The sequence below is a fragment of the Rhinolophus sinicus genome, chromosome 9 (genome assembly GCF_057876585.1).
Source record: "Rhinolophus sinicus isolate RSI-liver-muscle chromosome 9, RSI-T2T, whole genome shotgun sequence".
NCBI classification, from domain to species: domain Eukaryota; kingdom Metazoa; phylum Chordata; class Mammalia; order Chiroptera; family Rhinolophidae; genus Rhinolophus; species Rhinolophus sinicus.
Genome location: NC_142509.1, coordinates 22,460,353 through 22,704,145, shown reverse-complemented (window position 1 = coordinate 22,704,145; position 243,793 = coordinate 22,460,353). Strand labels below are relative to the sequence as shown.

The following is a 243,793-nucleotide window of genomic DNA, read 5'->3' as shown; positions in this document are numbered from 1 at the left end:
CTAGTTATTTTTGCTTACACCTGGCCCACCTCACTCAGTCACATTCCCTTCCTGGCCCCTGGAGCATTGTTTAAGTTTGTGACTCTTGGTTGGGTGGCCATTGCAAAGCAGGGACAGGTTGAAGCAGAGTTTAAATCACTGATGAATCGGGGCCCAGATTGGACTCTGCCTCAAGGCTCAAAGCAGACACAGATTGATGGTGTACTTCAAAGGCGGAAGAGACACTTCTAAGAGTTTTGAAAGAACTGCCGCTACTTGTCTGTATTACATCTATTGTACCTTTCAAGAGAATTATATGATGTTTAAATACAATAAATGAAAGTTTCCATAAACAGACACAAACACTGAAAGAATGCTAGCATGTCTTGAATTTGAATCACTTGAAAGAAGCAAGATGAGATTCAAACTCTTAAAATTACTTTGTAAAATAGTTTAAGTGTATTTTGTTCTCATCTTTTATGACTTCTCTAACTGTCCCATACAGTAATAAATGTTTGCAGAAGGAAGGAGGGAAAAAAGGAAGGAAATTACTTGAATATAGGGACTGGCTAATTCATTTTTTCAAAATTTAGTTTCTATTAATAATAATAATTAGAAAAAGTTGCAAAACTAGTACCGAGGGGTCCTGTGTCCCTATTACTTAGATTCCTCCAATGCTAACTAACATCTTCCATAACTATAGGCCAATCCCTTTTTGTATTCCAGTGCCTCGTAGTAGGTATTCAATAAAGTTTACTGAATGAATATGCTTTTGTATAGAAAACTAACAGTATCATCCATTGATTTAGGAGGTTAGTTTCTCTATTTTATTTTATTACCTTTGAGCAGGTAATATATTCATGTGGGGTAAAATCAATAGGTACAAAGGGTACACAGTGAAAAGTAGGTCTCTCTCCTTTCCCTGTCTCCCAGTCACCCAGATGCCTCTCCAGAGGCATCTATTTATTCCTTTCTTATGTCTCCTTCCACACATAGTTAATGTTTGCAAACCTTCATGTCTGTTGTCTCCTTGCCACCTCACCCCCATCGTAGCATACCATATGCACGTCTTTTTCACTTAGCAGTTTATACTGGAGATCATTCTATATCAGCTCATATAGTGCTTCTTCATTCTATTTAATGGCTATTTAATATGTATTTCATTAGATATTAAATGGCTGTACCATAATTTATTTAACTAATCCCTGACTGATGAACATTTAGGTTGTTTCCTGTCTTTTATCATTAAAAACAATACTGCAGTGAATACCCATGTCTGTTTCTATTTAGCCCAGATATAGTCTCTTTAGGTACTAAAGCATACGTTTACAAATTTGAAATCCCCAACCTTTCCTCTTTGGTCATATAAATAGAACTTCGATGGCAGAAAATTTCCCGAAGCTTTGTGTGCGTTTTTGGCCTAAGTCAGTGAGATTTGCCAAAGGTCTGGCCCCTTGAACCGATACTGATGCACCTGTTGTCAGTTGTTTTCATCTGAGTCTGATAAGAAGAGAAAGGAACAAGATAAGTTCCTCTCAGGATGCTCTACTAGGGGTGTGTCATCAAAGATAGTGAATGTGCATTACTTTTCTTCACTCCTATCACTTGATCCATCTTGCTTATCCAGTCCTTGCTCCTAGCCACTGGGTCTTATCTCTTATTCCAAGTTCTTTTCTATCTCCCCTTAACTGCCCACCAGATTTTGGTGAAATTTCATTACTCAGGAAACATCCCCATTTCTAAACAGCTTTACCCTGCTGAGAGATGAATCATGTTACCTTTGTGTTGCTGGCTGGTGTCTTATTAGCCATATCTTTCTTGAAGCAGAGGTTTTTTTATTTATTTATTTTTTTTTTTTTGGTTTGTTTTTTTTAATTAAATTTATTGGGGTGACAATTGTTAGTAAAATTACATAGATTTCAGGTGTACAATTCTGGATTACATCATCTATATATCCCATTGTGTGTTCATCACCCAGAGTCAGTTCTCCTTCCATCACCATATATTCGATCCCCCTTACCCTCATCTCCCACCCCCCCACCCCCCGCCCCCATTACCCTCTGGCAACCACTAAACTATTGTCTGTGTCTATGAGTTTCTGTTTCTCATTTGTTTGTCTTGTTCTTTTGTTGTTTTTGGTTTATATACCACATATCAGTGAAATCACATGGTTCTCTGCTTTTTCTGTCTGACTTGTTTCGCTCAGCATTACTCTCTCAAGATCCATCCATGTTGTCACAAATGTTCCTATTTCATCTTTTCTTACTGCCGAATAGTATTCCATTGTGTATATATACCACAACTTCTTTATCCATTCATCTATCGAAGGACATTTTGGTTGTTTCCATGTCTTGGCCACTGTAAACAAAGCGGCAATGAACATTGGAGCACATGTGTCTTTATCTCTAAATGTTTTCAGATTTTTTGGGTAGATACCCAGGAGAGGGATTGCGGGGTCATATGGTAATTCTATTCATAATTCTTTGAGGAACCTCCACACTGCCTTCCATAACGGCTGCACCAGTCTGCATTCCCACCAACAGTGTATGAGGGTTCCTTTTTCTCCACAGCCTCTCCAACATTTGTTATTATTTGTCTTGTTGATGATAGCCATTCTGACTGGGGTGAGGTGATATCTCATTGTGGTTTTGATTTGCATTTCTCTGATGATTAGTGATGTTGAGCATTTTTTCATATGTCTATTTGCCATTTGTATGTCCTCTTTGGAGAAATGTCTCTTCAAGTCCTCTGCCCATTTTTCAATTGGGTTGTTTGTTTTTTTGTTGTTGAGTTGCATGAGTTCCTTGTATATTCTGGATACTAGCCCCTTATCGGAGGCACTGTTTGCAAAAATTTGAAGCAGAGTTTTAAAAGTTGAAACCGGTTTCTTTTTTGACCCTTATCTAGGTTTTCATTGCAATGCCTGCAGGGAGGACTGTTGCTCTTCTCCACGTTCAGAATTTATTTTGGTCCCATGAAGCCCAGTGCTCCTATGCAGCTGTTAGTTAACAAGCTGCCCCAAATGTCTGCAAAATGGGAGGGATACACAATGATGAGCTTGTCAGTCATTCATTTAGTCCTTAATTCATGCAACAAATATTTATTGAGTGCCTACTCTAGGCCAGGCAGCCTCGGCCTAAGTCAGTGGAGACAAGATCCTTGCCATTGTAGAGTTTGTTCTCTGGAATGAGTGGATGTTGGGTGTGGAGGAGAGACAAAAATAAATAAGCAAATGATTTAGTATATTAGAAGGTGATAAATGCCACAGTGGGGGTGGGGAAAGGGGTTGGGTGAGGCAGGCTGAGAGAGGTTGGAAATCAGGGAAAGGGTGCACACTGCAATGTTAAAAAGAGTAGCCTAGGTAGGCCTTGCTGAGGGTGTGAAATTTGAACTAAGATTTCACAGAGCAGAGGATATCCTTACATAATATCTATCCTGTGTGTATGTATGTGCATGTGTTTGCATGAAAATACCACTAATGACTGAATTTTTGTTAACAACTCTATTGAGGTATAATTGACATACCATTCAACTCACCCTTTTAAAGTGTACAATTCAGTCGTTTTTAGTATATTTTTAGAGTTGTGCAACCATCACCATTATCTAATTCCACATTTTCATCACCCCCAAAAGAAACCCATTAGCAGTCACTACCCATTCCTGCCTTCCCCTAGCTCTTACGAGCACTAATCTCCTTTCTGTCACTGTAGATTTGCCTATTCCATTTCACATAAATGGAATCGTACACTTTATGGTCCTTCGTAACTGACTTCTTTCACTTAGCAAAATGTTTTTAAGGTTCATCAATGTGTCAATACTTCATTCCTTGACAAATAATATTCCATTTTATGAATATAGCACATTTGTTTATCCATTCATCAGTTAATGGTGACCTTGAATTTTAAATAACGCAAAGTGTTGTGGATGGGGAGTCGTAATTGATCTCTCCTTTAAGGACTGGACTGTGCCACCTGGGGGCACATTGTCAAGATGGATGTTGCCCAGTTCCAGTCAGCACTAGTTAGGCTTGGTTCTGGGGAAACTAAAAAGCCACCAAGTAGATCCCTACTTTTTCAGGTGCCTCCCTCCTGAGCAGAAGCTCTGGGTGGTCTAAATATGGCAACACAGATCTGTGGATTTTTTCAAATGTATTTTCTATTTCACATTTCGAAAATATATTGTACTACTTTAAAATGTAAGTTTGGTAAGTTGTTTACCCAAGACAATTTTCAATGAGTTTTCTTTACTTTTTTTTTTGGTCTTTTTAAGATTTTGGGTGTGGTAGTAAGTAGAAGCAGATCATCCTAACCAAATATTTGCGAATATCTGAACAAAGCCATTCTGCTGAGAGAAGGAAAGACTCCACGAAGTGGGAATTGAATCTGAATTTTGAAAGAAGGGATTGATTCTCATAGAGTACTAGATGAGAAGGGAAACGGCATGTTCCAAAGAGGGGCAAGGACTTGAAAGTTTATCTTCTGGATGACCAGGAACCCCTGGGCCCTGCAGCACGTGTCTTCCGTACATTAATTTGGGAGCCATCAATCTGTGTACAAAGGGTTATGTTGTTGGAAATCCTCTGGCTCTGTGCACACCGCAAGACTCAGAGTTTCAGAACTTCTCTTGAGTGGGGTGTTTGAGTTACAGTCCCTGGGGTTGCAGAAAGATGAACTCCATCAAAATCTAAATGGTTAAATGGCTCCCCCCCACACACGTTAGGAGTAACTGTCTAAGCGACACCGGTGCAAGAACCGGACACGTCCCGGCATGGCGGAGCTGCAAACGGCCCCAGACTGCCACGGCCTTTTCCATTTGATCCTGGAGGTGGGGATGAGGGTGGAGGGTCGGGTGTAGGCGTCCAGCTTCAGGGAATTGTGGACTGGAGCGGAGGAGCCGGAAAGGACAAGGCCCTAATTCCTGCACGGGACTAGGAGGCGTGGGGCTTCCAGAGAGGACGAACATCACCACGGAGCAAGTTCCGATCCCCATTCCCGCCGAACTCTGGCATCCGCGACGAGTAATGTCTGCCGCGGAGCGTTGAGCGCGGCTGAGGCAGAGCCCAGACGAAGGGGCGGAGCGTGAGCGTGGGGGCGGAGCAGATACGGCAGGAGGCGGAGCGAGGACAATGGGCGGAGCAAGACCTTGGGCAGGAGGCGGGGCGAGAGCAGTGGGGCGGAGTGCAGACGGCAGGAGGGGGCGGAGATTAGGCGAGGAGGCGGGGCGCAGGCAGAGGCAGGGGCGGAGAGGGCAGGGGCGTGCCCGGCAGTAGGGCCCCGCCCCCCGCCGCAGGCGCGCCTGCCCCGCCTTCCCGCTCCCCCGGGAGGCCGTGGCGGTCGAGCGCGGGGAGGGAGGGGAGAGCGGGTCACGACGCTGCCGGGGCGGGGATAACCCCTCACGTGGAGCAGATGAAAGGGCCGCGGCGCGACGGCCGGGGGAGCCGAGCCGAGCCTGCGACCCACAAAGCCGCCGCCGCTGCCGCGATGGGGCTGTGAGGCGTCCGCCTGCGCTCGGTCCTCCGCCGGCCCGCGACTATGCCCGGCCGCGCCCGCCCTCCGCGCCCTCCCGCCGCAGGACCATGAGGCCGCGCTCGGGCGGGCGCCCAGGGGCCCCGGGCCGCCGCCGCCGCCGCCTCCGCCGCCGCCCCCGCGGCCCCCGCGGCCACCGCTTGCCGCCACCGCCGCCGCTGCCGCTGCTGCTTGGGCTGCTGCTGGCGGCCGCGGGGCCCGGCGCGGCGCGGGCCAAGGAGACGGCGTTCGTGGAGGTGGTGCTGTTCGAGTCAAGCCCGAGCGGCGACTACACCACCTACACCACCGGCCTCACGGGCCGCTTCTCGCGGGCCGGGGCCACGCTCAGCGCGGAGGGCGAGATCGTGCAGGTAGCTGCCCTCCGCCCGGGCTCCGCGCCGCCTCCGCCACAAGATGGCTCCGGGGGCTGCGCCCGCCGACCCCGCCGCGGGCTGGTGGGCGGGAGGGGCGGTGAAGAGGCTGGCGGCATCCCTCCCCGGCTGGCGGGCGGGCGGGACGCGGCCTCCAGGGCGCCGCAGTGGGGGGCGAGCGCACGTGGGGGCTCGTCCTTCTATTGGTCCTGGAACCGTGAGGGGAACCCCGGGTCTGGGTACCCACGTTGGGCGGCCCCCTTGGTCTGGTTGGGCATTTTGTTTTGCCTCAGGTGGAAGTCTTAGGAACTACCTGTTGAATGCCAACTTTGAAAAGATGAATGATGGAAGGGGTGGCTTGTTTCAGGTAGCAGGTTTTGCCTTCCATCCACGCATGTTATTTTTTTTTAATTTTATTTAGGGAGGGGTGGAGTAGCCAGGTTTGTCTGAGGGGCTGCACCATCACGTTCCCCTGGAACCTGCCGCCAGCCTTATTGGGGGCTGACCCTCCTGCAGGATTCTGGAGGAGCAGCTGCAGGCAAGGGAGCAGGGGGAGCTGACCCAGGAGGAGTGGGGATCGCGGGTGCCCTGGAGTGGCCGTGGAAGGCAGCCCTCACTGCGTGCCTCAGATTACAGAGGGTGGGAGGGAGACTGCCTGCGCACTCCTTGGCCAAGGACTTTTGCGGAGGGCCTGGGAATCGGGAGGCAGGGTCGCTCACTGACAGGGCCTCCACCTTGCTCCCAGTGAAAGGTCTGTATTTCAGAGCAATCTGGTTAGGGAGAGCTTCAAGCTGAGCTCAAGCCTCTGCGGATGGTGAACTGAGTAGATGCCTTTCGCTTCCTTGGCTATGATTTTACCAACTTGCTAGTGGACAGCCAGCACACTTGTGGCGGTTAATATGCATGCCTAGGATGGGGGCGATTTGAAATGGTTGGTTTAACTTTGAAGCTTTTGGGCGGATAGCTGCGGGGCCCAAGCTTTGGGCCTTCTGCGCTTTCCTCTTGGATGAGTTATGAATGAAGAGAAGGGGACTCTATGGAATGACTGCATAGCAGCCTCTTCCTTTCCCTGCTGTAGACTCAACGCTCTGCGTGGATACGACATGGAGCTGCAGATAGGACAGGGAGCTGTGCAGCTGGGCTCCTTACAGAGGTGTGTCCGTAAAAGCTGGAGGAGACACCTCTGTTGGACGATTAATCAGCAGCATTGCCTTACAGGGTTCTCATTCCCATCTTAAACTTCTGGTGGTAGAAAGAAGGGGAAATATGTTGTTTGAGTCCTGTGACTACATACGTTAAAGGCTTGGGGACACTTTTCTTTGTTAATGTTTAATTTATAAGTTGGAGAGAGGATGCTCTGCTGAAGATTCCTACCCATTTCAGTTGCAGCCTTCCAGAATAGTTCGAATCTTAGAGCTTGTTACTTGTGACTCCTTGTTTCTCTTTGAGGCTTTCACTGTGCCCTCATGGCTTTAGAAATGTTTGATTTACAGTCTCCCAAGAGAAAAGATGTTTTAACATGACATTTCACTTTTTGAAGGAGACTTTTGAAGTTTGCGATTTTTATCTGCAGTGTTTTAACTTGTCCTCTTTCTCTATGGTAGTTTGTCTGGCGAGCTATCCATTATGAGTAGTGCTATACTTTGGAGATAATCTTGGGTTCACCATTTAATACAAAATTAGCAGTTTAAACACACCATTTGTAACTATTTTATCCTTGTGAGTAGAGAGATAATGTGTGAATTTGGCAGAAGGAATCTATTCTTCTTTGAAACTTTTTGAAGTGCTTATCTAACTCTTTTGTAGTCCATTAGCCTAGCCAAAAAAAAAAAAAAAAGAAAAAAGAAAAAGAAAATTAAGTCAACAGTTGCTAAGTAAAGAAAAATGACTTAAATGGTATTTAATAAGTTTACCTGTTAAGCAATCACTAATAGGTGTCCTTAATTCCCTTATAACTGCAGTAATGTTAGTGAGTTTATCCGAGCTGTTTGACTAGTCATTTCTTGGTGTTCTTACTCTACGTCTTTAATAACTTTACTTGCTGAACCTCTCTGTGCACAGAAGGAACGCAGTGTAGCTTTCAGGGCTGTGTGTGTACAGAGACTGGCATGCTTTTATTAGTTCTTCGAATACACTGCTCAATTTAAGGAACTGGTGTGGCCCCCTGTCAGCTCTGAAAAAGGTTTTTGTAAGGAAAGTTGATGTTTTAGGACTGCTGAGAGGGAATGTAACATTTTGCCTGAGAAATGAGAATGCAGAAGAAACAAATTGGTGTTTAGCTTCAGATTAATCATGTTTTGTAAGTGCCCTTGTTGAACTTTTCAAACCTTTTATTTACTCTCTTTAAAAAAGACTTTGCATGATTTGCTATTTAATACTTTATGGTCTTCAGAACAGTTCATTTTCCTAAACTAAACCTAAGTAGCGGCACTATAGCATTGCCTTTATTTCCAGTGGGGTTCGGTAGCACTGTTCATGCTTTAGGGGAGGGAAAATACCCTGTTTGGGAGTCTCTCTCCTTTAAGAATGCTAAGATAGGAAATTGGTTGGTATTACTGATTTGTTTCCCTCCCTGTTACATGCAATGAAAGTATGTGTGTGTATATATGTTGATATAGTGGATGCCTTATCACAATCTGGTTTGCCCAGATACTTCAATCATTTGCATGGATTAGGGTAGGGGGAGGCCTGGTTAGGAAGAGTGTGTGTGTGTGTGTGTGTGTGTGTGTGTGTGTGTGTGTGTGACAGAGAGAGAGAGAGAGAGAGAGAGAGAGAGAGAGAGAGAGAGAGAGAGAGAGAGACTGAGAGAGTAAGTAATTCAAACCTTGGGATTAGTCACAGGATTCCTGGTTCTCTGCTTGTGCATTTTCGGCTTAAATAATTTTCCCAAGGTCACAGTGTACTCTGTAAGAAGAGGGGATTTTTCTTTTTTTTTTTTTTTTTTTTTTGGACATCATCATCTGTGAAAGTGTGAAAACAATGTGTGGATGTGAAATGCTATTAATTACTTTTATTATCTTATTCATGCAGCATCAAAGCCTATTTGCTTGTAAGAGTGTTAGGCATACAGTGTGAATGCTGGAGGAATTAATTACACTTTTCCTGTAGTTCTGAAGTGTGGAACTTTACAGGGTTCTTAGACATATTGATATATATTTCATCTTTGAACCAATTTGTTGCCATTAATGAGATCATTATCTGAAACTTTCAGACTTGGCTGTGCAACTCACGTGGTTAGTGATGTTTAATAAGGCCTGATTAGACTCTGGCTAGTGGTATGTGGATTGGTTAAACAAACAGAAAATTTGCATCGCTCGAGATGAAAGATTGTTTTAAAGTGGAAATGCTTTCTTTTTTTTTCTCTTGAAGTCAAATATTTAGAAACGCTTGAGAAATTCATTTGTAGAAGGAATCTGAATGATAGGTTTTGTGTAACTTTAAAATCCGCCTTTCTGGATCCTGGGTTAAGTGTTGAATAGTTTTGAAAGCAGAGGAGAGCTGAGAACATTTAAGAACTAAGCCGGTGCCTTTAGCTATGAGGGATGGGAGGAGAGCTGGATGGTAGGTTCCAAAGGCTGAGTGAGGTCCTTAAATATCCAGTGTTAACTAAGGGTTATTATAGAGAATAATTTTAGGAAACTAATTCCTCTGCCGTGTTTTCCTGTCAGTGTATTTCTGCAGTTTAGCATTTGATCAAACACTTTCTTTTCATCTCCATTTTAAGTTACCAGGCCTGCCTCTAAAAATTGACTTGGCCTAATAGAACAATTGCGTGCTGACAGCTGACCTGGATTTGTGCAGAAAGGGATTGCCGACTGTATTGTCAGAGAGCCTTTATAGGTTAAAATCAAGCACTGATTTGGCGAGAAAACATTAGGACTGTTTTGTGACCTTATGAATTCTTAGAGGCTCTTATTTTCTGTCTTCCCTGAGATCTCATGGGAGTTAGTAATACAGTTTTTAATGGAGATGCAGATGGGAGTGGGAGGTAAGTGTGGAGTCTGTAGACTAGAGGGAAGGTACTAATGGCTTCCATTAATGAACATTTATTGTGTACAGGGCGCTATGCCAAGCACGTCACATGTTTGTTCATCACATCTTGACATTAACATGAAATTAGCAACTGTTGTTAACCCATTTTAAAGAGGAGGAAACTGAGGCTGAGAAAGGCAACTTGACTTCTCCAACCTCACACAGCTAGCAAATGATAAAACCTGGATTAAAACCCAGGTCTGTCTGGCCCCTTTGTTCTTATTTTTGCCAAGTAGATAGACTTGGTTGGTTAGGATTTTGACATTAATTCAAGTCTTAATTTGCCACAGTCTAGTATAGGGGTTTGTAACCTGAGAGTTATAGACTTCCAGTGATGGCATGTGAATCCCTGAAATGATGCATATAAGTGTGTGACTTTTATTTTCCTGAGAAGAAATGCAGTTTTGCCTCTTAGAGGGTTCTGTGATACCCCTTTTCCCCAAGAGGTAAAAAAGGAGGCACTAATCTAGTACTTGTCATCAAATAGTGCATTACTAACAATTTGAGTGGAGCGACGTGGGGCTCAGGCTGGCAAGAGTGGTGGTGAAGTCTGTGGGATTGTAAGCCTCCATTGAGCACATTCATTTGGTAGATGTTTACCGAAGCCCTCTTCTGTACCAGACGCTGTAATGCTGTTGCCTTCTGGATTTCACTGTCTCTTATGAAGACAGCCATGTATGGATAAATAATAATCCTTCCCAACTGGGTTTCCCCACAGAATTGAGCCCTTAGTCTCTAAGGCATTCATTGTCTATAATGGATTAACTTCTCTCCTGTGCATCTATCTAGTATTAATTAAGTTTGTCATCCTTGGGAGAAGTGAGAAAATAATCACTCAAAGTATTTTCCGCATTTAGATGGTCAAGTGCAAGAAGGTAACAACCGTTCACCATTCATTGAGAAGCGAGATGGAGCATCTGTCAGTGTTGCAGTGCCTTAACAGCCACTCCTCACACCTTCCCTTGTGGACCTGGGCATTATGGGGTCCGGTCTGTTTGTTTTTGCTCATCCCTGGATCCACCCCTGGGTGCCCAGTGCCTGGTACTTACCAGACACTCAATATTTAGTCAATGAATGATGGATTTAGAGTGGATATCAGGCAGGCAGTGGGGCTTAATGGGTTTGGATTAATTGATGAGAACACTTTCATTTGGCTTGGTTAATACATTCTGGGGCTGTCTTTCCTTTTTGGTTGTTATTTCCAGAAACTTGATTGATTAGTTGGAAAGAGTGGACCTCTGTCTGGTTCTGGCAGACTCACTGGTATCACTATACCAAGTCGTGTGAGAGTGACCTGTGTGTGCGTGTATTCAGGGGCAGGATACCTGGCATTACGAAGGTCTGAAGATGTTCTTTGCTTGATAAAACACTTGAGTACTGAGAAGGCCCTAATGTGGGCAGCTGTTATGGATGGACAGACACTTGAAGAGTAGTTCGTGGCCAAGCCCACGTGTCCCTGGGAGTAAATGTAGAAGCTTTGTACTCAGAATCGTCGTAAAGTTGAATACATGCCGTGTGAAACCTTGCTTCTTGATGGTGTTTCTCAAGTCTGGAGAATGTGGATTTGTTGTCGTGATAAAAATGACATGTGAGTCGATCTTCATAATCAGAAAAACCAGATTCAGCCCTTTCCTGTGTTAGATGAGGAGACTGAGGGCCAGAGAAGTGAAGAGCCTCACCCAGGGCCACGTGGTGATGGCCCTGGTTTAATATTCAGGTCTCCTTACTCCCAGGCTTGGAGCCTTTCTGTCATCCATGGCTGTGCCTCGGCTGGGCGTCCTAGGGAGAGCAGAGATAGCAGGGTGCTTTGTGATCACGTGTACACTTGGGGAAGGCCAGGCCTTCTTCAGTTGTCCATTGGGTTCAGGCGGTTGCTTTTCTCCTCTAATTTCGATATTGTGAGTTGCTCAGTCTTCCTCTCTGTCAGAGCTTTTAAAAGTAGCTACTAATGATAAAGTGCTTCCTATGTGCCAGGCACTGGGCGCAGGGCTTTGCTCACATGTGACAGGCGAGGTAAATGGCATGTCTTAGGTTTTTTAGAGGATGAAACCAAGCTCGGAGAGGTCAAGGCACTTGTGGAAGTCACTGGATACGTTGGTGTAGGGCAGAGATTCACACTTAGGTCTTTCTCATTCTAAGCCATTTCTGTTTTTACAAGAGTGCTTCGCTTGACACTTCTGCTTTCAATTAGAATATGGGAATTGATGGTGAAATTTAGAGTCAGATATAAGCCCAGACTGATTGATCAAGAAATGAATCTGTCTGAAGCTTCAACTGAGAAAACTGCCCTTACAAAGATTTATTTCCTATCTTCCTTCCTTCCTTTCCTTTTTTTTTCCTTCTTCTTTTTTTAATCACAGAAGTCTTTTTCTAACTTGTTTTTTTCCACAAAGAACCCATCTGGTAAGTTTGGGAAGAGGGACCAATGACTTGAAGTATCCAGCTGTCACTCGATGGCACTTCCGTTGTTTTTTTGCTATTGGGAAAGTTGGACCGGCCCTAGTGTTCTGGCATTTAAAGGGATTTCTGGTGTGAGACACACCTCCTTCCTGTGGCTGACTTTTTCAGAGCCATTTTGGATTCTGCATGGCAGTCTCCAAAGAGGTCCTGTCTTGTGTTCATCACTTTTCTTCTTTTGCACAGGCTGTGCGTTCCCTGACTATTTGATTGAAAAGACTAAAGCCGTGGATGCTCCCTGCTCATTCTGTCCTCCTGGCTGTTACCATTAACTGTGGGTGCCACATTCCTTTAGTGGGTGCCGCATTCCTTTAGGCTGACATTCGCTGCTACCTTCTGTCCGCCAGACCCTGTGTGAGGCAGGGCAGCAGGTGGGGATGAGGAAGATGCTGTCCCTGGCCGCAGGCAGCTGAGCGAAGGGGACAGTCAGCATGGGAACCACGGTCCTACCTGGGAGGACACGTTCACAGGATACGGGAGAACCCCTGGCCCAGGGTGCTGAGTTTCGGATGGGAACCCCATTCTGAAGAAACACGTATGTAATGACACAGTATGCATATTTGCACCTTCTGGCCTTTTCCAACTCATTTCTACCTACCTTTGAGGTTAAAGCTGATAACCCCTTCGTGGAGACGTGCCTTTCTGCCTGTCAAACAGGATAGGGAGGAGGTAAAGAGTAGAGGTTCTTTGTTCCATTTGTAGCTTGAATGAGATGTTTGAAAACCTGACTTTTAGTGGTTCTGTTGACTCATGATAGTGTGAAGAGAATGAGGTCAGCTGGCCCATTGTGGTTCAACGGAGAGCATTTTATTTTTATTACCCTTAAGATGTGTTGTAAGACTTGATATTCATCCCCTTCTCTCCCTCGCAGCCAGTGTAACATGGTTGTTTAGAAACTCAGTTTGTAGTGGTGATTTGGTGAAAAAAAGACTTTGATGATCTTAGAAGTTTGATGTGAAAAATGTATGTTGGAATGGAGACTTCTGGTTTCCTGGTGCAGAAGCTATTGCATGCAACAGGTCATGGTTGATTGGAGGTATGTAAGGTCCCATCTAGTGCTGTAAGAATTTCATTAAAGCTTCATTTTTCACTCAACCTTAATTTGAGTACAGTAACTGGTCAGAGACATTTATTGAATTCCTACTATTGATACAGCCTAGAGAAGACACATGGCTTTTATGTACCCATGCTATAGTTTTTATGCACCCCTGATACGTGGTTTTTAGATGTTATTTCTGGGATTTCTCCCATACAAATATGAGCAGTTGAGTTAGCGCCAAAGGAAACTGAGTCTGAGGCTCTAAGTAAGCTTCTCGAGGTCACAGAGCTAGGAATGAACTTGGGTCACTGGAAGCCAAAGCTTACTCATCTGAGACTTGGGTATATCTTGGCAAGATTAGGCAAAACTGTGAGAATAGATTCATTTGATATTACCTCTAGTCGGGGCCAAGATCTTCCTTTAAAAAAATCATCTATAACTTATTATTTAATTATACAAATAATAACATGTTTATTATAAAATACAAAAGAGTATGAAGAAAAAATCCATCCCACTACTTACAGATAACCTCTGTTAACCTTTTGTGTTTGGGTATAATTTTCTTTTTTTCTCTTGAGCTTGGAGGGATTTTAAAGGAAATCGGGAAAAACATTGCCTGGTGTTTATAACTCTTTGTACACCTTGAGTATTTTCCTTTTACTAAATGCTCTGAAACACTCCTAGTGTCTGTGCAATATATTTTTCCCCCCTTATTATAAGTAATGCTGTGAAGAACATCCTTTTTCTATCTCTTGATTGTTTTCGTAGGGTAAAGTTCTAGAATTAGGACCCCTGGGTCAGTGGGTATAAACATTTTTAATGTTCCTGCTGCGTGTTGTCAGCTTGGTCTGCAGAAGAGTGGCTCTAGATTATACTCCCCTGCCAGGTTGGGACACACGTTTCCACGTATACCTGCTCACAGTGGGTAGTATCTGTTTCTTAAAAAAACAACAACAAAAAAAGCCCAACCAAAAAAACAACTTTGTAAAAGTCTATATATCCTGATCGTTTAGTGAATCCTAAACACTGGCTTCCCCCCGCCATGAGGATCTGAGTTATGACTAATGTCCACACTGAAGGGAAGGTACCTGGCGTGGTATCTGGGTACCTCCCTTGTAGGTGTGTCTGAGCACGATTCAAATCAGCACGCTGCCCTGGTGTTTTGGGCAGGGACCTGGTGGCTGTCCAGGCAGCTAGATGGCCATGCTCGGAGGCCTAGAGAAGACCTCACCGAAGGCAGGGCAGTGCTGTCAGCACACCCCATGGCAGCGATTGTGGCCTGGGAGGGGGCTGCTGCACTCCCTGTTTTCTGCCCTGCCTTTCCCTTGGCACAGGCTCTCTGCTTATAAACAGGCTGGGTTTGGAAAGACCATATAAATCTGTCTTCTCACTCACAGTGACGCTGTCAGTCTGTGATGGGCAGAGATGCAAGTAGAGCCATGCACCAGATATCAAGGATGCATTCAAACAGCAGGTCCCTGCGCTGAAAATGGCTTCATATTTTGTTTGATCCCTTAAAAAAACCTTACATAAAAATCTGGGGCTTTGGCTCTTCTTGAAAAATTGAAAGATCTGGCAGCGTTGGGTCCACCCACATTCTCGCGTGGCAACACCCTGGCCTGCCCCAGTGGCGTCGCAGTTCTCTTTAGATGGGACATGGGCCTTCCAGTTCACGCGAGTCTTCATTGCATGGCTTCAGCTTACTGCCCTCACTGGTAATTACTTCTACCAATGCCTGGCCCCTGTAGGCGTTGGGCTTTGCCATCTTTTCTGTCTCGGAAAGATCTGCCGCTGAAAGCTTTTAAGTTGCACTTGGTGAGTCTCCTTTCTTTCCTTTTTCCCCCATCCAGTGTGTCTGATGTCCAAAGAGTGGCGTTGTGACACTTCAGTGGGCCCCATGCAACCGGGGAAGGCCGAACTGGCCCTGATGGGACTGAGTGCTCTTTTTACTTTAATACGGCTGCTTCGATTTTCTCTTGTTCTTCTTGAAGGCTGAAGTCTCAGCCATTTGGCCTGTGCCTGCATGAAGGTCTTTGTCCCTTCTCTCTTGTGGCTCCTTGGTTTCTTTTGATTACTAGAGTTACTGTTTGAGCTGAAGAACACCCTGAAACTGCTTTGGCTCAGCTCTCCTTTTACAGTGAGGGGACTGTTGGCCAGGGCCTCGGGCCTGTGATCACAAGAGGAGCTGGGATTAGAACTTGTGTCTTGGTGCTTTCACGTGCTTGTCTTTCTAGAATGGCATCCCACATTGATGGTTGAGTCCCAGAAAATCTTCCATGTGCCTGGAGCTTTAGGGTCCCTAGAGTACTTGCACTATCTCGTTTTATCCTCCCAGCTGCGAGTGCCTTCCCCGGCTTCTGCCCCAGGAGGCAGGCTGCTGTTCAGGTTGTCCTGGTTGCCAAGGCTTGTCCCACACTTGACACAGAATGCTTTTCTTTGTACCTAATTGTACACTCCTACTTAAATGCAGTTGACATTGTGTGTTCAGCACCTTTATGCGATTTTTGGAAATATCACTGGGTACCTGGAGACTTGGCCTCTTTTCAGCACGGGCCTCAGTCTTGGAGTGGGTGGTAAGCAGGCAGCTAATGGCATGTAAAGAATGTTGCAAGCTTGACTTGCAAAGCCGTTTCAGAATTTTAGTCAAGGTAGCTTGTGGCCAAGTCAAAGGGAAATGGTGGTCTCAAGACGATGCTTGATTTGCTCTTTCCTTGTTGACCTTACTTCTTCAAGCCAGATGCTGCCTCACGTTCTCTTGCCTCCCATCAGTTCTTCCCCTCTCCACCATTCATCTTTCTGAAGTAACCTCTGATCTTGTTACTCCCTTGATCAAAATCTTTCAGGATCATGCCGTGGTTTACTAGTACTGAGCCGAGTACGGAGGTGGCCTGGGCTGTCTCTCCAGCCTCTCTGCTGTCTATGGGAAGCGGGCCTGGGTCCTGTGTGTTGCTGCCCTGATTCACTGAACGGGTCCTAGGCTCTCTTGCCTCTGTGCACGTCATTTTGGATTGCCCTTCTGTGGGGACACCTTTCGACTCCCCCACGTTGCCGACCCCCATCTTTGCCCGCTAATCTTCCTTTCCCCTCTCCCAGCTGTAACACTTCCATTCCTTCCCATCAAGCATTTCCACGTGCCACCGGTGCATTCCTTTGAATCAAATCATTCCTTTTTCCACGTCTCAGCTGGTCTTAAATTCCTTATTGTAGCTATCTTTTATTAATGTTTTCTTTTCCCCACAAGATCACAGCTCCCGGTAGATAGGGATTGTCTTACTCATCCCCCTATTGCTTTACAATAAAACTCTTACATATTTACCAAATTGAAATTCTTCGAGATCAAAACACTTTGGGATAGGATAGCGAGGGGGATGTGATGTGGCCAGAAGAAGACTTGGCTTTTTGAGGGAGAACTTTCTGTGATTGTGGAAATAATTCACAAGCAGTTTTCAGACATGGGTGTTTCCTAGGACTACCCCAAATAGTTGGAATGGATCAGACTCTCAAAATAATCTCACCTTGCCTCCGCTCTCCAGGAGGTCTGGGAAAATGAGATGGGACAAGGAAATGACACCATCTGACTCCTCCCAGTCTGGCGTGTGACTGCTTGGGTGAAGTCTTCAAAGTCTGCTGGAGAAGAGACCATGTCAGCCTGGCTGTAGACTTTTAGGGAGTGTGTTTTATTTAAATATGAATCATATTTTGGTGTCATTTAGAAAACGGGTCCTTCTGGGGCCTAGCAAAGGTTATCTGTAGTTGCAGAATGACCCATCAGAAGCAACTGGAAGTGCGTCCTTACTTAAATTTGTACCATAGTGTTTCCTGGATACCCCTTTGGAAGTTCTGGCATGGGCATGGATCCTGTGCTTAAGTGCTGGGTGGGAAGCAGTTTTGAAGGACTACAGTAGTATTCCTAAAGAGGCAAGCAGACTACGTGGGGGAGAAATTGAGATTTCAAGTTAATAAACATTTGATTTTCTACTCTTTATGGGGCCCATTCTAAATATTTAGGAATTACTAAATTACGGTAGGTCCCCCATTCCATTCCAAGACCCTCAGTGGATGCTTGAAATCGTGGGTACTACCAAACCTTATATAAACTATGTCTTTTTCCTATACATACATGTTTTCCCTTACCGGAAGCACTTTATGGCATCTCTTTGGCATATCTGAATTGCCAGCGTCACGACGCTTGTGCTTTGCGGTCATTATTAAGTAAAATCAGGGTGACTTGAACACAAGTCCCACGACACTGCGACTGTTGATCTGATAACCAAGATGGCGACTAACTAATGGGTGGGCAGCACATACAGCAGGGGTGGGGTGGACAGAGGGATAATCCTCGTCCCGGGTGGGACGGAGTGGGAAGGCGCGAGAGTTCATCACACTACTCAGAATGGTGTGCAATTTAAAACTTTTAAATTGTTTATTTCTGGAATCTTTCATTTAATATTTTCGAACTGTTACTGACTGTGGTAACTGAAACTGCGGAAAGCGAAACCACGGACAGTGAAACCGCGGATAAGGGGGGACTACTGTATTGCGTAGTGATGTGTATGTTGGCATGTTGAGATTCTTTGGTTATTGTTTTTGTGGAACAGTGGCTATTATATGGGCTATCCATGATGTGTTACACTTCACTTGTACTAAAGGGTTTCTGTGCCTTTTCATGGCATGTCCTCTCCAGAAACGTTCCAGTGTCTATCAGCCCATGTTCCCCTCATCTAGGAAGCTGAATGAACTGCTTATATATAGTTTTGAAGTTTTGGTGTTATTACGTTTAAATCTCTAGAACACATAAACTCACTTGTGGCATTAAATGTGCCGTGCGGGTGATTTCAAGTTCCAGTGGCAGCGGTAATTTTTGCATTTCCTGACTCTTGTGTTTAAATGTGCAGTCTCAACATTGCATCACCATAGGTTTTCACATTTAATGAATATTTATATTGAGCTGAGTTCTATACGAATGCGGTGGTTTCTGACTTGATTATAGCTTGCTGTGTACTGTGGCGAGGAGTGCCGTACAGACAACAGAATTGGCACACGTCTCAGCATGCCAAGCCCTGGCGGATGTGGTTAGGGACCACGGTGACTGGTGCTCTGGTTGCCATAGCAACCTTGTTTTTGGAAGGGGGAGGCTTTAAAACAACTATGGGATGGGGTAGAACAGTTTTGAATATTCCAAGTAAAATTATTGCCTATATGCATCCCTATAAGAAGATGTAGAAAACTTTAGAATTCTTACTATATGCTCAGATAACATTAATTGATTTTCTTCATAATTTATTTTCTTAATTTATTTATGCAAGGCTGTTTTAATTGCCCTCTTGCAAACTTGTAGAAGTTATATAGTGGGCCTTTCGTGTATGAATGTCTTCCCTACTTGCTGCAGGGCAAATAGGGAATCTTCTGTCTCTTACTGGGACAAACCCCTCCCACCCCCTACCAAATCCCTTGCCCTCTAGTAACTCTAACCTAGGGATGGATGGCTGATTGTGGGACGGGGAGGAAAAGAACTGGAGAGGTGAATGGGGGGGGCTCCCCCTCCCTCAGCTTGTTATTTTCTTTCCTCCCTACTTCCCCTCCCAAGAAGGCCTATTCTATCCCCTCCCTATTATATATTCAGCAAAGACTGGTCACCGGTGCCATCACCCATAAGTGGGGTCTTAGGGTGTCCAGCTCTCAAAGTCGGGCATTCAGAGCTGGGGCTCCTGGGATGTGTCCCTGGCATCCCACCCTGGAACCCTGTTCTCCCCTTTGCAAATGGTGTCCATGCGTGATGAATGCGGTGGAGCTGGATTTGTGCAGTGAAATGTCTGGAAGGGAATGGATGGGACTCTCAAGCACAAGCCGCTGTCCTGGCGCCCCTTTACAGGAGGAGACCCGAGCTACCGGAGACGGTGACTTGTGCAGCTTCAACAGCTCACACAGTCGTGTGTGGTGGGGGGCCTGCCGTCAAGGCTCATCACACAAAAAAGCAACCCACCCCCACCCCTTTGAACGGCAGTACACTATTTCAGAAGCGGAGGCTGACCACAGGTTTAATATTTTCTTGATGACTTGGAGCTACCTCTGTGACTCTCCTTTAGATTGTATCCTTCTTCAGGGCAGGGCTGGTATCTCAATCTTTTGACATTTTCCCACTCCAACACAAAGGACCGCATGGTGCAAATTAGGAAAGGCTGTCCCTTCCTCAAGATACCTCACTTCTCTTTGCCATGAATGGGTCATAATGTGGATGTAGAATGGCCACTGATGTGAATGGCACCCCCTAGAGTTGTGCAGTGCACAAGGCCGTCTCCTTGTTGACTGATGTGGCACCTGTCTGGAAGTTGTTCCCTCTTCTCCAGTTCTGATTTGCTGCTTCTGATTTCTGTCGTTCATTCCTAGAAAACCAGGAAACCATGTGTATTGGAATTGAGTATAAAGTTAGGAAACAAGATAACGGAGAGTAAGGAGTTTAGGACACGGATTCTTGACACCTGCTTTGGCTGCTTTTCTGCTTTGTGCTCACTGGAGTGGGGTCCTCAGACTTTGGGTGCATTATAATTAAAAGGTAGGCCCTTTATGGAGCAGAAATGGCACCACCATTATTTTATGGGAGACTATACACATGTATTCCTAACAACCGACTTATAAGTTAACTTTTGGGCTATATCCTGATTTGGGTAGAAGTTCTCTTTAGTTCTATGTTATAACTACAACCTGGAGCCAGCTGTATCTAAGAGGAGTTGGGAGGACGCTTCCTTGTCATTGGATGTTGATATGGCTTTAGAAGCAGTAGTTTTCAACTTTGCTATGCAGATACCCAAGGTCTGTCAGGTTCCTTAAAGCATGTTGTAAATTTTGTAGAACGAAGTGTTTCTGGATTTCCCTTGCTGATGGGAGACGCAGCCGAGTGCCAAGTCTGGAGCCAGACTGCCTAGGATTGGATCCTGACTCTGCCAGTTTTCTGCTGTGGAAAGGTGACTCTGCCTCTCTGCCTCTCAGTTTCTTTATCTGTAAAATGGAGCTAAATCTTTCCTAGAGTTGTTGCGAGGATTAAATGAGTTGCAGCATGCAAGTTTGTTTAGTGAGGATGAGGATGAAGAAAGTAACATACATAACTTCCATGATGTCTCTCACCTAAACTTAATATTTATGTTGTAGTTCCCAAATGGTTAAAAAATTTTTATTCTGAAGTGGGTGTTTATCAGGGTTTAAAGAATTCAAAGGTCTTACTCATTGAGAAGTGACCGTATCGTAGCACATTTCTTAATGTGCTCAGTGCCTGACTACTTGCACCTGAGTCCCTTCTCCACTAGTGGGGGGGCCCATGAACTCCCCAGAGTGATGCTTTCTTCTTTTTTTTAAAATTTTATTGGGGAATTTTGGGGGACACTGTGTTTCTCCGGGGCCCATCAGCTCCAAGTCGTTGTCCTTCAATCTAGTTGTGGAGGGCGTAGCTCAGCTCCAAGTCCAGTTGCTGTTTTCAATCATTAGTTGCAGGGGGCGCAGCCCACCATCCCATGTGGGAATCGAACCGGCAGCCTTGTTGTTGAGAGCTTGTGCTCTAACCCACTGAACCATCCGACTGCCCCCCAGAGTGATTCTTAAGCCCTCTGTGAGAGGCTCCGGGTTCATTCCTCCCTGATCCCCAGTTCTCTTTTAACCTCTGTTTCCTGGGAGGGATGCTTTGTCGCAGCTTTATCTGCTCATTTCTACGCTCTATAGCTAGAGCACTGTCCAAGCCCTGAGTGTTGTAAGTGGGGCACGTGTACGCACATAGACACACACATGTGAACTGCATGTCCAGTGTACCGGAGGCTGGATTGCTAGGCCAGCCTGCCTGTTCCAAGGCCACATGGCCTGCATACGGGCATGAGTGCTGTGAAGGAAAGTTGGGTGGTGGATTGCTTCCCTGGCCCCGGCCAGGACACGTGGAATGTTGTGCTGTGCCAAGGCTGCGCTCTGGGGGCCTAATTATGTGGGACCTGCGGCGAGCACAGGAGACTTCAGCACTTGGTTTGATCCAGTGTGCGATTTTGCCAAAGCAAATACTTTATTAATCTTAACCCCCCCCCCCAAATTAGACACATTGACTTTTTCTAAAAATGGGAATGATAGTAGTGTATTGTGTGTGTGGGGTTTTGTTTTTTTTTTTTGGGGGGGGGGGTTTAACTCCCCTAACCCCCTTCTGCCAAGACTGGGCTGTGCATTCCTCTCCTTGAATGGAGAAGGTAGTTTCCATCTCTGTCTACCCTCGTCTCGCACATTCCTGAGACTGGGTGATAGAAAGATACCCCTTCTCCTTTTGTGCAGGTGTGCTTTTCTCCTTGCTTTCTCAGAAGTTCCACTACTTTCTACTTCAAGGCCAAAGAGTCTTGCTCCTGAAAGGATCTGCCATCCTGATGGAGCTTCCCTAACCGGGGACTCTGCCTGGTGTCCTTAGGATTCTAATCTAGAATGCATGTAGGGAAACTGTTGGGGCACTTCCTGTTGACCTTGATTGTGTCTTGGGAGGCTCCGCCATAATTTCTCTTGTGGCACATGAGTGAATGAACGAAGTCAGTAGAGGAAAGGCTTCCCACTTGACACCCTCACAGCATCTTGGGTAAAGGACATATCGTTGGGTAGAATGAATCTGATATTGGAAAGTGAGCTTTTCTAGTCCAAACTAGAAAATAAAATGTCTCTAAATAAGCAAGCGCCCTAACGTTACCATGGAAAACAATTCTGGGTGAGCCTTCTCCCTTCTCCGCTTGGCCTCTGCCTTGAAGTCTGAGGGGACCTGGTAGGATTTACCAGCTTTGAAGTCCTAAGGTGCTGTTTTAATACTTTTCTTCTACGTTGCAGGTTTCGAGACCGATTTAACTAGATTCTGGAGGGAGCTTAGTTTACAGCGTTCTTAAGAGCTCGGACAATCTTGAAAGAGTTAAACTCTAATTAGCTCATTCCTAAGGTATTTAATGCCCTTATTAAAACTCAACTGCTCGTTCACTTTTTTCTTCAGTGAATCAGATTTCTTGAGGAGCTGAGCCTTGCTCCTCAGATCACAGGCTCACATGTTGAAGCTGGCAGTGCTAGAGGCTAGTTCCTATCTGTGTGACAGCATTTTTAATTTCACAGGACCGCCTTTGATGTTCCCAAATATTTATAGGCAGCTTTAGATCATTTCAGTGTGTGCTTTCTTTTTCTTTTCTTCTCTCTCTTATTATTATTATTTTTTTTAAACTGGAGCAAAAGTTCTTCCTCATGCAACAGCCTTCCTTTTATCCTGTTAGTTTATTTTTGTTTCCTTTGCAGCTTTGGCGAAGACTCTTTGGCTTCACTCGCACACGCGCACGCGTGAGATTGACCCTTCTTTTAGCTTCTTTAGGAAAGGCCACCTCTCTATCATCCTGCCTGCTTGAGATTGCTTAAGGCACTTCTGTTGTCCCTGGACTTTCTAGAGGATGAGTTTTTTTCTGATTTGTCTCAGGAATCTGCTTTCTGGCTGAACTGAAAGCTTTCAGTTCAGTGTGGGACGTGGGCAATATGTGTGAGGTGTCCCTTTATGCATGACCAGGCGGTGGTGACCCACCCTGCCTTCATGTGTTGACCAGACCTCAGCTATTTATGATTTATAATGTAACCTTGGTAGACACTGTCGTAGCGGGAGCAGGAAATACAGGTCGATAGAACTTTCCTGATCTTTACAAGCTTGTTCTCTTTGCCTTTGCTGCACTTCTTGGCTGAAAGTAGTAGAGAATCATAGATTTCAGTCTCAGGGATGGGAAAAACAGTTGTGATTTGTTAAACCATTAAGAAAAAGAAAAAGGAAACTTTGTACCAATCAAAACAGATGACAGAACACAGGACAGTGGTTTCTCCAGCCTGGACAAACATTCTGCTTGTGAAACAATCCAAGTTATTGAACTCTAGGCTGCTGTAACTGCCTGGGCCCAGAACCTTTCATGGCTTCCTCTATCACTGCTGGCTCTGCCTCCTCCTGCATGGAATGGAAGCCTTTTAGGGCTGAAGGTCACATAGGTGGTTGGTGAGATGTTTGAATGAATGAATACTGTATTAGACACCGTCCTTGGGGCTTTATGCTGTTTGTCCCATTAGATTCTCAGGCGGATTCTGAGTGATAAAATTTCTATCCATGGGTTTTTGGATGAGGACACCAATATACAGAGAGGTTTAACACAGTTAGTGAATGGAGAAGCGGGCCTGAAGCTTACAACTGTATTTACAGCTTCACCATAAGGTAGTTTGCAGCAGGTAAATCTGATGGTCTGCTGCTAGCCTCTTACCGCTAAAAACCTCCTGAGGCTAGATCTACTGAGTGTCTCGTTCTGAGAGTTCAGAGCTGACCAGGTTCTTGACATGCAAGGGTCACAGTGGTGGAGAGCAAGGCCCTGGAGCCAGACAGGCCTCTGTTTGCATCTGGGCTCTGTTACTGCCAGCCTCTGTGACCTTGGCCAGGTCACCCACCTCCCCGAACCTGTATTTCCTCATCTCTAGCATAGGACGGTATAGCTTGTCCCTCCAAAAGATTGTGAGGATTGAGTGAGATAATAAATGTAAGGCATACAGTGAATGCTTACTATATGTGAGCTCCTGTGGCTGTTGCTGCATAGAATTGTCACCTTCAAGGAGTTCACAGCCCTGGGGAAGACAGGTAAACCAGGTATTAGATAGGTAAACCCGGGAAACTTGGCGGCAGCTATAGCAGGGAGGTGTGCTGTGCGTAGCAGGGCACAGGACAGTCAGTGGCTTGAGTTTTTATATCCTTCCGTTCAGCAGGTATGTATTGAGAGCTTATCTCTGCTAGGCAGAGCCCTTGAGTCACGCTGATACCTCCCTTCTCCTCTCCTGAAATTTCCCTTTTCCTTGGGGGAATGTGAGCTAAAATGTTAATTGCCACCTGGAGAAAGATTTTGTGAAGTCATTTTTGCATAAACCCCCAAGATGCCAAATGGCACTCCACTTGACAATTTCTCTTGTATGGTTTTGTGTTATCCTTCAACTGGTATTTTAATCTTACCTAATTTCCCCCTAATTTTTCTGGTCTCTTCTACATGAGAACTTTGTGGCCCTTGAGAATGGATAAACGCCTCGCTGAGGGAGCAGGTGGGGATCCTTTTGTTCCCCACGGTGCCCAGATGGTGTCCGTGCCTTCTCGTGGTCTGGTTCCGTGGGGATTTGTTGATAAGATTTTGCTTTGATTTGGTTTTCCAACCCAGTGCCATATTCAGATTTGATTACCCGCACTGTGGCTTTTTTCTCTGCTTAGTTTCATTGTCTCTGTCATTGGCTCTCTTGAAACATAAATCCCGTTATCCGCATCGCCCACCCTTTTGCAATTAGCGGGACTGGTTGTGCAGTAGAACTTTTGAACTACCCACAGAGCATGATTCAGAGTAGATGTCAGCATACTTTCACTTGTTGAATTAATTGATTGATAACATTTAATCTAGAACAAAAGATACAATTGAAAGGCAGTGTCTGTTGTCTTTATATACTTAAGATTCCAAATAAGCCTTTCTGCTCAAATAGGTTTAAGGTCATTTCTGTGTCTTTCTTGTTGAGTTAGGGAGCTTTCAGTGGGAAGTGGATGTTTTCTAAATTTGTTGATTTGAAGCCAAGATGATGTTCTAACAACTGCTTTTGGACCATGAAAATCATGTTAATTTCTGATTTGGCTCTGTTTGAAGGTACCGCTAGCGTAGGTCATTTATATTCAGCTTTAGTACCCATGCTCTCTTTAGCAAGTTTAACTTCACATGAAAATTAGCGTATGTTCAGTTAAAACAACAAATGATTGAAAGGATGGTTCAGAAGAAGGGTAAGTGACAGAGAAAAGGAAGCATGAAATTGACTGCAGGTCAGCTCCAGAGTAACTGAGAATTAAGCAAAGCCCAGGTTTCTTTCCAGAGAACCCCTGACCACCGTCTACATTTGTTTACCTTCTTTGGGCATCTTGGTGGCATTCTTTTGTCTTTGGTCCATGCACGGTGCAGATGGGCCGTGCTATGGCTAAGGCAGTGGTGTCTGGGAGCGTATCTTGAAGTAGTGTTGGGTAGTGTACAAGTCCGTTTTGGAGGGGACCAGTGGGTGTCACTAACTAGCAAAATTTGCACAGAAAGAAATCCAAGAGGGTTGAATTAGTGCCACTGGGGCCTGTTCATGGTGTTGTTTGTATATTCTTAGGATGTTTGTGGAGCATCAGTTTGCCCCATTTCATATGTGTGTGTCTGTCCCAACCGCCCCACCCTCCCGCCCCCGCTGTCAAAACTAGAAGCAAAATCCATTCTGCATGGGCACTCCTCCTCCAGGCTTAGCTGGATTGCTGAAGGTGCGGTCAGTTGGATGCAATTTGTTTTTGCTCGAGAAAGGGAAAGCCCCTATTGATAATGCGCTGATAGGACCTGTGCTCGCAATGTGCGTTTTTAAAATTGGTGGTTAGAGCTGTGTGGGCGGGGAGCAAAGATGAAGTTAATGGTCTAGTGGAGACCGCTCGTTCCCAGGCAAGGACCTCGTGTCTCAGCTGGGCTTCTTAGGCACGCTTGTCTGAGAAGTTTTTTCGGATTTGAACTACTTTCTAAAGCTTTGAAGCCCTTCCAGGTCTTAGCTTTTTGTTGCCCCCTATGGGAAATGTGCCCTTCAGGGTGGACAGCAGCGAGGAAGCCAGTACCTTACAGCACTGATCTGTCCTGCGGGCTTCCTGTTGGCCTTGCTCCTAACCCTTCTGTGGGTGCTGCCTTTAGCCCAGGATGATGTTCACTTTTTACTGTGTCTGATGTTCTCAGAAAATAGTCAAACCAACGTCTGCTCTTGCTGGTATAGAATACGTATGTTCCTAGAAATGTAGTTCAACGAAAAGAAGAAAGTAGCTTCTTTGAGCCCAAGTACTTTCCTCATGTACATAGTGAATTGGATGAAATCTGGTTTGTAGCTGGGAGCTTCAGTTTCTCCATTAGACTTTGGAGCGGAAAGGTAGTAAGAAAAGTGAAGTAACTTAGTGCTTTCTTCTTTGGCTGTGAGCAGCCCGGACCTCTTCCTGGTGGTCTGCCTTGTTACCGTGTTCTTGGGTGCGGATGGGAAGGAGTCTGCAGGAGGCTTTGGATGTTTAAAGGTGTGTCTGGCCGCGCTTAATGCCCTCTTTTCTGGAGCCGGTTGATGGACGTGGGGCTTGACATTTGGGATAGTGTTCACAGAGTCACTGCTGGCCTCCTTCCGACTGTCCGGAGGGGTGGGCTTATGGGCCAGTGGGAAAGAGAATGTGTCCCTGAGATGGTGACATTGTAACATGCCTGGCTGAGCACCCCATGCCTGGGGCTGAGAGGAAGGATCTAGAAATGTTGAGAAGCCTCACTGGGTGGGACAGGCCTCCAGCCGGTGCTTCGATTTGCCTCTGCGGGCTCTTGCTGGGGGGAAGGCATTCCTTGCTGAGATCCAAGCTGGTTGCCATCTGACGGGGTTTTCCTAGCTTTTAGGGTCTAAGGACTATATCTGGAGACTGCCTGGTGTGGAATGTGCTGGTGGCAGAGTGGGGCCGTGGCTGGGAGACAGGAGACCTTATCTGCTCTCTGATCTGTCACTTAAGTGGGACCCTAGGGGAGCCAGCTGCCCTGAGCCTCAGCCCCCAGATCTGTAACCTGGGTGTGGGGGCCGGGTGAGACTCCTGGAGGGGAGCAGGGAAGATCCGCAGCCTGGGCCACGCAGGAACAGGACGGGGGCGAATCACTCAAACTGGAGAATCGGAGGAACCTACCTTCAGAGATCAAGTAGCGGATGGACTGTGGGGGGGGGGTCTTTGAATGCCTCCCCCCGCAGCCATGCGAGAGAGAAGATGTCCGTGGCCATGGCCATGGCCGGGTTTTTGACACTACAACCTCCCCCCATCATGTTCTCCAGCGAAACCACAGCAGCCAGAGGGCTGTCGTTGGTCCTGTAAGTCACTCCTCTCCGGAGAGCAGCCTGGAATGTTAGGGAGGAAGTGACTTTCTAGTGACAACCTTGAATTCACTTTATTAAAGATAAATAAATCACACGCCAACTTTGGCCTTTAACTGTTATTAGTAACAAATTGCTCTCTACCCATACACTCGACCGTTCATGACACCTTGGGGAAATTTGCTGTTGGGGCCTTTTTTCTCCGAGGGTTTTTTATATACCCCTCGTGCGTAGAAGCTTCTGGGGAGCAATTCATCAGCTGCCTTTCAGATTCTGCCCATAACCCTTCAGTTTGGGCTCTGTCTGTTGACAGTCCTGGGTTTCAGAAGAGAGAGACTTCGAGGTCCGTTAGGATTAGGCAATAGAGTGACAGGCTGGTTTGGACATTTTCGGGTTATTGACAGGCCTCGCTGTGGTTTCTCCCAAATGAATGAGGAATATATTTTTCTAAATCCAGCCATTGAGCCAAATGAGCCACACTGGGATAAACTGTTTGTTTACAAATTATGTAAGAGAAGGGCCTGGCCATTAAATTCTTCTGGGCCAGAATTCCTACCCCTCTTCAAAGTTGTAATCAAACTAAACAAACACTTGCCACAGGAACTAACTCCCTCCGGAGAAACAGGAGCAGAAGCTCCTGGGAGGCCTTTAGCAACTTTGGAATGTTTCAAGTAGAAATATGTAACCAAGGGGACGTTCCAGAAATGGTGCTTGCTCCAGCCGGGACCAAAGCGTGTGTCAGCTTTTTTATTTAGGGCAAGAGGTGCAGAATGAACCGGGCCAGTCCAGGTGGAATTTTCTCTAGGATGTTTAATTTTCTGTTTTCATCTTCCCCTGCTTCTTATACTTTCATCTCCTCGTGACCTTTATTCCTTTCTGCTTAAGTAACTTTCTTTTTTTTTTAAGCTTGATCCTTATCTCTTATCTTTTAGCTCTACTGGATTACATCTGGGGATCAAGGGGCCTTCCTTTTAACCAAAACACTCAATTATTGCTTCTCTGTCCCTAGGAAAGATGTCAGGTGCAGAGCAAACACTCCAGGGGAGGGAGGCTGAGGCCGCGTTGCTTTGGTGGTGTCCCCATAAGACAGTTCTTTTGGGGACTGACAAAGGCAGGCCGAGGACATGGTTTCCCAGCTCTGGCTGATCTGGGTCTTTACCAAGTGGCTTGATTTATTTTGACTTGGGAATATTGTGAAATTTTAGGGCCTCAGGCACACCCGTGTTAAAACGGAGGTACACATTCTAAAGCCAAGCGCAGATTTCTCTGGATTAGGCCTGCAGATGAGCTTTTTTTCACGGCATCTTCTGAAGAACACTAGTCCTACACGATGCTCTGGAAAGGGTTTCATGGTGAACTAACTTGGAGAGAGCTGTTTATCTTCGTTTCCTCTCGGAGATTTATGCTGCACAGTAGTGAGTTTATGGTTCTGAGAAATCCTGCTGAAAAGGAATCTAAATGAACTCTATAATTTGGCATTTCCCAATGATGCTTGATCACAGAATTCCATTCTCTCAAAGGTCCTAAGGTATCGGGGAAAATTCCGCTTCAGCTAGTTGGTATTAGGTTGGTTCAGGGTCTATGCTTGTCCAGTTGGTGTCCCAGCGGATTATGAGCATGGAAGACCAAGATTGCGTTCACTTCCAGTTTCCCCCAGGGCCCTGGGGTATCGTCATCACCAGTAAGAATGGCCCGAACACCTTTACGCTGGGACAGAACCGTTTCTTCCATGTCAGCTTAGCAGGTTTGTGGTCTTCTCTGTACTTGGGTAGTGGGGTAGGGAGTGTTAAAGAACCAAGAAACAGTGCCTCTCTTTGAGGAATTTAATTTCTACAGGGACGGGAAGATTCATGAAAGACTTAAAAGAGAAATATCCTCCAAGTGGGTATGAAATGACACCAAAGCAAGCTCAGCCCCAGCCTCAAACTGCCTGTCCTGTGGGCGTTCGTCAGGGAGGAGGGCAGGAAGGAGCGTGTGGGGGTCTAGTGAGCTGTGGGGGCCGTGGGGAGAAGATAGAGGAGTGTCTGGCTGGGGGGAAGTCCTAGATGGCACTTCGTTAGGCTCACCCCTGTATTTCACACAGGTACACGAGTGACAATGTCTTAGACTCCCCCCAAAGCTGGCGTGTTGGCGTTGGATGAAATGTGTGTGAAGATACTGGGAGAACTCTCTCTGGCTTATCTGCTGGCCACCGTCCACCGAGTTGATGTCCTGGATTTGGGGATGGCTCCCCTCCCATCTCTGACTCTTAGGCTGTGAGTTGGCAGCCAGATTTGGGGGGGCCTGCTGTCCTGGAGGTATTGGGCTGAGCTGAATGGACATGCATTTTTCAGGTTTGTCTGCCTTGGTTAATACACAAAAGATTAAATATGCTCTCGTGGCTCTCGTTGCCTGTAGGAAGAATGTGAGATGAGCAGAGCGGAGAGAGTCCCCCTGCGAATGTGCTAAGAGGAGACGCTGAGATGGGGAGTTGAAATTCTTCAACTGTGTGTCATGTTTCATAGTGTTGGATTAGGACTTGTCTTTTTTCTAACTTTTTAAATTGGGGTTGACCTACCTGATGGATGTTGTCAGCAGCTAAGCTCTCCCTAGCCTCGGGCATCCAGCCTTTTGCCTCATTGGCTTTTGTTGAGGCCCCAGGCTCTGCATTAAGGGTGGGGCTCAGCCTCTTCTCAGCTGCCCCCCTTCACACTCACCCCTCTTAAGGAGACAGCCTCTTTGCCAGGTGCTGATTATAACACAGTTCTTCCTCACACTAAACCAAACTTCTGCTGCTTGATTTCGGTTCTGTCTCTAGAGTTATTAGTACGGTATTAGTGTCCCAGGGCTGCCTGAACGAAGTACCACAGACTCGGTGGCTTAAACAAGAGAAATTGATTTTCTCACGGTTCTGGAGGCTGGAAGTCCGAGCTGAAGGTGATGGCAGGGTTGATTTCTTTTGAGGCCCCTCTTTGGCTTGTAGATGGCCGTCTTCTCCCTGTGTCTTCATGTGGTCTTCCCGCTATAACTGTTCACATTTCCTCTTCTCAGAAGGTCAGTACCGTGTTGGATTCCAGCCCATCCTAATGCCCTTGTTTTAACTTGATCTCCTCTTTAAAGACCCTGTCTCCAGATAGTCACACTCTGAAGTCCTGGGGGTTAGGACCTCAACATAGGAGTTTTGGGGAGAACACAACTCAGCCCATAACAGAGAGCCACTAAGGTGTGATGGCTCTTCCGTGCTTTGAAGGGGGTTGTCTTCTGTCACCCCCCACACACCCACGACCACCACCAGTAAAACTACCAAACCACCAAAATTTGTTTTCTCCTTGCTAAGCACCCCGGCTTCTTGCTGTTTATCATATGAGATGGTCTTGAGTTCCCTTACCATCTTGGAATCTTCTGGATTTGCTTCAGTTAAGGAGAGACAAAGTAGAGTACCCTGGACTGCTTGCAACATTCCAGATAGAATTCATTGTAATATCTGCACCAGCAAATGGTTTTGATTATTTTCTGAAAATTTAAAAGATAGACCTGTATGTAAAGTTTTAGTAACAACTTTAATAAATTCATCTTTAAGTTTTGCCCTTTAATTGTGACCGTTGACACGTGCCCATGTGTACACACACACACACACACTCACTCATACACTCATGAGATCAGTGCTAACCGTAAGTCTTTCCTGGTATTTATGTTTAGAGGCAAGTGCTTGGGGTCTAAGTTTATTCGCCACTCTCTGTGTTTCCTCATATTTCTTCAGTTTTAGGAAAGCCAGTGGGGATAGTTATTTCTAAAGAACAAATGAATGTAGAGATGTATTTATTCTTTTGAAGTGTAGTTGCTCTCTGGAGAACCTAGAAGTAGCTCAGTTACTTGAGTATAACTTCTTTTAGGTACATACTCTTAGGCCCAACTGTAGTGTAATTAGATTTAAAATTATAAGGTATCCTCTTCACTTTCGGAGATTGTTTTGCTTTTTATTGCTCATCTCCTCCACTAGCAATTGTGTCGAAAAGGCTCATCTGTTCTTTGTACTTACAGTACTTAGCAGAGTGATGTTCAAAAAAATAAAGTGTTTGTTAAATGACCAAATGAATCTTCTTAATCCTCTTGTGCTTATTTGATCAGGAGTGTCCCATTGTATCTTAGAGGTAAGTGTGCCAGAAATGGCATCTTGGGGTTTAGGGGCCTGTTCTGACTGCTTCCCCTTTTGCTGTTGAATTGCAGAGCTGCCCATGAAGAGACCCTCAGTCCTGTTCACTTTCCTGCAAAATTATGGTTTGTCAGCCCTGATTGATAGTTTTGACAGACTTTCCCCCTCTACTGTAGTCTCTTCAGATGGAGTGTGACACTCTTGGAGTTTCTTTCTTTGAAGATGCTTTGACTGCGCCACCCAAGATTTCCAAATTGTAGCCCTAAGATGCCCATGGCCCTGGCCCCACACAGCTGTGAGGCCCCTTCTGTTCTGGAGGCCCGACTACATTACAAACACCAACTATTTATAGCATACTTTTCAGTGTCAGTAAATTATAGGATGCTCTTGCCAGTGGGACGGGGCTAACACCCACCTGCCTGCCGCTCTCGGATTGCCCAGAAGCTCGCAGCCAGGTGAGAGCTGAGCCCCACCTGAGTGCTTGCAGGGCCTCACCTGGCCACAGCCTGCAGGGATGTTCCCCTGGGGTTCCTAGCGGAGTCCACGTCCTTTGAGATGGAGTGGTTGGGGATGAAAACCAACCAACCAACCAACAAACAAAAACACAAAAGACGCCAAGGTGTACTCTTGAGAGAAGCCCATGCTGAACTAACTGCCAGCTCCCCAGGTGGCTGTGTTTTTGGTGGTCTGTTTGTCAAGTGAAATCACTGGTGAACAGTGTCCAATTTAATCTGACCTGGCAGGATCCCTAGAATTTCAGCAAGGTAACTGAAGAATGTTGAATCTAAATTTGGGTACGATACAATCGCTGTAAGGTGAAGGATTTTAAGAGTCCGTAAAAGCTCTTAAAAAAGAATTGAGAGGGTCTAGGGCCCTACCCTTCTCTCAGCTGCCCCTTGGGAAAGATTTCTTGGCCTGCCATTCAGAGTACATGGGAAGGGGGAGCCCCCTCTTCACGGCACTGGTTAGAAATGGCTCAGTTGCTAGCGTGCTCCCCGCTGGCTGCCAGGCCTGAAGTAGTGGGACTTTTGGGGGCAGGTTTTGTTGTGCTCGCTTTTGGGCCCTTCAGTTCCTTCCATGGTTCAGGGAGGGACATCCAGAAAGAGGCCTGTTCTGTTAGCTGGAGTTTCCATTGAAGTGCTAACTGCTGGATCCTTTGAACCTCCAGCCTGGGAGGGTATTTATAACTAGCTGTTTGCGTGCTTAGAGGAACTGAGGCCCTGCCTTTCTGTAGTGGTTTAAGAGCTGTGCCCTTGGTGTGGGCTGAAAGGGCAGGCCTGGCCCAGTGTGGGGACTTACACTCAGCTCCCCACGACCTTGTTCTCCTCCCCCCTCCTCTGTGAGGCCAGCGGCCCTTTCAGGGTTAACGTCTGCTTTGGAAGCAGCTGGCCAGTTTACACTCCTCCCTGGGCTGTACAAAAATACTTCCTTTGAAGTGTTGGGAGAAGCGGTGAAGGGTAAAACCTGGTGAAGAATAAAACCTGGAGTGGGGCTTGAATGCGTTTCTCTTCCAGGGAGTTTGCTGTGAGACTTAAGCCCCCAGCCTTCATTGTAACCCACTGGGCTGGTTGGTTCTCGTTACATATTTCACAGCTTCCAGCCTGGTCGCAGCTGGCTTTCTCTGAGTGTATGTGTGTTTGTGTTTAAAGTCGCCACGAAAGGAGTATTTCTCAACAAGAGAGATAGTTAGAAGGCAGCCGCCAAACTTGGCGGCAGAAATCCCTTTGACCACACTGCTCCCTGGGGCTGCTCCAGTGGGGGTGGTATCCCCGGGTATGTGTGAAGCTGAAGTATTTTCCACTTGGTCCTAGAGCGGCCAGCCCTGCTTCTTGCCCCCTGCTGGAGTAGGAAAGCTGCCACTGATCCCATCTCTGCTTCAGGTCGGAGCACAGCCGCCCAGAGGATCACTGAAGTCAGAAGTTCCGGGTTCTAACACTTGGGACTTGGGGAGTCCCAGCACAGTGCACGGTGCTCTGACTTTTCTTATCCTCAGGTTCCCCTTCGGTCAAGCAAGCACCAGTGGAATTAAAGGGTTGGGAGCACCTTGAGAAAGTGCAAGACGTTGCTCTAACGAAGGGCCTGCTGTTGATCAGAAATGGCATTTAGGATAAAGGGGCCAAAGAGAAGAATGCCAGAGCAGAAATGAGACGGAACAAAGCTTGAATGTCTTCTTAATCCTGGAGTATTTGCAGCCGAGGAGGGGTTGGGGTGAGATGGGAGGAGAGGCAGCTGTTAAAGTCTAGAGAAGAATGCCAACCTGTTTCTCCCCACAGATGGGGCCACACAAGTTTGCAGCCCCTTCTTCCCCGGGAAATGCTCTTATCATATGGATTCTGTACATCTTATTGCACTATTTCCTATCTCTCTTACACAAAGGGTGAGGACCATGGGTTTAAAATATCACATGGTTAACATTTTCTTGCTGACTTGTGCCAGGCCTTACGCTAAGCACCCAACGCGAATGGTCGCGTTTGTTCCTCCTAACAGCCCTATGCTGTTCGGTGCTCATCTCCGTTTTATAGATGAAGAAATTGGAACTTAAAGAAGTGAAATGATTTACCCAAGGTCTTACTACCCTCTGCTACCAGTGTGGAAATACAGACACAGTCAAGCTGATTTTAGACTCTTGATAGCTGCAAGTAACAGTAAGTGATGGAGGATTAAATTTAATTCCGTGCCCCAGACCTGGTCAGAAACTGTTTTTAGGGAAAGAAGTGGAACATTGAGTGAATCCTGTTTATTCTGGCAGTTTTGACCCACGTTATGTTGCTCAGCTGACTCTTGTTGACCAGTTATATTTGAATAAGCATAAATGCTTTTTGCCTGTGGTTTCTGAAAAAGAAGTTTTCTGATTTCTAATTCTCTATATTGTCATTATAACATAAATGCTTTTTTCTCTCTCCTTGGAAAGGAGGGGAGGAGATGGTTGCAGGGCTTTTTGTAACTGGCTTTCTTACAGTTGAAGGTCTTGGTCTTCGATGGGTAGCCCGTACCTCTAGGAATCTGTAGGCTTTGGTTTTCCCCCCGCCTGGATCCAGGCTTGGCACTTACTTCAAGGGACTTGAGATCCCATCCTTGACCTTCCTCAGCTGCGGGGGAGGGAGAGCACCAAGAGAGCTTGAGTGATTTGCCCCCAGTTGTACATGGGGCCAGAGCAAGGGCCAGGCCTGCAGTGTACTGGCCACATTCCTCTCCTTTTCACCTGGATTTCAAACAGGAGCGCAGATGAAAGGACTAGAAATGACAAGTCAGAGGAGTAGGAGGGCTCTCATTTGCAAAGTTTCTTTTGATCTTTACCCCTTTGTTGAAAAAAACAAACCCACAACTGGTAGCCTGAGCACATGGTTCCCTCTAATTTATTGAGGGGCAGTTATTTCTCTTTTGGCAGGAAGCCCCCCCTCCATCCCATGGTCTGTTTCACTTAGGGCCCCACACCCCCTCTCCCATTCTGCTACTCGGCTGCCAGATGTCACGCTCCTCTTGACGAATCTTTAAGAGCTTTTTTACTCTTCACAGGATGGAGTGGAAACCCTGTCTTACCCTAATGTTCTAAAGCCCTTGGCTTTTGCTCCCAGTCTGTCTTTGCAATTTGGTATCCCACTGCAGAACCCCCTTGCCTGCAGTCAGATGGCTGCTTCAAACAGTCTTTGGCCTTTACCTGCATCCTTGCCTACATTCTGCTAATTTTTTGAGGCTGCCGCCTCCAGGAAGCTCTCCTAGACCATTGCAGCACCCAGTCGTCTCAGCTGCCTCTGAACTTGAAACCTGGTCTTCTCACTCGTTTGGGTACTTCATAATGTGCTATTTTTGTTGTTTAATTTGTATCTGTCTCCTCACTAGCTTGTAAACCGACTGAGGCCAGAGGCATGTGTTCTGAACTGTTTTGTACCCACCAGTACTCCATAGAGCCTAGGTTGGATACTGTAGAAGGATCTGGGACTGAAATCCCATCATTTTTCTGTTAATAGGAATGGAAGACTTGATAATTGATCAGTGAGTTCCAACATAAAAATTTTTTAAATGGATAACAGATTTTTATACAGGGTCTGTGCTATGCCAGAATTAATATACTTTTAAATCAGGATTAAATGAATCAGGGAGTTGATGTACATTTTTATATGTGTGATTTTACTGGGAAACGGTTTATAGTGGGGATTTTTGACCTACACCACCCTTCAAGTTGAAAGCTAGCATACATGCTATTTTAATCTGCTATTGTTATTTCATTCCCCAGTTAGCTGCTCTTTGTATATTTAGGCTTTTATTTCAATGTTGTACAACTTCTCCCCCTAACTCATTTGTTGGGTCTCTACTCACATTGATACAATTGGGTTCTTCTCTTAAAAATATCTCTAATTTTTTAGCTATTATGATCATCTATTTTGTTTCCTTGACCCTTTTCGTGGTTTGTGGTTGTGTCTGCAACTGAGGGGTTCAGGTAGGTTGATGGTCTTCACTGGAATTTTTAGTGTGACCTCCCAAAGGTGGACCCACCTGCACGGGAAGGATTTCTGTTCCTGTCCCCGCCCCCTCCCGGTCTTTCCTCTGCCTTCTGGCCTTGAACACACCTAGCTGCCCTGCACCCTGTCTCTTTCCCAGTTAACTCTTTTGTGCCTGATCTGTGTGGCTTGTTCAGCTGGAGCTGCGGGTAGAATCACGTTTGCCTCCCCATATACCTGTTCCTTCTTGGCATTTTTTCCCTTTTCTTACTTCCCAGTTAAGTATGTAGCATAAGAGGTGGTGACAACACAAGGTGGCCATAAACAGCTCTCCGTTTATAAAATGTGGGGACAGGCTTGGAGAGGTTAGGTGACTTACCCAAGGCCTCAGGGCCAGTACGGAGCATAATTGGCCTTGTGAGGCAGCCCAGGGATGAGCCATGTCCCAAGGGTGGCTCCACATGGTGGCCATGGGAATCCAGAGGCTGGCCAAGTGTCTGTCGCTCTTTGAGGAAAGGAGTTGTCCAAATGAAGCAACCTCCAGGGGCCATTCTGACCTGATTTCTGAAAGTAATGGATTTTGAGGGTGGGTTTGGAATGTCTAGGTTCTGCTGTGTTTGTGGACATTTTCCCAGAGATGGACTCTTTACTACTCATCCATCTCTTAGAGAAGCCTAAGATCCCCAAATGGGTGAAGAGCCCCCGATAGGGGTGACACTTGATGCCCCTTGCCTTGCGGTGATTGCCCTGGAGAAGCTGGCCCTGTGGGCCACTTGCCATCCCCGCAGCTCCAGTGACTGCTCTGGGGGCACAGAAGGAAAGTAGGATGTGATCTACCCTCACCCCATCCAGTGTCAGATTCCTTCTTAAATTAAAAGCCTGTGTGGAATAACCTTTAAAAATAGCAAAGAGTTAGAGGTTAGTTTCCTTTTCAAGTTCTTATTATAGAAAACGTTACATGTATTCACAAGTAGACAGAACTGTGTTATGTACACAATGTATCTCCACAGTCACCATGACCCGCTTTAAAAATTGTCAACTCCCGGCTGGCCCCCCTTGTTTCATCTGCACCCCCACCCCCATGTGATTTTGAAGCAAAGCCAACGATATCATTTTTTTCCCTGTAAATATTTTAGTATCTCTAAACAAAGATTTTTTTTTAAACAACCCCAGTGCTCTTCCCAGAAGAGGTTAATGTAAAGTTAGTGATACCCCTCCCACGGGCCAGCCCCCTGTCCACACTCTCTCTGTAAGCAATGGAGTGTGCGCGTGGGTGCCCCGGCACGGGCAGCTGGGTCCGGGGTCGAGTCCTGCTTGAGCCCGAGCTGCTGGGAACCGAGCGGGTGCTGGCCGGAGATGGGATTGCGGATGGTGGATCCCGGCGTGGGCGCAGCGGATGGTATCGGTTTTGCCCGGGGCGGGAACTGCAAGATCAAAGGGCGCCGCGCTTCAAAGCTGCCGGAGCAGCCGGATTGATGCAGAGAATGAGAGCGCGCTGCTGATGTAATCGCAGCCTGTGAGACAGGTTCTCTCTCTCTTTCTTTTTTTTAAATTTAAACAAAGACACCCCTTGTTTGTTTAGAGAGGTGAAGCGTGTGCCACGGAGGGCATGCGGCATCTGGAGCGCTCGACTCTGGGCTGGTGGGTCCCAGGCAGGGCAGGAATGTTGCCAGTGGCTGGAGTTGTCTTAGACGGACTCGCAGATGGTTCCGGAAAAACACAAACTGCTTCTGTTAAGAGCAGCTGATTTTTGTTCCTTAGGGGGGTCGGTTTTGTTTCCAAGTGACTCTCCCAAGATTTTGAAAGCAGCGTCCTCTGGTGGGTGAGTCAGCCTTTGGAACACACCTGGTGAACGAGGTGGGGAGACAAACCAAAAAGGAAGCAAGGGGTCTGTCTCTGGTGCTTTTGCTCATTTCTGCCCCGGGCGCTAGGAAGCTCATCTGCCTATTCCCCAGTGGGTGTGAGAGGCTTGACTGAGGCTGGCAAGTAGGGCCGTCCCATGGGGGGAGGGAGGACGGCGTGGCTGAATGCCAGGATCTTCACCACCGCAGCCTGAAGATTCTCCCCGTCCTTACAAAGATCACAGACGTGCCTGATGGTCTGGTGTCCCTGCCTCTAGTGGTTATTTAGTACACACATTGGCGAAACCCTTTGCCATGTATCTTTATGAGTAAAATCAGCCATATTTCATTTTCTTAATAAGTCTTACAGAAAAATACCTGCACAGACAAAGCAGCCCTTCAGCTGTTGAGTCAGCTTCTTGGATGTTGCATTCCTTCCGAAGACCTTCCCCACATCAGAGTTCAGGATCAGTGGGATTAGAGGTGCTCGCCAGTCTACTTCATGGTGACTCAAGCCCACCTCGGCATCTCACAGGCATCCCAGCCAAACAGCATAAAACCAGATTTCTCTTCTCTCCCCGAGTCTGTTTCTCTTGGGTTCTTGTCTGTTACTCAAGCTACACACCTGGTATCTTTCTAGACTCTCCTTCCTCCTCTGGCCCCATGATGCCTCTGTCCATGCACATGAAATTGTAAGCTCCTGAAGGGCAAGACTGGGAGAGTTTTTTTCCTTTTTCTTTCCTTTTTTAAATTATAAATCAGATTTCCCCCACCTTTTACAAAAGTGCTCCTCCTCCATATTTTATTATGGAAAATTTCAGACATACAGGAAATGTGAAAGAATTTTGTGGACACCCACACCCCCGCCACCTGTATGTTAGCATGAATATTTTACTATACCTGCTATATCACATATTTGTCCATCTGTGCATGTGATGTCTTTAATATTTGAAACCTGAGCACATATATATTCAGCACATGGTAGGTGCTCAGATGTGTAAATGGATATGACAGTTTTTTCGAGGTTCCCTTTTCACTGTTACTACCACTTTTTGATGGATCCAGCTCTTGTGTGCACTTTCTATATCTCTCTATCTCCCTCGCTATCTCTATCTCCATCTCTGTCTCTCAAGTTGGGAACAGCGCTAGGGATCTTGATGTGATTCAGACACTCATGGGAAAATCCAGGAGGTCCTAGGGCTTGAGGACCACCTGGGGCCTGGAGTTTGCTTTGGCAACTGTTGCGTTTGAATGACTTGCCCCCTCACATTTCTGGGAGCAGAGCCCAGTGCCCTTCCTTCTTCTGTCCCCCCCTTTGCCGTCTGGTGGTATAGCCTTGTGACTGCAGGAGCGTGGGCCCATTTTGTCCAGAGGTTTTTGTACAACGGGGTCTGGTGTAGAGTGTGAAGTTGGTTAGCTGGTGGAACTTCTGGTAGATTTCACACCAACTGGTTTGAAAAATCTCTAGTTTAAACTATTATATATATTTTTTTAATGAGTAAAATAAGTCACATTTCTTGAAATATCAGTATGAATTTGTCCTTTGGGGGAAATTTCATTGGAATTGGCAAACTTAGCTTATTCTATTCATAGAACTGTTTTAGCTCTGACTTATAAATCTGCTCAAAGGATCCTAGAAGCTTACACTCTTTTGACGTATATGTAAAAATGAGTAAGCTTTGCGAAGTTAAGATGAACCAGAACTTGTTGCACTTAGATTGGCTTCCCAACACCCTTCTTTTTCTTTGCTTTGCTTTGATTTGTATCCCCTCCAAAACAAGTTGATGTGATTTGGTGTGTGTGTGTGTCAAGTCTTTTAGAGAAGAAGCACTTTCTTTCACAGTTCTAAGCAGGAAATGGACAAGGTCTATGAGCTTACCTGATTCTTTTTCTTCATAGAATGGATAAGCTCTTCCTCTCTTGAATGACAATCCTATTTTAGTTTCAGCCTGTGTCTTCCCTGCTTAAGGACCTTGGGCTTCGATAGATTTCAGTTTTAGGGGCGCGCGAGTGTGTGTTTCTGTTTTGGCTGGACCATTTGAAAGTTGCCAATATCTTGATATTTTATCCCCCAGCACTCCAAAATACGTCTGCTAAGATTAAAGACATGCTCCCAACCACTGTGCCATCATCATACCCATGAATGTGACATATTTAAATTTCTCTAATTGTCTCAGAAATGTCTTTCATATAGCTGGCTTTAAAAAAATGCAAGAGCCATTCAAGGTCCTCCTATTGTATTTCACTTTTAAAGTAGTTATATTGCATAGATGCACAGAAACTGTGATGCTAAGGGGAAGCAAAATAAAAGGAAGGCTTCCACAATCTTACCGTCACAATGCACCAAACCAGTTGCACTTTTTCATCTCTGATGTTCTTTTAAAATGAAGCTTTGGACAGGCTTTTGTGTGTGTTTGTTTTTAAGTTCATTTTTATAACCATACATGAAATAATTGGAGGTATCGTGGAATGTAAAAGAAAAACAAAAAAAAAAGAAAACCGACCAAGACTGTTCTGCTGCTTCACCACATAACCAAAAATTGTGGTCTTTGAAAATTCTTGCTGAGATATTTGGAGTCGTATTAAGCATACCAGGAAGCTAGTGGCCTTTGAGTAATGTTTGAATCAAGAGGGAAGAAATCAACTCTTCCTTTTATTTGTCTAAAGACTGACTTTGTCGATAATGTGTCAGCATCTGTAGGTCTTGTGCCTCCTTTTTCCAAGGAGGCGTCTCTACCTTGGCACTACTGACCTCTGGAGCCGGCTAATTCTTTGTTGTGGGGGCCTGTCCTATGTGTTGGGGGGTGTTGATCAGTACTACACACTAGATGCCAGTAGCAAACTTCCCTCTCAGTTATGACAATTAAACTTGTCACCAGACATTGCCAAATGTCCCCTGGGTGAATGGAGGAAGGGGTGGCAACAGTTAAGAACCATTGCTGTAGAAACTCTTTAGGGTTAATTATTGAGTTGAGGTTGACTGTGTTACTGATGAATTTCTGTGGCGGTACATTTCCTATTATCATGAGAATTAAATTATTTTAAGCCTTGTCTCTGTTTGGGAACCCAGAAATTTCAACATGTCACTGGCCAAGGGATTGAAATCCGTTGGCAGATGACAACTGAGTGTGTGTGTGTGTGTGTGCGCGCGCGCGCGCGCCTTCCGTGCTTTTCACACTTTAGCGGGAGCCTTGTTATCTGATACTGCTGGGACCTGTAGGTGGTTGGGTAATTGGAAAAGGCCAGTTAAGTTAAAGCAGGGAATGATTAAAAAAAGAACAATAGTTTAAAATTATGTTTTAATTAAGGCCTGTAAGTGGACATTCAAGCTCAGGCCTTTCTGAACGGGACCGCTGGTTTGTGCTCCTTAATCTGTCTTACCCGTGATCTGTCACTTAAAATTACAGTTCTGGGTTTGTTTTGTTTTGTTGTGTTGTGTTTTGTTTTTAAGTGAAGCAAAAACTCATAGACACTTGTAAAGCTATCAGGAGCCTTCTAGAATTTTGCCTTTTTCCCCCTCCTAGTTTAAAAGTTGTACACAGTTCTCAGCCTTTCCCCCCTCCCCAGTTATTTGCCATCATTTAATCTTCCTGAAGTATTTGACTTAGTTTTCCTAGGATAAAACTCTATGTTTTTGCATTAAGATTTAGTTTCGTTACGTACAGCAGGTAGAGTTGACATAGACTGATCTAGAAATATGTACATCTTAGCTGGTGGGTGCACTGGTGTGTAGAGAGGTCCTAGAGAGCAGTTCCTGGCCAGATGTCTGTGGTGAGAGCAGGTACCAGTTAGTGGTTAATTGGGCAGGTCTGTTTATAGCTCCTGCTATATTCTGAAGTGCGTGGACAGCTCCAGCGGAAGGTAGTACCCTTTCAAAGTGTGTGACATTTTAGGACTTGGAAGATCTAGGTTCTGTCACTTTCTCATTGGATTTGGGACAAGCACCTGAGTGGCCTCGGGCTTCTGCTTGCTCATCTGTCAAGTGGGAATAATAGTGATGCTCGTCTTCACCACCGAGCAGGTTACCCTGCAGGTCACTCGCAGGTCACTTAACAGGATATGCCTTTGGAAACGTTCCATGGGACACTGGTATGTTATGAAAGACCCAGCCATGGCTGAGCCCAAGAATGGGTTTCCTCTTCTGAGGATGTGTTGGCTGCTTCTTGCTCTTTGACCACAGAACACTTGAACCCTCACAGTAAGAGCTTTTGGCCAGAATAGGAAGCGGAGGAGGCTTTGCCCTGTGTCCGTTCATTCCCACTCCTGAGGAAGTAGCTCTGGGCTCCTATCACGCTGATGGTGAAGCCACGTGGCAAGACTGGGTCTTTGTCATAGGTCTTGCTTGAATGGAGATTTCTAGCTTCTCAGTGGTGAACCCAGAGAGCAGGCAGGGATGAGGGGCCAGGAGGTGGGAGGACCAGTGGCTTGGCTGGAGGGTAAGAGGCAGCCAGGGTGCTCATCACGGGTCCTTTACCCATGTTTTGAAACGAATACAAAGTGAGTAATTGGTGAGGACTGCACCATCCTGGAGGAAAAGAAGTAATTGTTTCAGTGTAACACTTTAGGGTCTTTGGGAAAGTAAGAAATTTGATTTATTTTTTGCCAGGATGCTGCTTTCATTCTTCATCAGCAGGCTGACCAGTGTTGGAGCTGTCTGCCAGAGTCGGGGCGGGTTGAATGGTTAGAGGAGTCTTGTACTCATCCTGAGCCTGCATAAAATAGGCTCTTTGTAACCTCCCTCCCCTGCCCCCAAGGGAAGCTAGACTTGGCCTAGTAGGTAAATAAGTTACTTTGTGAATGAATACCTGTGTAACCTGAAGAAGACTGAAATTGTGTAGCAGTTAGCACAGGGAAACCCTGGGATTATTAGTGTAAATTGTTATTAGTACGGCACAAATTCTACCCTAAGCCAACATTACTATTTTGACATGGGAATTGACAAAAGGGGAAAGACAATCAAGGAGGCAACTACTTTGTTAGGGGACCCCGTCCACCCATCCATCCGCCTGTCCATCAGTCCGTCCGGGCACTGTATATTAGGCACTAGGGATACTGCAGTGGAAAAGACAAAAGCCTCTAGCCTCACAGAGCCGACATTGTCCTGTGGGAACCGAGGTCCCAGCACGTTGTCATTCTGGAATCAGGGATTCTTCCTGCCCGTTTCCACTGGGTGAGACATGGAAAGAGCATGTGTGATCCAGACGCAGCTAAGCTTCGGTCAAATGGCAAAAGACAGGTGAGGTAGGTGCCTGTGGTCAGAGAAGGTAGAACGCGTGACGGGGAGACATGAGTTTGGCGACATCACTGGAGACAGCCTGGGAGGACTCCAGGGAGGACAGTGCAGGCCGGCAGCTAAGCTAAGCGTGGGGCCAATTCAGAGCAAAGGCTGTGGGAGGGACTGGTTGCTGTGGTACCTGTAGCTGAGGCTCAGCTGATAACCTTACCTGCTCAAGCGCGGAGAGGACCATTCAGCCGCACACTTGCTCATCGCTGAAGGCCCATTTGAAATCAAGGAGGAAGGCAGAGAAGCAGGGAGGTCTGCGTGGGGCAGAGGGACGTGGAAGAGCTGATTCTTACCTTAGCCAGGGAGAGCCTCGTCACTTCTGGGTTTGGTTTCCTCCCCTGTAAAATGAGACCTGCATCTCAAAAGTCTCTCCTCATTTGAATTAAAAAACAAAAAACAACCCTTAACATTGTTAAGAATGTAACCAGTTGCCTCTTTGATCTTTGACCAGTGATGGGCATGAGTCCGGGAGAACCTGGCTTTTCCTGGTTTCTGCTGCCTTTGGAGTGAAGGCAGAATGTCTGCTTTGCAGATGACCGGGTCGCTATCAGCATGTACAGAATCTCAGCCAGTGTGAACACGTAGTAGCCACCCAGCAACACTGGGTCGCTCTGTGAGTGTACTCGTACTCTGTCACCTGCTGCTGTGCCCTGCAGTAACTCCAGCTGAGAGGCAAGACTGAGCAGAGGAGTAGGCCTCTGCAACTGCAACCCTGAAAGCAAAGAACATTCCTGAACCTGAATGAAGCACTCTGTTCCTGATGAGCCACAGGCACATTGAGCAAATGTTTGAGTCCTCTGGTGGGCATCTTAACTATTAAGGAGTTAACATGACTTCTGCCATGTTTAAACATTAACCAGAGGGCTTCCTCTGCTGTTATCTGTTATCAACAATTACTTGGAACGTTTTCTGGCAGTCAAGCTTTGTTTTTCCTCTGAGGAGATGCTAGAACAGGATGAGAATAGACATTAGGCCTCAACCAGGGAAGACTCTTGATTATGTGGGAGAAACACTGGCCTTGTGGCTACATAGAGTTTGCCTTCTTGACATTTTGTAACCTCCTGTCAACACCCCTCCTCCTCCAACTCTCTCCCTTTCTCTCTCTTTCTCTCTTTCTCTCTCTCTCCCTCTCTGTCTCTCCCTCTCCCCCTCTCTCTCCCCCTCTCTCTCCCTCTTTCCCTCTCTTCTCCCTCCCATCTCTCCCTCTCTCTCTCCCCTCTCCTCCTCTCCCTTTCTTTTCCTGCCTCCCTCCCCTCTCCCTTCTCCCCTCTTCAATCTCTTCTCTCTTTTTCTCTTTCCCTCCCTCCCTCTCTCCCTCCCTCCCTCCCTCTCTTCCTCTTCTCTCCCCTCTCTCTCTCTCTGTCTCTCACCTGGATCAGGGAGGGCTATAGTAATTATTTTACCGTGTAATGATAAATGATACCTCATTTCCTATTTGGGACAGTCATCAAAGTTGCTTCGCGGAGATGGAATGATGGTAAGTGCAGTTAAACACAGTCAAATGCTTTTGTTTAAGAACCGAAGGTATTAATGCCCTCCAGGTCACTCATATGTGGGGGGACAAATATAGGGGGAACTGCTCTACTGCAGATGTGTTCATTTGGTTATTAACAAAAGGCTGAGTGACCCAGAAACTGAAACCCGGAGAAGAACAAAAGTACTTTCAAACTTACAAATGGGAAGACCTTGGCGGCTCTTGAATAGCTCCTCTGGAGTGCTTTCTCTGCCACCTAGCTGCTTTGGCTCTGTGGCGTCTAATAGCTTCTCAGCCTAGCGGGCCCCATAAAATTTTAGCCTGTTTCTATATAGAGTGCTTTGGAGTGGCCGTTTCTCTCTGCCTCTTATTTACTCTTAAATACCCTTTGGAAAAAGAGCTGATGAGGTGCATTGAGACTTGGCATCAAAAGCCCTTCATTGATAGCCATCACGCGGGTTCCCCTGTACTTTTGGCCTTAAATTTTGTTTAAAAATTTTTTTGTTTTTTGTTTTAAGTTATTACTCCTATAATGCAAGAAGACGTACACATTAAAATCTGATATGTGAAGAAGTATATAGATGAAAAAGAAGCCCTCCCACCCTACTCTTCTTCCTGTAGATACCACTGTGACCAGCTGGCTGTCTGTTTTTTTAATTTTTTTAAAATTTTTATTGGGGACAGTGTGTTTCTCCAGGGCTCCAAGTTGTCCTTCAGTCTAGTTGTGGAGGGCGCAGCTCAGCTCCAAGTCTAGTCGCCATTTTCAATCTTAGTTGCAGGGGGCACAGCCCACCATCCTATGTGGGAATCGAACCAGCAACCTTGTTGTTGAGAGCTCGCGCTCTAACCAACTGAGCCATCTGGTCGCCCCTGGTTTTTCCTTTCTATGCATTTATCCATGCACCCTGTTCCTTGACTTGCTTACCCAGGGCTTCTCTGATTATAGCAGGGTACATCAGGGCACCCAAACCATACCCCATCATGGCTTCCAATTCAGATTGGGTGAAGCAGGACACTCCCAGGCATTGGTAGGGGAATGGCACAGGTCTTAAGCTCCCCGGTTTCACTTCTCTTTAAGCTTTAGGCATTGCCCTGTGTTTTTGAATATGGCCATCATGATTCTTGTTTCTTCCTGTGTTGTTGTCCTAATGGGGCTCTTCTAGAATGAAATTTCTGAATATCTCAGTTTCTTCAACCTCAGATTCCAACACACAGACCCTGCCCGTATGTACCTGTCCTTTGTCCCTAGAGGCACCATTGTGACAGTCCTCGTCATGTGATCTGCTCTGTCCCTGCAGGCAGCCCACCTCCGTGTCCCATGTGGTAAAACTCCATCGTTTTCAGGTTTCCCATCACTCTGTCCCGACCTTAGCATTGCTCTTCTGTGGCTTTGGTTTTGGGGTACTCTGCCCATGTCCTCGGTTCATCTCTCTTTATTCTGGGCTCTTTGCTTGAAGTAGACTCACCAGACTCCACTCCCTGAGGTCAAGACGACTGTCTTTGTAACCTTGGAGGCTGGCCTGCCCACACCAGCACATCTGGCCAGCTGCCCCGGCTCAGCGCCTCCTCCCCTCTCCTCCAAGGTTTGTAGGGTTCCAGGGTCCGGTGGCTGCAGAAATGATTTTCTACAATTTCATCGCTATGGTTTATGATAGAATCCATTTTCCTAAACTGCATACTTCCACTAGTGGCTACTGCCACTGGGGCCTGTCTCTTAGGGTCTTCAAAGAGGCTCCCCCACCTGTAGTCCGAACTACTTCACTAATCCAGGAGGTAGACAGGGAGATGATCTTTTTGCCTCAAGAAGCACTGCTTGTACTTTTTGCCACTCACCACTCATGTGCACTGAACCCCCTGCACGGCCCATCCTGTGCCCTCTGCAATGTGAGGGGAGTTTAGGGAGTTCAGTCCGAGGCAAAGTCAAGGCACTTCAGGAAGCTAGACTCCCTGTTCTCCGTGGCATAGGTTTCTCTGCATCAGTCAGTCAGTCCCAAGTGCCACCATTTTCGTTCACCTTGGCACCTTTATTGTTAGTCTCTGCCCACTGCTGCTCTCAAACTACACCAAGGTCTTTCAGCCTTAGGTCCCTGACCAAGGAGAGTGGTTTCCCATCACTCCAGTTTTATTCTCTTTATCCTCTGGCTGAAAGTCCTGACCTGACTCAGCCATGACCCGGACCTGGGCCCGAGGTGGTCTTTCTACCTTGGTCCATCTCTTCTCTCTATCTGTACAGCCAGGGGCTTGTGGCTGTCATGCCTCCACAATGTGCCCCACCTGTGCAGTCCCCACCTTGGTAACGGGCTGTCCCCTAGACCAGGAGAACATCCGTGGCAGGCCCCAACGCCTTTCAGGTCCTAGTGCCTTGGCACTTGGAATTCTGAGGCCCGCTGACCAGCTGCCTTGGCACCATAGAAGGCTCAGCACCTGGGAATGTGACCCTCGCTCCCTGGGCGCATGAAGGTGCCCCGAGTAGCAGCTCGGTTGTGGGTGGCTTACTTCCAGTCAGTCTCCTTGCTCCTCTCCCACTCCAACCCCCCTTGGCTCTAGGAGGTAGTAATTTTTAAAGTAACTTTTTAAGGTTGGATTTCTGTGCTTTTCTTTACCGTGGCTTTCGAAGAGCTTAGCCAGCAGATAGTGGCAGCCCCTGAGTACCTCTGAGAATGGAGCTGAAACAGACTTCACGGGTCTTTTGTACTCCTGGACCTCAGAATAGGATTGAAGAAAGACTTGAGGAGCCCTTCCAAAGCCAGGACTTAGGATCTAATGTGGTACCCTGTTCATCTGAGCTGCTACTACATACAGCTTTAGGATTTTTTTTTTCTTTAATTATGAAGATGAGTCTCTACCTCTTATACTGTTAGTTGTGCCCTGGCCGGTGCCGTTAATATAAAACTGAGACTGGAGACCATTAGTTTCAAGATGAAGATGATAAGCTGCTGTCAACAAACTTTTCTCTTACAATAATTAAAAAAAAAAAAAAAATAAAACCCCCATACCAGACTTAACTTATCTGAGATTTGTCTCTGTAGGTCTCCCCGAGTCCCCTACGGAAGCTGGCTTGGGGTGGTGGGGAGAGAGGGATGGACAGAATGGGTCAGTTCCAGTTGGGACTGACCTGTGCCTGCCTCCCGGTGCGTGTGCCGTGTCAGGGCATGTGTCTGGTTTCAAATGCTATCCATCCATCAACATACTGACCCCTTTTCACGTTTCATTGTTCTATTGTGTTGACTATAAAAGTGACACTTGTTACAAAACCAGTTTCTGTGATCTAGAACTCATGTGTGCCTCACAGTCCTCTAGCCCTACCTCTAGAGTGTCTGATTCAGTGGCCCTTGGAGCCTGAGAATTTGCATTTCTAGTAAGTTCCCAGATGCTGCTGACCTGGCAACCGCCCTTTGAGACCCGCTGATGTGGGAAGGCACACGGAATGAGCACCATCTTCCGTCTTGCTACTCAGAACACTGTGCACGTTTGAGAGTGTAATGAAATACACTTACAGTACGGACATAGTCTTAAAAGCAAAGATAGTTCGATGCTATACATATTATTGCTTTTTAAAGAAACAAGCTTTTCATTTTAGAATAGTTTCAGAGTTACAGACAGGTTGAAAGAACAGAGAGTTCCTGTAAACTCTGCACCCAGTTTCTCTTATTGTGAATATATTATGTATTATGGTACATTTGTCACAACTAAGGATTCAATACTGGTACATTACTGTTAACTAAACTCCATGCTGTTAATACTTTTAATAAAAATACATGAATGTATTTTCATAATAATATTCAAATGTCAGAACTGCATGGAGACAGAAGTGAAAGCCATCTTTACTCTTCCCATCCCATTCCTATATATTTCAGAGTATTTTCCTATATACTTGTATATACATGTAAACACACACACACACACACACACTCACACAGACTCACCTTATTTGAAGACATGCTTTTTTCATTTAAATATGTCTTGAAAGTTTTTCTGTATCAGTATATCTAAATCTCCCCCATTGTGTTTTAATGGGTAGCACACATTGTTTTGTCCCTTTTAAAATTTAATATCTTATCAGCTTCCGGATTTTAAATCTAGTAGATTAAAGGTGAGGTCTGGCACACCTTTCTTTTATCTTGCATTGGAGGTTAGAGATTATTTGCCCTCTTCTGTGGGGGTACTTAGCCTGTTCCAGGCACTGCCAAGCATTTAGCATATATTATCTAACACAGTTATCAAAACAACCTTATGAGACGGGTATCATAATTATCCCTATTAACAGATGAGGAAACTGAGAGGGAGGTTAAGTGAGGAAAAGCCTTTGATGACTTTCTAGCTGAAGCAGGCTCTCGGCGTTTTGGGTGCCACAGGCCACTCAGCTTACTGTGAACATTGTTCATTTGTTCAGCTTTCTTATGTGCCACGCCCAGTGCTGGAATGGGAAGGTGAAGAATGTCCTCAAAGGAACTCATTCTAGTTGAGGAGACATGCATATAAACAATAATTGTATGGTAAGTGCTACACGGGCGAGTTTCAGTTACTGGTGGGTTTTTGATGCCTTAAACAGCATCCACTAGAGAAGGGGATGCCGTGCAGATGAAAGGACAGCATCAGACCCGAGTTCTAATTCTGAGAGTTACTTTTTAGCTGAGTGACCCTGAGCAAGGCATTTAACCTTTCTGAGTTTTTGTTACGAGTATCTTAAAAAATACTTCTTAATGGTTGTTAAGATTAAACAAATACCCATTAAGCACTAGCTATTGTTATGCTTAATAGATACATAAGTATATACTAAGGATTTCATATGTTTAATGGGCTTAATAAATATAAATGTATAATTTCTGCCAGATCAATTGCTGAGTGGAAACTTGCCTTTAAAAACCCTTGGAAAGTTCCAGATAGAAATAAAGTAGGAACCGAATCACCCAGTCTTCTTTTATCTCTCAAGGTCAAATCCTGAAGCCCTCCCAGAACCCCTTTGCATTCTCAGAGCATTCTCTCTCTCTTCTTTTTATTTATAAATTTCATTGGGGAATATTGGGGAACAGTGTGTTTCTCCAGGGCCCATCAGCTCCAAGTCATTGTCCATCAATCTAGTTGTGGAGGGCGCAGCTCACTGGCCCATGTGGGAATCGAACCGGCAACCCTGTTGTTCAGAGCTCGCGCTCTAATCAGCTGAGCCATCCGGCCGCCCCTGTGATCATTCTCTTAACGGGCCTGGCTCTCGGCACCTAACCCTCACTCCCATATACATTTTATTTGCTTTCTCTGTGTAACTAGTCTCTTTGGAGGGCAGAATCTGTGCCTTTCATTCTTGTGTCCCCTGCAGTTTAATGGAAACACATTAAGTATTAGTTGCAGAGCCACATGCTGTAGAAGGGGCTCACATCCTACGTGCCAAGACGGGTCGAGTTTAAACATTACGGTTTTGGACAGTTTTTTCCACCTCTTCTAATCATCCTACACACACACCCCCACACCGGTTTTTTAGACATTAGCCTTTTACACCCAAACTTGAGTTTTTAACATAGAAGGGTCATTGAACATTTTGTTCAACAAGATTGTTAATGACTTATATCTTGATATATGAGTGGCCTGTGTTATGAATTAACCTAATCCTCGTCTCTCACTGGGAGGAAAGATTTATGTTGTCATTCCCCCTCCACCCCCCTCCCCTTAGAGAAGCAGAACAAAACCTCAGCAGGCCTACGCCTTGTGTAGCCAGGACCATTCTGACCAGGCTGCCACAGGTTAGATAACATGCCATTTGCTCTTTTCCTTCCCTGCTCATGTTTGGCATAGAGACCACACTGGCAAGGATTCTGGGGCTGCGAAGCTGGACTGATACCATAAAGAAGTTTAGGAAGAAGATGAGGCTATGAGTTAAAGGAAAGAGTAATTTCTGTGCTGTGTAATGGCGTGGAGACATTTTGAAGTTTGTCCTGGGGGATTGGTGGTTAAAACATGTTTCATGTCAACCTGAACTGTCTAAATAGTAATCTTGAGAAGTATGGCAGTGTTATTTTTTCCTCCTTCTGGAAAATCAGCTGAACACACTTAAGTTGGAAAGTAGGCTTGACTTGTGGAGTACGTGAATATCCACTCTCTTAGTTTCAAGGAGCAGGATGCGTCTTTCTGAGGGGCAGTTACAGAGCCACACTAGGTTTCTGCCTTTTTTTTTTTTTTTGAAGGCGTTTGCTCGCCCTAAGAGCCAACTATTCAGAAAACTTAATCACAGGTTCTTCTTCCATTCAGACTTAATCTGGCCTTTCACAGGCCTTGCCCTCCCCTTCAGAGGTTGCCAGCGCCTGACCTGGGGCCACGGAGGTCTTCCTCTTTCTTCGTCTTCTTGGAAGGCCCAGAGGGCAGGAGCAAGTTTGATTCTTTGGGGGAGGGGGTTGGGTGGAGTCTCTCAATCTCCAGTTGTGAACTGTAAAGGAGAGCAACCGGCAGGGATTCCCTCTCCTCCATAACTTATTGCAACCAGAAGCTTCTAGTGCTTTCAGTCTCCTTCCCCCCATATAAAAATGACCAAATAGAACAAATTTATTTCACCGAGGTTGTTCATTTGATGGACAATTGTGTCTTTTCAGGCCCTTAAATCACTGTCATGAAATTCTTTTTCATTTCTCCTTTTCTGTCTTCAATTCTCTAACTTCTTTAGTGACAGAGGTAGAAAGGCCTTAGGAAGTCTTTCTTCATGTAAATAAATATCTGTGTCTCTCCTCACTTCTGTTTTCCTCTGACACTAAAAAAAACAAGAGTAGAAATAGGATTCTTAGAAATCCTATCACTGCAAAAAGGATTAGCTCGAGGTGATGGTCGCAGTGGCAGCTAAGGAAGAAAATCTGAGGCTCTTTGGTGTGCTCTCTTGTTCATTAGCTGTGTGGCAGTAAGGTGTCTGAAGTAAGTGCAAATTTATATTTATTGATTTTAATTCGGGTATATTTCAGTTTATGAAAAAAATTCATGTTTACGCTTTTCTACTTGGCAGAGGACAAATACAGATAAAGTCTTGGCCTACTGAAAGCCATTGAAATTTTGCTTGATTTTTGTTTTTAACACGGCACATTTTCTATCTGCAAAATGGGGTGAAGACAGATCCATTGATAAAAACAGATTGCATAAGTCTTTGATTCGTGAGTATTTACGCTGGAAGAAATCACCGTGCCATGTTAGCTTTGCCCTTCCACATGGGGTATAGTTCTGTGATCCACTTTCAGGCCTGAACCCTTTGTGTGTGTACATCTAGCCCGACGAACCTCTCACCTGTTGCAGGAAATCATTTTGAGCAAAATGATACCTTCTTTGAGGGGCTGAGCGTTTTCTCAACAGAGAGCTGGAGCAGGGACATACAGATGTGTCCACCTGCCTGGGCCTAGCTTCTGTGAAAACCCGCTAAAAAAAACAACAGATGGACAGTTCTATTTTGGAAGAGAAGAGAGACCCAGCACTTTTATACAAGTACATCAAGCCATTTAGTAGCGGCCAGAAACGAAGTGAAGAATGAAGACCAAGCTTTTAGCCCCTCGCCTTTTTGTTCTTAGACCTTTATCGTTTTTTGCCCATTAGTGGATAAAGAACTTTAACCTGGCAGCTAGGAGACCTGGCTTCTAGGTGACGAGCTGGGTGACCTGGGGCAAGTCTCTTAACGTCCCAAGGTCTTCAGAATGAAGGAGTGGAACTTGATTTTCTAGCAGTCTCTTTCCCTTGAGTCTTGGAGGATTCCCCCGGCCCAGTGCTGCATTTGGGGTCAGAGGTCTCAAATGTGAAAGGGACTATTGGAGATATCCATTGGGGGCAGTGAAGTCCATTGACTCTTGTGTCTTTCACCTGGAAAAATGACGGCAGCTTTTGTCCAAATTAAGGGGTACCTTCGGATTCCACTATTTAGATTCTATGGACAAGTGGTAGGTCCCTTCATCTGTATGGCTGATGTTTCCCTGTTGGGAAGCAGTCATTTTAGATAAGGATTTAGAGATTTTTCTCCCAAGCGATGATCGTATTTGTACTGAGATGGTGCGTAAAGCTGGTACTTGCCGTTTTATCACAAACGGCTTGTTTCTATTTCCGTAGCTCTGGGCGTTATCTGGACATCTATCAGGTATGCCAAAAGATTTGACTAACACTCAAAAAGGCAACTTCATGAAATCCTATCTTATATTTGCTTCTTTCCCCTGCTTTCCCCCAGATTGAACAACACAAAACTACCAGGTTTTATGTCCCACTGGGCAGCTGCTGCCAGTCTGATGTTTTTCTCTCTCCTTCCTCCTCCTCCTGTCCGCCTCCCCGAGAGGCCCCCTCGCCCCCCATTCTTGCTCTGCTCTGAGGGGAGCTGTACCTTTGTGGTTCTTCTGCAGCTGCCGGACTTTGATGGGGGCATGCTTGCTGCCTCTACACTTGCTTCCCTTAGCAACCGGTTCTTTGAAGATGACCTCTTGCTGTTTGCCTGTTGTCTCTCATGTTGGATTATAGATGAGAGATTTACCAGGCTGGGGGTAGGGGCCTGTTGTTAGCACATTTCTTTTAGGGTTCCCAGCGCCCCACCGCCTGTGTTTTCTCTTTCCAGGATATGAGGTTTGGAGAAGATGAGGTTTGGGGAGGGGATATTTGTGCTGAAGCAAACACAGTTTGAAGTGTATAGAGCTGCCCAAGTTGTGAGACAGTTTGGAACTAGATGCTATAGTGATTCGTTATTGAAGCTATTTGATTTACTGCTTATTTTTATTATAATGTGATTAACACACATAAGAGTGGGGGAGAGCACCGTTTGCTCTTTTCTCTGCTCCCCAAGTGTTTTTTGGCACCAAACTTGCTTCCTGATGTAATCTGAGCTCTGGGATTTGGCAAATTACCTAAATCTCCACACATTTGAACACCCCTATGCTTCCCCAAAGCATGAGGTTTTTTTCTCGCTTTTGAAAGCAGCAGCATCCCTGGTGTGTGGCCCCCATCCTGCATGGACGGCTCCTGGTGTGCGGTGCACAGCTAGTGTGTGGATTTCTGTTTAGCTCAGTGGACTTGCCTTGGACAGGGTGGGGACGAGGATGGGGCAGCAAAGTTTCCGAAAGAACCTTGGATTAAAACAAAAACGAGTCATTTTTCCCCCGACCCAAGTGGCAAAGGCTAAAATAATATCAGCACCCATTTTAGTAAAAAGGTAAAGAAAATAGATGCTTTTAGGCACTGCTGGTGGGAGGTTGCTTGTAGCAGTACCTTTATCAGTTTCTGTTCTAGGAATTTAGCCTTAGAAAATCTTCAGGGATGCATATCAAGGCTTTTGTGTGAGTATGTTCACTAACATGTTATTAATGATAGAAAATTGACAAGAGTGAGACTATCTAACAGTTAAGGGCTGGTTAAGCGATAGTACTTTTTTTCATATAGTACGGTACTATGAGGACATTAAAATTGTTTGAGAGTATTTAATATCAAGGAAAAATGCTCTAAGTGAACAAAGCAGTATATAATGCAATATGTCATATGATACTAATTTTGTTTAATTAAATAAAATGAGAAAAAAATGTGTGGCATGCATAGAAATAAAAGACTATAATGAAATTCTACCTCCCAGTTTTTTCTCTGGCAATGAGATTTTGGGGTGCGTACATTAATTTTCTTCATATTCTAAGTTCTTCAAGGAACAGGTAGGTATTGATGAGAAAGTGTTTTTTTTTATTCCCTACCCCTAAAAGAGTACATTGAGGATATTTTCATTTAAAGCTTAGTATTTTTAAGTAAGAGAACTAAAAAACAAAATATGCTTCTGTTCTTTGCTTTTTTGTCATTAGAATGTCCTTGTAGGTTTTTTTAAATTTAATTAATGCCACCATCATCTTTGTATGAGAGAAATGGCTTTGCAGCTTTAGCAAGTTGCAGTTTTATCCAAAAGGAAGTTCTATCTCTTAGCAGGGACTCAATAAAATCATATACCATCTTTTGTAATCATGCAGTAATGCTTGACTTCCAAATGACTTACTAGAGGATGGATACTGGTGTTTGGATCTGTTGGTTTTGGCACAGCCCAGGTGGACTGTCCATTTGCTAAAGCCGGACGGATGGCACTGGGCTTTGGGAGCCTTGCTGCTTCTTGGTAGTTAAGTCACTTGTTATGGATCCTATCTTTATTTGGAAATATTTGTGATTTGGGAAGAATGACACGTGTTAGTAGATGATGGTTCTATGAGCAGGTTGTCTAGGGGCATCTGAGTGGTGGGAGAGGATTTTGGGGACGAGGGTGGGTTTCATTTGTGTTTTTCTGTAGCAAGTGATGGCTGCTGAGGGTAGAAAGGTCTGTACCATCTGTTGAGGTAAACTTGACTATGAGGTTGGTTGAGTTAGAGGGATCAGTAGCTATGAAATCATGAGCCGACAAACCTTCTGTTTCTTTAGCCCTCACTGTCACCCATTCCTTGGGGAATGCATAACGCTGGGAGGAAGATAAGTATAGCACTCATTTCCTAGGAAGGCATTGAGAGGTCCATCCAGAATGCTGAAACGTGGGTACAACTAGTTTCTGTTGGATTCATCATATGGAGGGACTAGTAAGATTAGGTTGGCTCTCTTGAGATGGTTCAGTTCAGTTTTTTTGACACTCTTCTATTTTGAATCCACAGGTGTCGAGATGTAATTTTCTTTCAATTGGTATCCTATTATCAACCATATATTACTGAATAATAGTACATTGTATGGATACCACATTTTATTCATTCATTCATTGATGATCATTTGAGTTGTTTCCTCTCTGGTTATGCTGCTGTGAACATTCATATACAAGTCTTTGTGTGGATGTGTTTTCATTTCTTTTGAGTATAAACCTGTGAGTGGAATTGCTAGGTCATAAGGTAACTATGTTTCATGTTTTGAGGAACTACCAGATTGTTTTCCAAAGTGATTGCACCATTTTACATTGGAACTTTTATTTCTCCACAGCCTCTCAACACTTGTTGTCTGTCTTTGGTTGTGGTCATCCTAGTAGGTATGAAGCGGTGTCTCATGGGGTTTTTGATTTGTGTTTCCCTCCTGGCTAATGATGTTGAACATCTTTCCATGTGCTTATTGGCCATTTGTATATCTTCTTTGGAGAAATGTCTACTCAGATCTTTTGTCCATTTAAATTGGGTTATTCTTTGTATTATTGAATTGTAAGAGTTCTTAACGCTCTTAAAGTGTTAAATGCCACAACGAGATTTTCTTTATGTGGCTTATATCTACCCATATTTGCCATGTGAGAAATTAAAACAAACTTTAAAAATATTTAGTTTTTAAATACATTTAAAAACAATAGCAAACCCATTACATGTTAAAATAACACTTTTTATGAAACAGTATTTTATTTTGGAAAATATAGTGTGAAGAGTGGCCTTGTTTTATATATTTTTTTCTTTTTTAAGTGTGTTTTTCTAGGACCCATTAGCTCCAAGTCAAGTAGTTGTTTCAATCTAGTTGTGGAGGGCGCAGCTCACAGTGGCCCATGTGGGGATCAAACTGGCAACCTTGTTGTTAAGAGCACCGTGCTCTAACCAACTGAGCTAACGGGCCACCCCTTATATTTTGTTTAAATCTCTTTAATATCTAGCTTAATAGAAGACAGTTGGATTCTCACATCTACTTCTGTACCCAGTCTGTTGAGATATGCTTTGATTGAAGTATATGAAAAAAATCTGGCCTTACAAATACGCAGTTGGAAAAGGGAGGACTGTTTTATTAGCTTCTTAAGATCATTGTGGACACTCTGATACCGTATAAAAACTCAACAAGAGGTAGCTTCTTAAAGGTTAGTGGTAATGTGGAATCTGAAACCATATGGATGAACTCTTCATATTATTTTACATTGAAATCCATTGGTTTCTTGCACTTTGAATGGATCTGTTATTAATAAATGATTTTGTATTATCATGCCTTTGTCATTTAGAAAATACTGATATACTGAGTCAGGCAGCTCTTCTAAATGCTGACACATGTCATTATACACTATTAAAAAATCACTTTTCCTAATACCCTCATCTATCTCAATAGAAAAGTCTTTAAATGTTAGGATTCTGTCAAGCTCCTGGTGATAGATATAAATTTCCCAAAATTCTAATTTTGCTCAAAAGCTCAATTTTTATCATTGGCAGCAAATATTGTCAGTTGTTTTCTTTGAAGTGACATGCTCACGTCATTCAGTTTTGAAAAAATGTCTGCCCGATACCCATCTGTGTAACCGTACTTGGTCAGATTTTTTTTTTTTTTTAAGTAAAAATGGTGTTCCATAAAAAATGGCTAGTTCAGCTTGCAACTCACAATTACATGGTACTTTATCTTGAAGCAATGTCTTACTTTGGTATGCAATGGAAGTGCTCTTTGCATACTTCCCATTTTGTCACATAGAATATTAAAAAGCATGTACTCAGGTGTTGAGAGCTAATGCAATTAGCAGTTATTACTTCATCAGTATTCTTCATCAGTATTGCTTCATCAACATTCTTGAGGAAACTTCTGTTTTTGTTTTTTTTTAATTGCAAGTTTACAATCATCAAGAGTGTGTAGTTTGATGCCACTGCCTTGGTTCATGCAACAGTTTTCTCACCATTGCTGTCACACCTCCCGTGTACATGTCAGCACGTGGTAAAAGGCAGATATTGTCTTCGTATTATTACAAAAACAGTTCTGTCCTCACAGTTTCCCTGAAAATGTTTTAAATATCCTCCCCCTCTCTCCCCTCCAAGGGGCTTCCAGGTGGACTTTGAGAACCGTTAGGTTAGATGACATTTCATGGAAATTGGAATACAGTTTTGAAGGCCTTTGCCTCTCTGTTATCTGAGAATGTTAGCATAAACTTGTGTGATGATAGAGACGATACAGAATATAGTACAATGTGCGTTCTAGTTGCGTCATTCTTCCCAGTCTTCAAAATCACAAAACTATCACCACTGAGGCTCTTTTGAAAATAAAATGCTTTCCCGTTTTCTTCTTCCTTTGTTTTCTTCCAAGAAAAGGACCCTCTTCACCCACTTTTGCCAAATGTGTTGTTTCCCTTATTTCATGGTTTGAGTTTGAAAAAACAGCCATATATCTGTTTCTCAGGGCCCCCCTTACTCTGAAAACCCTAGACTGGTTTCTAGTTCAAGCCCAGGGCCAGTGGCTGGCAGTGACCTGATCTTTGCCATGTAAATCCTCACTGAATGGCAGGTGACTCAAACATAGCAGTCCATGGACTTGTAAGGTGAGCCCTGTTTCCCAGCCAATTATGATTCCATCTGAAGCCATAGCTGGGCCATTAATGTATTTTGGGCCTCGTCCTCTTTTATATCTTGCCAAACTCTGAGAGTCTACTGTATAGCTACTGGCAACAGGCCTCTGCCAAAAACAGTCTATGAATGTATCATTTTACACCTCATTTTTCCTTGTTTCCCCCTGTGATGGCACCTTGGCTGTGTTTCTCTCCTACGTCTTTCCACCCACTTAAAAAAAATTATTCATTTTTATTCCTGCATCGTGATGTAGATTTTTGGCTTCCGTAGTTTATTGCGAAAGAGATGCTAAAGATTGAAAATGCTAATATCTTCTTACAGGGTTCTCAACAACCAGTGGCTCTCCTAAGGGCCCCTCTTGCGGGTTGAATTGTGTCCTCCCCAAATTCATGTTGAAGTCCTAACCCGCAGGGGGTGGGATGTGACCTCATTTGGAGATAGGGTCTAGACAGAGGTAGTGAAGTTAAAATGAGATCATTAGGGTGGGTCCTGATCAAATATGACTGGTGTCCTTATAAAATGGGAAAATGTGGACACACACACACACAGAATACCATGTGAAGATGGGAGGCAGTGATAAGGGTCATGATTCTATAAATCAAGGATTCCAAGGATTGCCAGCACCCCACCGGAAGCTGGGGAAGAGGCATGGAACAGATTCTCCCGTAGCCCTCGGGTACCTTGTTCTCTGACTCCTAGCCTGAACTGTGAGGTGATAATTTTCTGTTGTTTAAGCCGTCCAGTTTGTGGCACTTTGTTAAGGCAGCCCTGGGAAACGAACAATGGCCTCAAGGCTGACTGCGATCTCTTACGGCCCCTGGTTCCTATTATTCACCTTGAATCCTGGTTCTACAGGTGCCCGGATGTCTCTCAGGGTGACGTGGGCCCCCACCGTATGAGAGTCCTGCAGTGTTCTTTAATGCTCACAGAATGAGAAATGCAAGGTTGAGAGCAGTGTCTTCTGGAAGGATGGAGAGGGTATCAGACCCAGAGGCAGGCGACTCCGTGTACCTGCTTCCATTCCTTTTGCCATTTCTCTTCCCTCCAGCGATTGGAGATGTTGAAATCTAACTGGCCTCCACTTGCTCCCCTTTCCTGCGGGGCAAGGAGCATCGAGCCAGAATGTAGATATATTTGGCTTTATTTTCTCCAAGTGCTTTCTCCATGGGACCCTCCTGCGGGTTCCCAGCTGACCGCCTATTTGCACCACACATCTAGGAGAAGTGGCCAAGAAAAGCGAGCTGCTGGAATGCTCAGGGCCCCGAAACATTACCCTTCGTGGTAGTTTGGTTCTTGCCAGGATGTCCTTGTAAAACTTTTATGAAGATGTTGTTGTACTTGCATTGGAGGTTGAAAATTGCTGTTAACTTTGCTAAGTCCCGTGTCCCCCAGGAATGTGGGATGCTAAGGAAATGCCTCTGGCCCTCCCTTCTGGATGGGCGCTCCACTGTAGCAGCTGCCTGGGCAGAAAGTGGAGCTGGATGGATGGATTAAGGGACATCAGCTAGGCCTTTGTTTAAAAATATTTAAAATATGTTTGAACCTCCCTTTATCAACAAAGAAGAGTTCCTTTCAGCAAAAAGAAGTTTTTCATTTCCATGTTTTTTTGAGATTTTGTTTGGTTCTTTTGTATATTCGTGACTTCAGGAAAGTGTCCCCATTCACATTTTGGAAACCTAGTACAAAAGACCCTGCATAGTTGTGTTCTATTTTGCTTAAGGGAAAAGAGCAGTTGACTTCTATTGGAACATAATGTTTAGGAAGATAATCTTCTCTGGCTTGAGTTAATTTTTTTCTCGTGCCCAGCTTTGATGATTAAAAAAATACATGTTTGAGAATGTATGTATTTAAAACTTCTTTGGAATTAAGAGTTAATGGAATTACGTTAGTAATGAGAATGAGCTTTGGAAGTTACAAAGACGTAAAAATAAAAGGTTGCTACATCAGGGTCTGCTGGGCTTAGGACCAGGAGTATTAACCCACTCAAAAATCCTCGACTCTTCGGTATTTTGAGTCAAATGTCAGAATAAGGTAGCGTTTTCCTAAAATAAGATCCAGGGTTTTCCTTGCCTTCCTCCCTGCTGATCACAGTATTGTGTATTAGGTTTCTGCTTAACTTCAGATCTTCTTTGGGCATTTGCCCAGTGTTATTAGAAACCTGAGATACTTCTCTACATACGTGCAAGAAGGGCCAGCAGGTTGCACAACTCCAGGGGCCCCATTCATCTTAGAGTGCGTGGATTAGACCAGGGTGTGAGGGGTGTAGGCCTACATGCAGGTGCTAACAGGCCAGCAAGGCATGGTGGGTGCAGGTCCTTTCTTCCCAGGTTGATTAATACATAATTATTTTTAGAAACCCACCCTAGCCATAACCCCTGCTATTCTGTGTCCTTAACCCAAATCACTCATCTCGAGGAGTATTTGGCCAACTCTGGGTTATGGCTTTGCCCTCCAGCCGCTAGCTCAGCCACAGCTTGACAGGGGTGAGGCCACAGCCTGTGAAAGATCAATCTGGAGAATTATTAGTTGTCTCTTAAGGTTGCTTTAAAGTTACTTGAGGGCCAACCCTGGAGTTTAGGAAAAGTGTGTGCTTGTATTTCTTCATTTTATACCTTTTTTCTTACAAGTATTCCTGACCTTCAATTGATTCTGGAGGCTGGAACATGCGTGAAAAAGATGGACGGGGCTTTGGATAAACATTCTAGAATATTTCAAAACTTTCAGGGCTTTGGATTGGGGTTAGTGGGGTGCCACTGGTGACCGAGGTTCCACTCTATCCTGAAAGGATAGTTCTCTCCAGCCAGTCAGGTGTCAGTCGTTAATCAGACATATAACAAATGGCACTTAAAGCCTGTTAGGTTGGATCCTCTGAACTTGCCATTTTTGTAAGTTTGAAATGGTTGCATACTGGCAGTTTCCCATGGGCTTACCTGGAGTTCTCTGCAGAGGCTTCCAAACAGCGGGAAGCTGGGAAGCTGGGACCCACCGGTGTACTGGGTTGGGATTCTTGCCTCGGCACTTGTGTGTGACATTGGGCAGGTCACCCACCCTCACTGTACTGCAGTTTACTGCTCTGAAAATGGGGGTGATTGTGGTGCCACATTGTAGGGTTGTTTTAAAGATTGAATCTGTACAGGTATATAAAGTACCTGGAGAAGGTCCTGGCACACAGTACTCTCTGTGCTACTGTTACATTGTTTAGTCATTGTCACGACACCATCCCAGTTTCTGCCATATCTGTGTGCCACGTATTTAATTGTTTATCTGATATTTTTCTTTAAAGTGACTACAGTTCTCAAAAGGGAAGAACTTATTTTGTTGATGCTTGGATGCTTTTTTTGGGGGGCGGGGGGTATCTTATCTCTGAATTGCAGTGTCTTAAAATCCAGAGCATATCCTAGAATAATGTTTTTCCTTGTCCACTCAAAGATGTTATAGTTGATGGTGTCTTAGAATTGGTGAAAAACGGTATTTTTTGAAGGAAATTTTATCATATCAAGAATTTGTGCTGGGTATCTTTTCTAATTCAGTAAAAAAAAAAAAAAATGTCTGTTGTTTCAGAAGTCCACCTGCGTACCACCTAGAATTCTCTGTGGATTGGCAGTGGTTCGTGGCCCGTATTTTGGGAAGCACTAAGCACTATGGTTGGTTTTCAGATCACGTTTTGTGGAGCGGCTTCTGGGCCCCTCCCAGGAGCAAGGAGGCTCAAGGAGTAGCTTCGGGTCCTCTTCACCCAGCGCAGTCGTGCTTTTTGTCCATCTCGTGTATTAGAGTTTTACTTCAGGCTTGGTTTATAGAAAGGACTTCTAATACTAAGCATGGCTTGAAAACCAAACATCAGCCATCCTTCCGTTTGCCCCACTGACAGCCTGCTGAGGTCCCACAGGGTGGGCAGGATGGGGGTGCAGAGTCTCCCCGTCCCACGTTGGTAGACCTGGCTGATGGCAGGAGGCTCTGTCCACTGTAGGGCTATTGAGTAGCACAGGGAGGGCTGGAGACGGGGGTGGCTGGTTGGCGGATGGTGCCGTCGCGGAGGGAGTGTGTTCTTTTCAGGCTTCTTTCTGGGATGGAAGTGAGCCGATAAAGGGATGTGTGAGGCTTGTCCCAAAATAGAAGGGACTGGATGGGTCTGCAGTACAGATAAGGTAGGGAGGGGCGATGGATAGTTCCTGCAAATAATACCTGTGGATCTTCCTGTTAGATGGAAATGTCTGATGCCATTTTTGAGATTTTTCTGAACAGCCTTGTAATTTCTTTTTCCTTGATTTTTTTAAAAAGTATTATTTTTTTAAGTAGCAGCGTCTTACATTGGGTGAAACCCTGAGCTTCCTAGAAACAAAGGGACCTCCTGATTCTTCTTCCCTTCCCTTTGCTGGGGCTGGTGTTTTCGGTGACCGACAGTGCAGTGTGGAGAATTTGGGGAAACCAGTTTTGCCTTTTCTCCTATAGGAAGGGAGGCTTGTCTACGAAGCAAGCGGACTATCTTTCCGTCATTTGAAGTCACCTGGTCTGAGAGTTTCCTCGCTAGCTTCTTGAACCTTGAGCTGAGCAAAAAATCACTTCATTGCCCAAAGCAGTATGTGCGGAAGACTTCATACATTCCTGCTTTAACTTGATTTGTAAGAGAGCTGAGAACTGCGCGAGGCATTCCTGCTTCTGGAGACCTCTCTGAGCATCGCAAGCATCCTGTAGAGGAGGAGGGCTCCATCCCCGCAGGCCTGGGATATAAATAGTCCCAGAAGGCTTTGGAATCAGGCCAGGTCAGTTCTGGAGGAAAAAGGGAGCCTAACAGTCACAACTTCTTTCCATCTCCACATGACTTTAGCCCAAAGGTCTTAGCAGCCACGTGGGGTCCAGGGGCACCGGGAGTCTCGCCTGGCACTTCCCCCTCCCAGCACATCTTGATTTGTTCAGAAGGTGGATTTGAACTAGGTCTGGAAGGTAACGTGCATATTGTGCAGAACACAGGGCTTTTTGTTGAAGGCTGCCTGCATTTGGAAGGAGAATTATAGAGCAGTGTAGGTTTACATGGAATATCTTTGGGTTTATTACAATCCTGGGTTTTATGGTTTGGAGCCAGGACAGTGCTTTCCAAATTCTGTCTTTGTTGAGGGGCTTTGCAGTTCAGAGATTTCACTTTGGTGGCACTGGTTACAAGATAAGACTCAGAGTTACAGAATGCCAGGTGGACGATGATTAATCTGGAGCCACTCCAGAGTGGGCTTTTGAGCTGAGCAAAAAGACTCCTTGGTCTGAGTCTTCATGGTGTCCACTTAGCCCCTGTCACAGTGCCTGTCACCCAGAGGGTGCTCAGTAACTTTATTCAGTGAGCTTATAAACTTACAAATTGCTTTCTGATTCGATAATAATGCTCATTGTTTCTAAGACCTTGTCCGTTGTACTGTTTCAAGTGAGACTGTACACTGCGTCCCCTGAGATTGCACCATGTGTAGAGGTGGGAACAAGTGTTTGTTGGGCTCAGTTCGGAAGTGCGGAGAACTGGGGATGGGGGGAGTCAAGAAGGATGCTTTGAAAAGCAATGACTCTTCGTCCAGTTGTTGCTAAGAGCAGAGGTTACCATTCATTAGAATAAGTTTTGTCTTTGCTGAAATGTACGGAGTAACCAGTTCATCTGTCAACAGCCATTTGAGTGCCTACCAGGCAGGCAATACGTCAGTGATTGATAGATTTGGAGACGGGTAAAACGGTTGGTTTTACTTTTGTCTCCCTCCAATCTACAGAATGGTTAAAAAGTCATTTCTTTTTCCTATTGGGAGAGGTATATGACACAGTGACTCAGGAGCATAGTGGGGGCAGGAGGGGGCAGAGAGTGGCCAGGTGACATGGGTCTAGGTGACTTTGGGTATGTTACCTCTTGGACCCAGACTCCTCCTTATCACAGAGGGGCAGTAATGTCTGTTTTGGCACACCTCACAGAGAAGGAGCGTTAGAACCTGCATTAAGCGTTGTAAACACTGTCCACCTGAAGTGGTTGCACTCATGGGGAGGGGAAGTAAGAGTGGCCCTTGTAGGGCACAGAGGACGCCAGGAGCTTCAGGATGGGGACTGGCTGCCTTTAGTGCTCCCATCCTCCTTGGGGACCGAATCATCCCGTTTCCTTCATTTGGCATATTGCCCAGTTTGGCTTCTCTCTTAGCTTAAGGTCAACTAGTTACTGTCTGTTCAAAACTGAATGACTTGCATCTAGTACGTTTTGTCCTTGCAGCTTACAGCAAGGACTAAATGGTGTACAAGGAGCTTGGGGAAGTGAGCACCGGCTTCATTTCCAGAGAAGGAGTCACGTGGAAAGGCCAAGCCTTGGAGGAGGGAGCACCCTTTCTCTCCCTGGAGTTTCTCACCGATCACAAGTGCTTGTGAAAATTACCTTTTGCACACTCCCTGTCCTGTCCTTTCCAAGAGAGCTGAGTTGCTTCACAAATATGTCTTGCAGCCACTAGGGTGAGAACTCTGGTTTTGTTGAAAAGCTAGAGCTCAGAAACAAGAAAATACTAGATGATCTTTTTGGAGGAAGAGAAATGCCTTCTCACCTAAGCTTCTGGCCCAGCAGCTCCAAGGCTCCCCAGATGGGGAGTGACCCCTAGCTGTGGAGTCAGGTGGACGAATGCTCTGCCACACTCCTTATCTGCTGCCTCCTCTCCCTCTCCTGGAGCAGCAGTACTGCTCAGGATGGAGATGAATGTCTGGCCTGAGCAGGCACCTCTCTGAATTAAGATCATGCTCTTCTGTGGCGAGGACGTTACCCCTTCACCAAGGCGCATGCTTGCATCTAGAAGGGATCACATCTTATTACCATAATGATATTAGAACCATATGCACGTGCCACTTGTGCCAATAAACAATTGGCAAATGGTGACCATTTCATGTCATTCTTCCCACCACTTCTTGAGCATGTCGCGTTGTGATTTCTATTATACAGTCAGTTTCGGACAGAGAGTGGGAAGCCTAATTGTAGTATATTCCTTGTCTGTATTTGACCTGTTTCCTTTGGTCTAGGCAAGTCATTTTCAGAGTGTTCTCAGAGGTTCACCTGCATCAGAATCACCTGGAAAACAGGTTAAAAACCCGACGTCTCTGTCCCAGCCCCAGAAATTCTGATTGGGGTTGTGTATGTGGCTTGACAGTGCATTTTTCCTTTGTTTGCATTTTTTTACTTTGAGGTAAAATGTACATGGAGTGAAGCATATAAATCTTAAATGTACTATCCCATGGGTTTTGACAAATGTGTTCCCTCGTGTAACCCAACCTTTATCTTTTCTGTCAAGATAAAGAACAACATGACCGTTAGTCCAGAAAGTTCCCTCGTGCCCCTTCACAGTCAATCCCCACGTTTTAATGGCACCTCAGGGCTTCTTATTAATAGTGTCTGAAGCTAGAGAATCCCTGTTAATTAATAAACAACAGCACAGCTTAGAAGTTTGATCTAGCGGCGGGGGTGGGGGCTTGGGGACTGAGATTGCCGTTCTGAACGCTGTAAGTCTTGGATCCTGTTGGTAGCATCATATTGATAAATTTTAGAAAGAAATTTTGGCGCCTTGGCTAGAAAGAAATTGTAGCTTGTTCACCATTGGGCCTGCCTAGCTGCCCTCTTCTGAAATCAGGGTGTTTTCATTTCTGGATGGAGCTTGCTTTGTTGTTTAGAGTATCAGCTCGTTTGGGCTGCTATACTAATACCACAGATGGGGCGGCTTATAAGCAACAGAAATTCATTTTTCACAGTTCTGGAGCCTGGAAGTCTGAGACCAGGGTGCCAGCAGGGTTGGGTGAGGGCTCTCTTCCAGGTTGCAGACTTCTTTCTGGTTGTATTGTCACGTGGCAGAAGAGGCTGGGGAGCTAGCTCTGTGGAACCTCTTTTATGAGGCACTAATCCCATTCATGAAGGGTCCACTCATGACGTAAGCGCCTCCCAGAAGTCCCACCTACTACCGTGATCATGAGACCCGGTTTTACAGTAAAATAAGACCAGGTCTTATATTAATTCTTGCTCCAAAAGACGCATTAGAGCTGATTGTCCGGCTAGGTCTTGTTTTCGGGGAAACACAGTAATACCATCACCTTTGGGGGTTAGGATTTCAACATAGGAATTTGGGGGGGGGGGCGGGCACACACATTCAGATCGTAGCAGAGCTCATCACTTGCCAGGTTCCTACTTGCTCCGACTCCCGTCTTGGAAGGGGTCCCCTGGAATTCCATGGTTAGGGTTTCCCATCTGCGCCCTCTTCTGGGGCGATTCCCAGTCATTCTAAGTGTAGAAGACAGTGCCGTCCTTGGCTTCTGCCTGGTGACTCACTTGAGTGCATTGTCTCCCTTCGTGTTACGATGTTGCCATTTATTTTTCATAATATAAGGGTTTGCCATTTGACAGGCATTATGTCATTTGATCCAGAGCCAATGATTGACAATCCTCCCCCCCCCACCCCCAGCTGGGGCAAGAATACACATGAAATCGCTAAGCTAAGGAGAGTCCAAACATAGTACCGTGTTCCCCGAAACTAAGACCGGGTCATATATTAAGTTTTGCTCCAAAAGACACATTAGGGCTTGTGTTCAGGGGATGTCCTCCTGAAAAATCATGCTAGGGCTTATTTTCCGGGAAACACGGTAGGTGTTCGGAGGTGGGAACAGTGATAGTGAAAGATCAGTCTCAGGAGATGGGGCTAGAAGTGGGCCTGGGAATGGGACATAAGGAACTCCAAGTGACTTTATGAGTGAAATTCTGATGAAATCTTGCTTTTAAGTAGCGTTTGATACTCTTTAGCGTTCTTTACTTTCTCTGTGCATTGATGGGGTAGGTGGTTAAATCCTGTGTATTGTTGAGAAATTGAGGGCCAGAGAGAACAAGTGATTTGCCCCAGACTACCCAGCAAGATTAGTGGTGGCCTGAGCTTCTGACTCTTGCTATGTGGACTTTCTTTTGTCACCTGACCACCCACTGGTCTCTGACCCCAGAACACCTTCATTTCTGGTTTCCTGTGGTGTTTTGTTTTGTTCTGCATTGCATGGGGCTATTAAAACAAAATCTTTTAAAAATGACGTTTCCCCTGTAACCTGTAGCATCAAACACATTTTTTTATCTTCCAGATTTGAACCGGTCCTGACTTTAATTTGATACTTGTAAGCTAACTTGAGGAGGACAGGGTGAAAGTATGTTTTGACTTTTTTCTTCCTTGAGATTGTAGGGAAGTATTAGATTTCAGAGTCTAAAGTTAGCAAGGTCACTAGCCAGCTGTGGTGACTTAAATGGAAATGAATTACAATTAAGTAAAACATTAAAGTCAGCCTCTCAGTGTCAATAGCCACACATGCCTCCTGGCTCCTCCATTGTCAGTGCAGAAATAGAACGCTGCCGTTGTTGCAGAAGGTTCTGTTGGACAGCGCGGTCCAGAGCTGCAGTCTCAACCGAGGAACTTCTCCGGAACCTCTGACCTTACAAGGTCAGCTTAGAGTGCGGAGGGGTGTGTGGGACGACGCATCTCAGGCCATGTTCGTACATTTTCTGGTTTGTCTTCCTAAAAGACACAAGCAGTCCCTTGTTTTTCACAGAGAGGGAAAACCTCTGACGTTAGCTGTTGTGCTGACCCCTGCTGTACAGGTGCCACTGTGGTTGGACAGCAGCACGCCATGAGAGAATCTAGAGCCAGTGTGTTATCACTTGTTCCGTATTTGTATGTGGCATCAGTGGTGCATATCTACACGGGCATGTGTGCGTGGCTAAACATGTGAAGGTATGTGCCTGTCTTTGGGGAGGTGCAGTAGGAGGACAGCTGCAGCCAGAAAAGCTGCTGTACAAGGAATGAGCTGCCATGTTGCTGTCTCTGCCCTTAAGAATGTTCTCTGTTGTGGCTGCTGGGCTCTGACTGAAATTTGGTTTGTGAAGTCTTTGGGTTTGTAAGAATAAAACCCTGAATGCAGAGTTACCGCTAGGGCATCGATGTGAAGTTCAGGTGCATCGAGTAAGTCACTTGACTCCAGTGGCTTATGCTGTGAGGATTGTTCTGGAAGGGCAAGGCGGAGGGCTCTGGTATGCCTCAGCATGTCCGCTGCCTCTGTCTGGATGAGAAGGCATCCCAAGGCTCTCCTCTAGATTTTGGTCTTTATTCTACCAAAATTGGATTTGCGAAACACGGAGAAGAACCACATGCGTACTAGCTGTCTAGAAAAGGCATCGTCTTTTATTGAGTTTTCCGTGGTCTATTGGTCTATTATGTTGTATCGGGTTTTCCATGGCCCAGTTCTGACCTAGATCTGAATCAGAAAAGAAAAGCTCCCTTTTTCTCCACCAGGTCATCATGTCTTTATGAATTAAAAGCACATCTGCGTAACTGAGACTGTTGGTAATGATCTAGTGCTTCGCCAGCGATGTTTGTGGCTTTGGGTGGATTGTAGAGCTCCTTGGTAGAGTTGCGGGCTCTCTTTTTAAAATGCTGTCTTTGTTCTTGTCCTGAATTTAGCATTTTTTAAAACAAAACAAACACTTAATTGAGGTATTTCCATACAATAAACTTGCCATGTAAAGATACAGTGTAGAGAGTTTTGACAGATGTTTATATCTGTGAAACCAACACCACAATCAAGATACAGAACTTCATCACCCTGAGAGTTTCTCGTCCCGTGCGGTCCTTCCCTTCCTCCACCCAGGCCCAACCAATCACTGATCGGCTTTCTGTCACTATAGATAAGTTATCTTTTTCTAGAATTCTGTATAAATGCAAACATGTATTATGTACCCTTTTGGGGGAGAGGGGAGGAAGTCTGGGTTATTTTGTTCTGTGTGGTGTTTCTGAGATTCATCCATGTCGTAGGACATATCAGTGTCTTGTTGCTTTATATTGCTGAGTAGTAGTGCATTATATGATGGAACCACATTTTATTTATTCATTTACTTGTTGATGGACGTTGGATTATTTCCACTTTTTGGCTTTTACAAATAAAGCTACTATGGCTATTGGTGTGGACAAATGTTTCCTTTTCTCTTGTGTGGATAAATGGTTTCATGTCACCTAGGAGTGGAATGGCTGGGTCACCCGGAAGGTGTATGTTTTACTTTATAAGACACTGCCAAACTGTTTCCATAGTGACTGTACCCCACTTTGCATTCCCAAAAGCAGTGTATAAGAGTTCCCATTGCTCCACAGTCTCACCAACACTTTGTATTATCAGTTTTTTAAGTTCAGCCGTTCTCATGGGTATGTCGCAGTATCATGTTGTGGTTTTATTTTTCATTTCTCTGATGACTAATGATGTTGAGCATCTTTTCATGTGCTTATTTGCCATCCCTATCTCTTCTTTGTGAAGTCTCTGTTCAGCGCTTTTAGTCATTTTTAATTGGGTTGTTTGTGTTTCTGTTGTTGAACTTTAAGAGTTGTTTTTAAATTCTGGGTAATAGCCCTCAGTCTTTTGAATCTTATGGTAATTTTTGTGTGTTTGTAGTCAGGTAAGAAGGCCTGCTCTTCATTTTAATGTGTTGTGTTTTTTTTGCGGGAAACGAGTAAACTCATCATATCGCCTCTAGTTGGAACCGGCAAAAATTTTGCAAAGTAAATAAATAGAGACCTCTTTTTAAACTAAAACACTGAAAGTTTCATAGAAAAATATCAAATAGATCGAAAGATATGAATATTTTACGGAAAGTCTAATTTTGGCGAGAAAATGTCAAAAAAGCCCCGCGTTACGACGTGATTTGGTGGGAAAATGCCCGCTTACAAAGTGTTAAAACTGAACTCATTCCAGAACAGACCTATCATTCTTCCTTATCTCAGGTAATGGCATTCTTTTTTGGTGGGGGGAGGGAAAGGGGGACAACAAGAGATCATGACTTTTATGAATTAAATTTTTTGAAGTTGGAACATTTTAAAGGATTTTGCTGCATATATCATCATACCCTGTATAATTTATAACGTGTCCCTTTTTTCAGAATTGAGTAAACCAAATCAAATTACAGTGAGATGAAATGATGAAAAGCCGTTTCTGAATGTTTGAAGTGGTTTGGGTTTTTTTTTTCTTTCTGGTGTTGCTCAGTAATGTACCTGTTTGTTTATTTATTTATTTGGTTGGGTGTTTATTTTTTAACTTTTATTTATTTTAAATTGTGTTTTTCCAGGACCCATCAGCTCCAAGTCAAGTAGTAGTTTCAATCTAGTTGTGCAGGGCACAGCTCACAGTGGCCCCATGTGGGGATTGAACCGGCAACCTTGTTAAGAGCACTGTGCTCTAACCAACTGAACCAACCGGCCGCCCTGTACCGTATTTTTCTTTTCCTTTTTACCTTTTGACCCCCTTCACCCATTTCTCTCACCTCCACCCCCGTGCCTCTGGCAACCACCAATTTGTTCTTTGAGTGCTTTGCTTTACAAGATGAATTAAAATAAACCCACAAGTCCACCCCCAGACACGTTGCATGAAATGGCCCAACATAGGGATAAAGCAAAAAAATCTCCAAAGCTACCAAAACAAAGAAGACAGATAACCTACGGAGGAGTCACAGTTTTAAGGTAGTCTTTTCTGTGCACGGTTCTCCTTACCACGTGCTTGAATCCTAAATCCTAAGGCAGTACTTGATTGCTTATGCCCCGAGTTTTGGCTTGCTCTTAGGCAGCCACAAAGTTAGTCCCATTGAGTGGCCAGGAGACCTCCGTTGGAGAGGTCACCCTCTGTTACACACCCTCTGTATTAACTTGGGGTGTTTCTTCCTGTGTTTTCTAGATGAAAAACCTCAAGGCTCAGAGGGGCTAAAGGATGGTCTCAAGGCCATAACTATAAGAGACCGAGTTCAGGCTCTGATGCAGAGCCTGTGCTCTGTCCATCTCTCCCCAGGGTGGTACATCATCTAAATATGTGTCCAGGTGATCTGGAGTTAGTTCTCTAAGCCAAGGTGTAAATCAAAGACCTCTTGCTGGGGCGGATGACCTTCTGGGTGTGGGTCAGCTGCCTCCTGATGAAGGAGATGGAAAGATTGGCTAGTTATTCTCCCATATGGACAGACGAACTAACTACCTGGTTCATTCCCTACTTCTTTGGCTACCTCCCAGCTTGAAAAAAAAAAAAATGCCTATTTCCTTTATTAATGTGTTGCTAGACCAAGATAGTGCACTTACAGTTTGTTATTATGTATTACTCTTCAGGTTAGGAAAATTGAAATTTGGCAGTTTTCTTCCAAGGTACCTTTTGGTCCCCTGTTCAATTTCGGACACTTCATTTTTTACATCTTTTCCTTCAGTTAGATAAGGACCTAAGAGCTTTGCAGGGTAGGAACTAGGCTTTCGCCAGATGGGGCTTTGGGGGAAAATGCCTGAGAGTAGACAGGAGACGTTAGGAAGATGGCTGGTTTATGGAGCGGGTCAAGTGTGCTCGAGGTGAGGGGTGCTGTGGGTGGGTGTATTATGTAATCAAGTCATCAAGTGTATGCTTTCCCAAGAAGTCAGGGGATTGAGGTATAAAACAATATGTCAGATCCTTGGGCATTCGTGAATTAGCCTATGAAATAGTATTTCCCTCTCAGTTGTTGCAAAATGGGCCCACCATCCTGAATGTATTTTCATTTCCATTACAATATCTATCTTCATTGGTCCAGCATTTGGCTGATTGTATTCTGGATGCTTGCATATTCTTAAATTTGGGCCTTTGACCTGGAGGCAAGGGCGTCTTAAAGCTTAGTTTGTGCGTCTCCTTAACTGACCCTGGTGTATATATGCTGCTGCTCCCCAGACTGTGTCACCCATCACTTCTAGAGTCCCTTGTTCTCTACATCCCTGCAGCCCTTCTCTGTCTTTTTTTTTTCCTTCCAAATAACTAAGAAGATATTAGGGCAGGAACCATTCTTAGCATTTTGTTGGATAAACCGTGTTACTTTTTTTCAGCAGCAAAAAGTAATGGGAATATGTTTGTTGTCTACTGTGGCAGAGCTCACAGCCTGCTTGGGTTTAAATCCCAGCTCTGCCACTTACTTCTTTGTGACTTTGAGCAAATCACTGAACCTCTCCGTCTTGGGTTCCTCATCTACAAAACAAGAAGACTAAGAGTACCTGCCTTCAAAGGTTGTTTGGATCAAATGAGTTAACGCCTATGAAAGGTGGCTCTGGATTAGCACTGATGTTTTAGTGCCAGGCATTGCTCTGAAAGTTCAACATATGTTGTCTCTAATCTTCACAACAACCTTGCAGTGTCAGCATCAGTATTATTATGTGTGGGTGATGAAACCAAGATGGAAAGAATTCATCCGTGGTAGAAGGCATTGGTCTGTGGCCTACGGCTTTGCTCGTTGCCCTGGATTCTGCTGCCTTCTCTTTGGACAGGCCTTGGGAAGTCCTCTTGACTTAAATAAAGCTTAGATGTAATCAATCTGAGAACGGGGTGTGCCGTTTCGTCAGGCACACGTGACAAGACAAGCTGAAGCTAAGGCCGGGGCCTGACTAATTCAGTTGGTAAAGGTGCAGTGACTTCTAGATACAGACAATGTATAACTTGCATAGAAGTAAGAGTAGCGTAAGGTGCCAGCTCGCCGTGGTCTTTGTCCCCACCCACTGAGAAAGTGTGACCCTGAAACGGAAGGGGCCAAGTGATTGCAGTGTGAATTGTAGGATACCCCGTGGCTGAAGAGTCGAGTCTAGACTCTGGCTGAGTTCTTCTGAGGGCCGTGGGCCAGAAAGCCTCATCCTCATCAGAACCTGGGAGGTAATGAGAAACTGTCTCCTGGCAGCCTCCCAGGGGAGAGGAGGACGTGAGAGGGAGAGGCCTTAAGTGCTCCTCGGGGTCCTGCCCTCCCCCAGGTCCTCTCCTGTTCCTGAGGATCACGGGCGTCCAAGCCTTCGCCTGTGTTGCCCACGTGGCTACGCACGAGGGTAACATGGTTGAGCTGTTGCGCTCTCTCCTCTGGTCCAGAGGCCCGCACGCTCTCATCTCTCAACCTGAAGCACTTGGATCCCCTTTTCTGACTTCTTTCCTGGTACATACCAAGGCTAGTGAGCTTTCTAAGAATAAATGTCAAGTTCACGCAACTGGGTAAAGACCCTTGAAGATGGAGACCCACACTGAGTGCAGTTTTTTGTGTCTGTTATACACACGCACGTACCATGGCCGTGCCTTCACTTAGAAACACTATAAATACAGGTTTCTTTGTAAGTGAGCTAAGAGCCACCTGGTTTCTTTAGTTGGTAGCCTTGAAATTAGACACTGCAAAAACCCATCCATCAGTCTGACACTTAAGAAGCGAGTAGTTGAAGACTCCAGGAGTTTGTCCCCTGTGCACTCCAGCAACCCTGGTGCCCTAGAATGTGGGGTGCGGTGGGGGATGGTAACACAAAGCAAAGGATCTCAAAAACAAAACGTCCAGAGGGCCTTTTAGTCATTCATCTCGGGTATCAAATGTCAGGCACGGTGCTACATTTTCAGGGTGCCCTCTTGCTGACAACTCTGGGTTTAAGGAGTGGCTCTAACAAGATCGGCCAGGGCAGACCCAGCCTGGGTTACGACCTCTGCAGCTCACTCTTCTGTGAGCAAGAACTTTATAGCAGACATCATAAAGCATCGGTAGCTTAATGAGGTGAGGAATGGGCAAGAAACTGTCCTAGCTTGTGCTAATAATTCCTGCTACATAGTGCTGTCTCCAAGGAGCCTGAAGCAGAGCTCAGACATTATCTCATTAATCCTTCCCAAACCCCCATGGGGCAGGCAGGTGGCAGGCAGTCCCCTTGCTCTCAGGATCAGAGAGAATGGGGCCCTTATGGGACTTGCCCAGGGTCATACAGGGTGGCACAGCTCAGCATATAATTTATTGCTTTTAATGTTTGAGTCTGGTTCCCCCCCGCCCCCCATTAACAGACTACACGGAAATATTTTAATCAGGTGATTTTCATCAAGTTCCCCTTCCTGAAGAACTCTGGTTTAGCAACTCACCACCAGGGCAGTTACAGAGAAGCAGGGACGGAGTGGGGTGAATCTGTAGCCTTTGGGTGTAGCTAGTGAGTCCTCAGGAACCCAAGGCGCCCTTCCCTTCCCGGGCGGTTCTCGCCGACTCTGGGTTTATCATTGGTATCCTGCTTTCACGTGTATTTGTGATGGGTCTCTTGCTTGATTTCATGGTCTTGGGGATGTTGAATGGGGGTAGTTCAGTTTTTACCCCATTCCCCTTTCACTGATCCTCCTGTTTTTACTGTTGTTCATGTGTCATTGGGCCCCCAGCTGGAGCCCTTCCTGTCTTAGGCAGTTTGCCCTAATCTATCCCTCTTATCCCCCAACCCTAATTTATGAAGTACATCGGCTTGTGCCATCTTATTGTGTGGATGAGGAAACTGAATGTCAGGCTGTGTTCATTAAACCATGCCACTGTGATAATTAGAGTATGCCCTTCTATTTTTTTCCCTTGCTTTTTATTTGCATAACTCTTTAATAGCCTTATTGAGATATAATTCACATACCATACAATTCACCTCCATAAAGTGTACAGTTCAGTGATTTTCAGTATATTCACAGAGTTGCACACCATCACCACAATCAACTTTAGAACAATTAAATCATCTCAAAAAGAAACCCCGCATCTTTTAGCTCCCACCTCCCATCCTTTCATTTCTCCATCCTCCAGCCTTAAGCAATTGCTAATCTATTTTTTGTATCTATACATCTCCCTATTCTGGACTTTCACATGAATATAAGATGTGGACTTTTGTGGGCTTCTTTTACTGAGCATAATGTTTTCAGGGTTCATCCATATTGTAGCATGTGTCAGTACTCTGTTCCTTTTTGTGGCTGAATAATGTTCTGTATGGACAGACCGCTATTTATTTATCCATTCTGCCATTGATGGATATTTGTATTATTTCCACCCTTTGGCAGTTGTGAATAATGTTACTAGAGACATTCATGTACAAGTTTTTGTGTGGACGTGTGTTTTCATTTCTCTTGGGTATATAGCCAGGAGTGGAATTGCTGGATCAGATGGTAACTATGTTGAATCGGTTGAGGAACTGCCAGCCTGTTCCCACAGCAGCTGCACCATTCTACATTCCCAGCAGCAGTGTGCGATGGTTCTAATTTCTCCACATCCTAGACAGCACTTGCCATTTTCTCTCTTTCATTACAGCCATCCTAGTGGGTGTGAAGTGGTATCTCATTGTGGTTTTGATTTGCATTTCCTTGATGGCTGAGGATGTCCAGCAGCTTTTCATGTGCTTACTTGCATTTGCATATCTTAGAGAAATATCTATTTAGATCCTTGGCCCATTTTTTAATTGGATAATTTGTCTTTTTTGTTATTGAGTTGTAAGAATTCTTTCTATATTCTAGTCCCTTATCGGTTATATGATTTGCACATATTTTATTCCATTCTGTACGTTGTGTTTTCACTTTCTGGATGGTGTCCTTCGCAGCACAAAAGTTTTAAATTTTGTTGGAAGCCCAGTTGGTCTATTTTTTCTTTGGTTGATGGTGCTTTCGGTGTCCTGTCCATTGCCCCACTTTGCACTTGCCAGGCCCCCGTTGTTTGTAAATCCTCGGGAATCTACGTGCAGTACATGCAAGGACCAGCCCTGCCCGGCAGATGTGGAAACAAGGCTCCCAGGGTACGGGACTCTTCCAAGAGCACACAGAAGTTAGGTGGCAGAGCTGGGATTCACGCCTGCCGGTCGCTCAAAGCCCATGTGTGACATCTGTAGGGTGGCACTACCACAGTTCCATGGTGGTGTCAGCGTAAAATGACAGGCTCCGCTGTTAGGCTGGACATTTACTAAAATGCCTGCTCTTAATACTGTGTGAAGAATCCCCTTCTTAAAATGGTTGCTAGGCAAATGCTTGATTATTCCACCCATTTTACTTTCCAGGTTTTTCCAATTGAAGAGACTTTCTGAATAAAAATAAACTTAAAATCTTGATTGGGAGGTAATATACCTCCCAATCAAAAGGCCTGCCTTCTTCTGGTTCAGAAAACTTCTTAAGATTACAACCATGTAAGAAATTCCTCAACTCTCAAGAGAAATTGTCTTTATGTTATAAAGAACCCCTGACTTGCCCTGTATTGTAATATTTAGGGATATGTAATTTGGGGATGTGATGAAAGGATTTTTAGCGTTGTTGTTGTTTTCGGTGTTTTTGTCCATTTTGTGTGTGTGGAAGAAATGAAACAAAATTACGGTGTAACTTCGTCAAGTATTTCTATGAACTGCAGTGATTGTTGATTCCACCCTGTGCTGCTTTCTAATAAATACCTTTCTCTTACGTGCTTGCCCTGGCTGCCGACACAAGCTCACGGTGCCTGGCTTTCTAGCTCAAACTGACAGCTCTCTAGAGACGGTGTGCGCCAGCCCTGCTGGACCAGCCCCCGTGTTGTGGGAAAGGAGCACATCTGTTTGAGGATGCACGTTACTCCCTCGTATGGCCATGTGTTACTTTAAAACTGTTACACGTAGAGCCGATTTGCAGGAAAAAGCCCTGGTGAGCTTCGTATCTCAGTCACCTGTTGGGGCGGCATATGTACATCCAGTTTTAGAAATTTCTTTCAAACTACTGATCAAACAGTACAGCAAGGGAGGACCCAGGTCTTAATTACCTTTTCTCGACCAGTGTCCAGCACAGCGTCAGTGCTCAGCAGACGTTGGTTTGAATGAAAACAAGAAGCCACCAAAGCAAAATCTCCCACTGTCCTTACTCTCTAACCCATCAACTGTTAAAATTCTTTGTTTCCTTTTGGTTTTCGCCCATCTACAAATGTTATTTTTAAATAGGTGTCATTTAGCACATAAACGCTTCAGATTCCACGTATGGTACTTTGTATATACCGTGTTATCTTCATTATCTTCTTGTGATTATAAGATATCCCATACATCATGTACATTTTTTGCTTGATGATATAATTGGGGGGCATTTTTCTTTCTAAATTTTCACGGTTTGGTGGAGGACTACTTTAAGATTTCATCATGTAAAGTTTCTTCTTTGTTTTAGATTACTTCCTCGGGGTCTATTCTGAAAATGGAGTTATTGGGGAAAGAAGGACACGAGGAACTTGGGCTTTGTTGCATGTTGCCAGACCAGTTTCCCCCAAATTGAGCCTGTTTGCTGCCTGGCCATGTGTGTGTTCTTATATGTCTTTCCCTGCAGCCCTCCCTCAGTGGGGTTTAGAAGTTGGTTTACTTTGGTGATCTTGCTGTCCATTAATCAGCAACAAGGTTGATGATATTTCCAGTTTTTTTTTTAACTATAAACTAGTTTTATATATATTTCATTCCTTTCTGTAACTGATTATATGGAGAAGTTTTAAAAATACATTGTTCTTTCTGCACCCTTTATTGCTCTCTGTCTTGTTAATTGTCCTAAAGGAAATGCCTCATCATTTCTCAGAATAACTTTTCTCCACATTGCTAACCACTTGTCCCAACAGAATTTATTAAATGATTCTTTTTATACATCCTTATATTAGTCCTGGGTTGTGTCATATTAAGATCTTATAAAAATTTAAGTGTATGTTGGTAATTTCTCTTCTAGTTGTTTGATTTTTTTTTGAGTTTCAGACCAGCATCATGTAGTTTTACTGATTTGTTCTTTTATAGTATTCTTTTTTAAATCTGGAAGAATGAAAATTCCTCTTTTACCCTTTCCCCTCCGACATATTTTTTCTTAATTTAATAACTCTTTGGTGTGTATAAGCACCTAATCCTTACCTTTTAAAAACAAGAACAATCACGTGTCCTTTATTAAGTTGCCTTGCAATTTGTAGTAAATCTATGTCAGTAAATTTCTGTGCACAGATCAATACTTGTCATCTGGTAGCCAACGAATCACTTTAAGAATAGATTTAGAATTGACTCTTGCTTAATGTTTTCAGACACTTTTCTATAGTCTATTGGATTCTTTTTTTAAAAAAGTTGAACTTACGAAACCTCTCCTTATTTGAAATTGGAAATGGAAACTTTGTAAAATCAGACATGAGACATACGCAGGGTTGTCTCTAAGTTTCCACATAATTATCTGACAAAATGAATTTCGAGGAATGGGAGATATTCAAGTGAGAAGGTGGGTTTCAAATACTTGCCGATGTACCTGGGTTCTGACAGGCAACTTCTCGGTTGTTCTTTTGGTACAGAGAAACCAAATAGGAGAGAGGCTGTTCTTGGTTCTTCTCTAAAAAGTGACGCCTACTGTGGGAGAGTCCAGCTTAGTGTTCTGAAAACCAGAGCCTTCAGCAAAGACGTCTTGGTTTAATCCTCAGGCAATTACCATATGGAAGTTTCCAGCAACAGCCAGCTCCTTTTCTGTGTCCGGGGCAGTTTCCATCCCCATTTGCCATGACAACGGGGAAAAACTGTGTTCAGGTACTTATGGATTCTAGATCCAGAAAAAGGTTCAGGCTGTTTGTTCAAAGAGCAAAGGAGTTGTCTGTTTCTTTGTACACAGAAAAGAAAAAAACAATCCTTAGGATTCAAGAGCAAAATGGGTGGGGCTGTCCTTTTCCACTCATTCCTTCACATAAATTATAAGTCTTGATTCTAGCCACCACACCTTTTAAGAAAAAGTCTGGGACTGTTGTTTCATGTGAAACTCTGTACGATAGTGACACCCTATCCTGGCCGACAGCGGCAAAAGGACAAAAGGAAGGAAGTTTCCCTTTTAAATCCCCAGGAATTTTTGGATGAGATAATATTACAGAGTGAAATGTCTCTCCTCCTATTAGTTCAGTGTTTGGCTCCTTGTGTAACAGTAACCCACTTAGAAGCAGGCGGCCTTTTTGAAGTTATTTTAAACTTTCAGTGGAGTGTAGAGACATTGTAACCTTGGATAAGAGCACCACCAACCCAGGTTTCAGTTCTGCCCTTTCAGACATGTGGAAAGTGCACCAGCATATCTCAAGGATTTTGTACTGAAAGCTTCTTAAAGAGCTGGTCTTGGTTTCAAAGCTTGGCTTGATGTCCCATACTCAAGGGAACATAGTTCTGTTTCTCCAGATATTTAACCTTGTCTGACATAGTCTCTTGGCTTTGAAGTTCCCGTAGATTCTTTGTCCATTAACAAAACAGTGAAACCCTGAGAGTCAACTTCTTCAGGCTCTGAGAAATTCAAAGACGTCCATCTCCGTTTTTCAACATAAAACCAGGCACCGATGGTGATCGGGTATATGTATTGCTTGTTGTCAACCGTTTTGGCCTAGCAGCGCCTTAGTCGGAAATGCAAGTATGATGTCCAGTGCCTCTTCTAGAAGTTATAGGATCTGTCTGTGTCTGGGAGGAAATTGGGCCTCCTCAGAACACTCACCCTGGCTATTGTGTCTGCCATCTCTTTAGCACCAAATCCCTGTCACACCCTGGAGCCACCTGAGAGTTATTTTTGGTTGTGGAGATGGTGAAGGATGCTGGTTCTTTCTACGCTATGTCTCCCTGAGTGATCCCTATGCTGTGTTACCAGCCATCCCCAGCCCAGGTCCTGGATGGCTCCCAGAACAGCCATCCAGACAGAGACTCCCTGCAAGTGTCCACTGTCCTATGCAGGGAGCCCATGGGTCTCTCTTTGGCCCAACAGAATGCTTTCCTACAGGACCCATAGAATCTGCTGGAACACCCTGAGGAAGGGACTTCTGTCCAGCGGTACTTGGGACGTTTTTAACCAAAACCATGCATGTGTATGTTTATAAAAAGGCAACGAGTACTTCGCAGTTTCTCATTAAAAAGAGCATTCTTCTGTTCCACCCTTTGCCATCCCTGCTTGCTACTCTCAGAGGCAACGATTTTCAATTATTTAGTAGTTTCTTCTACTAGGCACCTCTGCGCATATTTTTAAATTTCTGTGAATGATTTCTAAGTAACATGTTTATACTGCTGCTTCATATTTTTAGTCCATAAAAAATTTTTTTGTGACTTCCTACTATGGAAAATGAAGATTTTGTTCCTGTATTCCCCCTCCCCCGCTTCCCAGCTCTACATTTTCTCAGTATGGTTGTATCACAATTATTGCTTACATTAGGGTTTACGTTATTGCAGCTGTCACTCTTCTCAACTGGGCCATGCAGGCCGTACCCTGATTATGGTTTACAGTTCTGGTGCAACTTTGTTTTTTCTGGAGTTAATAATTATCTCCCCTCCCCATTCCTTTAGTGGACTATATAGTAACTGTCACATTTCTTGTTCTTGCCCAGAACTGTAACATTCTGCTCAGAACTGTCAAACCCACTGGTTAATGGCTCAGGTTCTTGTTTGTTTGTTTATTTTTTTGGCTCTCCTGCAGCCCTCATACTTGTGGTCCCATCCGGACTGGTCACCGGCAGGCTGGTTGCCTAGCTGTCACCCTGGGATTTCCCATCGCCATCATCCAAGGAATTCCCTCTCTGTCTCTTCTCCCATGGATTCCCTGTGCCCTGGACGCCATACTTGCCTCTCCCTTGGTTTATTCCTTTGTTTTGTTGGAGTTGACAGCAGCTTCTGAGATCAGACATGGGAGGGAAAATTTGAGGTTTTGCTTTTTAGCAGGGGACATTCTCTGTTCTTTCTTCTTTCCCCTCCACTGCCCTTATAAAGCGCTGTCACAAGCCTGCCTGAGTGAAGGGCAGCCGTGTGGTGTTCTCTGCACGGAGAAGGCGTAAGCTGCCTCTGCATGCTGGGCCGCTGTGGTTCTACAGCAGGACCAAGAATGAGCAGCCTTTGCTCCTGTGCCGTTACCAATGAGCCTTTATTGTCCCATGAACATCTTTGGTGACTGGTCATCAGTTCCTGTAAGAGCCAGGTCTTTAGAAGCTCTTGCAGCAATTGGATTAAATCCTAACCTATTTGCCCTGATCCCTTACTTAGCTGAGCAGAGACCCATGTGACTTACCAAAAATAAGGCATGAGGTGGGCCGAAGGCTGTTCATTCACCAGCCATTTACTGAGCAACTATGGGGCACAAGGCTCTGGACGGGATGAAAGGGACTTCTGAGTAAAACTGTCCTTTCAGAGGCAGGTGCCCATCTAGAGGGAAGGTGGACAGAACTGTGGTATGCACCGAACATAGCATTTGGGGACATAGTTCTGTATTTTATCATTTAATCCTTACAGCACAGCAGCATCTTGTTGAGGCAGATGCTGTTGTCCCCTTTTTACAGATGAGAAAATCAAGGGTTATAGAAATGGAGTCATCTGCCCAAGGAGATGTGCCTCATAAGAGGCAGGAATGAGGTTTAAACACAAGCTTACATGATTCCAAAGCTCTTATTTTTCTCCATCCCAAAACACTCCTTGGAACAAAACCGAGAGGAAGAGAGCAAGAGCCACAGCTTCATAATCATGGCAAACCTGACGGTAAAGGACTCACTGGGCCTTTCCCTTCAACTGACTTAAGCAAGGATGTTGAACGTTCCAGTCATTGTTCTGATAGCACAAGGCCAGAGGCATACATAACACAGGACATATTTTTTGTTACATCCTTACACTTTAATTGTAGCTTGTTAATGACTTGTGTTGTTCTGCAGATGTGTCCCAGGAGTTTTGCCTGTCTTCGCATTTCAGGCCATCCTTCCGTTTCTTCACTGTGCTCTGTGCAGTGGACTCTTTCTCAAGTTCCATTCTAGGTTTTCGAGTTTGATTCTTTTTTTTCCCTTTATGTTTTTACTAGTGATTCTTTCTGACATCCCTGAGTTCATACGCACGAGTCAACCATTTTTAACCTTCTTAAAAATATGAAGGCAAAAACCTATCAAATTTGAAACATCTGATCAGGTAAAGCCCTCATCGCCGAACATTGTAGAAATGCCTCTAATTTTTAAATGCTTATGTGCCACATCAAGTTCAAAGTTAACATGCTTGAACGTCATTCACTGAAGTAGCCTCAGATTACTTTTTGAATGGCTAAGCATTCAGAAGCGCACACAGGTCTTACATGGAGTCACTGCCTGTATGTCACTGGCTGGTATCAACATGTGTGAATTAAGCTGTTTTTTATGTGCTGACTGTCGGGAAGGATAGTGTGGAAACAGTGTCCAGCTGAACGTTTAAGAGAATATATGCATTTCATACGTAGGAAGTCATTATTTATGAGTCTCTGTAGATGATTGCTATCTAGAAAAGGACTTTGGGGCCTTCTTAAAATAGGGGCTAATATTTCTCAATAAGTAGTGGAAAGAAGGGTTTGATTGGGGCTTTATCTGGAAAAAAATGAAACTGACAATAATAGTTTGTATTTGAATTTAACAAGTTACATTATAATAGCAGCTTTGTACTGATTTCTGAGAATAAACAAAGAGTGAATCCCATGTGGGCATTGTTGGGATATTTTCAGCAAAATTATATGAGAGTATGGATGTGGCATCCGTCTTATGTTTTCAGTAGGCTCATCAAAAGTTGTTTTTCCAAAAATATTAGAGGATTCTCACTTTTTCCAAAGTTCTGTCTTAATCCCTTGATTATTCTCTATGGAAGCTCCCATGTGGATTTCTTTTTTAATCTTTTACTGGATTGGTTGCCACAGGCTTTGAGTGGAATCCTGTCGTTAACTAATATGAGTTTCATGGACTCCATTATATTCTGCATCAGTGGCTGATTTGCAGTTCTAGTCTGCAACTTATTTACAATGTCTAGTCACAGTATCATCTGATAGCTCAACTGTTAGCCAGAGTTTGCTATAAGGATTAAATAAAATAAAATGCATAAACGTAGAAACATAGTAGATGGTCAGTTAACAGGAAAGCCAAATCCTTCATTTTCCCCAGATTTGGCATATTTATTTGCATTGTATGTCTTTGCCGAAAATAGTCCATCTTTTGAGCCAGGTCAGTTCTTTGTTCCATTGAATTGCCCACGATCTCTCACCTCTGGGCTGCACCCTTCACCCTCCACTTCTTGATGCCTCTCGAGTCCAGGCACAGCACTGCCAGCACGTGTGACACCCATCTGCCTAAAATAACTATTCTCAATGTGCCGTTCTGCTCACTAACCTGTGGTATTGTCTTGGTGTCCAAATTCCTCTCTAGTTTGCCAGCCCATCTCTTCTTTCCTTCTTGGTGTAGACTGTGGCCCTCCATCCTGATCAGGCTGGTCTCATTCCTCTTCCCTCTGAAGCCCTTAGCTCCTCTTCTCTGGGCCTGGAACTTGCCCTCTGTCCCTTCCCCCCCGATCCTCTAACTCTTCCTTTGAAGCTCAGCTGAAGGCTCAGCAGTTGCACAAAACTTCCCCAAACATTCTAGCAACTCTTGCTGCCTGTACATCACTCATGTTATGCTCGACCACCACAGAATTTAGAGCTGGCGTGCAACCTTTTTTTGTTTTTAACAAAGATTTTATCACTTAGTCTTTTCTCCCCAATCAGACGACCAGCTCTTGGCTAAAGGGACAATAAAAGTAAACAGGTGAAGTGGGGAGTTACTGGACTGTGAATCCAAGGGCCACGTCCCTTCTGGGTGCCGCCCCTTGCTGCTGTGTTGTCTTGGAAAAACTACTTATCCTGAACCACAGTTCTTGTCTGTAAAATGAGGCGGGGGCGGATAAGGAGGGTGTATTAGTTTCCTATTTGCTGCTATAACAAGTTACTGCAAACTTAGTGGCTTCAAGCAACACATTTATTCTCTTAATGTTCAGGAGGCGGGAAGTCAAAAATGGGTCAGCCGGGCACCCTTCTTTCTGGAGGCTCTAGGGGAGAATCCATTTCCTGTCAGTTTCTGGAGGCCGGCCGCCTGCAGTCTGTGGCTCATGGTTCTCTCCATTGTCTTCAAAACACATCGCTCCGCTCCTCTCTGTTTCTATGATTCCTTTTTTCCTTATAAGGATACTTGTGACTGACTACATTGGACCCACCCAATTAATCCAGGATAATCTCCCCACCTCAGACTTAATCATATCTGCAGAGTCTCTTGTGTCATGTAAGGTAACGTTTACAGGTTCTGGGCATTAGGACATACGTGTCTTGGGGACCATTATTCTGTCTACCACAGGGGGTTCTTAGGTTTCTCGTATCTCTAACATGCCATGAATCTAAAGACACACTTCTCCCAGGTATTTAAAAGAGTTTAGCACTGTATTAGGCTCTTTAACATCTTGACAAGTTACATTTATCGACAAGGATTTCCTCTTCTCAGATTGTTATTACAGATGCTAGGGTCTGATACGACCCAATGATAGAACCATGAGTGCAAACCTTTGCATTGTTCTGTTTTCAGGTTTCTGCTGACCGCACTTGTATTAGCAAAAGTTGGACGATGCTCCTCTACCTGCCTTTAATTTTGTGCTTTGCAAATTCTGAAAAAGCCCCCAGAAAATTTTATCTGTTTCCAAGTAACTAGGGATAGCCATTAAACAGCCTGGTAATTAATTACCCTGGTGATTCTGCCTCATATCTAGTGGTCTCTTCATAAATTTCTGACTGTGTTTCCAGGTCCTCTTGCATAAGTCGAAGTGGATGCATCCTAAGGTCTAGAAACCAAATAGTCTTGGACACTGACCTAGCAATCTCAGCTGTAACTGCTACTTAGCGTTCTGGTATTTCACAGCCATTCGGATTGGCATTTGCATGGGAGCTCTGCTATTTTTCTTTCCCTGCATCCCATAGGGTGGTGTCTACCTTGGGTGACCACTGCTTACAAAGCAGTGAGAAAGCATTCATAAAATATATTTATAGTGGCTCTATTGTGTTTCTCTCCAGTGTTCAGCTCGTTGTGCTGAGGTAGGATTCCCCCTGGGTTGAACCCCCCCCCCCCACACACACACCATATAATTTTAAGTTTTGAGGTTACTTTTGACTGTCGAGTCTGAGAAATGCACAGTGTGAGTCAAACAGATCTGTAGCCTGTGTATTGAAGTTTTCTTTCCCTTTTGTTTCCTAGATGCACCCACTGGGCCTATGTAATAACAATGACGAAGAGGACTTGTATGAATATGGCTGGGTAGGAGTGGTGAAGCTGGAACAGCCAGAACTGGACCCGAAGCCATGCCTCACTGTCCTGGGCAAGGTAAGCACCAGGCCTTCAAATCCCTCTGACTCCGTTGGTGTGCTCCACTCGCCCATTTTCTCAGTTCCTCAAACAGTCGGTTACAGAGAAGAGCCCTGCTGACACAGCATTCTCCTAGCTGGAGTCGAGTGGGTTGAGGCCTAAGGCAGCCCCCCAAGCTTGGACTCCGAGGGAGACTGCCAGCCTCAGAGTCTCTACTTTTTGTCCACTGTGTGGCCTTGGGCAAGTTACTTACCCTCAAGGAGCCTCAGGTTCTTGTCTGTGAAATGGGTTGATACTAGAGATTCATAATACCTTATCTTACACCCTTGGGGCCAGATGTTTCAGAATTCTGATATTTTGAGGGTTTAGAAAAGTATTAAGGCATACATATTTTATAATAGGTAATCCCTAAGCGATCTGGGGCAGTACTCAAGCACATTCATGTTTGTGTAGCAAGTTATATGGATATTCACATTAGTGGAATAACTAATATCTAAATTGCCTCATGTTAGTTCAGGGCAGCTTTGCCTCCAAAATGAGTTCAGGTCCATTAAGTTTTGCTGCCGAGTAAGCTATGGAAAAACTTTTGGGTCTTAGAGCTTTTTTGGTTCCAGAATGGCAGACAGCAATTATGGTCCTGTATTAGAACTTACCTCATAGGATGGTTAGGAGGTGAGATGAGATGCAAACATCTAGCACAGAATAAGCTCTCCAAAAAGGTTTGCTACCATGGACCGTCGTCATCTCATTTAGAAGTACTAAAAAAAGATTTATTTTTTTTTTAGCTAAGAGAGTCGGCATTACCTCTGATTGCAGTATAAGATAGAAATAAATTTATTTTAGAAAACTGTCCATCAGTAATCTTAAAATATGACAGGTAACATCCTGTTTTAAACTCAAATCATTTTGTTAAAGGGAAAGGTTTGAAGAAAGTTATTAGAATTTTGATTGCAGGAAGGGTGGTATCTCCTAAGGATAGTGTTATTGCCTGGATATCTTTTATATTCTCAGAAGCTGCTATTCTCGGTACCATGGGGAGACAGCTGGGGAAAAAAGTCAGTCCTGGTTCCTGAGCTCTTGAGGATTTCTTGGGAAATCCAGGCAGGAGAAGAGGTGATTTTGATGCAGGGTACTTCAGAGAGAGCCTTTCCCAGACTTGGCGATATCCCAGCCGTTTCCTGAAAGCCTTTTGGCCCAGGAGACCCTCATGGGTCTAATCTGTGATTTTTGTGTCCCACTTGTCTTCTGAGTAGCTTCCGAGCACTTGTCAAGTTCTTTTGCCCCTTTGTAGAAACAAACAAATAAACAACAGGAATTAGTACCTGTTCGGTTTACAGTTCACAAAGTTGAATCACGGTGTTTTAGATGGGCCAGCCTCTGACACTTATCATTTAAATAGTTGGCCAGTGCGGCTTAATGATGCTGGGAGAGCAGTGACCCCCTTGAGAATATTTCAGTATTTTCCTAGGAGAAATGCCAGCTACATCCAAAGGCTGTAGGAACAGTGCTTTCCTTGTAGGTAGTAATCTCCTAATATAATATTTGCTCTTATACTTAAGCTGCTGCTATGCAGGGCCCAGCCGTCTGTCTTAATTTGCTTTGCCCCAGTTCAGTGAGGCTCCACCTTTGTGTCTGTTGTGTCTATAAATGGGTTGGAACAGGGCTCCCAGGGACACCCCGTTTCTCCCATGGCTTTATGGCATTGAAGTCATTCAGAGAACCCAATTGTTTCCTCCTCCACCTGGAACAACCCTGTAGTGGTTTTACTTAGAGCGTTTTGTATGGTTTGGCCTGCTGGCCCGTGAAGCCAGGGGGAATGAAAACCTAAGACATATATTGAATCATCAGGTACCTCTTAGGTTTATTCCTTCACCAAATATTTATTGAATGCAGGGGCTCAGAAGCTAAGTATATGATTCTACCTGCTTACAGACAATAGCCGTGACTCCCCGTCATGTTTCTGTTTGGAAAGACTATGGTGGCCAGGCGGTATGTACCCGGGTTAGTTACTGAAATTTGGCTTAACACCTGAATAAAGTCATTAGCAAAAATGCTTGGCCAAGACAGATTCGCATTTATTTAAAACCTGGGTTGGTGCAGGAGGTGTGGTGAGTCAGGCACGTCTCTCTCTGTCTCTCTCTCTCTCTCTCTCTGTCTCTCTCTTTCCCTCCCCCTCTTCCTTTTTCTCTTTCTCCTTCCCTCCCTCTTTTTCATTTTTCATCATCATCTTAAAGTGTTGTTCACAGTTTCATTTTTATTAACTTTGCTAACTGTGTTTTCTTTTTTCCTGAGTCCCCAAGGGCAGTGGCAAGAGATTAGGGTAAAGAAATGCAAAGTAATCGTTCTGGAAAGCCCAGTCTTTTGCCCATAGCATGGTTTTCCAGTGTGTCTTTGCTCTTAGTGACTAAGGCCAGGAGGTGGGCAGTGGAGAGGGGCACAGAAGGAGAAACTACAGCCAAGTCAGTGTGGGGGTGGGGCACGGGCTGGGAATCTTCTGTATGGATGTTGGGACTTGTTAAAAACCATAGAAGGGAGGAAGCCTGTGGGAGAATAGGGGAGTGCCAGACACAGACCCCCTCCCTCCCCATCATCCACCCTCATTACCCACCAGCCCACAGAAAACGCCATGGGGCAAAAAGTCGAAGAGAGGAATGTCCTAAATTTAAAAAAAAATAAAAAAATAAGTGCCTCTCCACGAGTTCAAATAAAGTTTCATTTTAAATGCAGAAGACATAAACTCATCACCTTGGTTTATTACTGAGCGCTTTTGAACTCCTCAGAAAGGAACACTATAAACTCATGAGAGAAAAATGATTTATGATCCCCTCCTCATAATCTTTTTGATTCTACAGGAGGAGGGACAGACAGTAGGATCAGCTGGGGAGTCAGAGTTGGAGTGAGGTGAGCCCCCACCGTGAGGCGCCAGGCCAGGGCGCCAGGCCAGGGCGCTGCTGCCTCACACCGGGCCTGGGGCAAATCTTAGCTTTTGGGACCTCTTTTCACTGACTGTGTAGAAGCTGTTCTAGGTTCCTTGTTTTTTTAATACTTTGAGTTTCTGTATCATATTGAAAACCTTCTCCTGATACGTAGTTTGAGGAGATTCTAGTTGTATCATTGAAAGGCAGACTCCGTTACCTGTGACAGTTTAAGTCCTAGGAAATAAAATAGAATAAAACTGACGTGTCAAAGCAGCTCACTATTGAAAGTAAGGGTCTAAACCTTTCCCAAAGTATAGGAGCCTGTATTTATGCCCCAGGCCATTTTAACCCTTCGATTCAAACTGGGTTTATTAAGCATTTTACAGGGCTGGTAAGGATTTTGAAGGTTGACTTAATAGCTTCGGTTTCTATGACCCGTCAATCTCATGGAGAGTCATGGCAGGGAACATACAAGATACACTGGAGTTTCTAACAAGACCACTTGGCCCAGATTTCATAAATATACCCCCTACCCCAACACCCCACATTGGAGTGAAATCTTGGAGAGGAATGTGAAAGACAGGGTGGTCAATAGGCATGAACTCAGCTCTTTCTAGTACTTAAGAGCACAGTGAGGGAGTTAATGAAAAGATAAGAAAGGCAGGAAATTTCAAGTCCCGAGACCCAGCTTTGGCTGAGTGACCTTAGAAAGGTCACTTTAGCTCTTGGGGAGTTCCTCTCCTCATGGGGGCTCATGCTGCCTTGGTCATTGTGGTGGGGGTTCTATGAGAGGTTTGTGGGCGACTTCGCTCAGGGCCTGGCTCGGTAAAATTGTCATGGTTTGGGTGCTCGCCGAGTGCTCAGAGCGTCACAGACAGTGTCTCCTTTCATTGTCAGACTAACTCTGAGGTTGTGTCCAGATTCCCATTTTACGATGAGGACATTGCATCCCAGAGACGTTCTCTACGTAACCTAGGAGCAAAGGGCTCAAGTAGCTGAGCTGAGATCTGAGATGAAGACTTCTACTGCCTTTTTCATGTTAGTCTCTTCCTCTTGCCTTCTTTTGTCTTCACCAGTTTTTCTACATAAAGATCAGATGCTTTTCAGTAGTCACTTGCTTGGTTAGGGCCTGACACTCTTTCTTTTTTTTATTGGGGAAGGGGAACAGGACTTTATTGGGGAACAGTGTGTACTTCCAGGACTTTTTTCCAAGTCAAGTTGTTGTCCTTTCAATCTTAGTTGTGGAGGACACAGCTCAGCTCCAGGTCATTGCCAGTTGCCAGGGGCGCAGCCCACCATCCCATGTGGGAGTCGAACCGGCAACCTTGTGGTTGAGAGGATGCACTTCAACCAACTGAGCCATCTGGAAGTTCAGTGGCAGCTCAGCTCAAGGTGCCGTGTTCAATCTTAGTTGCAGGGGGCGCTGCCCACCATCCCTTGTGGTACTCGAGGAATCGAACTGGCAACCTTGTGGTTGAGAGCCCACTGGCCCATGTGGGAATCGAACCAGCAGCCTTCGGAGTTAGGAGCATGGAGCTCCAACCACCTGAGCCACTGGCCCGCCCCAGGCCTGACACTCTTGATTTCAAGTCTAAAGGACTCCAGAAGAGGGATTCATTGGCCCATCTTGGATTAGGTGCTCACCTTTGGTCAGCAGTGATCTGGGGCTGGGAACACACGGGAACTTAGCTTCTTGCCCAGCCATGTGTGGGGAGTGGGAGGAAGATGTGCCCTGCGGAAGAAAGCTGACGGGGCAGTGCTGGGCTACCAGCCCCTAAGCAGCCGCGTAGAAGTCACCGAGTTATGCATGGGATCATAAACCAGTGGATAATGTCCTCAATTTATCCTGAGTTGTTCAGAGAGGCTCCAGTTGGAAGGGACTGCTGGATCATGGATATTAGGTAGAGTCAAATCCTTTTCTTGCCCTGAGCTGAGGGCCAGTCCAGGGCACAGACAGTTACAGCCATGAGAGGAGAAGTGAGTCCACATGGTGGAGGGGTTGGGTGTGTTTTACCGAGAGGGGCTTGTGTGAGACAGGGTGCAGTGGGGGAATAATCTCCGGGAACAGGGAAGAAAGAAAGAGAGGAAGAAGGTCTTCCAGGGACGCTGAAAGATGCTGGGGAAGGAAGAGACTTTCAAGCGAAGGCGTTGGTCTTCATCCCTGGCAGCTGGGAGCCACTGAAGGTTTCTGACAAAAGGATGGGTGTGATAGAATCCGGCTTTGGGCATGTGCGTGTAGCGGTGGCAGCTAGGCTGCTTGGCGAGGAGGGGATCAGGTTCCTCTTTGCTGCTGATGTTTCTGGGAACTAAGTGGGCCCGGACATCAATTCTTTTCATTGCCTTGGTGAGGCTCAAGCCAGTGACATTGACAAGGACACATTGTGTTTGCCTCTAGATTTCCCGGTCTCTTCATCTGCCCTTTTTATGTTTTCGCATTTAGGCAAATGTGCAATGTGGAGGCAGCAGGGCCAACAGTGTGGCAGTCGGGGAAACGGCTTGGCTGTGAGGCAGGAGAGCTGGTCTGTAATCCCAGCTCTTCTGTCGTGCAGTGGGAACCCAAGGATGAGGGCTTGGTGGAGAATTGGGCCACGTTCACTCCACCAACCCACGTCCAGCCCTCAGAGTGTCTTGGTAGCTTCTTCCCAAAGAATGGATAGACTCTCTTAGCCAAAAGGACTGGAAGACAGAAAACAGAGTCAAAGAATTTTTTTGGTTATGGGGAGAAAGGAGGATGCAAAGGTAAAGACTTGGGTTTAGACATCAAACTAAGCGGAGTTTAAACCAGTTCCAACCCTTTAAGCTGTGTGTGACCTGGTGCAGTCAGTCACTAAGCCCTCTCTCTGCATGTTTCTGCCTCCTTAGATGGGAACGGAACTTAAAGGAGATACAGTGTCAAGGGTTGGTTGCTCCTGACACAAGTAAAAGCCCTAAATAAAGTAGTAACTCTTATTAAGCATCCTCTCTCTTCCTTTCTCTTTCCCTCCCTCATTATCCTTCAGTTTCTTTGAGCACTCAGAGTGCTATTTTTCAAGTAGTCAAACCCACCAAGACAGAAAATGGAATGGTAGTTGCCAGGGGCTGAAGGGGAGAGAGGTGGCAAGTTATTGTTTAATGGGTACAGAGTTTCTGTTGAGGAAGATGAGTAAATTTTGGAGATGGGTGGTGGTGATGGTTGTATAACAATGTGAATGTATTCAATGCCACTGAACTGTATACTTAAAAATTATTACAGTGGTAAATTTTGTGTATATTTTGCTATAATAAAGAAAAAGAAATCGTTTTACATTAAGCACATGAAGTTTGAAGGCTAATGGGTATTTTAAAACAAAGTAAGCATTTTATTTCTGTGGTGATGGAGTATAGTCCCATCATGAATGAATGCTGCTTCTGCTGAGTCCTGGTGGAAAACACACCCTTTGTCCCATAAGACGTGTTACAGACGAGCCAGGAGCAGTGAGAACAGAGACCTTATCCTGCTTTACAACTCAGGCTACCTACCCCCAGGGAAATGTCTTACCATTCAAAGAACAACTGCCAAAATAGAGAATTTGAGTAAAGGAAAAAACAGAATTTTATTTGTATTGTCTTTTCATGGCATAGTGGAAAACAGAAAAATGACACTAATTATAATCCAAAGACATTTGGGTTTCTTTACCAAATATTAACCAGCACCCGCCTGAGATGTAACACCGGGATAGGCAGTAGTCGGGGCTGAAAGCAAGGAAAGGACTCAGGCATAATCCAGGAAGGTGACTGTTGCCCCATAATGATGAATAGGTTTTGGCTAAATCTCTTTGAACTGGGACTTTTCTCGGCCTTGTCTCTCCGGTTCACTGTCTCTCGGCTGGTAAAAGTCAAAGCTCTTAAAATCATGGTGTACGTGTTAATCTACCCAGCAATTCTCTAAGTGTGGTCAGGAGACCCTTAGGCATCCTTACGCTCCGGGGGTGGGGGGAGAAGGGGACGGCCACAAGACCAGAGCTATTTTCATAATAACACTCCTGTCCCTTGCCTTTCTCACCCTCATTCTCTCACAAATGCATGGTGGAGTTTTCCAGAGGCATCATTTTGGGTGGTGACTTCATTGCTCTGATGGTTAATGGACTGTGTGCTTGTATATTCTGCGTTTTAAAGATTTCTCAGTTTTAATTCCTAATATGGTAAATCTCAATAGATAGAACCCACAGAAACAGAAGTGCTCTGGGTTCTTAACTTTTGAGAATGTAAAAGTCGACCAGAGGTTTGAATGCACCGAGCTGGCATTATGTCCCCACTGTAAGATCATCTCACAGCAAGGCAGAGGGAGAGACCCTGTTACTAAGGCAGTGAAAGTGAGCAAGAAACTAGGGGACAATACAGGGAATAAAGGTGAATGAGTTGTCATGAAATTCTTCTGTTCTGCAGTATTGGAGCCAAAAGCGTGTTAGTTCAGAAGTGTTCGTAATTTGAATAAAACCAGTGGGTTGCTGTTTTTCACATCTGATAACAAATAACCAAACAATGAATTTGAAGAACTTAAGTGAAAAAGATCTTAATATCTCTGAGGCTTGCATTGGGATCTGACCTTCAGCCTGACCTTCTAGAACAGGGCTCACAGGGAGGGATAGACCTTTATTTGAGGCAGAACCTTGTGGGAACTTGGGTAAAAGCTGCCGAGTTGTTTACGAGCCCTTTAGGTTGGAGACGGGGCGGACTTACCAGCATTTAGCATGCCGTTCTCATTGGGGTTTTGGTCACAGACGTGACCAAACTTCCCTGGGATACCTGAGTGGCCTGGTGCTGAGGCAGAGCCCCCTTAGCACTCCTGACTGAGTGTGACAGTCCCGTCCCAAGAGGGGTGGTGGGACTGACATCCTGGGGTCTGACTGGTGGTGGGAAAGGGAACGAGGTGGTGAAGGCAGCAGGGCCTGAACAGCAGCTGCTCCACGTCACAGGCGTCGGCTTCCTCCTGTCTGGGCAGTGAGTGTGGGATTGGCCACAGCCCCAAGTGCCATGGCCTCCCTGGGAGCGCCCTGTGCTTAGGGCACGTACATGTGTCAAACCCTCCCAGGTCCCCTGATTGCAGTGGTTCTCAATGGGGGGTGGTGGTGGGGGGCGTTTTGCTGCCCATCCCCTAGCCCCAGGGGACATTTGGCTATGTCTGGAGACATTTTTGGTCTTCAGACAAAAATATCCAGGAGGGGGTGGGGGTGCTGATGGCCAGGATGCTGTTAAACATCTTACAGCACACAGGACAGCCCCTCCCACCAGCAAAGAATGATCTGGCCCCGCATGTCAGTGGTGTTGCAGTTGAGAGACTCTGTTGCATCATGACACACAAGTTTTATCTCCCTAAGAAGACCTTGAATTCCACTTCCTCCCCTTCTCTGCCCCACTGCCCTCCAGGATAATGACAGGTTCATGGCAGCCTTTGTGGTGTGTTCTGTTGAAGGTGCATGATCAGTGTTAGAACACGTCTGTGTTTCCATGTGAGGAGTGGAAAGAGCCCCGATCTTGGAGCTCTGTGGCCTAGAGGTAAATGCTAAGTCTTCTCCTCTGGTAGTAGCTGGGTAACTCTGGGCCCGTGAGCCTCTCTCTTTGCTTCCATTTTCCTCTATCCCCTTGTGTAAAGATAGTTGTGATGGTGAAAATATAATGTATGCCAACTTCTTGGAATATGTGACTACTCAATAAATAATCAATGTCCTCCCCTCTCTAAACACACTCCTACCAAGTGGATGGAAACCCCTTTTCTAAGGTGAGCTGAAATGGGTTTCTTTGTGGAGAGAAGTTTGGAAGGCTCGTCAGGTTTATTTTAAGGAACACTTGGGTGAATACTTCCCATATTTGGTTAAAAAGGAAAGTAAGAAAAGAACTCAGTAGAAGAAATCAGATCGGGAGGAAAGGATTGACATGATATAAATGGAAAAAGGAAAAACTCAGGGAATAGCACTTTTCTTCTAAGGTCATGTATCTGATTTAAAATCCTAAAACTTTGATTGCTTTCTTGTATACCTACATCTTCCAGCAACCTCTTGGTTAAAAGTCTATATTAAGCACAATATATTTTTTTTACTAGATCCGAGACATTTTCAGCTATAAAAGGCTAACCGAAACCATTATTTGAAATCCACTGAGAGGCTTAAGGGAGTTTTGAAGATCGAGTGAGTGAGTAGAACAAATAATGTGCCTGCCAACCCAAGGAGCACAGCTGCTGGCCACCTCCCCGGACTGGGGGAAGCCTGGCTCGCAGCACTCCTTCTGGCGATTGTCCCCTGCGATTAAACCAGGCTGTCCAAGGGCCATAAAATGAGGCTGCCCCAGGAAACTAGGAATAGTGTGACAGGCCAGTGGAAAAGCCCATCAAAGATAGCTAATGATCTTACCTACCTTTGAGAGGCCATTTTGAAGTACAAAAGAAGTTAGAACCTAACATACTAAGTCATCGTAATATGTATAGTACCAGTCCCGAGTTAGGTAACCTGAATCTCTCAGACCCAGAGACAAGCCCCAAAGGCCCATCTGTTCTCTGTTCTCAGATAGAGGGGCCTTGCACGTGCCACGTGCATGAATTATCCCAAATGAGCAACAGTGGGCTGTCACTGGAGTGCGTTTTTGGCCATGTCCGTGGGCATTTCAGATTTGCGGGGCGATCTTGACAGTGACTGCATGTAATTGGTTTACTATGGACCAAGCCCCTGGAAAACCTACACACCAGGTTTGAACATGGCACATTTTAGAGGACTTGAGTTACACTTGTGCAGGAGAATGTCACACCCCCAGCCTGGGCAGAGATTCCCACTGGGTGCAGAAGTAGGAGGAATGGGGACATTGGCAAGATGCTGTCTGCTATCCTTAGTCATAAGACCGTTTCAGACTGCAGACAAATGCAATTTCTTTTCCTTGTTCTGTCTTTTGTGTTTGTTTCCTTTCCAAAAGGCACCATATTTTATTTGATAAAAGGTACCCTTCTGCTTTGGTGATCTCGTTTTCCAAATCAAACATTGGGCTGTGTGTTCTGACTAATGCTTTTTGTGCCGTTTTAGGTTTGAGGCAGTCTAAACCATTCCTTTGGGATACTGAAATACTTTAAATTTTGCATCATTTTTGCTAGTTATAAAAATAATAAAAGGGTTTCAACACATTCCAGTTGTGCTCAGCCCTGCTGGATAAAATAAAGTTCTAGGCAGCCTGAAGAACTGGGGCTATTCCTTGGGATGTGCAAAGGCACTTGGCCTTCACGGTTACCCATTAACCTATTGCTGAGAGACTTTCACAAATGTATCAGCTCCTAAATGAACCTCAGAGGAAAGAATGCGGACTATGCAAGGAACTTTTGTTACCTTGGCTTGATTTTCAGAAACAGAATTTTAAAGTGTTTAGCTTCAAAAGCATTCTTTTTCATCTATTTGTAAACAGTAGATTGGTTTTTTAAAATGAGTGTTTTTTTTGTAAGTTTCAGTTGGTAGAATCTGAACATTTTTTTATAACCCCTCATTTTAAAGGTATACTCAAAATTTATAGCATTAATTTATTTTACTATTTTTGTAACTAACAGAAATGTTCTGGTCCCTTGTCTTTTTTTTTTTTTTAAGTATGTAAGCAGTATAATAATTTTTACCACTATTCTTATATATCTAGTGCCAAGAACAATGCCTAACACATATAGCAGGCACTCAGTAAATATTTGTTGCATGAAACAATTAATTATGGAGAATTTGAAAAAACAAGGAAAAAATTACCTTTAATTCTACTTCCTTAACCCAGGTACTGTCGATTTGGTTTATTCCCTTCCAGTCTTCTTAATACTACATGCTAGTCATTGTATCATAACCTGTAATTATAATGGCTGCAATAACATGACAATAGAATATACCGTGACTTAGTTAACTATTCCCCCAGGGTTTAATAATTAGATTGCTTTTGTTTTATTTTTAATCCTTAAAATAAACCAAACTGAAACTTTTCTTTATGTAGGGTGGGCGTTTTGGGTTTATTTTTCTTTTCGAATTATTCCCTGTGGTAATATTCCAGGAGACGATCAAAGCTATGAACATTTTTTTTAATGATTCTTGACGTACACAGTTACAAATTGCTTTTCAGGAAAGTTCCCTCAGTTTACCCTGCCACTAGTAATCATTTTTGCCGTTTCTACTTTTTCCATGGTCACTGTTTTTTTTTAAAAAACATGTTACATCTTTAAGTCACCCAAATTTATTTTGCTATTACTATCACGAGTGGCTAACTAGAGTTTCTTTCTCTCTCAAAGTTCTCCCAACAACTTTTAACTTACTTCCTTCGTTTTATATATCGTTCTCCTTTAAAAAAAAGAAATATATATATATATATTCTGTTCTACTGTGTTCTATAGTAGCATCATATCCTGCATTACCTACTGTCAAATAAATTCTGTATCCCTTTTCGGACCAGTCCCACACTGGTTTAATTTTTGAATTCATTTAGAAGAATTCATCTATAAATCAACAAAGCAAATGACCATTTGTGCAGTTCTTTAGATCAGGGAATCCTAATTAATTCTCATCCTCTCCGAGTTAATACATCATATCCCTGCCCCAACTGTCAGTATGGGCGTTGCTTTCAGAATCTGTGTTCATTATCATAATTGCCATATTCCAGTTTCATTCCAGCAGGCACACATACTTTTTATTATACAGGAAATGTGTGTGATGACTATGAACCTATGTCAACTTGACGTTGTCCAAGATCATTTCACCACCAAAACTGTTCTACTTGTTTCTGTCCTGGAAATATGTTTTCAGATGTTTGGACATACAGAAACAGAGCAGAAATGACTGATGAGATTGTTCCCATGTGAAAGGCTTATTGATTTTTTAGAAGTGTATAGTGACTTTTAGTGTATTCATAGAATTGTGCAACCATCACTACAACCAAGTTTAGGATGTTTTCATATTCTGTATATATTATAGATACAAGTCCATTTTCAGATACATGAACATTTTCATCACCCCAAAAAGAAACCCCTTACCCTCTGGCAGTCATCTGCCCTCCGTTCTGGACATTACATATAAATGGAATCAAACAATATGTGGTCTTTCGTATCTAGTTTCTTTTGCTTAACATAATGTTTTCAGGGTTCATCCATGTTTCAGCATACATCAGTATTTCATTATTTTTTATTGCCAAATATTCCATTGTATATTGTCTCTCACTTGTTTATCAGTTGATGGACATTTAGATTGTTTCTACTTTCTGGTTATTAAGAATAATGATCCTGTGAACATTTGTGTGCAGATTTTATGTAGATACAGGTTTTCATTTCTCTTGGGTAAATAACTAATTGTGGAATTGCTGGGTCATATAGTAACTCTAAGTATAATCTTTTGAGGAAGGTTAAACTGTTTTCCAAAGTGGCTACACATTCTGCATTACCACCAACAATGTATGATTTCTTCACATCCTAGCCAACGCTTGTTATTGTCTGTCTTTTTTATTACAGCCATCCGAGTGGGTATGAAGTGGTATCTTGTGGTTATGATTTGCATTTCCCTGATGGTTATTGGTGTTGTGCATCTTTTTATGTGCTTATTGAAAGTTTGTATATTTTCTTTGGAGAAATGTCTTTCACATCCTTTGCCCGTCTTTTAATTGGTAATTTAGTTTTTATTATTGAGTAGTAAGAGTTCTTTATATATCCTAGATACATGTCTCTTATCAGATATATGATTTTCAAATATTATAAGGTTATCTTTTCACTTTCTTGATGGTTTCCTTTGCAGCACAAAAGTTTTAAATTTTGATGAAGTCCGGTTGATCTGTTTTTACTGTGGTTGCTTGTGCTTTTGGTGTCATGTCTGAAAAAACCACTGGAAGGCTCATTCTGTCACTGAGACGTGCTAGTTGTCCTAACTGTGATACTGTACATGGTCATACACATATATTTAAAGACCCTTCTTGGATTCATAATAAAGAATTTATTCTCTCTCCCTCAAGAAGCTTAAAGTTAACAGAGGGCCTGGAAGCCCTTGTCTCTCTCCATTGCTGGTCCCTATCCTGACCTGTCTTCCCAGATCCCTTGATTTCACCTGGGACATCTGAGCCAAAACAGTTTCCACATATCCCATGCCAGGAGAGATGGTAGATTGCTAGGTGGACCAATGGTCAGACCTCCTCAGTTCCAGCTTAGTAGCTGAATGGCTGTGTTGAAAATATGGAAAGACAGCAGAGTTACTGCCCAGACTCCTCCTTTTTTAGCTAATGATGGTTCTGGAAGAGACTAGTTTGCCACTTCCTAGAATCCCAACAAGTGCCCGGGAATGTGGATACGTCTGCTGACCAGGCTGAGGGGCCGGTTTCTTTATGGGGGAAAAAGTTATATTCTAACAGGTCTAAGTAGGGAAGACACACAGTCAATCAAAATAAAGGTAAGAGAGGTGCCGTTTCTGAAATGCTGCACAAAGGACGCAGGCGAGTGACAGCTGTCAGATAAGGCTCCCAGCTCTGCTTTGCTTTTAGTGCCTTTGAAGAGGTAACAGCTCAAAGGTTCCATTTTAGAATATTCAAGATCTGGAAAATGTTTCCAAAATCATTTTTCTCTTGAAGGTTTGCTAATGACCACCCGACTGAAAATAATTCCCGACTGATGGCCACACTGTTGTTCTCAGCAGGGGGTCTAGGTGTCTGGGGGTGAGGGTCACTGAACGGGATTCTGTGCTCCTAAGAACAACACCAACAGGCAGTGCAGGGACCTTCCGTTGAGTTCTGCCCACAAACCACAGGCTGTCTGGAAGGTCTGACTTTAGGCCACTCAGGCTTGGCAAGTGTGTGCTTCAGAAAGTGCTGGGCAGAGCCAGGAGCTGACAGACAGGCGCATGTGGCAAGGGGAGATGGTTGTGCAGTGGCTTCATGCTGACTAGACCTGAGACTATTTTTTTTCCAAGTTCTTTTTCATGATGCCAAAAGCATCCAGAAAAGAAAAAAAAACACAATTGTTGTTGGGTCATTTATATAGTCTGAAATTAATACAAAAACCCTGCAAATACAGTTGGTTGTTTAAGCACCCCATTTTTCCCGTTATATAGTCTTTAGTCTGTCTGCTGATATGACAGTGCAGTTGACTTTTCTATTATGATTGTGTTAAAATAAATAAATAAATGCAGTTGGCTACTTGGCATGGAAATGGACTCTTCCCTAAAGGCCAAAATAGAATCGGTTTGTTTTGCAAAAGGATTGCCTGAAGAACTGCTTTCCACTGTCCACACTGCCCTGCAAATTTGCCTCCCCCCCAAAAAAAAAAGAGACAAATGCAGTGGACACCCATCTCTTAAGAAGCGGTTGTATTATATAAAGCTGCATCTCGTACCAGGCCCCCACCTTCTGTGGTAATGTCACGTTTGCTTAGGTTGTGCTCTCTTCTATGAATACAAGAAAATAAGAAAATTGCTTGTTTTAGGCAATGCAGGTGTGTTTCAGAGATTTAGAGTTAAGAAGTCAAGTAAATATTTTGGCAGCCCAACAAAGGTAAGAAAGGGAGAACGCACCTACTGGGCTTCTCGAATTACAGACCTGTCCAAACACCGCCTTCCTCAAGAGAGGCTGGTGGAGGTCAAAGCCGCAGTGGCAGCAAGGCCCACCTGAGAAGTGGGTTCGCTTGTCCCACTGGTCCTGGCCCTGTGCCCAAGAGGGCACTGTTGGACTTTGATTCAGTCCAACCCAAGAGAAAAGATCTTCTTAACAGACTCTAATCACATCGCTTCCTCTTCCTTTCTGAAAAAATTCCGGATAGCTCCTCCTCCCCCTTTCAGTGGGAGCCCTGAAGAATCGGGCACAGTGTCTCAGACAACTTTTTCAGTGTAACTTCATCTATCTTGAGCGTGGGGAGCGGACAGCTATGAAAGAGCACCCAGAAACAACATGTCGCATGTCTGCTAGTCTTTGGGGCTCAGGATCTGGTCGCCCGAGTGCACCCCAAGCAGGCCAGGCTAGGTGGCTTCTCCGCTGCCTGCTATAAGAACAGAGACATCCCAGAAAGAGGGAACTCTGGAGTGCTAGTGGCGTGTCTCCGTTCAAGCTGTGCTTTGTGTCTCTTCTGACAGAAAAGCAGACATAAAAGCTGCCTCTCTTCCTTGCCCTCCCCCAGTGGCTTCCACTGGATCACCTTGGCAGGGCCTCATCCGTGGAGGGCGAGCAGGCGGGGGCAGGGAGGAGGGAGGAGGGTGGCGGCTGCACTGGCGGTTCCTTTGATCACCTCCCGCCCGGTTCCAGGCCCTGCTGCCAGCAGGCCAGCCAAAGGCCCGGCTCTACTGATCTGATGAGGTGCTGAATAGGACCCGAGGGGCAATGACGGGAGCGAGAAGAAAGCCTCAGGAATGAAAAGGAAACCCCGTGAACCTGCTCAGCTTCACTGGCCGGATTTTCCTACCAGGGAGCCGCTCAGTTCCTGCCAGACCCGGCTGCCTGCCCCTCACCCCGGCCCCTCCTGTCTCCGCTTTTCAGACCCTGTGTGTGTTTTGTGTTTGAATCACCGCTGCTCTCCCTGGTTCTCAGGCTGGGAACCCACTGTGCCTGTTTCCATGGTCACTGGGAAGCTCTTAGCACCATGTGCTTCAAAGGGAACCTTTCCCCTCCCAGCGCTGCCGCTGCCTACCCCAGGCGGCCACACAATAAGCAGCTCATCGGAGCCAGGCCTCTGACCCTCGCTTGCCAGGAGGAAAAGCTCGTCTTTGCCGAGCGAGGCTGTGCAACCTCACAGAAATACCCCTCAGCAGAGCGTGTGGATGTGCACGGAGAGCAGGCACATGTGTGTGCACACACGATGGCACATGAATGAGTCTCACATGTTCCCTTGCACATTTGGATGCGGTGTAGAGATTACAGGTTGGTGAGAGAGTTTAGGGAGCCTTTCTGAAATTGAAGAAAAGAGCAAAGCCTAAGCCCCTTGTAGGTAAAGAGGTGGCCTCGTGTGGGGTGGGAGAAGGAAGGAAAAGGAAGACTTGGATTCGGGAAAGTAGTGGGGAACTGGAGGCCATGTGGGACTTTCTCAGCTAGATCTGCCTTTTGGGCCAGCGGGACATGGAATTAAGGCAGGTGGCGCTGGCTTCCTGTCCCCTGAGCTGGGGTGGTGAAGGTGGTATCTGCCTACTTATCCAGGGCCACATACCTGAGCAGTTGCCCACTAGGTATGAAGTTTGTTTTTGCTTGTTTGTTGAGTAATGCTGAGAAATGAAACCTCTCACATCTAATTGGAGAGAAAGAACCCGTGGTTTAATGCTCTCGAGGGCTGCTGCATGATGCTGCTGGAATGAAAAGGTGACTGGCCTCTGGAGAGCTTATATTTTAGATGCCAAGCCTGCCCTCATTGCCCTGTCGCGTCTGTATGCTCAGAAGATGAGGAAGGGCATATGAGGATGACACTGTATTCAAAAATGTCATCATCAGTATGTCCCGTTTGATAGGCAGAGTACATGCTCCAAATTGTATTCCTACTACTAGTGGGAGTTGAAGCCCCCGAACTATTTAGGGACTGGCTAGGGCGTCATAGTCACACATTTCAGAGCCCTGGGACATGGCCATGGAGTCCTTTGGGGACAAGTTTGCCCGTCCTCTGAGTATGCGCTCCCTGGAGGTGATGGCTTCGCTCATTCCAAGTTCTGAGCTGACTCTCCCGAGATTCTTTATCTAACTTGACATGCAGAAATTAATGGCGGCATGATTTACTTTGGCTTTTTTAGGTGTCAGGTACATGTCTTGAAAAGACTAGGAAAGAGGGACTTAGGCTTCTGATTCACTTGACCTTTTTGGGTTTTTACGTCTTTCCTTTCACCCCAGTGTCAAGCCTGTCTCACTGGAACGTAGCTCTTCAAGGCTGAGTGGATGAGTACCGTTTTCTGTGTGTTCTTGGGACAGAACTTAATGGGGAGGGACCTGGGACAGCCTGGGTCACCCTCAGATCCGGGCAGGTGGAGAGTACATTGGTGATGGCTCTCGCCTTGAACGTAGCGTTTCTTCAGGTTATGGGTTTTTCATCAGTTACACCGACGATCCTTGCTGGAAGCTTTAACAGTACAATTGGGGAAGTTGGATGCCTCTTACCACTTGCAATTAATTCTCCAATTCAGTTCTGTTTTTTGTCCAAATTCTGTGGCTGTGTTAATCTAGGTAGTCAATTAATCTTTTTTTATTAACCAAGAAGATTTATTCAATTATTGGGCGAGGGTTTGTAGTTTAAGGTGTGGGTGTATACAGGATGTTAAACATACCTGAGGTCTCAGAACCACAGCTGTCTCCTTTGCCCTGGTTGCCCTGGTTCCTTGATGTTCAGCAAGCAGGTTTGGAGTGTCCACCCACCCTTGTAGGCACTGCAGGGCCATCACGGGGAGAGAAACGGGACAGACTCCTTCCAGTCGTCTCTTAGATCTCACTTTCTCCTGCAAGTCTTCCTGGACCAGTAGTGTGTTCACAGGGAAGGTTTCACAGAGCAGATGAAACTTTAACTTTCAAGAATGGGTGAGTTTGGGATAAAGAAGGGATAGAGGAGGAAATTCCAGGAGTGGGACCAGCAGGAGCAGAAGTAGCGCATGATGTGTCCCAGGGCCAGTCAGAAAGAACAACTTGGCTGGGCCTCATGGTTTCAGCGGGCAGAAGATCTCCGAGGTAGGGAAAAAGCAGTTCTAGGGACTGCATCAAGAGGTATACAAAAGAGGAGCGTGCAGGGGAGGGGAGGGGAGGGGAGTGGGTTCCCAGCAGAGGAGACAGGATGTGCTTTGGCCTAGAATTAGATTGCCAGTTTGGATAGTTCATTGATATTGCTGTTCTGTGGCAATTTAACTGAAAGAGAGGAATAAAACTTAATGTATTTAAGAGACCTTAAAATGTAAAATCAAAGAGAATTTTTACATGAATGAACTAAAGTGGTACTTGGTAGAACTTGCCCAGTCAACATAAAACACAAGCAGGGCTCTAATCCCTTCCCTGTGGTGCTATTTTTTTTTTAAAAAACTTTTATTTATTTTAAGTGTGTTTTTCTAGGATTCATCAACTCCAAGTCCAGTAGTTTCTTCAGTCTAGTTGTGGAGGGCGCAGCTCGCAGTAGCTCATGTGGGGATCGAACTGGGAACCTTGTTGTTAAGAGCACTGGGCTCTAACCAACTGAGCTAGTTAACTGGAGGCCCAGTGCCAATTCTTTTCACCCGGAATCATCTCTCTCTCTCTAAATTGTGGTTATATATATATACACATACATACATACATACATACATACATACATACATACATATATATATATATAACATGAAAGTTACCATTTTAAGCATTTTTAAGTGTACAATTCTGTGGCATTAAGTGCATTCACAGTGTTATACAACCATCCCCACCGTCCATCTCCAGAACTTTTTCATCTCCAACTGAAACTCCATCCCTATTAAATACCAACTCCTCCTTCCTGCTTTCTCCCAGGCCCTGGCAGCCACCATTCTACTTTCTATCTCTATGAATTTACTCTAGGTCCTCATATAAGTGGATCATTTATTTGTCTTTTTGTATGCTTTTCACTTAGCATAATGTCTTCAAGGTTCATCCATGGTGTAGCATGTGTCAGAATTTCATTCCTTTTTATGGTTGAATAATATCCATTTTGTTTGTGTGTGGGTGTGTGTGTATTATATTTGTTTACTCATTTATCTATTGATGAACAACTTTTGGCTTTTGTGAATCCTGTTACTATGAACACAGGTATATATAGATGTCTCTTCAAGACCCCACTTTCAGTTTTTTTGGGTATATACCCAGAAATGGATTGCTGGATTCATATGATAATTCTGTGCTTAATTCTTTGAGGAATCATCACGTTTCCCACAACAGTCGCACCATTTCACATTTCCACCAGCAATGTACAAGAGTTCCAGTTTCTCCACATCCTAGAAACACTTCTTGTTTTCTGGGTGATTTTTTTTTTTTTTAAATAATAGCCATCCTAAGGGGTTTGAGGTGTTTTCTCATTGTGGTTTTGGTTTGCATTTTCCTAATGATTCGTGATGTTGAGCATCTCTTCATGTGCTTATTTGCTATATTTATATCTGCTTTGGAGGACTGTTCCAGCCCTCCCTATTTTTTAATCAAGTTGTTTGTTTTTGTTGTTGAGTTGTAGGAGTTCTTTATATATTCTGGATGTTAATCTCTTGCCCTATACATGATTTGCAAATATGTTCTCCCATTTCATGGGTCCCTTTTCACTCTGTTGATAGTGTTCTTTGATTAAAACAAAAATTTTTAATCTTGAAGTCCATTTTATCTACTTTTTTCTGTCGTTTTCTGTGCTCTTGGTGTCTCTTCTCTCTTGTTTGTTCTTGCTCCTGAATTCATCTTCACCTAACATATAGAAGGTTATACAAACATACCTCGCTACTCGGTCTGGTTTATAATTTACTGTTGTCCTTTCTCAGGAAGAGAAATCTTGCTTCCTGGATCAGGCTCTCGGGGACTCGATATGCTAGAAGATGTGCTATTCTGATTACAAACAATGATAAGGAACTGCACAGAAGGTGCCCTAGGCTGGCCACAGGGGGCCAGCAAACTGACTACACTATTCTGTGGTCAACCTCTTGCAAATGGGGAGCTCCTGTCCGCCTCCATGGCCAGCTGCCATCAGCCCCACCGTGTGAATGGTGAGGAAGTGGGGGCTGGCGGCTGGCTGGACTCCAGGATGCAGCCTTTGCTGGCATAGAACCAAGGCGGAGGGGGAAAAACACTCTTGTGTATGAGAGAAATAATGCTAGCTCCAAAACCTATAATTCCCAAGTTTAAAGAGAAAAAAAAAGATTTTTCAACCAAACTGTGCTTTTATCTTTGAATTCTGAATGGGAGATTGTTCACACAGCTAAGCTGACTGCAGAAGCCAGGCCAGTTAAAACAATGTGCAGGCAGCCCTCCTCCAAGTAACCAGAAACTGTTGGCTCAAAGGAGCCTGAACCGAGGAACCAACCTGCTGGGAGACGTTTTCCAAGTAACTCCAAGCAACGGCCTGAATGTAAATCCTTCTGCTGGGGAATGGCACTTTGGCAAATGAAGACCCTAATTAGAGATGGAAGGGTTTCTATTTTGTTTTTCTTTAATCCTTACCCTGGGGCCTTTGCAGGGCCGCCATGTCTCTGCTTGTGTGCAAAGAAATTTCCAGCTTCTCTTTGTAACAAGATCCTCTTTGGGGAAAGAAGCAACAAGCTGACAATGTGGGCCCACCACAGCCGGGGGGGACCTTGCCACCAGCCTAACCCAAAACAAAGAGCTTGTTCTGGGCCAGGGAGGCTGGGTCACCTGGATTGGCCGGTCGTTTGAAGTCGTTGGCCACGTTGGAACCCATGTTGTCCCCCAACCCTATGAGACACTCAAATCTATGCTTCGACTGCAAGTGAGGTTTCCTGAGTCCCGAAGGAGAACAGAAGTGTGAACAAAATGCAGAGTGGTAAAGGAGAGCTGCAGCTCTTAGGCGCCAAGGCCAAGGTTGAATTGGAAACGGGCCGTGGGACCCTCTTCTCTCTTCAGCCTTCCATATATTCTTTGTCTGTTTGATCTAGGTAGTGAAACAGAAGGGCTGTGTTCTTTTTCAAATCGGATCACCTCTTCATTCTGAAAATATCCCGAAATATCACATAGGTGGAGAACCTGCACGTACCAGTTTTGTTTTGTTTTGATGTAGGTACATCATCAACTCACCCAGGTTACCCTCAGGGGCTTAGAGCTGATTTCGCTCGTTTTAATCTCTCTTGGGTCCTAAAAGACAAATGAGCATGTTTGTGGGGCCCAAAATATCGGGCTGTCGGTAAATTCTAGAACCAATTTTAGACAATTCTGTATACCTGAAGTGAGTACAAGTCATGTGCCTTTTGAGCCTTTCAGGCTAGTTGCTCTTTGAGGCACCTATCGCCCTTCACGTCGGTAAGTGGGAAGGGCGTTTGAGAATTTCCTGTGCCCAAGTTATTTCGTGTACTATCAAGGGCTGTTAACTTGGCATTAAGTTCACTGCTTAGTACAGAATGCTTGTGTCCAAATGACTTCAAAATTTGTGAGGGGGAAATGACACATTTTTGAGTCAAATGTAGGGAGGATGCTTCTCCTTTAAGATGAATACACTGAGTCTCGGGAGAAGAGACTTATCTTCAGCCACCACTCATGGCTCTGTCCAGGCTTCACGTTACCTTGAGACCCGCTCTTTCTGGGCCATCTCAGCTCTTCTTTGCACATCACTTCTGTCCTTTGAATTAGAAGTTGAGCCTACAGATAGTGGTTGTTCCACTTCTACGTGTGTTAACGGACAGACTGACAGATTCCTAATCAACAGCCTACCCCACCATTGGTGAGAAGCCGAGTGCTGCCAAACAGCCACCCATTCCTGGTTGTCACATGTTAGACGAATGTGTCTGCCGCATTTATTTCCCAGAAGTCCTCAGTTTGCTCATCCTGTCTAAAGTTAGGTTTCAGGGAATCCCAAGATATTTCTTTTTCAGTTCTATGCTTGTGGTTAGTCTGCTGCAGCTTTTGGGAGAAAAACGGCCCGATCTGTTGGCTGCCTGGCAAAATGATGACCATAAAGACTATCCCTCCAGTGCTAGTAACTGTCCCTGTCCCAACTTCTCCTTCTTGGTTTAATTTTCAGTAGGGCTCTTAAACACTACTTAGAGGCACTGGGAAACAGGTAGCTCCAGGAGTAAAAAGAAAAACTGAGTTTTTCAATGCTGCATTGAGCCTTTTAAAAAGATAAGACACAAGAAAACCATACTATGATGGCCTTGATTTATTCTGTGCTATTTGTTCTTTGCCAAGTTACACTTATAGCTAAACTGAAGCTGTATCAAACTGAAATGGGGGCGGGGGATCTGATAAGTTGCACGTCAGCTTGCACTTGTACCTAATGAACAGCGCAGAGCCTTGCCTGCTAAACTTGTCATGACAGTGGGTTTGGAAAGGGACTCACATGTCGGGAACCAAATTCCATCCCAGATTTTTAGGTTGCTTGTATGGCCCATAAGCATGAAGATATGGAGTAAACTGAACAATGTTGGGTTTATGGCAATTCTGCTTTACTACATTAGCATGAGAAACTGTGCGGTGGGCCTGGGTTAGAGTAGGCACCATTCTCTAACATAAACAACCATGGGCAGCACAGAATACTGATGGTAGCCTTTTCCAGACCAGCCTAGCATTGTTCATGACGTTAAAAATATCTCCAGGCTCTGAAGAGAAAAAAAAAAGCAAACGTCTTAATAGTTTTTATATTGTTCCCTAAATATCTTTCCTCTGTATTTTTCCTTCTGCCCTGGTCATTTCCATGTTGCCATGAAATCGCACAGACATCCGAGTGCTGCTGTGACAACAGTGAGAATCCTAGCCAAAACCTTGCCCCCAGGAAGAGCGGAGAAATGTCACTCTAATTACTGCCATTGTTTTTCTTGCTTTGGGGTTGTGTGCCCCGCCCCCATTTTTAAAAATTGCCTGTTTTTTTGAACAAGGCAATTAATAGTAGTGACTTTATGCTGTCACTCAGTCATCTGAAGTCATTTGTTAAATGCCCTGCATCCCCCAGCAGTTCCCCTGGTAGCAGTAGCTCCTTGGCCTGCTTAAGCTGTAAGACAGGACTGGTTGATGTGATTCTTGATGTAGATGGGATCCCTGAGCCACGGGCAGTTCAGCAACAGCCCTGCACAGAAGCCAGGGTGAGAGCGAGAGCTGGCAGACCGTCTTACCACAAACCCTTCATTTGACAGGACGCAGAGCAGCCCTGGGTTCCCAGCTGTGCTGAAAAGATGCAGTGAGCTTGAATCTAAGCAGCTCCCTTTTGCAGCTCAGTGTAGAAGAACAAATTATTACGTTTTGGAATTCATTCATATGTTCATTAAGTACCTCCTGTATCTCAGACTGTGTGCTAGACACTGTTGATACAGTGGTGACTCAGATAGGCAAGTCCCAGAGACAGTGGAGGGGCTGCAGAGACAGGACAGCAAGTGCACACACACAGCAGGGTAAGTGAAGAGTATGATGCGTGTTGCGAGGCCAGTAAGCAGTGAGAGGGGAGTGGGCAGTCTGTCTGCATAGGCTGCTTGGAGCTGAGAGCCCAGAGTCAGGGTTCCTGGAAGAAAAGAAGGAGACGTTTCCCAACCCTCAGCACATCAGAGCTCGCCTTCCTCTGGGCACCTACCAGCTCGGTCATCTGTTCTTCAGGCACATCTGTAAGGTGTGCTTTCTTGTTTCCTATGCTTCCTGTCATTTTCTAACCATCAGACAGCACTTTGCTACCATATAAGTCCAATCTGTTAAGTAATAAAACGAGGGCACACAAGTCTTGCAGAAAGTTAACTGCTTATTTTAGATACTTTGTTAAATATTATCTACTTGACTGTTTTGTGGCAATTGCTTTTAAACCCTCTGAAAGTTACAGAATATGCTGTAATATAAAAGGATGTATTTGTAAAACCTTTATTCAAATAATTGCCTGCATCCTACCACTTGGTGTTTTTTTAATGCTTAGTTGGAGCCTAAGAAATCCACAGTGTGATCGGAATTGGGTTTCGGTGTACTGCCTTGGGTTAATATCCTTCCCTCCAGACTTCTTTCCCTCTCTCAGTGGCTTTAAGGAGGGAAAGAAGGACAGGAGAAAAGAAACAATTGATTAAAGCTAAAGTTGCCTTGGCTGATGAGGGTTGTATCTTATACTGCAAACGAAATAGTGTTGGAAGAGATCATCTGATGGTTACTAAGTGATGGCTCCCGTGCTGGCAAAGGCTGTTGTCATGGCTCACGCGGAGCTTCCCAGTGCATTGACCTCGTGTTCCCATGAAAATCTGGAGACAGGCAAACGAAGTGAGCTCTCAGCCCATCCATCGCAGGTGCATTTGGAAAGGGGAAGTGCTGTTTGACCACCTAAGGAAAATGAAAGTGCAAGACAGGTTGTAATGGGTTAGAGAACTTTCTCTTTAGAAAAACAATGAATGAGAAAACAAGGCTTTGCTAGGGTACCTGGGGTGGGAATGCTAGCGAATAAAAGGTTATACTAGAACTCGCTTCCTTTGTTGGTTCTACTAAGTCTTGCTAACACTGAATAATTACAGTTGAAAAAGCCTGAATGAGGCCATCCTTTCACTTGTTCCATAAAGTTTAATTTAAGGGACTTAAATTTAAGGGTTAATTTAATGAGACTTGACATAGAGCTTGAATTTAGGGATTTTTGCAAATTACCTGTTGGAGGCGATGGAAACAGAAGTGCATTTGTTCTTTAATATGTGAGTGACCTCTTAGTATGTAAGAGTGATTACTGATTAACCAGGGACTTTCAAATGAGACGTTTTCATATTCTGACAAAGAACTTGCCCCAGCTGCTTGAATGCTGGCTTCTGTTGGGGTGAGCTGCGAGCAGAACGGGGCTGCTATATCTCAGAGTATTGTGACTTCAGCTGGAGAAACTTCCTTCCTGTTTGAAGTTCCCCATCATGTCCTAGGGGTTGTGTCCAGTGGGACAGTTAAGCCACCTCTGCAACATATTCCATCCAAGAGACTTGAAATGGGAAAGAAAAGGAACTTACCCAGAAAGAAAGGTTCTCTGATCCCTATATTCTAGATAAACTGAGACAGAAGCACTTTGAGGCAGAAAGGCGAGTGGCAGAGACAAACTCAGCCTACCTCTGGAGCGCTCTCATTTATTTCTATTCCTGAAGGTGGGATATTTTCCAGGCAGAGATCTGTGGGTTTGCCGAAGGCCAAAGATGTGAGGCACTGGCCACTCAGGGTGCACCACACTGTGTTTGAAGGATAAATCGGTCGTCAACACTTGCACTGAAAGACTGAATATAAAAATCCATATTTCGACTTTCTCGAAGAATCAGAAGGTCTGGCAATGCTGGTGCCCTGTCCCTTCTAGTAAAAGTAGCCTGAGCTGTGTGGAAGCCGCCCCCATCAGACAGGCGTGCACTGGCCAGTCTGCTGCAGTCCCCACCACTCTGCCGTTTTCCTCACACGACAGTAGCACATCCATTGCCATCAGCCTTACACCTGGCCCCTGTGGGCTATTGAGTTTGTGACCTCCATTGTATCATTTTAAACTACTGGGGAAATATCATCAAGGTTGTCTATGGAAGGTTGAGTGAATCAAGTGTGAATACAGACCAATATTTTCTAATTGTCAAACAATAAATATGGTTCTGGAAAAACTGAGCAAGGCTTTTAGGTGGGTTCTTGAGCATAAGAAGGACTTTGAAAGGTAGGGAAGGGTCCAGGAAAGCGATTAAGGTAAAAGGAATAACCTAAGCAAGAAGGTGTTTGTGTCTTAATTTTTCAGAAATGGGGCAGCTGTGTGGCTGGGGCACAGCAGGCGTGGAGACAGACAGTGGGAGAGGAGGTAGGCCAGGGAGACTGGGTCCAGACTAAGGGGAGTCTTGAATATTAAGGGAAGGCATTGGGACTTGGATCTGCAAAGAGTGAGAAAATAACTGGGCATTATGTGCGATGAACTGGGGAGAGATTGGAGACAGAGAAATCCCCACGATGTAGGGTGGCACGGATGCAGAGGGAGAGCCTACTTGAGAGTGATTCGTTATGGAGGAAGAATCGAGCAGACTGGAAGTGGAGAGGGAAGAGCCATGGACTTGGGTTCTGGATCCGCATGATGGTGGTTCCATCCATCTGAGACACGTAACGTGGGTTTGTGAGAAACTTAACTGACTTTGCTCCTGTTGAATTGGAGCCCTGGAACTCAAGAAAGGGGTCAGGGCTGGAGACGAAAGTTGGGAAGTCATTGGGTAGGAGTGTGTGTTCACACACACAGTCTGAATGAGCTTGTCCAGGAAGAAAGTATAGACCAGGAAGAGAAAAGGGCCAGCACAGGACTGCAGGGAAAACTTGGAATAAGGGATATGAGGAGGAGTTGGGGAGAGAAGTATGTAAACAGGATATTAGTGTCTGGAAATTTCCAGGAGCAAGCAGTGAGTGAGTGGGATCATGGAAGCGTCAGCAAAGGGAACCTGAACAAAGGAGAGAAGAGAAGCAGCCTGATGAGCACAAAGCAATGTGAACAGGGCTGGGGAACAGGGCCGAGGACAACTCAGGGGACGTACCATGACCCTGTTGAACGTTCAGTTAGCACAGGTGGTGTATAGGTTAGTTTGACAAACTACCGTGAAACGCACGCAGTATCTTAAAAACAGCCGTCATTTTCATTTGTTCGATTCTGTGGGCCATCTAAGCAGTTCTTCCGGTTTGGGCTGCCGTGGCTGATCTCCGGGCTGCTGGTGATTCTTTGTGCCCTCTTGACATGTGGTTTCTCATCATCCAGGAGGCTAGCCCACGCTTCTTCACATGGTAGTCTCAGGATTCCCAGCAGCAAAAGAGAGCAAGCCCAGTGCACAGGCACTTTTCAAGCGTCTGTGTGCATCATTTTTGCTAATAAACCATTGGCCAAAGCAAGTCACATGACCAAGCCGAGATTCAAAGGTTGTAAAAATAAACTCCACCTCTTGATGGGAGGAAATGCAAAGTGTTGTGGCTTTTTTTTCTTCCCCGCAATCTACCCTGACAGGTGTGAATTTCTTGTAACACTTGGCAGGAGGAGTTATTTGATTCTTTGGGTCAATCATGTAACTCTCAATTGAGCCAGAAGGATTGAAGATCACAATGGAGCAGTTTAAATTCTGAAGACCCATCTAATTTTGGAGGAGGTTGTTTCAGTTCTCCTCGAAATGAAAGCTAAAGGTAGTGCAGGGGAAAACAATACCACTCGTGTTCATGACATCAAGCTGAAGTGATTCCTAAAGACATTGATATACTCAGTTCAAAACTCACACCTGAGTTTTCCTCTCTCAAAGCAGCGTTGTGTGATTAGCGGCAATCAACTCCTCCTCGCGCCATTACTCATTTAAGACTAGATCAATGAGTAGTCTTTGATCAATGATTATAGTTGCCATTAATTGGTGCCTACCATGTGCCCAAACTATGCCAAGCACTTTATACCCAGGAACTATTTGATCCCCTCAACAGTCTTACAAAGTTCTGTTACTGTCCCAGTTCTACAGATGAGGAAACTGAGGAACAGACATAAAGTGACTTTCCTAAGGGCATCTATTTAGTAAGTAACAGAACCAGGAATAAAAAAAACCCTCAGGCCACTGGGCTCCCCTGACTATGGGCAGCAGTAACAAGTGCACAGAGACACACCCACACACACCACACAATCCTGACCGTCCTTATGTTGATGTAATATTCTCTCAATCATAGCGACTGGAGATCTGCCTGCTTCCCAGAGTCCACAGAGGCTCCGTACTGCTGGTCTAACTTTTGCATTTGTCCAGATTCATTCAGGGTGGATTTGTGTTAGCATACTGAGATAGTTTTAGATATCAGAAAAAGGTATGTATTACCTGGCTCACTCTGGATAATTTTTAAAACTGGCTTTAGAATTTTCATATATTAATTAAAATTCACAGCATTCACATGATAGTTACTTGCGTCATAAAAATAGTGCTTTTAAGCAATAAGAACAATAATGAGAAAAGAATATTTGTGGATTCTCCCCCAACCCACCCGTAGTGTTTTTTTTTAAGTTCTTTATTGAAGTGTAATAGATAATAATAAATAGCACATGTTTAAAGTTTGCAATTTTATGTTTTTAGCTACACACACATGCACACGCATAATGAGATAATGAACTTTCCATCATTCCAAAGCAAGTTCCCTCAAGTGCCTTTGAAGCCCCTCCCTCCCCCTCCTTTTTATCCCTGGCCAATCCCCAGACAACCATTATCAGCTTTCTCCTACTGTAGATTAGTTTGAACTTTATAGTTTTATATAAATAAAATTATACAATATATACTCTTTCATCTGGCTCCTTTCACTCAGCATAATTACTTTGAGATTCATCCATGTTTGTTGTATCAGTAGTTTATTCCTTTTTAAATTTTAAATAAGAAAAAGAATGCTGCTTTTTTTTACTCTGAACTTGGGCCAGGACGATTGAAGTTACCTATAAAATTGTACATTAACCAACTAATGCCAGTGATGAGTTAATCTATAACTCATCTGTTAGCTGTTAACATGACCCCCAAATCTCACCTTCTTGGACTGTCAGACCCTGATCCTGGGCACATTTTGAAGAAGCTGAAACTGCAGGAGGGCTGGGGGGCTTAGGCAACTCAGTATTTCTGAGTCTTGGTTGGTCCCTGCCCATCATCGTATCTTAATGTAGCATATCTTCATGATATAATAAGGATGGGGCTATATATGTGATGGTGTGACCGGCAGAATAGCAGGGGCTGGGTGTTCTGTGAAAAGCTCTGGCTTCAGTCAGCTCAGTTTTGGGAGTTTGATTTATGCAAATATCCTAACCCCAGTAAAAGCAAACTCAGTATATGGCCGGAAATTCGGGGACTTCTGTTGTTTCAAAAGTACTCACTTTAGGATTTATTTTTTTAGAGTGAATTCAAGTGGTACATTTGAAATTAATTTACACTTTTTTCAATATATGTCTCTTTTTTTTAATTAAAGTTTATTGGGGTGACAATTGTTAGTAAAGTGACATAGATTTCAGGTGTACAATTCTGTAATACATCATGTATATATCACACGTTGTGTTGACCACCCAGCATCAATTCTCTTTCCATCACCATATATTTGATCCCTTTTACCCTCATCTACCACCTCCTTCCCCCTTACCCTCTGGTAACCACTATATCATCTCCTGTCTAAGCTAAGATACACCTGTCCTCAAGACCATTATAGTCAACTGTCGTCCTTTCACAAATCAACTTTTTAAAATTCTTTCCTTAAATGCTTAGCTTCAAATCTCTTAGTATAGAAATGTTCTAGTTAACGATAGCTTAAAATAATACGCAAAATACATCTTTCAATTCATTTGGAGAAACTAACATTAGATTCCCCTAAGTTAAGATTTTCCCCCAAAAGAAAAACGTAGCTATGACAAAACTCAGTGGACTATAAAAAAAAATGGGCGGCAGGGTTGACAGGATGCAGTTGCTCTGAGTTGAACGCCCTCCCCTGCTGCCAGCATACTCTGACCTCGGGAAGTCACTGCATCCTTTGCAAAGCTAGGACGAGGGACTAGGTGCTCTTTAATCCCATTCCAGGACCGAGAGGCACTTAATGGATTCACATGGACTGTCGTCGAGGTCAGTGTTGCTTTAAGCAGCCCCCTCTGCCAGAGCGCTCTGCATGAGGACTGTGGTGACTCTTCAGGTGGGCCGTGTTGGCTCTGGGGACTGAGAAGCAGGCTTGGTCTCTCTTCTAGATTGGGCTCACCAGTCCTTCCACGTGTCCCAGCCACCTGGAGGGAACACAGCTTGACTTGTTTAGCCTCAAAATGATGCCAGACAATCCCCGATGCCCTCGGGACAGGTGGGTGCCTCTTGAGCCAATGTTGGCATATCCTACAGTTATCTGCTTCTTTAGGGGGGTTAGATGGCACCTGTAGTTTTAGCTCTCCGCTTACCCACAAACTCGCCACTTACCCACAAAGCAGACTGCCAAACCCCTGGATCATAAAACAAAGGGTAAGCACCTGAATCACGACTCAGCTCTTTTCCTGTTCTTTTTGAGACTTCCCCAACAGGAAAGGCTCTGGGTAATTGATGGAGATTATCCCTGATTCCCTTAATGTAACCTTTTTACTCCTTCCTTTTCCTGGGATTAAGCTGTTCCTTAACAAGAAGTCCTTTTCTTAATGACAGTCATCGACCTATTATTGACCAAAGGAAGTGATCTCGCCCAGCTCCACCTCTCTGTGGTTCCCAGTCCCTTTAGTTGCTTTCATTGTAATGACTTAACGTCATTAACTGGTTTTTTCAATTTTCCGCACTGTTAAAGGCTATCAAACTATACTTTCAAATTAATCTGTCTTCTTGAAACAATAATTGCCCATATATTTGTTGTTGGATATGAGTGTTCACGTTGAGTAGATGTTTTAATATTTGCTGAGTGAGGGTTGTGAGGCAGCCCGCCTGCTTGCACTAGTGAGGTGTGCCATTTACTAGAGGAGCTGAGATCTGACGAAGTGAAGACACACGGACTCTGTCAGCAAGTGTCTCTCTCTCTCTCTCTCTGTCTCTGTCTCTCTGTCTCTCTCTCCTCGCTCGCTCGCTCGCTCTGCTCAAGGAGTATTCCCTAGAGTGACTACTGGCGCTCCCTGAGAAGAGGGACTAGATCTTTTGGAACTGGGTCTTTTCAGCATACGATTGTCCCCTCATGGTAGATGTCCAATAAATATGTGTTGAATTAATAAATCCTGGGAAAGACAGTCACTTACAATTAAGCATTTTGCCTAGAAGCACAGTTGCCAGACTGAACCTTGTGTAGGGGTCAGGGAACCTCTTCTAGAGAAAATAAAATTTCAGTTAGTGATCCAAAAATGTCAGTACACTACAGGGGCTGCTTGGGTGCTGTGTACCAGAAGCTAACCTGTGGGCATGCTGACTGCTCCCAAAAGAAAGGCTAGTCGATAAATAGTAGGCAGTGTTTATATGATGGCCTTGCAAGTGGGCTGTCATGCATAATCCCCATGCAACCAAGCATCGCCTTTTTTTAAAATAATATGTAACACGTGTTTTTTTGTGTGTTGTGTTTTTTTAATTGGGGAATATTGGGGAACAGTGTGTTTCTCTAGGGCCCACCAGCTCCAAGTCGTTGTCCTTCAATCTAGCTGTGGAGGGCGCAGCTCACTGGCCCATGTGGGAATTGAACTGGCAACCCTGTTGTTCAGAGCTCGCGCTCTAACAAACTGAGCCATCCGGTCGCACCCAAGCATCGCCTTTTGCAAACATCTTCCCTTCTGGTACTTGGTGTGTGTCCTTAGGGTCTGTGGCCTCTGCCAGCGCCTCATGCACCCAGCTCCTGGCCAGCCTTCCCTTCCTCTTCATTCAGACAGCTCGGTCTCCATGAAGCCCTTCCTGACTACACCAGCCCATACATAACACGTCACCCCAAGCCACGCTCATCCATTCCTGACCTATTTGGAGCATCCTGCAAGGTGGTCTGACACGGTTGAGATCTTGGTCCATTTGTTTCCCTTGCTGGTCTAACTCCGTTTCTCTAAATAAGTCGATTGCTAGTTCTGCACAGGTAAGACCTCGCCTCCCCCGCCCGCCGACTACTTTGCAACCCAAATGGAGAAGCATGGATAGGACTGTGAACTTTGGGGCAGGAAGTGCTATTGCTGCAACTCCAACACCTGGAAAGGATGCCCAAGAACATCTTGCTCTCCAGCTCGTGTCCATTCTTGGCCTGAGGGAGGCCAGCCTGGTGCCTGTTCAGCTTTCCTCCCTCCCCTTCCATCACCGCCGTTGTGATGACTGTTTTTTGAGCAGGAGGACTGGAATGCATTTGGAAAAAATAAGAGTGTAGTTTCAACATGGCCTTCAGTTTGTTGGCCTGTAGAAGTGGGATTATAGGGCTTGTTCTGTGAATTAAACACTAAAATATGGCCTTTCTGGGTTTGAGTCATATTATGTTTTACAGCCTAACCCATAATCTCAGTTGCTATGGGCAGCATTCCCTCTCCACACCCCCAGCCCCGGCTACTAGAATTGTCCTAATGGCAAAAGCTGTCATGACTTACTACAAAGAAGTGGACATTAGTTCAGCAGGTAGCATCCAAGTTCTGTGATGAACTGAGTCAGATGTGTTTGAGGGCTTAATTCAAGAAAGTATATGTTTTATGAAGAAAAATGCAACTTGAAAATGGTGTCCTTGAGAGTCTCATCTTTCTGAATTATCCTGTTAGCGCAGAAGACTCTTCTAGAACTCGCATTCTATTGCTCTGTCCCGCCAGTGGGGTAGAGGCCCTTTTTCGAGGTCCTGGGATCCCTGTGGAGTCCAAACATCATTGAAGTCAAAGGTACCCAAGAGCCTTGAGTCCCCAAATCTTGCCCCATATGGGACAATGTCTCTTGTGCCCCCAGCCCCTCCCCTCAGCATTTGCTGCCTGCTGGGTTCCAGGCACCATGCTAGGGGCTGGCGAGCCATAGTCGCTACTCCCAAGACCTTTGGTTGTGAGGGACCCAGGCTTCTGCTTTGAGGGGTATTCGTACAGGCAGACATCACAAGAAGCTCGGTTGTCTACTTCCTTGAAGTGAAGCTTTTTTTTTTTTTTTTCTTTTTAAATGAGGGCTTTCCTTAAGTCGGAGGCACAGGTGGTGAGTTTCTAGAAACCAAGTAGTGTAACTGAGAAAGAAACCTGGCAAATCTGGGGGCGGAGGAACAGGGATTGAAGAGTTGAGGTTAAGAAGCACGCTCTTCACCACCCTCTCTCCTCTGACCGCCTTGGGGTCTTGGTCTTATGGTTTCCCGTCTTCGCTGTGCCTGAGAATCAAACCAGGGACCTTTCAAACCTACAGAGGCCAGGTCCACCTCCAGCCCAGTACCCCTCAGTCTCCAGGGAGGGGTCCGCCCCTGTATTTTAAAAAAGCTCCCCAGGACATTCCGATATGCCGCTGGGCTGACAGCCACTGACCTTCTACCTGTTTTGTGCCGCGACATCATTTCTTACCCTGAACTTGATGTTCCTGTGTGCATATGATATGCAGCACAAGCAAATCAATTTCAGGAATTCTTCAGAAGGTAGAGTCACAGTGACTCTTGAGTGTCTGCTGCTCTGGGTGAGAACTGGGCCTGCAGGAGGGATCAGACAGGGCATCTGGGCTCTCTTTCCTGGAGAGGAGAGGAATCCTGTATGGAAACAGTCAAGGGAAGGGCCAGGTGCCCACAGGAGACACACATACCTTACGTGCCATGTCCGAAGGAGGGAGATTGTGCGTAAGTGCTTGCTTACCATGTGCCGGGCATCTTCTCATCTAGTCTCCCAACGACTGAGAACGCGTCCTTTTAGTTATCCCCAGTCTACAGGCAAACAAATGGAAACAGAGAGAGGTTGTCCTGTCACAGCTGCTGACAAATCACAAGAGCTGGTAAGGACTTCAGTCCAAGCAGTATGAAGTGACATCTCCTCCCCCATCCTTCCCCCATGGCAGTGCTGAAAAGAACCTGGGTTAGCCTGCCCATTCAACAGGTCAGCTTTAGGCTGTTTTCTTCCTCAAGGCCATCTTGGTTGAAGGTGTCACCAAACTGCACCCAGATAAGAATTGTAGGGCTGAGGGGGGTCTTGCGACTCGTCTCTCGAAAGACAGGTTTGGTGCTATTGCTGTTACCAGTGATTTTGTTGTGAAAATCAAGAGATTTGTATTCTACTAATACAAAGGCACAGATCTAAGGAGTCAATACAATAGGGTATATGGGACCATTTTGAAACAATCTAGATAGATCCTTAAGTGGTATACAGGGAAACTTAAACTGTTTGTGAGCTCGCATTGGCTCAAATGGCAATGGATAGAACCTGTTTGAATGAAATAGCCGCTGATGAAACAGACTGAGATTTCAAGCAGCTAACCCTGTACAAAAGTAGAACTTTCCACCCTGCCACCCCTTCTTATGTTGACTGTATGAGATGCATGACGTTTGTGAAGGGAGTTCTAAAGATGAGCGAGTCCAAATGGGTTAGGATAAGAGCTATCTGGAATTTCCTTATGGGATTGGGAAATACAATACTTACATAAGCTATTAATGGAATACTTGGAGTTTTCAGCATTCATTTTTATACATGTGTACACATCTCCATCGTGCTTGATTTTGGAAACCCCTAGGATAACATGAATATTTCCGTAGCCTGGGATTATGGAGAGAGATTGAGGTCAAATGTCACCTGTCTACTTTGTAGCTGTGTGACGTAATCTCCGATCATCCAGCTGTCAAGTGGGGATCAACACCACCTCGCCTGCAGAGTTGCTGTGCAGATCAGTGCCATTTGAAAGCACTCACTGCCTTGCCGGGTACATAACAGGGACTTTCCTTGCTTTCCCCTCTTAGAGTCATGCTTCAGGCCAGTACTGCCCCGAGACCAGGCAAGAGAGGCCCTGCTTCTAAAACTTCTGGCCATCCAGTGAAGCGTTCAGGGGGTAAGCCCCCTTGTAAACCACTCCTGGGACCCCTGAATTTCCCCAAAATGACGCTGTGTTGGCTTCCAGGACCTTGCCGACCTCTTTTCCAGGACATCCTCCTGGGGGCAGACTGCCCTGGCAGCTCACCCCTCTTCCCAAGAAGCGTAGACAGACCTTGGCCTTGAGGCTGGGGTGTCCACTCACATGTGTAAGCCCCCCTTGAAATGCAGGAGGTGGGTAAGCTTTCTCCACACTGGTATGTTCTAGCGGGGAACTCCAAGGAGTTAGAGAATTCCCAGTTGGAACCTGACCTGTCAGGTCTTTATGAGGGTATATATGCCAAGATAGAAGGGTAGGATATATTTTATTTAATGGTTTGTTAGCTCTTGCCTCAAGCCCCACAAATGTTAGGAGCAAGCCTGCTTTGGACATGCAAAAATTCTTTCATCCAGATTCCCTTCTTCAATAAAAATAAAATCATGTAATCAAAATAATCCTGTTTTTTGCAGTCAATTTACCACCTGATTCAGGAGTTCTCTGACACATTCCTTTGCCTCATCATAAGTATTGCCTGAGGTGCTGCTTAGATAGCCTCTAGGCCTACACCACTCCTATTGCATCAGGAGAAGGGCCCCACAATGTGCATTTGGCAGTCATCCCAGAGGCTTCATACAATTTTGGACCCAGTGGTTCTCAGCCCTACCTGAATTGTAAAACTGAGACTCAGTAAAGTAGGTATAGAGGGAACGTACCTCAACAGAATAAAGGCCATCTATGATAAACCCACAGCTAACAATCATACTCAATGGGGAAAAGCTAAAAGCATTTTCCTAAGATCAGGAACAAGACCAGGATGTCCACTTTCACCACTTTTATTGTTACTGTATTGGAAGTCCTAGCCACAGCAGTCAGACAAGAAAAAAAAAAAAAAGACATCCATATTGGAAAGGAAGAAGGAAGAAGTAAAACTGTCATCATTTGTAGATGATATGATACTATATATAGAGAACCCTAAAGATTCCACCAAAAAACTATTAGAACTAAAAAATGAATTCTGTAAACTAGCAAGATACAAAATTAACATTCAGAAATTCATTGCATTTTTGTATACCAATAACTTTCAGAAAGATAATTTAAGAAAATCCCATTTACTATTGCATCAAAAGAAAAAGACCCAAAACAGATACGTAGGAATAAATTTTAACCAAGGAGGTAAAAGACCTGTACTTGGAAAATTAAAAGACAAATATATACTGGGCTCATGAATGGGAAGAATTAACATCGTTAAAATGTCCTTACTACCAAAAGCAATCTATAGATTCAGTACAATCCCCATCAAAATACCAATGGCATTTTTCACAGAATTAGAACAATCCTAAAATTTATATAGAACCATAAAAAACCCCAAATAGCCACCACAATCTTGAAAAAGAATAAAGTTGGAGGTATCACACTACCTGATACCATACTGTACCACAAACTGTTGTAATCAGACTGTAGTAATCAAAATGGCATGGTACTGGCAGAGACACGTAGGTCAGTGGAACAGAATAGAGCCCAGAAATAAACCCACACCTATATGGTCAATTAATCTATGACAAAGGAGGTAAGAAATACAATGGGGTAAAGACAGTCTATTAAATAAATGGTGTTGGGAAAACTGGACAGATACATGCAAAAAAATGAAACTAAACCACCTTCTTACACCATATACAAAAATAAACTAAAAATGGATTAAAGACATAAATGTAAGACCCAAAACCATAAAACTCATAGAAGAAGACATAGGCAGTAAACTCTCTGACATTGCTCTTAGTGATAATTTTTCTGATACATCTCCTTGGGCAAGGGGGAAAAAAATAAACAAATGGGACTACATCAAACTAAAAAGTTTTTGCACAGCAAAGGAAACTATCAACAAAACGAAAAGACAACCTACTGACTGGGAGAAGATATTCGCCAATAATGTATCCAATAAGGGGTTAAAGCCCAAAATTTATAAAGAACTCATGCAACTCAACACCAAAATAACAAATAATCCAATTTTAAAAGTGGGCAGAGTACCTGAACAGATAATTCTCCAAAGAGGACATGCATATGGCCAATAGACATATGAAAAGATGCTCAACATCAATAATCATCAGAGAAATGCAAATTAAAACCACAATGAGATATCCCCTCACACCTGTCAGAATGGCTATCATCAGTAAATCAACACAAGTGAAGATGTGGAGAAAAGGGTACCCTTTCCATAATATCCCTTCATCACCCAGCAGTGTTGGTGGGATTGCAAATTGATACAGCCACTACGGAAAACAGTATGGAGGCTCCTCAAAAAATTAAAAATAGAACTACCTTATGACTCAGCAATTCCACTTTGGGGTATTTATTTGAAGAAATCCAAAACACTAATTAAAAATGATACATGCACTCCTCTGTTCATTGCAGCATTTTACATGATATGGAAGCAACCTAAGTGGCCATCAATAGATGACTGGATAAAGAAGTGGTACATAATTAATACAATGGAATATTATTAAGACATAAAAAAGAATGAAATCTTACCATTTGCAACAACATGGATGGACCTAGAGGGTATTATCTTAAGTGAAATAAGTCAGAGAAAAGACAAATACAATATGATCTCACATGTGGAATCTAAAGAACAAAATAAATGAACAAACAAAGCATAAACAGACTTAGATAAAGAGAACAAACTGACGGTTGCCAGATAGAGGAGTTGGGAGGGCTGGGTGAAAAACCTGAAGGGATTAAGAAGTACAAATTGGTAGTTATAAAATAGTCAGAGATGTAAAGTATTGCATAGGGAACATACCGTTTCCCCGAAAATAAGACCTAGCTGGACCATCAGCTGTAATGCATCTTTTGGAGCAAAAATTAATGTAAGACCCAGTCTTACTTTACTGTAAGACCGGGTCTTTATAATATAATATAATACTGGGTCTTGTTTTAGTATAAGACCTGGTCTTATATTAATTTTTGCTCCAAAAGACGCATTAGAGCTAATTGCCCGGCTAGGTTTTATTTTCGGGGAAACGGTAGTTAATATGGTAATAATTGTATGCTGCCAGGTGGGTACTAGACTAATCGGCGGATCACTTCGTAAATTACATAAATGTCTAACCACTATGCTGTACCCCTGAAACATAATAATGTCAACTGTAATTGAAAAATTAAACATAAAAATAAAACTAAGCAACTTTTAGAAAAATATTGCTGCTGATGTTCCATTCCATATAGATGAAATCATCATCCCTTCGGGTGTGGCCCAGGTATGGGTATTTTTTAAATCTCTCCTGTTGCCTCCTCAGTGGGCCAAGGTGAAGAACCAAGTGTGCCCTTCTTGACGCCTCCAGCAGGGAGAGCTCAGCCCTCAGCCCTCAAACAGAGCCTGTCGTGCACATCTCGCAGAGAAAGGGAGGCTGCTGTAGGGTCTTCAGCCTTTGCAGGCCCTGTTGTTCTTTGCTAAGCCTGATTCCACCACCTAATTAACACTTGTTTATATTAAAAACAAGTGGTAGCTGCCATATGCAGAGAAGGGAGTGGTCCTTTTTGAAGTTTCTAGTTGCTGACTTGGTAAGATTTGGCCTGAAGTGGGACTTCAGGGAAACTCAACCCAAGATAACAGCTAACAAGTTCTTCCAAGTTTCTCTTCCGAGGCGTAGACATCTCATGACAACCCAACTGCAGAAGTTTTTCCATAACATCCCCTCTTCACCCAACAGTGGCAATGGGAATGGAACGGAGGGTGTGGACAGGCTTCCTGGGTTTCTCGTGCTCCTTGTCAGGTGTTAAAACAAAGAGGATCATTGTGTTTTTTGGAACTGGTCTAAATGTCTATGTTTAAGATTAAGATCGAGGGAAATGCATTTCCTTTTGACACCCAGTATTTTCTGATTGTGAAAAGGGTACCAACCTGTGTAATGGCGCCGCGACACGGCCGCGGACTCCAGCCGCTTCTGTCGGTTCCTTTAATTAGGAGAAATTAAGTGGGGCTGCTACATATTTTGAGAATAAATAACACTATTTAAACTTAGGCAGCCTTAACCACTAACTTAACCGCTGAATTCTCGCTGCTACATGTCTCCCAAATAGATCAGCATAATCTTAACTAGGGCTTAACATGCATCGTCTTCGTTCCGGAGCTCAGAACCAGCAGCCGACGGGAGCCTTTGGAGGCTTAATGACTTTAATTATGGCGAGAAATACCAGCTCCCGGTGGGGAGGGGTGCGGCCGGCCTGGTAGGGTCAGAGAAGGCCGGCCGGGAGCCCGCCCCCCAAAGGCCGCCTCGCTGGGTGTGGGAGGGACTGAGGGGGGCGTGGGGAAGCCGAGGGGGTAGGCCCCTGGGGTGGGGGAGTGGTGAAGCCGGGCTGGGGGGAAGAGGAGGAGGGACCCTGGGGGGAGGCCGCGGGGCCTCGGAGTTCTGAGCCGTGTTTGTGGCTTCACTGCTTTGATCTCCTGCCAGGGAAACCTGGAAGGTCAGGCCGGGCTGCAGCCAAGCCCCGGAGCGAGGAGCCCGTGGAGCGGGCAGGGCTGCACCACCCACCCTCACCCCGCTCCCACCTCTTCCCATCCCCAAAAGTGAAAAGACCTGGCCGCCCAGCAAACCCCCAACCCACGCCCCCCATTCCTCTGCGACTGTTGTGTGTTGTTCCCCTTTAGGCTATGGATTAGGGGCTCCAAGTCATGAAAGTAATCTGCAAGTGTGGTAGTAAAATCATATATGTTATATATTCTTTAAAAGAGACCAGGTTATTTTTTAAGCTTCGTGGACCCCCTTCCTCCTTACCCCCTCCCTACAAATTCCCTCCGAGCTGCGGCAGGTGGATCCCCTGGTGGTTTGTGGGAGTCAGGGTCCTTTCCCTGGTCACTTTATTCTGACACTGGCCCCCTTCTCTGCACCAGGATTTTCTCACTGGTTACCCATGTGCTCTGGTGTGTGACCTCATTTCCTATGGAGTGAAAGGTTTCTGTAGGAAAACAAGGCCCTTGGTGAGACGGGCCATGCAAGCCCCCTTGCCTGGCAAGAGTGTCCCCTGTTGCTCAGTGACTCATGCTTCAGGGAACAGCAACTGATCAGAATGATCAAGAGCCTGGTGCCTGGGTGGTCACTACTAAGTGAAGAACACCGGGGAGGAGAAAAGGAAAAAGTGAGGAGGGAGGGTTTAAAATGCACTTAGTGGCCTCCAGAGGGAGGGGCATTAAGGGACCCAGTGAGCCCCTGCTATGTGGACTCAGGGAGGACTCGCCAGCAGAGACTGATGGGTGTCAGACGTGGCCAGTCTCTGGGACTGGCTGATTGGTCTCCATCGGTGTTCACAGCCCCTTGCCTCTCCCTGGCCACGGGAGTAGGCCCTGAAGCAGTGGCAACATAAGCAGGGCTTATTACTGGTACCCTGCGTTCCTGGCAATGATGTGTGCAAGGCACAGGCCTCAGGTAGATGTGCCTCCCTCAAGCCTTTGTTTCGTCCTCTTATTGCCCCAAACGATTTGAGTTTGTGAGTTTGGCACCTGCGGCCAGTTCACACAGAAAGCCAAGCTCCAGATCTTCCCACCAGGTGGGGTGGGCAGGCCAGTGTCCACGTGCTTTCCGGGGATGGGCCCCTATTTGGTGCAGGCCGTCTTTCTTCACAGGGTTCAAGGTGGACTCCATCATCTTTTAGGTCTCCTAAGTGATAATGGAAGGAAACTGTAAAAATCCACTTCTCGTGCCATCTGTCCCTGTGGATATGCCCAGGGGTGTCATTTCGTCAGCTTTCCTTTGGTGAGAGCTCTAGAGGGGGCTTGCATTCCTCACGAGAGCGGAAGGAACAAACACTGCGAGTGCACAGACTTGTTTTCTAAGAGCTCTGACATCAAAGATGTGCTCGCACAGAGGCCTGGGGCCTGAGAAAGATCCACAACCGGGCAGAGCCAATTTTAGTGGCTGAGGTCAAAGTTGCCCAGAGACAGTAGTGCCTGCTGTAGAACTAGCCACCTGAAATCAAAGGCCCATCAGCAAACACTATAGCAGAAGTCGTGTGTGTTCGGTTAGTAGGAAACCAAATCCTGAAAATCTGAGGTGTGGAGAATCTTGAGTTCCAAGAAGATCTGGTAAAAAAGGACCTTTCTCAATTTCAGAGTCAAAGGAGATCAGGTGGCCAGGAGTGAGCTATAGTCTGTGCTTAGAGTCCAGGGCCCAGGGTATTTGATACTAACCCCGAGGGCAAAAGCTGATCCTTTTTAGGTTAATCAACAAACATTTCTTGGCCATTTACCCTGTGCCAGGCCTTTTGCTGGATTCTGAGAATTCAGCAGGAAAGAAGTCTGACACATTGGCTGCCCTCTAGTGAGGGAGGCACTTTAAGTAAACAATTACCGTGTGATGTCATAAGAGCCCCAATGGTGGGGCACAGAGTCAGGCCACAGACACGAACAGTGTGGAGGGAATAACACCTTAGCTGAATGAGAGAAGAGGGAAAGGCTAGCGGTGTGGGTGTGGGGGAGGTGGTGTGTCCCTCGTGGTCAAAGAACTCACAGAAGCTCCGCCTAGTTAGACTGGGGGGGTAGGGCTGGAGTGTTGAGTTTGCAATAAGCAGTGGGGAGGTCACATCTTATCCTAAGAGCAGTACAGAGTCATTTGAGGGGAGTGGTGCAGGTCAGATCTGTGACTTAGAAAGATCCCTCTGCTGCTATAGGGAGACCACATTGGGGGGTAGGCGGGGTGGGCTAGGGAACTCCCAAGTGAGGATGTTATGATTCATGCGAAAAGTCTGGTGCCCTGGACAGGGTGGCAGCGGTGGGGATGGAAAAACAACAGATGGATTTGGGAGATGGAATCAGCAAAACTGGGTAAGCTGTTGAGTGTAGGGGTGGGGCAAAGGGCTTTGTTTTGGCTTGGTCCCCTGGGAGAGCTGGTGGGGATGGGATGAGGTTTGGGGGCACTTCCCTGAGGAGGGAGTCAGGTTGTAGGAAGATAAGGATTGGATGAAGAGTGGGCCCATGGCAAGACCCCACACAGCCGTATCAGCCTGAGCTAGAAATGGCCCACAGATGTCCGGGACAGTATGCTCTGCTCTGGGAATAGCCACAGAAAGAACTTGGGGACACAAGCTGCAGCAGAAGGCTGATGCCAAGTCATGGAAACCAAGTCCGGGGGCTCGGGTACCGTTTCAGATTCCGCAGCCATGGTTTCTGCCACCTTGGGTCAGACTGCTATAGAAAAGTGTCAGAGGAGAGTCACAAGTGAATAATCACTCGCGTGAGAAGAGACCTCAGTGCCCTCATCCTGCTCCTTGCTTTGTAAGATCTCTTCCCCCAGGATAGCAGCAAGTGTGTAATGACAGACACCTCTAGAAAAACGGTCCTGGCTTGTATCTTTCTTCGGGTGTCTGAGACACAGTTGGCCCTCTTAAATACTTTGCAGATTGAACGGTGTAATTGAATGTTTTCATATCAATAACAATCTTATTCAGATTGCAATGTGTATATTCTTTACACATCATTGTTTTACAGATGAAAATGTATATGTCACATCCCTCAGCCTTTTCTGTGAGTTAGAGCAAGAGAGTGATTGGGGGGAATGATACTCCCCTCACCTTAGTGTACCGTACACCACGGAGCGTTGAGTCCCAAAATGTCTTCCATGGAAGGGAGGGTGTTGACAGGAATTGCTTCAAAACGGACCTGTATCCCAAAAATGGGGGACGCCAGGTGGAAAAGAGTCTCTCGCATATTAATGTGCTCCATAAATGTCGGCTAACAACCGGAGAATGTGCAGCACTTTTCAAAGGAGACTGACCAAGAAAATCTGTCATCCCCTGATGCATACTTTGGGGAAAGCTACTATAGAAATGTGGAATAAGTGATCCCGTGGTCCTAATATCTTACCTTTTTGTCCGTGGAACTAAACTCTCAGACTATTCCTTATGACTCCCCTGGCCTCTTCTGCTCATTGCTGTGTGTATCCCCAGGGCCTAGCACGCTAGTAACTGGCTAATTACTGCTGTTAAACAAATAAATTAATAAACGGCACTACAAATAGAATTAAACTCTGTTCCCGCCTACTATGTTAATTTGTTGAGTATGGACCATGCCCAAGGCAATCTGCTTGGTTAGGGTTTGTGGGGCACACAGACTGGAAAGTAAGATCTGTCTGGCTGCATTAGACCCCAAAGGTAGGTTAGCTTAGCCGCAGGCAAGTAACTTACATGTAAGATGTCTCTGCCCTCTGACTCAGCAGGACCACTTGTAGCTATTTATTTTAAGAATGGATGCTACGGGAATATGAGTATGAGATTATAAATACAGCACTGTTTATAATAGAGAAAATGCAGAAATTCCCTAATGCCTGTCGGGGACAGTGTTAAGTCCCTGTACAACCATACAATGGAAAAATATGTGTAGCTCGTAAGAAGAATGAGCATTTTTCAACATCCGTGCATATAATATTGTAGAGTAAATTGTTGCGTTCAGGGGGAGAATAGCAGAGTACAGAGCAGTAGACACATCCAACTTATTTTTAAGTATTATTTTGATATGTGAGTATATACGTAAGTATTATTTTGATATGTGAGTATATGAATTTTATTCCTTCTAATATGTGGGTTTTTGAAAAACCATGGAAGGATATAAACCACACTGTTCTAAAGCTGGGATATAGGGTGTTAATGGATGAGTTATTTTTTGCTTTTAATTTCTGAATTATAGTGAGTCCTCACTTAACATTGTCTATAGGTTCTTAGAAACTGCAACTTTAAGGAAAACAAAACCCGTTTTACGATAGGCTAATTGATATAAACAAGAGTTAAATTCCTACGGTGTATTTCTGATCACAAAAACATGATCACCCAACTTTCCAGATAAAGACCCAAAACACTTCTAATATTAAACATTGAAGTAAATGTGAGCTATACATACACTTAAGAAAGATGAATTAAAAACAAGTAAGAACATTATTTTCCAACCTGTTTATTCCAGGTCAGGGTTGTGGATAGCAGGAACCTCTCCCAGCTCAGGGTGCAAGGCGGGAACCCACCCTGGACAGGACACCCTCCCATTGTAGGGTGCGCGCTCTCTCCCTCCCTCGCTGGGACAATTTAAACACGCCAGTTCGCCTCACATGCACATCTTTGGGATGTGGGAGGAAACCCAAGTCTCCATAGAAAAGCCCACACAGACATGGGGAGAATGTGCAAACTCCATACAGACAGTGGCCCCGGCCAGGAATCGATTTTTTTTCTTCTTCACATCAATGTTAGAACAAAACAATGTTATTCGAGGACCTGCTGTATTAAAATTTTCACATTGAGCACATACTACTTTTATAAATAGCAAAAACACTAAAGATGGAGAGGGGAATGCATCACAGAAAGTGGTAACCAGCAGAGGAGAAATCCTTAGAGCTATTAGAGCTCAGAAAGGGATAAGAGCTGTTTTGACTAAAGAGAAGCACTTGTCAGTCTTATGGGAGGGGTAGCACATGAACTTGACCTTGAAGAATCAGTATGATAGGTATGATCAACTCATAGTTCACTCTGGAGTGTCTCTGCGTGTGAAGTATCATGCAAAGTTATTCTCAAACTGACTTTCTTTTCCTAGCCAACAGGCCAGTTTATCCAGAAGTTAAATCTCTTGTCAAATTTGTTTTGCATTGTCTGTGCCGTCCTATCTTGTCATTACTGCAGATAAATTGAATTGCATAGGTTTATAAGGAGGGACATTAAAATCCTCTGTGGATTGTATTGATTCTTAATAATCTTCATATTCTTCAGCCCTGAGCCTCCATACTAAGGAAATTGGAAATGTAAGCCAAGATTTATCCAATGTAGCACTAATTATAACAGTAAAAAACTGAAATAGCCCAACTATCAAAAATACACAAGTGAGGAAAGTATATAAAGAGATATATATCGCAGCCTTAAAGATATTTACAAAGAATTTTTAATGACTTGTTGGAACATCATGATAGTGCAAAAAAAAGAAAAAAGAAAAACAAGCAAACAAAAACTCCAGAATGCAAAATTGTATTCAGTAAAGGCAAAAAAAGCCTGCTTGCAGCCCCCATATATCAGAACTTCCTGTAAGAGGTTAAAGACACACGTCTTCATGTCAGCACTAACACTCCTGCTTCCTTGGTTATCCCATGGTCAGGAGTTTGAGACAAAGGAGATTTTTAGTCATCTTTTGGGTTATTTCCCATTAAGGTTGTATTCTGTCAAAGTTTTTCTTCAATAAAGATTAGGCACTGGGGACATCACATTCAGTGCTTGACAAACAGATGAACAATAGGTGACAAACAGAGTGTGTGGCCCGGTCCCCAGGAGTAGGTATGGAGTGGGACCAAGCCGCATACAAACTCTGGGTATATATAACTGCACTCCCAGGTAAAGTGCCAGATCCATTCCTGACTGGAATTCCTGAATTTAATTGAAACTAAAGCAGACTTTAGGCTTTAAGTTTTCCCACCCACAAGGTAGTAATGGAAGTACTCTCATCAGAATGCCCCATTCACATTTGAGATCTTGCTCCCCGGCATATGTCATCGGTTTGACTCAAACTCTTTTTTTAAAAAAAAGGCTCAATCAGATTGATAGAAGCACTTGCTTAGGGGAAAACCACATCCACGTTCAGGGACGATAACCCAAGAGTATATGGTCCCAGGCAAGCTTTCTTTCAACATTTATTGAATAACCAACCATAGGAATCTTGGCACTACACTAACTGCCAATCCATAGTAGGACCCTGTCTTCTAGGGTTTGAAATTGTGTACTTTGCAAAATAGAAGTGTGCAGATGTTTGCACTTTTGATACATGTCTCGATGGCTATGGGCATTTTCTAGCCTTGGGTCTTGCAGTCGTGAAAAGGTAAATAAAGAACCATGACAACCTTTTATTCCACATTCTGCTGCTGGGCTTCTGGTCACCTGCTGGCTGGTACCCGACCTGCCCTGGCCTGATCAGAGCTTCAAAGGTGATGAAGGATGTGAAAATACCTGTGTGGGAGGGTTCAAGGCGAAGGGCATGCAGAGGTCAGTAAGGCAAGGCCTTTGGCTGCTTCTCGGAGGACTGCGGAGACTCCCCACCTGTTCTCTGCTGCTCACACCCTTCTCATGCTCTTCTTTCCATTCCGGTTCGTGCACAGTCCAAGGGTAACTGCCCTCTGCAACTGGAGCCCAGTTTACCAGTGACCTTCATCTAGCAACATCCACCAGGCTGCATCTTTCCCATCCTTTCTTTGAAACAGCCTTATCTTGAGAATTTTGGACCTTATAAAGATGGGGTTTCTGGCAATCACAAGACTCTCCCAACTATGGTTTAGCTTGGGTTTGAAATATTATTCTGGCCCAAGCTTGGCTAGGTAAAATGGTGAACAATGTAAACTACGAAGATTGTTTAAGGAATATGTGTTCTCGGTCAAAGTGAAGACGTGTGGTGAGGGGGAAAGCGTGACCAAGTGGCGTTCTGTGTTTTTTTAATTTGCTTTGGGACTAGTATAATAAATGTGTCATTTTTCTAAATATGGATTATTCGTGGCCTATTTTAAATCCTGAGTCGGCTCCTGACAGGCAAGTTCCCATTAGGATCCTGTGTTGATTCTCCTCCTGCTTAGTCCTCGCATATGCAGGAAATGCAACCTTATTTTAATAGCAGCTTACATTAAACATAATTGTTAAAGGGAGTCAACTGTGAGAGTTAGCCTTTCTCCAACAAAATGTTTGTACTTGGAGCCCATGCATTAGCCAGGTTGTATCTGAGGTTAAGGAATTAAGTGGGATTTAAGCACCTTATTCTTGACCTGCTCTGTTGTTCACTGTAGACACCAGGAGACTGGTCAACCCTCCTAGATTTTACTTACAATGTCTTTTAAAAAGTGCCTGTCCCAGGTGGGTTATGGCTCCCTTCCAGAGCCCCGAGACTTCCACGTTCGTGGGGATCAGGGAAGCCTGAAAGCCGGAGGCCACGTGAGGAGGCCGAAGGCATTGCACTCCCCCAGTCTTGCAGGCTTTCATCCCACGGCCATTAGAGTCTCCAGGTGCGCGAGCATCAAAGCGAGAGGTGCTGGGTGCTCCCGATTAAGACGCTTCTGAACGCACATTCCCCTCGGGTGCTGTTTGATGTGCTTGATCGTGGAATGAAAGCCAAATAAAGGAATGAGAGGTCCTATTTATTACCTTTTTTTTCGTGCTGTTCCTCGGGGCCCTTCTACATCTTGGGAAAGTGTGTGAAAAAGACTGGGACGTCACCTGAGCAGATGACACAAGCACCTACTTACTGCTAACTTTTGGGTCCATGAGCTGTTGGCCTCAGGCAACGGAGTCTGTGCTCCTAAAGAGTTTTATGGAGGAAAGTGACGCCACCTGGCCTCAAACTTTCTCCCTGTGCTGTTATGTCCTCTTGTGCTAGAGGTGGGCGATACGGCATCTGCAGCTCTTTCTCCATCGCTGGGACAGTCCCCACCTCTCAGTTGAGTGTCCAAGACAGGAACTGGAAGGGGTCTCAATCATAATGACATAGGCTCCCTCCTCCTTTTACAGCTGGGGAAACTGAGGCTGAAGCTGAGATTCGGTGACTTGCCCACCATTGGCAGCTTGTCAGTGGCAGAGCCAGAAATAGCCCCTAAGAGTTACTCCTAACTGCAGCATTCTGGTTATTAAATGAGGTGGGATGCAGAGATAGCAGAGGAGCCATGAAATACACTGAGTCTCAGTTCAGCAAGAAAGAGACCCCACCAGATCTAGGACAGCTTCTGCAGCACAGCATCCAGGGTGCCCGGGTTTGTGAAGTTGTGGAGGATTTGGCAGTTTCCCTGAGGATTCCACTGTCCTGCTTGTTCGGTACAAAGCACAGAGAAGTGTGTTGCTGTAAAAGCTGTGGGATACGACTGCCCTCTAGTGGGCTGGTGGGGCCACTCGTCTAGCCACACTCATCTACCTGAGTTCAGTGTTGTTTTCTTATGCTGCCTGCATGGAGAGTGATTGTTCCTATGGAAGGAATTCAGATTTGATTCTTTCCCAAACACTCTGCCCGTAGAGAGACTTTCTTGACCTCAGAGCACTAGCCATCATTTGCCCACCTTATAGGAGTTTTTATTTTTTGCTTTGGTTTGTTTTTCCCCCTCATATTAGAGATATCTTACTTCCCTAACAAGAGTTGAGTTCCTAAAAGCAAGGGTATGTCTATAAGTCTTTTTCCCCCCAGAGTCTACTCCCATTATCCACTTAGCTGGACATAAAATTAGAAGGTTCAATGGGATGGAAAGGAATCCTTTTCCCCAATAAAGAAGATCACCACTTCTCATTTGTTCCTAAAACATTCTAATCTCACATCTCTGATCAATAGTTCCCCAAGTGGTTGAATCATCAGAATCCCTCAGCAATCTTTCAGAACTCAGTTTCCTGGGCCTTCCTCCAGCCCTGCTGAATCAGTCTCTGTGGTTGGAGCCAGGAAATCTGCTTTACAAAATTCCCAAGTGGTTTTTGATGTGCAGCCAGGTTTGGCAGCCAACTGCTCTAAATCCCCATTTACAGTGATTTCTCGTAGCTTTTCCCTCTGACAGCATCTGCAAAGGTCGTCTGCTGATGTCAGTTATTAAAATTGACCATTTTGAGATTCCTTCAGAAATATTCAGCATGCTATTCTAACTGCAGTGCTGGGTGACATGGGAAGGAAGGACCACAAGGGAAGGACCAAAGGCATTCGCTTTGGTTGCCAGTGACTCTGTGTTCATAGCAGAAAATACTGAAACCAATACCTTTATGCTGACTGGGCAGGTTGTTGGTTTGTAGTTTATTTTTAATGTTTAGGCTGGATAGGAAGACAAAGGTTAATTGAGTACCCGCTTATTTATTTTCACCTATACTCACTCATCTGGTTCTCAGGAGAACTGCAAGGTAGGTAGCATTGGGCACCCGCTCTTTCTTTCCCCCCAGATGGGAAAGACGAGGCTTAGGAAAGTTAATAACTTGCCCCAAGTCACATAAGTTGGTAACTGTCAGATTCTACATTGGAATCCAGGTCTGATTCCCAAGGCCAGCTTTGGGAAAAAGAAGGACCAAAGTGCCAACCTGCTCTTTTTTCCTCTGCCAGGCCAAGCGAGCAGTACAGCGGGGAGCCACAGCAGTCATCTTCGATGTGTCTGAAAACCCAGAAGCTATCGACCAGGTAAATCCCTTGGGCCACAGCAACCCTGCAGTCTTCCTGAGAGAAGCATGTCCTTTAGTTAGCTTGTCACAGTCGTGTCACCCTCATCTCAGGGCCTTTGCACTTGTCTGCTGACATTCGATATCCACGTTGAAACATCATACTCCAAGGCAAGTCTCTTGCGAGGGTTTAAGAGCCAAGAAGTTGGGGGGGGGGGCATTTTCAAAGACCCTTCTGGACCTTTAGCCGGCCCATCCTAAACCAAGCATCATCCGCAGCCTTGCCCTTCTGAGAGCTCGAAGGCTGTAACGTGTGAGGATTTCCAAACAAGTATTCAGTGTCCTTTTCCTCCAGCCTTTCGTTATCTCTCCTGCTGCTTAAAGGAAGCGCGTCTTCTAACCAGGAGCATCTCTTCTTCCTTAGCTAAACCAGGGTTCCGAAGACCCGCTCAAGAGGCCGGTTGTGTATGTGAAGGGCGCAGATGCCATCAAGCTGATGAACATCGTCAACAAGCAGAAAGTGGCTCGGGCAAGGATTCAGCACCGCCCCCCTCGAGTGAGCCTCCACCCTGGCTGGCCACTCCCAGCCCTTCTCTGCTGCTACCTGAGCCTTTATTTCCTTTGGGCTTTGGTTCCTGTCTTCTTTCTGTCTAAAATGCTGGTGTACCCCAGGTTCCTTCAGGTTTAGGTCAGATAAAAGACTGGAGGCCAGGGAGAAATGTCACTGGTGTCCTTGTGGAGAGGATTTGAAAAGTCCTTCCAGAATTAGGTGATGGATGTGAAGATGTTTCTGGTCTCTTCCACCCAGCGTTCCCTCTTGGTACCTCTTGTCCTTCTTTCTGTCTGTCCTATCTCTTTCTAAAAGGCTGACTAAGGAGGATTGAAGGGAAGGAATACCCAGCATTCAGCTTCCCATGTCTCACTCTCTTCCATGTAACTTAGACTAGAGAAAAAGGCCTGTACTTCCTTCTTCATAGGGCAAATTGCGTTTTTGAAACCCCCTAACTTATATTTGAGTCTGGAAAAGTTAGCTTTCAACTGGGATTGAAGTTCATGACTTCTGGGTGGTCAATGAATAGCATTTAAGGCTTACGTGTGTTGAAGGGACACGGCTGGCCATTACCTCTTTTCTGGCGTCTTCTGTCCAAACCTCAGGCTGAAGATTCTAGGAACCTGGAACAGGTGCCCTATAAATGGTTTATTTCCTCCTCAAAAGTATGGGAATATTTACATACAGGATGATTCTTTCGCATGCACAAAATATCTGGATACCCGCAGCATTCGGTTAGCCAAATTCTATTCCTGTTGTCTAAAGGCGTGTCCTAGATGAGGTGGCCTCAAGGTCTTAGGAGGGAGTGAGCTGTGAGGAAAAGGTAAGAGCTAGAACTAGAGGGAGTTTGCAGAAGAACTGACTTGTTGGCTTCTTCTTAAAGGAAGAAAGAGCACTCTGGTAAATATGACTCATTGTAGTGGAAGCTGATATTTGTGGAAGCAGAGTACAATTTTCTGAGTTGTTGTAAACCATTAATTATATGGTTAGTAATCACTGTTCCCTCAAAACATGACACTCACTCCTTTGTCCCATAAATGTGATATTTGTGTTTATTTGGAAGGGTCTCTCCTACTGGTTACAGCGAGCTTGATACTCTTCCATGGGGAACTGGGCTTTATGAACTGAATTCTCTTGGCTGTTAGGAGGCTGACCGGGACCTGTGTGGACCAACTCTTGGCCACACTGGAGGGTACCACCTGGGCCTGGAAAGCACATCGTGTGCCTGTTAGCAGAACCCCAGGTGTTGCCTGCAAATGAGGAGAAGCACACCCCAGTTGCCCCATCCTTGTAACCTGGGCCAACACAACCCGTGCGCCGATCCTCAGCTGCAGAGCGCTGTGACTCACTGTGTCTGTTCTGTTCCAGCAACCCACGGAATACTTTGACATGGGGATTTTCCTGGCTTTCTTTGTCGTGGTCTCCTTGGTCTGCCTCATCCTCCTTGTCAAAATCAAGCTGAAGCAGCGACGCAGTCAGGTAAGACCTCAGAGCAGCCCGTGGACATTGATACCCGCTGCTGTATCCCTGGTGAAAATCAGGGCTGGGGCCTGAGTGCTGCAGTCTGTTCCCAGGGGCCTAGAAACAACAAACAAAGATGGAGTAAGCCTGGAGCAAAGCTTCTAGCACTGTGTCTTCTCAGTTTCAAAAGGTCCAGTCCTACACAGGCCGAACATTCGGGGTGTTGCCAACCAGGAGTTTTTTTCCCAAAGAAATGTTTAAATATTAATGTGGAACCCTAGGGCCTTGACCTGGGGACCAGCAGCAGCAGTGTTACTTGGGAACTTGGTAGAAATGCAGACTCTCAGGCCCCGCCCCGACCTGAATCTGAACCTGCCTCTGCCAGGCTCTGCAGGCGACTCTCCATGAATGCAGTAGGCACTCTAGGTGCCCCAGCTGGCACATCACTGTGCAGGAAAGAAGGATTTGGGGACGGAGGGTGATGAGAAGCGGGAGTCAGACTCTCAAATGGGTAGCAGTGTGACATCTCAGGAGAGAGATGGTGGACCTTGGCAGGCAGTCTGTGGAGAGGAGCTTCACCAAGTTCTCACAAGGGTTGTGTGGCCATCGGCAACAAAACAGTAACTGGCGTACGTCGAGCACGTCTCATTGGCCAAGTGCTGAGCAGCGCTCACGCGCATCGTCTCATTTGCCCTCAGAACTTTCTTCAGTGTAAAGAGAAGGAACCCTGGGCACAGAGCAGGTTAATGACTCAGGGCCTTGCAGAGTTGGCCAAGTAATTGAAGGAGACCTTTGCTGGTCTTACCACTTGGGGAAAGGCTGGTTTGATGGTGGGGGACACTCAGGAGTCTGACAAATCTGTGCTGTGGCAGTCTGAATTTTTAGTGATTTCTCAAAAGTCTGTTCTGGTCTGAGAGAGGAGCATTTGCCCGTCCCGATTCATCGAGTGCCATGGCCCTGTTAATACGTGCTAGACCCTAACACCGAACACATTCTGCCATGCAGAATTCCATGAACAGGCTGGCTGTGCAGGCTCTGGAAAAGATGGAAACCAGGAAGTTCAATTCCAAGAACAAGGGACGCCGGGAGGGGAGCTGTGGCGCCCTGGACACACTCAGCAGCAGCTCCACGTCTGACTGTGCCATCTGCCTTGAGAAGTATATCGACGGAGAGGTAATGGCAGAGGCCAGGCCCGTCCTGGATGGGGATGAGGTGGACAGGTCAGCAGAGGAACACGGGACCTAGAAGGACAGGGCCTTGTGTTCTGTTCGCACAGCTTCGCAGGAGCAGAAGGGCTTCAACGCCTAGGTCTCAAGGAGATGGTCTGAGACATTCTAACTGCTGTTTCCCCCTGGGAGGGGGTGGCCATGGCACAGAGACACTCTCTCCAAAGGACCCAGCTGAATATAGGTGATTTGGGAAGTTGATCAGAAATAAATATATGAGAGGCCAGAAAATGCCTGGTTTTAAAAACCTCCTCACATGTTGACTTAATTTTAAAATTGCTCTTCTGAAAACTCTGAGACCTGACTTGATACAAACCTCTCCTACAAAGCTGTGTGGAACATTTGGTGTTGTTACTCATAAAGAGGCAAGGGATGTGATGTCCTCTTTTTTTTCCTTCTAGCTTTTAATTCTGAAATTTTCAAACGTTTGTAAAAGTTACGTGAATCATCCAGTGAGTCTTGTATTGTTCACCTAGAATCACCCACTGTTAACAGTTTGCCATGTTTGCTTAATCTCTTTCTAGATAGAGGCATACATAAACATTTGGGGAGTGAACCAATTCAGAATTAGTTACAGACACTTGACGCCCTTCTGAAAGTGTTCCACTGTTCTGTGGGCTATTGGATGAAAAATGAAATTTGCTGAGGCCTTTTCATTAAGAGTCTTGCGTGGTCTGTAGGGGCAAACTGCCTGGGTTCTAATCCTGGCCCCAGGCAGGTTCTAGCTTTGTGACGTTGGGCACGTGACGGCATTCTCTATGCCTGTGCTTGTGACATGGGCTCAAGACTGACCTGCACTCCCGGTGTCACGAAAGTTACAGGAGAAAATACAGGAAGAACTCTTGCCACGGTCAGGCACATGTGAGGTATTTGTTTAAATATTACCGTGTTGAGCTGGTCAGAGAATAGGAAAAAAAAGTGAAATCAGCAAATTTGAAGGGTGCTTGGGCTCAGGAACTCCAAAGGTGGTTCTGCCTCTGAAAACTCCATCACCTCCTCTCCACGGGGGGTGCTTTGTTATAAATCGTGTGCCCCGGGTGAGTGTTCAGGACCCAGGGAAGGAGAGGGCAGGAGAACTTTTCCCCTTTGCTGCCCCACCTGTCAATCGCAAGTTTTGGGCATATTCTTTTGTAGTCGTCCCCATTGGGGTATCCAGAGGCAGCAACCTTGCCAAAGATGCCATGGTCCTGGGCTGTACCAGGCCCTTTCTCCACACCCCCAGGCAGCCTGTCTGCATTAGCACATGGCTTTGGTCTTCCCTCTTGTGTGGCATGAATGTGAGAGCCCTCCTCCATCGACCAGAAAGAAGCCTGCTTCTGTGTGCTTCTTCCCTTAACACTGAGGGTTATGGTTGGGCTTGGCTGAGGGGCCATTTCCTTCTCTGTAGAACCCGTGTGTGGGCCCTGACTCCAGGGAATTGAGCTAGAGATGGGGCTGAGGTGAGGAGGACGCCCCTGGGCACTGGGATGGTGAACAGGGCTCCCCAGGAAGAAGCACATGCCTGGCTGAAGGCAGCGCTGCCCCCGCCTCTGCCCTCCCTTCAGGCTGTGTCCTCTCTCCCTTCCCAGGAGCTGCGGGTTATCCCCTGTACTCACCGCTTTCACAGGAAGTGCGTGGACCCGTGGCTGCTGCAGCACCACACCTGTCCCCATTGTCGGCACAACATCATAGGTAATTCTCACCGGCCTCCATCATTGCTGAAGAGTCACTGTCCCTACCAATGCCTAGCAGGAATGTGACACATGCTGCAGGCTGGTGAGCGAGTCAAACCGCTGCAGCATTGCCATCAGCACTTGGAGGCATAGGGCCTTGGGGTTTGGAGGTCACCGGGCCTCCAAATCCTGAGGAGAGCCTGGCATGAAGAATTGCCCTGAGTAAGGCAGCTGGCCTCACCAGGCCTTCAGCCCACAAACTCTTTAACAGGAATGACAGTAATGATGCTTGCGCGTGCCTGGAACTGCGGAGTTGTTCCCGGGCCACAGAGACAATGAGTGTGAGGTGGCAGGGTGGCAATGCGGCTCCTGTGTCCCTGTGCTATTGGAGGAGGGGGCCCGAACACAGGGTGCACTCCAGGTAGCTGTTTTCCCAAGAGGAAGAACGCCTTTTATCTGGGTAGCCCTGTTGCTCTCTGCAAACTCCTCTGGTGCCTTTGTCAGGCAGAGCAGCGGGGAGGTGGGAGATGGGCCCTTACAGCAGTGACCACCTTTGAGATGGAGAAGCGGGTCAGCCTCTGCCAGCGTGGTCAGTTTGGATGACAGCTTAGGGCGTGAGCCAGGATTGTGAGACTGGGCACCTTGTCATGTGACCAACTCTGCTGCTTCAGTTTTTGCCCTTATTTATGTATCCCTCTAGCCCCTGGCACCATGCACTCAGCCTTCCTGACTTTGTTTCCTCTGCCTGTCCTCAGAACAAAAGGGCAACCCCAGCACTGTGTGCATGGAGACCAGCAGCCTCGCGCGCAGCCGGCAGCAGAGGGTGATGCTGCCGGTGCACTACCCGGGCCGCGTGCACAGGACCAATGCCATCCCAGCCTACCCTACCAGGACAAGCATGGATTCCCACGGGAACCCCGTCACGCTGCTGACCGTGGACCGGCACGGGGAGCAGAGCCTCTATTCGCCACAGACCCCCACCTATATCCGCGGCTACCCACCCCTCCACCTGGACCACACCCTGGCCCCGCACCGCTGCAGCCTGGAGCACCGGGCCTACTCACCAGCCCACCCGTTCCGCAGGCCCAAGTTTAGTGGCCGCAGCTTCTCCAAGGCAGCTTGCTTCTCCCAGTATGAGACCATGTACCAACACTACTACTTCCAAGGCCTCAGCTACCCCGAGCAGGAGGGTCAGGCCCCACCCGGCCTCGCTCCCAGGGGCCCATCCCGTGCCTTTCCCCCCAGTGGCAGCGGCAGCCTGCTCTTCCCCACGGTGGTGCACATGGCCCCGCCCTCGCACCTGGAGAGTGGCAGCACGTCCAGCTTCAGCTGCTACCACGGCCACCGCTCGGTGTGCAGTGGCTACCTGGCCGACTGCCCGGGCAGCGACAGCAGCAGCAGCAGCAGCAGCTCGGGCCAGTGCCACTGCTCGTCCAGTGACTCAGTGGTGGATTGTACCGAGGTCAGCAACCAGGGAGTGTACGGGAGCTGCTCCACCTTCCGGAGCTCCCTCAGCAGCGACTATGACCCCTTCATCTACCGCAGCCGGAGCCCCTGTCGCACCAGTGACGTGGGGGGCTCAGGCAGCTCAGGCCGGGGGCCTGTCGTGCACCTCGAGGGCTCCCCGCCATCCGAGGAGCTCGCAGCAGCCCGTAGTCAAGGTGCTGGGTGTGGGGAGCCTTGGCCTGGCCCTGCCTCTCCCTTGGGGGACCAGCTGTCCACCTGCAGCCTGGAGATGAACTACAGCAGCAACTCCTCCCTGGAGCACAGGGGGCCCAACAGCTCTACCTCAGAAGTGGGGCTCGAGGCTTCTCCTGGGGCCGCCCCGGACCTCAGGAGGACCTGGAAGGGGGGCCGTGAGGGGGCGTCGTGTGCCTGCTGCTGCGAGCCCCAGCCCTCCTCACTGGAGCCCAGCGTGGGAGCGGCTGGGGGCAGCACCTTATTCCTGGGCCCCCCCCTCTGTGAGGGCTGTGGCCCCACAGGTGGGGAGTCACAGCCGGGAAGCTCCCAGGGCCTGTATGGCCTTCACCCAGACCATTTGCCTAGGACAGATGGGGTGAAATATGAGGGCCTGCCCTGCTGCTTCTATGAAGAGAAGCAGGTGGCCCACGGCGGCGGAGGGGGCAGCGGCTGCTATACTGAGGATTGCTCGGTGAGCGTACAGTACACGCTTGCCCAGGAGCCCCCGCCCAGCTGCCACCCGGGGGCCTGGGACTTGAGCCAGCGCATCCCCATCATTCCCGAGGATGTGGACTGTGACGTGGGCCTGCCCTCAGACTTCCAAGGGACCCATGGCCTCGGCCTCTGGGGTGGGACGCTGGGCCCCGACGTCTTGCAGCCCCACAGGGACCTGGGGGGAGCCCAGGAAGAAGAGCGGGTTCTGTGCTGCCAGTCCAGGACACCACTGCTTCCTGACTGCCCTCCGGATGAGGCGGGGGCCACCAGGGCCGGCTTCCCCAGTGCCTCCCAGGACATTCAGGAGGCTAACACCACAGCCACTGAGGCTGCAGGTGAGAGCAGGAGACGACAGTAGGCCGGGGTCGGGGTCCTCTTCTCTCTCCACAGTCATTTTCTAAACGACTCCCTTTGTGCCCTTGAAACACCATCTCTACCTGATGACTAACAAGTGCTATTCTCTAACCCGGCCCTTCTTCTGAGTACCAGACCCGGTGAGCCCTATGCTTCCATCGCCTCTCCCCCCACATGCCACACAAGTATCCCAGCCTACCAGGCTCACAGCAGCGCTCCCGGATTCCTCCCCCTGCACATGCCTTCTCCAAGGCTCCCCGCCCAGATGCTCAGGCCAAAAGCACCATCCCCGAGCCTGCCTTGCCCCTCACACTCCAGTATCCTGGGCTTCTCAACCGTCTGCAAAAATTGAATTCCTAGAAAATGAAACTTAGCAAAAGACATGTCAGATCCCAGTCCAGAATTTTTATTACTAGATTCAGCAGACATCCAATTGCTATAAAGTTTACAAACATTTTGTCTCAATAATAGTGTGCAGTCCAGTACCTTTGCGTAGCACGGCAATAAGTTCTATATCTAAAGTATATCCCACATTTATCTCCTCTGCATCCCACCTCTGTCCCCTTAGGCCCATTTCTCTCCGGGGTGAAGGCAGTAAGCCTTCTGACTGACTCGTCACTACTTCTTGCCTTCTATTCCACTTGAGAGCCAGAGTGGTCTTTTTTGAACATAAGTCTATATCTTTACACTAGAAAACCCTTCAGTGACTTGCCATGACCTTTAGAATTTTGAAAATGTAAACTCATCCAGTTCTGTGTGATCTGGCCCCTGCCTATCCCTCTGACCACTTGCTTCACTCTCCGTGCTCGCTGATTTAGCCCCCTGTGGCCTCCGTAAGGTTCCTCCCATGTGACAAGCTCATTCCAGCCTCCAGACCTTTCTGCTGCTTCCCTCCTGCAGATTTCGGCTTAAATGACACCCTCCAGCCACCTCCGGGGTTACTCTCACACCCTGTGTTTCCTCCCCAGATTATCACACCCTGAAATCACTTTGTAAGTTCTGTGAAGGGAGTCTACTCCCCTGCACTTCCCAGTGCCTGATGGTGCAGCTTCTGTACATTGTGTTTTGTACATGCTACCTACGGGCTTCCGGAAGGCTCTGCACGTCAGATGAGGGAGGCCTGTGCTCTCTGCACAGAATGAGGAGCTCTGCTTAAGCCCTTAACCATATTCATAGTCTGTCCAGTGTTGTGACCTGTCACTTCCTGAGAGCCTGCCACATGGTGGGGATGGACACCCACGTCCCTCGCCTGTGTGTGTGCCCAAAGCCTGCGGTGATGGCTCCCTCCCCTGATGGTTGTTCTTTCTCTCCCAGGACAGAGATCTCGCCCAGCAGACAGCGGTGGTGGCACAAGAGCCTGAGCCCAGAAGGAACTCTTATGTGGAAATGGGAACTGTACGGAGACTCCAAACTCTGACTTCCTTCAAAAAAAGAAAAAAAAAATTTTTTTTTTTTTTTAGCTTTGACAAACACACAAAAGTGGTAATAAAGAGAGCCCTCCTTCTCAACCCAAAATGTGAGCCCCCTGTGGCAACCCCCCCTCCCATTAACAAACCAACAGACAAAATTCTCTGAGTCTTTGCCTCTTTTGATAACATGTTATTCTGTTTTGTAAAGTGTGTGTGCTTGGGGTTCCGAGGTGTGTGGGATTGAGTTCTCGGCTTTGTTTTTTAAGATATTATATGTAAATGTAAAAAGTTATTTAAATATATATTTTAAAGAACCCTAACCGCCAACTTTTGCTGAAAAAAATAATCACTGCTGCATTAATTGAACCACATCATGTGTAGATACTGTTGTCTCCCTGGAGGGAGCTCAGGCCTTTGAAAAGCTCAGGGCTACACCTGCCTTAGAAAATGAACCAGAAACTTGAAGTAAAGCTAGTCGATATGGGTACAAACTCTGAAGAACAATGCAATGCTGCCTCTTTCTTTCTCATGGCAAATCCCAACATAACAAAATTTCAGGTCTTCTCAGAAGCCATGCTTCTCCAGCCCACACCTTTAGGCAGCAGATGGAAAGAGCTAGGAATGCGTGGAAGGTCTGCAGCACTGGGAAGCCAGGACAAGCCATTGCTATGGAAGCCCCTGGGTGACAGGGATGATTCTGCCCAGTGTCCTCAGTCTGTCCCCAGGAATTATCGTCCTAAGGTAAAGGGCAGGGTTCATGGTGCTGATCTTGGGCTTCCTGCAACTAGCTGCAGAAATGGCTCGATGGGGTACGTGGGGACAAACACCCGGGAGGAACGTAGTTTGCAGCCTTGGTGTCTGATGGGACTGAGAACAGAGGGCACACTGGAGCTGCTGCGTCCTTGGGCTGCCTTCCTGGGGGCGCCTGACCGGGACCCCATCTTGTCTGAATCAAGCTCCGTTTGAAAGATCCGTTTCCCATCCCACTTCAGGGTTGTGTAGCCCTCTGCCTCGTGGCTGAAGTTGCTCATCTCACCTGCAAATGTCTACTATCCTTTCTACCTAATGCACTATTATGTATTGATTCTCCATGAGACAGAGAAAGAGACTATCAGATAGTTTAGACCCAAAGGGTAGGTTTTTGTATATTTTTCCAGCCTTTGGTGGTTGTTTTTTTTTTTTAAGAGGGAGGGAGAGTTTAAAAACCCAAATTGTTTTTTAAAAGATATTTCCATTTTAAAAGGGAGAATCTATTTAAAGGTATTTCAGATCAGGGATTGTCATCCTTTTTGTCCAATGTATTTCTTGTCCTTAAAATATTTTTTTTTTAAAGAAACTAATCACATTAGCCCCATATTCACTAACTTTCCTGGTCACTTTTATTCATTTACTCAGCAGGTATTTGGTGCCACCTGGAAAGCTCATTTGTGAAATAGGAACCCTGGGAGCGGGCCCCCTACAGGTAGGGGAATAGAAACCACCTGGTTTGCAAGGAGACTGAGACCCAGTTCTCTGCAGTGAGGCTCAGGGGAAGTCGCCCAAGGTCCAGACCAGAACTTTCTGAGTGAGAACCTCACGATACCGGAATTTTTTCTTAAAAACCCCAGCCGTGATGAGGAAATTTACTTACTTCTAGCCAAGATTTGACAGAGGAAATTCCAGTGTCAAATGATTGAGCCATTTGTCATTTAGGAACTCACTATGCTGAGATTTGTCCTCCCGCGTCTGAGGTGCAGTCCCTTGGGGGCCGTTCCCTCCCAGCCCCCACACCAGGCCTGTGCCCAGCACACCTGTTGGCGAGGGTGTGAGAAGCGCCTAAGCTGTTGACATGTGATCGGGGCCGCCTTTATTTCTCGGGCCAGGAGTAGCAGCTGCTGAGGACAACAGCTTGCATTACATGGTTTTGGGGAAGCTGGGTGGGGGTCTGGATTTTAACATGGACTGCAAAGAGCAGCTTCTCATTGTTGAGATTTTTTTTTTTTAATTGTTTGTGGATTTGTTTGTTTTTAATGCCTTTGAGTGCATATTATCTTCCTTGTCTGAAACCATACCCCCAAAGTGGCTTTCTTTAGCCCTAGCTAGAAAATCACTCCTCAACAGCCTTAAGCAATGAATAGATGGGTAGAGAATGTGGCTTATTCAAATAAATGTGTCTGATTTTCATTTGAAAGAACAATAACTACAGATGGCAAAAGAAGCCCATTTAATGTGTGTCGTTTACAGGGTGGTAGAAACAGAAAACTGAAATTTTGAAACTTTTAAGTATTAGCCATTGTCTTAAATTAGTGTTGGCTCATCAGACAGGGAGGTCACCAGAATATAATAACCAACTGTATTACTGCCTCACCATTTACACAAAAGAAATGTCTTCTGTGAAGTAAGACTCCGATAACGATGACAAGTACCTTCTTCAGTGTCCTCTCAGTGACGTGTGGGGAGGTATATAGCTGTGGCAGACGGGAGATTGCATTTTCCATTGAGAATCCAGCCCCCCACCCCCCAAGCCAGGATGGGACCACCGGGTGTGGTCCCATGGCCCAGCCCTGATGTAAGACTGCCATGTAAACTGAAGAGTGCTAGAACCAGTTAAAATGGGGGGTGGGGTGGGGGGAACGGGGAGTTCTGATCAACCAGGTACCTCTTTATAGACACAGCCCCAGGATGCTGGCTTTCACTCTCAGTCTCTTTCCCCCTCTCTGCACCCAAGCCATTTTTTTAAAGCCCCATCTGCTGTTCCACCGCTCAACCCCCCCCCACCCCTTTTGTGCTGCTAGTTTCTACTCAAAGTTCATGCAGGACTAATGCTTTTGAAATGAGGTCTAAAAAATAATTACTAATCAAGAGTATTATTTTTTAAACAGAACTGCCTTTTTCTATTCTTTGTATAAACTCTATTGTGTTGGTCTAACAAGGCACTATTTTTAAATGTTTTTTAAAAATTTCTCCCAGAGCACTTAAAAGATATTTTGTAAAGACTTTGCTGTAAAGATTTTGTAATAAAATGGTCTAAGGGCTTCTCCAACATTACCATTTTTTTAAAATGTTTTAAAAGCTAGAAAACAACTTATGTATATTCTGTATATGTATAGCAGCACATTTCATTTATGGAAATATGTTCTCAGAATATTTATTTACTAATATATTTATCTTAAGCCATGTCTTATGTTGAGAGTGTGACATTGTTGGAATAATCATTGAAAATGACTAACATGAGGCCCTGTAAATACATGATAATTGCACACAGATTTTACATATTTGCCGACCAAAAATGATTTAAAACAAGTTGTAGTCTTCTATGGTTTTGTAACAAATTGTACAAATGACTGTAAAAAAAAAAATACAATTTTATCAAGTATGTGTTACATGTTGTCATTGCTGTTTGGTAAAGGTCTACACATTCCACAGAGGAGAGGTCTCCAAGAAGCAGAACCTTTAACTTCAACTTGCTCGTGGGAGCCTCCGTACCATTTCCTTTCTGGTTAACATAGAGTTCAGGTTATTGGGGCTTTAGATGGTGTCATGGGAGAGCATCCGATACAGAGTATGTGGGGTTATGTCCTTGAGGTGATAGTAGCTTTTCAGCTCAGGCCTGTGTGGAGTGTGTGAAGGAAATGGTCGTGGATCTTAGCAGTACACTTTTTAAAAATTGAGAACGTAGGCTGGATATAAACTATCGGCTTCATCTGCCAGGCCTTTGCCTACCTGTAAGACAGAGAGACGCTCAAACCCCAGGGGAAAGGGGCTTGTAGGGAAAAAAAACCCCAAGCATCTCGCCCTTGAAATTACCTGCTAATGCGAGTGGAGAGGTGCCCTCCATCTCCAAGGAATCTTATACCCATCTGTCTTGTTTCCCGGAGAGAGAAATTACTCATTTGTAAAGCAATCTGAGATGACATGGAAGGTGCAAAGTAGTGTTTATTTTTTAGACATCTAGCAGAGAATATCCTAATCCGGTGAGTTCCTGTTTCTATTTCTCCCTCTTTAACTTGGGCCATTTCTTGGGCACAGGCTCCTCGTGGACCTCTGACTGCCTCCTGCCCAGCAACGGGTCCTTCTCAGCACCTTTGGGGCTGGCAGCCCGGATGCACAGAGCCTCCCAGAGCTTTTGTTTGATGGCCTTGCCCAGTTCCAAGCTGTACCTCTTGGGGGTCCCTGAAGGATTCCACAGCATGGGCTCGACTACAGAGTGGTACAGCGCCCGGTAACCCTCTGTGGGGAGGCCGTGGATGGTTAGGGTGTCCGACAACTGCCGTCTCTTTCTGGCTTCAGGAAGCAACACCCGGCCCTTCCAGGCTGCTGTCCCAATGTCCCGGGGTAGCACTTGGGTGGCTGCCACATGTTCAGCATATCTGTTCTCAAGATCTTGGCGGACTGTTACTTTTTTCTCCTTTGAACTTTCTTTACTCTAGCCAGGAAGAAAGCAGAGAAGTCAAAGCTAAAACTTGAGAAGGGAGCTCAGAATAATTATCTGGGATTTGTGTCCCAGAGTCTTGGTTACAGCCACAACCAACATTTGTCTAGCGTGTTCTAGTTTACTGAATTCCTTCATGTATACCACTGCATGCGTTCCCCATATCCCTGTAAGGTCAGCAGGAGACAGCTTTAAAGGAAAGGAAATTGGAATTGGTTTGCCCAAGGCCACACAACTGGAAAGTTAATAACCACAGTTGTCATCTATGAATGCCACGCAGGATCCTAAGCCCTTTTTTCTGTGCCAGGCTCTGTTCAAAAGCCCTTTGCATGTATTAACTCATTTAATCCTCACGAAACCCTATGAGGGAAGGGCTGTTATCCCCTACTTTATAGGTGACAAAAACCAAGTCAGAAAGAGGCTAAGCCCACCATTGTCCTTAATTATAGTCAAAGCTGGGATTTGAACCCAACAGCTTATCTCCAGGGAGCATTCTGAGCTCCGCTGGCCACCATGAGTGATGGAGCTGAACTCAGATCAGGCCTCTAGATGCCAAGTTCGCCCTGTGGAGGTTCATAGCTAGGTCTGGCTCACCTTGTGTTCCAGTGTGCGTGCCCACACACTCCACCCATATCCTGGCCTTTCCCTCCCTTATTTTCCCTTCATGTCAAGTTCCTTTCGTCTCTGTTTAGGAAAGCCACTTCATCCTCCTGTAGAACTAGGCAGGGTATAAGTAACATGCCCCCAGATCTGCTGCTCTCTCCACTGTGTCATGCTGCCGTCCCCTGCCCCCATCCTCCACCACCCGCAATCCTGTCTTTAACTAGACTATCCTTCATTTAAATCTCTGAAGCATTGGTATTCCCTAGCTGACCTTTCCCTGTCCCCTCATCATATTTTCTCCCTGACCAGCCACCATCTACCTCATTAATTCCTCCTGCAGGTCTCCTGGGCCTGGGTGAGCCCGGTCGCTGCCCCGCAGGCCGCTTGCTCTTGGAACTGTTGGAGTTTCTTATCCTGCCCCGCCAGGGAGCGTTCATTGCTGACTCCTCCTTGGGCTTGAATCTCTTCGAGGGTTTTGCTTCTCCAAATCGGCATGGTACGGGGCAGCACTTCCTCAGTTGTCGCCTGAGCACCAGCTTAACCAAGGAGAATGAACTGGCAATGAACGGGTTCTTTACAACTTCCCAAGAAGAGGTGATCCTGCGTGCCGGGGCGATGATGTCCTGCTTTGCACGCATTCTGGCCATCCAGATGTTGGTGAGAGTTGGCGAGTCCACATAGCAGTCCTGAAGCCTGGTGTTCAGTAAGATAGACTGTCGGAGTCCATAGGTGGGCATGCCAGGGTCTCGTCTTAGATAGATTGGATGCTGGAAGGATAAGCAGAGAACAAAGGAATAAAAAAGACCAGTTCTCAAGCAGAGCCCAGAAGGTCTACTTTGGAGGCGAAGTCTTAACATCTTTTTAGAGACCATTCCTTCCACGTCCATCTTAGAAATCTTTCTACACATCCTCTCCCCTGCTCACCAAAGACTTTGGTACCAAGGTCACGATCATATTCAGGCTCTCAGAGAACATAACATGCTTGGGCCAGAAGTGGGGGATCAAGGTGCTTTACAAGAAATCAAAAATAATGCGTGTCTGTCGGGAAGCTAAGGGAACCTGTGGCAAGAAAGGGATGGGAGACAGGATCACTCAAGATTCCTATAGGAGCTGCAGTCACTTCTCATCCGTGCTGCCACACAGAAATGACAGCAGGTAAAGTCCTGCCACACCCTGATAACATTTTCTAACGAGGTTGCCATGAGCCAAGAAAAGCTTCTATACAGGGAAATATACTCTGAGGTCCATAAAGACAATAGCACAATTGTAAATGATGCTAGCCTCCATTTCTTGGGACCAGCCAAGAACAAGGGAACAATCTGGATAGATTAACATCACATATTTAAAGAGACCTGGCTTTCTAAGAAATGTCAGCGATAAAAAATAAAATCACCTTACCATATTTCAGTTGCCTTAAATTTTATTTTAGCTAGCTTAGTAGGGGGAAGACATATGTATTTTCTTTTCCTTTTTTCTCTTGTTTTTGTTTTATTTTGTTTTGTTTTAATATTCCTAGCCACCTGTCTTGCTCTGCCTCAGTCACGTATGGGCAAATTGCAGTTTTAGATTGTGGCTTACATGCAGGCAGTTTTCAGCCATTATTTCTAGTATTTGTGATGTCACTTTGGTTTGTGATGTGGGTGTGGGTGGGTGTTACATCATCGGATTTTATAGTGAAATTATGTTGGAAGAAGTTCTATTTTGTTGTGCTTCCAGGAACTTCTGAAGTCCTCATTTCCCCCAAAGTGGCTTGAGTGAATTCTGAAGATTTTAACATTCTTAAGAAGCATGCTTTGCGTTCCACGTTGTCAAATATGCAGACCAGTTTTGTGGATACAGGTAGTGAGATGCATCCTTACATGTGCAAAAGTGCCCTTCTTCATGGACATAAAGAAGGTACTGTTAAGTTCTCAGAATAGCTGCCAAGGTTAGGGACCAGAAATGAAAGAACACGTTCCTGCAGCCCTGGGCACCTCTCCCTGCGTGTCTCTCCCCAGGAGACTACATGGTTTCTGGAATGTGGTTTTAGTTTACATCCCATGGCAAATGCAGTAATTAGAGCTGTTAGCAGTGTCAAGAGCTTGAAACGAGAACAAAGACGCCTCTTCCTGGGAACTCTTGGGCATTGCCTAGCTCTTTATCAGGTGCTTGTCCTGTTGGTGGTTTTGATTTTTCATACACAAAATGCCAAAGGAGGCTCCCTCCCAAGGGGGAGGAGAGCGAAATGATGGAAAAACAGAGTATGAGTCTGGCAGGCGTTCCTGGAATCGCATGTGTTGCCTGTTTTGATTTTTCGAGTGTTGTCCCTGGAGTGAATCAAAGTCTGCAGGCAGACCGCACCACAGGCCGTGGTGGAACCACCTCCAGGCCGATGGCATCTGGACCCACAGACATTTGGGAGGACAATGGGGTCCATTCAGCGGCGAGCCCTGGCCTCACCTCCCGAGAGGTGGGTCAGTTTTAGAGCAGGGCATTGGAAAGGGTTTGTCTTTGGGAAGGGTTTGCGAATGTCTGGAGACTGGGCAGGCAAGCATCCTTCCAAAGCCAGTGGATCCCAGAGAGGTGGCACCAGGCTCTAGGGCTACTGTCTGCCTTTACTCGGCATGGCAGGTACAGAAGGGAAAAGTTGGGTAAGAAAGGCATTCTGGGAGTAGCTCTTCTGTTTATCCTTTCTCCTTCCACATCTTGAGGTTGGCCTTCCCACACCTCCTCTTTCCAAACACTCATCTGTTGTATTTACTTTCCTAGGCCTTTTATTCAGTGACCACATGACGCTGCTATGGCTTCCAAGGAACACTCTAAATCTTCTTCTAGCACAGAGCTGTTCACATGGTGGCTGATATATACTCTTCAATTCCATCAAATTCTGCCTTCTCTCCTTTCAATATAACTCATTTCAATTGACTGCACCCCAACAGAAAACCCTCACAATCCTTGGAACTAACCCAGCATAATTTGGCCTGTGTTCTTTCTCCTATGTCAGTAAAATCTGTATTTATTCAATGCTTACTTTAGGTCTGGCACTGCTCTAGGCACTTTACAAGCATCCTCTGCTAAAATGATACCACCAGTTTTATGAATTTGGGTCCTGTTGCCATCCCTACTTTACAGATGAAGAAACTGAGGCACAAATTTCTCAAGAACCATGCCCCAAAAGCTAGTAACCAACAAAGGCTGGACTCAACCAAAGTCTATAGCACCTTTGCCCTTGCTCTGCTCTCACCAAGCTATCACCGTGATGCTTTGCTTCTCATCTGGTCGGCCCATCCACATACCATGCTTGTCTTATCCTTGTCACAAGACTTCCTCTGGACTCATGAGTTAGTCTGCCTGCATTGACGTCTCAGATCCATCTCTCAATGGGCAAGTGAATTCACATCTCTGAACCTTACTTTCCTCATCTGTGAGATGGGGATAGTAGTAGTGCCTATGCTAGATCAGTGCGAGGATGAAACGGGAAAATATATGTGGAGCGTTTGGCATGGCTCCTGGCACATAATAAGCACTCAATAAATAATGTTCTTATTAACATTATTAATATTATGGCCCATTTGCCCATCTGACCTTATGTTCCTGTTGCCCATGGTCTGAGTGACATCACCCAACATTTGATATGAACTTTGTCTCGGGTCCTTTCTGTGCATTCATCTGGTTAATGAGGCCAACTCACGAGCCTCTTGAAGTGGAGAATGTTTCTGATCGGACATGTGCATCTCAACATTTCTTTGCCCATAATCCATCTTCACTAAACATTTATCAGATTCTTCACCTTAACAAAATCAATGCATTTACGGGAGGTACATTTCCAGCTGGGTGTGGGAGTTGTCCAGAACATTCCATGCTTGGTTAGATGGAAAGAAAAGCAGGTCCCTGAGGATATGCTAAGGAAAGTGACTAGTCTTTAATAGAGATTGTTCCATCAAAGGTTGTTCAGAATTACAAAGTCAGGACGGAAAGACTCTCTTTGGTTCAGGTCCTGAAACCATGATAAGAGTTTCCATTGTTGGTATTAGCACTTGATTCATGAACTTGGGATTAAGGAAGTAGGGCTCCTCTGTTGCTCAAAGGCCTGTTCCTCAGTTTGATTTTCCAATGAACCTTTTTTATTCTGCTGAGCTCAGTCTAAATAACTTTTATTTTCCACCCATCATTTGGAGCTGTGCTTTCTGACATATCTAAACCACCACTTCTATTTGGAAACACATCTGCCCTTCTTTGATGCTTAGCCAAGCTCTCCTCACTGTATTTTTAGCTCCTATAATGTTTCTTATTTCTTTTTTCCTTTACTACAAACTTTCTTCTCTTTAATTTCTCTTAGCTCCTCTTCTCCTTCCGGAGGCTCAGTCAATAAAGAGGCAATTGAGCCAATTTATATTAATTCTTGTCTTTTCCCTTCATATTCCACTCCCAAATTCTAGTAGAATTTAGTTGAAAATGTTTTTCTTTTAACACCTAACTTCCACACCCTTAGGGGAACATATCTGAGGTCCATGATGTAGAATGTTTAGGAAAGAAGAGAAAAACTTTGGATGAGAGAATTTGAAGATTCCTGAACCATGAGGCAAACTCTGAGGACCAGTGATTTAGACCACATGTGTTGGATACGCACCTATCATGGGCCAAATATGTAAAATAAGGGTGCCCTGCCCACCCTTCTCACCTGACTCTAAGCTCTCAGATAGGGCCACCTGGATGTCCCACAAACACCTCTAACTCATTATGTTCAAACCAAATTCTCTCTCCCTTCACCCCCATCAGAACAAGCAAACTACTATTTCTCTTGAATTTTTCATCACCGCGCAGTTGCCTGGCCCAGAAACCTGGGAGATAGGATCAATAAAAGGACTGTGCAGAGCCGAGCCTGAGGCTAAAGGAAAATCAGGAACCTCAATCCTGTTTTTATTTAGAATGCTGATATTTTGTTCATCTTGAATTTTTGGGCATTCATTTAGATTTTTTAATAGATTGCATTAAAACACTACTTATTAAATGTATTTCATATATTTTTAAACCTGTTAAATAATATTTCTTTCTTTGATTACTGAGAGTTTGGGGCCCTATTAAATTTCGTACCTGAGATGAATGCCTCACTCACTGCACCCTAATCCTGGCCCTGGACCACTCAGTAAGCATTTTGTCACCAGAAGCCCATAAGGACAAGACAATTGATCTCGGTGATTGGGAGAGTAGTCCTAGAGTCCCACTGCCTGGGTTTGAAGCCCAGCTCCATCCACGATGTGAACTTTGGGTGAGCCATTTAACCTCTCTGTATGAGGGGTGGTAAGGGTGACTCCTTCATTGGGTCGACTGAGAGGCAAGCACTGCACCCTGCCTGGGTTTGGCAAAGTCCTCAGTCAGTGTTTGCCATGGTTGTTATGATAACCAGGCTCCTCATCCAGTGCTTGCTCCACAATATCACTGCGCTGTGAGCAGAAATCGCCCCAGCTAGAGTTTCAATATACCAGGATCACCCAAACTCCACCAGCTGAGATCTCCCATCTTTTTGGCAAATCCTGCTGCCCTCAGAGGAATCGGAGGACCCAACTGCAGAGCGCAAGCAGGCAAACAGATAGACACCATCTTCCTGAAGACCCAGGGGCTATAGTCAGTGTCCTCACTCTTTCCATGAAACAAAGCTGCTAACTGACTGAGGCATGCGAAGCATTGAAATGAATATCTCAGGCTGCTCCTCACCAGGGCCAGGACCACATAACTGAGCAAAAGACCTTGAGCCATTAAGTGCCCTGACCTAGACTGGCTAGGCTATATTTTTAGCCTCTGTGCACTGTTTCCATCACCTGTGCTGAGTTCTAAGCTGGAAAAGAGGGGAGGGAGGCCTGGGGAAGGCATGAGGGATGTTTCTCATAGCAGCCAGTGGGGGCAGGAGCTTGCCCGCTATTTCTGAGTTCTGTTGGACAAGCCAGCTTCCTAGGCATGCAACCTGTGTATGGACACAGGTCCCTGGGCTTAGAACAGCCCCACACTTGGTTTAATGCTCTGTGATCACTATCTTGAAATTCTTAATCATTTTGAACAGGAGATCCCCACATTTTCATTTCTGACTGGGCCCTGAGAATTACATAGCCCACTCTGGTTGTACACAAGGCCAGGAGAGCCAAATGAAGGCAGAAGGCTGGTTCCCATCCTGCAGGGGGGCAGCACAGGCTGAAGCTACTATCATGAGGCAAGAATCCCCAGACTTAGCCAAATAAACCTTATTTTACATCTCCTGCCTGCCCCTTCCTATGTCTTCCTCTGAAACTGGGATGAGATGCGAAAGAAACTTGTCAACTGTAGAGCTATGTCCTGTTTTGCTCAAACCTTTCGTCAGCTCTCCATTTAAAACGGTCCACAGATCACTGTCTGTCAACAACATCATTTCTTATCTCTGTAGTACTTTTAGCTCTCTGAAATTGACATTATTTTCATGTGGGTTGACTGGCTCCTCCCCACTATGAGAATGTAAGCTTGTCTTGCTGCTGCTCTTGGTATGTTTCTCAGTAGGTGTTTTTTTTTTTTTTTAATTATTAAATTTATTGAGGTAACATTGGCTAATGACATACATTTCAGGTGTACAATATTATATTTCAGTAACTGGATACGCTATTGCGTGCTCACCACCCAAAATCTAGTTTCCTTCCCTTTCCCCTCCCAAAACATTTGTTGAATGGAGGAAGGTTCACCTTTATTGAGTGCTTACTCTGTGCTGCTGGTTTCACCTGCATCTTCTGATTTCATTCTCCTTGTAGGTGCTCCTGTCTGTGCCTGCACAGGCACAAGTTAGAGGTGAAGAGTTCCCAGGTCCTGACGGAGGAGGAGGAGATTTTGGAAGCAGGGAAGGGCCCAAAATGGTGGAGGAGAGAAGGTGAGCAAGAATGGGAGACAGCAGGTGGGATATGGAGGGTGTGTCCCCAGGGACTGGGTGTCCCTTGGTGGTGGGGGGGGTGTCCTCCTGCTCCAGTAAGGATCCTAGAGGATTCTTGAACTCGGGAATGACACAGTGAAAACAATGACTGAACAAGATTCTTCTTGCCTCAGTTCTGGGTCGCGTGGGTGGAAAGGGACGAAGATTGAGAGGCCTCGTGGGAAGAAGGTGTGGCTTTGGGGCCCAGCCTTGGGAACAGCATGGGGGGTGAGGTGGGGAGAGGCGGACCCTGGGAGTGGGCGATGGGGCGGCTCCGGGGTGGCAAGGGGGCGCAGGGACCGAGGTACCTAAGGGGGGCCGGAGAGCCCGCGGGCCGGGACCGCCCCAGCCCTGCTCTGGGATCCGCGAGTCGGCACACGAGGGCAGATGCTCCTGCAGCCGCGCCGGGCGCAGGCCCGCACTTGCAAGCCCGGGACCAGGGACTTGAAAGCACCCGGCGCGCCGCCCAGACCTGCCTCGCGGGGCGTCACCACAGCGCTTTAGGCGGGAGCTGAAGGAAAATCTTCTCTGCCTGGGGGAACGCGAAGGAGGAGGGAGGCCCACCGCAGACCCCGAGTGCAGCCGGGGAAGATCCGAGGGGTGGGAGGGCAAAGGGCCTGCTACGTGAGGGCCGAGAGTTTAAGGAAGCTTGCGCTCTCTGCGCCCCGGTATCCAAGTCTGTAAAAAAAGCATCCTTGCCCCATCCATTTCTGGATTGCTCTGTGTTGGGCGCTTTACTTGCTTCTGTGTCACCTAATCTTGTGAAAGCCTTTTATGATTCCTCTTTTGCAGATGGCTGAGGCTCAGACAGACGATGAAACTTGCCCCAGCTGACGAAGGATATGCGATTGGATTCGGAACCGGGCGCAGTATGCTGCCTCTGTGGCTGCAAGAATTGGGATGGTGAAAAAGCACTTCGTTTTCTAAGCTCCTACTGTGCGTGTGTAAAAGTTTCCATGCATCTCGTCATTTAGTACTACCACTTTGGAAGTAGTTGCTATCAACGCCCCCATTCAACAGATGAGCAAATTGAACAGAGCGATTTTTCCTTAAAACTTGCCCAAGATCTTATAGGTGACCGAGTGGGATATGAACCCGTACAGGCTGACTCCAGAGCACCCTTTTTTAAAACACAACAATGAGCCTAGCAGGGAAAAGCGGTTTGTAAACTGCTGCTCTGATTATTACCGCTGCGGTTGAGCCGGTGTGTGGGTTACGGCCCGAGTGAGGGTGGAGCAGGGGTCACTGGGCTCCCCGCCCGCTCCAGCCAGGCCAAACCTCCGCGTGGGGACTCAGAGGCGCGGAACCGGACCCCACCCTTCACCTGCTGGCGGGGCTCCTAGATCAGACCAATAAAATGCTCCGCGGGGACTGGCCCAGGTGAGGAGGAGATGTGGGCGGGGTCTGGCTCGTGAGTGGCAGGCACGGCGCGAGGGCGGGGTGAAGGGGGCGTGCGCAGTCGGCTCCGCCCCTCCGGCCTCGCGGAGGAACCAGGAGGGCCCGGAGCGGCCGGGGAGGTGGCGGCGCTGGGGAGGGCGGGCCGGGGCGGGGCGGCCGGGCGGCCGGGGCGGGGCCACGCTCAAGCCCCGCGTCCCGCTCCCATGGCCGCCCCCGGCTCCCCGCGCTGCCCCCTCTCCCCCGGGCCGCGCCCCGGGGCCCCGCACTGACGGCCCATGGCGCCGCCCGCCGCCCGCCTCGCCCTGCTCTCCGCCGCCGCGCTCACGCTGGCGGCCCGGCCCGCGCCCAGCCCTGGCCTCGGCCCCGGACCCGGTGAGTGAGCGACCCCCGACGCCGGCCCTACGCGGAATCAGCCCGAGGGGCCCGCCTGGGGGCCCGATCCCCTCGCCGCTACCTTCCGGGGCTCCTCGTCCAAGCCCCTCAGCGACGCCCCTCGGGCGGGGGCGGTATCCCACCTCAGGACCGGGGACTCGCCCCAGGCTCCTCAGCGACGCCCCAGAGCCCGGTTGGTGCCCATCCGCCTGAGGACCTGGGAGTCCTCCGGCGACGCCCCCTAGGCCGGGACGCCCTCTCGGCCGTAGTCCCTCCCGAGACCCTTTCGCCAAGCTCTTCAGCGCCTTCCCCGGGCCGGGACGCCCCTCGGCCCCGGTACCTCCTGGGGTCCGGTCCCTCGGTTTCTCAGCGGCGCATCTCCAGCCGGGACGCTGTCCCACCCCTCCTCCAGACGCTGCACCCCTCCCCAAGCCCCGCAGCGACTCCCCCGCCCCTGGGGCCGGGATCCCCTCTGCATGCCTCACACTACGGCCCTGCGCCCCCGCCACCTACACCGGTGGACCCCAGCGCCTCCCCGCTCCGGAGAGGGTGCCCAGTCCCTCTGCCCGGGTCGCGGATGCGCTCGCTGGCCCGACACTATAGTTTCTTCCTCGCGAGGAGTCGGGTTGACTTCTTCGCCGAGCCAGAGGCAGATCCGAGTCCTGAGAGCACCCGCAGTACCCAGCCGGGAAGCCCCTCCCTACCCCCCCGGGGACGCTTTGAACTTCCCCGTGACTCGGGTGCCACCCCGGCTTGGAGGGAGGAGGAAAAGAAGGGATGATAGGGAACTTATCCACTACAGAGCTTAGGGTGCTTACCCTGAAGGTGCAGTGCAAAGCCCCGTTTCGCTGGTAGCCCCACACTTTGAACAAGGTCACCCGCTCCCCAGGACAAGGTCAAGGCCAGGTCTTATCGAGGGGCGGCCCTGGACCTGGATGGAAGCTGCTACTTTGCTTAGCTTCCCTTCCTTGAAGCAGAACTCTTTCCAAGTGGAAGAGCAGGCAGAAGGGCGTTGGCTAGTCCAGTTACATTTCTCTGCAGGTTGTTTGGGTATTGAGAATGGGGCATCAGTGAAACAGACGGGAACAGTTTATTCCTGGTTTGCCCAAGTAGGAAGACTGGCCTCTGGCTTCTCCACCCAACGTTGCAAACTATGATGTTGGAAAGACAGGATTTTGCTGCTGAAGGAAAACTCAAGAGTTGCTTTGTTTACTTAACAGCTTGGCTCAGTGAAAACGATAGGACTCGGTGTTGTCTCTTACAGTGTAACTTTGGGCCATGCCTTCAGCTTTCTGAGCCTCCCTTTCCTCATTTTATAAAGGAGGGAAAATGATAGTTCCCTTGCAGAGTGTTGTGAAAATTAAATTATATACTGCAGGTAACACACCCACATATAGAAGACAGTCAATAAACATATTTTAATAATACTTTTTATAGTGCTTCACAGTTCACTAAGTGCTAGACACCTCATTTGCCCTGGGAATGCTCTGAGCTTCCAGTCTGATTAATCCCTGTAAACGGCAAAGCTTGGCTTTAGATCAGTAGAAGGGGGGTCTACAAGTGCTGTAAACCTTAGGCTCAGGAAGTGGTTTCTGAGGGATCGGCAGCCTTCTAGAGGACTTCTACAAAAACTTCTATAGAAGGCTGATCACTTCTACTGTTTGCCGTATGTGAGGAATGAAGGAGGGAATTTCTGAGAGCCAGGATACGTCAACATAACTGTAACCTAGTAACCCCTGAGCACCAGTTTGCCATCTGTGTGGTCAGGATTTAATGTCCTCTACTGAGAGAGAGAGGTACTGGTGGAAATAAACTGGTTCCTCTTCTGGAAAGGACAGAGAAACAGCTCTGAAAAGTGTTCAGTGAGCCAACTCTGTGCTTACACTTGTTAGAAGGTGGCATCCTTTCCTCGGGCACCTTTGCTTTGCTAGGAAGGGTCAAATGCAGCAGCTCTTACGTAGTTTGAACCTCAAACCTTGGTGTGCTTTTATTTGAGCGTCTGAGCTAGGGACAAATAACCACTGTGAAATGATTGATGGTAAGTGGCCCAAGTTCCCAATTCATTGAACCTCACCAGCTCTTTTTTCTACTATTCTGATACATCAGTACTTTTGTGACTTTTCCTTTTCAGTTTCAGCAGTTTTAAGGTGATACCACATGGTCTTGAGCGTCACATCCTGTCCAGAGCCTAGCCACTAGTTTTTTTTTAAATCCTTTCCAATAAAAAACACGTTTTATTCTGAGGATATGCCAAAGCTGCCATTTTATATTTTTTGATACTGTAATTTTCTCTAGAATTTTGTGGATGGAAAAAATTATTTCAATACTTATATTCTGTACAATTTTGTGATATTTAAATTGCTGGTGGTTTGCATTTTTGAATGCTGACTTTATAAAAACAGTTAGCTCATTCCCCATCAATGCTACTTCTAATTACAGTGTGTAGCCAACCCCAAATGATCTCCCTTCTCTTCTCAATTCTTCCTTTCAGATTCTCTCCCTTCCTTCCCAACTGATAAGGAGGAAGATAGAGGTTAATGATGGAATCTAGAGTCCCTTTTCAAGGAGGAAGGCAGCCAGGGCCATGGGGCTGAGGGGCTCTTTGAAGTGGGCTCCCATCTGGATTTTACTGACCTTACAGAGGAGAGCAGAGCAGTAGGAAGAGCAGAGAAGCCTGGGCCGGACTTCAGCTATTTGAGATTTCTGCCAAAAGCAAACTACCTGCTTGGGCATTTCACCACAGGTGTGCATCAACAGAGCTTCTCAACTCAGGTTCCATTTGCTATAAACAGCCTCTTATAGTTAATGCTCCTGCTCCTCTGACTCCTCATCTAGAATTGATCCCATTAGCCGGTAGTATGTCTTGCCATAAAACCTATGAGTCCAGTTAACAGAGCTTCACACTGTACAGAGTCCTCTCCTTCCTGGGGACTTCATTATTGTGAATAGAATGACCTGTATGCAACATAGGGGCTGAGAAGAGTGAAGTGGACCAACATGCATACCTGTTACTTTTATGCTTTGAGTATGTTACGAAACACAAAACTGTCAAAACTGACCTGGTATTAAAGAACTCTGGTCTTTTTGTGAAAATTTGGTTTGGACCCTAGACAAAGCTATTTAAATGTTTGAGATATGCAATGAAACCTTTTATAATGAAACCTCTTAATGCAAAAAGAAGTTCCATTTAGGCTTATTAGTAATAAACAGCAAGTTGGTGTACTTACTATGATATTGATACACTCACGATTTAGCATACTTGGATCAACAGCAATAAATAATGAAGATAAAATATATTGCTCTAAATAGCTTCATGATACAGATTAGGGATTTTTGGTGATGGACAATATACTAACTTTAGTTTAGAAGTTTTGAGTCTATAATGCCATCTGAGGCTCTAGGTCAGCTGTTGGCAATTATTTTTTGTAAAGTGCCAGACTAAATAATTTGGGCTTTGCGGACCACGTACCGTCTCTCTGTTGCAATTACTCAACTCTGACTTTGTAGGGCAAAAGCAGCCATAGACAGAATGTAAATGGAGTGGTTGTGTTCTAATAAAACTTTATGGACACTGAAATTTGAATTTGATGTAATTTTTATATGTAATATAATATTGTTCTTTTGATTGTTTTCAACCATTTAAAAATTTAAAAACCATTTTTAGCTCATAGGCCATACAAAAACAGGCAGTGGACCACAGACTTACTTTGCCAAGTCCTGTTCTAGGTCCATATGTATTGATTTTGTCCAACGTTCAGTCGGGAAAGATGGCAAAAAGACTTTGATTTTGGTGAATGAATGAACCTTTTACCTTTTACTATTAACTAACTTCAAGAGACATATGGGAGAAATGGTTAAAATGGTAAATTTTATGTTATGTATATTTTACCACAATTTTTAAAAAAAGACATATATGGGGGAAGTTCATGCACATACATTTGGATCTTTAATAAGACTTTTAAAAAATGCTTTAAAAATAAATTCAGCATGGTTCCGTGTGCACTGCATAAAGAAAGCAGTGCCTGCCTTGGAACTGGCCCATGGTTTGTTCATGTTGCTTGGAACAAATGGTTGAGAGATCTATTTCTCAGAGGAAAGCCCAGGCAGCAGGTGGCACCAGCCCTGAGATTTAGAAAAACAGCCAGGAAAAAAAAAAAAAGAAGAAGAAGAAAACAAACTTGTATTACTTTCCTAAACAGTTGAATTTTATTTCCATGGTTCTACCATCATTTAAAAAGTGGCCTTTAAAAAATAACAGTGAGCTTAGCATGGCTGATTATTTTGTTTTAATTAAAACATTTTTTAAAAGACAAAATGAAACATTCAAACATACCAAGTTGATTGTGTTTGTACTGTGGAACAGTTAATGCAAAACACTTGAGAGAGGCCAGAAGTTTGGATATGTAACTTTTACCTGAGTTTTTGCCTCCTGAATAAGGGATAACAGAGGAGTAAGTGAATGTGTCCCTTAGAAAACTACCTATGCAGGTTTTGAGGTGAAATCTCAAGCTCTCTGATGCCACTTGTCAGGTTAGTGCCTGGCTGACTCACTGTGCTGTCCCTGAATTGGTGAGAACGATCACTGACATTCCTTCCATATTCAGTTAGACCTTGAGAATCCAGCTGGAACCCAGAAGTATTCGTCTGGGGGAGCAGCCCGAGGTCACTCTTATGTTTTCCCCTCTTTCTGTTGTCTTCTGTGTCTTCCTGTCAAGATAGCAGTGTTTCCCCCCAGACCTCACCTCTGAGCTTTTATACTGGATTCAGACTGAACAGGGAAAGGAAAAAGGCCGTAGTATAAATATCAGGAGGGTATTGTATTCATACTCAAAAATAGCCATAAAACCTATGAGTCCAGTGAACAGAGCTTCACACTGTACAGAGCCCTCTCCTTCCTGGGGACTTCATGGCCACTCGACACACTCGCCTTCTCCTCCTCTAAGGAAGTCTCCCGCTCACCCTCTTTTTAATCTTTTTAGGTAAACATCTCCCTAGCCTGAACTTGTACCAGTTTGAAGAGGAATGAAGCTGGGTGCTAGGAAGCACGTGGCAGACAAAATATTCCAGGCGACCTCCCATGCAAGGTTGCCTCGCTGCCTCCCAGTTATAACAGGACCCTCTCCGGGCTGCCCCTCTGCTGGGCCCAGCTTCTAGTTTCTCTTGCCACTGATTTAATCCCTGGCAGGTAGCCAAAGCATTAAACTTTTATTGTTCAATTTACCACAAGGGTGGGGACTTGCTTCTAGTGGGTTAAAGAGGCTGCAGCCGCTTCCAAACCCAAGTGTCACACCACATTAGCAACTTCAGATTTTGAGGGCTGGATTTCTTTCGGTTTGGTTAGATTCTTGGTTAGAATCAGAGCAGTGTACTCACACTCAAAGTCTGAAAGCTAGCAAATAGTGAAAACAACATAGGCAACTTGCAAAGATGATTCAGAATGGTTGCAGCATCAGCATATAGGATTCACTCTACATGGTTTCTTTATACCTTCCAAACAGATACGTTAAATGGCTGTCCACGTTCCTTGGTATCTTCAAGTTAGATGAAAACATGGCGACTAAGTAGTTCTCTTCTAGACTAGTAGGACTTGTTAACCAATGCCATCACAGTATGTAAATTACTTGCTGCTGTTCAATCTATAAAAATTCATCTTCAAAGAAAATTATTGGGCTGGTAAAAATATTTTTAATAATGACCACAGAAGCCATATTTGTTTTTCTTTGATGTTCTTCCGAAGACCCTTCTGGTTTTAATCAGATTGTTCCCACATAAAATACAGTGGAAATCTACAATAATAAAATCCCTATTCCTATTTCTATGGGGAAATAAACAGGATGGGGACTGTCCTTTTAAGGGGCTTTCCCCTTCCCTTTCCCCAGACTCAAAGCCTCTATTACTGGTGGGTGTTTTGGCATCAGTTAAGGGCCTTCAATCCTTCCCTCCCTCCATGTTTTGCTCTTTCATTAAAGTGTTTCTGTTGTCTAATTATATCCTTTCAATCAAATTAGAGACTGCAGCATCTGGTGAGGGCCGTAACTGCTGCCATCTGCACCTCGTATATATACAGGCCTTTTCAGCTGAGAATCACTCAACTTCCAAATGGCAGGAAGAGATTTGGAAAAAGTTTAGTTGGAAGGGAGGTTAACTTAAAAGGAACGTCTTCAAAGGCTGGGTGCGACGCCCTGCTTGCTGTGATGTGTGCACTGCCATGCAGAGCTTCCTTGGCTTGGCTCCCCAAAGATTCTTCTCTAGCGCTTCTGGCAGATGAAGGGTCTCCGATTGTCTTAGCTGAAATGACTAAATGAGGTCTTCTCATCCTTGTTAGTGGCTTGAAGGAGCGTGGGACAAGCTGAGCATTTCTCCCTTGAGAAGAATCTTCTGTTATATGACCACTGGTCAATGGATATGACCTTTTCTGTTTATTTGACCATTTCTTCTAATTCAGTGGTTTCAACTGGAGAAGATTTTGCCCCCAGGGGACATTTCGCAATATCTGGAGACATTTTTGATTGTCACAACTCGGTAAGGTGGGGGTGCGCTACTGGCATCTAGCGGGTAGAGGCCAGGGATGTTGCTAGACATTCTAGAATGCACAGGACAGCCCCACAACAAAGAATTATCCAGCCCCAAAATGTCAGTAATGATGAGGTTAAGAAGCCCTGTCCTAATGGTATTATTCTTTTGTGCTTTTTTGCTGGTGGCCTGGAGTAGGCACCTCTGATCAACATCTTTTTTCACTCTTAAGAAAGTAGATTCTTCATTATCCATGTTAAGTTCCTTAAGCATTTCTGTGAACAGTGTTTCAGAAATTTTAATGGAGTAAGGAGGTCTGTGATTCACTGTATGTTTCCACTCTCTCTAAAATAAGATCGCCAGATTAAATACAGGACATTCAGTTAAATTTGAATTTCAGATAGACAATGAATCATTTTTTTGTGTAAGTCTGTCTCATGCAATATTTGGGAATACTTATCTTAAAAACATGATTCGTTGTTTATCTGAAATTCAGATTAAACTGGGCATCCTTTATTTTCATTTGCTAAATCTGGCAATCCTACTCTAGATCCATGAAACATTACGTGAAATTTTAAACGTTTCACTGTCATCAAACTCTTGGCCATCGTCTTCCCTTATTGCTCTGAGACGCTAGAGCACTGCTTGTTCCTGTTTATAAGTCAGTGTGACAATGAGTCTTTCCTTCTGCCCAAAACTGCCTCTCTGTCCAGAACTTCTGTAACTTGTCACTTGAGTCATATTTTTGTCTTGGGACCAACTAACAAGTGCCTATCAAATACCTGCTGTATGCCCAGCATCTCTGACCAGGACTTGTCACTTTGCCAATTCATAGAAGACTACAAAGTTGCTGCTTCAGGTTTTGCTTTAAAGATGTGCTGTAGAGTTATGCTGTCTACCTGGCGGCCAGCTCCCCCTAAAGAGCTCTTGTATTATTTGGCCATCTCATATCAACCAAGGGAAGCCGAGTAGCCCAGAGCCTGGCTTCCATGGACCATTGGCTGCCCTCCAGAACTCCATCATTGGGGACATTCCTTGCCATCTGAAATTAAAAATAGGGCACAGGCAATCCTGATGAGACTTGTCCAGAAGCTGGATTATATCAGTTTATTTTATTTCCTTGTAGAATGATTGAGAGCTTCAGACTATGAAAATGTGGTTGCTCAAGAGATGGTGAGTAGATTTGAGCCAGGTGTCTCCTGCTTAATGCAAACTCAGAATATTTAAAAAAATGTATATTCATTACAAAGGGGGTTGATTGGTCCCTGTTATAAGCAGCTCACCATAGGCTTTCTCTAAATAGCAGACTCCCCTAGTTTAAATAGCAAGTATTTGCTTTTCAAATACTCGATTTACATAAACTTCCCTAGAACCTCTCATAGGTCTTTGCTAGGTAGGTCTTGAATGATAGCCCAGAGGCATAAATTGTTATGGAAAACCTGGGCACTCTGAATACATCTGTAATGGGTCCCCTGCCCAGCCCCCCCCCCCCCCATACACCTGCTCCCCTCATTAAACTAACACATGCCGGCACATTCTGTGTGGTCTGTAGTTGTGGATGCGAAGATGAGTGAGCTAGATGTTCAAGAAACTCATGGGCCAATGAAAGCCAGGTGTTCTGGAGCAATCACAGTTCAAGGTGGTCAGGTCTTACAAGAGCTGTGGCAGCAGGCGCTGTGGGACTTGTTGCAGAGCCCTGGTTTCTGTAGGAGTATAGTGCTAGCTATTCCAGATCCTGAGCTTTCAAATAGTGCTCCGTCTTTTGTCTAGTCTTTTGTTTCCTTTAGAGTTGACTGACAAAGCACTAAGTTATTGTCCATCAGAGAACTGGGCTTTGAGCTTTAAAACATCCATGCTTCCTGTTTCTTTATGTGAAAACTATTTCTCGTGTGAATTCTTTTTCAAGATGAAAGTAGATCTGTTTATACTCAAATATTATATCGAGAGAGGTACCGTCACCAAAGTGTGATAGACAATGTTCTGATGGTATTGGCAGTCAAGTCCATGGTTAATTCATGAAATTAAGTTCTGCCACGTACAGGCCTTTTTTTTCCCCCAAATCAAGTTGTTGTCCTTTCAATCCTAGTTGTGGAGGGCACCATTCAGCTTCAAGTTGTTGTCCTTTCAGTCTTAGTTGTGGAGGGCGCAGCTCAGCTCCAGGTCCAGTTGCCCTTTCTAGTTGCAGGGGGCGCAGCCCATCATCCCTTGTGGGAGTCGAACCGGCAACCTTGTGGTTGAGAGGACGCACTTCAACCAACTGGGCCATCTGGGAGCTCAGCGGCAGCTCAGCTCAAGGTGCCGTGTTCAATCTTAGTTGCAGGGGGCAGAGCCCACCATCCCTTGCGGGACTCCAGGAGTTGAACCAGCAACCTTGTGTTTGAGAGCCCACTGGCCTATGTGGGAATCGAACCGGCAGCCTTTGGAGTTAGGAGCACGGAGCTCTAACTGCCTGAGCCACCGGGCCAGCCCTGCCACATACATTCTTTAACTGAGGCTTAACCTAATCGCTCTGTGTTATAGAACTAGATTCTCAAAACTATCTTTTGGTCTTCAATTTGATGATTGGGTGTGTTTGTAATGTCTTAAATGATAAATATAAATTCCTCCAGCACTACTGCATATGCATGGTGACTTTTCCTGGCAAAAACACATGTACTTCACAGTGACGGTGTTTTCCATTGGATCCTGCCTGGGTAGGAGAGGAGCATATTCGAGATGATGGCCAAATGGGAAAAGAGTGGTACCCAAGCAGCACTGCATTCTGGGCCTTTTCTGCCTCGATAATTATGTGTTTTTCAAATTTTTATGTAGCAAATAATAAGGGCCACTCTCTGAAGTGTTTCTATGAGTCTTCTGATTTTAAACCTCTGGCTTTATGCTTACCGTTGGTTCACTGATTTTAAATGTCTGGTTTTATGTTTACTGTTGGTTCAGTTTTAAATATTTCATCTGTTAATAAAGATGAATAAACTGGAGATTCAAATAGATAAACCTCAAGTTCCCTTTTTTCCCCATTCTTACCCCCGCTCCCCGGTTTTTAAGCCATTGTTTCTCAGTCCAGTTGTGTAGGACACAGCTCCCCGGCCCGTGCTGGTGTTATGAGCCTTGCCAGCCCTCTGTTACTGTTTTTAAGGACACTATTTTCTTGAATGAAAAGGAGGATCTAAAAGATATTTTAATGGAAAAAACTACTGGTAAGTTAAAGATTACAGTGATTATTTTTGTGTTAATTCATTCCCACTCCTAGATTGTTTTGTAACAAATCTCAAGTATCATCTCATCTCATCTGTAAATATTTTAGTATATATCCCTAAATGATAAAAACTCTTTTCAAAAACATAGTAGCAGTACTGTTACCATTATTACATCTAAAAAAATTAACAATTCCTTAATATCATCAAATATCCAGTCAGTAATCAATGTGCAAATTTCCCTGCTCGTCTCATCAGTGTTTTCCTGTTCAAATCAGGATCTAAGCAATGTGCGCGTAGGTGGTGTGTCTTTTGAGTCTTTGTTAACCTATAGGTTTCCCCTTTTTCTTTTTTCCTTGCAATTTATTTGTTGAAGATGTAGTTTCTTTTAAGCAAAAACAGTGCTTAAGTGCCTCTTCAGAGGGAGGGCCCACATGGGAGGTGAGTTATTTTTTTTACTGTAGGATTCTCATCTTCCATTAGAGAAACATGTAGAATTCGAGAATTTTAAGCCTGGAAGAGATTTTGAGCCATCAGTCTTTTCCAGTCACTTCACCCCAGACTTTTGAACCTCAGTTCTATTTTGTTAGAATCTTGAAATTAGAGTTTAGAATGAAGAGATATTGAGACACTCTGGCTCAAATCCCCACATTTCACTGGTGAAGAAACTGAGGCCCAAAGGGTCTGGGTGATTTGCTCAAATCACACAGTGTCAGCTACTTAACTGGTGTCATTTTCTTTATTCTTGTGATTCTCAATATGTGCTACGTGTATAGAGGACCCGCCCCTCGAAACTATCCTCTCTGTAGGATACACCAGATAAGGGCATTGCACCTTTTGGGGAGCCATTGTTAAAGACAGGAGAGTACCTTCCATGTGGGGATGGGAGAAGGTTGGGTACCACTGTCTTCCCAGGGCCACGTGCCTCTTGACTACAGGGTTCCACATAACTGAAATATGCATTTCTGTAGTTCTTTTGCATGTCTGAGGGCAAAAGTCGATTTTGTTCAGGAATCTAGGCTTTGCAAATGTACCCACAAGTCCCCGCTGGACACAAATCTGTCCTGGAAATCCAACAGCGGCACACGTGTTGGACAAACATTTGACGCCACTGTCATGTTGTCCTTCAAATATTAAAAGGAGCTTTGCCCACCTAAGCCTTGCATTTCTATAATCTACCTACTTACCAAATTTCAGAGACATCTTTCAAAGAACAAAAGATCTTCCTATTGGAATAGGTTCTCTGCTATCTTATTTTAAGATGCCATAATTAAATTTAACATTTTTTTGAGTTGTATCTATTCCAAACTAGATGAAAACCAGCCAGATTCTTCCAACATAGGATCAATAGAGATGCTGAGTGGTCCTGTATAGAACAGAGACTTAACTTTGATGGATTAAAAACAGTGACTCTCTCAAATATCGCATATAGAGATCCAATTAGTAATTATCTTAGGTTGGTGCAAAAGTCATTGCAGTTTAAAACGTTCAAAATAATTGCAAAAACCACAATTACTTTTGCATCAAACTAATACCAGAAAACTAGGAATATTCTAGACTGAATATGAGAAAAGTGTTCTATTTCTCAATAATGTTGTTTTGGGCAAATAGTGTAATTAGGAATGACCTAGTTATGGAGCTTTGTTGAGAACATATTCTCAACTTTAATAAATCTTATCAAGGAATAGAATGTCTTTTAGATTAGCTGTTATTTTCCTACCATTATCTTATCTATGTCAAGTTTTAATTATTGTAAAAGAACAGCTCATTACAGTTTTAAACATGAACTTTAAAAATGCAGGACATGCACATTCTGGCAGAGTTAAATTGTCTGGGATTCTCTTAACTTGGCATTTGCCTCACTTATAATAAGTACAAATATTAAATTATGTGATTTCAGTAACATGTATAAACAGAGATGTTTCATCACATTTACAGTAGAAATTATGATGAAGAAAAATCTTATTTGCTTCATTATATACCTTTTTTTCTTACCTCTTATTCACTGAATGCTAAGATTCTATGCTAATGCTAAGATTAGACCACATGTATTTTTTCTCTCTTGATGGTAGCCTGATTAAACAGAATTGTAGCAGGATGAGGTGCCATTTACTCATTTTATATTACCTTTTATAGCTGTTTATTTTTATGGAACAGAACAAGCTACATGATCATGTAGTTATAACATTTTCAAATTTATACTGAAGTTTATTTTCAAAACTTTTTAATTACGTAATAATAATTTAATGGGTACCGGCTGTGTGCTAGGCATTTTCCTTGCACATCGTCCAGTTCTTCCAATCATCCTGAGCTGGGGTTAATATAATCCCCTGTTTTATAAGTGAACAAACTGAGGCTCACAGAGGTTAACTGAGGGTGTGCCACGCTGAGGTCTGACTGCGGCCCCTAACGTGATTTCTGTAGTGTACCACATTGTTGCTAGAAGTTTTCCGTACAGAAAAATATTTGACTTAAACTACTTCATAACCCTTGAAATTAAATACTCAATCCTATAAAGTTCCGTGTGTGTGTGTGTGTGTGTGTATTCTGTAGATATCACTTGTTCAGGGGGTCTTTAACTTAAAGTTAATGGATCTTTGGGCTGCAAAGAAGGGCTTCCGGGGCTCCATGAGCACTTCTGAAATTGTACAATGTTGTGTATATCATATTTGTTTGGGGAGCAGGTCCCTTTCTTTCAACTGATTCTCCAAGAGATCTGTGCACGGACCTAAAATCACTGGGACTCCTGATCCAGTCAACCCCGTTCATTTCAGCGATAAAGAAACTTGAGTTGCAAAAAGCATGTGCTGTGCACAAAGGCGTCCGAGAGCGGCCACGTCAGAGCCAGGTCAGAGCGGAGCTCTCGCTCATCAGTGTTCTTTCCTGACCCCGAGTGCTTTTCCCATCCTGACAGAGAGGTGATGCTAACCTCTGCAGTCAGGCAGCCGTGTTAGTGTGAGTCCGAGCCTCTCATGGCCCTGTAGCCATTGTCTCGTTACAAGGTACAAGCTGCAATCCTCTAGTATGTGCAATCTGTAAACTGTTACACGATTGCCCATTAAGTCATTAGGTAGACTGACTTTGCAAATTGTAATGTGGTGAATATACTTGGAAATATTTCTAGGTTTTCTGCAGGCCATGCCTCTACATTGATTGAAATCTTCAAATAATGTTACATACAGCATGTGAGTATGTGAGATCCTATGGTATTTGAGGTACAAATACTGTAGAATACATATGCGATCAGGTCAATCGGTCTTTTCAATTCCAAGCATGATGAACAATAATAGTTTTACGAGGAAAAACTCTAGCTAGCTTTTATTAGCCAAGCAGGAGTACTGAGCTTTTCCACCCCAACATAGTCTTTGCCCTCAGATCTTACTACCAGGGGAAAGACCTCCAGACCTTCACGCAGTTGCAGGTCCTACAGAAAATAGTCGGTTTGCACAAAACCATTCCTCAAGATTCTCAACAGAGGGTTTGTATACCCTAAAGCTTTTAATAAAACTAGCATCTCCAATTTTTAAAATAAGTGCCATCTGCTATACTTTGGAGCACTTCGGTGATCGGGGAGAAGATAAAGAATTGCCAACGTGGAAAAATAGAATTAATTCTCTCAGTGGTTTGATGCCAGTCTTGGAAGATTTTACAAAGGAAGTTTTCTGCTGTATTACTAAGTTTCTGTCAGGCTTATATTTAACTTAAGCGCTATTTTCATTCAATCCCCAAAACAAAAGATTTGGAGTTTTTCGATGGAGAGGTAGGGTCAAACAGATGAATTCTGTGAAGTAATTGGGATCTAGCCAGAGAAGACGGAGGAAATAAAGGTTTCTCAGTTTTCACAGTTTATTATTCCTTCCTTCTTGAAACACCTCCCTTAACTTCCAAGACCCATGAATTTTCTTAGTTTTTCTCTTACCTCCTAGGCTGCACTTTCTCAGTCGTCATTGCCAGGCCCTCCTCTTTCCAAGCCTGAAATGTTGGAGGGCGCCAGGGCTCAGCCCCGGATGTCTTCTCTCTCCATAGGCAGTAATCCTGTTCTCTCTACACCAAAGTGCTGATTACCACCCGTTTCTAGCTCTAGCCTTGGCCTCCTTCCTCAACTCCAGGCTTATCTAACAGTCTGCTTACTCTGTATCTCCATTCAGTTTTCTCAAAGGTATCTCAAGCTTAACCGATCCAAAAGCAAACCCTTGATTCCACCCCAAGATACACTGCCCCTCCTGGATCCTCCCCACCGTAGTTAATGAAGTCACCACTCACCTCATTGCTCAGGCCCAAACCCCTGCTGTGGTACCTGACTCCTCTTTCTCTCAGACCCTGTACCCAAACCCCCAACTTCAAAATACATCCAGAATCCGGCCACTTCTCACCACCCTTCAGCGACCAGCCTGGTTCAGGCCGTCCTTCTTTCTAGCCCATCTTCTCCAGTAACCACCTAACTGGTTGCTTCTCTACAGTTCTTTCTCCACCCAGCAGCTAGACGGTTCTATGAAAAGGTAAGTCAGATCGTGTCACTTGTCTGCTCAAAACCTTCCAGTGGCTTCCTCTCACATGAGAACAAAAGCCAAAATCTCATCTATATAACCCTCAAAACCTCCCATGTCCTGGCCTTGCCCACCTCCTTCTCCTCTGCATTTCCCACCCACCCTTCCCCAGGCACTCGCCCTCGTCCAGTCACATTAGAGGAGCTGCCTCCCAGTTCCCCAAGCCTGCCAACAACTGCTGCGTGCAGGGGTTTTGCAATTGCTGTGCCCTCTACCATTAATGCTCTTCCCACATCATTTACCTGGTTTGCTTCCTCCCATCATCCACTTCTCTGCTCAAACGTCTCCTCCCCTCCAGGCCTTTCCTGCCCCATCCTGTCCAAAAGAGAACCCCCACCATTCCATCTCCATCCCCTCACTCCATTTTTCCTTGGAGCCCTTCTCACTATCTGATGTTAACTTTGATTAGGTTATTATGCGCGTGTCTGCCTTTAGCACGTAAGCTCCATGAATGCGGCGTTCACTGTAGCCCCAGTGCTGTGAACAGTGCGAGGCACATAGTAAGTATTGGGTAACTATTTGTTGAATGAATTAATTAATAATATCCTAGACATTGGATCTATTGCCGTTGCTTATTCTCTTTCACTAAATGCATAAATATTCAGCTGGCCTTGTGATATGTTATTTTTTATTGGTTTAAGTCACTCCTTGCCTATCTGGCCAAAGCTTATGTCAGTTTCCTAGCAGTAGAAACTAAGGGAGGCAGAGCCCTCATTACCTAGTACCACACCCTAGTGTTCTGATGAAATCAAGATGCACACAGAACTTCAGAATACTCAAGTTTGTTTTTTCTTGCATTTTTCCACAATTGACATACACTGGACAAGTCTGTTCAAAAATAATCATAAAATCTGGTATACTGCCTCAGTTTCCGTAGCATAGCTGAGAACAAGATTGGGTCTGGGAGAAACAGACAAGTAAACAAGCCTGCACTTTCCCATTCCCTCTCTCAGATGCCATCTCATTTCCATTTAGGAGGACTGACACTTGTGTGGATGGCTGTCACGTTCTTTTGTGTTACAACTCAAGTCATCAGCTCTGGGGACACTTGCCCCACCGGCCTCCAGGTTGCTGTCGATTGCTAAGGCCTGCATTTCTGGCTCCTGGGCCACTCCTCAACCGCTTTTCATGGGAAAAAGGTGTAATAACACAGAGCAAATAAAATTCTAGTAATTGCCAAAGATTGGCTTGATGTTCTTACAGTCATCCAGTTTAGTGGTTCCCAAACCTGATTACTTAACAGAATCATCTGGGCAGCTTTTTACAAATACAGATTCCCAGGTCCGTCTCTAACTCTGGTGTGGTATACACACCCTTACAGTCCCTGGGGAACCGGGAGGCAGCTCCTCTAATGTGACTGGACGAGGGCGAGCGCCTGGGGAAGGGTGGGTGGGAAATGCAGAGGAGGGGGAGGCGGGCAAGGCCCGGACATGGGAGGTTTTGAGGGTTATATAGATGAGATTTTGGCTTTTGTTCTCATGTGAGAGGAAGCCACTGGAAGGTCTTGAGCAGAGAAATGATGTAATCTGACTTATCTTTTAATGGAGCCATCTAGCTGCTGGTGGAGGAAAAACTGTAGAGAGGCAACCAGTTAGGTGGTTACTGGAGAAGATGGGCGAGGAAGAAGGACGGCCTGAACCAGGCTGGTCGCTGAAGGGTGGTGAGAAGTGGCCGGATTCTGGATGTATTTTGAAGTTGGGGGTTTCACTCACCCTCTTTCTTTCTCTCTCTGTAGCAGATCATATATAATCCTGGCGATAATAAGTGCCATAAAGCGAACAAAGGAAGGGTAGAAAAATAGTGGAGATGGTGGGGAAGGGTTTTCTGAGGAGGTAATGTTTAGTGTGCCATGGCAAGTATTAGGGGAAGAACATTCTGGGCAGGAAATAGTGTGGTGTGTTTACAGAATGAAAAACACCTTATGGCTGGAGCCCAGCAAGTGACTAGGGGACGATTGGGGTGTGGCTGGAGAGGGTGCCCAAGGCCACATCACGGAGGCTTTACAGACCAGGATGAAGGGTTTGGGTTTTGTTCTCAGTGCACCCGTCTCCCTCTGCGTGTGTGGACAATGGATTGCAGAAGCACAAAAGTAGAAGCTGTGAGACCCGAAGCCTGTATTGTCCTCTGACGGCGGAGGGGACTAACATGGTGGCACCCCAGATGGAGAAGACAAGGTCTCAGGGCGTATCCTCATATTTGAAGAAAGTCAACAGGACTTGCTGATGAGTGGGAGGTGGAGTGAGGGAGAGAATGGGAAAAGCAATGCCGAGGGGCTTCTACTGAGTGCCCTGCTTGCCTCACCTGTAAAATGGCAGCATTAAGAGACCTCCTCACTGGTTTGGTGGTGAGGTGATATTTGTAAAGCACTAAGAGCAGAGCTTGGCACATGGTAAAACACTCTGTAAGCATTAGCGGGGATGTGATGATGGTGATTCGAATCGTCCAAGGTCACACAGCTGGTCAGCAGCAGGTCCAGGACGCCAAGCCAGGGCTTGCTTTCTTGCCTGCTTCAATTACCGTTGAACTTTTTTACTTATGCACATTCTCGGTAGAGGGTTTGGTTGTCATGGTACATGATAAGTCGCACATCATACCATATGAATGTCACACCAAGCACGATAAATGACTGGGGTGTTCTGTGCAGCCTGGAATTCCAGGCTTTTTTGGCTGGCCATAAAACCGTGCTATGTCAGACAAAACACAGGACCCAGATAGTGGGGGGGCGGGGGGAGAGGGGTACAGGAAGAGAGATGGTTTGTGGATAGATTTTTTAAATATTAGAAGAGCTATCTTCCAGAATATAGAGGTGCTCATGTTGCACATGCTTAGGCTGGAGTTGGTAAATGCAGTGCAACGGGAGTCCTGCGTCCCGGAAGTCGTAGGTCAGTGCATGCCAGCAGAAGGAAAGAAATAAAGCTAAGAATGTGAGTGTAACTCTCCCAGATTGTCAGGTTCCTAGTGATACATCTTAAAGAAGTGTTTGAAGTGCTTCTATCTGTCAGTTTCAACTAAGCTAATTTTTAAAAATTGCTCTTTGTACTGTGCCTTTCTCATGAACTTCTGTGAATTTAATGCATGCAATATGTGGGGGGAAATCCTAGCAGCCTCACTTCCCATCCCCCCAAAGTCTGAGAAGCAGATTTGAGAAACACACTGTTGCACCTGCACAAATTTTATCATGGTACAAAATGGACCCGAGACCACGTTCAACGTGTCTTGTTGGGAAGGAATTTCAGAAAGAAGTGAGAGAAAACGCCAACTCAGCCCTTCCTCCGTGCTGCTGACTGTCTGTTTTGTTGCACCTCTATCTCAAACAGCGTGGGGAGGACTGTTCTTCATTACCAGGGAATGTGAGTCATTCCCAGACTTGTGTGATTGGGATTCCAAAGCGTTGCTGTATCCGATGGTCTTATTAAATCCAAGTGTCAGTTCAGCCTTTTAGACTGTAGGGGAGAGCTCAGTTACAGCTGGTGACCTGGTTCTAGTTACCACACAGAGACACTGGCGAGAGCTGTGACCCCCTCCAAGCACCCAGCATTCGTCGTGGATGGCTGTTACCAACTGTTCCCGGATTTGGGGGTTTCCTGGTTCACTTGATGGGCTTCAATACATTTCAGCTCCCTGTTTGTATCCTCTTTGGGATCTGTATACTTTAAGGAAAAATGTTCTAGTGTCTGTGGACAAGCTGGTGCCAAGATTAGCCTAGTGTTTGGAGGGCACCTCATTTCAGATTTACTCAGCCCTAGCCATGTTAATTTCACTGTGCCCAGGGTCTAGCAAGACACTATCCGTTTCCAGCTGGGTCCAAACAAAACAAATGAAACATCAACCAGAGAGGGAGGAGACTATAGATGTCGCCAGAAAATTAGTTTGCTCTGTCTTTTCTTTCTCCTAGAATGTTTCACAGCCAATGGTGCAGATTATAGGGGAACGCAGAACTGGACGGCACTACAAGGCGGGAAGCCATGTCTGTTCTGGAACGAGACTTTCCAGCATCCATACAACACTCTGAAATACCCCAACGGGGAGGGGGGCCTGGGCGAGCATAACTATTGCAGGTAAGATGGGGCCGCACCGTACTTAAAAAAAAAAATCTTTGGTCTCCTCTTCTAATTCTTTCCAACCTTGCTCACAACTAGGGAAAGTATCTTTGTCTCCTCTAGGCCAACTCAGAAGGCCTTTCTCGTTACTATTTTAAAAATCTCTCTCTCTCTCTCTCTCTCTCTCTCACACACACACACACACACACACACACACACACACACACAGAGTCTACTACTCTGTTCAGTGAGATGCTTTAATACTGGTTTTCAGTGCTCTGCTTTCCTGTCTGATCACTTACGTGTCTTTTGGGGAGGGTTTTCTTAGTTGGCCCTTCCACCAGTGGGCAATACACAGACAGCAAAGCTTCTTTTTCATTTTTCTTTTTTTTTTTTTTAAGTTTCGGGTGTACAAAACAATGTAATAGTTAGACATTTATAGCAAAGCTTCTTAAGCTGCTGTGATGTCATGGTCAAGCAGAGCACCATTAGTGGTGCAAACCTGCCTCTGCTTTCGAGCACAAAAAAGCTGCCCTGCATGATCCCACTTTCTGCCAGGCCAGGATAACTTGCTCTGGGAGCAGTTGCCGCCATCAGATCTGTGCTATTTCCTTCCTGTCAGTAGACTAAGGTGTTTCTTGGCTCTTCACCTCCTGTCTGACTCTAGCAGGCGCTCTTCACCTGAGAGCCATGATGCTTCAAATGTGTCCTTGAGATTTTCTGGGGAGATGTTCCGTGGCTTAGATCAGATTGTCAGGTATCAGGGATCCAACACAACTTAAGAAGCACTGTTCCGTAAGGCCCAAAGCAGAAGTTCTAAGCACTTTCGGTGATAGCTTTGTTTTAGCTATTTATACCCAAGATCCTGGTACCATGACTCATGGTTCAGCAATGCGTTCAATTTAATTACTATTAGGACAGATGCAGAGAGCCTCTTGAGCCATTGGGACTGGGGAAAATGGTCGCTGAGTTTCACTTGAGCTACCCATGGTGTCCCCAGTTCCTGCAGTATGTTAGAATCTCAACCATGGCACTGTTGACCCAGCTGAGCCAACATATTTACGCCTTCACTGGGTAGTCCACACTGTTTACCTTCTGCCCTCCCCACATACCTTTGCTAACACTTGAGAGCCCTTGTGGTCGTCTTGGTCATCAGGCCTGCAGTCTTTTATCGCTGTGCTGTCAGCTCTTTCCTTCACCTCTGCCCTAATTTGTCCCAACTGGCCATTCCCTCGTAATTGTGTTGTATTATTTTTTAGTTTGTTGCTATAAAAGTGTTAAAAGCTTTTCCAAAACAAACAAAAAAATCTCAAAAACTACAGACATATATTGTTTAAATAAAGTCCCCCATTTTACCTTGTCCCCTCCCCCCAAATCCTTCTCACCAAGCCCCACTTCCCAGAGGTAACAATTTGTATATGTGCTGCTTCTCATTTTGCTATCTTTTATGTTTTATTGCTAAAGTTACATGTGCTCATTAAGTAATTCTTTCACATTTTATTTTAAAAGCTATATATGTTCTTTAAAATTTTTTTTTGGCATAATTAAAAATTTAACCCCACTCCATTTCAGGTTTATTTCCTTCCCCTAGTTTTTCTGTTCATAGGAATAGCTGGGTTAGGAAGGGGGTTTAGGAAGAGAACCCAGTGTTTGTTTTTCGTTTTTATGTAGTTACTTGTATTGTTCTTCGAAAGTATCTCTTCATGGTGGGCTTCTGGTTTATTCTATTATTCTGTTGCTTTCTATCAAGCATATCTCCTCAGAAGAGCTCCTGTTTTTAGGTCTGACTTGAAGGTAAATTTGAAATTTCCAATTAGATTAAATTTATATGGAATAAAAATCTTTTCTTATAGATTAGCACACAGTTCTCCCCTCCGCTCCCAGAAATGCACTAGTAAATATCCGTTAAGAGAACAGTGACAGCCGGGTACAACCATCTTCCTCCTTAGCCCTAGCCAGCTGCAGCCCTCTCCTGCTTTGATTTGATGGAATGTACCAGACCTGATCTACCAGTTTATACTTCAGAAAAAGAAAGCTGAAATTGTTGATTGTTATCACATCAGAGAGTCTGGCCCTTTTGTTTTTAGCCCTGCAGTGAAGTCAGAGATGAATTTGCTTCTTCTCTATTAAGCTATCCTGGAGCTTTTCAGAATGGTTTTGACATTGATAATAAACAGTTGTTTTCTAAGGTCTTTACCAAATACTACATCAAAGCTGAGCACTGAATAGAGGGAGGAAAATGACAGTGAAATACTGTTTAAAGAAGGGCTTTTGTACAAGTTCTCCTACTTTGATTTCTCAGCTGACATCTGACACCATGTTTGTCTTGTGTGATGTTTCCAGATCCATCACAGTTGAGATGTCTGAGAGATGGCGAGTGATGGGAACACACGTCTCTGGGCTCCACATATCTGGATTAGAGGGGAAGGCCGAGAGACCAGGGAAGAGCAGAATTGGCGCTGGCACCTGCCTTTGGGCACAAAAAAATGAAAGGATCCTTTGTATTTTAGGGCGGCTTATCTTCTGGGCCACACAATAGGCTTATCCCTCTCAGGCCTGATAGGGGTTGATCCAAAGCTCTGGCTGCTGGATTTTTATGCCCATTTCCGGCCTAACCGGAGTGTCAGGTTTCCAATATTCTGAGTCTAAATAAAGGGAGCTTGGTAAGCAGTGAAGAGAGAACGAGGCTATTCTGTGTGTCTAGTAACCCCTGCCATTTTTTTTTTTTTTCTGTCTGTTTCAGTGGTGTTGCCCATTATTATCATGGCATCTCTGAGTTGAAAAGACCTTAAAGGGCATTTATTCCAAGCCACTCATTTAGAAATGTGAAATAAATCTTTTAAAATATTATTGCTATATTAGAAGTTGGTTCCAGGGTTGCAGGGTTGTATGTTCTGACTGAAACTCTTTGGCATAGTTTCCTTCAGAATTCTCTGAGAAGTTAGTATTTTGAGGTAGGACTTTCTATCAAACATAAGTTGCCCAGCCCGATCCTGGTGAAAGCTTATCAGTGGAGTCTATATTATGTGAATTTTATTTTATTGTTTAAAAATTACACAGTCGGTATTCATTGTAGAAGAAATAAGAAAATAAAGAGAATCAGAAAAGAAAAAAAGTTAAAATGACCGATAGTCCCATCATCCAGAGATAAATACTTTCAAGGGTTTGGTGTGTATCCTTCCCTAAATATGTCTTTTTAAATAATGGGATGGTGTCATCCAGCATGGTTTAGAACTACCTTTTCAAAACCCTAACAAGACATTGTGAATATCTTTCCATATTCATAATAGTGTTTCTACACCACATTTTTACTAGCTGCCTAGCATTCCCTTATATGACAATCACATTTATTTAAGCAATCCTTAATTGTTGTTTCTAACTTTTTTGAATTATAAAAACGCTGTGATGAAAGTCTTTGTAAGAAAAGAGTGCCTTAGAATAAAGTAGTAAAGGACAAATTGCCATGTAAAAGGGGTTTGCATATTTTTAAGGGCCTTTGACTCTAATCACCAAATTGCCATCCTGACTGCGTCATTCACATTATTATGAGCAGTATCGAGGACAGCTGTGCTCTCTCAGCCGTGGGACTTGCTGTGTGCACACTTAAGGTGCCAATGCAGTTTGTCATGATCTGTTAACTGGTCAATTGTCCTGGTTACTCTGTAGTGAATTTGTGTAAACATATAGCACCTTACTCATTGCTCCCCTACCCTCCCACCCCCAAACTCCAAAGTATATGTCAGAGTGGATAGATACTACCAATTATTTCTTCTTCATAAGCAGTAGCATTGAGGTACATACTAATTATTAGAAACAACAGAAGTGGAAGCAGTCCTTTTTGGTAAAACTGAAAAGCAATGAGCCAGTTGACTTAAAACAACGGAAATGTCACTAGTGTGTCCTTTTCTCCAACAGAAACCCGGATGGAGATGTGAGCCCCTGGTGTTACGTGGCAGAGCACGAAGATGGTGTCTACTGGAAGTACTGCGAGATACCTGCTTGCCAGAGTAAGACTCTAATGCAAGTTTCGGGACACTGAACACTCAGAATGCAGAGTGGAAGGGCACTGCCAGAGGGCAGGTAGTTCAGGCAGGTGGATTTCATGAAGCAGGTAAAAGGAGAAGCCATTCTGGGCTGAGGATTTTCACTTCTCTTGTTGAGGCTTTTCAGAAATGGCAATGCCTGGTTCCCTCAGGACCCCATTTCCTTGATGGATAAACCCAACCAGAATTTCTACTTCTACTTAATGTTTTCATGCTGATTCTTTCATGGATAGACATGGCAACAGCTCAGTAGCAAGGCAGAAAAAAAAAGGTACCATGTGCTTTTGGGAATGAACTTTTTTAGAATGAATAAAGAACCCCTTTATAGACAATAAAGCTAAGTTGTGACACTACTTATTATTTGTATTTGACATACTGTGTCCCCTGAAAAATGGTATTCAGTAAGTACCTAATTAGGCACCCTCCAAAGCCAACGTGATAATCCTTTTCTCACGTTCGCATAAAGATGTTCCATTGTTTTTATGAAAACTTACAACTTGTCCCTTTCTACTACCAAAAAACCAGTTTCTCCAGCCTGTTACTACGAAGACTGTTTTCTAACAGTTTCACTCGTTCATTCCTCTATTCAGTGTTTATTATACGCAAGGTACAAAAGGCAAAAGATAGCCTGATCCTCAGGGATGCATAATGTGGCATGGGACCTTAGAAAGATCCTTTGAAACAAGGTAGAAAATATTGTGGGAAGATTTAAAGTACAGAAACCAAAACTAAGCTTGGTACTGTAAGGAGTTTACTAATGTAGTGTTTGTAATAATCTTTTTCAGTATGCCAAAGGAGCAGGGGTTCTCAGTTCCTAGAGCTGAAGCAAAGGACAGCCCATTCATAAGAATTGTCCCCGGGTTATTGTTTCCTCGTTATTTAAACCTACTCTTTGCTCTGTTGTCTTTCTCACGCCTCAGGTCGGAGGCTGTGTGTGTATGTAGAATAATAGGGCGGTTTGCCTGGGACCTGGGACCCTCTCACTCACGCCCACTACAATAGCCTAAATGCTGATGCCTCAAGGGGAAGGGGCAGCCACTAAACTGGTGTCAGGCCCAGTGCTCACTTTTCATAAGTTACACTTCCAAATGTCTCCACTACCTGGCAGTTAGGCCCTAGCTTCAGGGTCCTTCTAACGTGAGTATGTCTTGGTTCAGTCCTAGAGTTGAGCAAACAGTAAAGACCAGAAGAAAGGGCTTTGGCTCAGTCTACTTAATCAAATTTTTAAAATGAAAAACATCTCATTTGGCTCTAGTTATGTAAAGAAGAAAGGGGCAGGGGGAGAGAGGAAAGCAGATTTTTCTCGGTCCATTTGTTCTACACAAAGATAGCCTGTTAGTACCAGCCTATGTCATTCTCTCAGGAATGGCAAAGAGGGGATTTAAATCTGGGCACTTTTATTTGGAAAGATAATCCTCAACTTGCATTTATAAAAGATAATTTGGGCCAGTGGGAGCTGACTCATATGGTCACTGAAACTAAGTTCCAGAAGAAAGAATTATAACAAAATGGTACAAACCATCTAGTACCCTTCTAATTCATAATATTTGTTGGATGTGCCTCACTGTTCCAAAAAAGGAAAATTAAATGTCATTTTTTTTCTTACGGCTCCTTGTTTAACCCTCTCAAAGCTTCTAAATCTGGCCTTGAAATGGTCTGGATAGGGAGACTTACAGAAGTTGGGAATGAGAACTGGGGCGCACCTAGTTTGGGGGAGTGTCTAGCTTTGGTTCTTTGGAAAACCCTTCCGTTCACCCTGTGGGCCCGAGCTGCCCGTCAAGCTGAGCCTCAGCCCTTGTGTCTGACAACATTGTGCATCTAGTGTGTCTGATTAACATAGCTGAGAAACCGTCCTGTGATATTTGCAGCAAGAAACCTTGGTAATTGCCTGGCGGACTCATCCAAGATATAGCCTGCCTATTTTAAGCCAGTTTTGTCCTATTTCTGGATGTGGAGTCATAATTTTCATGAATAATACTAAACCTCTGTGTGAAGCCCACTATTCATGATTAGCATTGAACTTCTCATACAGGAAAAGGCCTGTGACATGATCAGATTCCTGAAAGTTCATATCTGAATATAACAGACCCAGCAGGAGCCAGGGGGAATGAATGTTAGGGACAAAACAGAATTTGGTTGAATGGTGGGCCATTGTGTGGAGACCGGAATCTCTGCCCCTCGGCATGTTGCGTAAAGAGCTAAAACAAGCAGGGAGGCATAAATGAAGTATGACTCAAAAAGGGGGCCAAGAGAAATTTGGACTGTGCTCTTGACCTATGTAGCACGGATCAGAACTTACTTGTAAAAGAACAACTCCAAGGTAATTGGATTTGCCCTTCAAACCATTTCTCCCAGAAACCCCAAGTTCTTAGTGCAGGGAGAAGAAATACAGATTTTTTAAAGCAAATTCCAACATCATCAAGTTTACCATCCCTCTAGGTCCCACCCTCTAAATCTCTAAGTCCTGCTGGTTTGGCTATTGAGGGGGAAATCATTTGGCTTAAAAATTCAGTCTTTGCATATCTCTCTTTTGTTAATTCTCACCATTCGAATTCCGTTTATTTCATTGCTTTTCAGAAGCCTGCTTATATAGACCTCAGCCTGGGTTTTGCTTTGCTCTATTTTACCTGTAGGTTCTTCATAAAAGTTTTGTATGGTTTTTAAAAGTAAATCTAGTTGTGAGTCAGGGAAGGAGCTGCAAATGGCATTTAAGACTAATATAATTTTTTTCACATAGCTGATTTGGGCCTGAGGCCACAGGCATGACAAATTTACCCTCTGAGCTCCGAGAGCTATTTTTGTTTGCTATAAAACAATCACTTGATTTCTACAAATCCAACCTAAAAATTCATCTTTGAAATAATCAGGGAAATTTGAATACAGACTATTTATTACATTATATTAAAGAATCACTTTTATTATGTATAACAAAGTCCTTTGAAATTAGACACGTACTGAAATATTTGTGGTTGAAATGATATAAAAGAAAAAAGTGGTCATTTGTTAATGTGGGGTAATAGCCTCATTATTTTTTCCTACTTTTGTGTATGTTTGGAAGTTTCCATTGTAAAATATAAATTGTATAATATTTTAAATATTAAAAAACATACATACGTACAACATGCAAAGTATCTGGATTCAAATATATAACATGATTAACCTAAATTATAATCCTTTTACAAGTAGCTCACAGGTATCTGAGTTAATTATTAAAGTCAGTGATTACAGTTTTAGTTATTAAACTTATTAAAACTATTAGTTATTCTTTAAAGTTATTAAAACTCATCTAAGTTAGTTATTAAAATTAAAGTTAGATATTAAAGATAGTTCTTTAAAATTAGTTATTAAAGCTTAAAATCACAAGGACTTTAGAAGTTACTATCTGTGACAAATGACATTTTTAACCTCCGACCATCTGCCAGACCTTGTACAACATACGAGACACAAGGGTGACATGGTCTGCAGCCTGTGGGGAGCCCCTAACCAAGGACACATAAACAGGCATATGCAGGACACTCTGTAATAAGTGAGATGAGGAAAAGGTTGGGTGCACCAAAGAGGGGCATCTGCTAGGGGTGGGAGGCAGGGGCTACTGTTTGTCAGAGTGTCCAAGAGGGCTTAGGACGCAGTGGGGTCTCAGGGCGGGGCTTCCCCAACTTGAAGTTTCCTTATAAAAATGTAGTAGTAGCTCAATCACAGGGATCTTATTAAAATGAAGGTTCTGGTTCAGTAGGTCTGGGACAGACTTGAGACTGCGTGTCCACTAAGCCCCTGGGATGCTGGAACTACAGGAGCACACTTTTTAGTAGGCGGGTTCTAGATGTTAGATTTGGGGGAAGCAGGGAGGACTGAATTATTAAGATTGCCTTTTTAACATGGAGGCAGAGTGTGTCTACACACATATACACACACGTTCCCGAGCAAAGTTACTGTTGCCGGGACAGAAATTTTAATAAGGCAGGCAGGATATGAGGTCTGAGAAGAATTAGATGTGGCCAGATAATGGCAGGTCTTATGATCTGTGTACGGAGCTTGAACTTGACTCAGGAAGATGGTAATGAGGCTGAGGAGGGTGTGGAGTGTCAGAAGGAGACCTTTCTCCATAGCTTCCTAAGCCTCTGTATTAGGGATGTCGGGCCGGGTTTCTTCTTCCTCTTAATCCATGAGAAGTTCTCTCGTGATTGTTTCCTTCACACAGACCCACCCTAAGAGGACACCAGTGGTAGCACCTCTGCAGTGTGGGACCTTTGGTCGCTGTTAGCCAGCGAGTGACCTCACTGGCTCAAATTCCTTTTAATTCAATGACACCCTGACCTTGTTAAAACAGGTTTGTTATTCTTTACAAAAATGCAACCTAAAAAGCAGTATATGAAAGCTTCCAACTAATAAGAGTTTTTAAAGTTGTCTGCAGCGTTTGAGTAAAAAGCCAAAGGCACTTGAACAGTGGTGGTCAAGGCATTCCCTCAATTATAGAAAATGTTTTGTTCGTCAGCACTTTCTGCATTTTAGTGTCAGCACTGAGTTTTAGTATGTTGTAGTTTTTATTTAAGCTCTTACTGGGTACCTACTATGTACAAAGCACTTTATCTTATTTAACTTTTTCAACAATCCTGTGAAGCAGGTGGTATGCCCACCTCTCCCCTCCCCTCACCATTGTTCAGATGAGAAACCTCCCCCCCCACCACCATTGTTCAGATGAGAAAATGAGGCTAGACTAGTTATGTGATTTGATGGTGATTACACTCAGAGCCAAATAGGGTTTATTAATAAATCTAGGACTCCTAATGGCAAGACCAGTGCGCATTCCTTCCAGTACTTGAGAATAACCCCATTTCCTTTATTTCTGTGAAAACAGGGTCCCTGGGATGGATCCAGGCTACTGTTGAGGTCATTCTTGAGAATTTTCTTTGTGGATTGTTTGGGAATTAGAGTTTGAAATTCTGATGGTATGCCGAATTATTAAGATTGCCTTTTTAACATTGTGGAAACCAAAGGATTAACTCAGTGGCGACAGAAGGTCTGCAGTTCAAGCTGTTAGCTCTAAGTCATTTTCTTTTCTTCTTTGGGTTTGGGAAATCCAAGCCCCAGGAGTAAAACAGGCTGCAATGTATCCAGGAAGCATTTGCTGCACAGCAGAGCTGCTCTGTAGAACGTTGGGCCTCTCCGCGGGTGTTCCCAGCCCAGCTGTTGTCAGCTGGGAAGGGGCTCCCCAGGATCGGACCCTTTGCATAAAACACTGCATCAGGCAGCCTTGTCCAGGTCTCAGGGTCTCTCCCAGCACCGCGTCTTTATTGCATGGGCGGAAGTTCACCTTGAAAAAGACTCATCTCTGTGCATCATTAACACTTTACAGCTAAAACAAAACCTCAAACTTTAGCCGACAGCCAAAGCAAGATCAAAATGAACATTAATAATACAAATTGTGCAATTTTCCACCTCGTCTGTCTTTCCATTACAGTTACTTAATGTTTGTGTTTAATTGACCCCTTTAGACTGCCCAAACTGCCGTTGTCAGAATCCTGTTTTTTGTTGTTTATTCTTGCTTTATATGAGTAGTTTTGTTTTCCCAACTAGACTAAGCTCTTCCAAGATAGGAGCAGGGGGGGCTATGGAATTTCTGTGAACGAGAGGCTTATTCCAGAATTTCTTTTAAAGCTGTATTTGCATAGCAGGTACCCTCATTTTACTTGGATTATATGTTATTTATGGAAGGGGGCTGGTGGAATTCATGGGGCTTTCCTCCGGCAAGCCACAACACCTAGCCCAGCGGAGGCCATAACAGGTGCTCATAAATACTCTTGATGATGTGAAATCGTGTGTCTCCCCATAGAGAGAAAACACAAGCTAGTGGAAAGTATGCGGACTTGAGAGTCACACCAGCTTAAGTTTGAATCATGGCTCGTTTAATAGCTTACTGCAAAATGACGCTCCCCTGGGCCTTGGTTTCTTCATCTGTGCCTTCCAGGGTTATTTTGAAGATTAAATGAGTAAAACATACATGATCCTCAGTCCAAGACGTAGCACATGGTGGCATGAAAGTACCATCAGGTATTGTGGTGGCCTGTGCTTCCCTTAAGGGACAGACTATCCCTGGAGTGTTCCTAGCATCTAATTCCTAAACAGGGCATTCCTACCCTGCGTGTTGTTTCTGTCCATTCCTTTTTTATCCGACTGACCGTGGGGCTTTGTCCCGTGCCTCAGCATCTGTGGTGGCCGTTCCCCCGGGGCCTGATGTGGCATTGCATTCAGAGGCCACATTGCATTCAATGGCACTGCATTGGTTCTTACAGTGCAGTTTTATGGTTTCAGATCTGGCATATAGACTCGATGATTCTTTGTTTTGGGCAGTGGATATTATTTAATTTTCCATTAAAAATATATAGACTTTCTGAACCAAATGGACATTTTCCTCAGTGACAGATATAGACTGTATTTCCGAAACGTTCTACAGCACAGTTGTGTAAAGCATACTAATAACTTTAAAAGGGGAAATCACTTAGATCAATAAGGGTGATTTTACTGAAAATCTTTACACCAGCACTTACTGGAATATACATATTATGTATAAGGAATATATATAAACATAAGAAATAGTCCCCACCCTCAATCTTATGATGTAATTGGGACTCTGAGTTGCAGAAATAGGAGGTCAGCCCACCAGTTATATAAATAAGATTGAATTACGATGTAGAGGAGAGGACTCAGGATGGGTTCTGGAGATTGGAGGCATCATCGCGGTGACGGCTGAGGGAGCGGGGTGGGTCAGAGCACGCCAGGGCAGGGAACAGCCTGACAGACTTGGAGGAAAGGCACAGGATTATTGTGCGTGTGGGCTGGGAGCCAAGCTGCCCGAGTAGAGGAGTGGACAGAGAGGGGCCAGGTGAGACCTTGAAAGCCAGAGCTGATTAGATGACATGCTGAAAGCCCTGGTTTAGGAAAATGAGCCCATTTACAGGATGCATGGGAGGAAGGAAGTTTGGGGAGGAGAGGATAGGTGCAGATTTCTCAATCCAGAGGATATGGGCCTGGGCTATGATGGCAACAGTGAGATATAGCAGGAAGGGTTACATTCCAGATACATTTAGGAAGAAGACCGAACTTGATGACAAGTGGAATATATAAGGGATGAAACAGCAGGAAGAGTAAAAGATGGCTCTGTGGTTTCTTGCCTGGGGTATTTGTGGTGTCCCTGAAAAAAAAGTTCGTCAACAGACTGAGCTCTTCTTCCAGGAGACACAGCTGTATCATCCTCTTGAACTTAGACTGACCTTCTGTTGAGTAAGGTGTTTCAGTTGTCTGTTACTGCATAAGAAGCTACCCCAAACCCTGCTGACTTAAAACAAAAACAGATTATCATTTCTCCTGCTTCTGTGGGTTGGCTGAGTTTCAGCTGGGAGATTCTTCTGCTCCTCTCCTGTGGGCTCTGTGAGGTGACTGCCTTCACCTGGGGGTCTGCTGGGGCTAGGATGTCCAAGATGGCTTCAGGCCGCTACCTCGGTGACTGTTCTTTCCAGCAGCATAGTCAGACCTCTTCTATGGTGGCGGGCTTCCAAGAGAGAGGAAGCAGAAGCTGCCAGTCCTCTTAAGGCATGAACTCAGAAGTCCACCACATTCTATTGATCAAAGCAAGTTGAAAGGCGAGCTCAGATTCAAGAGGAGATGAAACTGATTCCAACTATTAAAGTAGGGAGCAACACACATGTGTGGGGGGAGGGGAGAAATTACTAGAGCCTCCTTTGGAGACTGTCTACCACATTACATAACCAGAAATTAAGTTTTAGAGAAGGAACTCCCACCAGAAGAGAACTACAGCTGTGATCTATCACGGCCATATGGGGATCAAGATCCTTGGGAACTCTTACTACCTTCCCCTAAAGGTAAAATTTCATAGGAGAAGAGAAGGCTGTTTACTTATTTGGGTGAGTTGTTATAGATTCAGACACACATGTAGGGCTGCTTGAAGGATCAGAGTTACTGAAAAGGAGAGTTGGTGTTTAGAAATCAATGTATGGAGGTAGGGTGAGGCCATATGGTAATAGGACGTGGGCCAAGATGGCAGCTGTCAGGTTCGGGTGGGAAGTTGTAGATGGACAGGATGGGATGCAGTATGTTCATGGTCACGGGCCGAGCACGTGGAGGAACCTGCACTTAGCCCACTGATGCTCTGATGTAAGGATTCCACATGATTGGTCCTCTGATAGGACACCGATGGCATCGTTTCCTGTGTACTTGGTCCTTGTTCCCATGGAAGGGAGAAATCAGCCACTGAGGCACCAAATGTGGAGTCCCTGGGGCAGAAGATGGTCTCTGTCTCACAAGGTTAAATGACATTTAAAATAAGCAGAATCACGGCATTGTTTCTGAAGAAGCAGATTTTATTCATAAGAAAAAGTAGAAGATATTCTTCAGAGCCAGGGAAGAGTTTTCTAAAATGCAGGATCAGAACTTTGCTTCTGGTTTCTTAAATATCCCAGATCTGGCCAGAGCACTGGAACAGAAAATGCAGTAACAGTCAGGACTTCTCATGCAAATTATGAAGCTTTGTATTCAAATTGAGCTTTTACCATAATGGGCACACTTTCTGTCTTTGTCAGGAATTGTTTGATTGCCAGGAATAGACCTCAGAGTAACTTGAGCAAAAGAGATATATTGGAAGGACATTGGGAGTACATTGCAGAGTCAAATCCCTGTGCCCAAGACCTTGGGAAGAAAGTTTCCATTCTTCCCAGCTCTCTCATGGTGTTTCACCTCTGCATCTCTCTCAGCATGGTGTTCGTTCTTCTTCCTCTTTGTGGACCAGCAGAACCAGCTCACTTACCAACTCATGCGGTTCAAACATGGTCGGCTGCCTTAATCCCTACTCGACAGAACCCTACAAGTCCAGTGCCTGCAATTCACTAACTGGATTCCCAATTCCAGCTTCCTGGGAGAGAGAATCTGGTGATCCCAGGGGGAGTCAACTGTGGCCAGAGGATTGGGTCCTTCTGCTTGTCCTCAACGAGCAGCAGTCGTGGGAGCAGCTCTTCAGAGACGGTGCCGTGGGCAGTAGGTGGCCCTCAGAAAAGGGCTGTCAGCTGTGGATGTGTGGATCTCCTTCACACTGAGGTCACAGTTATATCCAAATGTAGCAAGTGTTTAGTAAGCCTACCGGTTGCTTCCCAACAGTCTCTTGTGATAGTAAAAGAACAATAGTTCCTGGGTTAATCTGAGTAGAGAGCCTCCTTCCTCAGCCACCTCTAACATTTTTATCTCTGTAAAGAACCCTGAACATCTGAAGAGAATGCTGGGAACTAACTATCATGAGTTTTAAAGCATCAGCTATGATCCACAAGGGGTTTATTGTATTTTAAAATGATTTTTAAAAAATTGAATGTGACGAAGCCTCTTTGGTAAGAAGAAAAATGCATGACCAAGCCACAGGACTTTAAAGTGGTCTTGAAAGTAAAAGGGAATTTGAGCACAAATATCCTTTTTCAAATTGACTTTTCCTCCCTGCTTCTGGGAAGAGCCAAGGGTGGGACATGGTCTGGAAATCTACTCAGTTGACCAGTAATGCTTTTGAAGACTACATGACGTGTCTTCTCCAGCGAGACTTCGAGCCACACTTTCCAGTGCGACTCAGAGGGCAGTGGCACCCCTCAGAAGCTGGCCGCTGTCTCTGAGGCTGGCCTTGTGGTGCACAGAACATTGAGGGACCAGCGTGTTTGAGGATTCTGTCTTTAATCTCAGGGCGTCATTTTCATTTAGCTCCCCCAGACTAGCCCTGTCAGGAAAGGAGGCCAGGGACACCAAGAAAAAAACCATGGAGTGAGAATCCGCAACCCTAGAGTTCTATGCCGCTCTCCATTTCCATCTCGTATGCCCCCATGCAGGGCCCTTAATCTTGCTAAACTGATTTCTTCTCTGTCACATAGGAATAACATCGTCTGGCCTGCCTTCCAGAAAGGGCTATGAGTTTCATGCAAGATGTTTATGTGAAAGTGCACTGTATGCTAGCCAGATGTAAGAGATTAACATTTGAATATCTGGAATCCAACCCAGTTTTCTGAGGTGTCTGCCTTTGATTTTTGTCTTTTAATTCAATGCTATTTTACTTTTCTATTACTAAGCAAGTTGTTCCTGTTTGTGTGGTGAATGATGAAAGTCTTATTCCATATAATAATAAACACTATTTATTCAGCACATAGTATCTTGCCAGGTCTTGTGGTGTTTACTTTATTTACATTATCTCATTTTAATTCTCAGAAGAACCCTTTGAGTCGTGTATTGTTCCTCATTCCGCTGTTGATAAAATTGAGCTTAGAAAGGCTGTGGTGGAGGAGCCAGAATTCACCCTAGGGTCTGTCTGACTCCAAAGCCCACGTTTGTGACCGCTGCAAAATGCTGGCTGCTTCTGGACGGATGAAGGTAGTACCAGTGCCCTTCAGAATCGTGCCAAGTACCGGGAAGGGCGCAGGCAAAAACAACTCCTGAGCTCTAATGTGAATGGCAGAAAGTGGTGAGCATAAAGGCCCTCCCTCTTTTAGAAACGATTTGTTCTTTTTTCCCCCCCTTCATATTTCAGAGAAAAGGCAGTAAGAATTCTTGCCATAAGTTTATTTACAAGCATATCTAGTATGTTGAGTTCAACAGTTTGATCATTTTTTCAAAGTGACTGCACCTCTTAAAAATGCTCCTCTTCATGTCTGTTTCATGGATTAACTAAAACGTCCTTATTTCTTAAGCAGTTGGTGTCTTACTATAAAGAAAGGTGCGGCAAATCCAGATCCAAAGTACACAGTCGTCATAACTAGTAACCGCCACTTGTTTTCCACTGAAAAATGGCACATTTTTCCCTGGGCCCTTGTCACAGTGGCCACCGAGGTTGTGAACCTCCGGGTGCTCTGTCCCAGCATAGCACTGTTGGACGCCCTGGGAAAGGTGCGGAGACCCAAAGCAGAGGAAATGGCGGGACCACACCAAGTCCTTGTTTCACGCCCTCGTTCCCCTGCGTGCAAGGACCAAAAGGGAGAAACGATTTATTCTTATTTTTCACACAGTTCTAATAAGCTCAATAGTTTTGTTCTAAGCCTAAGAAGGAGCAAATTAAGAAGAGGATAAGCAAAGACTCCAGGTGGTGACAGTAGCAGGAAGTAGGTGCCCTCTCGAAGACTCCTTTCAGTTCTAATGTTTTGAGGATTCAGCAGCCTTGACAGTCACTGAGGAGACAGATTACATGTTAAAGTCAGACACAAGAACATTAAAAAGCACAGCAGTCTGGGGCATTTGCTGAAGTACATTTGATGACCTCAAGCCACCAAGAAAAATTTAAAGTAGGTTAAAATAAGTTAAGCTTTTTTTTTAAAGAACTAGCTAATGCATTTTATTTATTTATGTTTAATTTTATTGGGGAATATTGGGGAACAGTCTGTTTCTCCAGGGCCCATCAGCTCCAAGTCGTTGTCCTTCAATCTAGTTGTGGAGGGTGCAGCTCACTGGCCATGTGGGAATCGAACCGGCAACCCTGTTGTTCGAGCTCATGCTCTAACCAACTGAGCCATCCAATGCATAGCTAATGCATTGTAGAAATGTTTCATCCAAAATGATAAAGATAAAATTTTAAATTTTAAAATTGATGGAAAACTCAGTTATCTAGAATGGTGTTTCTAGATAGCCAAAGAGGACAGGGAACAGGCAGGACTCAAAACCAATGGTTACTCGCTTTCAGTGGACGTTATGCAGATCAGCTCTGCTTTTCCATTTTACGCTGCTCTCTTCATTCACTGCTGCCTAAGAAGTACCTTGACCCACTCACTCCATGGTTTTAACTGCTGTCATCGTAGGACCTGTTTGTTTTAGCACACAGTTTTAGAGTACCTGCTGTGTGACCGTGACCATGCCAGGAATACAAGGGTGTGTGGAAGATACAATCCAACCCTTAAGTTGTTCCAGGCCAGCTGGGGAGAGACACATAAACAGATGTTTAGAATCAAGTTCAGCATAGGCTGCTGTATAGTACTACACAGCGGGGGTGGGAGGGGTGGTGGGAGGGCCATGGGGCTTTCCAGGGAAATTGAGGTTCAGGCTGCAGTCTTAAGTAGGGAAGAGTATATTCCAAGCAGAGGGAATAGCATGTCAAAGAGTCCAGAGGCCAAAGAGCAACATGCAGTGGGAAACTTGCACATACACTAATTTATTTTGACCTTCATCTAGAGTGTGATCCCTGGGACAAAGGGGTCATCCTGATGGGGGGAGGGTAAGGGGAACAGCACAGCTGGGCTGGGCTTGCCTAACAGGTGAGAGACTTTGGACTTGACCCTGGAAGGCAACCAGGGATCTCTGAGGGTTTTAAGCAGGCTCCCTGCAGACCTCTCCAGTTCCTGTTGCTTTTTTCTCTCTATCTCTGGTCGTATTCACTTCTTTTTGTTCCTGCAAAGGCCAAGGTCATTCTTACCTTATGCCTCTGCCCTTGCCACTACTCCTGCCTGGAATGTACTGTAAAGATTATCCCGGTTGTGGTGTACTGACTAGAGTAGAGTAGAGTGAGCCTAGAAACGGAGATGGAATAGGCCAATGCAGGGATCGGAGAGGAAAGGGTGTTCTAACTGGGGACGTGGCAATGTGGATAGAGACATGGACAGCTGCTGCAATATTTTAGAAGGTAGAATTGACAGTATCTGGCAAGTTAGGCAGCAAGGATGCCACCTCAGGCCATTGATAGTCACATGAATGGAGCAGCAGCATAGTGTGATCTGATTTGCAGTGATCTACCTCAGGTGTGTTTTGGGACCTCACTGCCCCAGGGGAACACGAGCTGCCTGGATTTGCTCACCGAATTTTTGTGAATAAAGCTTATAGGTTCCAGCTGCATTAATGCAGCCCATGGCCTTGTTGATGTCTAATCTTAATGTTTATGATTATGTGCCTTGGGCGCCCTATAAACTAATACCTAATAACATGCTTACTTGTGAGCATAATGGAATAAATGAGACAAAAATCAGAGTAAATGGCCAAGACGATCATGATCAAGTAGTTCTTATTAAGAACCATTAAACGTGTGGCTTGGGTTTCCATATGCAATGCGCCTTTAACAAACTTGGCTTGTATGATATGCCCTTGACTAGATGCTTAATTCACTGCATTTGTTTAAACTCTAAAACCCAACCATTCCCAAGTCAGGTCCCCACTGAATGCTAGATTCCTACTGCCCAGAGTTTTTCTGTTTACATTTGCTGCTATAGAGATTTGGTTTGTTTCCGAAAGATGCATTTTAACATTTGTGTGGTGAGCCACATTTGTTATATTTGAACCATGTGTGACGTAAGGGAGAAGGGTAAACACTTGGCTTAAAGGGGGAAGGGTGACTCTTGGTTAGCAGAGGTACTTCCTGCCAATTTAAAATGAGCTGGTTAGATGTAGATGGTGGTAGAAATTAAGTGTGTGTGTGTGTGTGTGTGTGTGTGTGTGTGTGTGTGTGTGTACATACATATACACGTACATTTTTATATGTCAGAAGACTACTGTGGATATAAAGCTTATTAAACTGGACCATGTTGTTTTCCAGCCTTAAACATAAAGGAAAAATGCTTTCTAAGAGTCTATATGGCTCACTTTGGAATTGAATAATGTATAACCCTTAACTGACCTAGAAGTGCTTCTAGAACCAGGCCTCATCCGTGTCTTATTATATCTTCAGTTATATAAATTGTGAGGAGCCAAATAGAGCACGTAGGGAAAGGGCTTCATCTGCTAGTGGAGTGATTCATAAATTAATAATAACACAGATGAAAAACTAAGGTCCAGAGAGGTTGACTTGTCCATGGGCCACAAGAAATCCATGGCTTCATTCACTAAACATATATTTAGTATGTATAATATAGGTGTAATAGTTACTTATTTCTGTAGAACAAATTACCCTGAAATGCAGTGACTTAAAAACAACACACATTTGCTGTCTCATACTTTCTGTGGGTCAGGAAGTCTGCACATGGCTTTTCCGGGTTCTCTGTTTCAAGATCTCTGATAAGGCTGCAGTCAGGTGTCTTCCAGGGCTGCGGTTGCATCTGAGAGCTCCACTGGGGCAGGATCTTCAAGCACACATGGTTATTGGTAGGATTCAGTCTTTGCAGAGACTGAACATCTTGGTTCCTTGCTGGCTGTTGGCTGAAGGCCATCCTCGGTGCTTTGCCACATGACCTCTCTGACATGGCATATTTTTTATCAAAGCATGTAAAGCCAAGAAGGCAATTGAGAGAGTCTACCAGCAAGACCGAAGTCACGGTCTGTTGTAACCTAATCACAGAAGTGGCATCCCATCAACTTTGCCACATACTATTGGTCAAAAGCAAGTCACTAGTCTAACCCACACTCAAGGGGAGGGGATTACACAAGGACACGACTACCTGGAGGTGGGGTCACTGAGGGCCATCTTTGAAAGCTGTCCACCACAGCTGGTATATACGATATATTCAGGTTTCTTTATTCTCAGATACAGGTTTTTCTACAAGACCAAACCATCTGATTGTGTGATTGTGAAACACTAATATGTTTACTGGGGTAGGCTGAATAATGCCTTCCCCCTCAACATGTCTAGCGATGTATTCCCTAGAATCTTTAAATATGTTTCCTTATATAGCATAAGGGACTTTACAGGTGTGATTCAATTACAGATTTTGAGATGGGGAGATTATCGTGAATTATCCAGGTAGGCCCAATGTAATTACACAGGTCCTCATAACAGAGAGGCAGAGGGTCAGAGTCAGAGAAGGTGACGGATGTGACGCTGAAAGCAGAGAGAGGGAAGGAGATGGGATGATGGAAGTAGAGGCTGGAATGGTGCAGCCACAAGCCAAGGAATAGGGGCAGCTTCTAGGAAATGAAAAAGGCAAGAAACGGAGACTCTCTTCTTGAGCCTCCAGAAGGAAAATCAGCTGACACCTTAATTTTAGCCCCATACGACCCATTTAGTACTTCTGACCTCTTGAACTGTGAGTTAATGAATTTATGCTGTTGTAAGCCACTAGGTTTGTGGCAATTTGTTGTAGCAGCAATAGGAAACTAATATATTCACCAAAGGACCTTGGGGAAACCCACTTGTGAAGCTTTTTTAAGGAACAAAGGGAGGCACAAGGTATAGGATGATGGGTTTCCAAGGGTTTTTCCTGTCCTCTAGTGACTCTGAAAAAATTTACGAGGTGTGATCAAAAAATATGGTGAAGGTTTAAATTAAAAAAAATACATATTACAGTAAAAGACACATTGCCGTTAATGCCCCTCAAAATACTCCCCCTTGCTTTGAACACACTTATCTCATCATTCTTGCCACTTTTTGAAGCAGTTCTGGCAGTCCTCTTTGAGTGTTTTGTTGCTCTGTCATGGCTGCCTTGATGTCCTGAATTGATTCAAAATGTTGACCTTTCATGGTCATTTTGACTTTGGGGAAGAGCCAGAAGTCGGATGGTGCCAGATCCAGTGAATAAGGTGGATGAGGACACACTGTAATGTTTTTATTTGACAGAAATTGCCGTACCAGAAGCGATGTGTGACATGGAGCCTTTCTGTTGTGATCACGAAATATGATGAATGCTGCTTCCCAGTGCCATCCAACGGAAAGACAGGGATCTTCAATAAGGGAAGTGGCACATCGAACCTTAGTAACAGTGTGTGACAAATTTCAACTTGCTCGGTGCAGTCAGTCAGGTGTGAGCTACAGTTGAGAGAAGGTGTGTTTTAAAGTGTGCCGTAAATCATCCTCCATCATGACAACACTCTGTGTTACACATCCCTTCTGGTATATGACAATTTCTGTCAAATAAAAACATTATGGTGTGTCCTCATCCACCTCCTTCACCAGATTTGGCACCGTGCAACTTCTGGCTCTTCCCCAAAGTCAAAATGATTCAGGACATCGAGGCAGCCGTGACAGCACAGCTAAAGACACTCACGAAAGAGGACTTCCAGACCTGCTTCAGAAAGTGGCAAGAATGATGGGATAAGTGTGTTCGAAGCGAGCGGGAGTATTTTGAGGGGGATTAATGGCAATGTGTCTTTTACTATAATATATATATTTTTTATTTAAACATTCACCATATTGGTTGATCACACCTTGTACATATTGTAGCTTCTATTTTTAGGAAAGTATTCCTAGTTCTCTTCAATACTAAATTCTATCAGTAGTGAACAGGTGAAAAATGTCTTAGGGTTAGTTATATGGGCCTCACATACTCTTCAAAATAAAACAAAACGTGGCATTTAGCAGAGGATACTAAGGCTTCCATTTTTAAAGCTTGTTGCTTGTTATTTATTTGTGCCTTAGGAGTGGAAATACTGGCTGAGATGAAAGAACCTGGCACAAAACGCTTTTCCTTCTTGGTGTTTCACAGCCAGATGTTGTGAAATCCTTTTGTTTTTCTTTTTTCTCCAGTGCCTGGAAACCTTGGCTGCTACAAGGATCATGGAAACCCACCTCCTCTAACTGGCGCCAGTAAAACATCTAACACACTTACCATACAAACCTGCATCAGTTTTTGTCGGAGTCAGAGGTTCAAGGTAATGGCTCTGTGGCTATCTATCTGTAGTAAAAGATAAAGATGTAATGCATTCTGCTGAGATAACTTAAAAATATAAGTTTTTGAAACACAACCTGTGAAGTCATACAATTCTACTTTTCTTCCAAGGAAAAGTTGGAGGAAGAGTGGGGCTTGGGATTCAGAAATGTGAGGCAGCACTCTTGTTCAAAGACTGAAAGAAAGGGGGAGGAAAATCCCCAATATTTGCATCCCTATTTGCCTTCCGACAGAGTTATGTATGTACTTGTGCCCTTGTATGTTATGAGCTGGAATATCTCTGGTTCCATGGGGCCTCTGGGAATAAGCCAAGTGGTTACTTCCTTGATACATTAAGGGGACCAGCCTGGACATCAGTCTAAAATGTTCCTTTTTTTCCTTCCATTCCTCTATGTGGAATTCATTCATTGACCATAGAGGTTTAATAATGCTATTATATCAAAAAAAGAAGAAAACTTCCTTCCTTCCTTCCTTCCTTCCTTCCTTCCTTCCTTCCTTCCTTCCTTCCTTCTTTCCTTCCTTTCTTAATAATTCAGTCAAAAGGCCATTAATCAGCCCAAACGAGGAGAATAGCCTGGCAGGATTCAGGGCCTGTGCAAGAAAGGTGACTGAGCACCTTCGGCCCAGCACCTTTGGCACCAATTGGCCCAGCATGATCAAGTGATGGGTTGCCTGCAAAGCATGGAGCGTATAAGTAAATATATTGAGGCTAACAGGAGCCAGGTTTCTCGCTGTTGGAGAAGGGAGCCAGGGAAAACCGGAATGAAGCTTCAAGTGTTGGACAGGGATTGAAGTCATTAGGATAGTGCATGGTTTTTGATAGGTATAGAGATAGATATAGAAATAAATATAAAAGTGTATGTGTGTATATACGTATATCTTTCTTAGTTGTGTCCACTAAGAGTGGACTTGGGAACAGTGGCACACTGGTAGTAGAAAGCACACTGAGCACTGAGATCGTGGTTTCTAAATATTGTTCTCCATTAAAAAGGACTAGAGCTTCTTGGAGAAAACTGCTGATTCTAGAGCTGGTTCTGAGGAAGTACAAGATGATCCTGAAACATCTTGTACAAGCAAGTAAGGACCGATACAGTCTTGGCAAAAGGACACAGAAACCAGCTTGAAGGGGCTCCCACTGGCCAAATCTAATATAATTTGAGCTTCAAAACAAATAATGATAGTAGTAAATATATTCCATTGAATAAAATAAGAATCCACAAATCCACACAGATATAAATAAATAAACGAACAAATAACTAAATGAAAAGCACTTTCTTATAGGAGAATGCCAACTAATAAATGTAGAAGAAATGATAGAATTAGAAAGTTCTCCATTTGGCAACCATCATAGTAATAGCTGATTCAGAGAACAAATATCAAGGTATATAAATAATCCACATCCTCATTTACTAGTGGGTAAAAGTAGCATGAGGAACAGGATATTTAAATAGCCTCAAAGATCTCCTCACAAAACACTGTAAAGGGAAAACAAGTATTCTACAGTGGAAAAAACTGGCATATACTACCTTACTCAAGTGATCAAAGTTAATATCACATTGATGGGACAACTAGACATTGCATCATCCTACCTGAACTGGCAAGAGTATAACATCACTTTGGTGACATTTCTACCCAAAATGCATAATATGAATCTAATCATGAGGAAACATGAGGCAAACATGAAATGGGGGACATTCCACAAAATGACTGGTCTTTATTCTTCAGAAATGTTAAGGTCACAGAAGTCAAGGAAGGACTGACAAACTATTCCAGATTGAAGGAGACTGAAGCTACCCAACAACTTAGTACATCTGGGATCCTGGATTGGATCCTTTTCTACGAGGGATATAATTAAGGCAGTTGCCAACTTGAATGGAGGTCTCTTGGTGAAAGGGATAAGGCAGTTCTTTGTATTGTCTTGCAACTTTTCTGTAGGTTTGAAATTATTTCAAAATAAAAATATAGCAAAAACATCTGAGAAAACACAACGTGCACTAATGATAATTATCGTCAGCAAACTAGGAATAGAAGGGAACTTCCTCAACCTGATGAAGAGCATCTACCAAAAAAACCTGTAGCCAAATTCATATCCATTGGAGAAAGGTTCAGTGCTTTCTACCTAAGGTCAGGAACAATGATGTCAATGATCGCTTCCGACTCTTCTATTCAACATTGTACTGGAGGTCCTTGCCAATGAAATAAGGAAAGAAAAAGAAATAAAAGACACATAGGCTGGAAAGGAAGAGATAAAATTTTCTTTATTAATGGACAATATGATCATGTATATAGATAATTCTAAAGAATCTACTAGATCTAATAAATAAATATAGCAAGCTTGCAGGTTATAAGGTCAGATACAAAAATCAATAGCATTTCTATGTACTAGCAGTGAACAGTTAAGTTAAAATTTTAAATAAAAATTTAAAAATTAAACATTTATTTGAAAAAAATAAAAAATTTTAATTCCTTTTACAGGAGCATAGATAACAAGAATAAAATTAATAAAAAATATTAAAGACCTATGCACTGTATAACATTGCGAAGGAAAATTAAAGATGACTTAAATGAATTGAGATACAGACATTGTTCATGGATTGGAAGGCTCAATATTATTAAAATATCAGTTCTCCCCCAAATTGATCTATGTATTCAATACAATCCCAATCAAAATCATAGTACCCTTTTTGAAAAAATTGGCATGCTGATCCTAGAATTTTATGGAAAGGCAAAGAACCTATAATAACCAAAATATTTTGAAAAAGATCACCTTGGAGGATGCCTGATCTCAAGACTTTCTATAAAGCTCTCGTAATCAAGAGACTAATATCAGTGTAAGAATAGTCCCATAGATCAGGAGTCAGCAAACAATGGCATGTGGGCCAAATTCTACCACCCACTTATTTCTGTAAATCAAGTTTTATTGGAACAAAGCCACATCCAATCCGCTACAGACTGTCCGTACCTGCTTTCATGCTATTATAGCAAAGTTGAATAGTTGAGAAGAAACTGAATGGTCCACAAAGCTGAAAACATTTACTGTACTGCCTGACCTTTTATAGAAAAAGTTTTCCAACCTCTGCTATAGATCAATGGAACTGAATGGAGTCTAGAAATAGACCTACACAATAGACAATTGATTTTCAACAAAGATGCCAGGATAATTCAATGGAAGAAAGGATAGTTTTTCAACAAATAGTTCTAGAGAAAAACTGGAGCTCTTTATGGGGAATAAAAGGAATCCTTGTATCATACCATAGACAAAACTTAACTTTTAAATTATACTACTGAAAAAAGAGCTATGGTACTGGCATAAAGATGGACATGTAGGCCAATGGAACAGAATTTAGAGTCCAGAAATTAACATACATATTTTTTTAAGGTTGACTGATTTTTCACAAGGGTGCTATATTCATGGGAGGGAAAGAATAGTCTTTTTAACAAATGGTGCTGGAACAACTGGACATCTACATGCAAAAGAATGAATGAATTTGGACCCCTATTTCACATCATATATAAAAATTAAAAATGGATCAAAGATCTAAATGTAATAGCTAAAACTATAAAAAACTTAGAAAGAAGCATAGGTATAAATATGCATGACCTTGAATGAGGCAGTAGTTATGATACCCAAAACAGAAGTAATCAAAATAAAAGTAGATAAATTGGACTTCATCAAAATTTAAAATTTTCGTGTGTCAGGGACACTATTAAGCAAGTAAAAAACAGCTCACAAAATGGAAGAAAATATTTGCAAACCATGTATCTGAATAAGAATCTAATGCCTAGACTATATAAAGGATTCTAAAAATGAGTAAAGGATTTGAATAGGTATTTCTCCATAGGAGATATACAAATGGCCAATAAGTACATGAAAAGATGCTCAATATCATTAGTCTTTAGGGAAATGAAAATCAAAACTACAATGAGATACCACCTCCCGATAAATAACCTTGGATGGCTGTAGTTTTGTTTGTTTTTTTTTGTTTTTTTTTTATTGGGGAAGGGGAACAGGACTTTATTGGGGAACAATGGTCAAATTGTTGTCCTTTCAATCTTAGTTGTGGAGGGTTCTGTTCAGCTTCAAGTTGTTGTTCTTTCAGTCTTAGTTGTGGAGGGCGCAGCTCAGCTCCAGGTCCAGTTGCCGTTGCTAGTTGCAGGGGGCACAGCCCACCATCCCTTGCGGGAGTCGAACCGGCAACCTTGTGGTTGAGAGGACGCGCTCCAACCAACTGAGCCATCTGGGAGGCAGCTCAGCTCAAAGTGCCATGTTCAATTTTAGTTGCAGGGGGCGCTGCCCACCATCCCTTGCGGGACTCAAGGAATTGAACTGGCAACCTTGTGGTTGAGAGCCCGCTCTCCAACCGACAACTGAGCCATCCCGGGAGGCAGCTCAGCTCAAGGTGCCGTGTTCAATCTTAGTTGCAGGGGGCAGAGCCCACCATCCCTTGCGGGACTCGAGGAATTGAACTGGCAACCTTGTGATTGAGAGCCCACTGGCCCATGTGGGAATCTAACCGGCAGCCTTCGGAGTTAGGAGCATGGAGCTCTAACCGCCTGAGCCACCGGGCCGGCCCTGTTTTGTTTTTTTAAAGGACAAAAACAAGTGTTAGGATGTGGAAAAATTGCAACCCTCATACATTGTTGGTGGGAATGTTAAATGGTGCAGCTGCTTTGGAAAACAAAGTTACCTCATGACCCAGCAGTTCCAATTCTGGGTATATACCTGAGAGAGTCAAAAACATGTTCACACAAAAACATGTACACAAATGTTCATAGTAGCATTATTCATAGTAGCCAAAAAATGACAACTCAAATGTCCATCAAATGATGAAACAAAATGTGATACATACCTACAATGGAATATTATTCAGACACTAAAAAGAAATGGACAGGAATACCTCAGAGATACTGCGGGTTCAGTTAGAGACCACGGCAATGAAACAAATATCACGACAAAGCGAGTCACACAAAGTTTTTGGTTCCCCAGTGCATAATGTTATGTTTACACTATATTGTAGTCTCCTTTATTGCTAAAAACATCATCTGAACCTTCAGTGACTCATAATCTTTTTGCTGGTAGAGGGTCGTGCCTCCATGTTGATGGCTGCTGACTAATGAGGGTAGTGATTGCTGAAGGTTGGGGTGACTGTGGCAATTTCTTAAAATAAGACAACAATGAAGTTGGCCGCATCGATTGACTGTTCCTTTCACAAACTATTTCTCGGTAGCGTGCGATACAGTTTGATAGCATTTTACGCACAGTAGAACTTTTTATAAAATTGCAGTCCTCTCAAACTCTGCTGCTGCTTCATCAACTAAGTTTATGTAATATTCTAAATTCTTTCTTATCATTTTAACAGTCTTCACAGCATCTTCACCAGGAGTAGACTGCACCTCAAACCACTTTTTTCGCTCATCCATAAGAAGCAACTCCTCATCCGTTTAAGTTTTATCATGAGATTGCACCAAATTCAGTCATATCTTTAGGCTCCACTTCTAATTCTAGTTCTCTCCCACCGTATCTGTGGTTACTTCCTCCACTGAAATCTTGAACCCTTAAAGTCATCCGTGAGAGTTGGAATCCACTTCTTCTAAACTCCTGTTAATATTGATATTTTAACCTCTTCCCATGAATCAACTGTTCTTAATGGCATCTAGAATGGTGAATGCTTCCCAGAATGTTTTTAATTTACTTTCTTCAGATCCATCAGAGGAATGACTATCTGTGGCAGCTACAGCCTTACAAAATGTATTTTTTAAGTAATAAGACTTCAAAGTGAAAATGACTCCTTGATCCATGGGCTGCAGAATGGATGTTGTGCTAGCACGCGCAAAAACAACATTAATCTTGTCGTACATCTCCATCAGAGCCCTTGGGTGACCAGGTGCTTTGTCAATGAGCAATAATATTTTGAAAGGAATCTTTTTCTAAGCAGTAGGTCTCAACAGTGGGCTTCATTAACCCATGTTGTAAACAGATGTGCTGTCATCCAGGCTTTGTTGCGCCATTTCTATTGCACAGGCAAAATAGGTTTAGCATGATTCTTAAGGGCCCTGTGATTTTCAGAACGGTGAATGAGCCTTGCTTGGCTTCAACTTAAAGTCACCAGCTGCACTAGTCCCTAACAAGTGATTCAGCCTGTCCTTGGAAGCTTTGAAGCCAGGCACTGATAGTTCTCTAGCTATGAAAGTCCTGGATCGCATCTTCTTCCAATATAAGGCTCCTTCATCTACATTGAAAACCTGTTGTTTTGTGTAGCCACCTTCATTAATTATCTTAGTTAGATTTTCTGGATGACTTGCTGCAGCTTATACATCAGTACATGCTGTTTCATCTTGCACTTGTTATGGAGACGGCTTCTTTTTTTAAACCTCATGAACCAACCTCTGCTAGCTTCAAACTTTGCGTTTCTCAGCCTTCATGGAATTAAAGAGAGTTAGGGCCTTGCTCTGGATTAGGCTTTGGCTTAAGGGAATGTTGTGGCTGGTTTGATCTTTTATCCAAACCACTAAAATTTTCTCCATATCAGCAATAAGGCTGTTTCACTTTCTTATCATTTGTTTGTTTACTGGAGTAGCACTTTTAATTTCCTTCAAGAACTTTTCCTTTGCATTCGCAACTTGGCTAACTGATACAACAGGCCTAGCTTTCGGCCTGTCTCAGCTTTCAACATGCCTTCCTCACTAAGCTTAATCTTTTCTAGCTTTTGATTTCAAGTGAGAGATTCGTAACTCTTCCTTCCACTTAAACACTTAGAGGCTATTGTAGGGTTATGAACTGGCCTAATTTCTATAGTTTTGTGTCTCAGGAAATAGGACCAAGGCTGGTCAGCAGAACAGACAGAACACACATATTTGTTGATTAAGTTCGTTGTCTTATATGGGCACGGTTTGTGGCACCCCAAAAACAATGACAATAGTAACATAAAAGATCACTGATCACAGATCACCATAACAAATAAATAATAATGAAACATTTGAAATATTGTGAGAATTACCAAAATGTGATACAGAGACATGAGGTGAGTAAATGCTGTTGGTAAAATGGTGCCAACAGACGTGCTTGATGCTGGGGTGCCACAAACCTTCACTGTGTGAGAAATGCAGTATTAAACGCAGTGAAGTGAAGCACAATAGAGCGAGGTATGCCTGGGCTGGTGCATGCTACAAGGACAAACCTTGAAAACATTAGGCCAAATGAAAGAAACCAGACACATTGGGCCACATATTTTATGATCTATTTATATGAAGTGTCAAGAATATTCAAATCCATAGAGACAGAAAGTAGGTTAGTGGTTGCCAGAGGGTGGGAGGCAAGAGGAATTGCAACTAACTGCTAATTGGTACAGGGTGTCTTTTTGGGGTGGTGGAAGTATTCTGGAATTAGGTAATGGTGATGGTTGAACAACATGGTCAATATACTAATAACCACTGAAAGGGACACTTTAAAATGGTTAATTTTATGTTATACGAATTATGTCTCAATAGAAAATTAAAACAATTAAACTTCTAGGAAAAAAGTACAGAAAATCTTACGACATTTGGTTAAACAAAGATTTCTTAAACAGGACAGAAAAAAGCATGAACCGTAAAAGAAAAAGTTGGTAACTCAGACTTATCGTTAATTAAAAACTTTATCTTTAAAAAACAGTTAAGAAAATGAAAAGGCAGGCCACGTACTGGGAGAAAGTAGTTGCCAAACATATCTGGCAAAGGACTTGTCTATGAATACATAAAGCACTCTTACAACTCATTAAGACAACTCAATTTAAAACTGGGCAAAAGATTTGAACAGATACTATCCCAAAGAGGATATATAGATGACACACGATAAGATAGTCAACATCATTAGCCATTAGGATAATGCAACTTAAACCCACAATGAGAAACCACTACACACCTATTAGAATGACTACAATAAAATACACTGAAAATAACTGCTGACAAGGATATGATGCAACTGGGACTCTCATACACTGTTTTTGTGAATATAAAGTCGTATTGTCACTCAGAAAAACAGTTTGGCAGTTTTTTATAAAGTTAAACACACACTTACTATATAACCCAGCAATCCCATTTCTAGATATTTATCCTAGAGAAATGTAAAGTTATAGTCTCACAAAAGTCTACACAAATGTGTATAGCAGCTCTATTCATAATCATAAAAAACTAGAAACCACTCAATGGATTAACAAGTGGCGGTACATCCATACAGGGGACTACTACTACTCAGCAATAAAAAGAAGTGAAGTATTGATACATGCACTGATTTGAATGAACCTCAGACATTATGCTGAGTGAAAGAAGCCAGTCTCCAAAGGTTGCATACTACATGATTCCATTTATATGATGTCTTCGTCCATTTGGGCTCTATAACAAAGTTACCAGAGACTAGATGGTTTAAACAAGAGACATTCATTTCTCATAGTTCTGGAGGCTGAGGAGTTCAAGATCAGGCATTGGCAGATTTGATGAGAGGGCCTGTTTTCTGGTTCATAGATGGCCATCTTCTCATTGTGTCTTCACCTGGCAGAAGGGACAAGAGAGCGCTCTGGGGTCTCGTATAAAGGCACTAATCCCGTTCATGAGGGCAGCGCCCTCATGACCCAGTCCCCTCCTACCATATTGGGAATTAGCTTTCAACATATGAGCTGTGTGGGGACACAGACATTCAGTCTATAGCATATGACATTTTGGAAAAGACAAACTATTGTCATGGAAAACTCATTGGTGGTTGCCAGGGGTTATAGGAAGGGAAACTATAAAGCGATGTATCATGAGGAACGTTGTTGGGTTACTGCACCTGTTCTGTATCCTGATTGTAGTGATGGTTGCACACATCTTATATGGGTTAAAATTCATAGAGCTATACACTAGATAAATAGTTTTAAATAGCCTGCCCCCATCCCTCCCTTCCAGGTATAGTAATAGAAAAAATAAAATAAAAATATAAATGGGGCCTATAATGAGTTTGCTGGGAGGACTAGCTACAAGGCACTTACTACTTGGCACATAGGAAACATTCAATAAAATGTTTAGCTGTCACTTATTACTAATGTTTCAAGGTTATGGGATGTTCCCCCCATAAAACTTACTTAAATACAGTAGAAATGCAAACATTTAAAAGAGGTGCTCACTGAAGGGGAAACACGATGGTGGCGCATAGATTACTGATCAGTGTGTAATGAAGTGTTATGAGAGCGGGGCAAGGGCGAGGTCCCAGGGGAAGGGAGGGCTGGGAAGGCGAGGCTGGTTGCTTGCTGGGGGCCGACCTTGCCAGGCTCCCTCAGATCTCTTGACCCCTTGGTTGACGCTTACCAAGTGCCCTTCTCTGTCGCGGCAGTTCGCTGGGATGGAGTCAGGCTACGCTTGCTTCTGTGGAAACAATCCTGATTACTGGAAGTACGGGGAGGCAGCCAGTACCGAGTGCAACAGCGTCTGCTTCGGGGATCTCACCCAGCCCTGTGGCGGTGATGGCAGGATCATCCTCTTTGACAGTGAGTATGCCCTGTGCTCATTACTACTGAAGACACTGGAACCCTTGGACCAGGGGAATAAGCCTGCCCCCCTCCCTCCCTTCCATTTATTCATCCATTTACTGGGCAATACTTACTAAGCGCCTACTGCAGGGCAGGCGCTGACCAGACCCTGGAGATACAGTGCTGAACAGGAAGACTCGGCCTCTGCCCTCTAGAAAGGAGGATAGTCATTTAACAATTGATTAATTACTGTTGTGACACGTGCTTTGAAGAGACATGGCCTATTGTGAGATACATAGACAACTAAAAAAGATGACCTTTCCAATTTGAAGTAGATCTTGATGTCACTGTTCAGAATCAGCTTTAAGATCCTCTTGTTTTAATGTAATGTCCAAAGCCCTTTTAGTGTTTTCTTAGGCATTTGGGATTTATATCTCATTGTGATGCAGCTGAGAAGAGAACATAAGCTTCGAGTTGACTTCCAAGCCCGGTACTGAGTGTGCGCTGACCCCCCTCCTCTCTGAGCTGCCGCACTTGTGAGATGCTGGCTAGAGGCAGAGTGTGTTCTGATGGGGTATGGTTCCGGGGCCTTGACCTTTCCAACACCTTGTTCTAACCTCTGGGCCACCTGATCCCTCATAATCCACCCGCGTTTACTCAGTGGTAGTGAGACTTTGCGAGACCATAGTACCAATATCTGGTACAGAGTACAAGAGTTTAAGATGGTAGAAGGAAATAGTCACAAATGAGGCAGACAAAAGGAAAGGCTTGAGATTACTGAGATATACTATAGAGTCTATAATGTCTTTGTTATACCCTTGACATCTCGACTAGGCAGAGCGGCTCAGTTTTTAGCAAAAATGTCATATGGTATATTAGTTTCCTAGGGATACCATAACAAAGTATCACAGACTGGATGGCTTAAAACAATACAAATGTGTTCTCTCATAGTTTGGGAGGCTTGAAGTCCAAAATCGAGGTGTTATCAGGGCCATCTTTCCTCTACAATTTCCAAGGAAGAATCCTTCCTTGCCTCTTCCTAACTGCTGGTCATCACTGGCAATCCTTGGCATTCCTGGGCTTGCGCTGCGTCCCTTCACTGTCTGCCTCCATCTTCACATGGCCATCTCCCCTCTGCATATGTCTGTGTCTCTCTGTCTCTCTATGTCTCCCTATGAGGACACTAATCACTGGATTTAGGGGCCACCCTAATCTGGCACGGCCTCATTTAACCTGACTGCATCTTTTTTTTTTTTTTAAGGATTTTTTTTATTGGGAAAGGGGAACAGGACTTTTATTGGGGACAATGTGTACTTCCAGGCCTTTTTTCCAAGTCAAGTTGTTGTCCTTTCAATCTTAGTTGTGGAGGGTGCCGTTCAGCTTCAAGTTGTTGTCCTTTCAGTCTTAGTTGTGGAGGGCGCAGCTCAGCTCCAGGTCCAGTTGCCGTTTTTCTAGTTGCAGGAGGCACAGCCCACCATCCCTTGCGGGAGTCGAACCGGCAACCTTGTGGTTGAGAGGACACATTCCAACCAACTGAGCCATCCGGGAGCTCAGCAGCAGCTCAGCTCAAGGTGCCGTGTTCAATCTTAGTTGCAGGGGGCAGAACCCATCATCCCTTGCAGGACTTGAGGAGTTGAACTGGCCACCTGTGGTTGAGAGCCCACTGGCCTATGTGGGAATCGAACCGGCAGCCTTCGGAGTTAGGAGCATGGAGCTCTAACCACCTGAGCCACCGGGCCGGCCCCTGACTGCATCATTTAAGACCCTATTTCCAGATAAGGTCACATTTACAGATACCGGGCATTAGGACTTGAACATATCTTTTTGGAGGATACAGTTCAACCACTACATATGGTGATTGTAAAGCCCAGCCCAAGTTTACAACAGAGCCTGTCACATGTTATAACTTAGACGTTGTCTAAAGTGTGTCTGTTTTGGCGGGAGGACAGGGGAAGGATTGGCAAGCAGAACTCATGTGGTTAATTGTTAGTCTTTTTAGTTAAATATGCCCGTTGGAGGCTACCAGTGGCTTCCTGTTCATCCTGTTAGGTTAAGACAGATGCTCAGTTTTAGTACCTCTGTTAAAGCTAAAGACTAAACCTTGGCTAATGTTTAAGGAAGAATAGTTAGCAACTAATATGCACTGTGCATTTTTTAACCTTTCATTGCCAGAGTTCATTATTTTAAAATGCTCTGCTTTGACACCCTGACCCAGAAGAGTATGTTTTCTGAGCTTGTAAATTGTCTGGTATACTCTTAAGTGAAAAAGGAAAGGAAATGAACAGTGAGTGCCTGGTATGTGCTAAGGCTTTATATAAATGATCGCATTAGGTCCTCCCAGCAGCTATCTGAGGGCACGTTATTATTACCATCACTCTAATGTAACAGAAGAGAGTCCTAGGGTGTGGAGAGGGTAAACAACTTGCCAGGGCTCACACTCTGCCAACAAGCTGTGCATGGGACTAGCCAGTAAACAGAAACAGGGTGTGTGGGTTCACTACCTGTTTTTCTACTTTAAACAGAATATTGTGTTAACTTCTAAAAATGAAAAGTAAGTGTTGGTGAGGATGTGGAGAAATTGGAACCCTCATGCCTTGCTGGTGGAAATGTTAAATGGCACCCCTGCTTTGGGAAGCAGTATGGCAGTTTCTCAAAGCATGAAACAGACTTACCTCTGACTTAGTAATTCCACTCTTAGGTAGATACCCAAGAGAGTTGTAAACATATGTTTACACAAAAACTTGTAAATGAAAGTTCATAGCATCATTATTCATAATACCCAGAAGTGGCAACAACCCAAATGTCCATCAACTGATGAAAGGATGAACAAAATGTGGTACAGGCACACCTCGTTTTATTGCACATCACAGACACTGCATTTTTTACAAATTAAAGGTAAGACCCTTTACCAGCAAAAAGATTGTGATTCGCTGAAGGCTCAGATGATGGTTCCCATTTTTTTTAACAATAAAGTATTTTTTAATTAAGGTGTGTACATTTTTTTTTAGACATAATGCTATTGTATACTTAATTGACTACAGTACAGTATAAACGTAACTTGTATATGTACTGGGAAACCAAAACTTCGTGTAACTTGCTTTTTTGCAGTATTCACTTTATTGAGATAGACACCTTGTTGCTGTGGTCTGGAACCAAACCTGCAAATATCTCTATGGTATGACTGTAGATTTATATAAGGGAGTATTCTTTAGCCACAAAAAGAAATGAAGCACTGACACATGCTACAATATGATGAACCTTGAAAACATTATGCTCGATGAAAGAAACCAGACACAGAAGGCCACATATTTTACGATTCCATTTATAGGAAATGTCCAGAATAGGCAAATCCACACAGACAAAAAACAGATCAATGGTTGTCAAGGGCTGGGGAAGAAGGGAGGAATTGGAAGTGACTGCTTAATGGATATAGGTTTTCTTTCTGGGATGAAAAAATCTGGAATTAGACAGTGGTGGTGGTTATACAACATTGTAAATAATACCACTGAATTGTACACTTTAAAATGGTTAAAATGGTGAATTTTATAACAAAAAAAAGTATAGTTTTTATAGGATAACCGTTCATTCAATTTAGCACATTTTTATTGGGTATCTGCTGTGTGGCAGATAAAATTATGTTTTATTTAGTACAGTGCCCCTACTGGAGGTATCAAACAGAAATAATTTGGTTTAAATTTGGTCATGTATCAAGTCATCTTTGATACTGGAAATATACCTAGGAGATGGTACTGGGTCTCACACCAAGGTGCACTAAAATGATTTCATTACAATGAAAATAATTGTTGGTTATTGAATGCTTGCTGTGTGCAAGATTTGATGCTGGGTGCTTTTTTCATTTTGTTAGTTAATCCTTGCGACAGCCCTGTTGGTAAGAAAATTGCATCAAAAGATAGAATAATTTGTCCAAGGTAATAAGTGCCAGAGCCAGGATTGAAACCCAGATTTGCTAATTTTTTAGTTTTTTGTTTTTTTTAATTTTCAGCAGCTAGAATCCCTTTTGTTAACAATAATAAAATAGATCATAACAACAGATCCACTTTAATGCTTTAAAAGTACATGAACAAAGTTTGTGCAGTTCTGTTTTTTGGTTTTTTAAAAAGATCTTATTGGGGAAGGGGAACAGGACTTTATTGGGGAACAGTGTGTAATTCCAGGACTTTTTTCCAAGTCAAGTTGTTGTCCTTTCAGTCTTAGTTGTGGAGGGCGCAACTCAGCTCCAGGTCCAGTTGCCGTTGCTAGTTGCAGGGGGCGCAGCTCACCATCCCTTGCAGGAGTCGAACTGGCAACCTTGTGGTTGAGAGGACGCGCTCCAATCAACTGAGCCATCTGGGAGCTCAGTGGCAGCTCAGTTCAATGTGCCGTGTTCAATCTTAGTTGCAGGGGGCACAGCCCACCATCCCTTGCGGGAGTCGAGGAGTCGAACCAGCAACCTTGTGGTTGAGAGCCCACGCTCCAACCAACTGAGCCATCTGGCCACCCAGGAGCTCAGCGGCAGCTGATTGACTTCATTCTAGTTGCGGAGGGTGCAGCTCGCTGGCCCATGTGGAAATCAAACCGGCAGCCCCGTTGCCCAGAGCTCGCGGTCTAACCAACTGAGCCACCCGTCCGCCCCTGCAGTTCTGATTATTATCAAACTGGCCTCTTCTGCAGCTCTCCAAAGTCTGCCCTCTGTGGCTTCCATTCACTCAAGGACTAAGAAGCCTGGCGCTCTGAGAGGCTGCCTGCTCCTTCGCGTCTTCAGAGACCCTGATGTATGTTGCCTGGCAGGGGCCCCAACAATAGCTCATGCCCCAAGCTCTGCAAAGAAAGGTACAACATGCAACACTATAGGACTAATCCCTAAAGTTTCATCTATTAGACAGTGAAATAGTTTAAATAGCTGAGTACTGCCTCATGGAAAGCCTTATGACCCATCAAGACTGAATAAGGCTGAGCATTTTGGAGATGGTGCCTACAGACTGTCCCATAATTTGAGAGGAGGTTGGAGAAGTTAAATGGTGGGAACGGGACCAGGTTACAGTCTCTGTGTCCCAGAACATCTGGTGTGGAGTGAACCTGGGTCTCAGAACGTCAATGAGATCCTCCTGTTATCTGCTCATTACAGAAGAGTGTTCCAGAGGCACCTACGGTGCATTTGCACCTCAGGAGAGAGACTGTGGAGGCAGCTGGTGGAAGCTGTCTGCTCGGTCGTCATTGCCACATCAAGCCATTTGTCATAGGCTCTGTGCTTGATTTTCCAGCAAGCTCTCATGAACTTAGGGAGGCCGCCACAGTAGGCTGTGGACTGTGTGTAAATGCAGCGCTGTGGAGGCTTCAGAACCTCTGCTGCCCCCAGAATTTAATTGACTGAGTTAACAGAACCCAATGGAAGATCAGGTCGGCTGGAGCCAGCACTGGGGTACAGGGACTGACCAAGCCCGCCAGCCTCGTGGGCCTCCCTCAGCTTCTAGGCCCTGAAGAGATAAGTGACTCATAAGGGTGGGGCCTTACTTTTAACATTAGTTGAGCACTTATATTTGTAGGGCAGTATGCTATTCACTTTCCATGCATTCTTTCCCGTAATTCTCAGTACTGGTAAGCAGGTACTATTATCTTTATTTGCCAAATAAGAGAATTGAGGCTCATGAAAGTTCAGTAACTTGCCCAAAGTCCCACAGACAGTGATCCCGCCCTCATGGAACGGGCGGGATCCATTTCATCATCAATCAGAGATTGATGATGAAAAGGATTGAGGGCCCAAGGATAGGTAGGATCAGACACCTGAGACTGCACTAGTAATTTTATTTCATAGGCTCCAAAATGCCATCAATTGTGAGATGCAACATTATTTTACCACTGAGGGGAAAAAAATGCTTCCATTTAAACAATGACATGCATTTATTGAGAGACACTTCCCAGATGGTACGTGTCAGGCTATCTCCCATCCAACAAATAAGATCTTGAATATATTCCTAAGTTTCAAGTTTCCTGCTATATCACTGAATTTTAATAATCCATCATAGATGTCGTGTCTGTTCTCAAAATGGCTGAATTAGGCGTGCTGTCAGCGTGGCACACATCTGGGGATTGAAAGTTCCAAGTTTAAGGTCTGCCTTTGCTGTTGAAATATCAGTTTCAGCTGAATACTTTATAAGAAGAAGAATAGAGAAGCTAACACTTACTGAGCTTGTACTCCATACCAGATCCTATACCTAAATACTCTCCACGTATCAACTCATTTTAATTCTTATAACTCCCTGAGGGAGAAACTATTACTGTTTTCATTTTGTAGATAAGAAAACTGAGGTATTCCGAAGTATCTGGCTCAAATTCATAGTACATGGTAAAGTCAGGATGAGAACCCAGGAATTTTTGGGTTTTTTTTTTTAGGTTTATTGAGGTATAATTTATACACAGTAAAAATCACCTTTTTAGTTTATACAGTTCGATAAGATTTAACAAATATATACGTAATCAAAATATAGAACATTTTTATCACTTCAAAAGTTCCCGTGCCCCTTGGTGGTCAGTCTTCTCCACTCCCAGCACTCAGCAACCACTGATTCGTGTTCTATCTGTACAGTTCTGTCTTTTGAGAATGTCACATCGATGGAATCATCCAATATTTAACCATATTTTTTCACATAGAATAATGCTTTTGAGATTCATCTATGTTGTTTCAGTAGTTCCTTTTATTTGCCAAGAAGCATGCCTTTGCACAAATGTGTCAATTTGTTCATCCATTTACAGCTGATAAACATTAGTCCATCTATGATAAAGGTGTGATAAAGCTGCTAAAAACATAATGTACAGGTTTTCGTGTGAGCATATATTTTCATTTCTCTTGGGAGAAATGAAACTGAGGAGTCCAGGATTTCCTGGGTCACATGCTAAGTGCGTATTTAGCATTATAACACACTGCCAACTGTTTTCCAAAGTGGCTATACCATTTTGCATTCTGACCCACAATATATGAGACTTCCAGTTGCTCCACATTCTTGCCTGCATTTTTGTGTTGTCTGTTTTTTTAATGTCAGCCATTCTGGCAGGTGTGTAGTGGTAACTCATTGTGGTTTTAATTTGCATTTCCACAATTACTCATGGTGTTGAACATCTGTTCATGTTCTTATTTGCCATCTGGTATCATATCATTTTGGCCTAAAGAAGTTCCTTTAGCATTTTCTCTAAGGCAGGTCTGCTGTCAGTAGCTTCTCTCAGCTTTTGTTTGAGAAAGCTTTAATTCACCTTCATTTTCGAAAAAATATTTTTGCTGGATATTGAAGTCTATGCTGACAGTTTCTTTCTTTCAGGACTTCAAAACTATTGCTCCTCTGTCTTGTGGCTTGTATCGTTTCTAGAGATGTCTGCTCTATCTTTGTTTCCCTGTCTATCATCTTTTCCCTGCCTGCTTTCAGGATTTTATCTTTGCTTTTGGTTTTCATCATTTAACTATGTGATGTGTCTAGGTGTGTTTTCTTTGTTGTTTTTTTATTTTTGTTTTTTAATTTATTTCCTTGGAGCTTGCTGAGTTTCTTAGATTACTTTTCATTGACTTTGGAACATTCTTAGTCATTTTCTCTTCAAATATTTCTTCTGCCTTGTTCTTGTTTTCTTCTGTTTCTGGAACTCCAATTACATATTGTTAGAGCGTGTGATATTGTCCCACAGCTGTTGGATGCTGTTTTCTTTTTCTCACTTCTTTTTTCTCTGTGTTTCATTTTGGATAATTTCTATTGACCTATCTCTAAATGTTTTGATTATTTCCTCAGCTTTGTGCAGTCTGTTTATAGGACCATCAAAGGAGTTATTCATCTCATTGTTTTATTTCTAGCATTTGTATTTGGCTTTTTTAATATAGTTTCCATATCACTGCTGAAATTTCCAGTCTGTTCAAGTATGCTGTTCATCTTTTCCACTAAGTATCCCTGTATTAATTATGTAGTCTCTCTGGTAGTTCTAACATCTGGGTCATTATTGGGTCTGGTTCTGTGGACTGTTTTATCTGTCCTTTTTTAAAAATTTTTTTTTTTATTGGGGAATTTTGGGGAACAGTGTGCTTCTCCAGGGCCCATCAGCTCCAAGTCATTGTCCTTCAGTCTAGCTGTGGAGGGCGCAGCTCAGCTCCAAGTCTAGTTGCCATCCTCAATCTTTAGTTGCAGGGGGCGCAGCCCACCATCCTGTGCGGGAATCAAACTGACAACCTTGTTGCCAAGAGCTTGAGCTCCAACCAACTGAGCCATCCGGCCCCTCTGGAAGCTCAGTGGCAGCTTGTTGTTTTCAATGGAGGACGCCGCTCACTGACCCATGTGGGAATCGAACCGGCAACACTGTTGTTCAGAGCTCATGCGTTCTAACCAACTGAGCCATCCGGCTGCCCCTATCTCTCTTTTAAAATTGAGATATAATTGACATATAACATTGTATTCATTTCAAGTTCCACATGATTTGAGATACACACACACACACACACACACACACACACACACACACACGGTGCCAAAAAAAAGTATACACGTTTTAAGAAAGGAAAACTGTGTTAAAATTGTAATACTCAATATATACCAATAACAAAAGATGAATACAAGTCACGTTTGACTTCTGCAATTACAAGAGGTGCTCAAAGTGGTTACGATCAGCGTCCAGACACTTCTGATTACGCGAACTACTGCTTGAGCAACGTTGACCAAAGTGTCCACTTGTATACATTTTTTTGGCACCCCCAGTATTTACCAGATATTTTATCTCTTGACAATGAGTCTTTTTTTCTTTTTCTTTCTTTCTGCCTTACTTTCTTGCTTTTATGTGTGTGTTGTAATATTTTAGTGACCGCCATCATGACATGTACAAAAACAGTAGAGGCAAAGAACTTACACTTGGAAATGGGCAGCCCTGCTTAGTGGGGGGCTGGAGCTTTCCTATCAGTGGTGAGCTGGGTTTGGGGTTTCTTCTTTCTGTCATTACCCGCATTGCACGGCAGGCTTCAGATTCCTTCCGTGATGAGCGGCTGTTACCTTGTGCTTAGTGTGGAGCCTCGGATGCCAGCGGGCATTTTCCAGTGTTCCTGTTCCACCTTGAGCTTTGAGCAGTTTGTAGATGCCTATGCCACAGAGCGAATCTGTTACTGGCCCTCCAGGGCGGGACCTTTTCAGCATCCCTGCACACGCACCCCACTCCCCGGCAGCCAAACATCGCCTGCATCTGTGGTGGCTCTCGGAAGGAAAGAGTTTCCTGCCCCTGCTTTGCATTCATGCAGGGGCTCTGAGGCTCTGGGCAGCCAGGGGCTGATGGCTTTTGCCTCTGCTCTTCCCCTAGAAAGCAGTAGGTCTTTGTCTGTTTACTTTGGCAGGAAGGAGAGTTTCCTATTCCTTCTCCCCAGGGGCAAACAGGTTTTGCTTCTACTCTGACTGTGGGAGCAAGAGGGTTTGCTGCCCCTCTCCCACAAACTTAAGGCTTTGCTTCCTTTGAGAGGAGTGTTCAGGAAGCAGCAGGATTTCATGCCTGTCCCCTAGCAGCAGCCGATCACACCTTCACAAGTGTGCCACCAAGGGGACTCTTTGGTCTGCTGCCTACCCCAGTGGGCACTGGGTGGAGGGAGGCCCGCGCAGAATTGCTTGAAAGTGAGTGCTGACTCCTGTTGTGTCTGGGTTCCTGGTTATCCTGGACGGAGACGCTAATCCACACTCAGCCTTTGGGAACTTGTTAAAATTTCAGCTGCTTTCTTCTTACTTGCTTTTATGGCAACCACCTCTTCCTCTCGTGCGCTATCAAAGATGAAACACTTTTGTGTGGCCTGACTCTCCGCAGAGGGGCTTCTTACTGTTTAGAATTAAATTCCCTTTGTTTATCTTCAGACCTCAGCTTTCTGATGGGTTGAAGAAAAGGTTTGAGCTTTTTCTCGTTCGGATGGAAGCAGCATTTTCTTACTGCTTTCTACATCCTGAAGAAAAGCGGAACTCCCCCAAAGCCTACTTTTTAAATCCCAGCCCTACACTCCCTCTGAAAGACTTTCATTTCCAGGACTTTGTTTATACCTCAACACGTAAGATACGGGGAAGTAGTTGTATCGCCTTCCTAGAACCTGCGCAGCAGAAACGGGAGTCCAGAGGAATCAAATGTGCTCACACAGAGTAATCAGCATCGAGTGAATCTCCTCCATGGAGAAAATCATTTCTGTGCGAGTTTCCCACTTGAAAAATAAGTGTGGGCCCTCCTGCAAGCGTTGCACCTCTGAGGTATCAGGGATGCCCTTCTCTGTATGACTTCGCCTCCTCAAGTGCCTTCCCTGCAAAGAGGTCCCAGTGTTTTCATGTGCGTTATCTCATCTGTCTATCATACATTCATGTGATACAGGAGCAGGTGGTAGTCTCTCCATCCTCAAAACTGAGAGAAGCAAGAAGCCTGGAAGCGAAGAATCACATGGCCCAGCTGGTCCCCAACGCAGACTGTCTGACTCCAGCCTGGCCCCCACCTAGACCGCACCACTGTGCTGTGTGCTAATTCTAAGGTCTCCTGGGGGGAGGAAAAAAAAAAAAAAAGCCTCCACAGTCATTTGTTCAGGGTTTAAGTGATTCATTTTGTGATTTGATCCTGAAACATAAGACAGTCTGGTTTTATAGACAAAAAACAATATCCCAAACTGGATCACGTTAGTTCCGAAGAGTTTTGTTTGCAACAGATTGGAAAGCGAGCCATGTGGCTGAGCCCCAGGCTGAGGCCGGTACCCTTTTGTCTTCCACAGCTCTCATTGGCGCCTGCGGTGGGAATTATTCGGCCATGACTGCTGTGGTCTATTCCCCTGACTTTCCTGACACCTACGCCACAGGGAGGGTCTGCTATTGGACCATTCGGGTTCCGGGAGCCTCCCACATCCACTTCAATTTCACCTTATTTGACATCAGGGATTCCGCAGACATGGTAGAGCTGCTGGATGGCTATACCCACCACGTCCTGGTCCGCTTCAATGGAAGGAACCACCCACCTTTGTCCTTTAACGTCTCTCTGGATTTTGTCATTCTGTATTTCTTCTCTGATCGCATTAACCAGGCCCAGGGATTTGCTGTCTTATACCAAGGTAAGACTTCCCCATATGCCTCAGGCGCCCCTTGCCCACCCCTGTGACCTACGGACTTTGGGCCGTTCTTGCTGGGAGGTCCGTGAGTCAGGAGCTACTCACTCAACTTGCGGATTTCCCTACCAACCATTTCATAACTTGTCTATGTTTCACGATACAGAAGAGAGGTAAAACCTGTCGATTTTGCTGTTAATAGTTCTAATGACAGTTTTCATGGGAGGGTTAAAGAACAATTAAAAGAAAGAGCTGAGATTGGTAGAATTAGAAGGCTCTAAAGAGGTCATTTGGTCCATCCTCCTGCCTCTCAGGATCCCAGACAAACCCAAAAGACTGGTTTTCCGTCTTTCTTCAAATCTTCCTAAGGTGGAACCCCACTCTCTGCCCCGCTAATGTGGACACATGTGTTCCAGGCACAGCTCTTTGCCAGCACATGAGAAGCACAGGGGGTCTAAGACCCAGGCTTCGTCCAGGATGTTGAGGGCCTCAAGAAAAGTTACATCAGTGTGTTACAGGAAGTCAGAGGGAGGAGGCCTCCCTGCAGGTGGGGTAGTCTTGAAGAACAGGTAGGATTTGGGTCAACAGATAGGAAGGAAGAAGGCCTTCTGGGCAGAAGGAGCTGTAGATGCAAAGGCACGAGGGTTGGAAAACGATAAAGCATGCGCAGGTGTCTGAAAGGACCAAATGATTAGACGTTGACAGCTCATCCTTTCTGCCTCCTTCAGGGTCACGGCATGACAGGTTCTGCTTGGGGCCAGTGGGGCCAGTGGAGAGAATCGCACCCCGAATCGAATCAGAGAAAATAGCCTTTCTACATAACCAGTGCCTCCTCCTCCATAACTGTTCATTGTCTTGATGAGCTTTTCCCCAGTTAATTCCGTTTGCTCTTACAGCTGTCAAGGAAGAACCACCACAGGAGAGGCCCACTGCCAACCAGACATTGGCTGAGGTGATCACGGAGCAGGCCAACCTCAGCGTCAGCGCTGCCCGGTCCTCCAAAGTCCTCTACGTCATCACCACCAGCCCCAGTCATCCACCCCAGACCGTCCCAGGTAGTGGTTCCCAGACACCATCAAAGGGGGTGGGAGCCACAGAGCTTGAAGGCAATGTTCTTGGCTGCTACATACACCAGCACCCTTGGGAGTTTCTCATTCCAAGGCAGGTTGGGGATCTGACTCTGATTCTGTTTGTCTTGGCCTTTGAAAAACATGTTCTCATTAGCTTGATTCCTTAGTCCTTAAGAAAAAGTGCTCACCTCCATAGATCTAACATGTGTGCCTTTTGTCCATTGTGATGGATTAATCAGCTAACCCAGGGTTTTCTCACATTGAGAATATCTTTGTAGAGCCCCAAAGCTATAGCTCCCTAAATTCATTGGCAATTGCAAGAGCTCCATTCTTTCATTCATTCATTCATTCATTTGAAAGACATGTAAGTGCTTTAATGGTGCCAGGAGCTGTTGTAGGCACTGGACTATACAGTGAACCAAACAAAATCTGCCCACCTTTGGCTCCTAAGTGGGAGGAAAGAGACAAAAAGCAAAATAAAGTCAGATGGTGATAAGAGCTAAAAAGAAAAGTCATGCAGGAGAGGAATAGAGAGTGGCTGATGGTCTTAGGGCTGGAGCTGGCTAACTTGGTTGGGTACAGACTTCCCTTCTCTCTTTTCTGCCAAGGAAGTTATGAGCTAACAGAGCTGCAGAGCGCCAATCGCAATTACCTAGCCTAGAGATTTTCAGACTGCTCACCAGGTCCCTTTCGGGGCGAGAGCCCCTCCAGTGCTTGCTCTGCGTCATTTGTTTGTGTGTCCCAATAGGATTTTATAGGTCACATATCGCATTCACCAGATGAGGAAACTGAGGCCCAAAGAGTATGTAACTCACCTGTGATTGTACAGTGGATCCGGTGGTAGAGACAGAATGTGCACCCCCCTTTCAACTCTGAGTCCAGTGCACTTTGGACCACACCACCTGCCTCTCTCCAAGAGGTGAGCCAGGTGAGGCACTCAGAAGGCCCAGGCTCCATGCCAGCTTGTCTCTCAGCTGTATTTGGTGGCTGCTGCCATCTGCCAGGAACTCCTCAGCCAGACCCACATCTCTAAGCTGCCAGTGTTCACTTGGGGCCACCAACAGACCTTCTTTTGAAAACTGAGCTCCAACAAGTCTGATAAACCCTGTCTTTTGCACTTGCAGGATGGACAGTGTATGGCCTCGCAACTCTCCTCATCCTCACCGTCACTGCCATTGTAGCAAAGATCCTTTTGCACGTTACATTCAAGTGAGTACAAGAGCGCTACCCCATTCCAGGAGGGGAGGGCTCAGAACTCCTTTGCTACCACTATGCGTCATTAGTCTGGATACAATTGTAATGTCGGAACATGATTCTAAAGCCCTCAGTCCTCGGGAACGTAAGACAGTAGACATTCCTCTTGCTCTGTAGAGTGAAATGTACAACTGGACAAAGCTCACCAAGGTTTGAGGGATTGTGTTGCCCCCCACCTGTGTCCAAAGGATACAATTTCAAGGAGGATTGAAACAGTCTGGCCATAAAAAGCAACAATTTCTATTTTTTGCCTTATGCTGGCCCCTTAAAGAGCTCTTGATGCAGGAGTAAAGATTCCTAGAACAATACCATGCATTTTTCCCGATGCCTTCTAGAAATTGGGAAACATTCTTAGAGAGAGAATTCTAACATTTTATTAACTATTGCTTAATAGTGATTTTTCAGGCAGTGATTTAAGAAGTTTATGGAACCTTCTTTAATTCTGATCAGTTCGGGGGGGAAAAAGACAACATTTCCTTCCTTTATTTTGCTACTCAATGAACCGTTCCGCCTTCCATGAAAGGGACAATTATGCTACTGAAGTTTGTGTACTTATGGAGGGGACTCCTTTCTAATGTTTTCTAGACTCCTGCTCTGTCTTTCCTGTGGGTCCCAGTCCAGGCGCCCTCCATTTTCCTCACCCCCTCACCCAGTTTTATTGAGATACAATTGGTATACAGGCTTTCTCCATTTCAAGGCCTTCCCGAACATTTGTGTCCCGTGAAAGCCACTTCTTTCCTGACCTTACCAGTCCTCTGCCACAGACGTTTTTATACACAAAATGCTGCCAGCTCCTCCATTGCCCTGTGAAGGCTGCCCTTGGCCATACTGGGATCACCCATAGGTCTTTGCACCCTGCACTTTACATTTTTCAGTGGAAACAATGTCATTATTATTTGCTGAGCCTACTCAAGTGCCATATATACATATATATTTTTTTTTTTTATTTTTTTTATTTTTTTTTAAGTCACAATTCACATGTTCTGGAAGCCTCTTGGGCACAGTCCTGTCCATGTGTCCCCTACAGCAGTAGGAGAACAGGAGACTTCCTATAGGGCCAGCAGCTCACAGCACGCTGAGGCCCTCAAGTACATGTCTGACTCCCAAGTGACATTGCAGAGTCCCTCTGGAACTTCCCTGCCAAGCAGCATCAGTGGTAAGGCAGGACCCACTTCAATTGGAGTGGTTTTGCCTTTATCCCGTTTTTAACTAGGTGGCTGGCCTTCCAGGTAAATGTCATTTGAAGAAAGAGTTCTTTTATTTAAAAAAAAAATTGGAAACTCATGATCCCTCGGAACAACCCTGTCTAGGTTTGAATACTTCTGCCAGTTAGAAAGTTCTTTGTTCTACTGAGCTGGAATCTGCCCGGCTGCACCCCCGTCCCACAGGACAATAGTCCTTCAGATCTCTAAAGGCAGCTGCTAGGTCTTTCCCGAGACCGCACCTCACTGCGCATCACATCTCACAGGCACAGGTATCTCATGACATGGTAGGTTGTTTTGGATGCTTTGTTCTACTGTACTTGAAAAACTAAGTTGTTTTTGCTTGACAGATCCCATCGTGTTCCTGCTTCAAGGGACCTTAGGGATTGTCGTCAACCAGGGCCTTCAGGGGAAATCTGGAGCATTTTTTATGAGCCTTCTACTTCAATTTCCATCTTTAAGAAGAAGCTCAAGGGTCAGAGTCAACAAGATGACCGTAATCCTCTTGTGAGTGACTAAAAGTACCCCCTGTGCCCAGGACACGAGGTCCCTCTGAGCTCCAGGCCAACAGGGGACCACCTCTCCCGTGGTTTCCTCTGACCAGCTCTTCCCTGCCTCTCCCTTGACCTCTTCGGGGCACTTGCCTGTGGACTGGGAAGGGGTGCCCTGCTGCAGGGGCAGGTGTCGCCTGGATTCGTCCTGCTCCACCATCTGCACTTAGGAGAGACTGCGGTCCCCGGGTCCAGGCCGTCCTGCGTCTGTCTCTCTCTGTGATCTAGGAACGGGGGTGTCAGGACAGTGAGGCTGAGACGATAGAAATGGTTGTGTCCCAGCACTGGGTTCAGGGACATTCTAGACTGCCGGGTGGCGGGTAGGTGTAGTGTACATCGAGTCTTACTTCCTTCTTCTCCAATTTGTCTACACACAGATCACGTTCTCCTGGCCTTTATGGTTTGTAGCAAGGCCAAACAGGGATAATTGAGGTTTTCTTGAGGGTTGGCTAGGTCCTGTACTCCTGGGCATAGCACCCCAAAGCCCTAAAGAGGGCCCATGATCTGTGCTGACTCTGGGGCTTTGCCCTCGGCACTGGATGAGGATGGGCCTCCTTCAACCTGGGAGGGATCCTGAGAATTGGGTCTGGGGATCCCCATTCATGTCACACCTTCCACGTACAGGCTTCTTTCTGTGGCTTCTTTCCATAGCTTGGTAACCAGCAGAGCGAGCTCGAGGAGTGGTCGTATAAAACGTCCATTCATTTCTTCCCACAACAGACTTTACTGACAGCTTTCATAGGTGCTGGATTGGATTTGTCGGGTCTTGCCCCCGCGCAGCTTGTGGTCCTGTGAGCCAGACCCTCATCTCTCCATGATTCTCTAAGCTCACTCAGTTCAGAACGTGGTTTAGCATTTAGGCAGCATGATGTGAGACGGGGTGCCAGCAGTCCTTCCTTTAGGTGTCCCTCATTTTCAGAGAAGAACCCCATAGCCCGTGTTCTCTGCAGCCCTCTCTGCCCCGTCTTACGGGGACAAAGCGGGGTTTGGAATGGCTTGGGAGAGAAGGGGAGGGCTCTCGTCCCTGATCCTACACTACCCTGCTCCTCAGGGGGGAGAGGTGAATCGCAGAGATGGCGTGAGAAGTGGGGGCTTGGGGGGGGTTGGGAAGTGGAGAACTTCAGAGGACAGGCCTCCAAAGAGTGAGAGCTGCAAGTGCAGCGTTCACCACTGTGCGAGTCAGTGCCGCCTGCACTGGAATCCGCCCCCATCCAAAAGCAGGCTTTGCCAGCAGCAGCTGAGAAGAGCAGCCTGAGCCTCCGAAGGCCAGGCCTCGGCCTTTGTCAGAACATGACTCCCCCAAAGTCACTCAGGCCTGGCCTTGATGTGCCTCTGGCCTCACAGGTTCCATCTTTGAAACACTTTGCCTCCCTCCCCCAAGTCCCTAAGCCACTGCCTTCCATGTCCCTTCCTGGGGTTCTGGTAGCCCGTCTGCAACTGGCCACTCCCAAAAGGACAGGGCCATGTGGGGCCAGCTAGGAGGTGTCTGTAGGGAGAGGTGACACTCAGCAACCAGGAGAGGTGCTAGGAGCTGGCAGGCAGAGGGGCATCCGGAGGAGGGGAGTGGGGCAGGGTGTCCAGGCAGCGCTGGCCCAGGCACCATGGGAGGCCTGCCGCAGCCATGGAGCTGCTTGGGGTCGTCTTCACTCTTTGATCTGGAAAGGGTGATCACCCTAAAGCAGCTGTCCACAGGCCCCTGGGTCTGGAGACAGGTCTGTCCCCTACAAGGGCCACTGGGAATATACTGACATGTGCGGTCTCCCCTCCAAGCTGTTCCTGGCTTTTGTGGAATCTCCTTTCAAACCCAAGTGTCAGCTGTGCATAGTCACAACGGGCCTTGTGCTGTGAATAGATCCAGTCACAGCACAAAGGGAATGTGGGACTTGGCAAAGGGTTCGCCCAGCCGAGGGGCAGTGGTTCAGCTGCCTAGGACTTACCCTGATCGCTGGCCTTTGGGGCATCCTGTGGGCCCACCTGCCTGCCCTGCTCAGCTCACACCTGTGGTCATAGGGGCCAAGCCCCGAGCCCGTGCCAAGCCTGCAGCTGGATCCGCCCTTTGTCTTCGCAGAGCCTGGAAGGGCTGGTGACGCCTCAGTGCTCTCCTTACTGGTCCTGGAACAGCCTAGTGCTGCCAGGATCGACTTCCTGCCCAGGGAGGGACCGCAGGAAACCCAGACCAGCCTCAGGAGAGCGCGGGCAGAGATGGTCATAAATTGTCCTGGGCCAAACCTCCGTAAGCTCCATGGCCACAGTCTGGCCATGGCTTTGGCTGGAACCTGTCAGCAACACCCCACAGAGGGTCCCCTGTGGCTAAGTAAACACCTGAGAAATCAGTTGTCCCAGAAGACGTGAGGTGTGCTTCCAGGGGCATTGGAGGCGGAAGCACTTGATCTTTTAAGAAACTACTTTAGAAGAAAGTGAGGGTTGGAGGTGATTGGAAAGGGTCACCCCAAGAAAAGTACATTACAGGTCAGACAGCAGAAGATTGTGCAAGAGGAATGGGGAGGGGCTCTGGGGGCCGCCATGGACGGCCGCTCTGAAAGCATCCTGTCCAGGGCCTCTGCCCTGAGGTGGCAGAGTGGAGAAGGCTGCAAGTGGGTGCTCAGGACTTGTGTGCCCATCTCATCCCGCTCACCACTGGTCCCCAGGTCCTGCTGTGTCAGCGTATGTCCCCACAGGAGGGAGGGCCCTGTCGCTTCCCATGGTGAGTGCACCTTCTCTTAGATGTGCTTCACAGTGTCCTTGGCCCCTCTAGAAGGCACTCGGTGCCCTGTGTTCTTCCCCACGTGTCATTGCTTAGAGAGCAAAGAAGGAGAAGGAATGAACCCAGGGTACCTTCCCCCACCTACCCTTCCATGTCAGAACAGGGCTGAGGCCTCTCTCTGGGTGTAAGCGAGGTAACCTGGTTGCAGTAACTTCTGAAGTGTGGGCTCTGTCTCAAGACTCCAGTCAGCCAGAAACCCACAAAGATCAAAGCACTAGTGAGTACAGCTGTCCTGGACCTCAGGCCAAACCTATGGGGCACAGCCCCACCCACACGCCCCATTGTCAGCCCCAGGCAGGAGTCAGCCTGACCTGGCTGAGGGTCTGGCCAGGCCGTCCCGACACCAGCAGGCCACACAGGCCGTCGCCAAGCCTCTGTGCGTCCTGGGCACTTAATCCTCACAAGCACTTAGTGGATGGCCTCAGAGACCCGTCTCCCTGCCCGGTGAGGCCACCCCAGGTCTCCCACAGAGCCAGGCCAGCTCCCCACTCCATAGCCCAGCCACCTGGCACCCTCTTGGGTTTCAAGTCTCCTATTTGGTGTTTGATGTCTGCTTCTGTTACTACCTTGGGAGTTTTTAACCTTTGGATTGTTTCCTCTGGTGTCTTTGTTTACTCGCCTCACTCTTCTACCTCCTGGCCAGGTCTCTCAGCTTAGCTGCCCTGGCATGGGGTGCTTCTCAAACCTTCCAGCCGCAGCTGCCTCCCCTCAGGCTGGCCGGCTCGGGTGACGGGGCCTCACCCTCTGCCTGCAGACCCCACGGGGGTGCCCATCTCACAGGTTTCTGTCTTGCGGGGTCAAACATACTCAAAGACAGAAGTGGGTGTGGCGGAAAGTCCGAGGCGAATCTCCTGCTTCAGAAAGGATGTGTCTTCAAGGAGCACCAAGTGGGGGCTGCCTGGCGGGGTTCACGCAGCATCCAGACCTGCCCACATCCAGACTCACCTTCCGCAGGGGATCCTGACTTTGGATGACAAGGCTTTATTTGTACATATGCTCTTAATATGCAACTTTGAGAATAAAATAGAAACATCATGTATTTTAAAATATAAGATGAAGTGTGACGCACTGTATACAATTTAATATATATTTTTAGGATTTTGTTATTTAAGGAAATGGAATGTAATGGTACTTAACTTTTACAAAAGAGAGAAGAATGTTATTTTTACTGCCTGGAGAAAATAAATATTCTCATTGTTGTAGAAACAGCGATGGGCCCTGGCTTGTCATTTTTATGGGCGAGCTCTCAGAGCCCAGGACAAGGAGACCGTGTGCTCTCAACTCTGCGCCAATGCCGGCCTCACCATTTGTTCCGTTTTTCCCGTTAGTGTCTCCCAGTTTCCTCAGGTCTCGTCACAGCTTTGACCCACAGTTGGTCTTCAGCCGGTAAGATCTGAAAGAGCCGGAATTCCAAATGAGCACACTGGACGGTGGAGACAGGGCCGTTCTCGGGGAAAGGCATGGGGGCTCTGCGCTCAGAAAGACCTACGTCTGACTTGACCTAAGTTGGTCAGTCTACTTCTCAGCCTCAGTTTCCTCACCCGTAAAATGCAGTCGTGTCTGTGCCTCAGAAGGTGATGAAGATGAAGTGACAAACTGTGTCTAAAACGCTAACGTGCTTATTATCCCGTGTGCCATTCATCGTGCGGTTCAGAGCAACCACTTCTCGCCCCACCCTTTCCTTCGTGATGTTACTAACGGAGGCTCCAGGTGTGAGTTGCCCGCTCTGCGCCTGGCACTGCTGTTAGGTGCTGTGCATACCCTAACAGGCCTTTCAGCAGGTACTGTCGCCCCTCCTTTCCCAGTGAGGGAACTGAGGCTCAGGGGAGCATTGGACAGCAGGTGAGAACACAGTCCTGGAGTCGGCCTACAGGATTCGGCTCCCACCATTTATTCACCACGAGGCCAGGGAGTAAAGCAGGGAGACTGAGGGTTTTGGCCACGGAGTGACATCAGATTCCCACTTTAGAAGGATTTCCAGATCGGAGTAGGCAAGTCCAAGGGTGAGGAGCCAGTCAGGAGGCTTATGCATACACGGTCCAAACAAGAGATTCAGGGACCCTGCCCAGGCTCCCCAACCAGCACTGTGGAGGGAGGGGAAGACGTAGGTGAGAGCAAACTGGCCACACCCATAGGGTGGGGCAGGTGCTTGGGGCTGACTGCCTGGGCTCACACCCCAACCCCACCACTTAACACGTGACCTTGGGTGAGTGACTCAGCCCTGTGTGCCTACTTAACCATCTGTCAGATGGGGGCAGTCACAGTACCTGCCTCACAGAGCTGTGATGAGTTATTACCATGTCGTGTGGTTTCAATAAATGGTAGCTGCTCCTTGTTATTCTAGAGTAGAGCTGTGGGGTACGAACAAGAAGTGTCTAGGATATGCCCAAGTATTCTATTCTGACTTGGGTGCCGTGGAGAGAGGGCACTGTTCTTTGAAATAAAGAACATAAAAGGTGCCAGGTGCGAGGGAAAACATGCTGAGATCTGTCTGGGGGTCCAGACTAAGTCAAGACAGGCCCTGCTGGGACATTGTGGCAGAGGTGTCCGGTAGGCCCTGGACAGGCGTCCTAAGACCCATGTAGGTCAGGCCTCGGGAGCACGATCCACAGGAAAATGGGCCCAGATGCCATCCCGGGGTGTGTCTAGGGCATCTCAAAAGGCTGCTGAAGACAGTATCTTAGGGCACATTCAGGCAGATGAAGAACCCGGGCAGGACCTGGGTGGGGGCAGGAGACGGGGGCAGCCCCAGAAGCCAAAGAACCTACGAGCCGAGTTTCTAACCTGACTGGTTCAGGCACACGCACACTGCTGGTTCTGTGAGCCCCAATTTCAGATTCTCAGGAGATGATTGGGTGAGGTCTCTGCTCCAACTGGTTGTGGTTAGTGAGGGGAAGGGGACACAGGCCAGTCCAATGAAAGACCATTACCGGCACCTCAGATGCAGACGTGTCTCTCAGGGTTGTACCTGGATCACTTGCCTCAGAATCAGTCCCTGATGTGCTTATTCAAATGCAGGTTCCTGGGCCCCACCCTACACCTGCCAGATCAGAATCCCTGGGAAGCTTCCTGAGTGATGCCACTGCTCACGGAAGTTTGACAACCATTTTAACTTGAGAAGTTTGGTTGGTAGTCACTTCTTCTGAAACAAATTGTCCATAGACAGACAGTTGTGTAAGTTCCGATGGCTGCTTCCTTCACCGTTGGCAGTGTAGTTGGTATTTGACTGCAAAAGCTGTATCACTCCAGAGAGTCATGACAGGACAGCAAGGGGTGGGGGAAGAAAGGCGTGCAGCACAGCAGTTATTCCAGATACTGCGGGTCCTCGAATACTGTTTTGTTCAATGTCGTTCCTTGTAACACTGCCGAGGAGAAAAAAAACAATTCCTGGCCAGGGCCACTTTCTGTGTGGAGTTTGCATGTTCTCCCACGTCTGCGTGCTTTTCTCTCCAGGAACTCCGGTTTCCTTCCACTTCCCAAAGGTGTACACGTGAGATGAATTGGCATGTCTACAGTGTCGCAGTCTGAGTGAGTGAGTGAGTGAGTGAGTGTGCCCTGTGAGGGAAGGGCATCGTCCTGTCCTGGGTGGGTTCCCGCCTTGCCCCCTGAGTTAATGGGAGAGACTCCTGCCGCCTTCCATCCTGACCCAGAATCAGTGGGGTGGAAAATAATGATCTTACTTGTTTGTATTCATCTTTCTTAAATATGTGTAAATCTCACGCTTATTTCAGTGTTTAATATTAGAAGTGTTTTGGCTCTTTATTTAGAAGTTTGGTGCTGGGTTGTTGTTTTTTTAAGATTTTTATTAAAATATAGCTAACATCCATTATATCCGTTTCAGGTGTACACCATAGTTAGTTAACATTTATAGACCTAAAGAAGTGATCGCCCACAGGAGGCACAGAGACTTGGCATTTTTTACCTTTTGTATGTATTCATTGTTTATAGTTGGAAGATATAAATTTCTCAACTATCTGAAGAGTAAATAAAAATTGAGAAATGTGTGGGGTAAGACTAGAAAATACAGACCAGCAAAACAAATAGGCCCATAATCTCACCCCCAGAAGTGACCACTGCTCACGCCTTGATGAGCATTGTCTAGATTTTGTATAAAAATACGATTTCTTATAAACTTTGGACTACATTGTTTTGCAACATGCTTTTTGCTTTTTGAAGCAATGTGTCATTATTATTTTTTCCATAATGATAAAATTGTCATTTGGAGCATGATTGGGTGAGGTTCTAAGCATTAAAATTTTTGTTTTTCTGTTGTGACGGTTAAAAAAAAAAAGTGATCACCATGATAAGTCCAGGAACCATCTAACACTGTACCCGCTGTCACAATGTTATTGACTATATTCCTTACGCTGTACATTACATCCCCATGACTTGTTTTATACCTGGAGATTTGAACCTCTTATTCCCCTTCACTTTTTCCCCCTTTTTAATTTTTCAATTATAATTGACATTCAATATTATTTTATATTAATTTCAGGTGTACAGCATAGTGGTTAGACATTTGCATAATTTAAGAAATTATCCCCCAAACTAGTCTAGTACTCACCTGGCACTATACATAGTTATTACTATACCAGGGGTGCCAAAAAAATGTATATACATTTTAAAAAAGAAAAAAACTATTTTAAAATTGTAATACTCAATATATATCAATGACAAACGATGAATACAAGTCGTGTATACATTTTTTTTGGCACCACCGATATTACTGACTATATTCCCTATGCTTTACTTTACATCCCCATGACTGTTTTGTAACTACCAATTTGTACTTCTTTCTCCCTTCATCTTTTACACCTTGCCTCCCAACCCCCTCCCATCTATAGCACCCCAACAAATCTAGTACCCATCTGACATCACACATGTTATTACAATGTTATTGACTATATTCTTATGCTGTACCTACATCCCCATGATTACTTTGTAACAACCAATTTGTATTTCTTAATCCCTTCCCCCTTTTCACTCATCCCCAAACCCCTTCCCATCTGGCAATCATCAAAATATTCTCTGTATCTATGAGTTTTTTTCTGTTTTGTTTTGTTCTTTAGATTCCTCATATAAGTGAAATCACACTGCATCTGTCTTTCTCTGTCTGTCATTCCACTCAGCACAATACCCTCCAGGTCCATCCATGCCGTCTCAGATGGCAAAAGACCGTTCCCTTCCACGGCCGAGCAATATTCCATTGTATACACTCGTATGTACCACCTCCTCTTTATCCATTCATCCATCTATGGACACCCAGGCTGCCTCCACATCTTGGCCATTGTAAACAACGCTGCAATGGACACATGGGTGCACACGTCCCCTTGAAGTAGCATTCGGGTTTCTTCAGTTAAATACCCTGAAGTGGAATTACTGGGTCCTTGAATTACTGTCTCTTGTTTTACAGTCTGTTTTGTTTAGTATTAAGTATTGCTACAAAAAAAAAAGCACAACTTTTTTTTGGTGTTTTTTTTATTTCCGTTTTCATGAAAAATCTTTTTCCATCCCTTTACACTCCATCTGTGTGTGTGTGTCTTTCTATCTGAAGTGAGTCTCTTGTAAGCGGAACATGTAAGGGTCTTGTTTTCTTATCCATTCAGCCCTCCTATGTCTTTTGAGTGGAGCATTTAAAACATTTACATTGAATGTAATTGTTGATAGATAATGTAGCTATTGGCATTTTATTCATAATTTTGATTTTTTTTTCCATCTTAAAAAAGTCCCTCTAATATTCCTTGTAACATTGGTTTGGTGATGATGAATTCTTTAGCTTTTTCTTGTCTGGGAAGCTCTTTCTCTGTCCTTCAATTCTAAATGATAGCTTTGCTGGGTAATCTTAGTTGTAGGTCCTTGCTTTTCATCACGTTGAATATTTTGTGCCAATCCCTTCTGGCCTGTAAAGTTTCTGTTGAGAAATCAGCTGACAATCTTACGTGTACTCCCTTATAAGTTACTAGTTACCTTTCTCTTGCTGCTTTTAGGACACTCTCCTGGTCTTTAAACTTTGCCATTCTAATTATAATGTGTGTTGGTGTGGGCCTGTTTGGGTTTATCTTGTTTGGGACTCTCTGTGTTTCCTAGACTGCTCTTGGAGAAAGTGCCTCCGTCGTTGGGTGGGGTAGGGTCTCAGTGAGTCAGCAGGACGGAGCTGCAGAGCTCACCAGGCCAATCAGATTCAGATTTGGCATAGGGGGCGGGCTCAACACAGGAAAGATGGCGCCCGCCTGCCAACTGCACGGGAGGAGGAACCCCCCAAGGAAAATACCGACCGTCCTCCAGTCCTCGTCCCAAAGCTACACACCTCAGTCTGACCCCCATATGTCTCCAACACCTCATGAGTTACTGTCCCTCTGCTGGAGCCCAAGGTGAGTGTCTGGGAGAGAGAGAGTCTGTGCTTGGGCCCTTTAAGAGGATGCCTGTGTTTCCCGCTGCCTTCCATCCTCTCCGGATGGTCAGAATCCCCGCTGTTTTTCACAGCCAGATGTTATGGGGGCTCCTCTTTCTAGTACCAGTCCTCTGGGCTGGGGAGGCCAGTGTGGGGCTGGGGTCCCTTGCTCCTCTGGGGGGAACCTCCATGGCCATGATATGCCTCCCAGTTCTCAACCGCCACATGGAGGTTTGAGGTTAGCCAGTTCTGTGTCTCCGCCCCTGTCGGTCTCAACGTGACTTCTTTATGTCCTTAGTCATAAAACTTCAGCCAGACTTCAGATGGTTCTCCAGGTGGATTGTTCTATAATTTAGTTGTAATTTTAATCTGTTCATGGAAGGAAGCAGGTAGTGTTTATCTACTCCGCCATCTTGGATCTCCAGTTTGGTGCTGTTTTTGTGACCAGATACGTATATGCCGTAGGAACTTAACTCTTGTTTATATCAATTCACCTATGGTAAAATTGGTTGTGTTATATACTTCATTTCGCTTAAAGTGGCAGTTTTCAAGAGCCTATCGATGATGTTAAGTGAGGACTCATTGTAGTTCTCTGGAAGGCACATTACCTTGACATGGCAGGTGTGCCCCTCTTTCCTGCTCTCCTCTCCGTAGCTGACCTTGGCCTGTACCCAGCAGCAGCAGCCAGCCCTCACACTGCTGTGGCTGTTCCTATATGATGGCACCTGAAAGGCCAGCTTCACTTGAGTATTTCTCTTCTCTGAGCTTTCCTTCTCTTTCCCAGAAGCTCTTTCCTTCCCTGAAGGGAATTTTTATTTTATTTTATTTTAGTTGCTGTACACTATTACATTCATTTCAGGTGTATAGTGTAGTGTACTGATTCAACATTTATATACTTTACAATGTGATTACCACACTAAGTCTGTTAATCATCTGTCACCATGTAAAGTTATCACAGTATTATTGACTCTATTCCCCTTCACCTTTTCCACCTATCCTTCCACCCCCATCCCTTCTGGCAACCATCAGTTTGATCTCTGTTTCTATGAGTCAGTTTTAGTTTTATTTGTTCATTTGTTGTTTTTTTCAGATTCCACATATAAGTGAAACCATATGTTATTTGTCTTTCTCTGTCTGACTTATTTCACTTAGCATAATACCCTCTAGTTCCATCCATGTTGTCACAAATGGCAAAATTTTGTTCTCTTTTATTGTTGAGTAATATTCCATTGTGTATATGTATATACCACATCTTCTTTATCCATTCATCTGTTGATGGACACCTAGATTGCTTCCATATCTTGGCTATTGTAAATAATGCTGCAATGAACATAGGGGTGCAAATATTTTTTCAAATTAGTGTTTTATTTCTCTCTCTCTCTCTCTCTCTCTCTCTCTCTCTCTCTCTCTCTCTCTCTCTCGGATGAATACCAAGAAGTGGAATTGCTAGATTGTATGGTAGATCTATTTTTAGTGTTTTGAGGAATCACCGAATTGTTTTCTATAGTGGCTGCATCAATTTGTAGTCCTACTAACAGTACACAAGGGGTCTCTTTTCTCCACATTTTTGCCAACACATGTTATTTGTTGACTTTTTGATAATAGCCATTCTGACTGTTGTGAGGTGGTATCTCATGATGGTTTTAATTTGCGTTTCCCAGATGATTGGTGATATTGAGCATCTTTTCATGTCTGTTGGCCATCTGTATGTCTTCTTTGGAAAAATATCTCTTCCTGTCCTCTGCCCATGTTTTTGATTGGATTGTTTATTTATTTTTTTATTGAGTTCCTTATATATTTTGGATATCAACCCCGAATCAGATAGTGATGAGGTTAAATAACTCATCACTAGATATATCATTTGCAAATATATTCTGAAGGAGAATATTTTTAATAGCTGGTAGAAAACAAATGGGGTGGCCTCATTGGTTAGAGACAGACTCGCCTACAGCAGAAAAATAAATGCAGCCAGAATGTGCAACTGTCTTGCCTGAAGCAGGCCCAGGAAGAGCTCTCCCAAACCCATCTGAGTGGACTTTGGGAACCACTGACCTTGACCTCATCTCCTTGTTCTCCCAAACGTGAGATATTCGGACAGTGTAAAACCCACCCACCCGGGGAGCCAGCATCAGCTTCGTCCTTTGTCAGGCAATCAAAGGCGCTTCTTCCTGTGGAAACGAAAAGAGCTGGACAAGGGTGACCTTGTCTCCAAGCTTGGAAGTCACATGACCATCTCCTCTCCCCCCTGGGCTGTGCGTGCCTGAAACTGCAGACAGTCTCTGGGACTCTGAGAACTGGAGAGCTTTTGTTCCTTTGTGGCGGGGTCAGGTCCCTGTGGGGGATTGTTTTTGCTTGGCTGAAAGGGACACTTTGGGGATAGAATATTTCAGCCTCAAGAAGCAGCAACATTTGCTTGTAGCTGGAAGTCTTCGTTTCTGGTCTCCAGCTGTTGTCTGGAGCCACTAGGCCCCTGCTGAATGGGACTACACCCGGCAACTGGGGACAGGCCGCACCAGCAGGGCTGGCCGTGCACCAGTTTGTGTGCATGAGGCCTGTCTCCAGGACAGCCTGGCAGCAAAGACGCCCCCCAACCCCCTGATGGTGGTCACTGCGCTCCGGAATGAACCTGCTCGCTGCGGATAACTGGGCTGGGGAACCAGGCTCCGCAGAGAAGGACTTTAGAGGGAAAATAGATCCAAGTTTGAGGTCCAGGCTCACTCCTCAGGGGAAAAACAGAAAGGTCTGAAACAGCCAAGGCTTTTGCAACGGAGAAGTTTCAGATTTCACTTCTTTCACTCTTAGGAACGTTTACCATGGTCCCTGTTCAAATGAGGCAGCTGAACTTTTCAAAACTTAATTGGGGGCCTGCCATTTTGCACATTGATCATGTGAATGAATATATTTAATGAACTTGCCTTCGTTGCCGGCACCAAAGATAAACCGGATCCAGAGCACTCAAGGGGTATTCAAACCTCATGTTTAGTCGAAGATGGGGCAGCTTTTCATGGGCCTGGGGTGAGTGAGGAAAGAGCTTCCGAATGTGCAAGGATGGTAATGACAGTAATAATAGTAACAATAATAACAGCAGCTACCATTTCTGCCTCATTCCAAGGGGTTTGGCCGTGGGAGGGGGACACAAGGACCCTACATGTGCCGGACACTGTGCTAAGCACTCAACAGACATGACTGAATTCATCCTTGGGACCCAGCTTGGGAGGCTCAGAGAAGGGGCCCAGCCAGTGGGGGGCAAGGCCTGGGTTCAGCCCTTGTCGTCAGCTGGCTCCAGAAGCTAGGGCTCCTCATTCCAGTTGCACTGCAGGCCCCTCACACCTGGGCAGGTGGGTGGGCTCTGAGGGAGGCCTCAAGGCCCCCAAATATCTCACCATCACAGATGTTGCCTCCAGAGAGCCCAGGAAAGTACAGATCAATTTGCCTGGGGTAAGGAAGGCATCAAACCTACACTTCTTTATGTATTTGAGAACACAAACCCCTTTGAGAATCAGAAGAAACTTATCAAGCCCCTCCCCCCAAAGGACCCCACCTACAAAAATCTGCATAGAAATTCTGGAGCTTTAGAGAGCCCCGAAAACCCTTCCATGAACTTCCAGGTTTGAAATCTCTCCATTAAGCCAAGCATCGGTGTCTGAAAGTTAAAAATAGACCAAACATGGACAATGACAAGTGTATTAATAATAATAGTAACTGTGGATACATTTTCCTGATCACTTATTAAGTGTCAGGCATTTATTCCAGAGGTTGGCAAACCTTTTCTTCAAAGGGCTAAATAGTAACCGTTTTACCCTTTGTGGGTCATACAGTCTCTGATCTCTGTCATAACGACTCAACTCTGTCCACAGTGGTTGGCGATGCCAGCCACTGGCACCACTGCCCATCCACTGGGACCCTCAGGGATCCCATCCCTGCAAGTTCTGGAGCTATCTGGGTGACTCCATGAGGGGAGGGGTGTGGGGACAGAGTCCCTGAGAGCAGTTTCCAGGCTCTCGGCTTCACGTGGAAAGGTGCTGGCTCAGGTAGTAAATGGCCCTCAACTGTGATTGGATGGCCATCAGCTGTGGCTAGTTGGCCGTGAGCTGTAATCAGTGAGCCATTGGCCACTGATATAACTGCCATGGCTGAGCTAGCAAGTGCGGATTGCAGCTAGCAAGTAGGGTTGTTGGTTGGCAGAGAAGTGTACGGTGAATTGCGTGTAGGAAGTGCGGTTAGCAAGTGGATTGCGGCTAGCGTGTGGGGTTAGCAAGCGTGGATGGCAGATTGCACGTTGTGTGTCTCCAACCCAGCCTCCAGCGATAAAATAGTGGTATGAACCCCTTATCCATGGCTCCGTGGGTGTTCCTTTTTGGCCTCACCATATCCTGTGTTCTTATGCGGGGAGTGGGACCAGAGACCCCACATTACAAGGGGTTTGGCCATGGGAGGGGGACACTAGGGCCCATAAGTAAGCAACCACAGAGAATATGTAAACAACTGGCAGGCTGTGTTCTAATAACAATTTGTGGACATTGAAACTTGAATTTGATATCACTTCCACATGTCTCCAAATAGTCTTCTTTTGATTTTTACCCCCCAACAATTAAGATCTGTACAAACCATTCTTAGCTCGTGGGCCATACAAAAAGAGGTGGCAGGCCACAGTTGGCCAGCCTTGCCCTGTGCCCCCCACTTTCACACCGTCTTACTTAATTCTCACAACAACTGTATGGATTAAGCATTGTTATTATCCCCATTTGTCAGATGAGGATGCGGAGACTTAAAGAGCTTACATAACTGATGCAAGAAGCACAGGATCAGGACTTGAACCCATCCCCACGCCTGTTTGCTTTCCTGAGTGACAAGACCTGTCAGATTAAATTGTGGAGAAAAGGAAGGAAAAGGTGCTGGTAGAGCAGAAAGGGGGACCCTAACACATGGCAGCACACTGGGCCCTGGGAGCATAAGGGAAGGCCGGGGAGAGGCTCTTTGTTTGAATGGCCTGCACTGCAGGGGAGGGCGGCTGGTTTTCTGAGCTGTTCCTTCAGACCAAGGCCGAGATCCAGGACAGCTGGTGGCCCTGACATTGTTTTGCATCTCCCAGGTTCTCTTAATTATAACCAATTTGCCACCCTCAGCAATTCCTTGTTCTCCTTTGCTAATACCCATGAGTTGGAACCATGAGCCAGACTCCCAGCCAAACGTTCAGCTAAAATCACTTCCCTTTCCTGTGTAGGGAGTCCCAGTCTCTTAGAAACTTACCTTTCTTCTCAGTCCTGTGCGGGAGGTTAGGCCAGCCCTTTCGCATGCTGCCTTGCTTGGCTGAGATTTGCTATCCATCTCTTAGCAAAGGGGGAGACAGAATCTGCTTAACTTTCTCCAAGTCCTTGCCTTCCTGGCTGACTTCTCAGGCTCAGAGAGACGGCCAAGAATGATCTTTCTTCTTGGTGCACTCTGCCATTTCTCCATTCCCTCCTTAGTTATTTGCAACTTGGGCCCAAGGCTTTGGAACGAACTCTGTATGCAGGAAACACACTCCAGGCTGTACCTGTGTCTTGTTTGGGGAGACAGGGCCTGGACGCTGGAGCTGAGGAAGGTGGCAGAACCTTGGAATTTGATAAATGGGGTTCTCAATCCCAAAGATAGGGCATATCCGAGGTCCCCCAAGCTCTTGGTGGTTCCTGTGAGGTCTGGTTTGAGAACCGTGCAATTCAGCTCCCATTTGCAGTCAGAACTATAGGGTGGAGAAGGAGGAGGTCTTGATGTCACACCCTGTGGAGGTAACCTTGGCCAAGCCATCTGGCTTCACCTCACAAGCCTTGATTCCTCGTCAGAAGAGCATTGAGACTACAAGCTCTGGACTCATAAGGACCTGGGTTCAATGTGGGCTCTGCCATCACTAGTCCCCAGACTTCAAGGAAGTTATTTTACCTTTCTAACCTCAGTTTACTCATCTATAAAATAGGTATAACAGTTTCTCATAGGGTTGTTGTGGAGATTAAATAATATAATAAAGGTAAAGAGTTTAGCTCTGTCATCAGCATTTTAATGCTTTTTATCAGTAAACAGAGGGTGGTAATACTCCTAACTCCAAAGGTCTGGAAAGAATTCAACGTATCAAGGGCTTTGCCCATAGTCCTGACTCTGCAAATGGGAATTGAATGACACGGTTCTCAAACCAGACCTCACAGGAACCACCAAGAGCCTGGGGGACCCCGGATATGCCCTTTGGGATTGAGAACCCCATTTATCAAATCCCAAGCACACAGTGAACAAAATAAGGGCAGTTCCCTCCTTAGAAAATAATTCATGACTTGGTTCCTTTAAGTAGCTTAAATAGTCAATACGTGGCCCTATTTCATAAAAGTATCTACTGACCTTCACCTTCTCAGGGACGTATCGATTGGGTGAAAATAGCGTTCTCTGCTGTCCTCCGGCCTGCAGCAGATTTCTTTATCTGTTGCTTCAGGTCAGGAACAAATAGAGAATTTGGATGTCCTCATATTTCCCTCCTAGCCCCAAGTGGGCAAATAGGCAGGCTAAGCCCCCAGGGTGCAAAGGGAAGGCTCCAAGGGGCTGCCTGCCAGCCAGGCTTCCCCTCAGCACAACCCCACACCCAGCTTCCTGCACCCTGGCTTTCCCTGCAGGAGCCCTCCGGGTGCTGCCTTGCTCACCAGCGCCGCCCAGTGGTAAGAACAGAGAGCGGTGGAAGAAGGTTGGCCAGGAAACACTGATCCCACACCACCCTCCAAGCCCTAAGCCTGGTCATAACTCTCACTCTCACCATGACACCTAGAAGCCCTCTGATTTGCTAACTCTCTGCCAGAAGGTGAGTCCTCTGGGTTCTAACCCTACAGGACCCAACAATAGGAAGATCTTTATTTCAGAGCATCCTGTTTTCTGCTCATAAAAGGAATTTAATCCATCAGGGAGGAATGAAGCTGCTCCCACCCCACCCTCAGTCACCCCCAGAGACACCTGTTGGTGCACGGAGTCCCCCAGAAGCTTCTCCCTTGGGCCAGCAGGACACTTAGTTCCCAACCAAAAGGTTCTTCTCTTTGTTAACTACAAAATAAACATCTCCGGGCCCCCTGGGCTACTTGCAGTACAAATGTTTGTGCCTTTGGAAAGAGAAAAAAGAAAGACTCTTGCAAGTTCTCCCCCAGTAGTTGGGCACCACGTCAGTAATTAACCCTCAGCAATCAGGGTGTCTGATCTTCCGCCAACAGGTCTGCAGTAGGTTAGTGGGGTGGCTGGTGTGGGCTTATGCTCTAACTATGAGTTTGTTGGGACTTGGAGGCCTTGGAGTACTCTCTAGAAAAGATGCCTGCTACATCTTTAAAACTCTGACAGGCACTAGGGGCCCACGCCCAGAAAGCCTCTCACTCCGTAACACCCACAACAGGGAAAGGGTTGTGAGCAGCCACAGCATTCAAACCACTCTGGGTGAGACCCCTGGTGATGGGTGTGCGTACAGAGCAGGAGGAGCAAACTCCGCCGTGGACTAACGTTTGCTGAAGAGCAGGTACTGGGCCACATCCGTGATGCACATATGTTAAATGCCTCAGGACCAGGCTCCCTGCTAAACCCTACACACTGTGTATTGTTTCATTCAATCCTCCAACGACCCCATGGGGTGGATGTGGTTATAGTCACATTTTACAGATGAGGAAATCGAGTCTCAGAGAAATAACGTCTGCTGCTGACATCTTTTAATCCCAGCTCAGTAGATTCTGTTCTTCATAGAGAATGTGTCCCTCGCCCGAGGACATCAAGCTGGTGCGTGGTGGCAAAGCTAGCACTGAAACCCAAGGCTTTACACCTTCAAAGTCACATCCTCCCATCCCTGTCCATTTGTGTTCACAAACACAGATGACAGTTATCACCTTTCAGACTTCCAGAGCCCATGGAAGCTGACCTGCGGGAACTCAGTGCAAAGATTATGATCAGTCTCCCCGTAGGTGTAGCCAGAGGGAGCGAGAGGGGCAAGTGTCAGCTGCTGCTGGGTTCAGAATCCCATCATGAGAGGCTGGGGGATCTGAAAGGATCAGCCTCCTCCATCTTTCTGATGGGGAAACTGAGGCCCAGAGAGCAGAATTTATGCCCAAGGTCCTACCATGATTTTTCCTCCATAGTCAGTATACTTTCAAAAAAATTTTTTTTGAAGCAGCTGGCAAGCACCAGACTGGGAAAATGGGGAGAAAGCTGATCTTCCTGGAGTGTTCCCTGGGCCCTTTGTCTAGGAGGAGGGCATCTTGTAGTTTCTAAGGGTGTTTTGTTGCTTATGTAAAGATGGACTGCTTCCATTTTTAGCTCCACCATCTTGTGGATTCAATGCACGATTAGTGTCAAAAACAGGCAGGGGGCTTATGGAGTGTTGGCAGTGGTTCTCCAAGAGATTTTAAGGGTAAGGCCTAAGAGTGTAGTCCTGCACCATACTTCACTTCCTCCTACATCCCATTGGCCATAACCAGTCACATGGGCTCACCTGGCTGCAAGGACCTCTGGGAAATGCAGTCTTCTTGTAGGCAAGGCAGTGTGGGAAGTGAAATTGGTGAATCTACAGCATTCTCTCTGCCACACTATTCAAAAGCTCATAGTCAAGTCATGCCAGGGCCTGAAATGCCTCAAGATCAAAGGGAAGTCTGGTGTGTGTGTGTTTCTCAGCATGTGGGAGGAGCAACAGAGGGTGAGGCTGGAGAAGTGGGCTGGTCCAGTGTGAGAAACACCAGTGAAAAGGTAGGGGAAGAGGGTACTGATTTGCAATCAACCCTCACGTGGCCCAAGTCCCTGATATCAACCCAGCCACGGCAGGAGAGAGACAGGATGGTGTCAGACCAAGGGGCAGAATCTTCCAGATGAATGTCAAAGGATACCCAACAGCCCTGCAGATGCCAAGGGCAGGCCACGCCAGCCAGGATTTCTAGCTGGCTATCCAGAAAAGAGGATGCAAAAGGTAGCCGGGAAATGAACATAAAGACCACAGGAGAGTGGTCTTAGACCACCCCAGTGTTTGTTTCTAAACACAAGGACTGGTGCCAGCAGGGCTCACTTCACACGTGTGCCACCTCTGCAGTCACACATGGCTCCATGCTCAGAAAGGCCCCATGCTCGGCTCTGCTGTCACCATCTTGAAATTCTTAATGATTTTTAAAGAAAGGGGCCCACATTTTCATTTTGCTTTGGGCCCCCCAAATCGTGTAGCCAGCTCTATGTCCCGAGATAGCAGCAATGGTTCCAGATGACCCTGCCTCCAGGACATGGGGTGCTGCAGACAGAAGCTACTTTCCTGCCTGATGGGACAGCAAGGCAACAGGAAATGGATCTAGAGGGGTGAATGGGGGTGGTCATCTCAGGAGTGTCTTGCTCCTTTGTGTTCTCAGGTATAAATATTTAGGAGGGACTGGTTTCAGATTCCACTTGCTCAGGGAACCAGATTGGGAGGAAACAGGTACTTAACCGGTGGGATATTTTTCAAAAATAGAGAAGGATGAGCTGTGAAAGAAGTGTCATGTGGAGGATGACAGATGAGTAGGTGAAGTCCAGTAGCCTAGATTGGAAAATGAGGACATCAGATTAAAGTGAGAGGGAGTGGGATTAGACTAGGCCCCTCCTAACGTTAAAAGTCTCTACTTCCATATACAGAGACGTTCAAGGAGGCCTGTACATTCTGTAGAACAGTCCTGATGGAGACATCACACAAACAGGACATAGGTTAACTAGCCCAAAAGGGAAATGGCTGTGGACGTGGTGGTGGGGATCATCTTCAAGTCAAAGAGGGGACATCGTCCTCACCCTTCCTCAGGCAGAAATGGTGGGCTCGGCACAGCCCGTCACCACTGTCTGACTCACTCAAAGCAGGTCACAACTTTCATCCCTCCTCTAGGACCCCCAGGGGTGAGTCCCACTTTGTTCTCTCATCAAAACAGCACACAGCAAGCTACAAACACCAGGGCAGCAACGGGGACTTGCCACAGGAATTCAGCCCTGGTTGCAATATGTTTTCTCCTCTGGAAGAGCACACAAAGCTTTGTGTGGCTTGCTCAGGATCAATAGTCAGTCATTTAATCCCATAGGGAGACTTGTTACCTGGTGATGTTAAAGGGCCCCAAATCCAGTGCAGGCTTTTCTGTGTCTCAGAACCAAGCTGCCTGTTGATTTCCTTGTGCACATATCTCACCTGGGGACCTCACAGGAAGCAGGATGTGGGCATTCCCAGAGCTCCCAGCTGAACAACAGGACGACTACTAAACTCCAGACACTGCTTAAATGCCCCAAATGCATTGACTTACTTCATCCTCAACAGCTACAAGGACAGGGGTCTTCCAGCATCCCCCACCTTACACCCAGCTTCAATCTTTGTACAGCCCACCCTCTCTCTCCTCTGGACGCTCACACACACTCTTCCCTTGGCCCAGAACACACCTCCACCTCCTCTCTGCCAGGCTAAGGCCATGCCTCCCTCGGTTCCCAGTATGGACATCCCATCTTCTGAGCAACTTTTGAGGAACCCGCCTCCCAAGTCTGGGGCAGGTGCTGTGCTGGCTCCGGTCCACTTGCCCCCACCTAGCTCTGCTTCCTTCTGTGCCACATAGAGCTAAACCCAACAGGAGGCTGACTGAGTGATCAGAGACACCACCACGGGGGCAGCGGCTGAGCCTGCCATGGTGGTGATAGGTCCTGTGGGGCGAGCCTGCTCCACGGCTCCAACTGCCTAGGCCCCTGTGACACTTCTCCCTTCCAGGTCTGGGGACTCCAAGTCCCTGGATGCTTCTCCATCCCTATTGGGTCCCCAGGACTGGCTACATAATCTGATGAAAATAAGGGGCCCTTAAATAAAAAATTATGAAGCATTTCAAGACAGCGAGAGCAGAGCATTAAGCCAAGAGCACAGCCCTTCTGAGCACAGGGCTCTGTGGCTGCAGGTTGCATGCCTGTGACACCCACCCTGTGGGCCCCTTCGCCCTGCTATGCTTTGTTAATGGCCCTGCGTTTAATCCGGTGCAGTTAACCTCTTTGGAGAGTCTGGTCCTGAATGATAAACATGTGTCCTATCTACACTACCACGGTCTCCCCGCTCCTGGTCTGAGCGCAAATCCTGCCTCCCCAAGGTCCCTGCTGAGGTCCTTTCTAAGCTGGTTGTGGAGGGGGGGGCTCCCTACAGATAAGCCTTGTCCCCATGTACCTGGAGCTCTCATTTACTTGTTCACACACATTTCCTGATACTGCCTGTGGGCCAAACCTGGGATGGGGTTGGGGCCCCAGCAGGTAAAAGCCGAGGAAGTGTGACTGCAAGGCAGAGAGGAGACCTCCAACTAGTACAGGGTAGGCTCCCCAAAGGCGCTTGTGTCAGAGGAGGTTCAGGAATTGTCCCAAACGCAGGAGAGGGGAAAAGAGAGCCAGGCACAGAACGTGCCGAAGTGCACGGGCCAGAGATGGAGACGGATTTGAGGAGCCAAAGGATGCTATTAAAGACTTCGAACTCGCAGTTAAATACCTTCCTACAAACAAAATTTCAGGCCTAAATGGCTTCACTAGACCTGGGAATTCTTGCAAACATTTAAAGAAGAAATGATATACCAATTCTATGCAAACTTCCAGAAAATTGAACAAGAAGAAATATATCCCAATTCATTCTATGAAGCCATTATTTCACTGATACCAAAACTAGACAACAATATTATAAGAATTAAAAAGCTACAATCCAATATCATTTATGAACATAGAAACAAAAACTCTTAACAGAATTTTGGCAAATTGAATCCAATAACATATAAAAAAACTGTCTCAATTTTTGTTTATCTGGGAATGTCTTTATTTCACCTTCAGGTTTTTTTAAAAAAGATTTTTATTAAAATATACCTAACGCAAAATATTTTATTAGTTTCAGGTGTACCCCATAGTTATTCAACAGTACCCACCTGGCACTATACATAGTTATTACCATATTACTGATTGTATTCCTTATACTAAAGAACTGATCACCATGGTAAGTCCAGCAACCATCTGACACCGTACCACACTATCACAATATTATTGACTATATTTCCTGTACTGTACATTACATCCCCAAGACTTATTTGTTTTATACCTGGAACTTTGAATCTCTTATTCCCCTTCACCTTTCCCCCCCTTTTTAATTTTTCAATGACAGTTGACATTCAATATTACTTTATATTAATTTCAGGTGTACAGCATAGTGGTTAGACATTTGTATAATTTAAGAAGTGATCCCCCTGACTAGTACCCACCTGGCACCATACATCGTTATTACCATATTATTGACTATTATCCTTATGCGATACCTTACATCCCCATGACTACTGTGTAACAACCAATTTGTACTTCTTAATCCTTTCCCCTTTTTCACCCACCCCAAACTCTCTCCCATCTGGTAACCATCAAAATGTTCTCTGTATCTATGAGTTTGTTTCTATTCCATTTATTTGTTAATTTTGTTTTTCAGATTCCATTTATAAGTGAAATCATATGACATTTGTCTTTTGCTGTCTGGCTTACTACACTCAGCACAGTATCCTCTAAGTCCATCCATGTTGTCGCAGATGGCAAGATTTCATTCTTTTTCATGGCTGCGTAATATTCCATTGTGTATATGTACCACCTCCTCTTTATCCATTCTTCCACCGATGGACACCCAGGTGGCCTCCACATCTTGGCCATTGTAAACAATGCTGCAATGAACACATGGTTGAGCATGTCCCCTTGAAGTAGCATTTTAGGTTTCTTCAAATACCCTGAAGTGGGACTACTAGGTCCTTCTTTGTTTCTTGTTATAGTCTTTGTTTTAAAGTCTATTTTGTCTGATCTAAGTATTTCTACCCCAGTTGTTTGTTTGTTTGTTTTCCTTTTCATGAAATGTCTTTTTCCATCCCTTTCAGTCTGTGTGTGTCTTTTGCTCTCAAGTGAGTCTCTTGTAGGTGGCATTTGTAAGGGTCTTGTTTTTTTATCCATTCAGCCCCCCTATCTTTTGATAAGAGCATTTAATCCATTCACATTGAAAGTAATTGTTGATAGGTATGAAGTTATTGCTATTTTATTTATTTGTTTATTTATTTATTTTTTGGTCTTAAAGAAGTACCTCTAAGATTCCTTGTAATACTGGTTTAGTGGTGATGAACTCCTATAACTTTTTCTTGTCTGGAAAGCTATTTATCTGTTCTTCAATTCTAAATTATAGCTTTGCTGGGTAGAATAATCTTTGTTGTAGGTCCTTGCTTTTCATAACTTTGAATATTTCCTGCCAATCCCTTCTGGCCTGCAAAGTTTCTGTTGAGAAATCAGCTGATAGTCTTATGGGAGCTCCCTTGTAGGTAACTGCTTTTCTCTTGCTGCTTTTAAGATTCTCTCTTTGTGTTTAACCTTTGACATTTTAATTATGATGTGTCTTGGTGTGGGCTTCTTTGGGTTCATCTTGTTTGGGACTCTGTGCACTTCCTGGGCTTGTATATTTATTTCCTTCACCAGGTTAGGGAGGTTTTCCATCATTATTTCTTCAAATAGGTTTTCAATTCCTTGCTCTCGCTCTTCTCCTTCTGGTACCCCATAATGTAAATGTTGGTACACTTGATGTTGTTCCAGAGACTCCTGAAACTCTGCTCATTGGGGGGGGAGGGGGATTCTTTTTTCTTTTTGCTATTCTGATTGGTTGTTTTCTGCTACCTTATCTTCTACATCACTGGTTTGATTCTCTACTTCATTTAATCTACTATTGATCCCCTGTAATGTATTCTTCATTTCCATTATTGTATTCTTTCTGACTGGTTCTTTTTCATGGTTTCTATCTCCATTTTTATCTTTCCCATCTCTTTGTTGAAGTTCCCCCTGAGATCACTGAGCATCCTTATAACCAGTGTTTGGAACTCTGCATATGATACATTAATTGTCTCCATTTTGTTAAGATTTTTTCTGGAGCTTTGTTGTGTATTTTTGTTTGGGAGATGTTTATTTGTCTCCCTATTTTGGCTGCCTCCCTGTGTTTGTTTCTATGTATTAGGTAGGGTTGCTATGTGTCCCAGTGTTAGTAGAGTGGCCCTATGTAGTAGGTGTGCTGTGGGGCTCAGTGGCTCAGTCTTCCTGGTTACCTGAGCCGTGCACTCTAGGTGCACCCCCTTGTGTGAATTGTGTGTGCCCCCATTTTAGTTGAGCCTTGGTTGCTATTTGCACATCAGTAGAAGAGATTCACCCTCAGGCTCATGGGTTTGAGGACTGGCTATGACAGTGGAGGAGTTGTGGTACAGGGGCTGACCCTACCAGGAAGGGCCTGCCTCAGCAGTGCCTTCCCAATCTGCCCCTTTGATGTGTCATCCTTAGAGGCAGCTAGGTGATCCTCCAGGTCATTTTGAAGCTGGCCACTGAGGGCACAAGCCCCAAGACCACCTGGGAGGGAACCTGCTGCAGGTCAAGTTCAGCTTCAGCCCATGCCCCCACCCAGAGTCACCGGGCAGGAGCCACAAAGCAACCCACAGATGGCTGCCACCCATGCCATGATTGGAAGTGCCTTGAGAGGCCAAGCCATGAACCAAGGCTGGCTGCTGCTAGAGCCCAGTTTAGGGCTGTTCAGCCAGAGGTATGGGATACACTCAAGCTACATGCTGCTCCTCTGAGTTCTGTGAACCTTTAAGAGACCCTAGGAAAATCTGCAGCATGAACAAAGGCAGGAAATGTGTATGAAAAAGCCACCGGAAGTGACTTGGGTGTACCCGAAAGTTGGGCAAGGTAGGGTCTCAGAATCACCAGGGCATGTGAACAAATGGTGTCAGCCAGCTTGATGGATCTCAGATATGGCGGCTGCCTGCGTCAGTACACAGGGAAAGGAAGGTCTCAACAGAGAAACAATGGCTTCTGCCAGGTCCTACATCTGGGAGAAAGCTGCCCCTCCAGCTCTAGTCCTGAAGCCACTCAGTCCTCCCCTGGATGTCCCTGTCACTTCTCCAGCTGCTACCCTAGCACTGGAGCTCAGAGCCAGTAATTCCGTTGCCAAGTAAGTCCACACATGGGCCCTTTAAGAGGAGCACCTGGAACTCCAGCCACCCTCCCTCTCACTCAACCACAATCTCCACTGGTTTTCACAACCAGAAATTACGGGGAGAAACTGGCACCCCTCACTCCTCCAGGGAGGACCTCTGCAGCTGAGCTATCTCTCCTAATTTTTAATGGTCACACACGGGTGTGGGACCAGCACTTTCCACGTCTCTGTCCCTCCTGACAGTCAGTGTGGCTTCTTCTGCACGTCCTTAGTTGTAGGGCTTCAGTTCAGCAAGATTTCAGGTGATTCTCAATGATGGTTGTTTTATAGTTTAGTTGTAATTTTGATGTGGTCACGAGAGCAGGTCAGCACAGCGTTTACCTACTGCACCATCTTGACTGGAACTCGCACCTTCTGTTTTGAAAGAGATTTTGCGTAATATAAGATTCTTGGTTGACTTATTTCCTTTTCAGTACTTTGCCTTCTAGCCTCCATTGTTTCTGATGATAGTCTTACTGAGGTTCTCTTATATGTGATGGCTCACTTTTCTCTTGCTGCTTTCAATAATATCTCTTTGTCTTTGAATATTTTTACTATGATGTGTTTGGGTGTAGATCTGTTCACAATTTTCATACTTGGAGTCCCTTAAGTTTCTTAGATATGTAGATTAACATTTTCATCAAATTTGGGGAGTTTTCCACCATTATTTCATCAAATGGTTTTTCTCCTTTCTCTCCTCTCCTCTGGTGCTCCTTTATGCATGTGCTGGTGTGATTAATGGTGTCTCACATCTCTCTAAGGCTTCATTTTTCTGCATTCTTTTCTCTCTGTTCTTCATATTGCATAATCTCTATCAGTCTCTCCTCGCGTTTGCTGATTCTTTTTGAGCTGAGGTGAGTGGGAGAGGGAGAGGATAGGCATGGCTCTAATGCCATTCACTCTTTTTTTTTTTATTTTAGTTTCAGATGTACAAAACAATGTAATAGACATTTCACCCCTCACAAAGTGAAAACCTCCCTTCCCCAATATATTGCCTCTCTGACATTGTATACATCTATTACACTTCCATTGACTCTATTCCCTAT

General features: G+C 45.1%; 3 protein-coding genes, 2 long non-coding RNA genes and 1 pseudogene across 14 annotated transcripts; 2 read left to right on the top strand and 4 right to left on the bottom strand.

The window, feature by feature from the left end:
• Positions 1-5,334: 5,334 nt before the first annotated feature.
• On the top strand, positions 5,335-144,754 carry ZNRF3 (zinc and ring finger 3). Of its 3 annotated transcripts, none has more exons than XM_019743118.3 (9): positions 5,335-5,854; positions 84,469-84,594; positions 132,513-132,587; positions 132,990-133,121; positions 134,484-134,594; positions 135,582-135,749; positions 137,371-137,473; positions 138,210-139,964; positions 141,298-144,754. In XM_019743118.3, the coding sequence occupies exons 1-9, from the start codon at positions 5,555-5,557 to the stop codon at positions 141,342-141,344; spliced, it is 2,817 nt and encodes a 938-aa protein (XP_019598677.3). In that variant the 5' UTR covers positions 5,335-5,554; the 3' UTR covers positions 141,345-144,754. The 3 variants fall into 3 exon arrangements, with proteins under 3 accessions (XP_019598677.3, XP_088657084.1, XP_088657083.1); XM_088800958.1 differs by lacking the exon at positions 5,335-5,854 and adding an exon at positions 20,326-20,344; XM_088800957.1 differs by lacking the exon at positions 5,335-5,854 and adding an exon at positions 37,376-37,398.
• On the bottom strand, positions 107,780-110,874 carry LOC141569179 (uncharacterized). Of its 2 annotated transcripts, XR_016022454.1 has the most exons (3): positions 110,546-110,835; positions 109,116-109,231; positions 107,780-108,359 (listed from the first exon to the last, which is right to left on the bottom strand). It is a non-coding gene; the product is annotated as an uncharacterized LOC141569179 (long non-coding RNA). The 2 variants fall into 2 exon arrangements; XR_012492629.2 differs by lacking the exon at positions 109,116-109,231 and having other exon boundaries at positions 110,546-110,874.
• On the bottom strand, positions 112,933-122,739 carry LOC109453427 (uncharacterized). 3 transcript variants are annotated; one of them, XR_012492697.2, is made up of 5 exons: positions 122,361-122,739; positions 117,262-117,329; positions 116,980-117,140; positions 116,050-116,792; positions 112,933-113,763 (listed from the first exon to the last, which is right to left on the bottom strand). It is a non-coding gene; the product is annotated as an uncharacterized LOC109453427 (long non-coding RNA). The 3 variants fall into 3 exon arrangements; XR_016022381.1 differs by having other exon boundaries at positions 112,933-116,792; positions 122,361-122,735; XR_016022382.1 differs by having other exon boundaries at positions 112,933-116,297; positions 122,361-122,735.
• A 535-nt stretch (positions 144,755-145,289) lies between the features above and the next one.
• On the bottom strand, positions 145,290-158,235 carry C9H22orf31 (chromosome 9 C22orf31 homolog). Of its 4 annotated transcripts, XM_019743124.3 has the most exons (4): positions 153,619-154,172; positions 153,090-153,210; positions 146,727-147,173; positions 145,290-145,797 (listed from the first exon to the last, which is right to left on the bottom strand). In XM_019743124.3, exons 2-4 carry the CDS (start codon positions 153,129-153,131, stop codon positions 145,360-145,362), a joined length of 927 nt encoding a protein of 308 aa, XP_019598683.3. In that variant the 5' UTR covers positions 153,132-153,210; positions 153,619-154,172; the 3' UTR covers positions 145,290-145,359. The 4 variants fall into 4 exon arrangements, with proteins under 4 accessions (XP_019598683.3, XP_074177837.2, XP_088657085.1 ...); XM_074321736.2 differs by lacking the exons at positions 153,090-153,210; positions 153,619-154,172 and adding an exon at positions 155,899-158,235; XM_088800959.1 differs by having other exon boundaries at positions 147,331-154,172.
• Positions 154,856-222,551, top strand: KREMEN1 (kringle containing transmembrane protein 1). Of its 2 annotated transcripts, none has more exons than XM_074321735.2 (9): positions 154,856-155,080; positions 173,227-173,389; positions 177,287-177,378; positions 193,817-193,941; positions 203,302-203,455; positions 214,176-214,508; positions 215,399-215,560; positions 216,697-216,781; positions 218,379-222,551. In XM_074321735.2, the coding sequence occupies exons 1-9, from the start codon at positions 154,984-154,986 to the stop codon at positions 218,545-218,547; spliced, it is 1,380 nt and encodes a 459-aa protein (XP_074177836.2). In that variant the 5' UTR covers positions 154,856-154,983; the 3' UTR covers positions 218,548-222,551. The 2 variants fall into 2 exon arrangements, with proteins under 2 accessions (XP_074177836.2, XP_019598689.3); XM_019743130.3 differs by having other exon boundaries at positions 154,859-155,080; positions 215,399-215,557.
• On the bottom strand, positions 188,127-188,419 carry LOC148757317 (cytochrome c oxidase subunit 7C, mitochondrial pseudogene; annotated as a pseudogene).
• Positions 222,552-243,793: the final 21,242 nt, after the last annotated feature.

Bases quoted from the DNA above. Each gene is read 5' to 3' on its own strand.
- ZNRF3 (XM_019743118.3), top strand. From the start codon at position 5,555: ATGAGGCCGCGCTCGGGCGGGCGCCCAGGGGCCCCGGGCCGCCGCCGC. The intron at 134,595-135,581 runs GTAAGACCTCAG...TCTGCCATGCAG, and splicing joins TGAAGCAGCGACGCAGTCAG to AATTCCATGAACAGGCTGGC. The intron at 137,474-138,209 runs GTAATTCTCACC...GCCTGTCCTCAG, and splicing joins TTGTCGGCACAACATCATAG to AACAAAAGGGCAACCCCAGC.
- C9H22orf31 (XM_088800959.1), bottom strand. From the start codon at position 147,381: ATGTTCTCTGAGAGCCTGAATATGATCGTGACCTTGGTACCAAAGTCT. The intron at 147,174-147,330 runs GTGAGCAGGGGA...TTATCCTTCCAG, and splicing joins CCTTGGTACCAAAGTCTTTG to CATCCAATCTATCTAAGACG. The intron at 145,798-146,726 runs GTAGATGGTGGC...CTTCCTGGCTAG, and splicing joins CTGCAGGAGGAATTAATGAG to AGTAAAGAAAGTTCAAAGGA.
- KREMEN1 (XM_074321735.2), top strand. From the start codon at position 154,984: ATGGCGCCGCCCGCCGCCCGCCTCGCCCTGCTCTCCGCCGCCGCGCTC. The intron at 155,081-173,226 runs GTGAGTGAGCGA...TCTTTCTCCTAG, and splicing joins TGGCCTCGGCCCCGGACCCG to AATGTTTCACAGCCAATGGT. The intron at 177,379-193,816 runs GTAAGACTCTAA...TTTTTTCTCCAG, and splicing joins CGAGATACCTGCTTGCCAGA to TGCCTGGAAACCTTGGCTGC.